Source organism: Culicoides brevitarsis, chromosome 1 (genome assembly GCF_036172545.1).
Source record: "Culicoides brevitarsis isolate CSIRO-B50_1 chromosome 1, AGI_CSIRO_Cbre_v1, whole genome shotgun sequence".
In the NCBI taxonomy this organism is placed as follows: domain Eukaryota; kingdom Metazoa; phylum Arthropoda; class Insecta; order Diptera; family Ceratopogonidae; genus Culicoides; species Culicoides brevitarsis.
Window position 1 is genome coordinate 33,270,490 of NC_087085.1, and position 286,131 is coordinate 33,556,620.

General features: G+C 30.7%; 31 protein-coding genes and 1 long non-coding RNA gene across 42 annotated transcripts; 18 read left to right on the forward strand and 14 right to left on the reverse strand.

The window, feature by feature from the left end:
* The first annotated feature begins 5,809 nt into the window (after positions 1–5,809).
* LOC134837674 (uncharacterized) lies at positions 5,810–18,563 on the forward strand. Its single transcript, XM_063853059.1, is given in 6 exon segments — positions 5,810–6,517; positions 16,107–16,229; positions 16,835–16,948; positions 17,390–17,503; positions 17,944–18,011; positions 18,071–18,563. Coding segments are annotated over 6 exon segments (1,248 nt in total). The 3' UTR covers positions 18,192–18,563.
* A 4,360-nt stretch (positions 18,564–22,923) lies between these two features.
* On the reverse strand, positions 22,924–23,822 carry LOC134838444 (protein lin-37 homolog). The gene is made up of 3 exons (XM_063853973.1): positions 23,504–23,822; positions 23,221–23,443; positions 22,924–23,160 (listed from the first exon to the last, which is right to left on the reverse strand). Exons 1-3 carry the CDS (start codon positions 23,743–23,745, stop codon positions 22,966–22,968), a joined length of 660 nt encoding a protein of 219 aa, XP_063710043.1. The 5' UTR covers positions 23,746–23,822; the 3' UTR covers positions 22,924–22,965.
* A 1,190-nt stretch (positions 23,823–25,012) lies between these two features.
* Positions 25,013–26,864, forward strand: LOC134837675 (glutamate receptor ionotropic, kainate 2-like). Its single transcript, XM_063853060.1, has 3 exons — positions 25,013–25,195; positions 25,559–26,421; positions 26,474–26,864. The coding sequence occupies exons 1-3, from the start codon at positions 25,013–25,015 to the stop codon at positions 26,862–26,864; spliced, it is 1,437 nt and encodes a 478-aa protein (XP_063709130.1).
* Positions 26,865–29,224: 2,360 nt separating this feature from the next.
* On the forward strand, positions 29,225–126,956 carry LOC134828178 (26S proteasome regulatory subunit 7). The gene is made up of 5 exons (XM_063841180.1): positions 29,225–29,241; positions 124,891–124,963; positions 125,028–125,548; positions 126,121–126,577; positions 126,638–126,956. The coding sequence occupies exons 2-5, from the start codon at positions 124,894–124,896 to the stop codon at positions 126,889–126,891; spliced, it is 1,302 nt and encodes a 433-aa protein (XP_063697250.1). The 5' UTR covers positions 29,225–29,241; positions 124,891–124,893; the 3' UTR covers positions 126,892–126,956.
* On the reverse strand, positions 29,319–37,084 carry LOC134838234 (uncharacterized). Of its 3 annotated transcripts, none has more exons than XM_063853719.1 (5): positions 36,926–37,084; positions 33,051–33,630; positions 32,740–32,904; positions 29,903–30,157; positions 29,319–29,837 (listed from the first exon to the last, which is right to left on the reverse strand). In XM_063853719.1, exons 2-5 carry the CDS (start codon positions 33,277–33,279, stop codon positions 29,554–29,556), a joined length of 933 nt encoding a protein of 310 aa, XP_063709789.1. In that variant the 5' UTR covers positions 33,280–33,630; positions 36,926–37,084; the 3' UTR covers positions 29,319–29,553. The 3 variants fall into 3 exon arrangements, with proteins under 3 accessions (XP_063709789.1, XP_063709791.1, XP_063709790.1); XM_063853721.1 differs by lacking the exon at positions 36,926–37,084 and adding an exon at positions 36,674–36,813; XM_063853720.1 differs by lacking the exon at positions 36,926–37,084 and adding an exon at positions 36,380–36,498.
* Positions 38,531–39,755, forward strand: LOC134836792 (cdc42 homolog). The gene has a single exon (XM_063852013.1). The coding sequence runs from the start codon at positions 38,717–38,719 to the stop codon at positions 39,290–39,292; it is 576 nt and encodes a 191-aa protein (XP_063708083.1). The 5' UTR covers positions 38,531–38,716; the 3' UTR covers positions 39,293–39,755.
* On the reverse strand, positions 42,605–53,826 carry LOC134827113 (protein I'm not dead yet). The gene is made up of 8 exons (XM_063839702.1): positions 53,465–53,826; positions 45,189–45,296; positions 45,001–45,133; positions 44,718–44,834; positions 44,501–44,649; positions 44,239–44,353; positions 43,889–43,974; positions 42,605–43,824 (listed from the first exon to the last, which is right to left on the reverse strand). The coding sequence occupies exons 2-8, from the start codon at positions 45,248–45,250 to the stop codon at positions 42,642–42,644; spliced, it is 1,845 nt and encodes a 614-aa protein (XP_063695772.1). The 5' UTR covers positions 45,251–45,296; positions 53,465–53,826; the 3' UTR covers positions 42,605–42,641.
* LOC134837676 (uncharacterized) lies at positions 55,910–56,637 on the reverse strand. The gene is made up of 3 exons (XM_063853061.1): positions 56,377–56,637; positions 56,285–56,316; positions 55,910–55,943 (listed from the first exon to the last, which is right to left on the reverse strand). Exons 1-3 carry the CDS (start codon positions 56,635–56,637, stop codon positions 55,910–55,912), a joined length of 327 nt encoding a protein of 108 aa, XP_063709131.1.
* Positions 57,574–58,495, forward strand: LOC134838509 (NADH dehydrogenase [ubiquinone] 1 alpha subcomplex subunit 11). Its single transcript, XM_063854052.1, has 3 exons — positions 57,574–57,710; positions 57,814–58,104; positions 58,167–58,495. Exons 2-3 carry the CDS (start codon positions 57,815–57,817, stop codon positions 58,405–58,407), a joined length of 531 nt encoding a protein of 176 aa, XP_063710122.1. The 5' UTR covers positions 57,574–57,710; position 57,814; the 3' UTR covers positions 58,408–58,495.
* LOC134827372 (alpha- and gamma-adaptin-binding protein p34) lies at positions 69,891–70,961 on the forward strand. Its single transcript, XM_063839972.1, has 3 exons — positions 69,891–70,043; positions 70,119–70,315; positions 70,379–70,961. The coding sequence occupies exons 1-3, from the start codon at positions 69,977–69,979 to the stop codon at positions 70,886–70,888; spliced, it is 774 nt and encodes a 257-aa protein (XP_063696042.1). The 5' UTR covers positions 69,891–69,976; the 3' UTR covers positions 70,889–70,961.
* On the reverse strand, positions 70,956–74,206 carry LOC134827370 (uncharacterized). Its single transcript, XM_063839970.1, has 3 exons — positions 74,083–74,206; positions 72,608–74,028; positions 70,956–72,554 (listed from the first exon to the last, which is right to left on the reverse strand). Exons 2-3 carry the CDS (start codon positions 72,608–72,610, stop codon positions 70,977–70,979), a joined length of 1,581 nt encoding a protein of 526 aa, XP_063696040.1. The 5' UTR covers positions 72,611–74,028; positions 74,083–74,206; the 3' UTR covers positions 70,956–70,976.
* LOC134827373 (uncharacterized) lies at positions 74,207–74,946 on the forward strand. The gene is made up of 2 exons (XM_063839973.1): positions 74,207–74,410; positions 74,468–74,946. Exons 1-2 carry the CDS (start codon positions 74,294–74,296, stop codon positions 74,888–74,890), a joined length of 540 nt encoding a protein of 179 aa, XP_063696043.1. The 5' UTR covers positions 74,207–74,293; the 3' UTR covers positions 74,891–74,946.
* LOC134827371 (S-adenosylmethionine mitochondrial carrier protein homolog) lies at positions 74,970–76,134 on the forward strand. The gene is made up of 3 exons (XM_063839971.1): positions 74,970–75,117; positions 75,179–75,464; positions 75,520–76,134. The coding sequence occupies exons 1-3, from the start codon at positions 75,082–75,084 to the stop codon at positions 76,017–76,019; spliced, it is 822 nt and encodes a 273-aa protein (XP_063696041.1). The 5' UTR covers positions 74,970–75,081; the 3' UTR covers positions 76,020–76,134.
* On the reverse strand, positions 76,138–80,419 carry LOC134827369 (protein CLEC16A homolog). The gene is made up of 6 exons (XM_063839969.1): positions 80,216–80,419; positions 80,008–80,156; positions 79,827–79,954; positions 78,646–79,761; positions 77,329–78,487; positions 76,138–76,525 (listed from the first exon to the last, which is right to left on the reverse strand). The coding sequence occupies exons 1-6, from the start codon at positions 80,261–80,263 to the stop codon at positions 76,138–76,140; spliced, it is 2,988 nt and encodes a 995-aa protein (XP_063696039.1). The 5' UTR covers positions 80,264–80,419.
* LOC134838346 (uncharacterized) lies at positions 80,508–81,842 on the forward strand. Its single transcript, XM_063853857.1, has 3 exons — positions 80,508–80,776; positions 80,836–81,298; positions 81,364–81,842. The coding sequence occupies exons 1-3, from the start codon at positions 80,599–80,601 to the stop codon at positions 81,512–81,514; spliced, it is 792 nt and encodes a 263-aa protein (XP_063709927.1). The 5' UTR covers positions 80,508–80,598; the 3' UTR covers positions 81,515–81,842.
* LOC134838345 (juvenile hormone esterase) lies at positions 81,771–85,087 on the reverse strand. Its single transcript, XM_063853856.1, has 6 exons — positions 84,836–85,087; positions 82,963–83,661; positions 82,552–82,896; positions 82,328–82,493; positions 82,121–82,256; positions 81,771–82,067 (listed from the first exon to the last, which is right to left on the reverse strand). Exons 1-6 carry the CDS (start codon positions 85,034–85,036, stop codon positions 81,866–81,868), a joined length of 1,749 nt encoding a protein of 582 aa, XP_063709926.1. The 5' UTR covers positions 85,037–85,087; the 3' UTR covers positions 81,771–81,865.
* Positions 86,430–88,123, forward strand: LOC134838261 (caspase Dronc). The gene is made up of 3 exons (XM_063853753.1): positions 86,430–86,583; positions 86,645–87,303; positions 87,364–88,123. Exons 1-3 carry the CDS (start codon positions 86,452–86,454, stop codon positions 87,926–87,928), a joined length of 1,356 nt encoding a protein of 451 aa, XP_063709823.1. The 5' UTR covers positions 86,430–86,451; the 3' UTR covers positions 87,929–88,123.
* Positions 88,389–89,846, reverse strand: LOC134829662 (basigin). Its single transcript, XM_063842869.1, has one exon. It carries the CDS (start codon positions 89,580–89,582, stop codon positions 88,818–88,820), a length of 765 nt encoding a protein of 254 aa, XP_063698939.1. The 5' UTR covers positions 89,583–89,846; the 3' UTR covers positions 88,389–88,817.
* On the reverse strand, positions 91,877–92,614 carry LOC134837678 (obscurin-like protein 1). The gene has a single exon (XM_063853063.1). It carries the CDS (start codon positions 92,612–92,614, stop codon positions 91,877–91,879), a length of 738 nt encoding a protein of 245 aa, XP_063709133.1.
* LOC134836731 (protein SREK1IP1-like) lies at positions 93,348–94,075 on the forward strand. Its single transcript, XM_063851935.1, has 2 exons — positions 93,348–93,517; positions 93,582–94,075. Exons 1-2 carry the CDS (start codon positions 93,419–93,421, stop codon positions 93,951–93,953), a joined length of 471 nt encoding a protein of 156 aa, XP_063708005.1. The 5' UTR covers positions 93,348–93,418; the 3' UTR covers positions 93,954–94,075.
* Positions 94,091–97,520, reverse strand: LOC134836730 (AP-3 complex subunit beta-2). The gene is made up of 3 exons (XM_063851934.1): positions 97,324–97,520; positions 97,012–97,258; positions 94,091–96,953 (listed from the first exon to the last, which is right to left on the reverse strand). The coding sequence occupies exons 1-3, from the start codon at positions 97,455–97,457 to the stop codon at positions 94,134–94,136; spliced, it is 3,201 nt and encodes a 1,066-aa protein (XP_063708004.1). The 5' UTR covers positions 97,458–97,520; the 3' UTR covers positions 94,091–94,133.
* On the reverse strand, positions 99,762–121,361 carry LOC134827716 (histone acetyltransferase KAT6B-like). 3 transcript variants are annotated; one of them, XM_063840486.1, is made up of 8 exons: positions 121,143–121,361; positions 113,880–114,505; positions 111,266–111,594; positions 110,887–111,024; positions 109,112–110,829; positions 107,332–107,587; positions 103,035–107,268; positions 99,762–102,127 (listed from the first exon to the last, which is right to left on the reverse strand). In XM_063840486.1, the coding sequence occupies exons 2-8, from the start codon at positions 114,462–114,464 to the stop codon at positions 100,334–100,336; spliced, it is 9,054 nt and encodes a 3,017-aa protein (XP_063696556.1). In that variant the 5' UTR covers positions 114,465–114,505; positions 121,143–121,361; the 3' UTR covers positions 99,762–100,333. The 3 variants fall into 3 exon arrangements, with proteins under 3 accessions (XP_063696556.1, XP_063696559.1, XP_063696558.1); XM_063840489.1 differs by having other exon boundaries at positions 110,675–110,829; positions 121,143–121,360; XM_063840488.1 differs by lacking the exon at positions 121,143–121,361 and adding an exon at positions 118,125–118,664.
* On the forward strand, positions 122,681–123,805 carry LOC134838435 (cleavage and polyadenylation specificity factor subunit 4). Its single transcript, XM_063853965.1, has 2 exons — positions 122,681–122,855; positions 122,923–123,805. Exons 1-2 carry the CDS (start codon positions 122,759–122,761, stop codon positions 123,738–123,740), a joined length of 915 nt encoding a protein of 304 aa, XP_063710035.1. The 5' UTR covers positions 122,681–122,758; the 3' UTR covers positions 123,741–123,805.
* Positions 123,733–124,677, reverse strand: LOC134838436 (FAD synthase-like). Its single transcript, XM_063853966.1, has 2 exons — positions 124,488–124,677; positions 123,733–124,419 (listed from the first exon to the last, which is right to left on the reverse strand). Exons 1-2 carry the CDS (start codon positions 124,518–124,520, stop codon positions 123,805–123,807), a joined length of 648 nt encoding a protein of 215 aa, XP_063710036.1. The 5' UTR covers positions 124,521–124,677; the 3' UTR covers positions 123,733–123,804.
* Positions 126,957–127,308: 352 nt separating the features above from the next.
* On the forward strand, positions 127,309–142,430 carry LOC134827546 (transcription-associated protein 1). The gene is made up of 11 exons (XM_063840239.1): positions 127,309–127,528; positions 127,582–128,206; positions 128,267–129,220; positions 130,020–131,565; positions 132,190–134,043; positions 134,101–134,492; positions 135,323–140,120; positions 140,616–140,844; positions 140,904–141,546; positions 141,613–141,894; positions 141,952–142,430. Exons 2-11 carry the CDS (start codon positions 127,589–127,591, stop codon positions 142,309–142,311), a joined length of 11,676 nt encoding a protein of 3,891 aa, XP_063696309.1. The 5' UTR covers positions 127,309–127,528; positions 127,582–127,588; the 3' UTR covers positions 142,312–142,430.
* Positions 142,431–143,164: 734 nt separating this feature from the next.
* Positions 143,165–144,855, reverse strand: LOC134828368 (large ribosomal subunit protein uL5). The gene is made up of 5 exons (XM_063841692.1): positions 144,750–144,855; positions 144,373–144,519; positions 144,163–144,312; positions 143,794–143,941; positions 143,165–143,369 (listed from the first exon to the last, which is right to left on the reverse strand). Exons 1-5 carry the CDS (start codon positions 144,750–144,752, stop codon positions 143,242–143,244), a joined length of 576 nt encoding a protein of 191 aa, XP_063697762.1. The 5' UTR covers positions 144,753–144,855; the 3' UTR covers positions 143,165–143,241.
* Positions 144,856–144,913: 58 nt separating this feature from the next.
* On the forward strand, positions 144,914–146,520 carry LOC134827495 (uncharacterized). Its single transcript, XM_063840575.1, has 2 exons — positions 144,914–145,052; positions 145,342–146,520. Exons 1-2 carry the CDS (start codon positions 145,014–145,016, stop codon positions 146,200–146,202), a joined length of 900 nt encoding a protein of 299 aa, XP_063696645.1. The 5' UTR covers positions 144,914–145,013; the 3' UTR covers positions 146,203–146,520.
* A 1,133-nt stretch (positions 146,521–147,653) lies between these two features.
* On the forward strand, positions 147,654–150,436 carry LOC134837074 (NPC intracellular cholesterol transporter 2 homolog a-like). Its single transcript, XM_063852386.1, has 4 exons — positions 147,654–147,793; positions 147,862–147,966; positions 149,897–150,010; positions 150,087–150,436. The coding sequence occupies exons 2-4, from the start codon at positions 147,888–147,890 to the stop codon at positions 150,341–150,343; spliced, it is 450 nt and encodes a 149-aa protein (XP_063708456.1). The 5' UTR covers positions 147,654–147,793; positions 147,862–147,887; the 3' UTR covers positions 150,344–150,436.
* Positions 150,437–151,031: 595 nt separating this feature from the next.
* Positions 151,032–151,704, reverse strand: LOC134836680 (uncharacterized). Its single transcript, XR_010162323.1, has 3 exons — positions 151,603–151,704; positions 151,480–151,531; positions 151,032–151,403 (listed from the first exon to the last, which is right to left on the reverse strand). It is a non-coding gene; the product is annotated as an uncharacterized LOC134836680 (long non-coding RNA).
* Positions 151,333–163,001, forward strand: LOC134836154 (extended synaptotagmin-2). 7 transcript variants are annotated; one of them, XM_063851729.1, is made up of 10 exons: positions 151,858–151,875; positions 152,758–152,851; positions 156,525–156,954; positions 157,210–157,326; positions 157,922–157,987; positions 158,046–158,627; positions 160,375–160,472; positions 161,351–161,399; positions 161,463–161,639; positions 161,696–163,001. In XM_063851729.1, exons 2-10 carry the CDS (start codon positions 152,847–152,849, stop codon positions 162,731–162,733), a joined length of 2,562 nt encoding a protein of 853 aa, XP_063707799.1. In that variant the 5' UTR covers positions 151,858–151,875; positions 152,758–152,846; the 3' UTR covers positions 162,734–163,001. The 7 variants fall into 7 exon arrangements, with proteins under 7 accessions (XP_063707873.1, XP_063707799.1, XP_063707743.1 ...); XM_063851673.1 differs by lacking the exon at positions 151,858–151,875 and adding an exon at positions 152,262–152,473; XM_063851435.1 differs by lacking the exons at positions 151,858–151,875; positions 152,758–152,851 and adding exons at positions 155,613–155,998; positions 156,106–156,237.
* A 42,789-nt stretch (positions 163,002–205,790) lies between these two features.
* On the forward strand, positions 205,791–209,195 carry LOC134829703 (toll-like receptor Tollo). Its single transcript, XM_063842926.1, has 4 exons — positions 205,791–206,248; positions 206,315–208,102; positions 208,727–208,854; positions 208,914–209,195. Exons 1-4 carry the CDS (start codon positions 205,811–205,813, stop codon positions 209,143–209,145), a joined length of 2,586 nt encoding a protein of 861 aa, XP_063698996.1. The 5' UTR covers positions 205,791–205,810; the 3' UTR covers positions 209,146–209,195.
* A 60,908-nt stretch (positions 209,196–270,103) lies between these two features.
* On the forward strand, positions 270,104–279,710 carry LOC134838191 (zinc finger protein basonuclin-2-like). Its single transcript, XM_063853667.1, has 2 exons — positions 270,104–270,198; positions 276,388–279,710. Exon 2 carries the CDS (start codon positions 276,504–276,506, stop codon positions 279,615–279,617), a length of 3,114 nt encoding a protein of 1,037 aa, XP_063709737.1. The 5' UTR covers positions 270,104–270,198; positions 276,388–276,503; the 3' UTR covers positions 279,618–279,710.
* Positions 279,711–286,131: the final 6,421 nt, after the last annotated feature.

The following is a 286,131-nucleotide window of genomic DNA, read 5'->3' on the forward strand; positions in this document are numbered from 1 at the left end:
GCCGTATGTGAACACAAGGAGAGGAAATTTACTTTAATGCTACGTTATTCATCTAAAATAAATTGCAAGATGTGACACAAACGTTTTCAATTTGGAAGATGGTGTGGAGGAAAAATTGCTGCGTAACACAAAATGGAAAAGAATGTCGAAGAAGTGAAAAGAAAATACGCATTCGTTTTATTTTATTTCATTTTATACGACAACGCAGAGACAAGCAACACAAATAAATAGAGATTTTAACATTTTTTTTTGTCTCCGTGCGAGAAGGTTTTGAATCGACTGAATTTGCATAAATAAAATATAACAACAGGCAAACACAAAAGAATCACATCTCGCATGAAAATTGGCACCTAAACCCGTGTGCGGAGATTTTTCGTTAAAATTTCGCATAAAAGCCTCGAGCAAAAAACCCCTAAAATTCTTCGGTAGACGAAAAAAGAAGAAAAGTCATTGATTTCCGTTCCGATTGTTCAAAAACCAACACAATTTACCATCTGACAGTAAATAAGAAGAATCCAGAGCGAGGCATCATTCGGAAATCACTCAACCGATACACGTCTTTCGCATTTGTGCATTCACTGTACTGCTCTTACAATCCTTCTACAACATGACAAAGGCAAGGATATTCAACTTTACACTTCCTGCCGTCGTCGTTCATGCGAAATCGAATTGATGCTCGATTGACATGCCATTCGGAGAAACAACTGTCGAGCAAATAATAAAACATTTGTAATCCCAGCTCGACTGATACTCGTATGTGTGTGTGCGATATTGTCGATGCCAGACGCAGGCAATAAAACGTTTAGTAAACTTTTTACCACATTTCTGGGAAATTGGCGACGGGTTAAACGGTTAAATACGGGAATTATGTCTGTCAGTGTGTCACGTATCGTTGAGGAGTAAGAAAATGTGAAATTTGACATTAAAAACTAAATTTAAAATAAACTAAAAACCTTAAAAATTTCAAAAATAGACAAAAATCTTTAGTTTTTATATTGAGGAGTACTAAAATGTGAAATTTGAAATTTTTATTAAATATTAATTTAAAAGAAACCTGAAAAGCGAACTAAAAAGTATGAAATAAGCATTTTATAAAGGGACATAAGACACACGTAGACAAAATTCATATAAAATTTGGACACAAATTCTGAATTTCAAGCTTTTTTTATAAATAAGGATTATAAAATTAAAAAAAATTCTTGAAATTCAGTATTTGTGTCCAAAATTTTATATAAATTTTGTGCCCGTATGTTTTATGGCCCTATGAATGCTTATTTGATACTTTTTAGTTCGTTTTTAAGATTTTTATGTAAATTATCAAATAAAAATTTCAAATTTTCACATTTTAGTACTCCTCAATATTTTTTTCTTCGAAATTTTTGCCTATTTTTTCAAAATTATGGAAATTTTGTAGGCAAAAATCGTTTTTAAATTTTTTTTTCAATGAAACCCGATTTCACTGTTCATTTCTTTTAAAATTTGTGTCTGCAATCGCTCCCGGTTGCGTTCCTTACATCCCAACAGTGAGGTAATTGACAGACTAGCGTAATAAATGTGTGTTTTGAGCAACGGTAGTTTTGCAATCATCTCCCGTCGTGCACTCTGCATGTGTGTCGAAGAAGCCATCTATCCTAATTTGCATAAATTTTTCATTTAATCTCCCATAAAAATTCCATCACATAAAAAATTGACATGTGAAAAAACGGCCCACGCTCAGTTATTTTTACGAGTACGACAACAGGTGTAGTCGACACCTGAAAATGGATTCTTTTGTGTTTCTTGTCACACATAAAATTTTCCCGAACCGAAGAAAAATATGAAAGAAGTCAATCATCTTGTCAATGAACTCGCATGATGTCTCGATAACCGTAAACGACTGTCACGTCATTCGTCGGTTTTGCAAAACATTGATTATATTTTTCACCACATCATCACATGCGGCATGTTCTGCGCCACATAATAATCCCAGAAACTCATAAAGGTGTTAATAATGCGTCGTTGGTTATACGACTAGTCTATCAATTTTTTTTTTCATTTCTCGGATTATGTGGCTCGAAAATGTGGCTGTGATAAAATTATTTTTCGATTTTCCGAAAATTTTCGTCTGCGAAAGTGAATAAATGAATGGCAAACAATAAATCATGAGATTGCAATTCATTTTCCATTTTCGTATATTTATTTATTTTTGTTTGGGATGCCAGTTTTATTGCCAAAAATCGTATAAAGGATATCATTTGAATTCAATGAGTTAGAAAATATTTACGTACTGGACGTATTTTCTGTCTATTATTCGAGTTTTTCGAACGAAATTGACAATGTCCGAGATTTTTATGGGGAAACTTTATCAAAAAATAGAAAAAAATGTGAGAAATGTTCCTTAAAAGCACAACACCATCATAAAAATCTTCCTATTCTCTTCTCCATGCCTTTCTATTAAATTTTTATGTGCCTCGAGAACATTCCTAATGGTGTTTGTTAGCAATGTCTGAGCAATATTCTCCTTATATTTGTATTATTTCTCTCTCCATATTCGCCACGGAACGATACAAACAAGAAGAAAAGATGAAAACTACAAAAATGCATTAGTGGATTTGTTCGTCTATCCTTTTTACGATCCTCATCATCTCCGCTGTTGTTGCCAATGATTGAACAGCTCGCCACAAATTGTCGCTCCATTCCGCACCATTTAGAGCTTTAACAAAACAAATATTTGGACATCCATTTTAATTTGCCACGAATTCAAATTTTGCACCATGCAACGAAGTTGGGAGAGAGAAGAACCAGTGCTCGATGAATATCACGAAGAAACGTAAACGATGGCACGTTTTTCTGTATCAACAATCCATTCATTAAGTAAATACAATTGTCTCAATTCTCCTTGCTAAAAGGCACAAATAAGTTTTTTCTGTCGCTTAATTGTCGACGACGACGATTGTTACTTTTTTTTTCTTTTTTTTTAGGGATCAGGAACATTTTTCGCCTTGTTTCGGCGATAATTTAATTATTATTATTCACATAGTTGAATAAGCACGTTCAAAATTACTTTTTTAAATGAATTAAATTCAACTTTTAAATTTATTATTTTGTGATTTTTTTACAATTTTTTTCTCGTATAAAGAGGAAAAAAATTAAAATTATGATGAAATTGTAACAGACCCGAATAAATATGAAAACCTCTCACAAACAGCGACGTCCTCCAGCTACCTTCTGCAGAAAAAAAAATATATTCAAATTATACGCAGAATGTTGTATGATGAGTGGCAAAAGTTTTTTCCTCTTTATGCTTTCATAATTTTTAGGGTATTTTTTCGGGATTTGAGGAGAAAAAGGCGTCGCTTTGGAACGAATGTCTTTCAATAAATTTATGGAATTCAATTTGACTTGAATTTGACTTAAAATTATAAATTGACTAAAAATAATCTTTCAAAATTGGAAGATTTATTACTATTTTATATTATTTTGAATTTTAAAAATCAAGTTTTCTTCAATTAAAAATTTTAAGGCGACGACTTTTTTTTTAAATTCATTAAAATGTGAAAGAAATTTAGAAAATTTTGATAAAATATTTTTTTGTAAATTAAACAAATTAATAAAAATGACACGTTTTCTGATTATATAAAAAAAACTAAAGTTCACAAATTACGGAAAAAATTCTGAGAATATATAAGGCGTTGCCTTTTTTGAAAAATATTCTTATTTAAAAATACTTTTATGATACTTTAATGCTAAAAAGATCTAAAATATGTAACTTTTATTTAAAAAAATGCATTAAAGTAATCTATTAAGATCGATACAAATAAAATAGTTTAATATTTAATTCATACAATTAAAAAAGCGTTGCCTTAAATTTAAATAATTAAAAAACACCCCTTCTCAAATCATCAAAATTAGATTTATCTTGTCATAATGTAATTAAAAACAATTATTAGTCCTCCAAATAGCTCTATTAAGCCATTAAACACCTTTTATCAACCCAAAAAACACTCAAGACAAAACGTGTCAATGACTTTTACCAAAGTAAAAAAAAAACACTTCTCATCAACATCATTTGAAACAGATTTTCATAATATCCTGGCAATTTTTGGTTGATGAAAAGAAGGATATTAAAATATCCAACCATCCATAACACACACGTCAAAAAGGACTTACACGCCTTCTCCGTTTCGCTCCCTCTCCAACTCGGCTCGTTTGTATCGCCATTCTTTCCTCGTTTTCAATGTTTACCCACACGCCTGTCTATACAAATATTTTTGCTAAAATTGCTGAATGGAAAATACATCTCAAAATAATTATTTATAAAGTATTATATACGTGTTACGTACAATATCATAATAATTAATCCTGATGTTATGGCTGAGCGGTATAATTACCCTTGCAAAATATTGCTACAAATTTAGTTTATACTTTCGCTCATTCACTCACATTTTGTAGTAGTTACCCATGGTTTCGACAACGAGAATGTTCGGTAAAACTTTTACCGAGAGGAAACTCGTAATTATAATTTTTATGTAATTTTGAAACCTTGAAATTACTACCCTCATAGTTACGTATCAAATTCAAATAAAAATCTATAAATGGAAAAATTTTCAAACATGTCTCGTTGTGAAAATCGACAATGACTAAACTTTTTAATTGTTCCTGTCCGTCACTTGAATATTTTATTGTCATTTTAACGACAAGTTAAAATTCATATTTTTTTCGTGGAAAAATAGTTTTTATTATAAAACATTTTTTCTACGAAATAAATCAAGTATTCTTCAGACAATGAAAAAAAAAATCAAGAGAAAAAAATTGTACAAATTTTTACGAACTTGGTCATGACCAAAGACAGACAACAGAATGATCGTTGAAAAGTAAAAGACAAGAAAAAAAGAAAATAAAAAAGGAAAGCCTTAATTTCCGCACATATACACAATTTTTGAAGTTTTCCTTTGCGGTACTTACGAGAGACAGAGACAGAGAGAGAATGAGAGACAAACAAACAATCTTGAAATTTAATTTTTAAGAGTTCAATGAAACATGAACTTTTTATGAGGATTTTCCAGACAAGACAACATTTTTTTCTGTGTGTTTGTTGTCGGAAAATGTGCTTATGCTCCAAATGAGAAAGGAAAACAGCAAAAAGATGAACTTAATTGGGAGGGCAATCTTTGTTTGAAAAGGATTGTTTTTGATCTTCTTTCAAAACTTTTCTTGGGCTTGAATGGAGAAAAGAAAATGATAATTTTGGGGTTCATAACGAAAAAGTTTACGAATTTTTGCACTTCATAACGCGAGAAAAACAACTTTTTGAATGACTTGGAGACAGAAAAGTTGCAATAACAAAATGTCAATCCAAGTTGTTCTATTTTTTTTTTTTCAAGGAAATGACGAGAACGGACTTGAATTAAACATAAAATGGATGAATAATTAATAAAGTGCATCTCTTTGAGTTTTCTCCTCTCTTTGCTTGTCGTTCGGGTAGAAAAATAATTTTTTTCTCTGTTCATGTTGAAAAATAGTAGTATTAAAATGTTTTTCTTTCTTTGCAGCAAAAAACACATAAAAATGTATCGAAAATTGTGTGTGACTGAAATATAAGAAGAAGATAAATATTTATTGATCTAACTAATGAAGTGAAATCCGATGAGAATAAAAAGATGCAGTGCCACAACAAAAAGATTAATTATCTCGTATCAAGTGTCGTCACGCTTATTGTTACTCTCGGATGCGTAAATGTGATAAACTAAGTGATAACGTAGTTCTAAAAATAAAGAAAAAAAAAGAATAAGGAAAAAAAAACAAAAGAAACTAAGAAAATAATCGTGCCATGTCGAATATTGATTCCCTGATTCAGCAGCAACAGCATCAGCAACAATCGTCTCATCCTCACTCGTCGTCGTCGACGGCATCGTTGCGCAAGCCCTCGCGTATCCTGAGTGCGGCGCAACACTCGCAGGGCGGCAACAAATTCAACTTTCAAATTCACAACAACAACAACGGCAGCGATGACGGCAATGGAAATTCTGCCATAGTTGGGGCATCGTCACGCGGCGCAGATCCCTTCTTCAATGCCTCCAACTCGAGTTTCCACTCCAACAAGTCCGTGAAGAACCGCAAACTGTTAAAGAGCATCGACAATGCCGCGTTATACAATGACGCCAAGGTCTTATCGCTGAATCGCAGCAACTACAACAAAAATTGTGCCATTTTTAGTAAGGAATATTATGGTAGTCATACATTCGATAATAACAATACACTCACAAAAGCAACAAATACAGCAGCTGCAGCAGCAGGAGCCACGTCAAAGGCGGGCAGCAACAAAGGTAATAACAGCAAGGCGTCGCGCAAAACGTCCTCGCACAACGATCAAATTCAAATTGGTATGGAAATACACATACAAGGGAGTTACAAGTGTTTTCAAGCATAGCGTATCACGCTGGAGGGAAGCGATACCTCATGGATGCCGGGCCAAAGCCCGCCACTCAAATGTGCATTCCTTGGAGCGAGCGGCGTCGGCAAAACAAGCATCTTACAGGTGAGTTTTTTGCAAATTATTTTTTTTTATCACAAAAACAGTGATAGGTTTTTATTTTTCGAAGAGATTTTGTGACATTCTGATAGATTTTTTTAATTGAAAAGTTAATTTTTTTCATGAAAATCAAATTTTTGTGAATTTTTAATGACATCAAATTTTTGTGAATTTTTAATGACATTTTGTATAGAATTGTACTATTAGGTATCATTTTCATAAAAATTTTAAGATTTTTGTTTTGGATAAATAAAAAAAAAAAAATATTTAAAATTATTGTTTGAAGTTTTCAACTTCTAATTTTTTTAAAAAAAAAACAAACTATAAAGTATAAAACAAGTAAAATCCGATGAGAGTGAATATAAACATACATTCATATTTCTCGCTAAGCTTTTACCAAACTATTCATTTTTTTACTGAACTCATTTTGCATTTAATTATTTAATAATAATTTAAATTTTATTCGTTAATATAAATTTGTTTTAGAAGTTGAAAACTTCAAACAATTTTTTTAATTTAATTATTTATTTACTTTTTTATTTTTTTTTTTTTAAATTTTTTTTTAATTAATTTTAAATATTTTTAATTAATTTTGCATTTAATTAATAATTTATTTTATTTTTTTTTAAATTAATTTTTGTCTGAAATGTATGCTTTAAAAAATTGCTTTAATTAATTTCAAAAATAATTTTTTTATATTTTTAAATAAAAAAAAAAATTAAAAATAAAAAACTAAAAAAAAATGAATATAAAAAATTATTTTTTCTTCAAACTATTTTCTAACAAGCAAAAGATAAGATTTACAAAAAAAAAAATGAAAATTTCTCAATTTTATAAATTTCACTAAAAATGTCATTAAAAATATTTTTTATACAAAATTTTTTTCTTATCACTTTTTGTGCCGCAAAACGCCTCAAGCAATCCATTTTCATAGAATTTTACAAACCCATCACTGTTTTAAAACGGAAATTACTTCTCTTGAGATAATTTCTCTCTCTCTCTCCTGGTTCGACATCGAGTGAAAGATACACATGGGACATTATGACACTTTTAACAAGTACGAAAATTATGGTAATCCGGATATCCGTTGCTGTTGTGAAGCACGAAGAGTACATGTGTCGCATTTTAATCACGTGCCGTACCTTTTTCACTCACAAAAAAAAAATACATAAAAATATTCCGGTCGGCTTAAAATATTAATAATAAATAAGGACCTTGTGCCATTATCCCGTCAGAATAAAAAAAAGCCACAAAAATGAGCTTAACGAAGGTTTTTTTTTATGTTACATCACAACACAATTTACGTTTTTAAATAACACAAAAAAAAAACTTTTTAATGCTTTTAATTTTGTATGCGATTGTTGGACTAAATGACTGCTCAATGGCAATACAATGGCAGAAATCCTTAAAAATGAAAAGAAAAATATTTCAAAAAAAAAAAAAAGATGAATAGATGAATGATTTGAAAGGACTCGTTCCAGTCATTCAACAGTGATTATAGTTAATTCTACATCATTCTTAACCAACCAACTGTGGCGAGGCATGTGGGAGTATGTGATGTGGGCACACAAAAGCGAAAGCAAAATGGAGTCACGAACATAACTGAGGCAGCAGGAATTAAATCATAAATCATTGTATTTATGTTTCCCATTTTCATCGCTTTCGTTTTCTGCTTTTATGCATTCAAATGTTGGCTTTTTTTGTATTTGCACAACTCAACAAGAAACTTGACCTATATTTAATAGCTTTTTGCGAGTCGAGAGAAAAATAAACGGCAAAAATGATGGAAATGGAAAAAATATATAAATAGGAAATGGAGTGATTTGGTATGTGAATGTTCGATTCATTTCGATATTAATGGCATTTTTACAACCGAAAATTGGTTTGATGGACATTTTGAAGGGTGTTGTGAAGTCAATATTTGAAATTCGTTATGAATTTTTATCCCAGTGTAAATTTTGTAAATTATCTCAATGCATATTTAGAAATTTTCGCCCTAATACGAATTTTAAATTTTGCCCCAATGCAAATTTTTTAATTTTTCGACCTAATGCGAAATTTAAACGTTGTCCCAATGCACATTTTGAAATTTATCCCTATGCTTATTTGAAAAATTTTGCCCTAATGTGAATTTTAGATTTTGTCCCAATGCAAATTTTAAAAATTTTCCCAATGCATATTTAAAAATTTTCGCCCTAATACGAATTTTAAATTTTGGCCCAACGCAAATTTTAATTTCACGTAATGCATATTTGGAAATTATTGACCTAAGGCAAAATTTAAATTTTGTCCCAATGCAAATTTTAAAAATTTTCCCAATGCATATTTGAAAATTTTTGCCCTAATGCGAAATTTAAGTTTTGTTCCAATGCAAATTTTTGAAAATTTATCCCATTACACATATAAAAGTTTATACCCAATGCACATTTTAAAGGAAAATTTTGAAAATTAACCGTTAAATCTCAATTTAATCAAAAAAAGCGCTCAATTTATTACTTTTCACAACTTTTCATTATTTTTCGATTATTCGAAAAAAAAAGATAAATAAAAAAGGAAAATAAAGAAAAAAAAGTCGCATCATTTTCGACTTTATTGTAGCGTAAGAGATAAATATCACGAGTCATCAACAAGGGAGCTACAACCAAAAAGGACAAAAAACAACGTTAAAGGGTTCATCCCTCGACGATGATACAATGACCTTTCGACTAAAAACACCGCAGCACAGAGGCAAAAGTTGAGTACATGTTTTATCTCTTTTAACTGCAGCACTTTCTCCTACTACCTTTGAAGACATTCAGCATGACAAACAGCAGCGACGAACGATATAAAAAGAAGGAACCGTCATAAAAAGAAACTAATTTTATCGTCACGTTTTTATAACTGTCTATACTCTTATTTTTGCTCGGTGCGTTTCTTTGTTGTTAATGTTAACCCACTAAGTAAGGCAATAAGAAAGCAATTCTCTTCCCACTGACTCTTTTTGACTTTGTTTCACAAAGGAAATGTGTCGCAAATTGATGTCTACAACGGAAACTGACGCAATGGAGACGTCTGGTATTTTATGAGTTACGAATTATTCGCTTTGGCAGAGAGATTATTTTTATAGCGCTGGATTTTATTGTGATATAAATGTAATTAATAGAAGACGCGCCTTGGTTTCATGTAACCTTGAGAGGCTTCCAATTCTTTTGAACAAAGTCGAGATGAAAAAAAAAATTTTTTTTTGTTCTTCTGTCTCTCTTGCTTGTTATCAGAACATCACATCAGCACTTGTTTCCTTGTTTTCTCTCTCGTAATAATGACTTTAAATGATGAGCCATCAGATGCGAATAAAGATTGTTGGTTCAATGTACATTTGAGTAGTAGATAAATTAAAAATGGGATCGTTGATACAGGCGAGTGAGTGATTGATGACAGGCCGGTTTTTTCCGCATCAAACGAGAGAGACAACACGCAAATAATAAGAATTTATATCGGTGGATTATCTGGGATAAGTTGAAAAATGTTAATGATTGTGTGTGCTTCGCTGCCATTTTTCCGAAATAATCTCGAAAAATCCCCATAAGTTGTATTTTATTTTATTAACACGAGCAATAACACACAAAAGTTAATATTATTTAATCTTTTGACTTGGCTTTCATTTCCCTCAAGAGCTGTGAGGCACGCAACAAAAATATCGAGAAAAAAAGTGCTGACTATGTTGCAGGTTGTTGTTCTGAATTGATTTTAACCTTTCAACTGCCGTTTTGCAGAAACAAATAGACACTTTTTGTGAATCGTGTTAAAATTTTCGATGACGATGCTCGTAAAATTTCAATGAAAGCCTTTTTTCGAGTGTTTTGCCAATTTTAAGCCAAGCTTTGCATGCATCCGACATTTATTTGACGAGTGTAAGAGGATTGTGGTAATTGTTGATGTCCGTTTCATCTGCATTCACGGTTCGTTACATCCAAATTTGCAATAAAAATTGATGCTTTAAACAAAAAAAAAGTATTAAAATTAAAAATTTTGAAAATTTTGACTTTATTGAATTTAAATTACATATTTTGAAATAAAATTAATTTTGTTTTTTTTTTAATAATTTTTTTTTAATTTATTGATTTTTAAAGTAATTATTTGATTTTTAATAATTTTTGAATTTAATTCAATTAATTAAAAATTTATTTAAAAAATTAATTAAAAAATAAAAAAAATAATTGTAAATAAATAATTAAAAATAAAAATTGTAAACTTTAATTAAATATAACATTTTTGAAAATTTAATTTAATTTTAATTAATTTAATTAATTAATTAATTAATTAAAATTAATTTAATTTTTTAAATTTATCTTTTTTTTAATAAATTTATTTTTTTTTTAACTTTTTAATTTAATTTATTTATTTTTAAATAAAAATTAATTAATATAAATTAAAATAAAAAAAATAAAATTTTTATCAAAATCATCCTACCGCTCATTTAAACACTTCTCCCCTTTTTATTGCGACACATTTCCGAAACAAACACAATAAAACACACATTCAACTTCTGGCGAAAATAATTAAAATTTTATGACTATTTTATTGATTAAATAAATTCTCGATAAATGAATGATAATAATTTTCCATAACAGACAAAATAAATGTAATCGGAAAAACAAGTTAAATTTTTTAACAAATTAGTTCATTGTGGCGTGCTAAGTAATTTTTTGGACCATGGCCACTAACTTTTTAATGGGGATATCCGACAATTTTGACAAAAGTAGGTCGCATGAGGGGAGGGTCATGAATTTAGGTGTGTTTGTGTGTGTGTATTTTGAAATTGGAGTCCATTTAAATAAATAGAATTTCGTCCTTGTTCGATATTTATTTCTTGTCTGTTTGAGAAACGTTTGTGGTTCGCCTCATTCGGTGCAAATAAAATATCGAACATCAAACGATGACTGCTGCTCAATGTAAATATATCAACAAACATCATTATCGACATTCTCATCATCATCTGTGCGTCGACAAAATGTGTCGCAGTAGAAATTTTCCATTGACATAAATGGCAAATTTTTTTTTTTCTTTGATAGACAAAAAGGTGTCAGTTTTTTATCGTCTCTACCTTTTTTTTTGTGAGAAGCAATTTTTTGCGTTTTGTTTGAATGATGAGACACATTTTTTCGCATAAATGGTGACATGACATATTTTCTTCTCATCTCATTTGCGATGATTGAAATGACTGATGGATGATCGTTAGCGTATTCTGTTTGACATTAAATGATAAAATTGGTTGTTTAATGTCGTAAAAAGAGATTTTTTTAGATTTTGAATTTATTTTTTAATTTTATTAAAAAAAGTTACAAAAAAGAACTTTTTTAATTTTTAACGGAAATTTTTCAAATTGACAGATCATAAAAATTTTGTAGAAAACGAGAAAAAATTTGAGTTTTAAATATTTTTTTTTAGGCCGCTCCAAATGAAAATCAAAAATAAAGTCCAAAATTATTTAAAATAAAATTTTATTTTAATAAAATAAAAAAAAAGTTTTGAAATACTTTTTTCATACCAAATGACAAATTCTTATCAATTTTTGATCGTTAAATAATATTTTTGATGTTTTTTTACTATTTACTTTGAAATTTGCTTATTTAAAATAGATTTCAGAATATTTCATATTAAAAATTAAAGAAAAAAATTTCATAAAAAATAACTGTCAAAAAATTTTGAAAAAAAAATTTAATAATTTTATGAAAAATATTTTTAGAGAAGAAAATTTATGATAAAATATTTCCAAAACAAAATTTAGAATAAATTAAAAATTTTTTGGAAATTTTCTTGAAAAATCATGAAAATACACCCAAAAACAATGACCGTTAAATTTTTAAATTTTTTTTTATTTTGCCCCATTGGATTTTCGACTTTTAAAATGGGGCATCGGGACTTTATTTTTGATTTTCATTTAAAGCGGCCTTATTTCATTAAAAAAAATTCAAAAGGCAACTTTTAATTAAGTTAAATTTTTTTTTTATTTTTAACGGAAATTTTTCAAATTGACAGATCATGAAAATTTGTAGACAATTTTCATAGAAAAACTTGTTGAAAAAAAAAATTAAATGAAATTTTCTGTATAAAAACGAAATGAAAATGTTGCAAATGCAATCCAGACAAATCCCACACCTAACAAAAGAAAATAAAAATCATCCATTTGTTGTGACAGTCACATGCCGAAAAATGGAACAAAAAAAGGTTGTAGCAACAAATATAATTTGACACGTTTTTTGTGTCGTTGTTGTGCCTCGTGTGCACAAAGATTTTGCTTTGAAATTTGAATTCACACAAAAAATGAACGCTTCCAAGATTCACCTTCCCATCGGGGGAATTTATAACTGACAGTCCACGACAAGGACAACGAGACAGGCGTGCCCCATAATCATTTTCCAACATGAAATCCGGTTTTTTCCCATGATTTTCGTTTAAAAAAACAACAAAAGCTACTGACAAAGGACTTGTTGAACTCCGCCTTCGTGATTTATATGAATGCCATATCATTTCATCGTCGTATTGTGTCGCGTGCTTGTCAATGCGCCGTCATTAATTTAAAGCGAATGAAAAGTACTTTATGTGAACATCCTTTTCCTCATTATCATCAGCAAAAAAAAAAGCTGCTCGTTCATTTTTGCTATAGAGATTTTTCAATGTGCAAGGAGGAAAAGTGATTGCCAGTATTTATTTTAAGCATCACAAATTACGCACAACTTATTAGAATAATGATGATGATGATGATGGAACACGTAGTCCGTGCGTGCAACAGTGGCATGAAAACGAAGAGTAGCAAAAAAATCCCGTAATTGGATTCAATCTTCTTTTTTAAATTCCAGATAAACTCACGTCGTTGCCTGCTGTTTAGGCATGTTAATGTGACTATAATGTCATTCAAAATCCGCAATTAACATAAAGTGACGTGAAATATGCAAACATGCCTGGTCAGAAGTTCATTTCAACTAAAATTTAAATATCAGGGCAAAAAAAAAACGGAAATGAAGGAAGAAATCGGAAGTGAATTTCCATGTTTTGCAAAAAAAAAACTAAAAATAGCTGGGGAATATAAATTGCTGTGAAAACTTTTTAAAGTGCAATCAAAATGGCATAAATAAACAGTAAACGACAATATATTTCATTATGTTGATTTATGGCAATGTCCAGTTCATTCTGCATGACTGAAAAATTTAAATAATGAAAAAAATAAATAAATAAATAAACATTCAAGAGACAATTCACAATAACGACAAAAACAAAATTTTCCTAAATGCATTACGCAACAGCAATTTATATGGGTTTGACATTTAAACATTATTTTTGGGAGAAAATGGAATAACATGATTACTTTTTTTTTGTGGATCTGGGGTTTGGATACTTACTTGTACCAGCAATAAATGTGAGTCCATATACAAAAAGGCACAGCATGCCAGGACAAGTTGTTTGCAACAATAAATTTTGCATTATTGTAATCCAATATAAGCGACACGCTACACAGGCAACAACAATATTGTCGTCATTTCTAGTCTAATAAAAGGACAGGAAAATTTAATAAACTTTATGATAGAGATGTAAACTTCATGGTTGTCTACGACACGTAAATTAAATTGAAATGCAACTCTTGTGTGTGTGTCTCTGTCTCGCTTGAGATAAATTGCAGACAGTTGTGACTGATTTAACGATGTTACGAGGATTTCAAGAAAGTCCTTATCTATCGTTGTTCATAAAGAGCTATTTTCAAAATTGTTGATAAATATTCAGCAGTTTCAAGGTTTTGAAAATTCGCTTTTGAATTGATGAGGAAAAGCGAACTTTCAAAACCTTGAAACTGCTAGTTTCTTTTAAAAAAAATATTTGAAAAATAGCTTTTTATGAACAATGATGAAGATAAGGATTCTCTTTAAAATCTTCGTAACATCGTTAAATCAGTCGAATTAAGTGAAATCACGAAATATCGTACAATTTAAGACAACGTCGATTTTTATATGTCCCATAATTCAAGTAGCCGCCAGTTTACTTTCAATGAGCCTTTCAACAGAATATCAAGAACATTCTTCATTTCACTCATTTGTATAATGATGAAACAATCAAAGAGGTATTCAAAGCGAACATCTCAACTGACTTTTCAAAGTTTGTTAAATTTTTTTAAATTTTAAATTTTTTGAAAAAATTTTTTTTATCCAAATATTAAAATTTTTTTTAAACTTACACTTTGGTTGAAATAACTTTTACTATTCCAATTTTTTAAATTGGTTTTTAGTTATTTCTGAAAATTGCAAACTTTTTTTTTTTGAAATTCTTTTAGAAATAATAAAAAATGTCAGATTTTTCAATGAATTTGAAAAATTTATAAAATTGAGCAAACGGTAGACTCTAAATAATGCTTAAAATTACCGAATATGTTCAAAAAGTTATCGAAACAACTTTAATGTTACCGATTTCCTTATTGAACTTGATTTTTATCGTTCAGGAAGACAATTTTCCTCAATAAAATTTATGTTGAGAAAGTTCATCTTAAGAAATTTTGGGCACAAAACGAACCTTTTTTTTGAGAAAAAAATAAGTATTTTTTAAGTTTATATGCTTGGTTTGAAAAAATCCTTTTTTTATCTGAAAAATTAAGAAAAAAGTCAAATATTAAAATTTAAAAAAAAAATTAATGTTAAACTTACACTTTGGTTGAATCACAAACTTTTACTATTCCAAGAAATTATTTAATTGGTTTTTAGTTGATATTCTGTCATAAACTACCTGCAGAACTCAATTCACAGAAGGTCCGCTTCACTTCCATACATCTGGATATCGGCAATAAATTGTTGAAATACCATCTACCCCTTTAGGGAAATTAATCAAAAAATGTCAGATGTCTGCCAATTTTCCAATGAATGATAAATTATTTATTAGTTGTCATAACTGAACGTGTGCCAGGTGCCAATCAAGCATAACAGAAAATTAAAAAAGGATTTTTCTTGTCTCTTTCGACACAAATCTGATATTGATACAAATAATTGTTCAAATCTCTTAACTTTTTTTTCCTTGTATTTGTATTAAAAATACAAAGTAATGAAAAAGAGCAAGAAAATGACGGGAAAATATTAAATTGTTATATTTTCAATACCAATTATTACATGATATCCTATCTTCTTGACATCCTTTGCCTCATCATACCAACGAGCTTGCAAGTGGTTATTGATTTAATAGAAGACATTTATTTAATACGAACATTGCCTATGCATGATATTAAGTAAACTTGCCTCGAGACATGTTACTGAATGAGTGTCGATGACGTCGAAGGGAAAAATGAGACGAACACAAAAAATATCTTCGAATGTTTTTTTTTGTTCATGTCGCTCGTTCGTCTCTGACATGGCACGTCAATACATTTATATAAAATAATAACATCGTGTACGGCAAAATCTATATCAATATTTTGTTATAAAACGATAACATAACAACAACATGTGTATTTATCTCTCTCTGGCGAGAGGCGAGACATGGATGCGAAGAAAAAACAACATAATTTAGGCATAAAAGCTGTTGTCTTTTCTCTTCTTGCGACGATGAGGGAATTCATTTTGTTTTATTTTTCTCGTTTCAGCAATTCTTCCGTCACGAGTTTTCAAAAAGGCACGTCCCAACGACAAAACGCAACGTCTATCGAAGCTGCTGCGTGTGTGATACTTGCATTAGAGAGCTGATGGTTCTCGATGTTGCACCACAGGTAAGCATTTTTTATCGATTTTCTGACCTTGAATGTTGGATTCTGAAAAAGGCTGAAAAAATTTAAAATTACTTAGCTTCTTATTTTTTTTAAATAATTTTTTATTAGATTTTTTCTTCTTCTTAAAAGATTTAAATTAAAATTTTTGTTATTAAAATTTTTCTAAAAAAAAATATTTAGAAATTAAATACTTACAAACAAAATTAATAAAAAATATATTTGTAAAAATAAAAAAAATAAATTTAAAAAAAATAAACAAAAATTTGTAAATGTCAATTCAAAAAACGACCGTTAAAAATTTGAAAATCGCTTTCAAGCTAATTCAAAATTTTTCTCTCGTCATAATTTCGATTTAAAAACATTTTCAGTCATTGTTCAAGCCTAAATATTGAACAAAAGAAAAAAAACTGAATTATTCACGTTATAAATTTCCCACGAAATATTTTTCAATTCATTTCTGTTGAAATCACTTGACAGCAATAAACAGTGTGCCGCAGCTTTTCACGTGAAAAAAGACTCTAACACTCCATTAACACCATAACAGCTCGCCTTCGAATAATAAAAAATGAATTTCTTTGATAACTTTGTTCTTGTTTGCTTTTTAGAAACGATTCCCCGTGGACTCGTTAGCTGAATGGAATAATGGCAACCCATTAGGTTTAAGGAATGTAAATGCATATGTTTTGGTCTTTGATATGGGAAATTTGGAAACGTTCCAGGTAAGCGGATTTCTTTTGATGTTCCATCGATTCTGATTATTTTTTGAATTTTTCTCATCGAAGGTTCTTTGAAAAAATAATAATGAATAATGGATGAAGCCTATTTAATTTTTTTAGGTGTCAAATTGATATTTTTTCCCTCTTCAGATTTTTTTTTACATTTTTTCCCCGACCTCCTTAATGAAATAAAATGAGAGAAAAAAAAGTTTACCTTGAATAAATATTGTTTTAATATTTTAATAATAAACTTGCGACGACGACGACAACGACGAGGGATGATGGTGACAGAAACTTTTCATAAATTTTTTTCACGAGTCTTCGTTAATTAAATGACACCATAATTAAATAATTTCTTGAACTCTCGCACCATTCAAGCATGTTTTTGAAGTATGTTAATGATGACAGAATTTTAATCATTTTTTTCTCTCCCCATTTTTGCAGTATTGCCGAAATATGCGCGAACAAATACAAGACAGCTTCGATCATCGCGACTTCGACATCATGGTTGTCGGTAATAAGTACGATCTCGTGTCAGAGACAAATATTCACTCGCAGGTAAGTGATATTGTTGGAATTTAAATATTTATATTGCAAAGAAAAAGGACCGAAAAATTAAACTGTCCCCCACTGATAAATTAAATCAGTTCAACAGGCATGTTTAATTCATGTTTTGTGAGATTTTTTGGTGTCTCCGTTGTACCGAGATGCTCAGAGACCGGGTAAAAGATGAATAATTGATGTGAAAAAGGTTAAATTGTGATAATATCAAAGTAAATGGTTTATTGCGTTGCAATTTTTCGGCGAAAAGTGCCTTTTTTCGTGAAAAATTGTCTGTCTGCTTAATATTTTTTATTATTTTTTTTTACTTTGAATTTAAAAAAAAATTAAATTAAAGAGAATTTTAATAAAAAATTAATTTTTGAACAAATTTAGTGATAAAAAAATTAAAAACTTCCATAAAATTAAATTTCACTAATTTTTTTTTTCTTTTTCAGGAACTCAAGGACATCTCAACACTCGTTCGCAAACACTGGAGATGCGGTTATGTCGAATGTTCCGCCAAGTAAGTGTATCGAATTTCTCACGAAAAAACCAATCAAATTTAAACCTCTTATTTCGCAGATACAATTTCCGCATCAACGACATTTTCCGTGAGCTGCTGGGACATTCGGGCGCCGGTTATGCTCCCAAAATGGAATACTCCAACCATTCTAGACACAAAAGCAAATGCACTATACTTTAGCAACTCCCATAGTTAGGAATTATCAATTACAAATATTCCTTGTTGCTGCTCTCGTTCTCGTCACGACGCCTACTGAACATGAAAAAATAACAAAAAAGAAGAAAAATTGGAGAAAAATTATTATTTAGAGGCAACCCGCCTCTCTGTTGTTTCTCGCAAATTCAATTAACAAACGCGAAAAACTTCAAAGACGACAAATGTGCTTGACAGACATCTCTTGAACACACACAACACTCGACGCGAAAGACGCTTTTCCGCGAAAATTAATTGATTGATAATGTGTGTGTGTGCTCAAATAATGAAATTGAACAAACTCAGAAGACACATCGAAGACATTTACTTAATTTAGGTATTAATAACAAACAAAAAAGATGATGAAACCACCGAACAAACACAAAAAAAAGTTACGTTAAAGTCGGTTTGTTGTAAATTGACTCACATTGGTGCCAAGCGTCTCCACTTTTTATTTATTCTAACAACAAAATACAGTTGCATGAGGATCTCACAAAAAAAAACATGAAATTATAGTGTTTCTAACGCAACCTTTAAGTCTGTCTGTATTTTCCTCGGAAAACAATCATTTTTTATTGGAGGAAGATGATGTACATTAATTAACTACTCTCAATCTATCAGCAACATATATTTACAAACAAGAAAAACTAAAAATATATTTTTAGACAAAAACGACGGATATTTATTGTTGTTCGTAAATGCATGGGACGCCACTTAGACTCCGCAGCGATAAATATTCTGCTGTAGAATTAATCGATATCGCAGTTGTCCGCATGAATTTACCAACAAAATCAGTATTCTGGCGCGTTTCAAACGAAATTTCGAATGAAAAAATTCCAAATCACGTTTGAAATAAACTTGTAGACATCAATATTTACAAAAATACAAGAAAACATAGACTTCAAAACTTCAAGACAAAGTATTTAACATACAAAACACACAAAATAACTCAACTATATAACTTGATGATAATATTAATAATCGAAAATTGTTACATTTTACCCGGTATTTATAAATAAAATATATATTTAGCGTACATATGATGATAATAATGTATAACCAAAGAGCAAACATCACACACATAAGACACTCGAACACACAAATAAAAAGGTGAATACACAGGCACACAACCACCCCAGAAACAAATTGTTGCATAAATGATGATGATGATGTTCTTATTATTAACTTCGTGTTGTTTGATCTATGTATGAAACGCACAGAATGTGGCTCAAATGTGAAGAAAGGAAAAGAAAAACGAGAGAGAGCAAAAGCACACGCAGAAGGAAAGTTTTCAATAAATTATTTAAGGCTATTATAGGAAAAAAAATATACATATAGGTAAGTTGAAAGAACGTGGTACACGATAAGATGAATGGATAATGAGACGTTTACAACAGAATTTTATCTTGTTTTTGTTATTGGTTGGCACCTGTATAAACCCCCTGGAGATAATGATGATGATTAAATGATTTAGCGAACGAGAGCGAACAAGTATTTTGTTTTTGTTGTTAAGTTGAAGCTGAGTGCGGAAAAAAATTCTGAGAAAATTTAAAATATGATGATGGAAAAAGTAGATTTTTAAGCAAAAATTTTAAAAATTATGATTTTTAATAATTTTAATTCGTAAATTATTTAAAAAATATTTTTTTAAATACAATAATACAGCTTAAAATAAATATTTTATAATATTTTAATATAAAATATTTTAAAAAATATAAAAAATAATAATAAATTAAAATTAAAAATTATTAATAATTAATTTAATAATTTTGTTCATATATTTTTTTTATATTTTAATTAATTTCCAAATTTTTTTTGAATTTTTGTCCCATATTTCAAAAGTTTTCCAATTTTTATAAGTTTAATTTTCAACAAAATTGTCCGTTTTTTGGTCTTTTTTCATATTTTTCAAAGAATTTCCCAAGATTTTTTAAAAAAATTTTAAATTTTATAAATTTTTGTATTTTAATCGAAATTTAACATGAATTTTCCTTTTTAAAAATTTTTTTCAAAAAAATTATTTTTTAAAATTTTTGGACAGGTATTTTTATGAAATTTTTTTGTTTAAATTTTTAACCTAAAATACTCTGAAATAAATTTTAAATTATCAAATCTCAATGTATGTATATACCATAAAAACAATAAAAATATTTATTAAGGACCAAAAATTGTTAAAAATTTATCATTTTGTTTGCAAAAGTATTTCAATTTTTTTTTTTATATTTTGCCCCCCCCCCATTTTTTTTATTTAAATATAAAAAATAAGAAAAATGCGAGTTTATTGATTATATTCTTTGATATTTTTATTGCAATTTATTTTTCTTTCTTCATTTCGAAGAAAAAATCTGTTTTTGTTACACCTCATTTCCATGAAATTTTCTAAAGATTTCAAATAATTTCAGGAATTCACTGAAATTCCTTTCATACTGTCCAAAACAACATTTTCGCAGTAAGAAACCACACAATTTTCAGAAGAAATCTTCTTGCCCACACACCAATTCCCTTCCCATGACAAGAAAAATGTTCATTTTCGGAGATTAGTAACATAACATGTTCGATGATGTTCGTCCGAAGATGGCTTCAGGTTACAATTGTTTTTTTTTTGTATCAAACGTTAGTTGGATCAATTTACCGGCAAAATCCGTATCATTTCATTATAATTGTTGTTGTCTCGGTTTTCCGTATTATTAATTGACGTGGTCGGCTTCTCGAAATTCTTTAATTTTTAATCAAACAAATGCGAGACAAATGTGGGTGTTGTTTTGTGTGTCTGTGCGGTGTTTGTGTCGCGTTATGAAATATTGATGAAACTGATGAGAAATGATGATGATGATTCGTACACCGTCTTGAACAATAATATTGGTTAGTGGTTTGAATAATAAATAGAGAATAGGAAAACGCTAGAGAGAGACTTCATTATAGGAAAATATTGAAAGATAAATGAAAAATGTTGACAATTTCAAATGAAACATACATAAAAACTTATTATTATTATATACTATAAGGGATTATAGACACATAAAATTTATTGTGTGCTTGTTATTGATTGCTGCAAATGCTATACATAAATAAACATATACAAAAAAAAATATATAGAAGATAATATATTAATAATAAAAGAATTCCAAGAAAAGACATACGGTAGTTAGAGACATAAGCTTGTTATTGAATTTTATTGGAAAAAAAATGAAAAATAATAATACATACAAAATGAACAGCAAAATTGCCTTTTTGGTACATCCAATATTTTTTGCATGCCATGCCATTAGTAGATGATAGTTTTTTTCCGCTGAAAAAATAAAAATAAATGATGTTTAGAAAAAAAAATGCCATTAATAATCAAAATATGTGTGTGATCAACAAAAAAAAGATTATATAGAAAAAACGCACAAAAAATACTTTTCATTGCAAAAATTGCACAGCAATCACAGTCATCGCGATCAATATCGTGACGTCCATTTATCGATCGGACTACGAAATACATGATGTTAGACAGTGGCGGATTTATCCTTAGATTATAAACCCACAGAAAAATATATTTTTTTTTTAATTTTTTTTTAACATGTTTAAAAATGTTTTAATTTTTTATAAATACATATATTATTAATTTTTGACTTTAAAAAAAAATTAATTAATTAATAATTTTTTTTAAATAATTTTTAAAATTATTTTATTATTATTTTTTTTTAATCAAATTCTCGAACAAATTTTGCTCAAAAAGTTCATTTATTTTTTTTTTATCACTTTCAATTCTTAAAATATTCAACTTAAAACCATTTTTATTTTCCACAAAATTCAATGAATTTATTTTGTAAATCCGCCACTGTGAGGTTACAATTCATAGAACGCAATAATTGTCTATAACGAAAGTCATGTCGATCCTTCCTCGTGACATGACATTGAATTCGCTCATGTTTTCGCTTCTTACAAAAAAAAAATAACAATGAAAAAAATTAAAAATGTATGAATTTATTATTATTAATTATATTATTATTATTGGGGAAAAGCTAAAAGCACACATGATTAATTTTTTGAATTAATTGAATATATTAAAAGTTAATGATAATATTACAAAATAATAATAAACATTAAAAAAAGAAAAAATAACTAAAGTGTTGTGTAAGTAATTGCTTAAAACTAAAAAAAAAATACATACAAAAAATTTATAATAATATTTCTAATTATACGTAAAATTAAATATTTTATATTTTTTATAATTTTTTTTTAAAGTTATCATTTTTTATTGATAATAAAAAAAAAAATTATTTTATTATTCTTCAGGGTCAGATATCTCTAACATAAATACATACTTTGAAACTGCCATTATTATTATATATTTAAAATAATATTTTTCTTTGTTATTTTTAACTTTTAAACTTTTTATAGTTTATTTTTCTTATACTATAAACTACAAACTATTAACATAAAATACACATAATATTAAGAAAACATTAGAAAAGTAAACAAAAAATAATAATTCAAAGGCTCTAATAAATGTAATCGTTAGAATATTAAGTGTTGAAACATTAAATATATAAAATTAGTAACAAATAAAAATTATAAATATAAGAAAAATGTTGAAAATAAAACTATTAGAAATGCATAACATACATATTTAAGAAGAAGCAATGTTAAATAAACAAAAGAAAAATAAAAATTTGAAAATAAATCGATTTTTTAATGTTTTGAGGCTTTAAAAGAAAAATATATTCATGGTTTGTACTCAAAATATCATTTTATTAAAATTTTATTATTGTCATTATTAAGAAGTTGCAGCTGCTGCCTTTAATTTTCCTTGAGATTGGTTATAAAGCCCATCTAAAATATCGTAACTGTCTTGATAGCGCTTGCTGTACTCCTTTGTGTGTGTTTGCCAGTTATCACGGACTTCTCGCCAGCGTTTGATGTTTAAAGCCAAAAGCTCTTCATTGTCCAACAAGTCAGAATCAGTGAATTTCTGTAATTTTCAACGAAATTTTAATGATTTTCATGATTTTTTTTCAAAAAAGGGACTTACGTAATTGAGATCAATGTTAAATTTGTTCGATTTCTCTTGCGCTGGGATCTTTGGAGGATAAGGACCTGCTAAGTCGCTCTTATTTGGCGGCGGTAATGAACGTACTTCAGCTTCGATGCCGTTGTTGATCATCACAAGCATGCCAGGCATCTTTCGACGAAAAGTTGGCTCTTCCTTCGTGGTTTCCAGATTGACTTTTGGTCCTTTCATGTTCTTCATCCAACTAAAAAAGCAATGAAAATTTGAAATTTTTGTCATTTTAAAGAGGAAATTTAATAATTACGCTCGGCAAATCGGGTACAAAGTTGAACGTTCATCGAATTTCGCCAAATCCACGGAACGATCGAAGAGTTTCATGATGTAACTTTGATGGATAGTCGTCGGCGTTGTAAATTGTTTGGTTTTTTGCTTCTTCCGGGGACGTTCGGCAACTTCTTCTTCCTCTTCGGCCTCAGATTCATCTTCGCTCAGCTCTTTTTCGGCTTCTTCCAAAGTGGATTTCAACTTGGAACGTGATGATTGCATCTTTGCTGAAGTTTTGAGTTAATTAAAGGGAATTTTAATTTTTTTTAGTGAATTTTAACAGTTTGTTTGTTGTTTTGATGCGATATGAAGGGTTACCAGATGATAAACGACCCAGCATGCAAAAAATAATTTTTTACAGACCCGAGGCACAAATTTCCAATTGTGCAATGGAATATTTTGAATAATCCGTTATTTATTTTTCCGTTGAAATTATAGGCAAAAAGGCATTTTCGGAGACTTTTCTTGCTGAATTTTTATTTTTCTTGGAAAATTCGACATTTTACACACTTTGGAGCTTTTCATTAAAATTTCTTTCATACATCCGATCGATATTTTTCCGAATAAAAATAAATTAAATTAATTATTATTAAAATTATTAATTTTAATAAATTAATTTTTATTAAAATAATTTTAATATTATGTAAATAATATTATTAATTTAATTTTAAGAATCAATTCAAAATTTTAAAAAATATATTTTTTAGATAAATCAACTTTCTCACGTAAAAATTATTTTTATATAAATTTCAAAAGAATTTCAATAAGAAATGTAATAACAAAATATTGAAGCACAATTATATGTATGATTTTTTGATCGCATGCGGTTATTATTTTTATTGATATAATTTGTTATAATTATGTATTTTCAACTTTTATTTACTGAAAACAAGGATCAAAACAATTTCAAGTCCTTCGTGTTTGCAAATAATGAAATAATGATCCAATCATCATAAAATTATTAAAAACTGATATAAAATAATCAAAAATTACAAGTCACTCGTCATTTCGAATCTGATTTTCATCAAATAAAAATGTATTGGAAAATAGGAATTTTCTTAATTTTTCTCAAAATTTTCAATGGATCTGCCATGATCCATATAGTGAAAAGTAGTCCCTTAAAAGTCGTTTCTATCATTTATTGCAATGGTAAGTCAAAAATATTTTTCATAATTTTCTTTTACGTAAAATTGAATTTTTAGAACCAAACTTGATGCAATTCAAAAACTCAATGGTTTCAATGGAATTATATAACATGGACGAAAAAAACGATGTATCCAAATTTTTCTCTTTTAAACCGTATCATACGCATGTCTTTTTAAACTTGAGTTGTCCGATGGCTCCCAATATTTTAAATCAAGCATCAGAAAAAAATGAATTTAATGGATCGAAAAATTGGATTCTCTTTGGGCATGAACCAATTAATTCTACCATTTCGTTGCTGGCTGGAAAAAATATTAACATTGATAGTAAGATTTTTGTGATTGTAATGAAAAATGGCGAAAATGGATTGGTTTATGATATACATAAAGTTAGCAGTGCATCGGTAGCTCGTGGAACGCCAATTAACACAAAAGTTATCGGAAAATACGATTCACCGAAACATGTTATTTTGAAAAATTCTAAAATTGATTATAATTTGCAGAAAACTTATCTTATCTTGGGTGCAATGGTAAGATTTTTAATATTTATAATATTTTATTGAAAAATACAAAAAAATCGAATATTTTGATCAATTTTTTTTATTTATTTCAAAAATTTAATGAAAAATTCGAATAATATTTTTTTTTTAATTTTTACATTTTTTTTAAATTTTATTCAATTAATTTAATAAAATTTTAAATCATTAAAAATTTCTTTTAAATTAAAAAAAAATAATTTTAATTAAATTAAATAAATTTTTTTATTGTTTTTTTAATTTAAAGAAGAGAATTTTATTATTTTAATTAATTTATTTTTTAATTAATATTTATTTATATTATTCTGTAAATGTTATTTAATTTATTTAAATTTTCATCAATATTTTTTTAAATAGATACCAAAAACTCCGAAAGGCAGCTTATTTATAGAATATTTAGAAGGAAAAGGTCATGGTCATTTAGATTCTCAACTTCGTTGTGCTTATCGATTTACGATAATATTCGCTGACATGTTCAATTTCACAATAAAAGTCAAAAGAGCCAGCAGTTCGGGATATTTGAAGCCTTATAGCAGCAACTGGAGTGGCGTCACAGGAATGATGCAAAGGAAAGAAATTGACATCTCAAATGCCGCCATGGTTTACAGTGTTCCAAGACATCCTGTAATCGACAGTGGACTTGCTGCATCAAAATTCCGACAATTTTTCCTATTTCGACACCCATCAGGAGCTGGACATCAAATTAACGTTTATTTAGCGCCCTTGGATTATTTGGTGTGGATTTCAATTCTCTTAGTTTCTCTCTTAGCAGCTTTTATTTTTTACGTAATTTTCATTTACGAAAAAAAACTTGATGGAGGAGATGCTAATCCATTCACGACATCAATTCTCATTGTTGTTGGAGCTTTGGCGCAACAAGGAGTCGACACGGCACCGTCATTTCACTCGCGCATCGGTTACTTTTTCTTCTTGTTGTTGGCATTTTTCTGCTTTCAATTCTATTCGGCGCAAATTGTGGGAAGTTTATTGGCGCCCGAACCTCGTACAATCACTAATTTGAAACGACTTCGAATGAGCTCCTTGAAAATGGTCTTGGAAGATGTGCCTACAAGTACTCCAATGTTTAACATTTCGAACAATGACGATGCTGTGGAATTATATTTGAAACGAGTACGTGGCAAGGAAGTTTTCATGAAAACGGTTGAAGATGGAATTCTCAAAGTTAAAGAAGGCGGTTATGCATTTTTTACTTTTATTGAGTAAGTATTTGTGAAAAGAAAAAAAGTTTAGAAATTTTATTTATTTTTGTAGTTATGCTTATGATGTGGCGAAAAAAATGTTATCTACTGAGGAAATCGATGAATTGCAAGAAATTCCAATTTTTCACAAGGATCAATCAGAAAATATTTACTTACCCGTGCAGAAACATTCTCCATTCAAAGAACCCATTCGAATCGGAATGTTGAGAATAACTGAAGCAGGCATTAAAGATTATTGGATGAATTTGTGGACAGCAAAACCCCCAATCGGAGATTTAAGTTTTTGGAAATTTGCTGTGGTTGATTGGAATCGATTTAAAAGTTTGTTTTATTTTTTGTGTATGGGATTGGCTTTCAGTTTGATATTGTTTATTGGTGAAATAATTGTGGCACGATATGTTGATAAAGCTACCAAAGGTTTGTTAACTGAAGATGAGAAATAATTTAAAAAAAAATATATTTTATTAAAAAAAAAAAATAAAAAAAAATATATGTAAAACGCAATGTTAGTTAAAATTTTTAGCAAATTCATCAATTTTAGTCCAAATATGAATTTAAAAAAAAAATTTTTAAATATTTAAAATAATATTTTAAATAAATATTTAGTAACTTAATATTTACATTATCATAAAATATTATTTACATATAATATTTAAGCTGTTTTAAATAAATCAATAATTAAATTAATTCAAAAAAAAATAATAAATAAAATAAATTAATATAACAATTAATTTGAATTAAATTTAATACAAATATTTGAATTAATATTCATTTAATATTATTAATTTAAAAATTATTAATTAATTAATTAAAAATAATTCTATCACTTTCGCTTTACCTCAGAAATATTCTGAATAATAAAAATCACTTTAATTTCTTAGAATGCAATACTTACTTTAACTTTCTCATTTTCTCAAGAAAAACACTTTTTATTCATATAAATTTTTATTATTCATTTTATTTATATATTTATTATCTTTTATTCATTTTTTATACACATATATACTGAAACTTTTTATATATTCTTTTTTCTCTTCACTTAAATTGTTTATTAATTATAACTAAATTTTTTCTTTAACTACATCTCTACATTAACTGAACATTTCTTTCTAACTATTAATAGACTTTTTTTTATTAACTTTATATTTTTTGTTCAATTCGATTGTTATCAATCCTTATTATGATAGCATCGGCATCTACTGATTTTTTTTATTTTTTTATTACAATTAATAACATTTCATAAATATTCCTTTATTCAATTTTTTCGCTAATTATTATAATTTTGTATATATATTTTTTTAATCGAAAAATGTTATTTTTAAACGCAAATGTTTTAATGGCTTATTGTAAATATTCTACATGTATTTAAATTTTTTATGTTATAAATTGAACATCAAGGCAAATTTTTTCCATTTAATTGAGGTACGAAACCGGGAACATGTGTATATTTATAGAAATTTTATAATTATTATTGAATATAAGCTCGATCGATTGATTGATTTTTTCTCTCGTGTATACAATATAGGTACATTTAAGGTTCAAGATATGTTTTTGAATGTAGAATAGCAAAGTGTGGCCCCAAATGTAGATGATTTTGTGTATAAATTAGATAAAAAATTATTTTTAAATATTAATAATTTAAAAAAAGGTGTATAAAAAATATAGAATTCAGTTTTGTGCAATAAACATTTGAAATGTTTATTTTCATGTACGTAAAAGTTTCAATATTAAGTATAAGAATAAATATAAATTAAGTTAGAAAAAAGCAAAAGCCATTCAAAATGACAGCAAACAAAAAACTAGCATGTGATTTTTATTTTTTAAAGTACGTTCCTTAATTTGTTTTTTTTTTAATTAAATTTTATTTTAGTACAAAATAATGATTGCTTCTTTTGCACTAATTATCATGGTTTTTAATTAAAACTGAAAAATTTATTGCTTTTAATTATAATTTCCCTCAAAACTCCTGCGGCACAAGCGGAAAATTAAATTTTCATGTTCAATGTCAATATCATTTATCAATTTGTAACAATTTACCCAGCAGCTAAATTAAATTAAAAATTTACTGTTTGATCAACAATTAAAAATTTAATGCAATTTCCTACGCACGTCTTGCATGCAAACTCTTTTCTACGAAAAATTTGAAGGCTGCTTAGACATTTATCAAAATTTATCGATCAAAAACCCTTGAAAAAAGAGTAAATTTATAATGCGATAATAATGGGCGTTCATGTGACATGTGAGAAAACAGCCAAACAAACAAACAGCATTTGACAATTGTCATCGTCTCCCACGCCATGTAATAAAAAAATATTATTACTATTGAAATTGTGTCTCGTGTCACACATTTTATATTAAAAATGTATTTATTGGTCGAAGATATATGTATAAAAAAAATATTAATTAATATTGTGAATGTAGTAACTTTGTATCGTCTTTACTTTTGTGTCTGATCAGTAACGTGCAATTAATTAATTAATTAAATATGTATAAGGTTACCCTGATGAAATGCATTTTTTTTCTGTCTCCATTATTATTATAAATTTTTACTCACTATTGTCTATTATATATGTTTTACTATAGTAATTATATCTTAACGAACAGGTGTGTATGTTTTGTCATTATAACTTTTTTTTATTATTTATTTTTGTATTTATCACATAATATTTTTTTTTCGAGAGTGATGAATGATTTTTTGAATGGATAAATTGATTGTTTTTTGCAAAAATATTAAAACTTAAATAAAAATTAAAAATAATATAATAATAGAAGACAAGCATGGTTTGCATTTTTTTTAATAATTAAAAAAAATAATTTAAATAAAAACAATTAACACTGATTCAAAGGACGGAATCGTTAGGTTTCATGATTTTCAGTTGATCTACATTTAACGCGTAATATTTTTTAATGACTTTATCAAGGTACAATTTCTTTTCTTGATATCTAGCACTAAATTTACATTTTTTTTTTAACTTAAATTATTTTAATAAGAAGGAAGACAGTCACATTTTTTTTCAAAACGGTCAAAAAAATTGGAGATTCGAAAGAGATTATTGCTTCTTGTGTTTCGTCTCCAAGCAAAAAAAAAATTTTTTCAAACAAAATTCTTAAAAAATAATTTTTACCCTCCATTCAAACATCTGTGGATTGTGTCTGTATCCGAACTTTCTTTACGCTGCCCGAACGTTGCATCGTAGGCGATGATCCGCCTCCGCTAAACCCGGGATTTTGTATTCCTAAGCCGTCGTTACTGCGCTGCTGTCGTGGCTTCTTCAAACTTGAGCGCAGCGGAGATCGTGTCACGCTACCGATTGACGAGCCATTTGTCACGGAAGTCACCGTAGTGTTCATCGATTGAACGCTGCCATTTATACTGCTATATGGCTTTGCGGAAGAATCAGTCATTGAGATGCCGCCTAAAATGGGTAAAAAAAATTTTTTTTAAAGGTTTTTTTTTTGAAAAATAATTTTTTTTCCTTACCATTGCGACCAGGTTCTCTGAAACCGGGATTGTTAAAGGTGATTGCAGGCGCATTGGGATCTGCGGGCATTGTTGGATCGCCGCCCGTTCGACGACTGAGCATCACATCGTACAGCGCAAGCACAAATAACCCGATGGAAAATGCTATGACTAAGAGTTCCAAGTAGAAGGAAATTCCGTTGGAGACACGAAATCGTCCGCCAACGTTGTCTGTCACGATGGCGAACACGAGAATTGCTAACAGTGACAAAATAACTGTTGGAGAAATTGTTTTGTAATTATCATTAGGTGCAACGAAGAGAAAAAAAAGCAAGGTTGGAACATGATAATTGAAATGTTAAAGAAAAAAAAGGGCTACAATGATGTACAAAACAGTGCAAGTTTACACTCTTCTGTAAAAATAAATAAAAATAACAAAAAACAAACACGTAAAAGTAGAGAAGATGAGTAAATAACTCTTCTTGCCCCACTTTTATTTAAAGACCTGCATTTTTTTCGTGTCAAACATTCTCTTTTGTTGTTGATGATAAGAACTCGGAGAACAATTTGCTTCATTTTTTTCTATTTTTTATGAAAAACTGATCTAAATATTTTTTTAAAATAATACCGCAACAACACAAAAGAGACTCTCGTCTATTAATTTGTGTCCATTGCAACAATGCCCCATAGACGACGACATGATGAACAATATCTCATGCACCATCACTTGTTGCTTCAATGTTGTTGCTACTAAATACAATGTAGACGAGCGATAAACATTGTGTTAAAACGAAATAATGGAAAATGGTTTATTTTAATAAAGGCATGCAGCAAAATTTGTTCAGCTGATAATGGACAATTCACGTTTCTGTTCAATATGGGATTAAAAGTGGGTCAAATTTAGGGCTTGGAAGGGAATTAGAAGCAATATTTAGGGAATGGAAATATATTTGAAGATTGTTGATGGGGAAATTTTGATTAAAAATCGTCTTTGAAGATCTTTATTAAGAGTTATTTGAGGAAAAATTTGGTCAAAAGACATAAAAAATTGATTTTATGAAGTAACTTATTAAAAATTTTAAGCAAAAATAATTAATAATTTTTTTGAAAAGCAATTTTTGGACTCATTTAATGAAATAATATTAAAAGATATGATCAAAAAGTTAAAATAATATTCAAAAATATTTTTTTGTAGTTTTTTGTGCTGTAAAATCTAACATTTTGGGGAAAAAACTTTTAAAATTTAATAAAATATTAATTAAAGAATCATTAAATGAAGCTTTTGGACGAAGTTCATAAAAATATGGATAAAAAAGTTTTGTTAAAGCTAAAATGCTTTATTAGCTAACATTTGAGTTACAAAATATTGAAAAATGTTCTCAAACAGGAACTTTAACAGAGCGTAAATGATAAATTTTGACAAAAATAACAATTAAAATTTACTCATATGCGTTTCAAGCTTTAATGCTTTCAATTTTAGACCAAAAATGCCTTCGAACAGAAATTTCGAATAAAATAATTTAAATATTTTAGTCTAAAACGTTAAAAATTCTACCTAAAAATGCACTTTTTTGTTAAAATTTTAATGTTTTTAAACTAAATTTGATAATTTCAGAGTCAATATATTGCATTAACAATCAATTTTTCCCTTCGCATCACAAATCCCGGCAGCAACAATGTATCTAAACGCATTTAATCTGTTTATCTGCAACAACAAACAACCATGTTTTGACAAATTCATTGATTGAAAGGTACCGTGATTGAAAAGTAAATTGCTTCGTATTCAATGTACCAGCCCAAACACAACAAATAGCACTAAAAGACGGCGTCAATGTCAGGTAGCATCAACTCTACTCTATTGTTTCGTCAAACATCACTTTGGTTGATGCAAAAAACATCACGTCGCAAATTGTTGCTCTTGGCAAGCAAATATTTTAATAATAATAATAACTTTGATAATCGCATGCATGCGTATCTAAATGTCTGCATCTCTGGGAAATTACGCAATAGTTTGCAAAGAATTTTTTGCGACACATGTGCATTGAATTACATTCCGGTTTAGATTTCAGATAGACACTCACTTGCTGCAACTACCCCGTGCTCGTTAGTCATCTGAGAGAGTGTATCGAATGTGGGTTCATTGTATCTTGTTACTTTTTTAATTGAGTTGATCACCTTGTAACTAATTTACATTTTCTTTTAATTTTTTAGGCGAGAAGTGCGAAGAGAGAATGTTCTGATAGAAAAATCGTTTTGTACATCATCATCGCTGATCGTTATCGTTATGAGGGATTGTGAGAAATTCATGTTTAGCAATTTTTAGGAGATCAAAAAATAATTTTTTGAAGATTTTTAAGGGAATTTTATCAAAATATTGAAAAAATATTCAGAAAAGTAACATTTTGAGGTCTTCACGCTTGTTATAAGTCTAAATTTTTAAGAATTAATTTTTAAAAATTTCTCAAAATTGTAAAAAATTTAAATTTTTACTTCTAAAATATTATTTTTTTTTAATTTTCTAAACAATTTTGATAAGTTTTAAAGAAAAAGTCATGAAATTAATTTTAAATGAATAAAAACTTGTCAAATTCTTATTTTTTTTTAAATATTTCAATACAAAAATTCATCAGGTCTGTGAAAAATTTAAACTCAGCAATAAAGAAAAGCTCTAAAATATTAAAATTTTAAACAATTTAAGATCAAAATCTTGGAAAAAGTCATAAAATTTGATTTAAAATGAATTTTTAATTATAAAAAATTGTTCAAAATCTCGAAAATTTTCAAAAAATGCGAAACATGAACTCCTCACAAATCGAAAAAATAAGAAAAAAAGAGCAATAAAATCAAAATCTACATACCTGCTAATATAACTAATACTAGTTTTAACACAACTAATACACTATATTTCATAACGACTTTTTCTCTTGCAGATATCATGGCTATCTGTAGAACGGACAGTATGCAAAAAATTCCTAAGCATATACAAGAAATGACGCCGAAAATGCCGGTAAAAAAGACGGCCTCTGAAACGACACAAGAAAGACGAGAGAAATGAAGAAAACAACAAAATATTATTATTGCTGCGCGACAAAAAGATAAAAATCTTGCGTCATAACTACTCGAGCTGATGAGTTTATTAACCCTTAAGTAAACGAAAAAAAACACTCACCTGGAGCCCTGAATCCCATGGGATCGGGACGACAATTTTCTCTGCCATAATTCAGATGTTTACACGTTCGCCACGGTCCAAAGTACCCCTTGTTCGTATCCCACGACGATCCGGAACTCGTATAGTATCCCCATACCGGCAGCCCTACTGCAGTTGCCGATAACGCAAAGCAAACAAACCCGAGACACGTTACTCCCGCCGCATACAGAGCTGGTTTATTTTCAGCCATTTTCGCCTCAACAGCATAATTGCTTCACACTAACGCTAACGACTTTTTGTTTTTTTGGACTTTTTTCCAATTAAATTTTATCTTCTTTTGTTTTATTCAGCAGAAATCACATTTATATCACAAATCAATATTTTTTGTTCACATTTCAACACTTTTTCTTCTTACACTTAATATTTTATGATTTTTTTTATGTCGATTCCCATATGAAGAACTCGTGTGTCAGTTGATTAAATTAACTTGATATTTTATTAATATAATAATTTTTTGTATCATTTATTGCTTGTGCTGCTGCTGCTGCTGCGTTTCGTCAGACTGTTCCAATCATTTGTTCTAATGTGAGCAGGTCAGGCGCTGTAAACAAATTAATTTATATTTAAATAACCTCAGTTAATAAATTCTCTGTTACGTCAGTTAAAAGTAGTGCACAATACACAAAACGGGGCATCATCACGCTACAAGTTGTAAAAAATTGAAAAAAAAACAACAACAACAAAATTAGGGGGAATCTTGCATAATTAAAATTAAGGTCAAGTCAATTGACATGGACAGACACCTGATGTCGATTTTGTTGAAAGGTAAATAGAAATTTGCTGTCCATTTTTAATGATCACGGAAATGCAATTGCTCGTTATACATTTTTTATAGCATTTTAGAGTGATTTGATGCCAAAAATGTAAGAGAAAAGTTGCAAAGGAAATGTCGATGAGAGTAAATTTTGTTGTATAAAATTTTAAATATTTAAAGATGGGACATCGACACTTCAGACAATGACTTTCAAGTTTTTTTTTTGCTTCGTAATGATAGGGTAAACAAGTTCATTTAGTAAATTTGACAATGAAAATTATGATATTTGGAATGATTTTCGCTAAAAGCTCTATTTTTATAATTTGAAGAGCGAAAATTTTTAAAAATTAATTTTTTATTTTTCAATAAAAAATTGTAAAAATTAAATTTTTAAATTTTTATTTGATAATATTTGAAAAATATTTATGAAAAATTTTGTAAGCTTAAAATTATTTGCTGAATCTGAAATTTTAAGTAAATTTTTCAAAATCAGTTGCTTAAAATACTAAAAAAAATAATTAATATATTTTTAAAATAAATTAATTAATAAAAAAATTTAATATATAATAATATAAAATTAATTAATATTTAAATAAAATTATTCCGCTCCAAATTTTTTTCGATGTTTTTGTCCCAAAAGATTTTTTCAAAATGGGGGGGGCAAAATAAAAAAAAAAGTTTTGAAATACTTTTTCATACAAAATGACAAAATTTCAACAAATTTTGGTGAATAATGAATCTTTTAGTTGTTTATGTGGTATCTACATTGAGATATGATAATTTCAAATTGATCTCAGAGTATTTCAAGTTAAAAATTTGAACACAAAAATTTAGTAAAAATAACTGTCAAAAAATTTTGAAAAATAATTTTTTTGAAAATATTTTTAGAGAAGAAAATCCAAATAAATTTTGTTTTTCATTAAAAAAAATCTTGAAATTTGAAAATATTTTTAAAAATTTTTGAAAATTTCTTGAAAAAATATAAAAAAAGACCGAAAAACGGGCAATTTTGATGAAATTTTTAACTTTTTTTTTTTGCCCCATTGGATTTTTGGCTTTATAAACATAGAAAAAATTTGGAGCGGCCTTAATAATGCTTTAAAAATTAGATTTATCGATAAAATTATAGATGTAGTCAATTTTTAGTTTCTTTGAATCTTTTCATGTCAAAAAAAACTTTTCAAAACTTAGGCAAATTATGAAAAATTAAGATTAAAAAATTTTTTAGATGAAAATAAGTTTTTGAATGATTTTGAACTGAATTTACTTCAATATTAAAAAGCTCTTCAACTAAAAAAAATAATCTTATTTTGCAATAAATGCTTAAAAAGTTGAATTTCATTCCAAAATATACTAAAAACCACTTTTATATATAACCAATTTCATTTATTTTCTGAGTTATTTCTTCGTAAATCAACCTTTCATCACTTTTAATAGAAATAACCCAACGATAACTTAATAAATATACCGACAGAATCCCTTTAAAGTATTTAACATGACACAGAAACTCCCTTCCGTGCCACATAAAATTATAAAGTCGATATTTTATGTCAACATTTACCCATCAACGTAATTTACACTCGCCGCCGAGAACGAAGTAAACTTTCATTCTGTTGATTCTTCCTTCATTTTCCGCAATTTATTCCCTATTTCTGTATCAGTCAACGGCACGAGTTGCTGTAATAACTCAAGCAAGCATCGATTGACCTATTTATATCATCGAAAACCTACACCCTAAACATGCTTCACTCCATTCCGTTCAGCTATAATTTAATATATTACTAAAGAGCGGCATGAGACTTGCAAAAAAAAAGTTACCTTTTAAATAAAAATTGTGTTATAAATAGGCATGAAAGTGAACCTAAACCACAAAATAGAATCAACAACTCGTCTAGTATTTGTGCCTATTGTAATTTAAAACCGCTTATCAATCTAGACATTAGGTATACACTTCGGTATATTATTATTATTATTGTTATAGAAAAATCTTTGAAAAGGTATTTTTTGCAGTTACCTATGCAGTTGATTGGCGTATGATAGAAACGAATGGGAATGCACGAATCACGTACTTTGGACGAAATAAAATGCCATTCATTTACATTTTGTTAATGGATTGCATGTTTGATACAGATTAATATTACCAGATAGGCAGGGAACGAATTTTTTCATTTTTCAGAAAGTTGACATTTTGTCTAAAGATCACTTTTGAGACAGAAGGAAAGTTTTCTGATTGATTATCCGAGACACTGAAGATACGATCTGCGTGTTAATTCTCTTGTCTCGCGATTCATGACTCGAATTCGTGTCGAAAATTCCGTTTTGTTTTTATTTTTCTTACAAAATTGTTTGTAATTCATTCATAAATCAGATTTTTTGGTTGATTTATTTCTTTTTCTTTTGTGTTTCGTGCAAGTTGTGTCATCACTCGTATAATTTGGCAACTTTCATTTACATTTTTCTTTGTAGGTGAAGAAAAAAAACCGGAAATTTGGGTTGTGAACTTGACCCTGTCTAATAGAGTTCCATCTTTACACACCTTTTTACACATATGCACAGGTATTTTTTATATATTTTATTTTTTTTTATAATATATGCATATTTTATAAAATTTATGTTATAGAGCAGCAACTACAAGACGTTCGTAGTGAAGCACCGCGCTCACAAATATTAATGTAAACATGGAAACACAACCACATACTCGCTTTTTAATATTATTATTATGCATATACGACGACAATCAAGTTGCCATGACTGTTACTTGTGTACCTTGTTAGGCATATAGAATATTTTTTATTATTTTTTTTAGTAATTTTTAAACAAACTTCTTCACTTTGTTGTATTTTTCTCGTGCTTTCTTTCACGCGGAATTTTTTTCTCGCACAATTAATATTCAGGCGGATCGTAAATTGCCGTATTTCACTCGATCTGCCGAGAATATTTGTTGCATTTCGTTAATGAAAAAGGTGTTGAATGATTTTTTGTTGGAATATGTGTGTACACAACACACAACATAACACACATTCCATGATCCGTCGTCGTTTTGTGTATCAGGTGTGGCAGAGTCTAAGAGCAGAATTTTTACCTCACTTTTTGCTCCGTTTGACAAAGACTCGTCTCTCGGAAGCGTAACACGGTCAAGACAATAAAAAATGTTAATTTTCGGCATTAAAGTAACACTATTGTATATTTTTTTGTAAGTGGTTGAAGATCTGAACTGAGAATGACGAACGAAAACGCGACTTTCCTCAATGGAACCGATAGTGACACTGACTACATATTCCATCACTTGACTACATATTCCATGATTTCCAATATCGCTTCCATTATTCCATGCTGGATGCCTGTTTCTATACGCATACACGGTACGGCGTCGGAAATTATTTTTTTTGCACTGGGATTTGTCGGAAATTATTTTCTCTGCATTGGGGTTGAGTGACTTTGAGTGCCGTGAGTGACTTTGAGTTGCAGCCCAATGCACAAAGCGTCGCCAGCCCATTTTTTTTGCATTGGGATTTTGGGAATGCTGTATCCCTTTGGAGACCAAAAGTTTGTTGGAATTTATTGGAAATCACAAAATTTGATCATAATGGAAAATTTAAGATAAAAAGATTTTAAAGGTAAGAAATTTTGTTAAATTTTAATTTGAAAATGTATACTTTTAGCTTTTATGTTTCTTTGACGAATTTTTCTAATTTTTTTTTCAGGTTCTAAGTAGATGGGATTTGGGATAACATTTCAAATCCACGAATTTAGTATCCTCGTCTTTAGTTGTTAAACATCCTTACCATTCGACAAGAGCATTGAGAAGACTGACTCTCTGACCATAAAATAAAAGAGCAAATTATTTCAGCTTTACAATACAGATAAGAGGGAAAGTCATACGAGACCTATGTAAAAAATTGAAATTAAGCAAAAAAAAATCGTAGCATTTAGGTTGAATTTTTTTTACCACCGAGGAATCATACATAGAGATATAAATAAGAAGGCAATGCTAAGTCGAAATAACAAGTTTAAAAATATGTTTCAAAGTCTCAAGACGGATTTAAGTTCTGCAAAGCTTTAATATCGGGGCAGCACTACAAATTTTCCTTTATGAATGCAAATTGAACCTTCGATTGAAGTAGAACATTTCCTTTTCCCATAGTCTTATAAGGACAAACATAACATACAATATGCTCACAAAAAAGTACAATTCATGACAGAATGACAAAGTTGTTTAATAGGTATTTCTTATGTTCCTGATTATATGTTGGCGAAGAAATGCATTCAAGAAAAAGTTGTATCTGAAAGATAGATGGATGAAGTCTTTATTAGAAGTCCCAATAATATAAAACAAATTATTTAAGACAAAATTTAAAAAGTATATCAGAAAGATAAAAATTTAGGCATATGAAAGTTAAACCCATAGAATCTCTTCCATAGAAAAAATAGCAAAAGAAAAAATAAATAATTTAAGAAACTTTAATAGGCACAATATTTTTGTTCTTATTCAATTAGGTTTTCTTTCAAAAAAATTATCAAACAAAAAAAAAATTTTTTAACGAAATTTCATTCAAAAATAATTGTCAGCAAGTATTTGTCGACAAAGGGATATGGCAGCATTCTCCCCGCATGCCATTCGAATGCAAAGTGTTCAGCACAGCACATAGCTTACCGCTGAATTCAAAAAGTTAATACAGCAAAATTTATATCAAGAGGTGTATGTGTCATTGTTTCGCTCTCGTTACACACCCAAAAATTTTACAAAAGTACAACAAAAATCGGCAGTTTCGTGTGCAAAAACGTGCAAAAATCCGCATTTCAAACTTCCAGCAACAAAAGAACGCGCAAAATTTCACAAAAACTCTAGTAAATAAGCCAGCAAAACGCGAGGATGCAAACAATCAAGTGTGTGGTTGTTGGCGATGGTGCAGTTGGTAAAACATGTCTGCTCATCTCGTACACAACAAATAAATTCCCGTCTGAGTATGTGCCAACTGTTTTCGATAATTATGCCGTCACGGTAATGATTGGCGGCGATCCATACACACTCGGGCTTTTTGATACCGCCGGGCAGGAGGATTACGATCGTTTGCGACCCTTGTCGTATCCGCAAACGGATGTCTTTTTGGTGTGCTTTAGCGTCGTCAGCCCGAGCTCGTTCGAGAACGTCAAGGAAAAGTGGGTGCCCGAGATTACGCATCATTGTCAGAAAACGCCATTCCTACTCGTTGGCACGCAGATCGATTTGCGCGACGAGAGCTCGACCGTGGAGAAGCTCGCGAAAAACAAGCAGAAACCACTGACACCGGAACAGGGAGAAAAGCTCGCGAAAGAACTGAAGGCCGTCAAGTATGTCGAGTGCTCTGCATTGACGCAAAAGGGATTGAAAAATGTGTTTGACGAGGCAATTTTGGCTGCGTTGGAGCCCCCAGAGCCAGCAAAGACTAAAAAATGTAAGTTTCTATAAGTTTTCCGACCTCTACTTCTTCGACGACGTTAACAGAACAACAACAACAATTTACAAAAAAATAGTGGAAATTATTTGAAGAAACAACAAACAAATATTTAACAAATACAGACATTTTATAAGCATTTGGAACATTATTGAGTAATGAAAGTAATGAATAATATAAAACTAACTCTACTTTGTAAGCAACGTGAAAAAAAAAATATCATTCTTCCTTTTTGCATAATCAAATCATCAAAAGTGATTAAATTCGTTTTTCTATCAAAGTTACAACAAATAACTTCTAACCTCATCCTATTAATTAATTAATTAATTAGTTATCTTTAGACAAAAGAAAATACAGTTTTTATTACGTAGATCCTTTTCCCCTTTTTCTAATCAAAAACACACACAAAGTTTAATTATTATTATTATTATTACTAATTATTACAAACATAGAAAAAATAATGATAAGAGGAAAAAAACACATTCATCCAATAAATAAATAAATACATATTGTATCATTGCTTTATATATTTTATATTGAAAAAAATAAAAAAAAATTAATACAAAAATTTAAACAAAAAAAAAAATTAAACTGCGACTAGGTTTTATTATTATATATTATATTATTATACAATTATGATGTTTATCATCAAATGAAAATGAGTAATTATCGATTTAATTAATAAAGAAAAATACATAAAAAATCTAAAAAAAAAAAATCTAATTTTTATCGCGTCATGTCTGGAAATATTCGTGATATCATAACCGACGTCATCGAAATTATTGTGAAAAACTCTTTCTGTCAGACTTTTTAATGAATACCTAATGAGGACTATGATGAGTTGGAATTTCATCATAATTCGTGCCTGCTACTGACCACACGAACACATGCATAACGGCGAACAAAAGTCGAGTGGAATTTATCGACGCCGTCGTCTGATAAGGAAGTTATCACCTTGCTGCTTTGTGTCAATAAAAATGTGAATATATTTGAATGAATGACAATTTAAATAATATAATAAACTTTTATCGTCTGTACTTGTTATTACGGAAAAAGACAAAGGAAATTTTCAAGGGAACAAAGGGATTTCTTCAGTATGAAAATTTTATTTATCGTTTGAAGGTTATTTGAAGGAAATTTAATTTATTTAGTATCACGTGATACGTAAAAATTGTTAAAATTCATATTTTTAATGAATTTTTATTCCATAAAAGAAATTCAAGCAGAAATTGAGAAAAAATCTAATAATTTCATGAAACAACAGTAAGTATTATAAATTCGACAAACACGATTGCGAAGCCTTCTGGGTATTTTTCCATGAAATTTCAATCTTCATTTATTTAAAATACCGTTTTTGTTACTGTTCATCACAAACAAGAACAAGAACTTACCTTGCAATTTCTTCTGGAATTTTACTTCTAGTTCTTTATCAACATGCATACAAAAACTTGTTTATATCTCTCTAATTTTTATTTTGTTCTTTTACATTATTTCTTCGGTAGATTCCAATTTTTTTACTATTTTTATTTTTTTTTTTGTATAATTTTTTTTATACAACAACTAAATGTAACATTACAACTATTAAAATTTTATTATTTCTTTGCTTCTAATTTGGGGCTTTATTACCGATTTTCTCGCTTTTTTGTACTTTACCTTCCGCATTTCTTTAATTATTTATTTTTTTTAATAAATTACATCAATCAATATACTTTTCTGCTTCAACTACAACTCTTTCAATTATTTGTTTGTTTAATTTTTAATAAACATCAATTTTTAATATTTTTTTACATAATTTAATTTTATTTTTTTATTATATCATCATCATCATGGACAAATTCAGTTCATTTTTTCGTTGAAATTTATTTATAGAATAAATTTTTTCTTGTTTTATTATACAATACTATACATATTTGTAATGTATATTATATAGGAACAACATACATAACATATATAATATTATTATTATTATTCAAAAGAAAATTAACATTCTTTGTCCAATTATTATGATTTTTTTGTCTATTTCTTACAAGTATGATTTTTTACAGTTATCGATCACAAAAAAAAATTTTCGTATCGCGTTGGGTGATCAACATCATTAACATATAGAAAAATTTCGTACGTTGTAATGATATATGTTATGATTGTAAAGGGGCCCGAAATGAATCCAATTGATGAAAATTAATTCGAACTTTAAACTTTTGTCAATTGAAATTGACTTTAATTTACAAAAAAATATTTTTGTTTGTTTGATGGTTAACAGCCGGCATGTTATTGCAGGTGTCGTAAATTAATCATAATGTGTGATTTTTTTATCTTGATTGTTTGCGATATGCGTTAAGATGAGATGACGATTTCTTATAAGAATGGAAGGTAAGGCTCGTTTATTATCAAGTCTAGACTCGAAAATCTTGTCTACAGATTTATTTAAAATCGTTCTTAAATTTTAGGATTAATTTTTAATCGTTTTTGGATTTTTTTTAAATTAAATTTTAATTATTCACAAGCCTTACCATTTATTTTTAAGCTGTTGATGGGGTTTTATTTAGTTATTTTTAGTAATTTTTTTTATTGTTTTAATGTTGTTAGTGGTCATCAGTTAATCAGTTCTGTTAATATATGTTTAATGTATTATTAGTTGTTTAGTAATTAGTAACTTTGATTGTTTATTTAGATTTTATTTTTAATTTTTAATTAAAAAATTATTCTTAATATAAAAGTAAAATTAAGAAAAAAAAAATAAAAACAAAAAAATTTTAATTTTTTAAAATATTTTTTTATTATTTATTTTTTATTATTTAATTAATTTTATTTTAAAATTTATTTAATTATTTTTTCACTGAGATTGTCACAGATGACAAAACGGAATTTTGTTCTCAAAAACTGTTTTTTTCGTGTATTGTTTGTGTAAATTAAAGGATTGTTTGTATTCGAGGCGGGTAATCCCTGAATCTGACATTTTCTGATTACTATTTTTTTTTTTTGATCGAACGAATGTTTTATTTTATTGTTTTTATTAATTTATTGTTAAAAAGATACTAAAACTATGTAAGAAACAAAAATTCAAGAAAAAATAATTACATCTACTCTAATGTTTTTTCATAGCTTTAACACGAACATCTATCGTCATAATATCTTTTAGATTTATTTTTTTTTTAAATTTTTCGTTCAAAGTAATTATTGCTAAATTTTCTGTAATTCTTTGTTTTTTTAATGAAACCGAATCGCAGGATCGATCTGCTCCTTAAATTAAGTCTATTTTTGTGTTTGTGTGTCAAAATAAAACGGAAATTATATTTTAATTTGTAAATATATATTTTGTTTATATAAAAAAAGAGAATTTCTGAGTTGCCGGCGTTACGTAATTTACAGCCCGGTGCTGTTTGTCAAGGCTTGCGTCACATTGGCAGCGAGAGTTGTCAAGAGGGGCGTTGCTTGCGTCGCGAGATGCGCAACTTCATCCTTTGCCCATTGCGGGAATTCATTGAGTTCGGGATAAACGATGCTGCCCCATGTCGGGAAGCTCAACCAAACCACAAGAAGTGTGAAAATCGTCGGTCCAATGCCAGCAATTGCCATATCTTTCGTGCGAATGTTTCCGACGCCTGCAACAATGGCATTCGGGGGTGTTCCCACGGGCATGTGGAAAGCGAAGCAGCAGGACAGAGCAGCTGGATACATCAAATACAACGGGTGCGTTTCAATAGCGAGCGCCATTTCCGCAAGAACGGGCAGTAAAATGTTCGCAATAGCGACATTCGATGTGAATTCCGTCAAAGTTTGTCCCGTAATGCAAACGATCAACAACAGAATGAATTTGGGAAGTTTACTCAGGGGAGCCAACGATTGTCCGATGAGCGATGACATGCCCGAAACACGACCTCCTTCAGCAAGTGCAAAACCGCCACCCAACAAAAAGATGAGACTCCATGGGACTTTTTGGTTGATGAATTTCCACGTGATCAAGCCGGGCGTTGGTTCGGTAGGGAGTTTTCCGGGATTTTTCTTGCAGAATTTCAGACAGCGCCAACTCATGGGAATCATGAAGAACGTAATTACGATGAAAATTGCAGGCGTAGCATCACGAATGGCAACAGCAGGCAACAAATCAGCCCATCCCGTCATAAAACCAGGTTGACGTGTGAAGAACAAAACGACTGCCAACAAGAACAAAAATGCGACGCTATATTCGTGACTTGTAATGGGACCCAATTCCTTGTAACGCTTTTCAATGACTTCACGGGCAATGCGTTCTCCTTCTTCGCCGATGTCACATTCCTTGGCTTCTTTGCTGTTGGGACGGAAAAGACCCATGTAGAGCCATTGCAAGTAGACCCATGTCAAGAAAGTGAAGACCAACATGCCAGGCACGTTATAGAACATCCATTTGGGGAAATCAAGACCGGGTGCATTCGGGAAACGACCTTCGTAGATACCCTTGAACGTCAAATTCACGCCAGAACCGACAATTGTTCCGACACCGCCCAATGTCGAAGCGTATGAGGCACCGACAAAATAGCAAATTGTGGTCTTTGATGGGTATGGAGGTCTAAAAAATACAGAAAAACATGAAAATTTACTGTTAAAAACACAAAACACGCAATTTAACTCACTCTTCGTCGACTTTCTTATCAGCGCCAAGCATTCCTTCTTCTTCGGACTTCTTTTTCTTCTCCACGTACATCTTGCAAATACCTTGCTGCAATGGAAACAAACAAAATAAGTCATTAAAATACTTGTTACACAACAGGAATCTAGTCGACGTTATTTACAACACATAAATTAGCATTCCATTCGTATCAATTTTTACGATTTCTCGCATGGAAATTGCTCTTTTACGTGTTTTTGCGTCAATTAAGTGAAGAAAATCGCGAATTTCAAGCTTTACGTGTGAAAATTCTTGAAATTCCATTAAAAATTTTACTAAAATAATGCACGGAAGTAATTTTTCCGCAAAACTTACTCTTTCAAGTTCCTCCAAGACAGCTTGCATAATGGGACACATCATGGCGACAGCAGCAGTATTCGAAATCCACATAGAAACAAACATCGTAACGACAGTTAAGCCAAAGTTTAATCTATGGAGAAGCATAATAATAAAGTTTCAGTTGAAATTAATGGGCAACAAAGGCATAAAATCGTTAAAAGTCGTTATCATCGCCGAAAAAATATGGTTTTTATGTTCTAATGAAGCAAACAAACAGTTAATAAGCATGAGAACGAACCTTCTCTGACTGCATCCAATAATTGAAATTACTTTAAGTGCCACTCTTTTATGCAAATTACAGTATTCAACGGCGAGCGCAATAATGATACCACCAATGAACATCAACATCGTTTCCTTGAAGTACATCATGCATGTGCGATCTGTCGACTGTCGAAAAAAAAAACGAATTTTTTACATTAGATTTGATAAAAAAAAAATTTCGGTACAAAACTCACCAGAACACCAAGTAATGGGAAAGCAACCATCGGTATCATCGATGTGATTGGCAAGGGCATCGCTTCAGTAACCCAAAAAATTGACATTACAAGTACGACGTACATACATCTGTAGGCCTGAGAAATAAAAAATTGTTGAAATTAATAATCGATTTAAAAAATTTTGATTTTTTATGGGGAAAATTGAAGTTTAAATTACCATAACCTTCATCGAAAGCATTGAAAATAGCAAAAAATTGTTTAAAAAAATTTGTTTTTGATGAAAATAACGAATTTTACTTACAGGTCCTTCATTCAAAAGCATAACCGGTAAAAATGCAAGCGGCACGAGGAAGATAACTAACGCTCTCCAATAACATGAGATGAACCCCGTTATCCGAGACCCGCATGTGATAGGTGGATTTTGTCGGACAATGCTAAAAATTAAAAAAATTAACAAAAATTTTTAAAAATTTCAAAAATTCAACTCACACTTGGACTGGCTCATCGCCGTTTGTCTGCGGCGTTTCCACCTTTGTTTCTCCAGCCGTCATTTTGTTCAGTTCAATATCAATTTTGATGACAATTTAAAAAACTTATCTGCAAAGAGAAAAAAAAATTACAAAAAATTAGAAATTTTTGCAAAGAAATCGTTTTGTAAACATACGTCGAGGAAGAAGACTCTCACTATCAACTTGACACAAAGTCATGAACAAACACTCGGCTTACTTATCTAAATACGAAAAATTTTTATTTTGACAAAAAATTTCTATGAATGAATTCTGAATCATTGTGCAAACAAATAAAACGCACTGCATAAATCATATCGACGCGTAATTTTCTGCTTGTCGCTCACATCGTCGTCATGGATAGTTGATTCTTTAAAGTTTTTCGCTGCAATTAGCGTCGTCAATTACTTTGTTCGTGTTTGACAAGAAAATGCGATTAAATTACCGATAAAATGTGTGTTTTATTAGCTGGAGGCTTTATTTTTGGATTTTTATCAGATCAAGCGATCGTCTCTCGCTCACTAAATTATTGCCTATTTTCAGCTACTTTATTAAAAGTTGAAAAATTATCATATTAGAAAAAATTAAATGAGAGGCTACGAAACAATTGAAGGGCGTTGCGAATGTTGTGACTGGAAAATTTTTCACGGTAAACATTGAATTAAATTTATTTTGTGATGAAAAATTTAAATTTTTAATTTATTTTTTAAATATTTTTTTTTTTAAAAATTTCAAATTATTTAATTTTTGCAATTTATAATTTATTTTTATTTAAAAATTTATTTAAAATTCAATTTTTTTTTTTTTTATTATTAATAAAATTTTTTTTTTTATTTAATTATTTTTAATTTTTATTTTAATTTAAAAATTATTAAAATTTATTTTTGAGAATAATTGGGCTTTAAATAATTTAAAAATCCCTTAATTTTTTTAAAATTTAATTTTTAATATTAATGTTCACATAATTTCTTGAAAGAACCAAATTGTATAACATTCATCTCTTTCTTGTCACATCTTCTTTTCATTTAAATTTTTCACACACGAGCAAGGTCATGTGAGTTATCATGTGGTTTGTTATGCAAAACAAAAAAAAACACACAAAAACTTTGTAAAAACAAACAAAGTCCATCGGATATTTTTAGCAAGTCTCATGTGAGACAAAAATTCTCTTTTTTTTATCGATCTTTCTTCACATTTTATTCTATTTTTATAATTTTTACTATTTTTTCGTGAAGAAGAACAGCAATAAAAATAATTCTCGGTCTATTTAACAACTATCAAGTGATTTACGAACTTTCTCTTTTATTTTATGGCTTGCAACGAATAAAAACGCATAACTACCCTCTTTTTATTTATGATTTTAATCCAATGGCTTGTTCGGATTACACGCAGCGGATTTGTGGTAATTTTAAATGCCGGCAAAGAACAGACAAGCATTTGAAATGATAAATTGTGTCAGTGAAGTGTTTAATAGTGAAAAGTTTAATTGACTTTTATCATGCAAGTCTGGCTTTTTGTTTTCCCTTTTTTATTAGAAAAGAAAATAAATTAATAGAAAAGGAGTCAAAAACGTTCGAAAAGTGTTTAATGTCAAGGTCGGAGAAATTTTGGTAAAAAAAATATTTGAACTGACACGCAACAATATAAAATTTATTTAAAAATTGAAAAATGAAATTAAATAAAAAAAATAAAAATTAAAAAAAAATAAAAGTTAAAAAATAAATGCAGGAAATAAAAAATCTTCAAAAAATCGAGTACAGAAAAAAACTCATCATCGGCATTATTTTAACATCATCACGAAATCAATTTCTTCTCAGAAGCGAGTTATTTTATTTTTTTTCGTGAGATGACCGTTAAAGCAACTTACATCTCATTAAATGTACCAATTTTTGATGCTTTTACGGTCAAGAATGTTTGGTCATCATATAAGGCAAAGGTATTTTTTAATATTTTTTCAGTGAATTAAAGTTAATTTTGTGTCAAGATTCTTTTTTTTTAAATTTCACGTATTGATTTTCTCACCTAAGTCATAATTTCTTGACTAAATTTCATTTGAAAAAATGCGCTAAATTTAAAATTTTACCTCCTCCAAGGCAATGCACTGACCTCCGCATTGAATTATATTTTTTTAATAAACTATTAGAACAAAAATATTGCATGCATGACAAACAATTCGAACGCATTCGATGTTAAAGCTCGGTCATTGACCGTTTGCACCAATGTTTTATTCATATTCATTCATATCGTAAAAAAAATACACACGACTCGACATTTACCGGCAACATTTGCATTTCTAAAACGTCGTGACTTTATATCAAAACTTTTCATGGTTAGTTAAAATTTTATTAAAAAATTGTGTTGATGCCTCAAAATTTACTTTAATCATCATAAACACCGTCATTATCGATACATTGTCTCACAAACTCCAAAGGCATGCAATCTCGCGAAAAATTTTAAAAGCAAAAAAATATTGCGAAAAAAATTTTTTTTGAGACCACAAATTATCGGAGCTTTTTTTGAAACGAAGATCATTGATAAGGACTTTTAACCGAAAAAAAGTTAATTTTTTCAGTGATGTGAGATGAAAAAAAATTAAAAATTTTTGAAGCATTTCTTTAATTTAGCAAGTTTATGACTCAACTACTTCTCTTTTAGACGGAAGTGGATCTAAGGAACTTGCAAGTGAAAAGTTTTGAACTAAAAATCGATCGTTTTAGTATTAAAAATTAATGAATTGTCGAGTTAAGTGAACCCTTTTGAACCGCCTTCCTGTCGACTTTTCCTTCATTGACTAGACAACGAACGTGTCAAAACCAAAAGAATTGTAGAAAAAATAACGAATGGCTGTTTTTTGTATCGATTTCTTTGTTTTTATTGAGAATTATTGGGAATTGTAGCAATATTTGTTGGGTTTACGTGCTTTTTGCTTGTTTGTAGGTTAATGCGGTTTCATGGCGCTTTGCCTTCGTGAGATATCGATTTACTTTTCAATGAGCGTCAAATGGGTAATTAGCTGGAAAACCACAGAAAGTGTTCTCAGGTGTTTTTGAGATCAGGTTAATAGAAAGGTAAGGCATAATTTTTCTTTTTTTTTTTTTTTTATTTTTTTTTATCAAAAAAAAAAATCACAAAATTATTCTTTTATTTACTTTTTGTGTTGAAATTAGTCAAAATAAAAATTAAATTAAAATTAAAAAATAAATTAAATTTAAAAAATTAAATTAAAAATAATTAAAAAATTAATTTTTAATTTTTTTTTCATTTTGATAAATTTTGAATTAAAATTATTAATTAAATATTTTTTTGAAATAATTTTCAAATAATTTAAAATTAAAATTTTTTTACCCAAAAAAATATTTTTAATGCATTTTATTAAACTTTTAGGTATAAAATTGATCAAAAATGACTGAAACTCAACTCATAAATTTTTTTTTTCTTAATTTTTCTTACACATGAGACCAAAAAATGATGTAACAACCAATTAAATGACAATAAATAAGAAAATTGTCACAACACATGAGCGCCAATAGTGTGTGAGGTGCGAAGAAAATACTCAAATATTTATTCAGCTAACCTTGAATTATTAAAAAAAAAAAAACTCGTGAGTTATTAGAGTGAATTTATTATCACACACATGCAAAATTATTCGAAAAAATTAAAACAAAAACGGAGGTGTGTACGTTTAGGTCAGCATTTTTTCGTTTAACTCTATCAATTCTGATAATTTTGTGTGGCATACTTTTTTTTTCAAATAGCGAGTCTCAACAATTTACTGACAAATTATTTATCAAGGCCTCGCCAAAACGCTCACATAAGCAAATCGCCGACGATCGTCGGTCGTTGTCATTCTCGCCGATTGTTATCTATCTAGAGCTATAGACTACCGAACTTTGAACATTTTTTATCTGACTAAAAAAATTACGTTCCTTGTCTCTAAAAAAAGTCTGAGTCAAAATTTAAATATTTGGAGAAGCTTTCGTTGTCTCATAATTTTTTAAATATTTTTTTTTTTAATTTATTTTATTTTTTTTTATTTTATTTAAAAAAATAGAATTTCTTATCTTGAAATTTTTTACAATTTTTTTTTTATTACTACTAGAAAATTTATTAGCAATAAAAATTATGCAATTTTTTTTTCATTCATCATTCGATTGACGTAATAGAACTTTAAAATTCTGTCATAAAAAAAAATATGCGAGTGAACTTGGTTGACTTTTAATTTTATTCGTCACGTGATTGTCGTTTTATTAGAAAATTTATTGCTCGGTCAATTAAAAGAATTTCACTTTCTACACAAGAATCGAGTAAAAAATATTTTTCTAGCTAGAAACACTTGAATCAATTGAATTTTTCTGTGAATGAACGACGATTTTTTGTATGTATTGCCATCCAGATGATAATAAAAATGAAATTTGACTCAGAGCAGAGAGCAGAGTGTTATCAGTGAACATAATAAAAATATGTTGATAAGAAATTCAATGCATGACCGGCAAATTGTTCTCTCTTTCGAGGAAAAAGAACTGATTGTAAGGCAACAAAATCAATTTTTAATTAAAAATTCCAATGGAATGCAGTATTGATAGTGAGTCTTATTGTTGTTATTTTGTCTATTTTTGTTGTTTTACGTATTTTGGGTTTTTTTTTCTTCTTTTTCAGAAATACGAATTATTGTGATATTTTTGGCATATGACGTCAAAGAAATTTTCTTCTACACATTGACTACCTAGAAGTTGACTTTTCAATGAAAGGAGGCTTGTCAAGTCATGAACGACGTCAATGGTGTGTCAGCTTGTAACACGAGAGGCTCGACACTTTTGGTGTAACAGATGGCAGCTTGTAAAAATTGCTATTTTATGGAGGATTTTGTCGTTTTAGCTATAAAAAATCTTTTTGACGATAAAAAAAATTTCAATTTTGGGTCGTTTTCATTGTTGATGGGAGTTAAGTGCTTGTTTAGCACTTACTTAACTGTTTTATTTAATAAATCTGTCTAGTTTTTGTTCGAAGCAGTGAACGTTGAACGTCTGTGAGGAACTATAACGAAGCTAAATATCAAAAGTAAATAGAGACAGACAGAAAAAAATACATTTAAGTGGCAAAAAATAAGTTTAGCACAAAAACAATTGAAAGAACTTTGACGTCAATCTTTGTGTGAATAGATTAGAAACTATTTTTGCTTGATATGGGGCAAAGTAACGTTATTATGTAACAATAGAAAAAAGTTTTTCTACAATTTATTGCGATAGGTATCTTTTGATGGAATCGTTTATTTTTCTTTAATTTCGTATTTTATCTATGCAAATATGTGAAATTTAATAGATTTTCTTTGAATTCGTAATTTTTTGAGCCTCTTGATTTATTTTTTTTAATATATTTCAAAGTTAGTTTTGTTTTTTTTAATAATGAAAAATGTATTTATAACTTAAAAAGGAACATAATATGTTTCTAAAATTTTTTGTAAATTTTAAATTGAATAATTTAATGAAATTAATTAATTTGAAAAATTATGAAATTCAAAAAAAAATAAATAAAAATAATTTTAATACATAATAAAAAGTTATGATTTTTGCAAACAAAAAAAAATAATTATTTTATTTAAATATTTTTCATAAAATTAAATTTAATTATTAATTTAATTAACTTAATTTTATTTAATTTAAATATTTTTTATTTTAATTATAAATTTATTTTTTTTATTATCATGTTAAAAGTAGCAATTTTTGTCATTTATAAATGTTTATTAAATTCCACAAATAGATTAATTTTTTTTATCTGAAGTGTTCATGATAATATTCCTTAAAACTCATTATGAGGTCTATAAATCGATATCGTTACTTTTTCTTCGAATCTGTTAAAATATGTAAACAAACAAATAATTTATAGAAATTTATGAGGAAATGCCCATCATCCATTAACCAATGACGCTCAGGAAGCTCACACAAGCAACAACGTGTCAAGACTGAATTTATAATTAACTAATTTTTATCTTTACATAAACGTTAAATAATCGCGATTTAATATTTTTCAATCACCAATGCCACTGTCGTAATAATATAATACATATTTACTCATTTATTACATTGAAACAATTTTAAAACGCCAATAATTTGATGACACAACTGCTGTCTTACAATGTCTTCCTCACATTAAACGACCTTCGATAGGAAATTGTTCTAAACTTAAGCATAAAATTATTTTTTTCAATTCTTCCGATCCAAAGGCAAAAAATACTCGTTCGTTCTAAATGAATAAATAATGAAGCAATTGTTCTATTGACTATTTTTTGTATCAATTTGTAGCTACATTTTGTTAGATACCATATCAATTCGAAAAAATCTGACTTTGTATCAAAATGTACAGCTTCACACGAGCCACGAGTTGCATAAAATTCCAATAATTTGCATTTTTGTATTGATTTTTAGTGTTCTAGCTAGAAAATTGTTTGAAATATTATCAAAGCAACATGTGTTAGAACGAAAAAACAACAGTGCGAGGCAATAAAATGATGTTTACACGTTATTTGATAACACTTGTCGAACTGGAATAGCAATAAAAATACAAATAATCATCGTGAATGTTTTGAAAAGTACAAATCAATGCCGTTTCTCCTTATTTTGATGCACGTTCAACTGTTTTCTAAGGTTAGTTAGCAACGAAAATGACTTCCTCTCTATTGTTAGCTCACTTGCGAGGCATTTTTTTACATCATACGCTTAATTCACACTTCTGACATCGGAATTTCGATAATTTTTCTTAATTTTTTTGAGAAAATGTTCTATTATGTAACAAACGACGTCGATATTTTTCATTTTTCTCTCTTCGGGGCAGTCCAGTTCGTTTGTTTTTCGACAAAAATAAATTTTACTCACTTTTTTTGTTGTTCAAAGTTCACATTTGAGTATTTTGCTATTTTATTTTAATTTTTTTTTATTATATAATGACAAAAGGCAATGCAAAAGTAATGTCACACGCGATTTCTATTGTATTCTTATCGATTTTGAATTAAATTTTCGATTAATAACAGCACGTACCGATGCCCAAAACGAAAGTTAAGCAATTAATTAATGAAGATGATTGAATTACTAAAACACTAAACTACATAAGAGTAGTAAAGAAGTGCAAGTTTGTCCTTTCGCTTTTGTTTGTACAGTCACGATGTGAAACTAGGTGAATTTCGGTGCGTAGAACAGTTGATGGAAGATGAAAACGGAACATTCGTCCTTCGATCCTTAGGGTGAATGTGAAACGGAATGAATATTTCAGCAAGTCTCGATTGTTTTTTGTGTTTTTTCATGGTTTGGAAGTAGTTTGTGGTCGCTTTCTCCACGTTAGATTGGTAATCGATCGTAAAAATGATGGTTTCTAAGGCGTTAACTGCGCGCAGAACGAGTTTCATGTGCATGACTTTCACTAAAAAGTGCTCCAAATTGCCTTTCTCGCTGTGCCAGATGAGATTTTTGTCCATCCTACAAATCCCGCTCGAAAAGTAATTCATGACATGCGCAAATTTCATTCATGCAATGTCACAAAAACCACGTAAAAGCCGGATTATTACTCGAAAAAGATGTCAAAAGTGTTATACAATAACAAATGCACTCCAACACGCTCGCACATACATCAAGAAAAGTATGTTACATCTGTCACGTAGTCGTTTTTCTTCATTCATTCATCGATTCGACGTCTTTCTAATGCACTCTTCGTTCCATACGTCACACTCTAATGATGCAAATAAATACTTTTTTGTCTTCTTCCTTCGTTCGAAGTTCATTGCCATCGATAATGACGACTGTTTGTTGTTTATTTATGAGAATAAATGCAAAATTTTGTCATTATCAGCTTCTTTGCTGCGAAAAGTTTATTTATTTTTGTTAGAAACTAACGCCACAAAATTTTTATTTTTTTTATTTTTATCTCTCGTTGACGTTGGCGTTATCTGTCTTACACAAAACGTTACTTGTGACCCATTTTTAATAAAAAAAAATGCTAGATGCGTTATTTAGAAGACCGACAGAAGAGATAAAGGAAAGACAAATATTTTTATTTTTCAAGTAAATTTCTTAACCTACGCATGTGAATGCGATTTTTTCTCATGTGGATGTGAAATTTTCCCAAAAGTTCTATTTTTACCTCGATTTTATTTTTTACGATCGAATCATTAAATAACAATCAGACTCGGTTACTAACTGCATGCACTTCAACTTATTAAATATTTTTTCAATGAATAAACAAAAATTTTATAAATAAATTTCTCACACTTACCGCTCGTATAGTTTAGAGGTTATGTTGCCTTTTTATCGATTTTCTTCTATTTTTTATTTTATTTTATAAATATTCAATTCCTTGACGATTAAAAGTTAAATGCAAATTTATTTTAAAATAAATGCCAACACACGATGATTAATTTTCTCCGCACAAAAAACACGCACAACAAAATTTTTTTTTAAAATGTGCTTTAATTGAGTTTAAAGCAATTGACGAAAAAAAATATATTTCTTCGATTTTTTTTTTTTAAATTAGAACGAATCCAAGTGTCAAATCATATTTTACTTTGTGCACATTAAAAATGTGCCGATATTATTGCTTGGTAAGAAATAAAAACTCGACTTTAGTGGGCAACGTTGCACACCAGACTGTCGGAAAATACAAAAATATATTCTAGCGGCAGCGGCAAAATGAACGAAATGAATGAATTTTTTGTCGTTTGAAGTTAATTTTTTTAGTTTTTGGTATGCTTGAGTTAGTGCTTCGTGGTTGTAGTTGTATGCGATGTACCTACGATGCCGGTTAATGTTTTTTTTTGTGCTTTCTTTGCATAGAATTTGAAGCTTGAATAAATAAAATAGAGAAATAGAAATAAAATGAAGAAGAAGACGTGAAGCGAAGTTGTGAAGAGAAGTAAAGTTGTGTTAGAAACACATGTGTGTGACACATTTTGGGTGAAAAGGAATGATTTTTTTGTTTTGAATTATTTTTGAACTGAAATTTTTATATTTTAAAATTTTTATTTTAATTTCTTTTAAATTTTGATATAAAAATTAATTATTTTTTATTGAATTTCTTGAAAATGGGCGATTATTTGTTTTTTTTTTTAAACTAAATTTTAGCCAAAATTAATTTAAAAAAAAAATTAATTTAAAAAAAATTTCAATTAATTAAAAAAGTTAAAATTAATTCTAAAATCTTATTATTTTTTTTTTTACTAAAGATTTGTATTAAAATTGATTTTAAGAATTTAAAATTGACATTGAAATTGTATAAAATAATTTTTAAAAAATTTTTGATTTTTTTTTATAAAATTTTCGTTTTTTTTTTATTTTTTTAATTTTTTATGACATTTCAGTAATGCACGGATATAAATTAAAATTTATTTTTTTATTTTAATTAAAAAAACATAAAATTTAAAAAATATTTTAAGAAAATTTTATTTTTTTTTTTAGAAAAATTTTCAGAAAATTTTGATTTTTTACTTAAAATCCACTAAAAAAGTATCCAAAGAATGAATTAACTAAAAAAATCAACATTGAATGTCTCTTTCACAGCATGCTTTCAACCTAATTTAATTCCCACTTCTTCGTTCTTATCACTCAAGTGTCTCTAATTAATCAAACAAAAAAAGTTGTTCCGATCATCGAACTTATGCCACATGCTACACACTCAAGCACACACTTTTTCTTGTTAGAACAGCTTATTTGTTCAGTAGCTATTCAAAAATGAACAAAAACCTCCACATGTAATAAACGGGAAATTATTACATAACCGACGTGTTCACGCAAAATGCAACTGAAATCACGTTTCAATGAAAAACCGTTGAGAATAAATTGGACAAAAATTCAAAATAATCAATATTGATTGAAGAAATTCAAACAACTTGCGAAAAAAAAATCTCGTCTCGACTGTCTGATGTTAATTAATTAATAAAAGCAGATATTTTTGTGAATTCTTCAACAGAAAAAAAAATCGCAATACTTCAAGTTTCGACATTGATGGACTTTCAAGATTAACATTGGCGTGAAATGAGGTTGAGTCAATATAATTTCATGATCCGATCGACTTTAAAAAAATGTTTATCGATAAAACTTTAAAGTTTCTTTCGACTCAATGCGAAAGTACATACATTTAAAATCAATTCAAGCAAATTAGGTCATTAATAAAATTATTATTTTTTTCTATTGTGTCATAAATAAACAACTACTTTTATCATCAAGTAATGTAAATGATGTATGAGCTTGTTAACAAATAGTAAAATTATAGAAAATTATGATAATAATAATGCCCTGTGCCCTTTAAATTCCAATCTTTTAACTCGTTAACGAATTTTAAATGATTTTTTTTTATGAAGAATCACGTGGAGAATTTTTCTTAGAACAAAATTTTGGGAGTTAATTTAATTTTATGACACGAAATTTGCATGAAACATGAATTTTCGGCGTTAATTGATGATTTGTGGTTTTCAAGTTCAATTTTTTCTATTAAGATTAATTTCGTTGAGCGATTTTTATCTCTTTAGCAAGAATTTTTATGTCAATGCGTGTGAGATATTAATTATTTTGCGAATTGTCAACACTGCTGATCGTTAATTGAATGAAATGCTTGAAAGAAATTCCAAAGTACCGATGTTGATGAAAAGCGAAAGCATTTTGTGTTGATGTAACGTTCGTATTTGTTGATTATTGTGGCCAACGGTTGATAATTCAATTGAGACAATTAATAAACAGCAAGTGTCGTGTAGTGAATTGCGCTAAATTGGAGAAAAATTTAACATTTGGAGTTAGATTCTTTTATAAAAATTTAGAATTTAGGACAAATTTCGTGAATTTTAGAAGAAATTTTGATTTTTGAGTTGAAAATTCTTCGATTTGTTCAGAATATTACCTCAAAATTGTCAAAATTTCATTTTAAAACAATTTCCCTTCCTTAACAACTTTTAAAATTTCCTATTTATTCATCACATTTCTAACTTCATTCATAAATTTCAGTAGTTCGACGTCATTTTTAAAGGAACCAACCATCTTATTGATAAAATTTTCCTGAAAATTGACTATAAATTTGTTGCATTGTTTGACTGTGGCTCCTACGTACAAAATTCGTATCCGAGCGGGTTCCTTTCCAACCTAAAATAGATCGAATTTCAATTAAAATTTACTTTTTTCAATTTTTAGAGCATTTCTTACCATTGTCATCAAAGGCAGAGTGCTCGTAACGTATCTGTGAGGTCCGTGTGTTGCTTGAATGATGCAAAGATGTGTCTTTTCATTGAAATATTTGACATGTAGTCGGAGTAAACATGATAATCCATAATCTCCCCAATATTTTTTGATGCGTTCCTTGATATTTCCGTAAAGTTCTTCGGAGGACATGCTGAGCGGCTGCATTGGAGGTCGATTATTGCACCGAATTTGGGCGACGATGTAGCGATATTTGGCACGAACCATTGTGATTTAGTGTATATTCGAGATTTTCATCCAAATTTATGGAAAAATGGGCATTTATTGTGGGAAAAAGGATTAAAATTGAAGAAAATGAAAAAACTCCGGTCTCGTTTGTTTTGAATGGTTTCAAATTGTGTGTTTGGCATCAGAAGTTTCGATTTGTGCATTGAGGTTCGATCAATTTCATTCGTCTCGTTGCTGAATACACATTTTTGTACTCCTCTTTCAAAATATTCGCAAAAATTAAAACAATTTTCATCAATTTTTGCAATTTTTCATCAGTTTTAAGGATCAAAACTCATCAAAATGGGACATTAGAGCAACTTTCTCATCAAATTTGGTCAAATCAACACACGTCACGGCACAAAAATTCGCAAACTCCCCAATGTTTATGTAATTTTTGCACTCTCATAGGACAAATCGACCTCGAAAGGACTCCAAAAATAATTCAAATCATGTTAAGGCTCGTTCAACGACTTCCCTGCAGAGTTCCCTGTCACACTGCATCTGCATCTGTCATCTGCACATCAAGACTCTTATGCTCTGATAAGAAATCTACTGAAAATAGCTCTTCCAAGGTGACTTTCTTCAATCCCTAAAAAGAAAATTAAATAAAATTTAGTCTTTTTTTCAGAGCGACGAACTTGAATTACCTGAAGAACCCACAAATTGTTGTCAATCTGGCTGTGCAAACTGCGTGTACATCGAATACGCCACAAAACTCATGGAAAATTTCCAATGCGGCGGAGATAAAGCCAAAAAAATCATCCTGGAGAAGATTAAGGACCCAAGCATGAAGGCTTTCTTAGAGATGGAGCTACGAATGAAATTAAAACCAAAATAAATTAATTTTTTTAGTTCAAAAATTCAACGATTTTTTCAAAAATTTAAGTTAAGCGGATGTGATATGTTCCTTTGAATAACAACACTCTTACCGGAAATCAATTTTTGAATGATTTTCACTGAAAACAACGCTTGCGATAAGTTACGTAAAGCGAACTGTCACAACATAAATTTTCGTCGACTGATTTTCACTGAATTTCCATCGAGATCTTGGCTTTTTGAGCTCTTGCAAGGTGAGTTTTGGTTCATTGATGTCTTAAAAATGTTATAATCTGATCATTTTTTTCAAAATCTTTCGAAAAATGTACTTTTCTAATCCATGAATTATTTTTCCAGAATGGCTCTTTCAGACACTTTCGGAAAGCGGAGCACCAGCTGGTTGTACAGGCAATATTACGACAAACCCGATGGCGAGGATCTCATGGGCAAGATGATTGCCACTAATCGGTATGCTGTTGTCGTTGGTTATTGCTATTCGACCATCGATTGCTTGTTGTTTTCCCATACCAAAGGATACATGCAAACAATTGGAAGATTTGCCAAGTTTACGCTGCCATTGATGGGAATTGCATCTACATTCACAGTTTTGACCTTTGCTTCGAACAGACTTCGTGAAAAGGATGACACGTGAGATTTTTTATTTTTCTCTTTGAAGAAAAAAAAAATTAAGAAATTTTTTTGATTTTTAGTTTTAACTACATGGTTGGCGCTACCGCAGCAGGAGCCGTTGCCGGAGCTGCAATGAAAAATACCCAAGTTGGATTTGCGTGCATTATTGCTTTTTGTGCTGCCGGATGGGCCAAACGTTTGTCATTGGAAGAAGGATGGCTATTTTTCCCTCCAAAAGAACACAAAATCTATGGCGATTGGAGAGTTGCTGATCGTGATTGGTCCTTGAGAGAGGAAGGAGAACGTGGATGGACTCGCTAAACTTCTCAGTTCGACACTTCTTGTTTTCCTGTAGCAATGTAAATAAAAAAGATCGATTTGAAAATTAAAAGAAGATCAAAAAAAAAATAATTTTTTAATTTAATTTTAATTTTTTTTCTGATTTTGAAAATTTTCATTAGAATTTTTTAAGCCAAAGATTAAATTTTGTCGAAATTTCCACAAAATTTACAAAATCTATCAAAAATAATCAATATCGACTGATCCTTTTTATCATCCCTTTCAAATCCCGTTCCCTCAAAAAAAATTCTAAAAAAAAATCTGCTCGCTAAATTCAATAAATATTAATACTTCATTGTTCTCGTTCGTTCAGTTACTGTTACTACAAACTGCATTCCTCCGTGTTCATCATCACATCACTGCACAACAAATGTCGCGCAAAAAAATTACAACCCTAAAAAACATCTGACTGATTAAACTTTTTTTTTCGAACAATTTTTGTGTAAAAACCCATCATTTAATACACTTCTCTACTTTCTAAAAAATAACAGCTAAAGGTGATGCAATGCCCTCAATTTCTTGTGCAAATATTAATCCCGTTTCCGATATTTTTTCAATAAAAAAATTTTTTACCTCAATTTTAGTATCAAATTTTACCCCCTTTTATGAAGAAAGGACCAACATTCAATCGATCCGATGGTACATTGTTCCGGTAAATTATTAACTTTTTTGTTAAATTCTTCCTAAAAATTGTTAAAAAATTGATTATCATTTTGTTACCCTATCAAATGTTTTTTTTTTCTAAATTTTACGTTTTTTTTTTTGCATTACATTGCAATATTACGTCTGGACCACGTCTGCTGTATGTTCAAATTACATAAAATTGTGCATCGTCAGAATGCACACGTACAAAAAAAAAATACGTAAGAAAACGGTATTGTCATGAAAAGGGATTAAAATTTCGTTTTTTTATAAGAGGTACAAAGTTCGATAGGAAGATAGGAGGAACATCTTTTGTAAAAAAAAATTATCGAAATAAATAAATAAAAAAAAAATCAAGAAGGGGAAGTTAAAAATTATATTTTGTATAAAAATTGTCAAACAACATTCAAGGAGTTGATTGAAGGTATTTCGTCTTAATTTCGCGAATTATCCATTAAAATCCCGAAAAGCGAAGCGTATTTCATTAAATGTCAGATCAATCATAAAAAAAGTAAAAGCATTTGTATTAAAAAAAAATCCATGAAAAAACAATGCATTACGGAATTACATATGTCACTTAATCTATGTATGTGTGTTCTAAAAAAACGTTTTAAAGGGGATTGACGAAATTTTAAGCAAAGTCACGGTGATTATTTTTTTCATACATCTAACACCTTGACTAGGAGATTTTTTTTATCTGATGGATGTATCTTTGGTGATCTTATTTCATCAAAGGTTAAAATGTTCGTTAAAAGTTTTAAAATTTTTCGCTTTAGTTGATGATGGTTGAACATTTTATGAGAGGAAATTAAAATATTTTTATGTTTTAGGATTCTTATTGATAAAAAAAATTAAAAAATTATTTAAAATTTTTTTAGAGGCTTCTTTGAACATATTTTTCTCTTATTTGTGGAAATTTTAGAAAATCAAAAAAAAAATCCTACATTTATGAAACATTTATGATTATTATGATCATTTATGATTGTTTTCATATCTGTAAAATAAAATTAGATTCAAAATATTATTTTTTTTTAAGTTTTAAGCCCATAAAATTGACAAAAATGTTTTAAATTTCCTTCTTTCTATAATTTTTTGAAAAATTTTTGGAGACCTATTGATTATTTTATATCTTAAAAGTAAAAAAAAATCAATTTTAAGCAAATTTGATACCAATTTGTATTAAAAAATTAAAGAAAAAAATATTAAATTTTTATTAAAATCAAGTTTATATGTTCTTCTGTTAATTTTTTAGTGAAAAATGTTGAATTTTTTAAAAGATCCTTATTTTTGATTTTCAAAATGAATGTAGAAAAAAGCAAAAAATTCCAAATATTTAATACAACTTCAATTCATCATCTTTCCTTTATGATTATTTTAAAGTCTATGATAGTCATTTTATCTAAAATCTATATTTTTTTTTTCAAAATTATGTCATTAGGATCTCTGATGAAAATCAATTTCTAAATTTTATTATTTTCAAACGAATCAAACTAAAAAAAATTATTTCAAGCAAGAATCTACATCACATTGGCCTAAAAAATAAAAATTTCCGTACAAAACTTACTTTAAAACTTTATACCATTCCCAACTTTCGTCTATTTCTTCAATTTCCTTCCATCCGACTGATCAAATGGCAATGACCTCACCCATCTATCCTTTTTTTTGCTTAGATTTCATTGTAATAATTGTTATTATTATCCTTTTCTCAGGTACTTAATGCTCATCTACGCTCCCATTGTGCGTTTCATTAATCGAATACCTGTTTGACCACTACGTAGACACATCAATGCCCGTCTCTCCCTAATAAATATTATAATGCGTGATATTATTCTGATTTATGTTAATCGAGAAACACATTTTTCTACAGCGGGGATTCGTTTTTCTATTGTTACGTGCAAAGATATGCAAATGGTTTCTTGCACAAAAAATTCTCATCATTAGAGAATAAGAGTATTTTTTAAAAGGAGTTGCTTGGTTTTCTATTTTTATTTTTTATTCAGCTGAACTATGACTGGAATATATAACAATTAAAATTTGTAATGTGAATGATCTCTGCACTGTATGGATTCTAACAGAATTTAACGAGGGAACGAAATTGAATTGAAATAAAATTTGAACCCTTTGAAATTTTTATTTATTATTTATTATTAAAGGTGTGTATTTTATCTCTCGTTATAAAAGTTTCTGTTATTTGAGATGTTTGGCGATGGTTTCTTATAAATTTTTAAGAAAGTTATCGAAAAAGTACAACAAAAGTGCATTTTTTATTTTTAAATCCCGAAAAATTGATTTTTAAAGTTTTTTGTAACAAAAAAAATATCTAATTGATTAAATTTATTAAAAAATAGTTAATTAAATTTCTGCAATAATAAATATTTTTTTTCAATTTTTTTTAAGATGATCCCTCAAGGCGAAATTTTAAATAAATATTAAAATTAATTTCAAATTTAATTTTTTTTTAATTCAAATTTAATTTCTGAAAATAATAAAATAATTCTGTCGTTGTATATAAAAATTTGTGTCAAATTGTGTGAATTTTTATTTATTTTATTATTTTATTTTACTTATTTTTTTTATATACAAATTTTGAAAAAATAGATTCGCCTAAAAGGATCATCTTATGAAAAATTTGACGAAAAAAAATAAATCATTAAAAAAATTAATTAGTTAATTAAATTAATTATTTTATTTAATAAATTTAATTAATTATTTTATGTTATAAAAATACTTTTTCTAATCTAAAATGGAACTCAAAATTATTTTCCTCTTAAATTTTCACTAAAAATAATTTAAAAAGCAATTTTCAAGTAACTTACCTGATTATTTTTATCAAATTCTCGTCGCTTTTTACCTTTTTTCCGTTAACTTGTCTTTAAATCTTCATATTTGGCATTAACGTTAAATCATGTAGATCGCCAGCTGAAACCATTTCACCTCTCTTGACGACAAATGATCCCAAAAAGGTGTGCACGAAGCGTATAAAGACGCAATTTCCCGCGATCTCTCTTCAAATTAAAGCACAAATAACGAAGAATCAGGAAGGGGTACAAACATATTGCATTTAAGTACCTTTTACCTCTTACACATCCTTTTGTATAACTCTGATTCGATTGTACAACTTGAAATAATAAAAAAATATAAAAATAATAAAAAAAAAAACATTTTCATTGTTAATCATCTACGTGAAATGAAATATATTGTATTAGTTGTTCAAATAACTATAATAACAATAAATGTGTTCTCCTCGTCGTACTCGACGTTCTTGCACAACGTACGCAACACACAACATCCGTCGTTCGTAACAACCCGTTTTTTGAATGAATGAAGGGATGATTTTTGATTTAGTTTTTTACTTTTTAAATTTTTTGCACCCCTTAAAACTTTTCAGTGCGCTGTGTGTCGATGCGTCGCTACGTGCCAACGGAGACGGAATTTTTTAAAGGCAATTCAACGGTTCTATACCGTATTTTATGCGTGCGCATCTTTATTCCACAGTGAACTTTTCCGTCGTTACAATCGGTGTGTGCTGTCGTGTCTTCGAAGAAATTTATTTTTTTGTCTAAATTAATTTAAATTTTTTAAAGAAAAATTTCAAACACTAATTACTCCAAAAATTGCCTCAAATCCATCTAAATTTACAAAAAAATAATTTTGTGCGAAAACTTTCATCTAAAGACCCGCCAAAAAATCGCAAATAAAACGAAGGGATTGAAAAAAAAACAAGTTTTGCCAATAACTGAATAAATGCCGAGAGAAAACTCGCTTCCAGATAATTTGCATAAACATAAAAGGAAGAAGAAGACAAGATAAATGTGGTGCTGAAATCCATTGTTGGACACAAAAGTGATTAAATACGTGAAAAATAAGAATATTTTAGAAACGCGAGACCATTCAGTCGTCTTCCAGCATCCAGCGAGCACTTAGTGACAAACATTTAGAAATTATTTTCATGAAATTTTCGGCATTTTATCAAAGTTTACAAGAAAAAAAACTTGAAAAAATCAACAAATATTTACAAAAAGTGATTTTAAACTAAGAAATAGTGAATTTTAAGTGAATTTCATTCTTGTAGAAAGGGAAAGTTGCGAGCTAATTAGTGTCTAGACAATTTTTTGTTCGTTTTTTAATAATTTTTTTCACGAATTTTCGATAAATTTTAAATTATTTAATTTTTTAAAGTAAAAATTTTAAAGTTTTTATTGAAAATTTCGTATTTAAATGAAAATTTCTTACAAAGTAAAACACATTTACGTCATTTTACTTTTCCTTTCTTTTCATTTACAAAGCAAAAAATCCCTCCCCTCAATTCATTGAGACAACCGTTGCTCTATCGATACAACGCACGCGACTCGCAGCTTTTACAAATGAAAAGCTCCCTGAAAACCATGTGCTTCTCATAATTTTCATATGTTCCGTACGCGCGGTCGTTTGTTATTATTTCCAAAATGGCGGAAACGTCATTGTTATGTAAAAAAAATCGCACGGAAAGTAAATTTAATTTTTTTTTTTTGAAATTTTTGAGAGAAATATGAAAATTATGTGAATTTTTAAGAGTTTAAAATGTTCTACAGTGAAAAAGCAGTCGAGTGATGTACAAGAAAAAATTTCAAAATAAAGATTTTTACGAGAAAAATATCAAAGAAGTGATAAAAAGATGAAAATTTTTCCGGGTAAGGAAAAGAAATTTTTGATTTTTAGATGAAATATGACAAAAATGTGAATTTTTAGAATTTTAAAAGATATAAAAAATTCAATAGCACTCAAAAAATGTCTAAATTGAATTTTTATCTTAAAATTTTTGGTTCAAAAAAAGTAAATTTCATGTCCTTGATGTCTTTTTAACCACAAGTTGATGTTTTACCCAAAATTACCACTTTCGAGTTCATTATCAATCATTTTTCATGTCAAAATTCTCGCAAATTGTTTAAAATTCTATTTTCAGTGCTATTTGTCCTATGCACATAATGAAAAGTGACGTTAGTTTCCTACGTTAAATTTTGAGAGCCATCAAGATTTATTTGTCCATCAAGCTTAATTTGTCACAAATCTTGGCATTTACGGAGGTGTGTAAACATTTTGCATGCAAAAAGTAGTCAAAAACTCACCCGAAAACTCACTGCTCCGTAAGAAGGAAGATGGATGTGACCAATTTACCTTGATGAAAAAAGTGATTCTTCATATTTTTTTCTGCTGCGCCTCCATATTCTTTTTCGTCATTCATCAGAGATTGATTTAAAATTCACGTCAGTCATGCATCACGCGCGCCCCGCAAAACAATTGAGACGACAATGTTCGTTGATGATTGCTTGAAACGCGCGATTCCTTGCACCGAATTCTCTCCGATCTAACCAAATTTCCATTTTGTGTGTTAGACAGCAAGTCTCGAGAGAGCTCGAAAAAACATTCGACTTTTGTCGTTTTGATGTTGTATAGAAAACTTGTTTATTTCTTACACCTTAAAACTTCTCCTTCTATTTGAAAATTGTAAAATAACAAAGATTATTAAATATTAACGACATTACCTTCTGAATTCCCCGATACCGTGTTTAATGCACGAAAAACACAAATAAAACTTCTCTTCTACGAAGTCAAAGTTGCTGTCACATGTCTTCTCTTCTTCTTCTTCTTCTTGTGTTTGTCTAAAAACTTAAATTTCTACAATTATTGCAGTAGTTACAGCAACATGTACGAGAGAGAAGCAACAGGATTGTCACACACACAAAAGCAAACAAATGACAATTTTCAGTTGACAAAAATCGAAAATTTTACTTTTGCTGCCTTTGCATAATAAATAAATTTCAATCAAAAAACTATAATTGGTAAATGCAATTCAATTGTCACAATTAGCTTTCATTAAACTTTTTCACACAATTATTCATTCACAAGCGGCGCATATATACGAGTGGAGGACGACATGTAATAAAGGTACGGATGCATAATTGAAATGATACTTTTACAGATTTTTCATAAAACATAGGGAACGGAAACAGTGAACGGAAGAAAATCGCGAAGATTTTAATTTTTATTTTTCCAATACAAATTGAAAAACTTTCATATTAAATTGTTCATTTTAGACATTTTTAATTCTTAATGAATTTGTTTTTAAAATTTTTAATGAAAAATTTAATTTAATTTAATTTTAAATATCCTTTCTCTTTAAAAAAAAAAATTTTAGAGAACTTTTTTTTGTTAAAACTATATTTTCATTACAATCATTGTTAAAAATCTTAATCTTTATTTTGACATTTTTTTATAGTAATTTTAACTTTTTTCAGAATTTTCCAAAAGATTTCCTAACACTTGACACAATAAAGCGGAATAGATTTTGATGACCTATATTATGAGACCTTTCAACGCATTTAGTGGCTTATTACATTCTTTACCATAAATTGTCTTCAAAATCACGAGTCAGAATTAAGGACAAGAAGGACGTCAACGAAAATACCCGAGTTAAGATATTCAAACCAACTGGCAAAAAATTTTCAGATTCAGATACCGTCGTTTATCACATTAATAACAAATTGAAGTAAAACCTTCAAAATGACCAATACAAATAATAACAGAAGCCCCTTCATATTATGCTTTGGTAAACTATTAGACAAATGCAATGGTAATATTTAGACAAAACTTAAATAACGGTCAGACAATACTATTTTGCTAATTAAAGAACGAAGTCTTTAGAGAAAGTCATTTCTTCTTTGACTTTGCCTTTATTTCAAATAATGAACTACATTGAGAGAAAGTCATTCGAAGTAACTAATATTCGTTAAAGCTTAAAGATTAAAATTTATTTATTAATAAAAATTTCCTACTTAAGATTTTTGCCTCTGAAAAACTTTTGTTTCAAAAGAAGAAGCATCTATTTAACAAAAGATACTATTCTATAAAATGTAACTCAAAATGTGTTCAATGTTTAAGTTCCCTTTGCGAATTTATTTTATTCTCTACCAAAAACTACACACGAAGATCTATCGTGTGCACTGTATTTTGCACATATTATTATTAAATAATTTAACTCGGTTTGACTTTTCAATTTTAACTGCTACCCTACTCACATTTCACACACACACACACACACAATCGTACGTGGAAAATATTGTAACAAAACTTAACACGAGACACACAATGTTGACTTTTGAAAATTAAACATTGACTAATTGATAAGAGAAGTACGACACAGACAAATACGTAGGACGGATGACATGGGATGTGAAAAATTAAGTACAGAGATATGCAATTTTATTGTCTCTGCACGGAAAACACACAGAGAAAGAGAGACTTGACACGAAAACTTTGGAAAACTTTTGTCTGTATATTCGCGTGTAATGGTAAAATTTACCATTTAGCTATCCGATATTCAGCAGGTAAATAATATAGTCAAGCTGTCAGTTAAAATTTTAATTTGCCTTATATATAATTCAGAAGTAAGTAAATTTATTTTGGACATGGAAAATGCATCAAGAGTGTGTGTGTGTGTGTAAGTTCGATGATATTGTTTTAAAGTCAAATATAAGTGGTTTCCGTTGTCCTTTTTTAACAGAAAATATTTTTTTTTTATGATGATAAAATTTATGAATAATAAATACATCTAAAAAAATATTTTGCAAGTCAAATTTCGATCTGAATTTTCTTATTTAAACAAAAAAAAAAAATAATAGAAAACAAAAGCAGCTAAATTGACTTACATCAACTATGATGTCAATTAGCCATTTTGTGTGTTGAAATATGTGTCTATAACCTGATTGACACTTAGTGGTAAATTATGTCGAATTGCCGAATGTCGTTTGTTTGTCAATTTACCACGAAAAAAAAATTTAGTTAGTTAATGAAAATGGATTTTTCCAAAACAAACAAAATTCATAAAAATAACGAAACTCGCTCACTCAGTCACACGTGGATGAAAAAAGCTTTTCATTCTAAGAATAATTGATGGATTGTTCTCCAAAAACAAAAAAAAATATATACACGTGCAATGCGTGGTTTAAAAAAATTCAAACTTTTTTCAAATAAATTTAATGGAAACGACCTGAATTGACGCAAAATTACCTTAATTGACTTCTTACATTACGCAACGTAGTGTGTTAAGGAAGCGAATTAGTGCCCCAATTGAACAGTCAATTCAAATTGTGTTTATCGATATTGCCTTTAATTGTTTGGGGAATTTGTTTTAAGTCGCTCTCTGTTGCTTTAACAAAAAACCACACAAATTTTGAGGTTGGAAATTTCGTCCTCTTTCAAATTTGTGGCGCTCATGCATTTTTGATGAAGTTGGAAAGTGTCGTTACAGTAATTGGGACTTGGAAAAATTAGACGTGGGTTTGACAGGATCGAGAAGTGTGATAATTTTTATTAATTAGACGTTTCTGACGAGAAAGGTTCTTTTAAATTTCTTTCAGGTACTTCGGAGCATCAACAAGATAGATTTTCAGAGCAAATTGCATTAAAAAAATTTCTTTAACAATTTTTTTTTCTTTTAAAATAGAAACATGAGATGCTCCAGAGACACTTACATCACGCAATGAAATCTAAAAACAGTAAGAAAATTCGTGCAGTAAAATTTTTATCAATTTTTCACTTTACCAAAGACCTCGTAATACATTGACTTACATTCAAAATGACATAAAAAGTTGACATACCTCCGAAAAAAATTCTGCTTATTGTTTATAGAAAACAGTCAATCACAATAAACATGCGTCTCGTCTTCTTCTGCGTGGTAGAGGCGATAATTTTTACATACGACGCAACAATCTCAGCGAGAAGGGAAGAAATCCGTGTTATGTTAAGTAATTTTGCATAAACAACAAAAACGATCTACCAGTCATCTAGCGACTTTTGAATCGGAAACACCTTCCAACTGAAATTTTAAAATATTTTTTTAATTTTTTTTTTTAGATCACTTGTCTTGAGCAAGGAACATTTTTGGACAAAATTACAAAGAAGGCGTTACTGCGTTAAAATTTCCAATCCATTAACTGAATTTCCAGTAATTTTCTTCGCAGTAATTCAGTAATGGACCGCACACAGGTTAAAAGCGCATAAGCATGACAATTTCTCTTGCACTGCACATTGATCTTCTGTTTGTGTGGAAACAGGAGTAATCCTTCCCAACAAACACAGATTCACATGTGCAACAATTGCATGTGCAGTAGAAAAATGCTCCTGTTATCATCAGACAAACAAACAAACGCGCACACAGACACATTTTTTGGGGATAACTTTTCTTTTTTTTTTTGCTACTTTTTTGTTTTCCGGGGAAATGTGTGTTTCGGCAAAGTTTGCTGGCAACAGTCAATAAGTCCTAGTTTTCATTCGTTTCGCAAGCTGCGAACTGAGAGGACATAGCTCCTCTTCGGATAATAAAATTTATTACTGTTTTATTTTTGTTTTGTTTTTATTTTTTTGGGAATTTATCGTGGAGTTAAGTGTTGGACGATGCAGTGCAATAAAGTATTGGATTTAAATAAACAGAAGAAAGGGATCAAAGCAGATTTTGGACGATGTTGGCGAAGAGTAATATATGTTTTTTTGATTGTTGCTCAGAAAGCCTCGATATTTGAAATTGACTTTCGAGCAATAATTAAAGCCAAATATGTTACAATGGCAACGAGACATGCAGTGAAGTGATTTTTTTTTTTTGTACTGAAGCAAATATGGAACTAGAGATGACATTGTGGATAAAATAATGGTAAAAATTTTTTGATAATTATTGAACAGTTTTTTTAAAGGAATTTTATTTGATTTATTTAAATTTGATTACTTAGATAAAATTTGAAAAATTGCATACAATACCAAGAAAAAAACATAACATTGACCTTTTAAATATGCAACGAGGTATATTGTAAAAAAAAATAAAAATTAAATTGTCAAATATTTGAACATTGTTTTTTTTTTTGTTAGTATAAAATTTTATTCCCTTTGTCAAAACAAAAAAAAAACGTACATGAATATAAACTTATAAATATTTTTTTTTTAATTTTTTACTTAATTAAATATAATTAATACAGATAAAAAAATATTATTTAAAAGTTTAAATTAAAATTATAGAATTGTGTATTAAAAAATAATTCAAACTTAAAATTTTATTTTAATTCTTTGCTTTATTAAATAAAATTAATATTATAAATTTAAATAAAAAAATAATATTTTAAAAAATTCTTTGAACATTTTTTCTTTTTTAATTTTTTTTTTAAATCTTTTTTTTATTTATTTTTTTAATTTGACTTAATTAATATTATTAATTATATTTAATTTATATTTTGCCGACGATGGTAATTTTTTTTAATTCTATTTTAATTCAATTTTATGACCGAATTTAAATAAGTTTTGTAATTTTCTGTTCATTGAAGTTGATTTTTCTCAGATAGGTAGGTACAGATTTTCGTAACCATTAAGATAAGAGAATAAAACAAGTCACGCGATTGTAAAATTTTAATGAGAATGAAAAATTAAGAAATTTAACCAAATTATTTGTGCATGTTAGATACAAATTTTTCACATTTCTTATTTTTCGTACTTATTGACTCAGAATTTGGAGTCTGGCTTCATTGAACTCACATGTTTTACTTAAAAATAATTTAGAGGCTTCAAAAAACTACAAATGCAATACGAGACATTTTTGCTAGTTATTCGTAATTTTTTTTTATCTTTCCTTTGAAATTATTCATATCTATAGCTTATGTAACGCGTTTTACGCATACAAATCCCTTTTTGAGAATTTTCCGTAAATTTTTCCAAATTTTCAACCGATTTTGACTTTCCATAACCGATTCAACGGTCATTAAATTCAAAAAATGAGGCGCTCCAAAATGTGTTTGTTTTGGTTTTTCACGAATCGATTCATCGTCTCCTGTTTTTTCATCGAATTTCAATAGATTTTCAAGAAGAATCTACTAAAACTTCCCTTAAAATCATGTCAGAGCCTGTGGTGCTTGTGATATCAGAGTGTGCTGAGACAAATCCCTGTAAAATTATCAATGGTACAATTTTTCTAAAAATTTCTTCATCGGAATTCATCAAATTCATGTTTTTAATTTTCCAAAATTCCTTTACAGAAATCCGAAATGTCCCACAAGAAGAAAAGGTCTGTGATGTGAATGGCGAAACGGGCTACAAACACTCAATAAAGTCAAAATATTACGAAATCGACGTAATTCTATATCCCTTTGTCGGCACCAATTCCTTGACCGACGTTAGTGAGAGCTTTTTGGAAACTGTCGAAGGTGTCGTCATTTATTTTGATCCCGCCAAAGTAAGAAAATTTCTTAAAATTCAATTTTTTGGAACAAAAAATTTAAATTTTCTTCATTTTCAGCGTGAATTTCTCGAAAAACTTGAAACGTACGCCTCATTTTTGGAAGATCGCGGCATTGAACTCGGAATTTTGTTGTGTCAGCGAGTGTTTGATAGCGAAAAAGACGGAATCACGTACAAAGAAGCCAAACAGCACAGTCGCTTATTGGATTTAATTGAACTTTCGCCAGATAAACCGTCGGAAGATGAGCCACAGGGCGGCTACGATGAACTTCATACCGCACTGCGGAACACAATTTGGTCAAATATCAGCATGAATGGCAGCAAGAAAGAAACAAAGAAAAGTTCGGAGATGAATGAGAAAGAAATCGAAGACAAACTCGCAGATTTTGAGAAATTATTGACGCAAGCGGTGAATTTTAGAGCAAATACGACAGAAATGGGACGAAATGAGAGATTGTTGTATGCACAACAGTTTGCAGATGCTTTCGAGAGTATATTTGGCGTGGAATCTGACGAGGAGGATGACGATACGACACAATCGGGAGCTTCGTACAAACAATTGGAATGAATGACGCGCAATTTTTGCATGTAAATAATCGTAAAGGCATGAAGTAAAATATTCCTTAAAGTTAATTCGTTCATGAAAATTCAAATTTTTAATCATTTTCGATTTTTATTTTGACTTCAGGTTCAACGATGTCTTCGACGACGTCATTTTTCTTCAACTTAAACACTTTTTCGATCCTTTTTTCAACTTCGTCGGGATCTAAGAAGCATTTAACGATTCTTTCATAGTCATCTTCTGTCTTGACGTCATTCGAAAAGGGATAAAAATAAATTTGAACGTTGTTCCTCTGTCTCCATAACTCCAAAGTATTCATCTGAACGGCATTCCAAAGGAAATGTTCGTCAACTCCGGGCATTTTGAACTGCACAAACTCTGAAACGTCGTGATATGCAGGGAAATTCTCCGGAAACGGATATTCGTTAGGCTTGAACATTCTCGGAGATATCACAAAATTACACAATAACAACCACATTTTTTGCTTGAAATTATTTTTGTTGTGCACCTTATTGAATTTCACTTGTCCAATGTACTTGGCTTCGGACAACGGTTGTGATGTATAATTGAATACGTAACCCTCGAACACGAGAGGCTTGTAAGATGGGTCTTCCTGAGCAGTTTTTGAAACGCTTTCAACCTTTCTCACTTTCGGTGGTTTGAAAATTTGGACTTTTGTGAGGACAATGCGACGTTTTTGCGCATTTTTTGACGAATTTTCGATGATAATATTTGAATTTGACGAATTTGAAGGTATTATTGGTTCCGGTTTCTTCTCTATACTCATTTTTTGAAATTTGAACAGTTTTTGTGTCACTTTGATCCATTCGGGCTTCGTTTTGATCGATGTCGAGTATGGATAAATGTTCAAAATTATCTGTTTCTCGTCCCAAGTTTGCAGATTTTTGTTCGTTAACACGTCAAGGCTATACGTGGAGTATCTGTAATTGAATTCAATGAATTTCGCCATATCCACAAAGTCAACAACTTCCTTGTTGGAAGCCCATTTAGGTTCGTGTTGGTCTGTAAAGCAAATTTCCCGTATCAGATGGTCTTTAATCAGCATCCACAACTGAGTCTTGAACGAAAACATCGTTTTTTCGAGCGTTGTGTTGATTTGTGTGACGCCAATGAAACTTTTTTCCGATAATTTTTCTTCTTTGTAATATCTGATGTACATTTCTAGTTTGATATCGACTGAAACATCGCCATTCACTCGCGGTCTTCTTCTTGTTCTGTATTTTTCTTCGATATTCAAAGGTACTGTGGCGTCATTTGTACTTTCATCTTCACTTTTGATCGAATTTTCATCTAAAATTTGTTCTTCAGACTCTGATTTAGCGTTTTGAATTAAATTTTCATCCGAAATATTGTTCGTAGTTGTTGTAATTTCTCCCGGTTCTAATTCCAAATCCAATTCCGGCTCAGTTTTGATCGTCGTGAATAATGAAACTTGTGTTTGTTCACACAAATCTTTGAATTCCTGCCATTCAATGAGTTTTTGGGCACAATTATGGCAAAATTCTTGAGGTTCCCAGTCGAGAATGGGATATCCGATGGAAGTTTCGAATATTTCCTTGAACGTAAATGATTCCGAGGCTTTTGTATTGATGCCATGATAATCGATGTCTTTGGAGGAAGTCTTGCAAGATCGACATCGTTCTAATAAATCCTAAAAAAATCAAATTTTAGATGAAAAACTGTGAAAAAAGTTAAAACTTTTACCATTTTCGTGAGTATTTGATGGCAGTAGACCTTATTTTAACGTAAAAATATTCATTAGAAGCCTTTTTCAATGGAAATTTTCAGTTTTTTGTTAGAAAAAAATACTTTTATTGTTAGCGCGAATGTGTTTGTTTTGATACTTGACGATGTATCACTTTCATTCGTCTCAAAATTGGGGTTTTCCTGAGATTCTGAACGAACTTATAACGAATTTTATTATTAATACTGACTTAAAATTACTTTTCTTTCTTCTTTTCTTTAATTTTTTTAGACGGTTTCGGGTTATGACACTCCGAAAAAGGACAATTGGCGAAAATAACTTCCGTCGTTGGCTGAATTTTATTTTCGTTCATCGTTTGTCTTCGATGATCCATCAGCAGTTTATAAGGACACGTTTCGTAATGAAGGACGAGAGCTTCGCGTGATGCCACAGATACTGTACATCCAATTGACAAGCAGCAAAAAATGATTCCATTATGCTCCGGCGAAAAAGAACAAATTTTCTTATGAGATTCCAGTTGAGATGCGATCGCTACGACAGGACATCCAACAAATGGGCAATCCGAAATGAGAGTTTCATACGGCAAAGTATCCGCAATGAACTTTTTCGCCTTGTCACAATCACTTTTCGTCACAATATGACTCGAAAGCGGATAAATGTACAACGTAATGACTTTGGTTTTCCAATTTTGCAGTTGATGTTTGGCGTCACGAAGCGGCAGGAGTTGATCATTCACATACAAGTCGACGAATTTGCGGATATCTCGTACCGTAGCGTATCCCGGATAGCCTTCGTGGATGTAAGGATCGCCTTTTTCGTCAAAACGAACTTCGCGAACGATGTGTCCCTTGATGGCAGACCACAAAATTTGCTTGAAACACGTCAACATGGGTCCATAATCCGCATTTGTGACTTTTGTCTTGAATTTTCCGAGAGGTTCAGCTTTGGATAACGGCTCGTTAACGTAATTACGGATAAAGGCATCAAAAGTAAACGTTGTCTTTGGGCGTTCATTCTTCAGAACATCAATTTTGGGCTTTTTAGCAACGGGCGGAATGATGTCTTCGATCAATTCGGTTTTTACATTTAATGCGGGAATGAATTCGTCGTCGTCGAGAGGTTCTTTTTTGATTGAAATTACTGAATTTTCTTCAATTTCTCTCTTTATAGGTGTCAAAAGCACCATTGATTCGTTTTGAACAGTTTCACATTGCTCTCGAAATTTTTTCCATGACACGAGCATTGAAGTACAAGTTTTGCAGAAGACCTGTGGCTCCCATTCTTGGATTTTGAAACCGATGGATTCCTCAAATAAGGCTTTGTATGTAAAGGATTCATAAGCAACATCGTTTACGGGACTGAAATTCCGAGAATTTGTCTCAGCCATGCACGAACGACATCGTTTTGATGAACGAGGAGCCTAAAAATTTAAATTTCTAACAAAATTTTTAAGAAATTTTTAATTTTTTCTTACCATTTTGACCAATTTTAATGGAAATGGACCCGTAAATCCTCAAAAATTTATCAAAAATAGCCAATTTCGATGTTTTTGTTTACCAATTATGCCGAATAGCGACAATTTTGTACCCGTAAGCGACTATCAACCACAGCTGTTCGACGTAAACAACCATTCATGAGCACAACGTGACAATTTTTCATCGAATTTAGTGAAATTTTGTTTCGAAATGGCAGCAGAGTTACGTTCCAAGTATCGTTCCATCGTCGAGGAGATGTTCAATCGATGGACAGCTCTTCGTCTCGCCGTCGAACATGGAATGCATGTCGAAAATAACGGATTACAGGTAAAATTTCGCACATTTTCCGTGTCACAAACAACTTTTCATACCAAAAAATTTTAGGCAGCAATCGAAATTTTGGATTACATGACGGATTACTGCTTGAACATGAAAAAACTCGAATCGGATGACGTCCAGGAGGCACTTGACCAGATCATGGATCAGGAATACGACACAATTTGCGATGATAACTCTACGCGAGAGCTCAGTTTGTATCTCGTAAAGTACCTGACGATGTTGCGCGATGGCAAAGATCAAGAAATTATCAATGAAATTAATCAGTTGCCGGCGTGTGAAAAATGGATAAATCCAAAGGCGAAAATTAACTATGTCACTGCCCCGGAATCGGATAGCTCGGATGGAGAAGACATGGAAACAGAGGTTGTTCCAAGTACGAGCGGGAGCACAACAGCAGTTCAAATTGAGCCTCTTGAGGAAGTTGATCCTGGATGGACTGTCGTGAAAACAAAACGAAAAAATAAATAAAAAAAATAATTTTTTAATAAAAAAAAATTCATGAAAAAATCATTAAAATAATTTTTTAACCAAAATCATATGATTCACATGTGTCACAGACCTCAACTGTCATTAAAAATAATCAAAACAAAAATTTTAGAAACCAAAGAAACTTAGATTTTAATTAAAAAATGAGATAATTTTCGCAATTTGAACAAAAAATGACAAATATGAAAGACTGGGGAACGCCATTGATGGTAAAATTCATCAAAAATATCAAAATTTCATTGAAAAATTAATAAAAACCTTCATTTTTAGGCTGGAGGAGTCGCAGGAGTTGCTGTCGATATCGCTCTCTTCCCAATTGACACTGTAAAAACGCGTCTTCAGAGCGAACGAGGCTTTTGGCGATCTGGCGGCTTCAAAGGAGTCTATCGCGGATTAGCTCCTGCTGCTGTAGGAAGTGCTCCAACAGCGGCATTGTTCTTTTTCACATACGAAACGATCAAAACACGTCTCGGTAGCAAAGATTCTCCATTTGTTCATATGACAGCAGCTTCTGTAGCGGAAGTTGTTGCCTGTTTGATACGAGTTCCCGTAGAAAGTAAGATTTTTTGCCCAAATTTCTTCGTAAAATTAATATTTTTTGTGATTTTTAGTTGCCAAACAACGTCGGCAGTCATCCCTATCGACATACGATCGTTCTGCGGCCCGCATTTTACTTGAAGCCTTTCGAACGGAAGGCATTCGTGGCATTTATCGCGGGTTTGGAACAACAATCTTGCGTGAAATTCCCTTTTCGCTCATCCAATTCCCGTTATGGGAGTATTTCAAAGCGAATTGGAAAGAAACAACGGGATTGTCATTGACTCCGGTGTACGTTTCGCTTTGCGGAGCGATTGCAGGCGGCATTGCTGCTGGATTAACGACTCCATTAGATGTGGCAAAGACACGGATCATGTTGGCAGAACAAAATTCAACAGCTACGAGGAAAAGTGTTGGTCAAATATTGCTCGGGATTTATCGTGAAAGAGGAATTCGTGGAGTTTTCGCGGGATTTGTGCCACGCGTGCTTTGGATAACAATCGGCGGAGCTGTTTTCTTCGGATTTTACGATCTGACAACGCAGATTTTGTCGCCCAGTGAAACAGAAAGATGAATTTCATGTTTTTTTGTATTTCATTTTAACGAGAGTAGTTAACATTTTTGTTTAGTGTCATTAGCTTTGTGATTCCTTAAAAATTAGATTATTGACATTGTTATGTACAAAGAGACGCTTAAACTGTTTCAATTGTCCCTTTTGGCTTTTTTGGTTCGGGTGTTCTTTGTTGACTCATGAACGACGTTTCTTCCGAGGGCGTTGTCACGATTGGCGTTACGTCTTCCAATTTTCGTATGGCGCCATTGCCGAAAGACATGTCTCGACGATCCGGAGTATTCGGGCGACTGGAATTATGACTACTGAGAGCGGGAACGGGACTCGAATTTTGGGAACGCTTAAAATCTTCTAATGGAATTTCTTCTGAACGGGGACGCATCATCATGCGGGGACTGCCTTCGCGTGAACGTGGACTATTTCGAGATCGACTGACTTCGCGGGATGTTTGTGCTGAGGCACGCGCATTCGAGGAGCTGCGATGACGTGATGAAGAAGACGGAGATTCCCTAAAAAAAATTATAAAAAATTAGATAAATTTTTTTTGAAGGTTGATACAAAAATTAAAAGTGTTTTCAATATCATTCATTTTTTTAATTTTTAGATTTTTTTTTTATAAATTTTTCTTGAAATTTTTCTAAATTTTTCGTGTTAATTAAGTCCTAACAAAATTGATTTAAATTAAAAAATTTAAAAAAAATTTTTTTAATATTTTTTTACTTTTAGAAAAATTCAAAAATAAAGTCTTTTTGAAAATTATGAAAAAAAAAAAAAAAAATTTTGAAATATTTTTTCCTAAAAAAGTTTTTATGAAGCTTTAAAATTTATTAAAAATTTTCTTAATATTTTTTTTCTAAAAACTTTTAGATCTTTTATTATTTTAAATTTGCAAAAAAATAACTGTCAAAAAAATTTAAGAAAAAAAATTTTTAAATATTTTTAGGAGAAAATAATTTTTTTTCAACAAAAATTAAAATTTTTAATTTAAAATTCAAAAAAACTTAAAAATAAGTCATAAAAATTTTTAAAAATTTTTTTTACTTTTTCATACAAAATGCCGGAAGCAATTTTTGATCATGTTAAACATTTGTTGATTTTTGAAAAAAAAAAGCGGCCTTACATGAAAATTTATTTTAAAAAAAAATTGAATTTTTTTTTTTTAAAATTAATGTTTCTTTTTATTTTAAAATTGATTAAAATTTGAAAAGTTTAATAATTGCGAAAAATTTTATCTTTGAAATTAAAAAATTAAAAAAAAAATTAAATGAGAGGAAATTGAAAACTTTTTAATTAATTTTAAATAAAAACTCACCCATCTCCTCTTCCCGGCGTAATTTGCACTCGACTAACACCCGGCATGCTTTCCCTCCGTAACGCAGCAGCAACTCCCGGAATCCTATTCGACGTATTAAAAATCGGCCGATGATCTCTCGACGAAGACCCACTCCGTGCAGATCCTTCGCGACTTCGCATCGCATGTGTGGCATACGTAACTGGCGACTCCGACGTAATTTGTCCCGGTATCGCTAACAATTGAGCAATTTGATACATTTTTTTCTGACGAGCCTTTGTCCTACCTTTCGTAAGTCTCTGTTTCGCCGCCATACAACGAATGTGATCGTCAAAGATGAATTTTGCTGACAAAATGGGCGCCCGATTTGCATTTGTGAATGCTCCTCCTCGATGAACCGTCAAATGTAAGCATCTCGAATCATCCTTATCTCCCACAACTTCGACATCCTGTAAAAATCCAACTAATTTCGCAACTCCCCATCCAAGTCTTTTGGGATCTGGCTCAATGAGAATCAACTGCAGTACATCAATAACCAAAAATCTGCGATATTTCGTGCCGTCTTTCATTAAAACTGTGCACGCGATTAAATCACTGTTGTTCAAGTCGAGCGTTTGTTCGACTTTGACGCAATTACTCAAATTTGTGAGAGGCAGTAAAGTTTCCGTTTCCCCGAAAAATTGTTGATACAGCCGACGTATGAGGAAAAAGACACGAATTGCACGTCGTGCCTTCTCTACTTGCCCACACGGTAAGCGGAGAGTGAATCCGATACTTGTGAGCGGCGTTCCGATGGGCGGCAGTAAAATAGCTGCTTCTTGACACAAAAACTCGACATTTAACTGCGATTTTTGCATCTCATTGTACTCGTCTTCGAACAAATCCAAGAAAATGTCTTCGGATTTGTAGAAATTTCGCAACACAGTCATGCTCTGATCTCGTGCGGAGACAAGCAACTGTCGATGGGCATCATTGATGAGCGCATTTCGCTTCCCCGAACAAATTCGCTGCATCAGGACTTTGATTGTGAGTTCGACGGTGACGAGACGAATGCGACACGAAGGTTGACTACTCAAATGGATGATTTGCATCAACTTTTCGACAAGAACTGTGTGATATTTGTTCGTGGAATTGGCTACAGTTTGATTTAATGTTGCTTCTAACCAATCTGCATCAATGCCTGTGTGAAAAAATTTAAAGAAAAATTAGTTTTTTGATGATTTTTAAAGAATTTCAAGGTAAAACAGGACAAACCTTCTATTTAATTCCGAATGAAAGCAAAAAATACATCAAAAAATTTAATTTTTTTACTAAAAATCGATTTAAACAATAACTTACCTCGATTATTGGCAAGAGCATGTATGAGACAAAGCGATAAAAGTGGCAAATAATCATTTTCTGAGCAATCCAACGAATTTAGGACCATATCCAAGAAAGGTCTTGATGTTTCATCGGATCCCAAAGACCTTCGTATTAACTTTTCCTTCTCCTCATCTGTAATATTGCACTTTTCCAGACCCTCGACAGCTGCTTGATCGATTGCGATACTCTCTAATTCGTCTCTGCTGCTCGTTCTTGACGACGAGGCGATCGTAGATTCCAATGCTTCTTCCAATTCTTGCGGTCTTCCGAATCCCAAAGGTACTCCATCGCGTTTTTCAACCGAATATGAGGAAAGTAACGAATTCGTGCCTTCTTTGAAGATGCTGTGATCCCCATTCAAGATTACCCAAGCGAGGGCATGAACAAGCGGCGGATGTTGCATGACCAAAAAGACCAAAGAAAGCGCAAAAAGACCCACAACGGGACTCACTCGAGGATTATCCAGCTCTTGCACGTCAATTTCAACGTGTTTGTTCAAAACTTCCGCCAAATTCTTCGTTACGAGTGCCATGGAGATCGGAGGCGCCGGCGTCAGCGAGAAAATGTACAACGGAACAAAAAGTTTGTTCAGCAAATGTTCCGTGAGGACGGCATTCAAGTCGGAAATGTTGAGTGAGAGAATGTCGTGCAAGTAATGCAAGTGATCCAGATGTTCGGCAATCAAATTCGTTAGTTTATCCTGCGATTGGTGATCCTGGTCATTTTTTACGCACGAATCTAATTCAATAATGTGCTTTCCGATGAACCAAACGAGATTACTGAAGTACGGAGCTGCCGTACGATCACGTATGAATTGCAACATTGACTCGTTATGCACGCGATAGACGTTTAGTGAGATGTTCCGCACCGCAATTCGCACCATGCCCTCCGGATGATTGAAAAATTTGATCGCTTCCGTGTACAGCGGGAAGTCATTCGTCAATTCGTTGTAGAAAAAGTGAATGGTGTGCGTGTTGAGCTTCAAACTCAACGTTTTGAGGAACAAAATGTAATATCCCATGACATCTTCGTCACTAAAATCGAATTTGTGTACGATAATTGAGTTGACATGATTGTTGCTGAGTAGATAATCTACAAAAAATTCAAAAAATTTTCCTTGTTCAAGATGTTTTGATAAGAAAACGAGAAAAACTCACACAACGACGTCTCATTCCGAATATTTTCAAACAAAATATTCAATGTTTGAAGGAGTTGCACGCACACAAAGCTCTTTTGTCGCATGATATTCAGGAAATAACACAGCATATTTTTTTCCAAGAAGAAACTACAACAAAAAATACATTAAAAATTGAAAAAATATACATTTTTAGGACTTACTCAAAGACACTCGAGTCATTTTGATCTCCCCAGATGAGAATTTCAGCTATACTACGCAGAGATTCGACGAGCAAACTCTTATTTGTCTCCGAGACAAGTTGATTCTTTTCGAGAACAGAGTGCAAATACTTCAAATGATCCAAGGACAACTAAAAAACACGCAAAAAGTTTAAATTTGCTGCGCAAAATGATCAAAAACTACTTTTACCTTGGATTTTGGCTTGTTCCAGCCAAACCAGCTGCGACTACGAAACATTATTTTACGAGAAAATCGTCAATTGCCGTGAATTTTGAACGATTTTCGATTATTTTTCCTATCTACTGCTGTCGAATGTTCATTTTATGGCTCAACAAGAGAAAAATTCTACAAAATAAAGGGATTTTCCTGCGAAAAATGTATTTTCGTCTCGACTTTTTTTTTTGTTTTTCAATTTTTTTGACACATTACGTGGGTGAATGTCAAATTCGATAAAACTTGCTGCTGCTGATTCATTCAAAATAACAACAGGGCGTTGTAGGGTTTCTTTTTTCCTTGATTTTATTTGTTTTTTTCGGGGATTTCGGGAGTTTTTTGGTTGAATTTGTGTCAAAATGGATCAGCGACGTGCTGAAAAGTATCTTTCGAGACTGTTTCCGCTCACGGGAGCTTTGTGTGCTGTTATTTGCATCTCTTTTGGCATTGCTCAATATCACTGGAGAGACGTTTTGGACACCTGTGGCACGTATCGCGGGACTTTGTATGAAGATCCCAAGTGTGGATGCATTTTATGTGAGTTTTTTCACCTAATTTCACTTTCGAATTAATTTCAAACGTTTTTTCGCTTTTAGTTGGCTCAAGTACAGCAACATATTTCACGGGAGGGCACATCGCAATCTGTTATTGGACAGTTTATGGACCTCTGTTGTCGATTTTCTTCTGTTTCATCTTTGGATGCTTCCATTTGTACCGCGTTTGTTGCGGGGTTTCGCCCAAAAGACACGTGACGCGCACCGTTCGTCATGCCCAGTCGAACCAAATGATCGTCCTGCATGCCGAAAGTGATATGTCGGGCATCAATGACGATATTTCGCCTTATTATTGGATCCCATTGGGAGTTATTGCCACACTCATGTCCATTTACATGTTGGTACATGCGAGCATCTATACCGCTGGTTACGAGATCTCATGCCGGCAATATCGACAAGAAATCGTGAAATATATGCAAGCAACAGGTCCTTTGGTGCAATCCATTCAAGGAAGACTCTCGTGTAACGCAATTTTTGACTTTATGGATTACATTCATCCCGATGTGTAAGCAAATTTTCACTTTTTTTCTTCAAATTTTCCAAATTTAATCGAAAATTCTCACATTTTAGCTCATTTGAGAAACGTCGAATTGATCGAATAAACACCCCGTTCGCCCTCGGACTCCCGTATGTCGCAACATGGCTCTCCGTCATCGGCTGGATCGCGATTGCGACAGTTGCTTTTGCCAGAGCACGCAAAACATCCGACGTTCGAGTCTAAATATTAGTTTTAGAAACAATTCGCAGCTTAAAAAAGTCAATTCCCGTCCAATTTATACGTACTTTATTGAGAAAAACGTACAAAAAGGAGCTAAACGAAAGTATTTTATACAAGATACAACGAAAATGCACAATTTAAAACATTCCAATAGATTTTAAGAGATTTTTAAGATAAAAATATTGACATTCCAAATCGAGAATTAAGTGCCTCATCACATTTTTTGCCTTATTTTTTACAAAATATCACAACTTTTTACATGTTAGCACGTAAGAAACACAAATTTTATTTTAGTTTTTGTTAATTTTATTAGAAAACAAGTAAAAATAAATGATTTTAATGGAAAACTTTTAATTAAAGTTCATCTTTAACGTCTTTCGCTGGCAAATGAGCTCCAATTTCGTACCAAAAATCTGCTCGTTCTTGCAGCAATCCCTTTTCCATCTTGATTAATTCACTGGATTCTTGATCTTTGTTACCAATTCTTAAATATTGCACCGGATATTCAGTGGCTTCTTCCCATGTCACTAATTTTGAGTTATAAGGCGTTGGGTGACTAAAAGAAAAATTAATTTTAACGGTATTTTAATGAAAAAATTAATTTTTTACCCGTAAATGGCAAAATTAGTCCACATTTCGACAAGAGCATCACGAATTTGCAAATCTTCTTTTGTTGGAACGGCACTTACGAACAACCATTGCGCGATGGGGAACAAAAATTGGAGTTCCTCTGCGTGACTAACACCTAAAAGATAAGAAAATCGATTGATTTCGTCACTTTTTTCGTTTATCTAATCGATTTTGTTAATTACTCACCAAAGTAATTCTCTCGTCCTCCCTTGAAAATTTCAGTAAAACTCGCGGAAGCTTTGTGATTGAAGAGATAAACGAAAGTTGGTCCACGTTTCGATTTATTTTCGGGGCTGAAACGGTATCTGAAGTACTCGTCCATGCCGTGAAGGAACCAAGAATCGGTATAAAGCTAAAAAAAAATTTTTTTTAAATTATTTTTTGTTAGAAATTTTGATAAATTTTCTTACGTTCGTCAAATTTTGATGCGTATCAGGCTCAATTTTGCGATTTTTGAAGTAATATTCGTTGATTCGTTGGGTAATTTTCTGTTTCGTCTTGTAATCGTGATGATCGTAATACAAACTCGTCTCTAACGCGTGATCCCAATTGATGTGCATGTCGTTTGTGACTTCCTTCAAGTTTATGATGGGAGCTGATTTCATTGCGCCTTCGTCAGATGTTAATCCAGCCATCCAACGGATCGGGAGACCGTGAGGTTGTTTGACGTCACGCGGATGAACAGAGATAAAAGCTCCCGGAAGGTCTGGTTCAACAACTGGCGGGAAGGGAATCATTGGATCGGTGTCCCATGCCTTAAAAAAAAGTTTAAAAAATTGATTTTTAGAAAAAAAAATAAAATTTTGTTGGAAGAAACTCACAAAGAAGTCATAAAATGCCGCTGTAATGTCCTCTGCCGGTGCTTTTCGGAGACAATCCATCATTTCTGCCCAATTATCGCCTTTTTTCTCGCATCCCATCATCTCTCCCAACTTAGCAGCACGTTTTTCAGCGACTCCTTTATGCGCAGGTTGTGCCCACGGATTGAAATTTGCCCCGCTTTGTGAAATTACTTGATGGAACAAGCCCTTTGACAACGGGCTCATCATGTGATACGTTCCGCTTGCACCTCCTGCTGATTCTCCAAATACCGTTACCTTATCAGGATCTCCTCCGAACGCCGCAATGTTCTCCTTAATCCATCGCAAGACCTCAACTTGATCTTTCAAGCCATTATTTCCGGGGCAATCTTTCGTTCCCGTGCTCAAAAATCCCAAAGGTCCCAAGCGGAAATTCGCTCCGATGTAAATTATATTCTCGCGCTCCATAATGAAATCCGGCCCGTAAAACATGGAAATGCCCGAACCACATTGCCATCCGCCGCCATGGAAAAAGACCATCACAGGCAACGGCTTTGCTGTTTTCTCGTCATCACGAATCGGCGTATAGACATTCAAGTAGAGACAATCTTCGCTTCCCTCAATTTCGACATCACGCCTAAATGGGTCACGTTGAATGCAAATGCTGCTGTCTCGCGTGGCATCACGTTCGCCATCCCAACTACCGAATGGAATTGGTGCCTTTTACGTAAATAGATAAAAAAAATTAATTAATTAAATTTTAATTTTCGTGTAAAACTCCAACTCTCGCTGATTTGAGGTAGGAGTCGAACACGAAATGCATTGTTTTGAAAATTTTGTGTAGGAATTCGATTGGAATCTCAGGGAAAATTTCCAACAAAGCAATAAAATTCTAGAATTAGACCGTAACATATTGCGGGTAATTAAAATATGAGACGTCACATGTTAACTACCAGTCTGATTGAACACTGCATGAATTAAGAGACAAAAAACAAACGAGTTCTAATGACTGTTTACAACTTTATCTCCAACTTTAAGTGGTTTTTTTGCATTCCTTGATAGATTTATTGAAAAAAAGTTGCAGTTATTGGTTTTCTATTTGTCTTAAAGTTGAAAAAGATTTAAAATGTTGAAAAATTTGACACGAAAAATTTCAGTTTTTGAAAAAAACTTAAGAAAAATATTTTAAAAAATTCAAAAATTGTTCGAAAAAATTGAAATTTAAAAAAAAATAAAAGAAATATAAAAGTTTTTATAAAAAAATTCAAAAAATAAATTCAAAATTTGAATTTTTAAAAATTTTTTGAAAATTTAAAAAAAAATTATTTGTTCAAAAAAAATTTGTTAAAAAAAATTTTTTTTCCCAAAATTAAAATTTTTGAAAAAAAATAATTTCTACATTTAAATTTTTGTTCAAAAGTTCAGTATGTAGAACAAATTTTATCAAACGTTATTAAAAATAAATTTAAAAAAATGGAAAAAAATATCAAAATTACTAAAAATTTAGTTTTGAGAAACTGAGAAAAAAATTCAAGTCAAATTTAAAATTTTTTTTTATCAATTTAATTTCAAATCAAACGTATCTAAATGGCATTATTTATATTTTTACGAATAAAATATTGCCAACTGAACTCAATAAATTTGTTTATGTACCTCGATTTTCAGGTACAAGTGTTGAATCTCAATTAGGCATTTAGACACATAAATAATTAGTTACAAACAAAAAATTAATAACATTGCATGCCAAGTCACTTAATGTTTAAACTTCATTTTTTTTAAAACTTTACATAAAAAAAACTTGTCGTTCTGTTCAAACTTCAACGTCAAAGCGGTACAAAGTTCATATTTTAATGACTTTCCAAAACAAAAAATCCACTGCGTACTTTGAACTCACCTTGAATCTCAAATCACCGGTTGGAGGCTTTGCATACGGAATCCCCAAAAATCCTCGAATGCCTTTTCCTTTGAATGTCGAGAGATATCGTCCAACGAGTGATCCGCCATGCGAAAGTTTTACTTTCAAAATTTCCGAGGTGCGACAATTGACTGCAAGACACATGCACGAAAGTACCGTTAGCAGTAAAAGTCCCTTCATATTGCGTGGGAAATTTTAGCGATAAATTAAAATTAATAAAATTCTCGGATTTTTGCTTGTTTACCGCGCGACGATTAAATAAATACTGAAATCTCGTTACAAAAACAAGCAAGAAAGAAGGTGTTTAACCACACGAAAAAATACCTGTTTGGTGTTAATGTACATATTTTTAAGACAAGTCAGAACTATATCATATCACGTCATATGAGAAAAAAAGCTTGTCTGGCTTATGATTATTTATAAGTTACGTTGCAGTGATCTTCTTAACATTCAAACGAGTTACCGGCATTTTTCGAGTGTGTTGGTAAATTGTTACAAAGTATTTTATCGTAACCTGTTACATAACGGATTGAATTTAAAAAGTCAAGTTCAACCAATTATTGATGAAAAATTATAAGAAATACATCCAAAAACATTTTCCATACTTTCGATCAATTTCAAGCTTCAAAACCATCAAATATGCTTTCAAAATAAAAATTACGTATTTTTTACGTATTTTTTATTTTCCGATTTTCAACCAACTTTCAAAGCTAAAATTGAAAAAATATTCATTCTAAAGATGATTTCCATCAAAATCTCCTTGATTTTTGAAGAAATAAAAAAAAAAATTGACCGTTTAAAAACGGTCATGAAATTTTTCAAGTCAAGAAATTTTTCAAGTCAAGATCTAACAAACTTTTGATGGATTTCAAAGCTAAAATTGAATAAATATTCATTCTAAAAATGATTTTTTCAAAATCTCCTTGATTTTCAAGATCTAACAAACCTGAAGAAATAAAAAAAAAGATGATTTTTTTGGTCATGAAATTTTTCAAGTCAAGATCTAACAAACCTTTGATCAAAGCATTCTAAAGATGATTTCCATCAAAATCTCCTTGATTTTTGAAGAAATAAAAAAAAATTTTTCGGTCATGAAATTTTTCAAGTCAAGATCTAACAAACTTTTGATGGATTTCAAAGCTAAAATTGAATAAATATTCATTCTAAAGATGATTTCCATCAAAATCTCCTTGATTTTTGAAGAAATAAAAAAAAAATTCCTCGACGGTTTTTTCGGTCTAACAAACTTTTGATGGATTTCAAAGCTAAAATTGAATAAATATTCATTCTAAAGATGATTTCCATCAAAATCTCCTTGATTTTTGAAGAAATAAAAAAAAAATTTTTCGGTCATGAAATTTTTCAAGTCAAGATCTAACAAACTTTTGATGGATTTCAAAGCTAAAATTGAATAAATATTCATTCTAAAGATGATTTCCGTTTTTATTAAATCCTACCGGTACCAACTCCTATTTTGAATCAACATATGCAATGAACTCCACGCATGAACTTCTTTGTGATGAAATTCACTCGAATAACAACAAACAAATTGCATCGCTCGCTTGGAATTGTGAAAATATAATTTTAATGACAAAATGGAGCAAATCCATCGAAATACAATACTCAACAACATCGACAAGCTCATGGAATTGACGGAATACAAATTGCTGATGGAAAAATGTGAAGCTGCTCGTCTTATTTCCCACATTATGGCACGAAATATCGAAGTGAGTCACAAACTTTAATTTTCAATGTCAAACAATCACACCTGTTTTCCCTTTTTTTCAGAACGATTCAACAAACGACGAGTCCCGTCATCGAGATTTGCTCAAAAAAATCACTCAACGCGGTCCAACTGCCTTCCAGGTCTTCAAGGGAATTTGCGAGACGGATTTCACGGAAGCTGCTGAAATTCTCAAACAATTGGCTGTCGAACAAAATGGCTGCAACAGATTTCTCAGCATCAAGGAGTCCAAAGAGGAGAACGAACGAAATGTACGACAAATGTACGAAGGAAAGGCATTTTCGCGTCTCAAGCCGGGCACTTCGAGTGCATCCTCGAGCAATAATAACCAAAATAAAACGGAGAATATTCGATTGGAGCCTTATACGGGTCCGATTAAACGTGAGCTGCACGTGCAAAAAGCAACGAAATTCAGTGTGGCGGAGAGAGAAGGCATCAGTACGTATTCGATGCGTGGAAAAAATCGCGGAGTGCTGTTTTTGGTGAACATTATTGACTTTCATGACAAAGATAAGCGTCGAAACGGAGCAGAAGTCGACAAAGATCGACTCTTGAATCTCTTTGACGAAATGGGATACAAATTATTCTACTACGAGAACATCGACTCCGATCAATTTAACAGTTTAATAAAGCAACTTTCGTCTTCTCATAATTTAAGGACAGCGGATTCGCTCGTTTTTGGTCTCTTAACTCATGGAAGTCTGTAAGTTTTCTATTTTTAGCCAGAAAAAAGCTCAATTTTAATAAAAATTTTACATTTTAGTGTCGGTCAAACAACTTACGTCGAATTCAGTGACGGTCTCTACTTTGCCACAGAAAAAATTGTGCAAGAATTCAGCAATTCAAACTGCAAATACCTTCAAGGCAAGCCAAAAATCTTTCTTTTTCCCTTTTGTCGGGGCGAGGAATCCGACAAAGGTGTCATTTACTACCGCCCACGCAGTGCCGCGATTGAACACGACAGCTCCGGCAGTGATTACGTGCAAGATCGCATCCCAACGTATTCCGACATTGCCATTTGCTATGCCACAGTGCCCGGATTTCTCACACATCGAGATCCCACCGAAGGAAGTTGGTACATTCAAGGGTTGTGCAGAGTTTTTGCGAAACACGCACACGACGCAACCTTCGAGGAATTGATGAAATATCTGGAATTGGAAGTTGGAAGTAAAAATACCGTGAGCGGATCCATTCAAACGAGCTCTGTGGAGTATCGGGGTTTCAGTAAGGTGCTTTATTTCAATCCGGGATACTTTGGAGAACCCGTGGAAGAAGCTGTTGAGGCAAATGCGAATTTGACAGAGGAAACGACGACAACGAATGAGTGAAAATTGATGAATTAACTGAAAACTTTAAGCATTTACTTATTTTAAAAATGTGATTTTGTGAGAAAAATGCACAATTTTTCGACTACATAAGGAATTTTTACATTTTAAAGTGCCTTAACTATAATTTAATTTAAAAAAATTTCAAAAAGTTTAAACTTTAATGTTTTAGTGTTCAGAATTGAGTGAATTTTGACTTGAAAATTAAAAAAAAAATAAAATTTTAGAAATTTTATAAAAAACTGCCAATAATTCTAAAAAAATAGAAGAATTTCAACTGAAAAGTTAAAAAATTATGCGTTTTGTTACAAAATCAAACAAAAAAAAAAAAATCAAAGTAATTTGATGAAAAACTGCCATAAATCTCGAAAAAAATAAAAAAATTAAGCTTAAAAACAAAAAATTTGGAATAATTTCTCACAAAATCACAAATTAATAACTGACAATCGAATCTTTTTATACATTTTATTTTTTGTAAACGAAGCAAAAACGTTTTCTATTAATATTATTACAAAGTGAAAAGTGGAAATATACATTTTTTTCATTATCATAACAGAGATTCTTGATTAACATATAACTTAACATTACTTTTCCGTTAGTTTAGTAAGATTTTGTATAAAGAGAGAGAGAGGTAAGTGTCCAAAAATGTGGTGCAGTCCAAACAAAAGTCATTCACGGTCTCTTTGGTGGAAGCGAGTCTCCTTGTACTATTGCTGTCGATAAAAATTTGTAAAAAATGGAAAGAGATTGCGTCACGTCACGTCGCTAGGTGAGAAAAATTCAGATAAATCAGGCAGTTCACATTCACGATTATAACAATTTTTGTGTAAATATTTTTTTTTGTTTTTTGTTTTAAGTAACTCTCGTTTTTTTTAAAGCTCATAATTGCTCCTTAATTTTTGCCATTTTTCTGATCGGGTTCCGTTTCGCTGTCCTCAACTTCGACATGCGTACGATGCTTCTCGTAGATCAAAATGATGGCACACAAAATGAACACTTCGATGCAGATAAGAACGAAGGGCCACAATGCTGCGTACTTGTCCTTGACACGCACATAAGCGGTACTGAAGACGACATTGTCCAAATCGAGTGAATCATCGTGACGTCCCTCGCATGTGAAGTTACCACGATATTTTTTATCCATGTTGTGTATCTCCAACGTGTTGTTCTCCAAGCCATCAGAGTCTTTGTACGTGACATGTTCCGTGATATTGGCGTCAAATACCCAGTTGATGCGTAATTTTGTGCCAACTCCTGCACATTTGAGGGACAAAGTTTCGCCCTCGACTACCGAAACATCCGTCGATGGCTTAATTTTCACCAAAATATTGGCAATTACATCGAAGGGATGCTCATCGCCTTTGTACGAACAGAAATACATGCCATGTTCCGTGCCCTCGGTCTTCTCAAGCTTCAACGTGCTCGTTTTTCCATCGACCTTGACTTGATTCTCATCCAAATTATCCATCTCTGCCTTGCGCCACTTGATTTCGCTCGCATTTTCATCCGAACCTGTGACCTGGCAACTCAGAGAAAGGGTCTTTCCGACATCGAAGAACACTCTTCTTCCCTGATTCTCGACGTAGACGGGTTTCAACATGCACACGCATGATTGTATCAAAACGCAAAAAGCGATAAATTGCAAAATTGTAGCCATTTTTTCACGAGAACTATCTTTTTTGTTGTAAATATATGAAGGCGGTGGCTCGAGTTACTCTTGTTTTTTGGTTCTTACGTTCTAAGCTTATCAAAAATATGGTTTTTGGACTCTCGCTGAAGAGTAGTCGATACTGGCGATGTCGAATGATTAAAATTGCGCTAATACTATCAAAATTTTCCAAAAATTTAATGGGTAATAAAACTTTTTATGTATTTACTTTGTCATATTTGGAACTTTTTTTTGTTCTTTTGACATTAGGTTGTTCATTGATGACTTCATCCATTCAATGTCGAAAAATTGATAAAGCGTTTGAATATTCTTGACGTTATTTTTCGTTCATTTTACGGGAAATTAAAATAAGTTGAATTTTTCTAATGAAATAAGTTTTAAAAAATTTTTAAATAATTTTTCAAAAATATAAATTAAATTAAATTTTTTTAATACTTTATTTTCTAATTTAATTTAATTTTTTTTATATATATATTTTTTTTTAATTTAATTTTTTTTTTAATTTAAAAAGAATTTGATTAAAAATATAGATTTTTTTAGTTTAATCATAAAAAAAATAAATTTAAAATTTCAAAGCAATTTCAAGTATTTTTATAGATCCTTTATATTTTTTTTATTAAATTTCTTATATTTTTAAGAAATTTTTTGATATTTTGTTGAAAACAATTTTTTTTTCAAAATTTTCAAATTTTTTGTTAAATTTCAGGCATGAATTTGATGAACTATAATTTTTTTTTCAATAAAACTTATTTTTTTAAATATTTTTAGGAGATTTTTTTTAGTTTTGAGCAATTTTCAGCAAAAATTTGCTAAGTTTTGTATTTTTTATTCAGGTTTTAAAATAAATGTTCGAAATTAATTTTTTTATCGTTTCAGGATATTTATTTTCAATTTTTAAGGAATATTAGGTAAGAGTTTTATATGTTATTTATTTTAAAATTTTACATATTTAGGAATTTTAAGGTAAGAATCTACTAATTTTTTATTTTTTATGTAATTTGGGTGCATTTTTGAAGAATTTCATCTACAAACTTACCATATTAAATAACTTTTCTTCTAAAAAATGCTCAAAAAGTAGATCCAATGCTAAAAGTTTTTGATTTTAGGACATGTTCTTAAAAATTTAGTATTCAGAAGGAAGAAAAATCCAAAATAAAGGAAAGTCATTTCAAGTAACTTGTCATTTTCATCATAAATTTGTCTCTTTTCAGGCATTTTTCAAACAAATTCAACTCACAATGCTCATAAACGCCCCATTAACGACGCTCCAATTACAAAAATACACTTTTTCTAAATTTATTTCACTATCAAAACTCCCAAATTTGTACGTTAGAACTGCACTTCATGAATTTTCTCGTCTTCACGTTTCCTCATTGAAATTCCATGCTTTTCCAAATACATAATAACGGCAATTGATGCCGCCGTCATCAACAAAAATCCAACCAAAATCCAAATTGCGGGCGCAAATCCATTAATTTCATCGACGGTTAAATACGACGTCACTATTTTGCTGTCTCCAGTTTCCAAATCTTTTCCAACGCATTGATATTCTCCGTGATCTTCGTATTTCACCGCTTCAATTTTTAACTTTAATATTTGAAGTCCCTCAAAATGCGATGATTTTTCTTCTTTTATTCGCTTGTCACGATCTTCCTTGAGATACGGGTCAATGTCGGGCAGCATCCATTTAAATTCGGTTGTGTTGGAATTGCTGCTCGCCAGACACGTTAAGAGGATGTTTTGTCCTTTGAAGACTGAAATGCCGTTGGGAATGACATCGATGACAATTTCGGATGCAGCAACGACGGAAAAGACGAAAAGTAGCAGAAAAAGTTTCATTGTGACACGACGACGCGTGGAAACTAGCTTCTGCGACGTCTAAATTTAAACTGAGAATATTCGACAATTTAGAGTTGTTTGCGATAACACACAAAATTGAGTCGATCGTTGTCGTCGCGTGTTGTTGGACAGATGTTTGTTACAATTTTTTGCGTTTTTTCTTCTTGCTTCATGCTTTGAGCGAGCGATAAGGAATCGACTTGTAAATAAATAAAATAAAAGTTGGCAATGTGAGACATGAATAGGTCAAAAACGCATCTAATTCGATTAAAATTCACTCGTGTGAGGCAAACAAGAGAAGATGTGAGAATTTATTGCATTTTTATTGAATTTTCTTTGTATTCTTCTATTTATTTTGCATTCATTGATGAAATGCAATTTACTTTGTTTCGGCGGAGAGTTCTCTCAGTGTCGAGATTCTCTCTCAAACAATTTTTTCTTTGCTAAAAATTGTGCAGTTCCTTGTCCGACAAGAAAAACACTGCACACGTTTTTGGCCAATAAACGACATTGAACATCCCGACATAATGATCGCGAACCCGCACCGTGAGACTTTTCGCAACAACCTCCTCCAACTCCATCGAGTCGTTATATCTCGCCTCGCACGTATAAAGTCCCGAATGAGATTTTTCCGTCTTTTTGATAACGAGGGTGTTACTCTCGAAATTCGGTCCAAAGCGACGAATAAACTTGATGTCGTTGATGTGACCGTTAAAAAGCCATCGCAAATGCACTTTTGTCCCAACTCCGACACACTTGAGCAGCAACATCTCACCCTCGATCGCACAAATGACCTCCTTCGAGGGACGAATTTTCACCCGAAGTCGCGAAATGACGCGAAAAGTGTACGTCTCGTCGTTGCACTCGCACGAATAGTTGCCAGCATCCTTGTTACGGGCGTTTTGGATGACGAGCGTACTCATATCGGCTGAAGTTTTGATGCCATCTTTTATGTAATGCGTCTCATTCGTTGTTTCCGAATGCTTTGCCCACACAATGTTCGTCGCAGACTCAAACTTTTCCGTGACTCTGCAGCTGAGCGACACGGTGCTTCCGAGATCGAAGAAGACGTTGGTGCTGTTGACGCCGCCATCGTAAAGGGGCAACAGGAAGCCCCTCGCGATACCGTTTGAAGTCAAAAACAACAAAAATAGTGACAACAAAGAGTAGTACGTTCTCATGATTGTGATTCACACTTGTTTCTAATATAATATGTTGATAAAATTACACAGTAATTGATAAGGGTACGTAATAGAATATGAGAAGAATTCTGAATTGATTATCTTTATCATCTTGTTCGCATCTCTCCGAGTGTCAAGTGTCGTCTTGTCTGGTATTTCTCACATGTGCGACATTTTTAATTCAACTTTTTTCAATCCCTAAAATTCCTTTAAAATAAAAGAACCAAAAATTTAATTTGCTGAATAAGTTTAAATTTTAAAAATTTGATAATTTTTTACTGTTAAGGTCTCACGAAAATTATTTTTTGAGAAATTTCAACTGCAAAAAAAAAATTCTTCTCTTAAAATTAACAAAAAAAAAACTTTGCTGAATTAAAATTTTTGCTTAATTGAATTTGCTGAATTAGCTTAAATCTTAAAAAAAAATATAATTTTGACTATTGAAGTCTCATGAATATAATTTTTTGAGAAAAAACTGCTAAAAAAATTTCTTTTCTTTAAATTTGGCTTAAAATTAACATTAAATAAATTTGCTGAATTAAGAGAAAATAAAATTTGCTTAATTGAATTTGCTGAATTAGCTGAATAAGTTTAATTACTTAAAAATTAATAATTTTGATCATTGTAGTCTCTTAAAAAGCAGGTTTTGAAAAATTTTGTGGCAAAGAATTCCAAATTTTAACGAAAATCATAGAAAAATATTCAAAAATGAGATGTTTGTAATTGATGAGACGTACAAAAAAGTAAATGTAAACAAAAATCCGGTAAATTTCCATCGTTGTCTCTAAATTTTCCAACTTTTCCATGTCTGACTTCTTTAATCAAGAGAAAAAAACCCGAATTGGTTGTAAAAAATGCGGTTATCCAGGTCATTTAACGTTTCAATGTCGCAACATGATACAAGTAAGTTACAAATCCTTCAAATTTTTTGATTTCAATTCAAACTCTTTGCATCTAAAACTTGTAGATCGATCCAAACAAGAAGCCCCTAACTGTCGATGACAACAATGAAAGCGATTCCAGTGTCGAACTCGACTATTTGACGCCTTTGCAGGAGTTGCATTTGAAGGAAATGGCAGAAGCTGCTGAGAAAAAGCGTCAAAAAGAGCTACGGAAGAAGGCGAAAAAGGAGAAAAGCAAGAAGAAACGAAAGAAAAGGAGAAGTTCGTCGTCTTCGGATTCAAGTAGTGAGGCGTCAAGCTCTTCGGAGGACGAAAGTGACTCGGATTCAGATAGGCACAAGAAGAAAAAGAAGAAAAAACACAAGAAATTGAAGAAACAAAAGAAGAGTAAATCGAAAAAGTCGAGAAAACGATCGAGTTCGAGCTCGTCTGACTGAAAAAATGCCTCGTATATTGTAATAACGTTTTATTTTCTCATGATATAAGTGTTACAGTTCTCATAAAAATTTTAAACTTTTTTTTATAATATATTGACAAGTAATAAGGACAAGCAAAGCGACTTAAAATTAAAATGATTTTTTCCACTAAACGTCGATTTTTGATCAGCAATTGCCATGCTAAGCCTTTAATGCAGCCTTAATTTCATTCAACAAAATACTTCCGATTACCATTTTCTCGCAATTGACAGTCACTTCAACTTCGTCGCCTTCCAAAAATTGAATTGTAATCAAAACTAAGCTCCGTGAGTTCATTGTATGCCCAGCAAATAGCAAAAATTTCGGATCTTCGGTTGTAATTCCGCCCACATTTGCGATTTCAAAGATTTTTTGACGCAATAACGGAGCTTCAAGCGTTACGGGTAGTTTACTCGTGTGTTCCGTCATGCCTCGCAACTTTTGTTTCTCTGCGTTGAACGTTTTTTCGGACATTGCAACAGCTCGAAGGAACGCTCCAACAGTCGCACTAATGTTAACTTTGCTCGTTCCCGCATCAGAGACAATTTCAAAGGACAACGATTGCGTGGAGTCGTTGAAATCGATCCCGAGAACGCGTGTAAGACTCGATTTTGGCTCCAAAACGTCAATTGGCGCAAATTCATTCAAAATAACGCCCGATGGTAGTGTCGTTTTGCCACATTTGATGTCGCGCAACGTCAAACTTCCGTGATTCGTGAAAAGTAACTCGATGGAAACCATGTAGGCGGAAAAGAGATGAGGTCCACGCGTGTAACGATATGTCACGGACAAGCCAAAGCCGTTAATTTTGTTCAGCAACTCTGCGTACGTGTTGGGAATGTAACTTGGACCGATTAGTTCGATGGAATCGCCTAAATTCGTTGCAGGTGTCATTGGACTGAGGAAGCCTCCGAGCGAGGGAGTCATCAAGGGAGCACCGACGGGAGCAAAATCCTCCAAATCTAGCAAAAGATCGAGATTCGACTTGTTTGGAGGAGGAGGTTTCTTCTCAACTGTCTTGACATTCGTCGCTTTTCCGTTGGATTTTTGATTGACAGACTCGTCGGAGCTATCAGAGCTTGCCGTTTCTGAACTTTCGTCACTCGATTCGTCTTCAGATTCGGATGAATCGTCGTCAGATTCATCTTCACTGCTGGATTCTTTGCCATTTCCGACTTTCTCGTCGCCACTTTCGGATTCACTTTCAGATCCGCTGTCGCTTGAGGAGTCTTCGGAACTGTCTTCGTCCTCAGATGATGAAGATTTCTCTTCTTCTGAGTAAAAAGAACGAGATTTGTTCTTCGGAACAGCGCCTTTGCTCGTTTTTGCTGGTTTTGACGCATGTTTCGACGTTTCCGCTTCACGTCGGGCAACTTCTTGCGGCGGCGGTTCGACATTACGAACACTATTATCGGGTGCCGTTTCCGGAAATTTCGGTAAATCTTGATAGCCAGTCACGCGTTGCGATAAATAGTGCGACATCGAGCCCAATTGAAATTGTTCGCGACCTTTGTACTTGCTTTCCAAGGCAGGAGCCGGTTTTACAGCCAAAAATATTTCCTTCATCTTTTGCGACAACACGGAATTCTCGTTTGACGGAAAGATGAATTGCTTGAGGAGTCTTGCGCGGCACCGGATGTCGTAATTTTGATCGTAGCGCGCCAAATTGAAGATGTACTGACACAAAAGTTGGATTTGCGTCGAGTTGTAGGCGTACAATTTGACGGCAAGATTCAAAATTTGCAGTTTTACGATGTTTTGTTCGTCGGCGAACGTTTTGGCGGCTTTGCGAAGGACATCGGGAGCGATTTTCGGTACGCGATTGTTGTATTCGCCAATGAGCCAAAGGATGGCGGCACGTGCTGCGGGAACTGTAATGAAATCCAAGAGTTTTGCCATTTGTTTGAGGATGTCGTTGTGTTCGTTCTCCTGCGTTTGAAGGAGTTTCTTGATAACGACGACACTTTCCGCTACAACGTATTCGTCGCGGTTCGATAGGAGATGCACGAGCCCATTTAGACACGTTTCCGTGACTTCCGTGATTGACGAAGCACATCGCCCGATCGCTTGAATTGTTGCGGCGACAGATTCCTTGTCCGTGCTGCTGATGTAAGTCTGAAATTCCCTGAGAATGATTGAGATACTCGCCTCCGTGGCGAGATTTGTCAAAATTTCCAACTTTAAGAGTTTGATGTGTGTCGCGTCAGAGGTGCGAACGAAGAAAGACTTCAAAAAAGGCTCGAAAATTCCCTTTCGCTGCACCGACATGGAAGCAATGCATTTCAGCACGACACTTTGCACTTCCTTATGTCCCCGTAGGAGACGAATTAAAGCTTTTGCAACGATTGCAACTTCGTTTTTCGGTGCGGTATGATGATAAAGTTGGGCCACTGCCATAACGACAGCCGCATTTCGTGATTGTAACAAAGGCTTCGCTTGACGCAACAACAAACGATGATCAGGATCCAAGACGGCAGGAACTTTTTTCGGTTCTTTCATGCCATTTAACGCGTCATCCGCCTCATCCGAGCTCGATTCATAAAACGCCTTTTCCTCTTCCTCTTGAATGTCATCGAGATTGGGATCGGTAAATTGCGTTCTCGCATACCGCGTCAACATATTAATTATCAGCACTTGACCCCATTCGTCGACATCAATCAGCAAATTGCACAATTTACGGTAATTCTTGTGAATCAGGTCCGTGCGTTCCGGGCAAACTTCATCGAAGGCCATGACAGCAGATCCAACCACGAGAGTCGTTCGATCTCCAAGCAGTTTCTCGATAACCGTGATAAGCTCATCTTTTTGTTCCGGGTCCAAATGATACAATTTGGGAATTGCGTGCGCCACTGTTTTCCTCACATACGGCGACATATCCGACGCGGATTCGCGAATTGCGAGCATTACAATCGGCACGATCATTGGTACGCGAATGCTTGATAGCACGCGCAATGCACTCGCTCTTATCAGTTGATTCGGGTCCTACAGCGAAAAAAAATTAATAAAAATCATGAAATTTGTAAAAATGGGAGTAACTTACTTTGAGAGCTCTTTGAAACGTCGAGATAGATAACAATGCCAAATCTTGCTGCTCTTCCGCATATCGCACCAAATAAACGTACACGAGTTTCTTCACTTCGATATTCTTGGAAACGACATTTTTGACGACAGCTGGAAAGAGATCCGTTGCCTCCTTGCCCTTTGCTACCATTCCGATGATGCGTTTCATCGCCTCCAGTTTCAGGCTGTCCTTGTTGCTGTCGAGCATTTGTTTGAGATCGTCATGTCTTTGTGGGAAAAGAAAAAAAATTACTTTACACTTGCTTGCACAAAAAAATGAAAGTTCACTTACTTCTTGTAGTCCGTGGAGAAAAATGACGTCGACGTTTCGCCATATTCCACGATATTTGAGTCCGTTCTTTCGCTATTGTACGATCCGCCTGCCTGACTTTGGTTGTTCAGCCCACTGCTCGTGGTCGCCAACATCTTTTCTCATGGAATTTTTACAGAAAATATTGCAGATTTTTTATTTTTTGATGATGTTGCTGTGAGTTTAGGCTTGCCAGACGTCTTGAGTTGTGAATTAGCTGTGCACGTAGGTGTCGGTGAATTTAAAATATCTATTCGTTGAAAATAATCAAATTATAAATAAGAAAATTCGAAAGAATTTGGGGTAGTTTAAAACTATTTATTCAATTTTAGCTTTAAAATATATCAAAAATTTTGTTTTGTTAAAACTTGACTTGAAAAATCTCAAGATCGTACTGCTTCTCATGCGAAAAAACATTCATTAAAAAAAAAATTGCATTGCTCTTGAATTAGTTTTCAAAACAAAACTATGTCAAAGAAAATTTTTTTTTTCAGTTTCAATTTTTTGGCAGTTTTGAGTTATAAAATTATTAAAAATGATAAATTAGAGCCCTCTGACAAATTTTTATCCATTTGGAGCAAGATTTGACAAAAATGGCTTTGACACAGTTTTGAAAAATAAACTAAATCAAGGAAAAATTTTTTTTATTTCTTCAAAAATCGAGGAGATATGCATGGAAATCATCTTCAGAATTAATATTTATTCAATTTTAGCTTTGAAACCCATCAAAAGTTGGTTGAAACTTGACGTGAGAAAAAAACAACGATTTTTGCTCCTCATATGATAAAACCGTTGTTTTTCCTATTTCTTCAAAAATCGAGGAGATATGCATGGAAATCATCTTCAGAATTAATATTTATTCAATTTTAGCTTTGAAACCCATCAAAAGTTGGTTGAAACTTGACGTTAGAAAAAAACAACGATTTTTGCTCCTCATATGAAAAAATCCGTTGTTTTTCCTTTTATTTGGAAAAATTGACGTGAGAAGAAATGCACGGAAATCATTTCAGAATGAATATTTTTGATTCAATTTTAGCTTTGAAACCCATTTGGTTTTGACGTGAGAAAAAAACAACGATTTTTGCTCCTCATATGAAAAAACCGTTGTTTTTCCTATTTCTTCAAAAATCAAGGAGATATACACGGAAATCATCTTCAGAATGAATATTTATTCAATTTTAGCTTTGAAATCCATCAAAAATTGGTTGAAACTTGACGTTAGAAAAAAACAACGGTTTTTGCTCCTCATATGATAAAACCGTTGTTTTTCCTATTTCTTCAAAAATCGAGGAGATATGCATGGAAATCATCTTCAGAATTAATATTTATTCAATTTTAGCTTTGAAATCCATCAAAAGTTGGTTGAAACTTGACTTAAGAAAAAAACAACGATTTTTGCTCCTTATATGATAAAATCGTTGTTTTTTTTATTTCTTCAAAAATCGAGCAGATATACACGGAAATCATCTTCAGAATTAATATTTATTCAATTTTAGCTTTGAAATCCATCAAAAATGGGTTGAAACTTGACGTGAGAAAAAAACAACGGTTTTTGCTCCTCATATGATAAAACCGTTGTTTTTTTTATTTCTTCAAAAATCGAGGAGATATGCATGGAAATCATCTTCAGAATTAATATTTATTCAATTTTAGCTTTGAAACCCATCAAAAGTTGGTTGAAACTTGACGTGAGAAAAAAACAACGGTTTTTGCTCCTTATATGATAAAATCGTTGTTTTTTTTATTTCTTCAAAAATCGAGAAGATATGCATGGAAATCATCTTCAGAATTAATATTTATTCAATTTTAGCTTTGAAACCCATCAAAAGTTGGTTGAAACTTGACGTTAGAAAAAAACAACGGTTTTTGCTCCTCATATGATAAAATCGTTGTTTTTTTTATTTCTTCAAAAATCGAGGAGATATGCATGGAAATCATCTTCAGAATGAATATTTATTCAATTTTAGCTTTGAAACCCATCAAAAGTTGGTTGAAACTTGACGTGAGAAAAAAACAACGGTTTTTGCTCCTCATATGATAAAACCGTTGTTTTTTTTATTTCTTCAAAAATCGAGCAGATATGCATGGAAATTATCTTTAGAATGCATACTTATTTAATTTTAGCTTTGAAATCCATCAAAAATAAGTTGAAACTTGACGTTAGAAAAAAACAACGGTTTTTGCTCCTCATATGATAAAATCGTTGTTTTTTTTATTTCTTCAAAAATCGAGCAGATATGCATGGAAATCATCTTCAGAATGAATATTTATTCACTTTCTTCCGTACTTTTCCGTCCTTTACCTAATTTTTTCACGTAACAAAAATAACATCTGAATGGTGAAATTTTGAATGGATATTTAAAATTGAGAATTTTTAGACAGAAATAGGAGAAGTTTTTAGAGTAAATAAAAAACGAAAATTAACTTTTTAAAATATTCGACTGCATTTCTTTATTGTTTTTTTTTTGTTTCATTTTGAATTTCTTATCTAATAATAATAATACAGAAGTAACCTCTCGTCTCAATGGACAAGACCCATAGGAGAAAATTGATAAATTAACGAAAAGTTTACAATTTTGGTATCAATTAAGAGCAATTTTAAATAAAAAATTTACAAATATAAATATTAACAGACAACATTTGAAAGTAAAAAATACTAAAAAAGAAGGAAAATAAATTAAAATTAAAAAAATCTAAAAGTAGGAAACATTTTTTTTATTTCTCATTAATAATCGTTTTGTGTTTTTTTTTTGTTTTGAAATTGAATTCAAATTTAAGCAGTTTCTTATCATCTTATCGTTAATATTGTACTAACATTATTATTGTTATTCATCTTCTTTTAATTTACAGTAAATTTGTGATCTTCTTTATTTCTCTCAAATTCTAAGTACGAGTCACAAGTAAATTAATCTTATAAAAGGCATTTTTCGGGGGCATTCAAAAACAGAAAAATTACACGTTAGTTGGCTTTTTGAATGCATGACGCTCTATTTTACCGTCTCATGGGTCCGTTTAGCGACAAATACGGGTATCCGCTGTACATGGGATTCTGCTGTGCTCGCTGGATGTCGGGATATTGCGTATCCATGGCATTCATGACGCCCATTTGCACGGGCATCGTCATATTATTCGCCGCAAAACCCGTGAATCGGGCATTTTGTTGTGCTGCACTGCCCACTTGATAGCCATACATGATGTTGGGACTCACAGTGACGTTCGGGCTAACACGACTACTGCTTGCTGTCATGTGATGCGATTGCACGGGAGCCGAAGGCGTATTTCGCACGTGATTTCGCGCAATGCCCGTCGATTGTTGACCCAAGGGCGAAAGTGCGGCGGGATTCATTGTGCCTGCGTAGTATTTGTGCACGTACATTTGCGATTGGATGGCACTGGCGGGCGGCGTCGCAACTTGTCGCAACGTATTTTGGTTCGTGAGTTGCGATGGTGACGGCGACGGAACCATATTGTGACTTGATTGGTGATTTGGCGAAGGCGTAAGTGCCATGGCGGTTTGTGAACACGCGCTACCCGGATTTCCTTCCATTCCCGTGGCGAGTTGTTGCAATTTCGATAAACTGCAGGGCGTTTGGTTGTTTTGCAAGCCGGGAGTTTGTCGCGACGCATCCATTTGCGGCGTCGGAGTGTGCGATTGATGATGTGTCGCATTGTTGTTTTGAATGTAGAAATTATTTCCGGCGGAAATGGCACACGGACTTGACGAGGGACCCATTCTTTGATGCGGCGACGAAAGTGAATTGGGCACCGATTGATTTGCCGTCATGCGATGCTGAATTACGGAATTCATCTGACTATTGTACGAATTTGGGGTTGGCGATTGCGACGAGTAGCCTTGTTGTTGGGCGATATAGCTCGTATTTTGCGAATACGGACCATATTGTTGCATTTGCATCTGCATTTGGTTCTGGAATTGCTGATTTGGCACGGGACTTGCCATCGGTTGTCCTACATTCGCAACGGGAGGCGTGCGTTGATGATGTCGTTGCACTTGATTTTGCTGAGCGCCAGGCGTTGCCGTATTCCGTTGTACTTTTGGCGTTGAAGCGCGATTATTATTGTTTGCCATCGCTTGTTGCGTCGTGGTACGAGCCGTCGACATATTCGGAACAGATTGATTGTGCATTTTTCGATTGGCAACCGCCTGTTGATGCGTCATACTCATCATGGCATGTTGCGGAGATGCCGTCGCATTACCCTGAATATTCATGTGCAAGCCGGCAGGTTGTTGCATCGAACAATCCGAATATTGCTGTTGTTGTTGCTGGACAGTTTGCTGCTGTTGATGCGGCACAACGCTCGGCGATCGAACATTTTCGACGGAATTTTGTGATGCCATGTCGCTGGAAATACTTGCGGGCGATTCGAGTTCAAGTTGACTGACATCCAAGTCGCATTGACTGTAGTGATGGAGACTAACGACGGAATTTGTGGTCGAATCGGGCGTGTAAACTCCCATTGATGGAATGTCAGCGGAGGGCGGAGTGTGTTGTTTGATCTCCGTTTGGTTCATTTGAAGGGCATTTGGCGTAGCAGCTCCGTTATTTGCTTCTTGCGTCATTTGGGCGTAAGCTGCTTCTTCTTGTTGTTGCTGCTGCTGTTGCATTTGTTGACGCTTTGTATTTGTCATTTGATTCATTTGCGCTTGTTGTTGCTGTTGTTGATTCATGGAAGTTTGATTTACGACGCCGTTCTTTTGCATATTCATATTTTGCGACATGCTACACTGAGACATTTGCTGAACTTGTTGCTGTTGTTGTTGCTGAACCTGAAAAATAAAAATTATTAAATATGATTTTTTGAAAAAGTTTGAAATTAAAACAAATTTAAAAAAAAAATTGCTCATTTTCTCAAAAAAATGAAAAAAAAATTTAATAATTTTTTGTTCATGCATTTCAATGTTAGACTAAAAATGTTTAAAAAAAAAATTTCAAAAAAAAAAAATTTTTTTTTTGAAATGCATTAGGCCGCTTTTAATTAAAAAAAAAAGTTTTTAAAAATCCAATGGGGCAAAATAAAAATTTTTTTCATCAAAAAAAACCGTTTTTTGGTATTTTTAATTTTTCGAATTTTTTTATAATTTTTTTAAAAAATTAAATTTTAAGCATTTTTGTAAAAAAAAATTATTTAACATGAAATTTTCTTCTTTAAAAATTTTTTCAAAATTTTTTCAAATTTTTTGAAAGTTATTTTTAAAAAAATTTTTAATTGTTAGCTCTAAAAAAATATTGAATTAAAAATATCAAAATAATTTTTAAGAAAAAATTTTTTAAAATATCACTTTTTGAATTAACTTCAATTTTGAATTTAAATTTATTTAAAAAATTTTTTTTTTTTTTTGCTAATTCGAATTTAAATTTGAATTAATATTTTAAAATTATTTTTGAGATCAAAATTATTTTAAAATAAAAATTTTTAAAAATCAGCAAAATTTTCAAAAAAAATTTTTTTGATGATTTTCGACTCTTAATTTTTTAAAACTTTCAGTCAAAAGTGATAGGTTTCAAAAAATTTTTAATTTTTTTTAAATTTTAAAATAATTTTATCATATTTTTTTCTTTTCAAGCAACAAAATTTTAATTTTTTTTTCAGAAAAAAGTGATCAGATCGCAAAAATTTTTTTTGCTTTTGGATTTAAAAAAATCTAGAAATCTAAAAAAAATTCAAAATCTCACCTGTTGCTGCGTTTGTTGTTGTTGCTGCTGTTGTTTCGCCATCATACAACTCGCATTCTCCTGAACCTTCATCTCTGACGACTTTTTCGAGCTACTCGAACTGGATTTGCCACTCGATGGATTTGCACTGTATTGCGTGTTATTGCTTCGCGCACAACTCGTTTGCGACATCAAGTCATGATGGTACGACAGTTGATCGTAAGCCACAGTTTTTGAGCTATTTTTGTGTGTTTTTACACTTTCGGCATTATTGTTCATCGTCATCTTCTTCTCCATGCTCCGTTTCGACGTCTGATACTGATATTGTTCCTGATATTGCGCTTGTTGCTGGAATGTGAGGGGATTTTGGTACGGAATCGGGTATCCGTGCGCCATACTCGTCGCCAAATCTATCGTAAACTTGTTCGGGGACTTTTGTGTGGGCTCCAAATGCGGCAATTGGGGATATTGCGCGTACGCGTATGGATCAAGTTGCCAATATTGCGCCGCTGTGTGGTAGTTTGGGAGTTGATTCATCGCGAATGCCGGTTGCGAAATCTGTTTCAAGTCGAGATTGTTCTTTTCGTGCATAATTGCTGACGAATGTTGCTTCTGCATTGACGGATGTTTCTCCGTTTTGGCATTTTGCATCGAACTTGAGCTGGATTTCGATACCGAAGAAGATGTTGACGAGCTGTTCATGGTATTTCCGTTACTTTCGTTCTTGCTGGCACTCGAAGAGCTCTTTGTGTGTTCCTTGCTACTGCTATTACTGCTCGTTTTTGACGTGGCAAGCGGATTTTCGAACTTTTTGATGGAACTTGTGTCGACAGTAGATGCCAAAGGTGCCGGTTCGCGTTGATGCTTGTTTTCGGTCTTGATCTCCATGGTCGGGTTTGATGACGACATGTTCGCAGAACTGCTTTTACGGACTTCTGATGTGCGAGTACACGATTCCTGAAGATGCTTTTGTTGCTCAACGGCAGCCAGTAACTTTTCTTTCGGCTTTTTCGGGATGTTTTCTTGACGTGAAGTTGGTTCAGTGGGTTTTTGTTCAGTCGGCTTCATTTTTGTTTCCTTCTCTTTTACCGCTTTCGCACGTTCTTCCGTCGTCGGCTTGGGCGGCGGCGCTGCATCTTTATATTTTGACGAATTTTCTGTGTAGTTTTTCTGTATCCCGTCCTTTAGTTTTGGATCACTCCGAAAATTTTGCTCCTTATTCGCCGCGTCGTTCACGACAACGGGCTTTTGTGGAGATGGCTCCTTAACTTTTGGCTCGACATTTTTGGGATCTTGTTTGCCAACGTCTTCCTTCACAGTTGAATGTTGTTTGATGACGCTCGGAGAGACAACTTCAGACTTTGGCGCTTCAGAAACTTTCTTTTCCTTCGTTTCGTTCGTTTTTGTGTCTTTTTCAATGGCTTTGATCAACTCTTGCGGCGGCGTCTTGAGAATTCGAATTTTTTGACCATCGATTTCCGTTTCCGATTCACTATCGCTCACACTGATGCTGTTATTAGCTACGTCATTAGTCTTTGTCGGGCTAATTTCCTTCACATTTTCAGCTAATTTCGCATCGGAGTTTTTTGGAACGGATTCCTTGTTGGGGGATTTTTGTTTGGAATTCGATGAGGCTTCGGTTTCTTTGACATTGTTGCTCGTTGCAGCAGTTTTTGAGTCGACAATCACATTGGGACGAACATTTTCGTTGAGTTTCAGTACAGATTGTTGTTGAGAATTTTCTGTTTTCTTCGGCGACGGTTCGTCTTTGCTCTTTCGCTTGACTTCGGAAACTTTTTCAGGCTTTTCAGTGCTTTGTTTGCGACTTTCCTCGTGTTTCGAATGTTTCTCCGAGTCTTTCTTCGATGGAGAATCAGTCTTTGAATCACGACGATGTTTGTGCTTTTCAACTTTTTCCTCCTTATCTTTCTTCTCGGGAGTTCCTAAACGAGCCATTTTCAAGTTTTCGAAGCTTTCACGGCGTAACGAGACAGAAACTCGACGATCGAGAGCTTTTGCAGCTTCGTCGTCACTCGAACGGTATTTTGCGTCTTCACTTAAGCGTTTTCGCATTGGAGACGAGACTTTTTTGTCAGAAGATTTGGATTTTTTCGGTTCTTCGATTTCTTTCTTGATCTGTTTCGATGGCGTCACGTCTTCTTTTTCCTTTTGTTTGGTCTGTGACAAGGCCTTTTCTTTCTCCTTGAGCGCTTTTTCCTTGAGTTTCGCTTTTTCAGCTGCCAATTGCTTCTTTTGCTTGATAATTTTGCCTTCTTCTTCCATTTCGTCGTCAGCTTCGGCAGAACTGTCTTCAGAATTGCTTGGTTCGCTCAGCGGCAATCTTCGTTTGTTTCGAATTTTGGGGGTTTGAGAAACTTTTCGCTTTTCACTCGACCCAAGATGAACATCCATCGAGTCACTTCTCTCAACAGAGGCGGGATCTTTCGTTGGAGTCTTGTGTTTCTTCGAAACGTCAACCGAATCACTCTTTTGCTTCAATTTTTCTTCTTTCGCCTTCAACAATTGCGGAAGTGTCAATTGCTTCTTCGGTGCAGGGCCTGAACTCAATTCGTCACTACTTCCGCCGCCGCTTGGTGTTTGAGCAGCAATTCTGGATGAAATTCGACTTGCAATCGCTCCCTTGCTTCGTTTCTTCAACGGCGAGCAATCCTCTTTCTTTGGCGTTTCACTTTGCTTCGAGCTCTTGCGAGACGATTTCGGTAGATTATCGTCTGAATGTTCGAGTTCGGTGCTGTCAACCTGTTTGGATTTGTGTTTGTGCCCAGATTGACGTTCGCTGTGACGCGAAACGCGCGGAGGAGTTCCAATACTTCGACTACTGAGACGCGTTGATCGACCAACAGTGTCATTGGCCTCAGATAACGTGTCAGATTCCATACTTGAGGCAACTGCTTTATCAACTGTACTGCGTCGACTTGATCGTAATGGCGTCGGAGGAGTTTCTTCAACAACGGGATTTGCATTTTCCGTTGCCTGAGCTCGACGTTTCTTCTTTTCCACGTAAACTTCCTTCTCTTCGGAGCCAATGGAGCGTTTTCGTTTCTTTGTTGCATCGAGTTCGTCTTCTTTCTTCGTTTTTCCGCCGACAAATGCCTCTTCGTTGTACTTGTTGGGTCTCGTACGTTTCCTGCCCGATGAAGTTGGCTCCATATTCACTTCGGCAACAATTGGTGTCGCAGGTAAAGGTGCTGGCGATGTCAAAGGAGTCTTATCTTCCTTCTTTTCGCTGTGTTTGCGTTGTCGAGGCGTCGTAAATGCCGTAATAAGCGAAGATCTTCCGCGTTTTTTCACACCTGCCATCTCCTTAATGTTACTTTGTAGGGCAGCAACAACAGAAATTGACGACTTTTTGGGTGTTTCATCGCCACTTTTACGCTTTTCTTCACTCGACTTCTTTTCAACGCTCGGCGGCGATGCTTTCAATGGACTCGGACTATCACATTCTGACGAATCAGCTTTTATGGGCATCGTATTGACGAGTAACGGTGTCCATCTGAGGCATTCTGGGTCGATCTTAATGCGAGTTTTTGAGTTACTGGCACGTTCCCAATAGCTTTCGACTTTTTTCCAATCAACAGTGTAACGAATTTCAAAACGTCCTTCATTGTTCTTGTAGAATTTTGCGAATCCCAAGAGATACAAGGCAGTTGCGATATCAGCAGATGTCAATCCGTACTCTTTTGAAATCGTTTTCACGCAAATTGGTTCATTTTTGTGATGATGCAAGAACTCCAAGACGATAGATTTCCAATAGGCATGATATGAAACACGTCCCAAATCAGAAAGAGGCTTTTCTGGCGTACCCGGAACTCCTTCTTCGCGACTCAAGAGATAACTAAAGTCGATTAGGAAGCGCCCAAAGCCTCGTCGTTGGTATTGCGGCATCGTCATAATGCACGAAACGTTGTATTTTTGCGCACAAAGCTTCTCTTTCGAGAAATATCCCACAAGATGGTTGCCTTTGCGGTCATTTAACGTCAAAACGTAGAACAAAAACGGCTCGACATCGTAATACAACGTCTTGTGATCGAGGAACAACTTTGCCAACAGGCACAAATTCTGACAATAAATCTTGTTTGCATTTCCGTCAACTTCAAACACGGATAATTCGCCGCAACGATAGATTTCCGTGCCCGGAGGATGACGCCACGCACATTTATCTTGATGACGTTCTAACACAGCCTTGCTTTTCGTGTATTTCAAACAAAATTCGCACAAATACAACTTTGGTAATCTACAAAAAAAATACAAAAAATCAGTAAAAAATTTGAAAAAATCATAAAAAATCGAAAATTACCTTGCATACTCTTGAGGAAAAGGACTTGAATACCACGTTTCAATCTCATACTGGCCAAATTCAATAGCTGCAGGGCATCTTTCTTGCACAACCATCGCCATCGAGCCGGGACTCAGCTTTGTTGGAGACGATAATGCCAAATTGATACTTCCGCCGGGATTCATAACTTCAGCAACAGCTTTTGCAGCCTTTTCTCGCACTTCATTGTACAAATCGGCATCTTCCTTTGTCACTCCTTCAGGCAAAGATGGTCGTTCTGTTAATAAAATTAATAAATAAATATTAATAAAAATTTTTGTTTTGAGAGAAACGCTAAAAAAACAATTATTAAACATCAACTTTAATATTTTTTTTAATCAACTTTGAATTTATATGAAGAAAATCTGAATTAAATTCTATTGCAAATAAAAATCTACTGTCTGTTTGTCTATTTAATTTTTTTTTAATAATTTGGTAACTAGATTGTGTTTGTATTGTGTGTGTGTGGCAAAATCTAACATGCACGAAAAATAATTTTTAAAAATAAAAAAAAAAAACTAAAATAAAATTAAAAAAAAATAATAGAAAAGAAAACAACAATAAATATTTTTTTTGTAAAATATGTACAATAGCTAACAGTGAGACTCAAAAAAGTATTCAACAATTTTCAATATGAATTAAGTCAAAATCACCAGCAACAATTAGCTTTTTTTGTTTTTTTTTTTTTTTTTTTTATTTAAAGTTGTGTGTTACATAAACATTAATTTTTCAATCTTTTTTTTAAGTTATTAGTGAGGTGTTTAAGCCAGACCGATTTTTTGCACAGAAAGCGACTTGCGCGTCCTGTGAAGAATATTCAAATATTTAAAAAAAATCATAAAATAAAATAAAGATGCACCTTTGATTTGTACCGACAACCGCCATACAAGTGATTTGTTACAATTATGAGGAATGAAAATTTGTTTGTTAATATTATTAAAAAAAAAAAAATTACAAAAAAATGTGAGAAAAGCAACCTACATGATTTTTCTACAATTTTTTTCTGATTTTTAATTTTATTTTTTTTTTAAAGAAAAAATATTAATAATAAAAAACGAAACAAATTTTGTACAAAAAAAAAATTATTAATTTTTTTAAAAAATATAAAAAAAGGGATTTTGTTTTACCACACACCACAATTAGTAAGTGTTCGAAATGTTTGTCAAAAAAAAAAGTACAAAGAGACAATGTCATGCTTAAAATTAATCATACTCTGACTGAATTCCTGAAAAAAGTTTAAAATTAATTTCTTGGAGCAAAAAATATTTTTTTTCATGTATTGTGTGTTATTTTTTAAAGGGTTCTTACTCTAAATTTTTTATTATTTAAAATTAATTAAATTTACAGAAAATTTCTAAAATGTTTTTTTTTTCTTAACTATCATTGTATGAGAAAAATTTTACCAATTAAAAATTAATTTTCTTAAAAAATATTTTTTCGGATTTTTTTGTGACATAAAAAAAATATTTTCCTCATAAAACGATAGTTAGCAAAATATATGAAAGAAGGATTAATTATTTTTAGAAATCAACAGCAACAATTTGTCCTGCCAAATTTCAGGAATGTCAGTGTCGTATGTATAAATTTTTAAACATTTTCGCGATTTTTCGTGTTTATGCGATTTTTTTAAAGCGTAGGGTGGCAAAAATTATAATAAAATTCTTTCTTGTGGTTAAAAGCTCCTAACAATTAATTCAGTTTTTCTTCATTTTCGTTTAATAATTATTTTTCTTTCCTATTCTCGTTCGAACCAGTGCCTTACCAAGTAACTTTGAATTGTTGTATGGCGGTGTCACGAAATCAGAAGCGGATCTGCTATTTTGGGGCGTTGCATTGCTTTGCTTTTTATGTTTGCCCAAACTGGATGTCGTTGCAATTTCGAGTAAACCCGTTGAAGTTGATGTCGAAGTTGGCGGCGGCATCGAAATATTCTTCGTTTGATCGTATTTCTGGCTAATAATTGCTCGTTTCACCATTTTGCTCGGCGACAGTTGCGAAAAGTCATCGTCACTCGACATAATCGCAAAATTGGGCAATTTATCGCCAAAGTTCGACAATGATCGTGAGTAGTGACGTTCTGCGGGTGATGTTTGTGTTGTATCACAGTGCGGTTTACTCATCCGCAAACTTTGTTCGTAGTCGCGGTAGGTGCGACGTGTCTCTTTCAACACTTGTCGCTGTTGCTGTGATGGCATTTCGTGATGATTTGCGTGTCGCGCACTTTGTACTGACGTGTCAGATGACGATGCGGCACCATTTTGTTTGTTTTTCGGACTTTTCTTCTCTTTGATCTTCTGTCGATTGATATCTTTTGCCGCATAGAGATGCGAAAGTCCATCAAAAAGTTGATCGATTTGATTATTTTTCGATTTGTCGACTTTCTTTCGGCCTGGTTTCTTTTTTTCGCGTTTTACGGCGACATTATCGTTCACAGAAGCACTGCTTCCGAAGATTTTCTCACTTGAATGTCCGAAAATGTCGACTTTTTTCTTTGCTTCAGCAGCAAAGCCCCATTCTTTGTCGTTCGTTTTGGTCCCAGACCCGAAAGGAGTAACAAAGGGGCTGTTAAAGCCCTGTCCAAAAGTTGATGGGGAGCGAAATCCATTGCCTTGAGCCCATGAAGAGCCCTTTGCTTGAGGTAAAAGAGACCCAAAAAGGCCTTTTCCCTCGTTTTTATCACTACTACTCGAATCACTGCTTGTCGTGTCATCATCTTCTTCATCTTCGTCGTCGTCATCTGAGGAGCTACTTGTTTGATCGCTCGACGAGGAGCTCTCGGAACTGCTGTAATCGTTATCCGAACTCGTTGTGCTTGTGCCGCTCGTGGATTCCTTCCGTTGTTTCTTTCGCAGCACTTTGTTCCGAACTTTTTTGTAGTTGCGTTCCATTTCATCCGCATTATTGAGCTGGCGTGCTGGTGTCGGAGGACGACGAGTATTATTGCTGCTCGCTACGGAAGAGGGCGACGCGAGACTTCCGGGAGATTTCATCGCGCGTTCGCTGTTAAATGCAGATAGCCGGAAAAACTTTTGCTTTTCCTTGGACATAATTCGGTCTGACTTGGGAGAATTCCCTACTAACACATGCAACGGTTGCTGATGTAGAAGCTGAAGTTGTTGCTGTTGATTATGACTCAATAGTTGTTGCGCGTGATTGTTAAAATTAGTGTAATGACTATTATTGCTACTTGTTTTGTAATTATTTGACGCGACAAAGGGAAACTGAGCGTTCATGGGGACGCCAGATGGTCCGAGCATTGAACAACTATTGTACATGGAGGGAGAGGAGGACATTGTGGCAAAAAAGTTAGAATTGTGTGGTTTACCGAGCACGTTGTTGGACATCATTTCGGCACTCGTGTTCACTTCCGAATCGGAATCCGGCGACATGGGCGGCACACGACTCTTGCGCGACGTTGATTTCGGCACTGGCGTTGATTTGTACGATGCTGGGCTATTTGGTGGCTCTGATAACAATCGACTGCGAATTAAAAACACATTAGTAAAATTGTCGAACGAAAATTTCACACAAAATTACCTTTTTCTCTTATCCGTTGTTGATTTATCAGACATTTTTGACTTTGTTACAGGCGTTTCGGGAGACATTGGATTCTTCGGTTTCCTTCCTCGTGGCTTCTTTTCAATTTTATCGTGGAATTGCAGACAATGGCGACACCTAAAATGTAAAAAAATTGCATTAAAAATCAAATTTTTTTTTAAAAATTTTTTTTAAAAACTTCAATTTTTTATTTTTAATTTTTTTGTTTTTTTATTTTTTTTTTTTTTATTTTAATTTTTTTTTTTTTTTTAGAAAATTTTTTTTTTTTTTATGGGAATTTGATAAACATTTTTTTTTTTAAATTTTTTTTTTTTAATTTTTTTTTTTTTTTTTATCAGAAAAAATGTTCAAAACTCACCTCCAGGGACACTTGACTTTCTTTTCAGGCACGGGATCTAAGCACGTTAAGTGAAAATTCTTATGACAGCCACAACAATCCATCAAACAGAAGCCCGCTTGCTTCTTGCTACAGCCATCACAGGATTTACAGTCGTCACAATACCATTTAGTGCCGTTTGCCACTAAATTTATCAGCTGAATGTGCGATGAGGTCTTGCTTGCGGTATTTGCACACGACGTATGCACAGATTTGCCACAATCGAAGCACGAACTTAGCGGCTCCGGAAGTCCCTTGGGGTTTTTCAGTGAATTTCCGAGACACTCGGCGCACACGGCATTCGGATCAGCCTGAAATTAAACGAAAAATGAGAAATTTTTTTGACGAAATTTGATAAAAGTGTCGCGTGTGTGGGCGTTCAACGTCAATCTTGAAGACATTTAAGCGATAATTTGTTCTCGCAGCAGCGCGATAAGACAAACCGCAAAAATTACTTATCGCAGTTACTCATGCTGTGCGCTCATTTACGATTTTTTTTTTGCGAACGAGACAACGGAGAATTAACATATGCAAGCCTTGAATGTACATATGCAACGAGCCTAATTTAGCAATGAACGTTTTTTTTTTATTTTGCGTCATTAGCCTCAAAGCATCTCGCACAATACAAACGAAAAAACTGTAAAATAGCGAGTATTTGTGTGCAACTTGCATGCCTTTGCTTAGGCAATAATAAATTGTAAAATTGTAAGGCAGGTCATTCAACTCTGGCGTTGCACCTTTCTAATCGATAAAAACGCGTACCAGCCATAATTAATATCTGCAACATTTAATTTATCAAAAATAATAATAATTTTTTTGTGAAATCTCGAGCGAAAAGTGACAAAAGTGTGTGTTTTGGCACGCCATGTCGCTTTCATTATTGCATTGAAAAATAAATAAATAGCACGAGAAACAACAAAAAGGGGTTTCAACAGGTAACAGCGGGTAATCTGTTTTATTGGCTCGCAGGCAATTTGAATGAATAACTTTAATTGACCGAAAATTGAATTTAATTATCGCTTGAAATGCGGCCTAATTTTCCGAGAACCTCATAAATCTTGCTATATATCTATTTAATTTAGTTGAAAAATGAAGGTGTGGAGCCAGCAAATAAATATTTACATAAAATATGAGAAAAAATCTTTCTAAAAACAAAACTGTTTGTTACTGCGAACAATTATTTGTCTCTCGTTCGTTTGTAAAGTTTCGTGTTACCAACCAGTGATGGATTGTTTCGTGACAAAATGTCAAAAAATCATTTTTTTTTTTTTTATAAAAAATTTGTCTAATTAAGAGATTTTTCTTGATTTTTTGAACAATTTTAATCAAAAATCTCGTCAAAAGAGCCCTTTCGAGCATTTCTCCTCGAACCCATCACTGAAAACTGTATGAGTTCACTTGTTTTATTTATATTAAATAACAAGTACATGTCAAATAGAGATAAAATATTTTTATTTCACACGCTTCTACGCCATAAACGTTCCCTGAAGTACTTGTATTTCAATTATTAGCCGTTTACGTCGCTCGCTCAGTTGTTATTACAATTTAATTATTTCTCGATGCTATTTTGAATCCATATAAGCGAAAATATACATGCCACGAATCGCATTTTCTAATTAAATAAAAATATGGAAGAATTATAATTCGTTGCAATTCGCTTTAATGAATCAATTAATTGAGATTGGCAATAAATTATCGTGACTCGAAAGATTTTTCTCTCGCGCAAAAGGCAATAACGGGCTTTAAAATTGATTTTTTTCTCGCATCCCACTCCAGATTTCAGATTTGTTAGGCAGCCAGGTGAAATAAATCATAAAACCAGATCAGACAAAGAACAAAGATTTCTCCCAAAACATATTTTGTCTGATTTCCGCTTCAATAATTTTCACCAATTCAATTCACTTTTGGTTGAAGCGACGTGTGTTCGTGTTTGTGCACAGACAACTCCGGCAATAAATTTATGAATACGGATTATGTGCTTATGGTTTCTGTCTTGTAGGAGATTACCATGCTCATGTTCGATGCATATAAAGAGAAAGGTTGTCTCTACTAATGAAAATGTCTGACAAATTTTATGAAAACTTGAAGTAATTGATAGAGTTTGAACATTTTATGCAAGTAACTGACTCAAAATTTATCTTTCAGTGACGGAGCATCCCAAAAAATTTGATAAAAAGTAATTTTTCATTGAAAATTAATGAAAATTCTAAAAAAAATCTTATTTTTTTGAAGAATTTTTGGATTTAAAAAAAATTTTTCGATAAAAAATCTCCTTTAGAAGTCATAAATCCATCTCTGAAGAGATAATTTGTTACCCTGACTACTCAAATTCTGTTAAAATATTCACGAATTGAAATTGTGTTTACTTTTTATGAAATAATTAAATAAAATCTGTGTTTACGTTTGTCGTTCGTGCTGCGGTGTGGATGAAAAACGAATAAATTTCAAGTGAATTCACGCTGCAAATATTTGATGTAACCGGAAATTTTTCGCAATCCAAATATTTTCCGCCCGTGTGTTTGATTTACAAGTCATGACGTGCACGAGTGCCAATAAAATTTGTCATTTCTTAATTAAATGAAAGTAATTTACTCACCTTTGGAATAAATTCGTTGGATGTCGTCGCTTCTGACGTAGACTTTCGTTTGCGTCGCGGCGATCCCGACACGCGTTTCTTCGGCGTCAGCGTTTTCTCGCCCATTTTGTACAGCTTGCCGTCCATCACGAGCAGTCCCTGCTGAATTGCCAGTTGCAACGACGTCTTTATCACGGCTTTGATGTCTGTGCCCTCGGCAATTTGCAAGTTGTTGGATTGTTGCACGTAATTTTCGATACTTTTCACACTGGAGCCATCGTATTCGCCGAGTTCGCGTACCGCTTTCGTCACGAGATGCGTCAGATCTGTCGTTTGATTGACGTGCGTCGAGCGACGTCGCATTGTGTTTGGCGCTTTGTACGAATGCAATCCTTTGTTGTAGACCTTTAGCACGGCACCCGTTTCGACGGCACGCTCCAACTTTTCTGCCACAATATTTTCGTGGAATTTGTGATGACTCCCGATGGCCTGGCAAATTCTCTGTACGCTGGGACGTTGCTTCTGGAAACGAATCTTTCGGATGGCATCGAGTATCCATTCGGCCCACGTTTCGGGACTGATTCTGTCTGCACTGTTCTCTCGCATTTTTTTTCCCTCTTTATTTGTCTATGTTTTTTGGTTCAATCCTGAAAGTGCACAACGAAAGAGAGAAAAATTTAATTAACTAGCACATAAATTATGAATCACGGGAAAAACCATAAATGGGCGGCTCTCACACACTTAATATTAATTTAATTTAATTAATTTAAATGGCTCTGTGCTAAATATTTATTTCAATTATTTGCACAACTGAATTGCGGAATTCCTTTGATGTCTTTTTTTTTGTGAAAATTACTCATCAATTTAATCTATTCATGCGTTCAGCCAATTCCACTCCCCCATAAAAAAAAACACGAGACACGCTAGTTAGACATTGTTCTTACAACGAGCAATAAATATTAAATAAACGTCTTCAAACAAAAGAAATTTCCCCCAAAGAAGAAGTCGCCTTTTAATTTTCTTCCCATTTTCTTCATCATCGACATCATGATCGTTCGCCAAATAAATATGTTAAATGTTAACTACATGCCACACACAACAACAAGAAAAATAAATAAATATTATCGCAACACAGTAGCAGACACATAAAAACGTGAGATGCGATCAAAACGAGACATGGGAGAAGGAGGAAGAGATACGTTACAGATAAAAAATAATAGGGAAGGAATCTATTTCCCGTTTACTTATCATCATATTTTTGCTATGGGCCGGTAAATGGATTTCTTGTTCAAATCAAAAAGTGTAGGAGAAAAACGATTTTCCGGCGAAAATGCACACAAAAACGGACACAAATTGACGGAAATCTCATTTGATGCCACACATTAGTGTTGAACGACGAAACGGAATTCTAAATCACGCTGCTCCGTTTTTTTTTTTTGTGTGTGATTCAGACACTTATTCACTCATTCGACGAAATTGCTTTCTAAAAGTTGCTCTAGAGTGCATATGAGGAGAAAATTCGCATCCAATTTGGTATTTTTCGTATACTACAACGATTCTGAAACGAGTGAACGATGAACATACCGACTCGGAAAAAATTGCCACATTTTTTATTATTCATCTCTTTTTATTGCTCTCGATTCGTTTTTTTTTTGCACATTCCTTTAAAATAATCGTTTCAACGTTGCTCTGCCTCAATTTATTATTCTTTTGAGTGAATGAGTCGCTCGTCGATGTAGTCGTTTTGTGGTAGAATGGCGAGGAACGAAGAAAGAAAGGTGAACTACGAATTCAATGGAGAAAGATGAAATGAAACATAAATGAGTTACTGTTGGGGATTTTGTCGTTTGTACATGATAGTGTGCACACAAAATCTTTTCCGTTTATAATTTATGTGATTTTAACTTTTTTTCCTCGTCGATGTTGTTGGCCCTTATTAATCTTCGTCATGACATAATTTACTCTGGAGGAAAAAGAAGACAAAGAAAGGGATTTTAAATGAATTTAAAAAAAGAAAGAGGTGAGGAGAGAGATTTATTCAATAATAATTGCAACCAAGAGCAACCTTTGAACATAATTTATAATAAATTTAAAATAATAAGGGATCAATGATGAATGAGGTTCGTGCAAAAAGTCTCAAATATTTGAAAATGACGACAAAACCACACACACAATATACTCTCTGTCTCTTTTGTTCCTTCATTCACTCGATTGTATGTTTTGTGAGTCATCATAAACTTTTTATGTGTGTGAATGTGATAGATGGCACGTGTTCTGTATTTATTTATTTATTTGGGGAAGAAGATTATGTTGAATGAGCCAGGATATAAAACATTTAAATTTATTGTCCTTTTATGCAGAAATCAGTGGAAAAAAACAATATCAAGCACCCTATAATGAAGAGAAATCTCGTAGATCGTTCTTTATTTCACGGGTTGTTGAACGATTTAACGCCTTTGATGGCTTTTGTTCCTAGCTACTGTACAAATGCGGAAGATTTAGACAGGCACGGATCTAAATAAGGATCAACAAGGATGTACTTTGATATAAAATTAACATTCTTTTGTTCATTTTTGACTTACTTTGAGCTCAAGAGATCTTTTTTCTTGAACTGAAAAAAAATCTAAATGTAACAAAAATGTTAATTTTACGTGAAAAGACGTCCTTGTTATGCTTAGATCCATCCCTGTTTCGATTTTTTTAATAAATTCTTCATAAAAAATAAAGGTTGAATATTATCATGAATACTTCCGAAGAAATCCATCTCATAAACTCTTTCACTACCACAAAACTTTGCATTGTTAGTTCAAGCATTTCCTTGACAACAAAAATTTTAATGACTTCATAACATTCCAGAAACATTTCAAAAAAACCATTGCCAGATACAAATCTCGTTCACATACAGTCCATAAATTTATCGATTTTTTTGCTGGATGTCTTTTAATAGAATAGAAATTGAAACAAGAAACAATTTGTGTGTAAATATTACCCTATCTCTCATTGTTTCAACGAAAAAAATAAACATTGGACATCACATCAAGAATTGTTTTTTTTTTATATGAGTAATAACAATAATAATAATACAAAAGGGTAGAAAAGACATTTGTCCCCTTTTATTCTTGTTCTTTGGTTTCTTTTCTTTCCAATTTGTATTTTATTTTATTTTAAAAGAAAAAAAAAGCATGAAATAAAAAATGGGATTTTTCCTAAGTAAGCAACTTTTAAAAACGTTTTACAACAAATTTCAAACATTTTTTTTTTGTTTTATTATAATTTTTATTGCCTCTCTTTCATTATTATTATTTATTTCAAGAGTCTTGCCAATAAAAATGAATATAAAAAAGGGGGTAAGTATTTTCGAGTACTTGTGTAATCCAAAGAGCACAATTATTATTTAAAACGACAAACATGCATACATGCGTGTCTATTAAAAAAACATAAAAACAAGTGCCTGACAATGTTGGCAAAATATGCTCGAAAAATCAACGAGCATAAAAAAGAGTGTGAAATACACGTCATATCGTGTGTACATGTCTAATTATTACTATTAATATAATAATAATACATAATGAATATGTTAAAAGTCCTGTTCCCAACACATCTTGCTGCTAGACGCACCTTTGTGAGCGTTTAAAAAAATTACAAAAATTTCATGCTCTAAAAGACCTTCTTTCATTCAATTATTCTGGCTGGTACCTTTGAGTCGAGCAAAGTAAAGGTAAGTTAAAATAAAACAATAACGCATAATTCGAAGGTCTTGCACAGTAAATTAATTCTGGTTATTTCTGAATAATATATACTATATAAAAAAAAAATTAAATAAAAAGGGACTGAGAGGAGACAAAGTGAAACATACAAAAAAAAAAATCAACGAGCACGAAAAAAAAGAACTTAAGAAAGGGAAATAAGTTTTTTTCCATGGTCGTTACTAATTTTTATGCATGTTTTTTATCCCTTTGATACATTTGAACAGTCGAGTGACGAGGAATGTTAATTTGATCAAAAACTTTTTAGTATTCACAAATCGTAATTGGTTCGAAATCTGCATTCACAGAAGACACGAATGAGAAGAAATGGAAAAAGACTCGCTTAAAAAGAGAGACGAACAAGAACATGATGGACGTCAATTACAGAGAGACAAAGATATCTTACATACACAAAGTTGTTACGAAAGATTAAGATCTTGGTCCTCTTTTCATCTGTTTGTCGTCTTGTCTTCCGCATAATTTTTTTTTTTGCTTTTTTGCGTTCAAACAAATTACTTACTGCGAGTCATGACGACGATGACGCCTGAGTAAGACATTTGTTGTTGTTGTTTGGAACAATAGGACGAGGTCACATTACAAAACTTCTATATTACGCAGATGATAAAAATTCTTCTAATCCGACGATTTATTTAACAAACACAAACACATTTGCTTCTTTATTATTTGCAATTTTTTCATGTGAATACTAATTTGTTTCTTGATGTGATTATTTTATTATTATTTTTATTATTCATTTGGCAGAGAGTGTCGTGAATGATGTGAGCGCGCGCGAAACATGTGATGTCTGATTATTAACTGAGAATGGTTATTTTTTCGCATGCAAAAAAAAACTGTATAAAAATACTTCGTAATAATATTAAAATGTTTTGTGCCACATCAAATCATCGCAGAGCGACTTTACGATCCGAGCCGTATACTGAGCACGGAGAGAGACATACACATGCATTTATTATTAATCGTCGGTCGGTAATAAATCGGGTTGAAAATGTCTGTAAAGGTATACTACTACAGTGTAGTGAATGGATAGTAAAGAGTAGAAAATGAAGTATCGTTTTTTTTTTGTTGTGTGTTTATATTTTATTGCTATATACAAAGTTATTGGTGGCAAAAAACAACAAACGAAGACAACGACGACGTAATTTTTTTTATATGAATTTAATATATAAATGAGCAAGAGTTATGTAAATTAGGTTTGAAACGCATTGCAAGTGGAAAATTCCCCCAAAAAATGTCTGTCTGTGCTTTCATGAAAAACTATTTTTAAAAAATCCTTTAAAAAGTTTTCGTTATGTGAATGCAAAGTTTTTCCAATTTTCCAACATTTCGTAAGACTTTGAAGCTCCATGGGTGGTTTGAATTTTACGTGTTAGTATATCGGTAAGTATCCTCGCCTCATCAAAGGCTTATTGTGTTGACATCTTATCATACCTTCATTTTTTTCATGTCTTCACAAAGACAATTTTTTAAAATTACTTGTCAAAAACATTTTTTCACAAATTTTAGATAAGACTTTTGTTTTTGTCATCAATCTTCGTTCACTTCATATCACTTTATTTTTTTTTTGTTTTTTTTTAACTTAATTTTAACATAATTTACTAAATTTCTTTCTCCATTTAAAAAAAATCGGGTATTGTTTTACTCAATGGTCCAAAAAATTGATTAATTTAAGAGTCTAATTTTTTTCTGTTCTCTAAGGAGGGGAGAGATAATACAAAACATTTATCACAAAATTACTTTTAAGAAAATTTGGTAATTTTCTTTCACATTTAACTACATTTATTGCCGACATTGTCATGAATACAAATTACGAGAAAAAAAAATCACTGTACGAAATAAATATATAATTTTTGCGAGAAATGTTCGTTCATCGTTCGTCCAAATCACATTACCGAATAAATGATACGCGATTTGTGCACTCATTTGCTTAACAAGCCATATAATAAAGGCACACTCAAAATAAAGAAGAACAAAAAATGTAAGAGACAACAAATAATAATATTATGCGCGCACTCGTTTAAGATTTTTTTTTGCTCTTCTTTCTTCCTTATTTCATTTTATTTTATTACTCGTTTTTTTTTTGTGTTTCACATATCCATTACTTTAGTTTTTTTTGTACACTATGTAAGTATAATATAATGTTTAATGATATTACACACATTTAAGAAGAGTTCTGTTTTTATACATTATTATTTCACCTCGTACGAGAGTACATTGCTGTTAAATTGAAATTGATTGCTCATGTCTCTTCGGTTCTCACAGAATATTTCAACGGTATGAAATTGCATTGTCCATCCATCTACGATTCGTCAATGCACGCTAAGAAGAAGTCACCGCACAAGTAGTCGCTTTGCTTATTAATTTGATATGAATATACAAAACGACACACACAGGCACAGACACACACGGAGGAAGAAGAGGACAGGACACGGAGCTGAAACGAACGAAAAAAAAAGTGAGAGACCGTACTGCGAATGTATGAAACTCGCCGTAAAATATGTGTGTTGATGTATTAAAAAGAGTACAAAGCATTTTTATGGCGCATCTGTCGATGATGATAATTTGAATGGCTATACGACGACGACGACGATGTTTGATGATGATGACGACGACGACACGGAGGCCATATGCCAAGAACGGTACACAGGTAATTTAACCACACGTTCATTCTAGTTTTTGTGGAACACCTTGTATTGTGTGCTGCGATGTGATGTGTGAGTTGTAGGTACCCGTGAATGAGTGATTCTCTCAAACAAATATTCTTATTCAATTTTTGTTGTTGTTGTTGTTGCTTTTGCTGTTTAAACACACTCACATGAATATTGATTCAATTTTTTTTGCGCTATGAACGACGCAAAAGTTTATATTTTTAATTTTTTCGATAAGAAATTAGGTATTTTCACTGTTTTTTTTATTTATTTTTCTAATATTTTTTTCTTCATTCATCACTCACAGCTGTGCTTGATGGCATTTACGCGGTCAAAAATTTATTCACTCACAATTTTGATTTTTTTTAGTTGATACCGATGCATCTTTCAGCTTAATTAATGCAAATTATCACAATCGAGAAAAAAAGTAGCAGCAAGAAAAATTGTCGTTTCGTCTGTTTTAAATAACGCAAGCTTAATAAAACACATTTTGTACTCTCTTTGCTGCCTGCCTGCCTTGCTTGCTTGGCTGTTGTATATCCAGTGGCGGGCTCATGAAAATTTATCATAAATTGGGCAATTTTTTGATTTTTCAAAAAATATTTTAAAAAATTTTTGAATTTTTAATTAGATTTCAACTAAAATTTTGATTTTTCGGATAAAATTGCGCCCTTATTTAATTGTTTCGGCATCCGCTACTGGATATACCTGGCCTGCGTGTTTGTATCGGTGTATGTTTGTGTGTGTGTGTGTCGTTGTGTATGTGTAACGCGGCCATTTTTCTTTTCTTTTTCGTAGCAGCCCATCTTATTTTTCGCGTAATTTCACAATTTTCCATCGTATTTCGCGATATTTCCATGTCGTTTACATACCTTGCAGCTCGTTTTTCACTTTGTGACAACTTTTGTGGCGTAAAATGGCCTTTTTCTGCACTTTTTTGAATTTTTTAATCGAGACGCGTAACTTTGCCGTCAATTTTTGTGTTTCGATGATTTTGGCACAAATGTCAGTGGTCTGTCACTTGCTCGGTTAACGAATTCCCGGATTTTGTTCACTTTTCGCGTGATTTTTACAATGAATTTTCTTGTTTTAACTCGTTGAATGTTAAATAAAGGTTTTAAAGTTAATTTACGAGGTAATTTAAGGGAATTTCCGTTGATTTTATTTTCCCACCGGAAAATCGGAACTGTCAATGTCACTGTGACACAGAGATTGCAAAATGCTTGACTTTTTTGAATCTCGAGATATTGAGTCTGAAGCTCGAAAAATTTTATGAAGGCTCGAATTTTTGAATTATGAGTTTTAGAGAACTTTTTTTGTTTCTTGTTCCTTTTGTAAAGTAAAATGTGTGAAAAATTTAAAAAAAATAAAAATTTTAGTCTTAAAATTAATTTACTTATGTACCTCAAGGATAAAAAAAAACAATTTTTAATTCAAAATTTTATTCAAAAAATTTTTTGATTTCACATTCTTACTCTAAAATATGTAAATATAAAATGATTAAAAATTACAAATTAGAGCCCTCTGACAAATTTTTATCCTTTTGGAGCAAGATTTGACAAAAATGGCTTTGACATAGTTTTTGACACAGTTTTTGATTTTGCTCTTTCTTGATTTAGTTTTCAAAACAAAACTATGTCAAAGAAAAAATTTTTTTCAGTTTCAATTTTTTAGCAGTTTTGAGTTATAAAATGATTAAAAATGATAAATTAGAGCCCTCTGACAAATTTTTATCCATTTGGAGCAAGATTTGACAAAAATGGCTTTGACACAGTTTTTGACACAGTTTTTGATTTAGTTTTTCTCTTGATTTAGTTTTCAAAACAAAACTATGTCAAAGAAAAAATTTTTTTCAGTTTCAATTTTTTGGCAGTTTTGAGTTATAAAATGATTAAAAATGATAAATTAGAGCCCTCTGACAAATTTTTATCCATTTGGAGCAAGATTTGACAAAAATGGCTTTGACATAGTTTTTGATTTAGTTTTTGATTAAGTTTTTTCTTGATTTAGTTTTCAAAACAAAACTATGTCAAGGAAATTTTTTTTTTCAGTTTCAATTTTTTAGCAGTTTTTGATAAATTAGAGCCCTCTGAGTTTTTAAAATTTAAAAATGATAAATTTCTGAGTTTTTCTCTTGATTTGAAAAAAATTTTCAAAACAACAATTTAGTTTTTCTCTTGATTTAGTTTTCAAAACAAAACTATGTCAAAGGAAAAAATTTTTTTCAGTTTCAATTTTTTGGCAGTTTTGAGTTCTAAAATGATTAAAAATGATAAATTCTGATAAATTTTTATCAATTTGGAAAAATTCTTATTGAAATCCATGTTCGAGTGAAGCTCGATTTTCGAGCACATGTAAAATCTCGAACTTGCAATCTCCACGCGTGACAGCTCGCAAACCAAAACAAAAAGTGTGGTGAGCATCAATCGTCCGTTCTGATGCAGAAAAAAGAGAAAATTAGTCAATAAGTAGCTCACAAGACACAAAAATGGACTATTTGATAGCGAACGTGGATCATGTCTTCTTCAAAATCGAGGAGGATTTGGATCAGCAATACGGAACAGTGCCATTTCCCGGCATGGACAGTGAGTTTCGCATTCTTCACTCTCTCTCGCGGGAGTCATTAATCTTGTTTTTCTTGTTTTTTCGCAGAATCGACTGCAGCTGTATGTTTGTTCTATAACCAAGCTGATGGCACAGATGGATGCGAAAAGGGCGCAAGTTGCCCATTTCGTCACATTCGGGGCGACAGAACAATCGTTTGCAAACATTGGCTCCGCGGTTTGTGCAAAAAGGGCGATCAGTGTGAATTTTTGCACGAATTCGACATGACAAAGATGCCCGAGTGTTATTTCTATTCGCGCTTCAATGCGTGTCACAACAAAGAATGTCCGTTCCTGCACATCGATCCGGAGAGCAAGATAAAAGATTGTCCGTGGTATGATAGAGGATTTTGTCGTCACGGCCCAAGTTGTCGACATCGTCACGTTCGTCGCGTATTGTGTATGAATTATCTCGCCGGATTTTGCCCGCAAGGCGCTGAATGTAAATATATGCATCCGCGATTCGAGTTACCGCCGCCGCCAGAGTCAAAAGATGGAATTGCGGGGAAAAAGCCGCCTGTTTGTCATTATTGTGCGGAATTGGGACACAAAGCGTCGTATTGCCCGAAAATGCCGCCCGAGCAGCGCGAAGTGCTGCAACGACAGGAAGAAGCAAAGTACAAAGCGTTGGGTTATCTGAAACAGGGACTTCAACCGCCGCCCCCAGAAGACGATTTGTCGAGACCTCCGCCTGCACAAAGACCGCCGCCGCGCCCCTTGGAGGAAATTACGTGTTTCAAGTGCGGCAACAAAGGGCATTACGCCAACAAATGCCCCAAAGGATTGTTGGCTTTCCTCTCACAGGCCAGCAATCGCGAACGACAACAAATGGAACATCAGCGAAATCAAAACAATCGACCTCTTTAAAATTTCTCATCTGCGTGCATCTTATTATTTCTAAAAAACTAAACAAAAAAAATAAAATAAGTTCTCAAGTAAGTCTTCCTGCTCGTTCAAAAGCATCTCCATTCCTCAGTTCGTATGCCGCCTTATATCGCACAACTCCCGTTTTCTCATCCTCGTACCTCAAATGAGGATTCGGTATCGTGTTTGTCTTGTCCCCGATCGACGTGTATCCCCGATCATACAATTTGCAATAAGCCACTTTATTTTCCAGCAAATAATCCCACACATTATCACAGTTCCACTCGAGCAACGGACTAATTCGCATGAGTTTGGGCCATCCGTGATCCGTTTCCTGAAACGCCTGCATTTTCTCGCAATACGGATCCGTTCGACGACTTCCCAAGATGCAAGCTTTCAACTGAGGCGCCGCCGCACAAACTTTCTCCAACGTACTTTTCAGTTTTCCGCGATAAACTTGCATTGTGATGTCATAATGTTGCTCGCAAGTCGTCACAAATTCCTCAATTTCCTCAAAAGGATGCTCCGGTTGCACGTAAATGTACAAAATTCGCTTGTGATCCGCGCCAATGGAGTGTAAATACTTTACGAGTATGTCCAGGAGCACGGTGCAGTCTTTGCCGCCATTGAATGAGAGGAAAATCTCGTCCAAACTGTAATTCTGCAGAGCCTCTTTGATGATCTGGCAAAAAATTGGAAGAGAAATTATAAGATTTTGGCGAATTTTAACGAAAAAAGTGGGTCACCTACCAACAACGTCGCATCAACTTGAGCTTTTGCCATGGTTATGTAATTTGATTTCTTCCGACGATGGGCTCCGACTCATGAGCGATGCTTCAACGGTGTTATCTTATCGTCATTTATCTCGATTATCTCCGATTTTGGGGAAATTTGTGGAAAAATGATGTGGAATTTTGGTGTCGAAATTGGCGAATGGCGAATTTCCTGCAATAATCCCAGTGCACAATTGACCCGAGGCACATACTGTTAAATTTCCAATTGTGCTCTGGGCTGATCCGATGGTATTGAACCCGAGGCACATTTCAAATTTCGGAAAATCATCATCGTTCGCCGTAAACGGAGCATTTTTTTGCAATTTTAATAGAGAAATTCCCCATTTTCTGCCGTAAAATAAATCAAAAAGCAACGAGTCAAGATGCCTGATCACTTGGGAGATGATATGCGCAAGATAAAGGACGACAATAAGGATGAACCGGAAATCAAAGGTACATCGTCGAGCAAAAGTGCTTGTCATCGTCTTGCATCTCATTGTTTTTCCTGTCTTTTTAGCTTTGGATGAGGGCGATATTGAGCTTCTGAAGACCTACGGGCAAGGTCAGTACCACAAAAGTATCAAGCAAATCGACGAGGATATCCAGGCGGCAATTAAACAAGTGAACGAACTCACGGGCATCAAAGAAAGTGACACGGGACTTGCGGCGCCTGCCTTATGGGATTTGGTTGCGGATAAGCAAACGCTTCAGAATGAACAACCGCTGCAAGTGGCGCGTTGCACGAAAATTATCAATGCCGATTCGGATGATCCGAAGTATATTATCAATGTGAAGCAATTTGCGAAATTTGTCGTAGACTTGGCAGATTCTGTTGCGCCCACAGATATCGAAGAGGGCATGAGAGTTGGCGTTGATCGTAATAAATATCAAATTCATATTCCATTACCGCCGAAAATTGATCCGACAGTCACGATGATGCAGGTTGAGGAGAAGCCAGATGTCACGTATAGCGATGTTGGCGGATGCAAGGAACAAATTGAGAAGTTGCGTGAAGTTGTTGAGACGCCTTTGCTTCATGTGAGTATTGAAAATTTAACAAATTGGAGAAAAAATTGAAAATTTGATCAGAAATTGATGAATTTTTGCTTGAAATTTTTTTTTTTGAGATCAAAAATTTTAATTTTTGGGTAAATTTTGACTCTTTCTTGTCTGAAATTGTTAAAATTTTTCTCAAAATGATTCAAAAATTTAATTTTTTTTAAATGAAAATATCAAAATTAGAAGAAAAATTCATGAAATTTTGTAAGAAATGTTTTTTCAGAAGACAAAAAAAATAAATTTTAGATTTTTTGATTTTTCTTTTTTGAAATCGACCAAATTCTTAGCTAAATTCGTGAAAATTTACTTTTCGGATGTAAAAATTTGTTATTTTTTATTAAAATTTTAAAATTTGAAGGTGAATTGAAGAATTTTTGATTAAAAACCATCTTTTAAAAGCACAAAATTTTCATTTTTGTTCAAATTTCTACTTTGTTTTTTCTGAAATTGATCAAAATTCATCAAAAATTACCTTTTGATTGACAAAATTTTGAAATTTTCCTTAAAAATTGAATTTCAAATTAATTTTTTTTTTAATTTTTCCATTACAGCCTGAAAAATTCGTCAACTTAGGTATCGAACCGCCAAAGGGAGTATTGTTATTCGGACCTCCTGGCACAGGAAAAACACTTTGCGCTCGTGCAGTTGCCAATCGTACAGATGCCTGCTTCATTCGTGTCATCGGATCCGAGCTCGTGCAAAAATACGTCGGTGAAGGCGCTCGTATGGTTCGTGAACTCTTCGAAATGGCACGTTCCAAGAAGGCTTGTTTGATCTTTTTCGACGAAATTGACGCCATTGGAGGCGCTCGTTTTGACGACGGAGCTGGAGGCGACAACGAAGTTCAACGTACGATGTTGGAGTTGATTAATCAACTTGACGGTTTCGATCCTCGTGGCAATATCAAAGTATTGATGGCAACAAATCGTCCCGATACTCTTGATCCTGCTCTTATGCGTCCCGGGCGTCTCGATCGTAAAGTTGAATTTGGACTTCCGGATTTAGAAGGTGAGAAAAAATTAAATTTTTTACTAAAAATTTTGGTTAAAATTTGAAAAATTCTTTTAGGTCGTGCTCACATCTTTAAAATTCATGCCAGATCAATGTCCGTGGAACGTGATATTCGATTCGATTTGCTCGCAAGATTGTGTCCCAACTCGACAGGAGCCGAAATTCGTTCAGTTTGCACGGAAGCCGGTATGTTTGCGATCCGTGCGCGTCGCAAGGTAGCAACGGAAAAGGACTTTTTGGAAGCCGTTAACAAAGTCATCAAGAGTTATGCGAAATTCAGTGCTACGCCGCGTTACATGACCTACAATTAAGGGTTTTCTCAATTTATTTTTTTTTAACATTAAAATTGTAATCGCTGAAATAGAAATTTTTCGAATGAAAATGTTGTTTTTCCTTCAAAATTGACGAAAAATCACTGAATTCCCTAAAAAATTGAGAGAAGAACTCTTTGAGAGAATTTTCTCTCATCATTTCCCCTCCAATCTCTCAAAAAATCAGCCAATCCGCATGCAGAAAAATGTAAACAAAGAGAGAATCGCTCTCTCACTCTCTCAAATTTGCACTTGACATCTGTCAAATTTATCATTTTCATTCGTCTCGTGAGAGAATCTCTCCGTAGAGCTGTCGATAGAGTGATTTTGTATGGGATTTGTACGTAAACCGCATCGACTGTCCTACGAAAGTGTCAAATTGGCATCATTTTTGAGAAAATTGCAAGCATCGTGTCAGATACGGACGAAAATTGTAATTTTCCCTGTGAAAATCCAGACAAAACACACAAAAAACGTTCAAAAATTGTAAAATAAATCATCGAGCACGCGAAAAACACAAAAACTCGCGTGAAAATATGTTATTTTAGCTGTAAATGCGGCAAATTTGTACCGATCAACTTTGACAGATCGGCGTCAGTCAAAAAATTCAATAACAAACCCGAAAACCGACTAAAATGTAAGTTTTTCCTCGTTTTACGAAGAATTTCGCTAAATTTCTTCTTATTTTAGCTCAAACATGGCAACACCCATGGATCAAGCGACTTTCCGGAGTCTCGTGACGATGTTGGGCGATCCGGCGGCAAAAGACGACATTCGCATGAAGGCGGCACAGGAGTTGAGTGAACACTTCGAGACACTTACACAAGGCAATGGCTATCAGGTGTTCCTGGATCACTCGATGAAAGTATTCCTCAAAATCCTAACGGAAGGCGAGCCGCAATTCATTTCCGAAATTAACATCCAACAAATGCGAAAATTGATCCTCGAAATGATCCATCGAATGCCGACATCGGAAATTGTCAAGCCCTATGTCAAGCAAATTCTCATCATGTGTTTGAAATTGCTCCAAAACGACAACGAGGAAAATGTTTTGGTGTGTTTGCGGATCATTATTGACTTGCACAAGCAATATCGACCGCCATTTCATCCGGAAATTCAACAATTCTTGACTTATGTGAAGAAAATTTACTCGGATCTACCAACGCATTTGCCAAAAATCTTCGAACCAAAGTCGCCGCTGCGAGTAAAAGACATTAAAGACATCAATGTGGAACAATTATTGCCGGAAACTTACACAATAACGCCCATTCAGGCGGAAAAGAAAGGACCTGATGGGAAAGTTACGTCAGCTACGGTAAAAAAAATAAATTTTTACCTTTTTCTGCGAAATTGCTCAAAATCTCTTTTTTTTCAGTTCAATTTGATCCCAAAAGGCGTCTACTCGTTGAAAGTCCTTCAGGAATTGCCAATTATTGTCGTTCTCATGTATCAGATCTACAAACAATATGTCCATCAAGAAGTTGTCGAGTTTGTTCCGCTCATCATGACCACAATTACCCTTCAACCCTTGGCTCAGCATCGAAATGCGCCCAATTTCAACAAAGAAATCTTCGTGGATTTCATGGGAGCCCAAATCAAGACATTGTCATTCCTTGCCTACATCGTTCGCTTGTTCCAAGAAGTCATTCAAGCGCATTCTACCTCAATGGTCAAAGGAATGCTCAGTTTACTGCAACTTTGTCCCAAAGAAGTCACGCATTTGAGAAAAGAACTTCTCGTTGCGACACGTCACATTCTCGCCACGGATTTACGCAACAAATTTGTGCCCGTGATCGACAAACTTTTCGACGAAGATCTCCTTTTGGGACGCGGATTCACGACGCACGAGAGTCTTCGACCTCTGGCTTACTCAACACTTGCCGATTTGGTGCATCACGTGCGACAACATCTCCAAATCAACACGTTGGCAGAAGCGGTTTATTTATTTTCCAAAAATGTGCATGACGAATCACTGCCGACGAGTATTCAGACGATGTCGTGCAAGTTGTTGCTCAATTTGGTCGATTGTATTCGACAACGACAGGATTTGGAGTCAAATACGGCGAGAGATTTGCTTATTACGATGCTGAAAGTGTTTACGCAGAAATTTCATACGATTGCGAAATTGCAGTTGCCAACGATTATGAAGAAATTGAAAGCAGCGAAGCCCGAAACGAGTGGATCTTCGACGCCTGCAGCGATTACGGGAACGTCAAGTAATGCGGGATCAACAACGCCGGCAATTACAGCAGCTCCCGTGACGCCACAATCGTCTACGACGTCAACTACAACGACAGATTCGTTAACGCAGAAGGAGTTTTTGGGAATTGTAAGTATTTTATTTGAATTTTTTAAAATGTTTTCGATTGCTTTCAATATATATTTTTGAAAAATTTTCATTTTTGACAAAATTTGTTCGTCCTTAAGCTTGAAATTCATCAAAAGTTATGGAAAATGTCTTTGGATGTCTTTTGGATGGGTCTCAAACTTAAAAATTGAAAAATAAAAATACGTAAAAAATACGTAATTTTTATTTTGAAAGCATATTTGATGATTCTTAAGCTTGAAATTGAACAAAAGTTATGAAAAATGCCTTTGGATGTCTTTTAAATGGTCTCAAACTTAAAAATTGAAAAATAAAAATACGTAAAAAATACGTAATTTTTATGTTGAAAGCCCATTTGATGGTTTTGAAGCTTGAAATTGATCAAAAGTTTGATGGTTTTTGATGGGTCTTAAAAATTGAAAAATAAAAATACGTAAAAAATACGGAATTTTTATTTTGAAAGCCCATTTGATGGTTTTGAAGCTTGAAATTGATCAAAAGTTATGGAAAATGTCTTTGGATGTCTATTGGATGGATCTCGATCTTAAAATTTGAAAAATAAAAATACGTAAAAAATACGTAATTTTTATTTTGAAAGCCCATTTGATGGTTTTGAAGCTTGAAATTGATCAAAAGTTATGGAAAATGTCTTTGGATGTCTTTTGGATGGGTCTCAAACTTAAAAATTGAAAAATAAAAATACGTAAAAAATACGGAATTTTTATTTTGAAAGCCCATTTTATGGTTTTGAAGCTTGAAATTGATCAAAAATTCACTTCTAAAACAATTTTTCTACTTTCAGGACTTATCATCAGATGCCAATTCCAAACTTACCTCAATCGGATTCGCACCGCCAAACAACTTAAACGTCACCGAATACAAGAATTTAGTAAAAACTCTCGTTTGTGGCGTCAAAACAATAACTTGGGGATGTCCAAACCTCAAAACTGTCACTCCCGAAGGCGTTCAACAATCATCTCCGCAACTCAAGTTATTCCAGCCTAACGAAATCATCATTTTCATTGACTTATTCCATTGGGCACTCGAAGCGCTCGACGTTTACATGATTAACGTTCCCACGCCTGGCATGCCGCCGAATCTTCAAACGCAATACAAGCAAGCGGCACAAGTGCCCCGCACCAAGGAGGAAAAAGAAGTTTTGGAGCACTTTAGTGGCGTCTTCCTCACGATGAACAGTCAAAATTTCCAAGAAATTTTCACAGCAACGATTGATTTCATGGTCGAACGGATCTACAAGAACTCTGCATTGCAAGTAATTGCGAATTCATTCCTTGCGAATCCAGTGACGTCACCTTTGTTTGCTACAGTTTTGGTTGAATACCTCTTGAAACGCATGCACGAAATGGGATCCAACGTAGAACGGTCGAATTTGTATCTGAGACTTTTCAAACTTGTCTTTGGCAGTGTGAGTCTCTTCCCGACAGACAATGAGCACATGTTGAAGCCACATTTGCATAACATCGTAAATCGTTCGATGGAGTTGGCAATGACAGCGAAAGAGCCGTACAATTATTTTTTGTTGCTTCGAGCTTTGTTTAGATCGATCGGAGGAGGAAGTCACGATTTATTGTATCAAGAATTCCTGCCTTTACTCCCGAATCTTCTGGAAGGCTTAAATCGCCTTCAGAGCGGTTTCCATAAGCAACACATGAAAGACTTGTTTGTCGAACTTTGTTTAACGGTTCCCGTTCGTCTCTCGTCATTATTGCCATATTTGCCGATGTTAATGGATCCCTTGGTTTCTGCCTTGAACGGATCTCCAACACTCATCAGTCAAGGCTTACGAACACTTGAACTCTGTGTCGACAATTTACAACCGGATTTCTTGTATGATCACATCCAACCCGTTCGCGCTGAACTCATGCAAGCTCTTTGGCGCATCTTGCGCAATAGTGATCCAGCGGCACTTGTTGCTTTTCGTGTTTTGGGCAAATTTGGCGGAGGAAATCGAAAAATGATGATTGAACCGCAAAAATTGGAATATAATGAACGAGATGTTCCGCCGCCCGCTATCGTTGCATACTTCCAAGAACATCGCAAGCCGATAGATTTCCCCGTGGATAAGGTAATTGAGACGGCGTTCAATGCTCTGAAGTCAAGTACGACAGATCCGTTCTATTGGAGGAAGAGTTGGGAAGTTATCAGATGTTATCTTGCGGCTTCGTTGCAATTAGAGGACGATAAACACACGTTACAGAAACTTTTTATGCATCCAAGTTTCACTGAGGGAAATATTTCGTCGGCAAATGGCGTTTATTATATTTCACAAGATATGGTTGCTCGTAAAACGAATCAAACGGCGTTGACGGGAATGTTTGTAGCAGCAGGTGAGTTGATTTTTAACACTTTTAATTTATTTTTGAAATTTTTGAAAATTTAAAACTCCATCAAATTTGAACTCCATCAATTTCAAAAAAAAGTTGAAAATTTTTTAAAAATTTTTTCGTTTTTTGGGCATTTTTTAAAAATTTAATGAATTTTTGGGAAAATCTTTAAAATTTTTTGAAGAAATTTTAAAAAATTAAAACTTCAATGTAGCAAAATTTAATTAAAAGTTGAAAAATTCTTGAAAAAATTTTCGGTTTTTAGATATTTTTTATAAATTTATGAATTTTTTGAAAAAAAAAAATTAAAAAATTCTGAAGTTTTGTTTAAAAATTGTTATTTTGACATGCACTTTCTTATTAAAAAAAAAAATATATTTTCAATTTTTTTTTATGCAAAATTTTAGTTTTTCACGTAAATTTCAAATTAATTAAATTACCAAATTAATTATCAATTTTTTTTTAAATAATTTTATATGAAAAAGTACTTAATTTTTTACTTTGCCCATATTCCAAAAATTTTTTATGACAAAAATTTAGAAAAAAAAAATAAATTTAAAGAAAATGTATATAAAAAATAATTTTTCTAAAAAAAAATATTAATTTACCTCTTTTTAAATTTTTCAGCTACAAAAGAACTTCGTCAATCTGTGCTCCCAACAATGTTAGCTGTCGTTCGTCATTACGTGATGGTTGCCATTGCTCAACAAGCAGGTCCCTTCCCATACCAACCGAATCGTCTTTCAGTTCCTGGCTTGGATCCGCTCGTTTTAATCGATGCTCTTGCCGTCATCATGGGACACGAAGAAAAGGAATTGTGTAAACCCGGAAATTTGGCACTTTTTGTCATTCTCGAGACTGCCACAAATATCATGGGCAACAAAGAACGTGCCTGTCGTTTACCAATTATGCAATATTTGGCAGAAAAAATGGCTGCTTTGTGTTTCGAGCGTCCCTGGTACTCAAAAATGGGCGGATGTATCGCTCTGGAGTTCTTGTACAAGCACATGGCGATGCGATGGTTGTACCAACATTTGTTCTCGTTCCTCAAGGCGTTCATGTTCGTCATTATGGATCTCACGGGAGAAGTTAGCAGTGGCGCCGTCGAACGTGCCAAGACTTATTTGGAGAAAATGTTGCGAATCACGATGGTCCCGTTGGAAAAAGACTGCAAAAATGAGGATTTAATAACGGCACACAACAAAGCGATGCAAGATGTCATCAATGAACTTGTGCGACAAGTAACAAGTCCTCATACGGAAGTCCGAAATACTGCAATGTCTTCGTTGCGATTAATTGCTGAGCTGCAGAACAAAACAGTGACTGCGGTGATGGAACCTTACGCTGCTTTCCTCACGGAAATGATTCCGCCGAAGAAACATTTGTTGCGTCATCAATCGGCGAATGCCCAAGTTGGTTTAATCGAAGGAAGTACATTCTGCACGACGCTTGAACCGCGTTTGATGACCATCGACTTGCAAGTTCTCACACACAAAGTTTTCTTCCACGAAGTTTTGACACTTTCGGAATTAGACGATAATATTTTGAACAAATTGGACTGCTACAAAGCGATTACCAACAAAATTCCTTTGCGAAAAAGTGCTTTGCGTTGCTTAGCGGCATGCCATTACCTCGAAGAACCCGGAATGAAGTTGAAAATCTTCCAAACACTCTTCAAGGCACTCGGAAAACCGAATCAAGAGCTTCAGGAGTGCGCTTTCGAGTGTTTACAAAAGTTCATGGTGAACTATCAAACGGACAAAAACGTAAATCAAGAAATTCGTCCTTTACTTCTCGCTTTGGGCGATTATCGCAACTTGACATTGAACATGGCGAAACATTTATCTTACACAACGCAACTTTTCCCCTCGGCTTTTAACGAAAAATTGTGCGAACAACTTCTTCAAATGATCAAAAAGATGTTGGAGATCTCCATAACCACAAATCGCGGTCGAAATTTCCTCTCTGTGAGCAAAACGGGCGATACTGAGCAAAAAATTGCCACAGTAATTGGGATTTTCCATCAAATTCCCGCTGCATCGGCAAAATTCATCGAACCTTTGTGTCGAATGGTGCTCCATACCGAAAAGGGACTCAATGTGGAGCCATCTTGTCCCTTCAGAGCGCCTCTCATTAAATTCCTGCTGCGACATCCCGATGAAACATTGGATTTGCTGTTGAACGATCAAAATATCGTCGAACAACAATGGAATCGATTCACGATTTACATCTTGAAATCCGACGAAGGCGAGTTATTCCGCAAAAAAATGCAGGAAAAAACGAGCAGATTGATGCATTTGATACTGAATGGCCTTGCGGATCAAAATGCAAGCGGAGAAGCACGTTACGAGACGCAACATCAAGCTGTCTTGATCCTTTACACGCTCACGGAGTTCGATGATCAATGGTTGGCGACACAAACGGAGGTTATTAGTTCCCTCCGTACCATTTGGGATAATAATTTGTATGAAACAGCAGCAAGTAAGTTGAAAAAATTTAATTTTTTGGCATAAAATTTAATTTTTTCATGAATTTCAGACTCTCCTGTTGTAAACGACTTGTGGCATTTGGTAGCAAAGATCCTTCAAAAGTACTTCACCCATCACACGGACGACATAAATTTACTTTTCCAACTTTTACGAGCGCTGTGCTTGAGATTTATCCCGGATTTCCAATTTTTGAGGGACTTTTTGCAAGAAACAGTTTGCCAATATACCGTCGATTGGAAACGAAAAGCATTTTTCTACTTTGTGGAGAACTTCCATTCACAAGTATGGTCTCAGGACTTGAAAGCGAAGATTTTAACGACAGTTTTGATACCATGCTTTGCTGTCAGCTTCGAAAAAGGCGAAGGAAATAAGCTTGTTGGCGCTCCGCCAGAACCCTATTTGGAAAATGATAATAATGTTGTGTCAGTTTTCATCAACAAGGTAAGTTTTTTTTTTAATTTTTTTTAAAATTAAAATTAAAATTAAAATTAAAATTAAAATTAAAATTAAAATTAAAAAATTAAAATTAAAATTAAAATTAAAATTAAAATTAAAATTAAAATTAAAATTAAAATTAAAATTAAAATTAAAATTAAAATTAAAATTAAAATTAAAATTAAAATTAAAATTAAAATTAAAATTAAAATTAAAATTAAAATTAAAATTAAAATTAAAATTAAAATTAAAATTAAAATTAAAATTAAAATTAAAAATTAAAATTAAAATTAAAATTAAAATTAAAATTAAAATTAAAATTAAAATTAAAATTAAAATTAAAATTAAAATTAAAATTAAAATTAAAATTAAAATTAAAATTAAAATTAAAATTAAAATTAAAATTAAAATTAAAATTAAAATTAAAATTAAAATTAAAATTAAAATTAAAATTAATTACAAATTAAAATTAAAATTAAAATTAAAATTAAAATTAAAATTAAAATTAAAATTAAAATTAAAATTAAAATTAAAATTAAAATTAAAATTAAAATTAAAATTAAAATTAAAATTAAAATTAAAATTAAAATTAAAATTAAAATTAAAATTAAAATTAAAATTAAAATTAAAATTAAAATTAAAATTAAAATTAAAATTAAAATTAAAATTAAAATTAAAATTAAAATTAAAATTAAAATTAAAATTAAAATTAAAATTAAAATTAAAATTAAAATTAAAATTAAAATTAAAATTAAAATTAAAATTAAAATTAAAATTAAAATTAAAATTAAAATTAAAATTAAAATTTTAAAATTAAAATTTAATTTTCTTTTCAGATTATTGATCCAGAGAAGCCATTTGCGAACGAAGATGCCGTCCGTATTGCTCTGTTACAATTTTCGTGTCTCTTAGTCGAACGTGCATCGCCTCACATTCACGACGGAGACTCCAACAACAAACGCGAAGGCAATAAATTACGTCGATTGATGACTTTTGCATGGCCTTGTTTGCTCGCCAAAAATTGTGTTGATCCAGCTGCTCGATATCATGGTCATTTATTGCTGAGTCACATAATCGCTCGTTTAGCAATTCACAAAAGGATCGTTTTGCAAGTTTTTCACTCGTTATTGAAAGCTCATGCCTTGGAAGCACGCACAATTGTCAAACAAGCATTGGAAGTATTGACGCCTGCGATGCCGTTACGCATGGAAGATGGTCATACAATGTTGGCGCATTGGACAAAGAAAATCATCGTCGAGGAAGGACATGCATTGCAACAATTATTCCACGTTTTGCAATTATTGGTGCGTCATTACAAAGTTTATTATCCCGTGCGACACCATTTGGTCCAACAAATGATCAATTCAATCTCTCGTCTCGGCTTTTCACCGAACGCAACAATCGAATATCGCAAATTATCCGTCGAATTGGCAGAAGTCATCATAAAATGGGAGCTCCAACGCATCAAAGAGGAAAATGAAGAGTCAAATTTCGATGATGACACTCCATTGGGCGAACTAAAGTTACAAGCGAGTGGCGGTATAAAGAGAACAATTTCCGAAGATGATGCAAGGAAACGTGCTGCTGTCGGCGAAAATAGTCCTCAACCGGGAACATCTCAAACGACGCCTGCAACAAGTGCTGCGTCAAAAGTTGAAGGAGCTTCTCGTCCTATCGAGCGACATCATTGCGATACCGTCTTGAATTTCTTGTTCCGTTTGGCTTGTTCCATCAACGATGCGAGTCCCACACCCGGAGTTGTCTCGCCGAACGAAACTTTGGCAAGACGTTGCGTCACGTTACTTAAAACCGCAATGAAACCCGATGTTTGGCCTCAACCGTGTGATTTGAAGCTCGCTTGGTTGGAGAAGATTTTCATGCAAGACACCCCGAATTACGGAAATATTTGCACGGCATTGGAGTTGTTGACGTTCTTGTTGACGGTCATGAAAAAAGAACAAATTCTCGCAACATTCCGTCCCTTGCAACGAGGTCTCTCGATTTGTGTCACATGCCAAAACACAAAAGTAATCAAACTGATGCATGGATTATTGACACGTTTAATGGCGATTTTCCCAACAGACTCGCATCACAAACACGACGAACTTGAAGTTTTGTACGCGACAATCAGCCGAATGATTAGCGATGGTTTAACGACGTACGAAAAGAACCCTCAAGCCAATCCAAGTACACTTTTCGGTACATTGATGATTCTCAAGGCATGTTGCACGAACAACCAAAGTTACATCGATCGCTTAATAATGCCATTCATGCGACTTTTGAGTCGTCTCACGAAGGAACATCTCAGTGGCGGAACCGCTCAAGCCCAAACCGCAACTGGAGGCACACAAGAAGCTGGCACGAACGTCGCAGGACCCGTCGCACTCGAGCTTCTCATTTTATCTCTTGATTTGGTGAAGAATCGCGTCGTCGTCATGGGCGTCGATATGCGAAAAATGTTCATCGGAAGCATTCTCGTGGGTTTAATCGAAAAATCCTCCGAAGTAAAAGTCATCAAAGCCATCGTCAAAATGATCGAGGAATGGATGAAGAACAAAAATAGTCCCGTTACTGTCTCACAAGCCCCTACGTTGCGCGAAAAATCGATTTTACTCGTGAAATTGATGCAATATGTGGAAAAACGATTCGCTGATGATCAGGAATTGAATGCGCAATTCCTTGAATTAATTAATTACATCTATCGCGATGATCAATTAAAAGTGACGGAACTCACATCGAAACTGGAAGCTGCTTTCCTTTGTGGATTACGATGCCCTCAACCAGCGATAAGAGCAAAATTCTTCGAAATCTTTGACGGATCGATGCGACGACGTTTACATGATCGACTTTTGTATATAATTTGCTCGCATGCATGGGATACCATCGGACAACATTACTGGATCAAGCAATGTATTGAACTTTTGATCCTCACATGCAACACAACATCGCAGATAATGAATTCTAATGACACACATTTACTTCCGAGCGTTTCGTCGGTCATCCAGAACGCCGAATCCGATGAAAAGAAGAATTTTGTCATTTTTACGTCGCTTCAAAGTGATACGCCCGTCACTTTTGACCCACTCGAAGACAAGGAAGATGCTTTTGACTTGGATATGACAGTTGATTCCAACATTTCTCGCCGTGAGGAAAGTGAAAGACCTGTAGCAAACCGCCAACAAGTCCTGATGAAACTAATAACAGCTCAAGGGGACTTTTTGGATTCCATTCGACGCGTCAAAACGGATGAATTGCTCGTGGCAACTGCCCAATTGTGTCACATGGACACGAATTTAGCGGAAAAGGTATGGCTTGAGATGTTCCCGCGCCTCTGGTCGATTCTCGATGAAAATCAACAACAATCCTTGGATCGGGAGATCATTCCGTTCTTGTCGTCGGGCACGCATGTCATCCAAAAAGACTGCCATCCGAGTGCTTTGAACACTTTTATCGAAGCATTAACGCATTGCGAGCCAAAAGTGTATCTCCCGCCAAATTTGATGACTTATTTGGGCAAAGCTCATAATTTATGGCATCGAATGACGTTGAATTTGGAAGAAATGGCGATCGAATGGCCTCATCGCAAGGAACAAGAGTACAGCGATTATGATTTTGATGAGACAACAACGAATCCGGAAGCGGATCAAGCTTTTGTTTTGGATCCGTTGTCGCAAATGTACTCGGCGTTGCATGAAGAAGACCTCTGGGCAGGATTATGGCAAAAGTATGCAAAGTATCCGGAGACAAATATCGCTATTGCGTACGAGCAAATGGGATTTTTCGAGGAAGCGCAAGGCGTTTATGACTTGGCAATGACGAAATTCAAGCAAGAATTGACTCCGGCGCCATATGACATGAACAGCGAAGTGCTGCTGTGGGAAAATCATTGGACCCGATGTGCTAAAGAGTTGAATCAATGGGATATTTTGCTGGATTACGGTCAGTCGTGCAAAGAAAAGAACTCGTTCCTCATCATGGACAGTGCTTGGCGTGTTCCGGATTGGGGATTAATGAAACAAGCATTGCTTCGGGTCGAACAAACATGCCCCAAATCCCTCGGATATAAAGTTAATTTGTACAAGGGATTCCTCGCCATTCTGAATCAGGAAGAACAACATTTGGGATCTGTCGAACGTTACGTCGAAATGGCATCCCATCTTTGTATGCGTGAATGGCGCCGTCTTCCGCCCGTCGTTTCGCACATTCATCTCCCGCTGTTACAAGCAGCGCAACAAATTATGGAGCTCCAAGAGGCAAGTCAGATCCATCAAGGCTTACAACAGAATCGCAGTTCGTCATTGCATGACATGAAAGCTATTGTCAAAACCTGGCGAAATCGTTTACCCGTAATTGCTGATGACTTATCGCACTGGAGTGACATTTTCACGTGGCGCCAACATCATTACCAGATAATTACGCAACATTTGGAGTCGCAAAGTGATCCGCCGGGAGCTACATGTATGTTAGGGGCTCATGCTTCGGCACAAACGATCATTCATTTCGGCAAAATCGCGCGAAAACACAATTTAATGGGCGTTTGTATGGATTCCTTGCAACGAATTTACACAATTCCATCGGTTCCTGTCGTCGATTGCTTCCAAAAGATCCGTCAGCAGGTGAAATGCTTCTTACAACTCGCAGCAACGAACGAGAGACAAGAACTACATGAAGCATTGGAAGTTATTGAAGCTACAAACTTGAAATATTTCTCGCGTGAGATGACAGCAGAGTTTTATGCGCTCAAGGGATTGCTAAATGCCAAAATTGGTCGTTCGGAGGAAGCCAATAAATTTTTCAGTGAAGCTTGTCAATTGCACGATACGCTAATTAAAGCATGGGCGTTATGGGGCGACTATTTGGAGCACATTTTCACAAAAGAACCGCGTCAAATGGACTTGGGAGTGTCGGCGATGACGTGTTTCCTTCATGCGTGTCGTCATCAAGTCGAAAGTAAGTCCCGTAAGTACTTGGCAAAGGTTTTGTGGCTCCTGCTGTACGACGACGAGCAACAACAACTCATGGCGGCGTTAGATAAATACGCTGTCGGCATCCCGCCGTTGCAATGGTTGCCGTGGATTCCTCAACTTTTGTGTTGTTTGCGACAATACGATGGAAATGTCATCCTAAATATCTTGAGTCAAGTTGGTAGGATGTTCCCGCAAGCTGTTTACTTCCCAATTCGAACGCTTTATCTCACGTTGAAGATCGAGACGAAGACGCAAGTTGGAAATGGGACCTTTAATGATGCCAATAATCAACAGCAATCGTCGATTTCGATCTCTACACAACCCGGCGGGCAACAACAACAGCAGCAACAAACGCAAGGCGGCGACAATCAAGGAAGTACAACGGTGCCAATTCGTGCGACACCCCAAATGTGGAGATGTTCGAAAATTATGCACTTGCAACGTGATATTCATCCAACGATATTGAGTGCGCTTGAGGGAATTGTCGATCAGATGGTTTGGTTCCGCGAAAATTGGTATGAAGAGGTGTTGCGACAATTGAGACAGGGATTGGCAAAGTGCTATGCGATCGCTTTTGAGAATAGAGCTGCTGTTAAAGATGCAACAATTACTTCGCATACCTTCAATTTTGTGAAGAAACTTGTTTCGACCTTCGGAATTGGAATTGGTAAGACAGAATTTTAATTTTTTTTGCTTTTTTATGAAAATTTTGAAAAAAAAAATATTTATAAAAATTCTCATCAAAATCAAACTCAAATAATTTTTTTTTATTTTATTTTCGATAAATTTTATCATCAAAAAATATTGAAACATTTTTTTTTTTGGTGAAAAAAAATTTTAAAAATTTTTCATTAAAAAATTTAATTAATTTTTTTTGCGAAAAAAATTAAATTATACATTTGTTTGGTAAAAAATAGAAAAAAAAATCAATTTAATAATTTTTTAGAGGAAAGAGTTGTGAAAAATTTTGAAATTTTTGATGAAAAAAATTTTTTTTATGATAAAATTCGACAAAAATAAATTTTAAAAATTTTTCTAATTTTGATTTTTTTTTATTTTGACGAAAAATATTTAAAAAAGTTAATTTCTCGACAAAAAAAAATTAAATTTAATTTTTTAATGAAAAAAATAATTAATTTAATTTTAATTTTTTTTTCTTTAGAAAATATCACAACATCAACTACGTCAACGTCGTTCTCATCAACGGCTTCGGAGTCACTTACACGTCGTGCGCTCGCTACAGTTCAAGATCCAGTGTTCAAAAAGATGAAAGCTCAGTTCACATCTGACTTTGATTTCACTCAACCTGGAGCCACAAAGCTTCATAACCTGATATCGAAGATTAAACCATGGATTCGACTTTTGGAGCAACGAACGTTACAACTTCCAAAGTAATTTTTTTCTAATTTTTCCTAAAAATTTTTCATTCTAACTTTTTTTTGCATTTCAGAGTGGTTTTAATCGACGAAAAATACCGATTACTTCAGAATTTCAGTCAAAAAACAGCCGACATCGAGTTACCTGGCGAGCTACTTTTGCCACGGCACTCTCATTACCACATCCGAATCGCTCGATTCTTGCCTCGTGTGACTGTCGTAGCGAAACACAATACAGCAGCGCGTCGCTTGTTGATTCGCGGTACAAATGGCAAAATTTATCCGTATCTCGTTGTCAGTGATTCGGGACTCGGAGATGCTCGTCGTGAGGAACGCGTTTTGCAACTTCTACGCATGATGAACAATTATTTGGCGAAGCAAAAGGAAACTTCTCGTCGTTTCTTGCATATTACGGTACCGCGAGTCGTTGCTGTTTCACCGCAAATGCGATTAATTGAGGATTATCCATCGAGCGTTTCGCTTTTGAGCATTTACAAGCAAAGTTGCGCGAAACTGAACACCGAACATGAAGCTCCAATCGCCAGATATTACGAAAGATTGATGGAAGTGCAAGAAAGAGGCGCCCAAACGACGCATAATTTGCTGAAAGACATCTTACGAGATGTTCAAACGTCGATGATACCGAAGACGTTGCTCAAAGAATGGGCTACGAAGACCTTCAAGAGTGCCACGGATTATTGGACCTTCAGAAAAATGGTAAAAAAATTTTAAAAAACTTCATTTTCAACAAAAAAAAATATTAAAATTTTCATTTTCTTTTAGTTTACGCTTCAACTTTCCTTATCATGTCTCGTGGAATATGCTCTCCATCTCACACGTCTCAACATCGACATGATGTACTTGCATCAAGATTCCGGCTTAATGAACGTTTCCTACTTCAAATTCGACGTAGATGAAGTTTCGGGCGAACTTGATGGAAATCGTTTCGTTCCCTTCCGACTTACCCCGAACATTGTCGAATATTTATCCAGCATTGGCATTAATGGACCTTTAACTGCATCCGCTATTGCTGCTGCACGATGTCTCATACAACCGAATTTCAAAGTGAGTTCTAAAAAATATTTTTTCTAACAAAAAAATTAATTTTTCAACTTTTTTTAGCTTCCTGCGATTCTGAGAGCAATTTTACGTGACGAATTTGCCGCAGTTCACAAGAAAATTCTCATCGATGAGAGACAAGATCAAGCAACAGCTCAAGCTACGACGACTTCGACAGATCCGAATGTCAAACAAGAACCGGGAACGACACAAGAGAAGGCAACAGCAGGCGATTCGGACAAAGTTGACTCGGAACGCGTTATTATTGTTGTCAATAAGGCAGTTACGTCGATCATGAGTCGTCTCAATAGTTTGTCAATGTTCGACAAAGCGGAGACTAATAAGATGACAGCTTTGGTGCAAGCCGCATCAAATCCTGATAATTTGTGCCGAATGGATCCCACGTGGCATCCATGGCTTTAAACGTATTTTACGTGTTTTGCTCGTCTAACGTATTTTTAACTTAATTCTATTTTTTACATGTCTTGTAATTTTTCTCAAATTGGAAAGAAATAAAAGTTTAGTGATTATATGAAAAATATTAAAAAAATGTTTTTGTCAAAAATTAACTTTTTAAGTTTTTAGAAGTCAAAATTTCGACGAAAAATGCTTTTTTTCGAGAAAAAAATATTTAACGAATTTTTAAAATTTTTCAAGCAAAACAATAGTAAAATGCATAAAAATGGTCCAAAGAAATTTTTTTTAATCGATTTTATGCTTTTTGAGGAAAAATGTTCGATAATTAATTTTTATATTAATTTTTCTTTAAAAAACATAAAAAATAAAAATAAACGATGAGATGAGAAATTTTTTCACAAGTTTTTTTGTCAAGAATTTCTAACTTTTTACAACTTACAGAAAAAATTTCGTCGATCGTTTACAAAAAAAAAATTCAAGTGTTTAAACCGATGAGACAAAAATTCTTTGAAAATTTAATTTAAAAAGAAAATATTAAATTTACAAAAAATTTTCATGAAATTCTACAATTTTAATTTTTTTTTTAAATTTTCTCTACAAATTTCATCAAAGTATTTTTTTAAAAAAATCGTTTTCATGCTCTTAAAATTAAAATTCATGGAAAAAAATTTTTATGAAAATAATTTTTAACTCATTAAAATTCAAGCATCGTTTGGATAGAAGTTTCAAAGAACTTTAGGGATCAAAAATCGAGAAATTATAAAAATTTTGAAGTTTTTCATTAATTTTGATTCATTGACGCTGCAAAAGATCGTTAGAAGCCTCCAAAAAAGTAAAAATTCAGAAGAAAAATTCTCTCTTATAAATTTATGGATGTTGGATTGGTTTATTTTTCTCTTGTTGTTGTTATCTTGAGTTTGCAGAAAAAATCCGAATTTACTTCTTGCTGTTCAAGATGATACCATCGTATTTCTGTTGGAACCACTTCATGGCGTCTTCCTTTGTGAGACGATGTCCAAATCCAATTTTGCCTGTCTTTCTTCGGCGTTGGGCGACATTGTATCCTATTGGAATAAAATTTCATTAGAATCCAATTTTTAAAAATTATCACGTAAGAAATTCACTGCAAAACTCGAAAAAACATGGGATCATGCACAAAGCGGCACAAAGCAAAGAAAACAGGAGAAAATCAAACACAAAAGGAACACATAAAAAATGAACACTGGCATACCATGCAAAAACATGTCCAAACATGATCGAACAGCAATCGACTAAAAACCTTGAAATTCGAACAAAATATCCGAATTCGGGAGTTTGCCGAGTCGATTGCTAGTTTAAATCACGATTTGGAGCGTATGCGTTGATGTTCGCACATCGACTGAATACCAGAGGTCAAGTTTTAACGGCCAAGAGTATCTAATTTTGTGCAATCAAGCCCAATATTTGTTTGAGTTTTGCCTTGATTGCGGATTAAAACGCGAAACTCACCTGGGCGCCCGAGGACAACGTAGAAATCGAGACCATAGATACCGATGGAGGGATCGTATTTGATGCCCAAATCGATGTGTTCTTGGATACCGAATCCAAAGTTGCCGGTTTGTGAGAAGTTGTCACGACGCAATTCGTATTCACGGACCTGCGAAGAGTTTTTCGATTAATTTCATTCAAAAAAAGAAAATTTTACGCGAAAAAAACTGTCTCTAAATAATAAGTAAGCAGTCTAGTATGGTAAAAAAGTAGACCACAGTTGCAAATAAAGAATTTACTTTGGCACATTTTCAAAGGATCCGATTTTTGGAGTAGCAAATCGATTCTCTGCCAAAATGTGCGAAGAGAAAAAAAAAGAATTTCACTCACTTTAAGACCCTTTTCCAAGATCTCTTCAGCCTTGGCGCCACGGACTGTGCAGTGAACGGCGATCTTTTCGTTACGACGGATACCGAAGCTACGCACGGTGTAACGAGCCTTTGAATAAACGGGTTGTTGGCCAGTCAATTGTTCCAACACCTAAAAGTACATAAAAATTTATTTAAAATTTAATTTTTCAATGAAATTTTGGAAACTAACCTTTGCGGCACGAGTCAATCTGTCACCAGATTCACCGACACAGATGTTCAAGCACAATTTACGGATACGCAAATCACGCATGATGTTCTTGTTTTTCTCCTTGTTGGGAGCATCGCCCTTTGGGGGTACCTTTTGCACGGCGGCTGGCTAAAAAAACCAAGAAAAAACACAAAATTAATCCACATCGAACTTCAGGCATCGTGCGAAACAAAATGGAAAATGGAGTAGTGTTTGTGTTCCAACAATTTTGCACGAAATTTCCACAGAAATAACACTTTTCCACGCAAATTTTTACTTGTTTCGCACGCGCGACATTAAATTCTCGCGATTCGAGTCAAAATATCCGTGGAAATTGCGGAAAAACTCGCAAATATTACCATAATTCACTCCGAATGATCCACGTGTGGGGAAACGAAAAAGCGAAAAGAACGAGTTGACATCTGTCATTCCCGTGCGAGACGAATGAAAGTGATAAGTGTCATTTTAGTTCCCGAATCGTCCACCACCGCGGCGCTGTTTTATCATTTTCATTCATCTCACGCGAGTGGAGAAAAGCAGAAACATAAATAGAGGCCAACGCGAAAATTAAGTGAAAATAAATGAAGAAAACACTTGCAAAAGTGTAGCTTGTTAGCGAGAAAATGTTAACCGAACGATGTTACCGCATCATCAATAAACTTGTGAGTAAAGTATTGCGGGTTTCCGGGCGATTTCCGCGAAAAACTGAGATTCGCGGGCAAAAGATGCAGCCACCATTTGCAATTTTTGTGCAAAAAAAAAAATATAAATATTATGATTTTTTTATGCGTCATCGTGCCTTCTTTGTTTCGGCTTCAAAATCACTCGCGAAATGATTTGAGACCAAATTAAGACAGAAATTTGAAGAAAAATTCGTGTTCAAGGACATTTCGGGAGAAAGCACATTTCGTGAAGCAACACGTAAATTAATGAATTTTCCTTTCGTTTCAGACGCCAAAACAACCCACGGACAGCAACAGTTTGACTGAAATATGCGATTGCTTCCAGCATATTCCGTTTACGGCAATCCTCAACAGTGTTTACCTCTGCAACGGGATTGTGTCGACGGAGATTTTGCGACGCCACAAATTCACACACTTGATAAACATTGACAAGGAGTATTTCTTGCGTAATGTGCCAGTGCATCGTAGTAGTAATAGTAGTAGCAATAGTGATAGCAACGTAATTGACGTGCATGACCCGGCAGTCGAGTTTGAGATCTTGGACTTGAATTTCGGGCATCCCGCATCGATGACGGTGCTCCCGAACTTGTATCGTGCTGTGAAATTTCTCGAAAAGGCGCTCGAGAACAGCGGAAGAGTCTTCATTGGCGACGATTTTGGCAACCAAAAAGCCGTCACGATTCTCATTGCATTCATCATGTACAAATATCGCGTAAAATTCGTCGAATCCTTCCAGATTATGCGACGCGTTTGCATGCTCAATGTCGTGCTCGACACCTTCCTCATTGCGCAACTCATGGAATACGAACCCATACTGGAGACGCAGCGACGCACGCAACTCGGATCGAGTTGCAGCAGCGAAATCCGGAGTTCACGCTTGAAACGCAAGAAAATTCCTGCGGCAACGAGCTTAAGTGAACAAGCGACAATACTCAGATCATCCTCGCCCTCGAGTCCTAATAGCGATAGTTTTAGTAGTAATAACAACAACAACAACTCTAACGACAAACCAAATAACTTAAATTCCTCCATTTCTGCGAGTTTTATCATTACATCGACGTCTTCTGCCATCGTGGATGGCAATGGCAACAACATTTTTGCGTTGGAGCAACAAAACATGGAAACCTAAAAACAGCATCGAATAATTTTTTTTAATTCTTTCATTTTTTTTAATAGAAAGAAATGTACTAAACTTAATTTTTACATATTTAACGTTAAAAATTGTCAAAAAATATATTCAATATTTAGCAAAATAGATAAAAAAAAATGTTAACTGCCGCTGTATAATCTGTGCTAAAAAAAATCAAAAAATGTTAAAATTTTGTTAATCGCAAACTATTTACATATAAAAAAAAATCATATATTTAGTGAATGTAAGAAATCTAGAGTTTAATTTGTAAATAAGAAAATAATATATAATTGAAGTAAATGAACTACTTATCATGTAATATTCAAATCGCACTTAACTTTTTAACTTAGATGAGTGTAAGGCTATAAAAAATAAAGATATAAGAAGATTGGTGTCAATAAAAAAAAACAACTTTTAGTTTCATTCGTTCTCAGTGTGTGCTGATAATACAGAATATTTTATGGAAGGTAATTTGACCTACAATATACACATAAACGAATACGAAGAAAGAAAACAGATAAATAAATAAATATAAGCAAGGAAGTGAATGAGGATGACTAACATCTTCTTTATTCTGTATTTTAAAGGAATTTTCATGGAGAAATTTGTTTTGGGTGGTTTAGAATTTGTCTGTCTGTTACTTGTTACTTGAGAATTTTTAAGTAAGTTTCATCAAATTTTTTTATATATTTTTTTTTTATTTTTAATTTATTTTAATAAAATGGCTCAAAATTACAAATAAATTTTAATTTTAAAGAACTGAATAAATTTTTAAAAAATCTAAAAAAAAAATATTGAGAAATTTTAAATCAAATTTTATTGAAAATTTCTGCCTAAAATATATTTTTTTAATTAAATTTTAAATTTTTATAAAATTGAAAATTATTAAAACTAATAAAATAAAAAAATTTTTAGAAAAAAAAAATAAAGTTTGAAAGCTAAAAATTTCTCACAAATGAAAAATTAGAAAAAAAAAATTAAATTATGAAAAATTAATGAAAATTTGAATTTTTTTAACTTTTAATCAATAAAAGAGTTGAAAATTGGCTTTACAAATTGAAAATTAGTTAAAGTGCAAAATAATAAATTTAAAAAAAAAATGAGAAATTTTTCGAAAAAATAAAAATGAGGCTTAAAAGCTAAAAATTATTCAAAAGCTGAAAAACTAACGAAAAAAAAATTTTTTTAAAAGGCCTTAAGTTAAGATTCAAGCTTTGAAAATTATTTTAAAACCCAAAAATTAAATTCAAAAGTTGATGCTTGAAGAGCTAAAAAATAAATATTTATAAAATCTGTTTAAAAGCTGAAAGTTGAAAGAATTTTGTTGAAAATGCGCTCTCATTAAACTTTTTTTTGATAATCTTGTCATCATATCGTATTCTAGACACACTATCGTTAAACAAAAACAAACTTTATAACATAAAAACTATCATACGATATATTAATGCCATATATTACTGACTTGCTTAGGTAGACAGACAGCAACAACATACAAAATCCGAACACCACGATATCGGTCAATCAGTAGACAGACAACTCTTGGTTGGTAAAGACGTGTTTCGTAACAACAATTTCATACATATTTTTTTAGGTAAATTACTTTGTCAACTTTTTTCCGTGCAACAATTATTATTAATTTACAATCAAACAAAAATTTAGCATTTTCATCGAAAATACCAACCAACATGAAAAACTACGTCGTGTTTTGCGCTGTAATTTTCTGCTTTGCCTCCGTCAGTTACGCATTAACTTTCGAGGATTGTGGTGAGTAATTTGCTTGTATTTATTGTCATAAATTGTGTTTTTCATCCCTACCAAAAAAAAGTCGTTTGAAAAAATCTTGTGTCAACCGCTTCAAAGCTGAATAGAGTGCCATGACCTGTTCAGTGGAAAATAAATAAAATTTTTAAATTAAGGAACAAAAGATGGCATAAATTGAACCGGAAATTTTTCATTTACGTTTACTTTTATCACGTAATTACGGCGCTGCCGAGTCAACGGAGGAGGAATGACACATTTTTACGACTACTTTGTGAGAAGACCTTTCATTAAATTAGTGTCTTAAGTTGATGATTATAACAATTAGCTAGTTAAAAAAGATCAACGCGTGTCAATTTTTTCCCTTCATTACTTTTTTTTTTGCGTTAAACAAACGCGATATTTTTCGCACGAAATTTTGTAATAAGTAACTTGCAAAACTTGTCGTCGCCGTTCACGTTGAAAAAAAAAGCTTAAAATGGCATTGAGTAAAATTTTATAAAAAAAAATCGACGAACGGCTCGAAGATTCCCGATATTTCACGTTAAATTTTTATCATTTATCGAATTCTTTTTCTTCGAACGAACGATATTTATTACAGTTGAATATCTTCTGCATATTTCATTAATGACAAAACAAACTAAAGAACTTCGACGTTGGCATTGACTTTGAAACGGATTTCAAGTACTTCGAGTTTTTTTAAAAGCGAAAAGTAAATTATAATGAATTTTTGCGAAAAAACGTAGAATAGTGATGATGATGTATGAATATCAATTAATCCGGCAGTTTTTGTTCGATTTTTGTTCTAGAGGTGTTTCCTTAAGTGAAACGTGTCACATTTGTAATGACATGTTTATTAAATATTTGCCGATAATTGTGGATTTTCTAGTTTTAAATGTTTTTTGTGTTTGTTATTTACTTTTATTGGTAAAAATTGAAAAAAATTACAGGGAGTTTTAATTAAAAAGTGATAATTAATTTAAATTATATATTTTTCTTTAGAAATTATAATTTTTTTAGAAAAGTTAATTTATTTTTTTAATAAATAAATAATTTTTTAATAAAATTCAAAAATTTAATAAAAAAGCAGAAAAAAAAATAATAAAAATTAAAAAAACTAAAATTCTGGATAAAATTTAGAAAATTTGAAGAGCTTTAATTTTGACTAAAAGCTAGAAATGATTTGTCCAAAAAATGAAAAATTTATTAATTTGAAAAAAAAAATTAAAATTAAATTTTGGGTATACCTACCTAATATATTACAAAAACTAAAACAAAACATTTGTTCAAATATTTATATAATTTTCGTAAAAAGTAAAAAATGATAAAAGTACCATAAAAATTTTTAAAATTTGAAAAATTTTTCAAGTAAGTGAATAATTAAAGAAAAATAGTAAAAAAAAATTAGTAAAGAACTTTAAACTGTTCGAGGAGTAAAAAAACCTGAGATAATATCAAAAATTAAATTTTTAAAAAATTGAGAAAAAAAATTAAGCCTAATTATTCATCAAAAAATTAAAAAAAAAATCCAAAATGCTACAAATTGAACCTCGTTCCATGAAAATCCCTGTACTTGTCATGTTTATCACTAATTTCGATCTAAAACTCTAACATTGCTTTATTTTTAATAACAAACCACAAAGAAAATGAATCATAATATTTTTTGCATTTCACGTTATATGTCTCCGGTCTCATGAGTAAATTCTAAACATGAACCGCATTTAATAATTGTCCACTTATTCGACTCTAATGTAACATTTTCATGCATTTAATGACATATGTTTGTGCAAAACGAAGAAAAATCCAATTAAATATTTCATAATATAATTTGTGTTTGTATGTTTTTCTTTAACTAACAATAGAGATTTGTTAAACGTTTGTCATAATAACCGCAAATTAAACTTTGTAAATACTCAACATAATTCCGTCATTTCAGGAAGTAAAATCGGAAAATGGACTCAAATTGATGTTTCTGGCTGCAACACAGACAAAAAGTCATGCGTCTTGAAACGTGGCTCGAACGCATCGATTGGCATCACTTTTGAAACGAGTAAGAATTTTGCCTTGAATTTCTTTTAATCTCATTATTGTGCGTTTTGTAACTAATTTTTTTTTGTTACCAACAGCAAAGCCCGTTCAAAAGGTCGAAGCACTTGTATGGGGAAAAATTGCTGAAATCGATGTGCCATTCCCCTTGCCGAACGGCGATGGATGTACCTCGAATGTGTCGTGTCCCGTTCAACCAAATACTCCACAAAACTACGTCACGACATTGCCCGTCCTCAAAATCTATCCCAAAATTCCCGTTTTGGTCAAGTGGGAGCTCGTCAGTGAGAAGAAAGAAGTCATCGTTTGTGTCTTGATTCCAGCTCAAATTAAGTAAAGGCTTTCGGGAGTGGCGGAAAAGTTTAGTTTTAATAAAAAAAAATTATTAAATCATCTGAGAAGCAATAAATCAACGAATTTTTTGGAATTTTTTCACAAAATTTTGATTGGATGTGCGATCATGTGTCGTTTTAGCTCAGTTTTCAGTCGAAAAGGGATTTTTTCAGTATTTTTTGGACTTGAAGGCTCTAAAATCGGAGAAATCTGAAAAAAATATAAGAAATTATTTTGAAAAAGTCAGAAAATGTTGAGTATCGTAGCATAACTTTATCATAGAGATCTCATTCAAACTTAAATCTTAAAGATTTTTAACTTTTTTGCTCTTCGGCAATGGAGAAGTAAAAATTTTCGAAATTTTTTCTCTATTAGCTTAAGCTTCTTCCTCTTCCTCAATATGAAAAAACTGAATATCATCTTCAAATTTTAAAAATTTGTCATTTTTACTCGATTTTTTTGAATTGACAATTGTCTGTTGTAGCTCGTAAGCGAATTTTTTGGTCTTCCAAGACCCTTATTACAAATATTTAATGGAAAACTTTCATCAACATCTTCTTCTTCATCCATTAAGAAGGCAAGTATCATCCTGCAAATGTTCATTTCCTTGAAAATTTCTGAAATTTAAGCCACAAAACTTCTTTCATGAATACTTTTGAGACAAATTCGACATGATTCTTCAATTTTTGTTTTAAACTCCATTTTATCATTCAGTTTTTTTCCTCATTCATGCCATGATTTAACATAATTTCATCAAAATTTGTAACAAAAAGTACAATTTTAACTAATTTTCTTGTAAAAGTTTCAAACAAATCTTAATTTTCCATCATTTTCTGTCCCAAAAAATAATTTTCTCAACCAAAATTCAACTCGTTTGTTTTCAAAACAAAACTTTTGACAATTCAACATGTGTAACCAAGGCACAGTTCACGTTATTTTGTCATGTATACTCTTCCCCTCCATCACCTTCATGCGATGTCATGTTCACTTGATGGTCGAATAAACATAACTTTTGGAGTTTTTTCTTCTTATTAGAATCTCATGGGAATCGTTGTGTGATTTTGCTAAAAAATAAAAGAAAACGATTAAAAAACATTTAAAATTAATGTTATAACAAAAAGTGACAAATTAATTTCTTACCCTTGTCATAAAATATTCCTCACCCTGGAGACCTCTTCTAAACATTTACTACCTTAAAAGTAAGTAAAATTGATTTTTTTTAGTAAAGTTGTGAAAACATAAAAAATTTATAGAGTTAAATACGTGTTTTTATTATTTATCGATTTTTTTTTTAAATATCTAATTAACACGACGCAAAAAAAAATTATCACCGGAATTATCATGCATTTAACTCTAAAAAAAAATATTAACTTAACATATGTATAAAAAATTTCAAATAAATAACAAAAAATGAATACAAAAAGTTTGTTAGTGTTGTTGACAGTGAATGACTTGTCCAGTAAGAAAAAGTAACAAATGAATATTTATTGTATATAAATATATCAACATTACTACCTTAGTAGTATCAAGTGAACAGTAAGTCTCAAAAAATGACGTAATTTTGCTCATTCTCCGGTATGCAGAAAAAATTCGTTATAGTAAATAACGAGAAAGAATAAATGAATGTCAAACAAAACAAAATTTTTCAAAAGAAATGAATACGATGACTAAACCCAAATAAAATATGATAAATTTGAATAAATAATTAGTAACAAAGCTAAACATTGTTCGTGCTTTACTAATGAAAAAACGACAATTTTGCGGCATTTTTGCTAATTATCGCAAATATGAACATGAAAAAAATTAATAATTCATAAACAATGACACAATTTTTGCGCTACACCTCTTGGCAAGACTTCAGAACGCACTCAATAGATAAAAAATCGGTAAAAGAGAGGCAACGCGTGTCATGATAGACACTTACTTTGAGTTGTTTTTTTTTTCTACAACTTATTTTATTTTATTACTGTGTGTTCAGCTTTGTTTCTACATGTTGGCAGCTTGAAACGCTAAGAATTCTGTGAGTAAGTTGTGTGAATGAGAAATAACTTTTAGTCTTCTCGCAACATTCGTGCAACATTCATCAAGTATTAATTCGTGAAAAAAATATTTTTATCGAAATTTTATTAAAAAGGTATAAAAATATTCAAATTTCTAAGAATTTTGATGTTTAAATTAAAAAATTTAAAGAAAAATTAAAAAATATTTAATAAAAAAATTGGGTGTTGGTCGAAAAATTCTTGAAAAAAGTTAAATAATCAGTAAAAAATTCGCTTCTGGCGAAAAAAATACAATAATAAAACGATTATTTTTTGCATATATTAGTGAATTAGTGAAAATCATCATAAACTACAATAAAAAAAATATACAAAAGTGAATCAGTTCTATTTATAATCGCACGTTTATGTTCATTTGCAGATCTTCATGTAAAAATAAATTTACGAACGACGGATTTTTGTCAATAGAAATTTTTCATTTGTAAATTAATAGTAAACAATTACTTTTAAATGGGGTACGTTTTATTTTATTTTATTAAATTTTATTATTTTTTAAATTAATTTTAAAATATTTCACCAAATTAGCACAAATTCTATTAAATCATCAATATTAATAAATATTCGATCATAGCTTCAACTCCCATAACCTTGACATACGAGGTTGTCTCTCACGATTCGCCTGATATTCAATAAAATAATAATAATAATGAACGAGAGCTTATTTACTGTGAATGTGATACATTGTATACATAAATGAAATCAGCTGCGAATAATTTTGTTGTTGTACATAACAATCATAAAGCGACATGTGTTTCGGTTTAATACTACATGAGAACATAAGAACGATGAAAAAAAGTTGTTTTTTTGTAAAAAAGTCACGAAACCGGCTTTTTCGGTTGTTATTGTTATTTTGTACAAGGCAAGAATTCTTAAAAAAATTGTCAAAAGTTGGATTTTTTGTGTTCAGTTGATGGTTTGAGGGAATAATGAAAATGGAAAATGACGACAAGGCGACTAGACTTTAAGTAGACATAATTTTCACATGCGGTTATGTATTATTTGATACCATTTTCTTATGTATTCATGTTTATGTAGGATTATTTTGCCACAGAGAAAATTTTTATGACCTACGTTCACCGTAAGAAGTGTAATGTACTATGAAAATGAAGATGGTTTAAGTGTGATTTTATGAGAAAATAATTCAATTTTTCAAAAAAAAAAAAAAAAAAAATTATTTAGAATTAATTAAAAAAAAATAATTTATAATTTTATTTGAAATTAATTAATAAATTTAAATTAAATTAAAATATTAATTAATAAAATCAATATTCAAACATTTAGAAAAAATATTTAAATAATAAGAAAAAAAAATGAAAATGCTTATAATTTTGTTTTTTTTTTAATTAAATTATTTTCAAAATAATTTCAAATCAATCCAAATTTAATAAAATAATTAAAATTAAATATTTTTTAAATTATTGATTTTTAGAAGTATTTTTATGATCCAAAAATAATATGTATTATAAATTTAACCAGATTTTGTAAAAATAATTTATTTTAAAATTAAGAATATGATTTTGAATTTAAAAAAATTTATTTATTTTATTAAAAAAATTATTTTTTATAATTATTTATTGTCATTGGGAAAATTTTGAAAAAATATTGACCGAATTTCTCATAAAATCTCAATCAAATATAAGCTTTGAAATGAAGTAATCCTTCAAAACGACGCAAAAACCACTTCTACAGCTTTTGAAATTGCTTTGAGCGCTTTGACAAAATTACATCACTTCATAAGTCTTCTTGATACATGAAGTGCCTAGATTAACAATTGGATCAATACAACATGAACAATGGAAATTTACTTCACAAATTGAAAGAAAATCTTTTTAATCTTTAATGAGCTCCCTTTTCACGAAAAAAAAAGTAGCAAAAAATACAATTGCGTTGTTACTTCACTGACACACCGAAGAAAAATGATTTCACACAGTTATTCATAACATCACGTGCCTTGCGCGTACGCCTGGTTTTTTGTATTTTTTTATCGAGTGTTTATAATTAAGAATTTAAATAAACGTCTCTCTCGAAAAAAAAATGAGCAACCTCAAAAAATGATGTTAACACGACTCGAGCTGTTTGTATCATTTGCATTTCACCGCCTAAACGACTTCACTGATTTTATTTTTCCCAGAAGGATTCTCTCTTGCACTCTCTTTCTCTTGCTCGTTTCAAGTTTCAAGCTTGACGAGTCCTTACCCGCTTTTTTAATATTATTGTTTGCTGAAATAACAGACTCAAAGGTATGCAAATATTTTATGAGTTAAATAATCAAAGACACTCTTCGACGTCGACATCATTTTCCGGAACGAGGGTTGACCGAAAACTGAATAATTTTGTGTGATCGAACATTAAGGTCAAGGTCAAGGCAATAATCAAAAATGTTATCGATTTTCTTATATTTATTTTTTTAAATTTTTTATTTAATTTTTTTTCATTCAAAAATTTTCTAAAAAAATAATTTCAAAATTAAAATTTTTCTTTAATTTGAATTTATGTTCTTTTTATTTTTTAAGTGAAAATGGATCAATTTTCTAAAAAAAAATATTGATCTAAACTGATTTTTAAAATTTTATTTTTTTTTTTAATTTTTAAAATTAGTTGAAAAATTACATTTAGGATTCTCTGAATTTGTAAAGCAAATTGTACTTTTCAATTTCTTTATTTTATTTTAATTTTACATGTTTTTACCTAATAAATTTAGGAAAATTTTTTTTAAGAAAATTTTTAAATTAAAAAAAAAATAATAATTATTTTAAAATTTTTATCTTAAAAAAAATGGTCAAAAATGTAGTAAAATTTAAAATTTTTAAAATAAAAAAAAATAAATAAAATAAATTATATTTAATTAAAAAAATATTTTAATTATTTAAAATTTGAGAAATTTAAAAAAATTAGTAAATCGAAAAATTTTTTAAAAATCGTTGCAGCCTAAAATTACTAAATTATTCAGGAGATGGATGGATGAATGTCAGAGAGAAAAATCCGATAAATTTATTTATTAATTCATTTTATGTAAATTCACAAAATTTTTCAGTAATAATAATAAACAATGTCAAAGTTTATTATCAACTCGACGAAATTGTCTGTATTTGAAACCGCAAATAACATCATGTGGTTTGGGAATTATGTCAACAACAGACCCATATTTTACGTGAATGTAATAATTCCGGACGAGAGAGAGAAAGAGACACGTGCAATAATGACGATTTGATGTCTAATAAGCCTTTTTGGTGTGTCAAAGAACTCTTTTTTTTTTTTCAAAAAACAACTTAAAATAATACCGAAAATTGTTGCTTTTCTCCCTCGTGCCTCCTTGTCGTGTCATTTAATTACCTGCGAACAAGAGAGATCTAAATCACACAGCGCGCAAACTCTTCCCTTCTTCACATGTGTGCACTTGATAAACTTTCTGTCGGTATGTGACCTGTTCACGATTTGCCGTAAAGTACCGCATTTCAGTATTTGAGCGACCGACAAGTGAATCGGACAAGTGCATTTGCTTCGAGTATTTTCGTCTTCGTGTTTTTTTAAAGTAATCAAATTTAAAAGTTGGAGTACAACAAAAGGTTTAGCTTCATGAAATATAAAAGATCCTCGAAAAAGTATGTTGTACCTTTTTTTGTTGTCATTTCCTCTTTTTTCTTTCACGGAGGTGAATTATTTAAAATGTTACATGTTTCCGTTTTTCGTTTTTTTTTTAATGTCCAAGGAAAAAAGACAAAAATGTGATTTACATTCAACAGGAACCGAAAGGCTTAAAGAGCATATTTGGCAATGTAATGCGCGGCAAAGGGTTTTTTCAGTCACTCATCTGTTGTAGCACACAAACAGACACTTACAGGTTCCGTTTTGTTATCATTAACGTTCATTTTCATTGTTTTGTAAATAATAATTTTTTTTATTGGACACACTCTCACACAAACACTTTTTAAATTGTAACTCAAGGCTCATTATCCCTAATCACGTTGTATGACATAATTTAATGATTTATTGCTTTTTTTTCGTTCAATACGTAAAATATAATGTACATAAGCCTAGAAAATTAATTGCTGTATAGGGATTAGAGTTGATCTCTCGTCAATTTCAATTTAAATCGATTTTTTCCATTTTTTTCCGACACAAATTTAGAAACGACGACGCATCCAGCTCCCTTTTAAGGCAAGAGCAAACGTTGCCGAGTGTTCCGGAAGCAGGTCCCGTTGTTACCCAGCCCTCCGTTGACAAGTCAGACGCAGCAAAAGACACGATGACGGGTGCCAGCAAGGAACTTTCGCCGGAAAAGGCGTCAAATGATCAATTTGTGGATGCGCGTCCCATTGACGAAGGCATCATTGCGAGCGTTTATAGTTTCGCGAAGAAAGCAGCTACTGTGGGCATCGTTTATCTCGTCGGTTACATGGGATGGTCCGTGGCATGGTTAATTGGCCCGGTAATTCTCTCCGTAATTCGTGATCAGTGGCAACGGAAAAGCGATCAGCGACGAAATGATGCAAAAGCGATCGCTACTACCGATGAAAGGCGTGTTATTTTGGCGCGTTTGAACGATTTGCCATCATGGGTGAGTAATAATTACGACTTTTAAGCTATTTTTACAGCAAATTTTATGAGTTTGTGATAAGAAAAGGCAGTTTAAATGCTGTCATGTGAACTTTTATCGATTTTCACACAATACGAGTTTTAATCAACAACGAGAGCGACGACGAGGAGGTGTGATAACGATCTTTGTTTACCTGTTATTACCAGTTCTTTCGATGAAAATGCTTTTTCATGTCTTTGGTGCATAAATTACAGTCATTAGTGTGTCATTTTGTAGGTTTTCTTCCCCGATGTCGAACGCTGTGAGTGGCTAAATCGGATTCTGAAGCAAGTGTGGCCCAATGCCAATGACTTTGCACGAGCTTTGATCAAGGATTCCATCGAACCGAATGTTGTAAGTAACTTTTTTTGAGCTTTTAGTTAATTTTGAGAAATTTTTTTGACTTCAAGAAATTTTCTGTATTAAAATAAATTAATTAGAGACTTTTTGAAGCTGATTTTCAATTTGAGTTAAAATGTTAGTACTAAAAATTAAAATATTTGATCAACTTTCGAACATTTTGATTATAAAAATGTCTTTTTAAGATCAAAACTGTAATTTTGCGTGCTTAAATTGTGAATATTTGACCTTGAAACAAGGATTTAGGAGTTTCAAAAGGCTTAAATTTCAAATTTCAGAAAGAAAATTAAAATTTTTGATTCTCGATCAAAAATATTTAGTCTGAAATCTTAATTTTTTATTCTAAAATTGAAAATTTGTACTTGAATTGAAAATTTTACAGTTGCAAAAGGCAATAAAAACTTTTTGAATCTAAGTTTTAATTAAAAAAATTAAGCTTTTGGCAATTAATTAAAGAGTTATTGTTTAAAAATTTCTTTCAAGCGCTTTAATTGAGACTTTTGATCATAAAAACATCAAAAAATCTCATTTAAGGCCGCTTTTACTAAAATAATTCTAAAATTTAATTAATTTTTCTTACCTTTGACAGGCAAAAGCTCTCGCTGGATACAAATTACACAATTTTCACTTTGATCGTGTCATTTTGGGAACAATCGTAAGTCCTTTTTTCTCTCAAAATCCTTTAATTTTTCAACTTTCCTTCCAATTTTCAGCCCATTCGCATCGGTGGCGTCAAAGTTTACGAAAAAAACGTCGCTCGCAACGAAATCATCATGGATCTCGACATCTTCTATGCCGGCGATTGTGACATAACCTTCACTCTTGGAGCGATGCGTGGCGGTATCAAAGATTTCCAAATCCACGGAATGGTTCGCATCGTAATGAAACCCTTAATTTCCGTCATGCCCTTGATCGGAGGCATGCAAATTTTCTTCCTGAACAATCCAAACATCGACTTTAATCTCGTTGGCGTCGTCGATCTTCTTGACATGCCCGGCTTAAGTGACATCTTGCGACGCATCATCGTTGAACAAGTTGCTGCTATTATGGTTTTGCCGAACAAATTACCCATCGTCTTGAATGATACCGTGCCGGCGCATCAACTTAAAATGCCCGAACCGGAAGGCGTGTTGCGCGTTCACTTGGTTGAGGCGAAAAATTTGATGAAAATGGACATTGGTATGTTGGGCAAAGGTAAATCCGATCCGTATGCGATCATCTCCGTTGGCGCACAACAATTCAAAACGGCGACAATTAACAACACGGTGAACCCCAAATGGGATTATTGGTGTGAAGTAAGTTTTTTCCGGAACATTTTTCATGATTTTTATCAAAAGTCACATTCATTTAATCGATCATCGAACCATTGGAAGACAAATTGGAAGGTTTTTAGTTCACTCGCATGTCATAGCGAAAAAATTTCATTCACGGCTCTTTTCCTTTTTTGACTTGAAATAATTAGAAATGTGTTAGAAATTCCTTTTTTTGCACTTAGAAGAAATAGTTTTCACTAAAAATTGAATGCTAACGTTCATGACTTCCATTTTTCACATAGATTTGACTTACTCGAGTGATGTTTGATGCTAAAATTCCTTTTAACAAACGCTTTGATGCGCTTTCTTTTAAATTTCTCTCACACAAATTACACTTTTTAATAAAAAAAAAATAATTAAAATGTCACTCTATCCTCTTTTTTAACGAAAAAATCTTATTAGAAGATGAAAATTAACGTCACAGCACGTTTCCCGTTAACAAACTTCTCCTCCGTAGATTTTTTTATCAAATTTTTCATTCATTCACTTTTCTCTTATTTTTTAATTTTCGATAAAGATTTTTTTTTTATTTCAAAACAAATTTTAATTTATTATTCAAATCATGACAAAAAAAAACCATCTAAACCAATTGCCAGGCAAATGTCTACGCAGGCAGTGGACAAACGCTTCAGGTTCAACTTTATGACAAAGACGATGCGAAAGATGACGAATTTATGGGAAGGTGAGCGTTTTTCACGTAAAACAAATATTTATTATTGGTGACGGTCGAATTTAACACAAAAAAAATGTATAATTGGAGACTTGAAACAAAAAATTTGTAGAAAATAACATTAGAATCGACAAAAAATTATGTAAACATTGGAAGCGAGTTCCAATTCGAAAAAACGTTGTAAAAGTGAAAATGTATAAATTTGCATTTCAAGTGCATGTCAGTTCAATATTTTTTTCACCTGACCTTTGAAAGTTGCTTTCGTGCTGTAAAATTTAGCAAGTAGCTGTAGTTAGTAGCGTAGAATTTTTTTTTATGTGAGAAAATTGACCAATTTTTTTTTGTATGAAAAATTAATTATTTTTTGATTTTTTATTTAATTATTTTAATTTTTGGATAAATTTTTAAAAACTAATTAATTTTTAATTGAATAATTAATTTTGTTAAAATAATTAATTTAATTAAATAATTATTTTTTAATTTTAATTTTTGGATTAATATTAATTTTAGAGATTTTTTTTATTTAAAAATTTTTTAAATTTAAATATTTTTTTATCCAAAATATTTTAATAATTATTCTAATTTATTTCAATAATTATTTATTAATTTATAATTTATTTTAGTTTAATTTATCAATAAACTAATTATTTAATTAATTAAAATTTTTAAAAATGAATCCGAAACTTAATTTTTTAATTTAAAAAAAATCATAAAAATAATAATTTTTATACAAAATAAAATTTTGTCAATTTTTCTCACAAAATAGTAATTTTAAGTAGTTATTTAGTAATATTTAGTGCATCAACACGCTTTTATAGACGACTTAGCATGCAAAATTGCTGATAATGTTGTTAAGAATTTCAAGCCGTCATGCCCTGCCTTCATCCGTGCCTTCGTTCAAAGCTGCTTAGAGTCCATTTTCATCGACTCTCATCTCATTTTCCATCGAAATTTTCACTAAATTTCATAAATTTTTAATTATTTTTTATAAAAATTGTTAAAAAAAATTTTGTGAATGTCCCAAATCACTCATTTGTGATGCAAAAAAAAAAATTATAGGCTGAAGTTAACGCAACTGTGGGACAAGAAATTGAATTCGAACTGTGGGATTACGATCCAGGTTTTCCGGGCGTACAAAACGACGATTTTCTTGGAAGGTGTGGTTCTGAAGGTTTTAAAGTTTTTTTTTTGTAGTGAAGTGAGCTTGAAATTTTTTTCTTCATTTTTTTCGTGTGGCGTGGTTTTTTTCGTATCTGGGATCCATTCTGAAAATCATTCGTTCATTCATCAAACTTACTTTTTTTTTACTAACAACTCAACTTTTTTTTTTGTAACATAACGAATTTTTCTTCCTTTCGTTGCTCATTGTACAAAAAAAAAAAAATAATTTCGTTCGTTACTAACAAACAAAGGCATGTGTCGACGTTGTTCATCATACCCTGATAAACATTCGGTTGTTCGACTGGGATCGCACAGGAGAAGCAGATCCTCTTGGAAGGTTCGGAAGTATAAAAACGCATCCATGTGTCTTGTCTTAGATTTTTTTTCTATCAAAAAATAAATCTTTCTTAATGTCGTTCCCTCTGAAAGTAGCAAAAATCTCGCTACAAGCACCGTTTTTTGATATTGCTATGAAATAATTCGTCAACATACATTTTTTATGCACCATAAATTCATATGTGAGCATGAAAGTCCCTTGTAAGAAAATTTTCTTTTGTTTAAAAATGAGGCCATTTCTCTTCTTTGTAATTGGAGACATAAAATTCACATGAAATTCGCCTGTTTTTGTGTTTTCCCTGCTTGAAATTTGATGTTTTTTTGTTTGAACTCCAAATTCCTGTAAAAATTTTTCCGTTTTTTGTTTATTTTGGTCCTTTGAACTTGTGTGTACCTGTAATTGTAAGTAGAATTAGTCAAAATTAGTGCTTCAAATGCTTTCGTAGATGTTGTTTAGTTTTAAAAAATGTGTTAGATGTGCTTTTTTGAAAATTTTTCACAGATTTTTAATATTTTTTTTGTTTTTTAATGTTTTTAGAGCAACTATCGAGATCAGCACCATTGTACAAAAAGGAGAATTCGATACCGTAAGTTACTTTCAATACAATATTTGAAGATTTTTCGTTAATTTTTTTGATTTTTTTCAACAGTGGCTTGAATTGGAACAAGCTAAACATGGTTCAATCCATTTGCGATTGTCGTGGATGACTTTGAGCAGTGATCGTAATGACTTACAAGCAGCACTTGAGGAGACACAACTCTTGCGGGTTAATTCAATGAGCACGGCGATCTTAACCGTTTTTCTTGACTCAGCGAAAAATTTGCCGGTATGACAATTTCATTCAAAAAATTTAAATTTTTTATAAATTTTTGATTTTTTTAGCATCCTCGTCCTCAAAGCAACCCCGATCCGTTCGTCGTTATTTCTGTAAACAAAAAAGAAGAACGTACTGCGGTTCAAATGCGTTCTGACGAGCCAGTTTGGGAACAAGGCTACACGTTCCTCGTGAGTAATCCTGAAAACGACACCATCCAGTTCAAAGTCATCGATCAAAAGACAACTTCGTCTTTGGGTACCCTAACGTACATCATCAGTCAATTGTTACCACGTGACAAAATGGAGATTCGTTCACAACCGTTCGCTCTGCAAAATGCTGGACCCGAATCAAAACTCCTTATGTCGATGTCTTTGCGGATTTTGAAAGCGCATCGTCCTGACTTTGACTCGGAAGTCACTTCAAGCGTTGATGGTCCTCAAATTCCCGGATTAAGTCGTTCGAGCTCCATGAAAGCTGCTTCCGTGTTGCCGCCAACGATGAAAAAACAAGACTCCCGAATCTCACAATCGTCCGTCGCGGCATCCATTGACGAAGCAGTTGCCGCTGTCGAAGACGAAATGACACGTGGCTCGCAATCCGAGTTGATGTCAGCATCGCCCACGAACAACGCCACACAATTGGAGAATCAAACGTTGTATCATCGCACGCCAAGTACCACATCTTCCGCTGGCGTCGATGGCTTGGGACGCATCCAATTGACGCTACGTTTCAACATCCAACGACAAAAACTCGTCGTCATCGTGCACAAAATCGCCAATATTCCATTGAAGGACCCAAGCAACATCCCCGATCCGTATGTCAAGTTGTACTTGTTGCCGGGACGCGCAAAGGAATCCAAACGCAAAACAAACGTCGTGAAGGACAATTGCGATCCGGTGTACGATGCCACGTTTGAGTACATTATTTCGCCCGCGGAAATGAACAATTCCGAGTTGGAAGTTACCGTTTGCACGCAAAAAGGATTCTTGGGAGGCTCACCAGTTATTGGAATGGTAAAAGTACCGTTGGGCAATCCGGAGGTCTATAACGCACAAGGCATTACCACGTGGTACGATTTGCTTCATGAACACAAATTCGAGTAGAAAAGTAGTTTTTATCGACCATAATTGCATTTAACGTTAATTTTTTTGTGAAAAATGCTCTAAAAACCTTTCAAACAGTCATTAGTGAGAGAAGCTTTTTATATCTGTGCCTTTCCCGTTATTTTTCCTCGTTGTTGCAAAGGAGAAACGTGAAGAGAGTCTCTATTAGATAGGAAAGTCTCGTGTGAAAAGGGACCCAAATCCTACAATTTTATTTTTGAAATCTCATAAATTAACGAATATTTAATAAAAGTTTTATTATTCATGTCCAAAATGACGAGTTTTTATTAATTTTCGTAAAATTTTTGTCCTGATCTCATCCTAAAATTGAGACGACTGAAATTGATAACTTAATACAAACGGTAATTTTGAATATTTTTAGTTCATTCAACGGTTAACAGATGTCGGTAATAGTGAATCTACTGTTAATTCATCTATTCGCCGCTAGTTTTGATCTTTAATGAGTAGTCAAGTCGAAAGAAAAATTGTTTTTAATGATTTTTTTCAAAAATTTAACCACTTTTTGATTGAATTTAAGTCAAAAATCACATTTTTAAATTTAAGTTTTGACAAATCTCAATAGAGATTTTTTTTGACTTAAATATTTTGTTTCAGATTGACAAATGCAATTATTTTAATTTCATCAAATTAAGATTACATCATTGTAGTTGGAGGAAAAAGGATTAAGCTAAAAAAACCTCATCTTTTCTTTCACATTTCAAAAATTTGGAAAAGTTGCCATTGAATATATCAGATTTTTTCCAGTTGAGTGTTTAATTTGGTTAGAGTATCACAGGATAATATCAAGTTCGTCTCAAAAATGTTCGAGAAACACATTAAAAAATTCAATTTCAGTTAAAAATGCTTTGTAAGGAGCAAAGAGTTCAATTTCTTCTTATAGCTAATCTTTGGTAATTCAATGTCACTCATATCACAGGTTGAATTAAAGATGCTGATGCAACGGTTTAAGGTGGAATTTACCTCGAAATCAGTCTTAGCTCTCTTCTCCACAAAAGGACGTTGTTTTCTCTATTAAATGTTCTTGATATTCTATTGATAGGTTCATTGGAAGTAAATTCTCGGCTGTGAAATGGGACATATAAAAGTCGACGTTGTCTTAAATTTTATGATATTTCGCGAACTCTGGTATCACTCTTGACCTAAACGGATAATAATCAGATTTGTTTTCTTCGGTCCTTTGATAATTATATAGATTGTCATTGTAAGTTTATATTTAATAAATTCAGAAATTTTTAATTTTTTTTTTCAAAGGCATTTTTAGTTCGATAAAAGATACTCAAAAACTCCATTATTCACTAAAAATGTTTAAAACCTCAAAAGCTCATTCCAGGATTTTAAATTTAGTTTTTTTCGAATACTTTAGGCCTAACAAACACAAAACCATCAAAAAATCTCATGCCACATATTTTTCAATAAAAAGATAAAGTCGAGTGATGTGTGCTCTTTTCGTAAAAATTCATACAAAATTTAATTCCAATCCAAAAATCATCCATTTCCGGCTTAATAATTGAGCAAAGCACTTTAAAAACAATGAAACAGGTGCTAAATTGTCTCGTAATAAGTTCCCATAACATATTGAAGTGCATCAACAGTGACAATGTGTCATTTTTATGTATCACTCCGTCAAATTACATGATCGCGTCGACAGTCATAAATTAAGCATTTAATCACGTATCACCTGTATCGTATTATTATCGTCAAGCGTGACGAACGAGAAAAGTGTGTGTGCACAAGAGAATTGTGATTGTAAACAAATATTAAGCTGGAGTGCGTTGTTTGTTGTTTGTGGTAAATCGTTCAAAGAATTGTCACGCTTTTTATTGATGAGCTTCGAAAAATAATAAAGGGTTAGAGAAATGGCCTGTGAAGCGTGTCACTGTTGATTTTTTTTCTTTCCTAAAAAAAAATAGAAAAATTTATTATTTAATTTTTTCAAAGTTCTTACCTTCATTTTAATTTCCCTTTCTTCTCCAAAGTCCTCCAAATGTTAAAAATTAGTGAATTCATTAGCGCCAATTACCGCCATAAACTTCTTTTACTGCACACCCGTCCCCGTTAAAGTTGAGACAACACTTTTCAATTAATTTTTATGGTTTGTCCCTTTCTTTCATCGGGTTATCATTTAATTTACCCTTTTTTTCCTGCCACGATCTTTACCTTGATGACTCTGAGCATAAAAAGTCATTAAGAGTCGTAACTGTTGCAATAAAAAGACGGAAAATTTTAAAAATTCAACGAATATTATGCAGATTATAATTAAGAAAAATATGTAGCTACTACTTGTTCGGGTCCCAAGAGTACAATTCCGAGAGAAAGAAACAATTTTGCGAAAATTTTCCGTTGTCTTCGTATCGCGACGCAATGCAAACTTTTGTTTCAGTTCAGGACGAGAGAAAGAAGACAGACGATTGTCTTTGATCTTTTCATTGTGTGTTCATCTGCATATTAAATTGATAAAATTTTCCGTCGTCGTGTCATGAAAATGAAATGAAATAAAATGAAAAAGCATGAAATATTAAATACCAATATTTATCCAATTGGCAAATTATCTACTCTCTCTCGTTCGTTTATGCACTGCCTCTTGCCCTCGGGGGTAATTGTTTTGCTCTTTATCATTGTTCGAGTTCGGGTGCTGCTCATTCATATGAAAAAGGGAAACAATTGTTTTAAATTTTTGTTACAATTACGCTTTTTTTAACATCCACACACACACGTAGCTGTAGGGTTTTCAGTAGACAAATTATATGCACTGATAACAATCAAACTTTTTTGTAATAATATTGTCCTACTATTTGAAATGTCACGACCCTAAATGATTTAACAACAATAAAAAAAGGAGCGACTACTGGATGTCGGTACGAGGGAGTGTGTGTTGTGTGTAAAATAATTTTGATAAGTTAAATAAGATTAAAAATTTTGTCAAATTTCCTTGGGGATTTCCTTTCAACACAACACAGCACCTAATATTGGAGGAGAGGAGAGAACACAGAGATAAATATCTGCAAAACGATTAAATTATATTTCATCTTCTTTGTTGTCGTTTCCAATTTAGTGGGTTATGGATCTGCTACTTTTTGTTTAAAATTCATTTTGTGTTGGAGTTTAAAGTATTTTAAAAGATTTTGAGTCTGTCCTTAAAAAATTTGTACGGCCAAAGCCTGAAAATTCATTAAACTAAAGCTGAAAATAGAGCTAACATGGCCTAAAACTGAATTTTTGTTTGGGACTTGTAAATTTTTTCAAATAAAAGGGTAGATTTTACATTTTTGAATTGAATCTGAACAAATCTGAGAAAATCTAAACATTTTTTTTAAGACTTCTGGAGAGCTAACTTTTATCAAGTTAGGCCTAAAAAGCTAAATTTTTCATTTAAAATTAAAATTAAGATTTACTCTTTGATAAAGAGATTTTTTTAAAGATAAATAGATAAAAAAAAAGTAAATCTAAAGTATTTTTTAGAGGAGCTGAAAAATTTTGAAAAGAGCTGAAATGGCCTAAATCCGAAATTTTATTCGGGACTTTTAAATTTTTTCATATAAAACGTTAGATTTAACGTTTTTAAATTAAAACTAAATAAATCTAAGAAAAACTAAACAATTTTTTTAAACTTCTACAGAGCTAAGTTTTCTCAAGTTAGGGCTAAAAAGCTAAAAAGCTTTTGTAAATTAATTTTAAATTTTTTTTTACAAAATATTGAAATAAATCTGACAAAATACGCTTTCATCTCCTTGGTTCAGCTCCCTCCTACACCTCCTATCATTTTTTTTTATTATTTCATTACCGTCTGTGTACAACTCTAAAATAAATAAACGGAGAAAAGGAAAGAAAAGGGGCCGAAAGTACTTTGTAATCAATCTTGCGGAAAAGTTATTTTAAAACAATTTTCTTATACACTCTTTCTTCTGTCTTGCGAGCCGATTTTTGTTTATTTACATGCCTTTAACTTGTAATTTAAATCCATAAAGGACCAAAAATTTGTTTGTAAACAAGCAAAACTTTTCTCAGTGAGGAGACAACATTTGACGAATTACGATCTACCTCTTTTCTCGGTGTCTTGTTGACGACAATTGAAGAAGATTGAGTGACTTTGCATATCAATGTGACATGTTTTCAAATAAAATTTTGATTCTCGAGGAGACGTCAATCGCCGTTTTTCTTTTTTTTTTTTGCATGGGGAGTGAATCTAATTTTATTGAAATTTATGCGGTGTCAAATTATTTGTAACTCATATTTTTCGGTGCGCGATACATGTGCGAAAATATGTGCAAAAATATATTTTATGCGAAGAAAATTGACTTGTTATTGATACTTCTCGGTTTATAAAAGAAAATTTTTGAAATATCACAATTTTTACATAATCGTAGGGAGGGACGGAATTTTTTCGCGAGGAATTTTGCAAAAATTTTTCATGTAAAATGCGACGCATCCTAAGAGTACCTACAACAAGAAAAAGTGTACGACAAGTTCTTCAATAAATATTCAATGACTTGTGCCTGTCAATCGTGCTGCATGCCGGTAGCTTGATAATTCACCCGAAAATTTTCGCATAAGAAATACCGACACTTGAAATAAATTTATTATTTAACAATTTATTTATGCAAAAAGACATAAACAACAAAACACTTACATGCATCACAATATATCATATTGAAGGTAAGTGTGCTTCAATTGTCATACACGAAAGAAAATACGATTTTAAATTGAAGCATTTTCACATTATTGACAAGTGATTTAAATTTAAAACTTTTCTTTGACACACATTCGCTTCGATTTTTCGGTGCCTTGCCATTTTTAGCTTAATTACGAGCAATTTTCTTCAAATATTTTCCAAACAACAGAAAAATGTCCTTTGCAGTATTTTTTTTGCAATTTTTTGATAAAGTACTCGCCTGGGAATCATAAATATCTTTACTGTCACATTCTATTAAACGACTTCATGAACCGCAAAAAGTGAAATTGAATGTGTAAAATAAATGTGAGCTTTTTGTAATGTATTCTTTTAATCTCTTTCGCGTTCCGTCGTCTTATGAATTATTTTTTTCCCGTCATTTATCGTCGTGTGCCATTTATTATTATACCATGCGGGTAACAAAAAGGGAAGTAATGAAAATTGTGACGGAAGTGAATAAATATTAATATTAAATTTTTCCAGTGTGTTGTAGGTAATTTTTTTTTCGTTGTTCGTGATGATATGAGAGGCACAAAATATTTAAATAAACAGTAAATCAAACAGCGAAAATATTAATTTATGGCGGAAAATTGTTAATGGAAAAAAATGCAACTTTAAAAGTCTCGTTTGTTCTTTTCTTGACATTTTTCTCGGAAAAGTTTGTAAAGCGAAATATATGGAGAAGAAGATAAAACGAGGATGAATAACAAGCAGGACGTAAACTATCCATTCGTTCATTATTGATAAGGTTTGTCGTGATTCACAGAGAAAATTTTAGTCGAAATTGTCCGTGGATGTTCAGAAAAGTTTTCAGGTCAAAAATTTTCTTTTCTTTAAGGAATTAGAGTTCTTTAAAAATAAAAATTTTTTATTAAAACTGAACAAATTAAAGTTAAAATAAAAATAAAAAAATTAAACAGTTTTTATCAATAGTAACTTTTAATATTTAAAAATACGATTTCTGAACAAATTTTTTTTAAAAAAATAAAGAAAATTTCATAATATTTTTTTGGGAAAAATTTCTAGTTAGAATTTAGGAGAGCTAACTTTTTTAAAGTTAGGCCTAAAAGCTGAAAATCTTCGAAATTCAATTTTTAATGGCTTTTTACAAAAAACTGAGATAAATCTGACAAAATACGCTTTCATTTTCAAGTTTTTAGGCCAAAAATTTCTGTTCTTTTAAAAATGTCAGTGAATTTTTCTCTTTTACAGATTTAAGTTTTTTTTAATAATGTGAAAATTATTCACATTTAAGGACTTAAAGTTTTTAAATTCTTGTTGGGAAAATTTCAAGTTAATTTTTGCTTGGTTTGAATTAATTGGAATAGACAAAAGTAAAGTAAAAATTTAGAAAATTACCTTTAATGGATTCCGCTTAATGCCATTTCCAATCAAGTTCTCTCCTCAGTAGTTGCAAAAAATTTCACAAGACACTAAACTCGTAGATTTCCTGCTAGATTTTCGCAAAAGGAAATGTATCCCAACATCCCATGAGAGACATATTTCATATTTTTTCCTTCCATCTCTTCCTTGCGTTTTGTGTATTTCTTATCCATATATCCGACATCATCATCATTGATACAAATCCGCCTGCCCTGTAAAGACAATTGAATTTATTAGAGGCAATATCCCCGCAAAAAATATGATTGTAAATAATTTAAATTCTGACCAACCAGTCTCCAACCTCTTCTCGTGTTCAAACCACAATCTCCTTTTCTCCGTATATTTCACTGGAAAATATGTTCATCATAACGAACGAAACAAAAGGTCCCCTCTGCATCTCGTGTGTAGAACGTCCGAACATAAATTTTTTAGCATCGAATTTATTTCTGTGTTTTTTAAAAAAAAAAGTATCAATTGCGAAAAAGCGATCGGAAAAATAAAATATATGGGTGAGTGGTTGTTGTTGAAACTGGACAAAATCGAGTGATTTTCACGCAGATCACGTCTTATATTATTATTTTATTTTTAAATAAATGTGAATCGGCATCCGGTGCGGTGAAAATGTAATTTTTCAACATTTTAAAATTTTATTTTCTGTTGAGTCGACAACAAAGCGAGTGATTTTTCGGTTGATTTCTCTATTATTGGGTCTAAACAAGGAAATAGAAACAATAATTACTGAAAAAAAGTAGAAATTAAGGGAGAAAGAAGAAAAAAAAAGAAAAACAAACGACGAACACGCACTAAACCCTCATTAATTGCTCTGTCATTTATCACCCCATTCTCAATAGCAAACGTCGTTGTTGTCCAAAAATTATCGCATGTGTGATGCTTTTTGTCTTTTTTTTCTCTTGCCTGCTGCTTCGTCGTCGCGTTAACTACAAAAAAGTGTTTGTTTGATTGTTCCTTTGCATGTCCTTTGTTTTTGCCAATCTTTTCATTCGCAATCTCTCGCATTACTTTGTTGTGTGTATCCGGCAGAAACGCCGAAAGAATATCTAAAATGTGTTTTTCTCAGCCCTTTTTATTGTGTGTGTATTGCTTTTATTGTTATCCTCTCACTCATTCGCATCGCATCGCCTTGCTTCATTAAATCGAAATGTATTTCCTCTTTTCTTGCCATTCGGCTGCTGTGAGTATCATTTGACAGACAAGGTAATTATTTTCAAGGGTTTTTTCTCCGTTCGATTCAATTAAGTGCCAAACGACGTGCCATCTTTCGTGACATCACACATATGTATGCAGAGGTCTTGTCAACAACGAATTTTGGCTTATCATCAAGAAAAAAAAATTCAAAATTCAATTATCGTCCTTCTGAATTGCCTAGTTAACGAACTTTCTTCATATGGAGCTGCAAGAAAAAACAAACAAACAAACATTAAAAGTCATAATTATTTCTTTCACGTATTTTTCTCTATTCAATCAAGTTGTTTGGATATCGATAATGAACAATCAAAGGGTAAATTTATCGGACAAAAGAGAGTGCGGGAAGAGAAAAAGTCCCGTCTTCACATAAAAATATAATGAAAAGGGAGGTTTATTAGAAAAGTAACATAAAATGTCATCTCGTTGTAATTATTTGGGGGGTTGCAAAAAAAAAGTGTGGGAGACAAAGTGCATTAAAGACACAGAAAGAAAAAAAAATCTTGTAACTTTCTCCATTAAAAAATAACAATAAATTTTCCATTAAATATTACACTTTTTGAAAGTTGGCTGCTCGATGCTAAACTAGAAGTAATGGCATCTCTTCTTCTGTAAAAACATTTTTCCATTAGATCCAGCAATAAATAACAAAATAATACGAATAATTCTTGAGGTGTTGCTAAATAGCCTATGCTTTTTAATTGATGTTCGCCCCATTTCATTTTGGTCTACTACTTTTACTACTAAGTACTTTGTTCATAAATACATTGTCTTCGTTTTTTTTCTGCATGTTCGTCGTCGTCGTTGTTGATGTTATTCTTGCTGATGATGATAATAGTCTTAAGCTTGTGAGACATCACGAAGTGTTTGTTGGATGAAATAATAATGTTGTGAACTTTAATGTTTGTCTGTTTTTAGTGCATACTCCTACTTTTTGTATTTTTTTTAAAGGCATTCTTTTTGGGAAATTGTTTTAAAGATCCTTGGAAGTCAGATTTTTATACTTTGAAAATGTTTGAAAATTGCGTTAAAATTAATTTTTTAAAGCAATTTGAACAAAAATTACACGATTTTTCAATTTTCGAACTGAAAAATAAAATTTAAGGCGTTGACTTTTTCTACCTTGAATATTTTCAACTCTAAAAGAATCTTATATTTTTTTAAATTCCATAAAAAATGTTTGATATAAGCACATTTTTTCAATTGACCTCTACCATGGGGTTAAAAACTCAAGAGGTGAATAAATTGATCTTTTAATTTAAAGCGTTGCCTTAAATCGAACAAATTTGCTCCAAATTCTTGTTCTACATATACTTGTTGGTTTTTATGATTTATTTTCGAGGAGCATTTTTGTAGGAAAATTCATTATTTGAACAAAGATGAAATAATGTTTTCATTTTTCAGCTATGAAAGAGTATTTAAGGCGGTGACTTTTTTTAAATTAAAAAATTCAAAGCTTTGGGTTTTTTTCAATTTTAATAAAATTTGGTTTTAAAAATTTATAAAGAATGTTAAATATAGGAAAATTTTGTATGTTGACATTTGTCCATAAGGATAAGAAACTTTAACTTGATGAATTAATTTAAAGCGACGCCTTAAATCAAACAAATTTACTACAAATTTTATTTTTTTTTTTTCAAAAATTTTATAGAGAAATTTAAAATTTAGGAAAACTTTGTTAGTTAACTTCTGCCATAAGAATAAGAAACTTAAGAGATAAATAAATGGTTCAATAAATTTAAAGCGTCGCTTTAAATCGAAAAAAAATAATGTAAATTACACTATATTTTTTAATTTTCTCGATTTTTTTTAAAGCTTTGGATCAAGGTTTTAAAAGTTCTGAGTCTAAAATACGCTCATACCATTCCTCAACAAAACTTTTTAATCTTTTGTTCTCAATTTTGCTTTTGTTTCAAAAGTTTGCGTGTCCTGTCTTCTTCCTTTTCTTCTTTTTACAGCAAAATTCACGCACATCCACAAAGAAGCCGAATAACAAGACGTTCACATTAATATGTCAACCCTCGTGAGAAATGGACCATGTTTAGATAATTACAAAAGTACCTCGTCCCCGCACACAAAAACGAACAAAAGAAAAAAAAAGTTTCCAGTAAATATGTCATTTTAGTGCTGGGTGATTAGTTGGACAAGAAAAACAATAAATTGTCAACGACGCACATAAAACAAAAGACTTTCCCTGTTTGTCTTTGTATTTTTCGGGGCATATGTCAGAGAAGTGCACAAGAAAATGACAAGTTTTATTACAACAGTGAGTAATTTCGGTCCGACACTTCCAATTTCACATACGATGATGAGGAGAGCAAAGTAATTGCCAGTTAACGATCATTTTATGACAAAATGTCTATTATTCTGCTTTATGTTGTGGGTCACGTTAATTTATTTTTACCCAAAAACAAAATCATTATTCTTGTATTTTTCGTCATTAATCCCCGAAACTTGAATGTGTCTCTTAATGAAGTGCCAAAGAAAATTTCTCATGGGACTTTTGACCACTTTTTGCGATTCGAGAAATAAATCACTCATTTCTCGTTGGAGGTCAAGCGAGGTCAGGTGACATATCCTGACGAAGGTAGCTGCCGTAATTTATAGCTCGACGAGAGAAGATCCGAACAATTGCCGATAAAATGGCAAACATTGTGGGGGCGAAAATAATGTTAAAGTCAAACAAAAGGGGTTCATATTTATTGTTTGAGTTATTGTATCAGCGTTCGGTTGACTTGAAACTACATAAATTAGATGCTAATAATAAGAAAACAAAAGAATTTGTCTTTTTCTGCCGTTGCTTTGTTTCGCCAGCATCCCGACGACGACGACGGAAGAGTTTCGAATATTTTTTTTTTCGTAAATATTTTACCCTGGAGATGAATAAATATTGAAAAATGTAATATTTTTACGGCATTTTAATAGGCAAATAGAATTTCAAATGTCCTCATTATACGTTCGAACCAGAAAAAAACTCAAAAGGGGTAAATTAGGTCTTGTATAAACATACCCAGGGTCAAATGTTTTATACGGGGACTTGCTTTTATTTTTATGTTTATCGCATAAATAGATGTTAAGTAGGCAAAAGGGGTGACAATGAGTATAAAACATCGAATTCTCGAGAGACTTTCTCCCGTTTCGTTAATTCTATTTTTTTTTTGCATCGTTTACTCATCGGAATTCCTGTGTTTTTACTCTAATTTTTTCGTTGTGCGTGAAAACAGGAAAAAATTATAATTTTAATTAGTATTGTGTACGATTTACGGAATAAAAAAAAGACAAATTACATAACTTATTCATAAGATCCTCTTTAAAAAAAAAATGAGAACGCTCACAGTTCAAGCTAATTTTTTCATGATTATAATGTTTTTCCGCTGCGCCGAGTTATTAATAATGAGAAAAAAGCTGAGTTGTAATCCATTCATTGTTTGTTTGGCTATTTTGTATTTTTTTTTTGCTTTCAACGGCAGAGGAAGGAAAGAAAGGCATCAGTAGCGAAAGGCTATTGTTGTGTAAATTTTTAATATTTTAAATATATTCCTGCGTGGTCCTTTTTTATACGCGATTTTTTTTTCTCATTGCGCTTTGTGTCTTGACGAGGGACGGCGATGGGGAAAAGGGTTTTGTTCCGTGAGTAATTAAATCATCATTTTTTTTATGGGAAGTTTTAAGAATATTATTAGGATATAAAAAAATTATATGAAAAATTTCGTGTTTAATGGATCTTGCAGTTTTTTGTCTTTAAATGGAAGGATTTTTAAATATTAATTCAATTGAAATTGATCTCTAAATTGATAATGAATAAAATAAATAAATAATTTAATATTATTTCCAAGGCCAATATTAATATTAAATTATCAAATTTATTAAAAAAATATTTTTAGATTATTTAATTAATTTTTAAATTTTATTTATTCAAAAATTAATTAATATGAAATTCTAAATTTCTTTTTTAATAATAATTTTTATTTATTAATTTTATTAAATTATTTATTTTTTTCATTTATCAATTTATTCAATTTTATTAATTTTTTATTTATTATTATTTATTTTATTTATTATTTATTATTTTATTTTAATCAAAAATTTTCTTGAATTAAAAAAAAATTGGTCAAAGGAAATAGAAATTTTTTTTCCAAATATTAATTTTTTAGAATGGAATCCTCCAAATTTTTACATTTTTAAATTGTTTTTAGACCTTGAACTATATACCAATTTTTTTAAAAATAATTTAAAAAAAAAATTAGATTTCTTATGCAAAAGAAATTTTAAATAATTTTTAAATTTTTTTTTATTAATTATAAAAATATAATAAATGTTAAAAAAATACCTATATTAAAAAAATATTTTGGATATTTTTTTCTAAATGTTAAATATTTTTTCTCTAATTTTAATATATTTTTCAAAAATATTATTTTATATTTTTTTTATAAAAGTATTTTATTTTCCTTTGATTTCAACTTCAAAATTGAACTTCCAAACTAAAATGTTGCCATTATCGACCAAGAAATGTCTTAAAATCGCAAATCCATGCAAATATATATTTACACTTTGCACAAAAAATTTATTATTACGATTCATTTGGGAGTAATATCGGAAGATCTATTACAATTTGCGGTTCGTTCACTTGACCAGTATGCATAATATATCTTCTCACTTCTTTCTAATTCCTCACCATTATCGCAAATTTTATTTCTTTTTATTATTATTTTTTTTTTATTGTTCTGCCGAACGATAAATTCTAAAAATCTAAAATTTATGTCTTTCCAATTCTCCTTGGACACTCGAGAAACTTCAATTCGTCAATTAAAAGTCCTCTCAAGGCTTTCCAATGAGCATGCAATTGCGGTTTTTTCAATACACTAACAAGTGGATGAAAAACACACACAACCTTTTACATTATTATTACATTATTGAGGATATCACATTCCCTTGAAAAAAAAATACACGCAAAAAAACCGAACATATCAGGAAAAAAAGTATCAAGTACCTTATAAGTGGGATATTTTCACTTAAATTTGATGTTTTACATCACGATTTCCCCCAATTCGCTTTTTTTCTTCGTTCATTGATTCGTTCACATACGCATTTTTTGTCTGTTTTTTGCCTTTATTTGAACGAGAGAAAAAAAAACGAGGATGAAAACTTGTTGCGAATTTAATACCATTAGTAGAGACACTCGTCAGTCGTCCTGCGATGTAAATAAAAAACTGGTTCAACATGTCATGTTATTCATCAATTCAATTCACTTCACCCCCAGTCGCTTCGGCATTGACAAATTTGTTGTTGGTCCTCTGTTTGTTTTAAATTCCTCAATGTTTGCTCACATGTTTTTTGTCGTGCCGGGGATAAATGGACGAACAAGATGATTAAATGATTAAAGAGGTTATTTAAATCAACAGAAGCATCAAACGCACAGACAAATAGCTAAAGGGTTAAAAAATTACTTGTAACTCCGCTTTGGAAATGACATTTTAAGTATAATTAATTAGTTTGAAGTAATAGGATTGAAACATTTCCCCCTCTCTCCTCCTCCGGTTTTTTCCTCTTTGGATACAATTTTACGTCAACATGTAATTAAAATTGTTCGTGTTGATAAATTGCCGTTTGATTTGTCGAAATTTGTTATCTCAACTGCCGCAAATGAGCTTTTGATTGACATCCCATGTGATAAAAATGTTCGACAACGACAATATTGGTTTTGTTCGACGAAAGGAAAAAAAAATCCCAAATTATCGAAATCTGTCAAACAATCAAGTTGGCAGGACAAAGGGCAGTAAAAAACAAACTTTTTTATTGTTTTTACGTCTTGTACAAGGGTGTGAACTTGTTATTGTATTTAGTTCAAATAATGGCAAATGGACATCATTGACCGGGTGATTAATGGACTTAAAGGAGTCATTTTGATGGATTTGTGCTGTCGTTCGATATGGATAGCGGTAGATAAGGCCTGACCAAGCGCATGAATTAAAGTTGCCTTCGTTATTTTCGTTATGAGGGTAATGGCTTGTAAAATTGATTACTTTACAAACACAAACAGAAGAAGAAAATTTTCTTTAAATGTCTTTCTTTTCACTTTGATGAATTTTTGGAATTTCGGGTAAGTTGATGTTTAATTTTTTTAATGAAAAAATTCGATTTTAGGAGAAAATTCAATTTTTTACTCAATTTTTTCAAATTTTCACTGACTTTTTTCAAAATTTTTTCAAAATTTTCGATTTTGGGAGAAAATTTTAATTTTTTTTTGTCATAAATGTTTAAAAAATTTGAGAAAATCGAAAAATTTTTATATTTTAATTTATTTTTTGTGAAATTTTAAATTTTTCTTCAAACATTTTAAAAAAATTAAAAAAATTTATTGATTGTTTTAAATAATTTAAAAGATTAATAAAAAAAAATATTTTTTTTTTAGTAAAATAATTTTTTAATTTAAATTTGATCAATTAATTTTAATTTTATTAAATTATTATTTATTTTTTTCATAAAAAATTCGTTAAAAATTGAAAATTCTAATTTTTTTTAAAAGTTAAAAAACCTACCTATAGAAAAATAATAATTTTTAAGAAAAAAAGTATTTTTTATTAAATAAATTAATTTTGTGAAAGTCTCTTGAGCTAAGTTAAAAATTCAAAATCAAAAAGTGAAAGTTTAGAGAATTTTTTTAAAAAATTATAAAAAATAAGAAAAAAATAATTAATTTTTTTTAAAATAAATTTTCAAATTAATAATAATTTGATAAAAAATAAATTAAATAAAAAAATAAATTAATAAAAATTAAATAAAAAAAAATTATATAAAAAATAAATTTTAAAGAATCTTTTAAAACTTAATTAAAATCATGAAAATTCTAAAAAACTGATTAAAATCGGAGCACATTTAATAAAGTTTACTCAATATTTTACAAAAAAATATTCTAAACAAAAAATTGTGAAAATTTCTCATAAAATCGCAAAACCGAGACCTTTTCATGTCAACTTAATACATTAAAAAATCACAAAATTACATTCAAATTCTTTTCAAATGAAAAAAATTCAAAAGAAAAGCACATCAAAAAGTAGCCAATTTCATATTTTTTTTTTATTTTACGTCGCAATTTTATTTTATCTAAAAAATTACATTCAAATAGTAATATAAAAGATGAAAGGCAATCCATTCTAACATCCAACAAGACACAGGTAAGTAGGCATAGTGAATGGAGTAAACAGATCACAGAAACGAGCAATTATGAAAATTTGTTGGAATGTACATTAACCGAACGCGAACAGCGAACAAAAATAATCCTCTTCCGCTCGAAATGTCTTGTTGTTGTCTTCTTCTCAAGATATGTACCTACCTCCTCGCCACAAATGTACTACAACGGCAATAAAATAAGTGAAATAAAATAAATACTCCCGAAAATAATAAAACACGGAAAAAAAGAATCTTTGAAAATTAGCTGGGGGTGAAGTGAATGTTACTCACTGTGCGATGTGACTTTTTGTTTGTTTTGCTTGTCGTCGTTGTCTTGAGGGTGGATTTTTATTTTTGTGTTTTGTGAAAAAAAGAAAAAGAGGAAAAAAAGGAATTATCAGACAAAGAATAAAAAAAGAATGTTTTGTTAAATTGCCTTAATCAAAAAGAAAAATACATAAGTGAATTTGCCCTTCTTGTTATTTTTTTGGCGCTCTCCGTTACATCGTTTTTGGGGGATTACGCTGAAAGATTAGACACTTAATGTGATGTTATAATACCTTTATGATTGAATAATAATATAATTTGACTTTGATTGTACAATTATGGGACTTTTCAATTTTTTTTTTCTTCTTTAAAAAAAAACAAAAAATCCGCGAGACCAGTTTTCGTGTCAACACGATCCATTAATTACACGCGTAATTTAGTGTCAAAAGGGGCGTCGTTTTCCTTCCATTTGCCTAAAAAAACGTCGTCGTCATGCTTTTTAACCGTAAATCAATTAATTTCAATTAAAAATTAATATTGCTCTCCATTTATTTATTTAGTGACATTGTTTGCCGCGTGCTTTCTTCTAACCCTCTTTCTCACAAAACCCGAAAATTTTCTTTCTCTTTGGCACTTCAACACCAGACATAATGCCATCAGCACAAAAAAAGTTAAATGACGAAGTAGAAAAAAAATCACAGAATGCGAGCGAACGAGCGAGTTGCCGTTAATAGGTTTGGGAATTAAGTACTGTGCCACGCAAAAGACATTACAACCGAAAAACACAACGACACGACTGGTAATGTGATACAATTTTTCGGCAAAGCAAAAAAAAACATGAAATGAAAAATGTTCCAAAACACGATGATAACAATGTGCCCGAGTTAAATTGCTCGCAAGACGAAATTACGCCGAACAAGGGTGAAAATTGCAGCGTTGTTATGCCAAATCATTTTTCATTTCATAACCTATTAGACATTCTCTCACTCCGTGTCGTCGTCGTCGTAAAGCAAGACGGATTGTTTTTATGAAAAATAATAAAAATTGTTTGTCATCAATATTGCATTCATTCATTCAGATTTTGGCCCAAAACTGTGTATTTTATGTAAATAAACACGACAACGAGGAAAAAGGACGATGACATGCCAAAAAAATCCTCCGCAAAAACTTTCGATATTCTAATGAATCATTCATCAAAAAAAGAACTGAGCGGAGAGTTAGTTAAGTAATGTGCTCGCACGCAATTCGAGATGAAAATAAATCAAATTAATTATCTAACTTGTTTAGCAGCAGTGAGGAATTCTTGTCACGATACAAAGTTGTTGATGGGAGCAAAAAATTGTCCAAATGACACAAATTAAGTGGAAACATCTGAGACTTTCTTTTTTGTCGAGAGACATCGTGGCAAAAACAAAATGAATTGTCACGTACAAAGTCGCTGGACAGGACACGAGTCATGTAATAAATAAATAACATGAAATTTTTCATCGTATCAAAGCTGCTTGTAATAATATTATTATTACACACTCGATTTTTTCTTTGTGTCTTTTTGTGTTTTCACATCCTTTGTTTGGAAGCTTTACTTGCGAAAAATGACAAATATTTTGATATACACATGTGTGGAATTTTGCGAGGGTTGCGAAAAAAAGGGAAGTTGATTAGAGCGTGTTTTTGTTTATTAACACTTTCAAAGATTTCATGGCATTCCTTTTTCGAACTTTTAAGGAACATTTTCTTCATAAAATGATTTTTAAGCTTTTTAAAATGTTTCTCAGCTCCCATAAAATGCTCTTCAGGGCTCTCAGAATGCTTTCAGCAGATTGCTTTTCAGCTCTCATAAAATGTTTCTCAGCTCCCATAAAATGCTCTTCAGGGCTCTCAGAATGCTTTCAGCTCTCACAAAATGCTTCTCAAATGTTTTCAGCTCCAAAAAATCTCAGCTTCAGGGCTCTCAGAATGCTTTCAGCAGCTCTCATAAAATGTTTCTCAGCTCCCATAAAATGCTCTTCAGGGCTCTCAGAATGCTTTCAGCTCTCATAAATTGCTCCTCAGCTCTCATAAAATGTTTCTCAGCTCTCAAAAAAATGCTTCTCAGCTCTCATAAATTGCTTCTCAGCTCTCATAAAATGTTTCTCAGCTCCCATAAAATGCTCTTCAGGGCTCTCAGAATGCTTTTAGCTTCACAAAATGCTCTTTAGCTCTCATAAAATGTTTCTCAGCTCCAAAAAATGCTCTTCAGGACTTTCAGAATGCCTTCAGCTCTTACAAAATGTTTCTCAGCTCTCAAAAAATGCTTCTCAGCTCTCATAAAATATTTCTCAGCTTCCAAAAATACTATTCAGGGCTCTCAGAAAGTTTTCAGCTCTCAAAAAATGCTTTTTAGGACTCTAAGGATGCTTTCAGCTCTCACAAAATACTCTTCAGGGCTCTTAGAATGCTTTCAGCTCTCACAAAATGCGACTCAGGAGTCATAAAATACTTCCAATTTTCGTATAACATTTCTCAGATACCTAAAATTCCTTCAAAAAATCTAAAAAAATCACTGACAGACACTAAAAATTCCTCAACAAGAAATTTTCCTCCTTGAAAACATTCTTTACGAAAGATCACATGTGTGATACAATGCACCAAAGAAGGGCAAAAATCTCACATAACAAAGTCCTTAACTATGTGAACGAAAAATGAGAAGCAATTCATCATATTTATGTCCCGATTTATCCAGTTCATCGCGTTATTTCCTTTTCCTATTTATTATGATATTTTTTCTTTTCTTGTCTTGAAACGAAGGAAAACAACACGCACGCACATGAAAAAAGACAAGAAATGACCAGCAGCTTAGGGACACATGTGATGTTTTTCTTGTTAGTTATTATTACGAGATAACTAACAAAAATAAATAGACTTTGAGGATATTTACTTCGGTCGTTGATAAAGATACAAAAGTTTGTTAATTGACTCTCTTCAACGTTTTCCTTCCTTTTCCTTATAAAAACTAAAAGAAAATAGTTTCTAAAGATTTAATTTTTTTTTTCGTAAAATCAAAAAGAATCGTTATCAACCTTGATGTTATGTCATTTTTATGATAATAATTCCAATAAAAAATTATTCGAAAATTTTCCTGTTCTGAAAAGTATAAAAAAAACAGTTGTTGATAATGGGTTTTATTACACTTTTCATGATTTTTATTGAATTTTTCATCCAAACATCACACACACGCGAGAGCAGACAAAATTCAAATCAACTAAGTGGATTTGATGTTCTTCTCTTTCTCTAAACTCTCGGATGTTGTGTAACGTTTATAAATGTCTGTTTTGATCGACGAAAAAAAAAACTAGGGAAATGTTGTAAATGTGATTTTTAATGTCAAGTCATTGATAAAATGCATCCGTATCTGAATATAAATTATCGTAAATTTGATTTTCAAGTGATGTTTGATGGTTATTGGCAAGCAATGAAACATTCAGAAGTTGCTGAGGTTAATGTACTTGAATGGTGATGAGAAAAAAAAAACAGAAGTTGTTGACCTACATTTAAAAAGAGTTGGAAAATTGATTAAAAGTTGAAGTTTTCATGAAAAATTTAAAATTAATGAATTTTATTGATTTTTCCTTGTTCGCGGAAAAAAATAGCAATCTCACCTCCCAGAATTGCTGTCGTCATCTCGTTGAAGGCAACATATCTTAATCATATTTATGATGTAAATAACTCGTAATCCGCTGAAAAAAGACACACGTTTAATGTTGTTACAATATTTGCTGCTGTGTATTTATTTAAAACTTGATCTCATGTATATTTGACAACAAAAATTTTAATCTTTCTTTGCGTTTTCTGTTCGCGTTTTTATTTAACATTAAGTGGGGTTGTTGCCGTTTTTGTCTCTTTTCCGCCAAATTATTCACGCACATTTTGATTCCTCAAACGACGATACAAAAATATTATCATCGCAAAATAAAATATTAAAATTTAATCAAAAAACAAAAACTTATGAATGTTTAATGGAGCGCGCGCGTAAGTAAAGAAAATGTTAAAAAAAAAGTATTAAATTGAACGGTAAACAGAACACTTTTTGGTGCGTATTATTTTTAGACGTGGAATGGCGCACGATGACGACAACGACATCATCACAACGACAGTCTGGTTTTTCTTTTGCCATTCCATAAACAAAAATTTTTAATATTTCTTTCTTTCGTGGAAAATAACATTCTTTTGAGTTGGAATGCAGATCAAAAAACCGAACGGTGGTCTATGCCTCTATCATCTTTCTTTCTAAAATGACAAAAGCTATTAAGTTTTGTGTGAGAAATTGTGAGGCCGAACAAACAAAAGGAAGGAGAAGAGATAAAAACGATAACAGTTTCGTTTCAACAGAAGCCAGCAAACAAGCAGTGGACAATAAACAAGCAACAACAGTAGCTAGTCAGTTTTGTCATTACTTACTGCGATGTGACACTTTCAAAGATATCCATATCGTGATGCATTTATCATTCGCGTCGTTTCGTTTCATATTCTGTTGAAGTGCGTTTCTAATGGAAAATGCGTTTTTTGGGTAAAAATTTCCTTGAACTGTCAAAAACCTGAAATTTTATTTAAAGAAAAAAAAAATGAAAAAAAATTTAAATATTCAAAAAAAAAATAAATAAATAAATAAAATAAAATAAAAAATATAAAAATAAAATAAAATATAAAAAATTAAATAAAATAAAAAAAAAAAAAAAAAATAAAAAAAAAAAAAAAAAATAATTATCAAAAATATTTAATTTAAAAAATTAAAAATATTTTTCAAAAACATTAAATTAATTTTTTAAAAATTTTAAAAATTTTAGTTAAGAATAATTTTAAAATAATTAAAATTTTTATATCTCATTTTCGAAAAAAAAAAATTTAAAATAAATACATAATAGACAAATAAATAAAAAAATAACAAATACCTTAATAAAAATTTTTGAATTTTTATTAAAAAATAATAAATTATTAAGAAATTTTTCTTACAAAAAATAAAGTAATAAAATAAATAAAAATTATACATACAAAGAATTGAAAAAAATATAATTTCTTAAAATTTTTAAATTGGAAAATATTTTTCTTTAATTTTTATTTATTAAGTTTTGATAATTTTTTGAAAAATTATAATTTTAACCTCATCCTTAACATTTTTTATTTTTCGAAAATTGAAATTGAAAAAAAAATTGTTATTTAAGAAAATAATACAAAAAAAAAAATATTCTATTTTAACTTTTTTATCCACAATTCATAAAAATTTAAATTACAAAAAAAAATTTAACGTTTTTCTCGAATAGCTCAAAAAATATTTAAAAAGCGCTCAAATCTTTCAAGTTCTCAAAAATAAAACTTTAATTTTACCTCAACTTTTTTTCGCACATAAATTCACTGTCGCACATTTATCACGTATATATCATATTTCCTTTTATTAATAATGTTCGATAAACAAATTGTCACTTACCATTTGCATCATTAATTGTCATCTCACAGTTCATTGCGACAAAGTTGGTGGTCGCTTCTCACTCTCTTCTCCATCTGTCTCTCGTGTTTGTTTTGTTTATTGGTCCTTGACTTCTAAACTTCTAATTAAATCCCGAAATGACTGACAGTAAAATGTTTTAAATTAGTTTAATCGTCTTTTCTAGTCTCCTTAACAAAACAAAACAAGACAAGAAAACGAAGACAACGATAGAAAAGCAAACACCTTCCAGCAGAAATTACTTTTATTTCATTGAATGACTCGACTGCACACTCAAAACATTGGTCTAACGAGGAATTCGAAATCATGACATTTTGTCTGTCTAATTGTTTCAGAAGATTTAATAAAATGACTTGTACGTTAAAGAATGTGCTCGAAGTCACTCTTTCTTCGTCGTCGTCGACCAACTGAAGAGTAAGAGAATTTTTCTGTCAATTTGTGTCTTATCTTCGGTTTGACATTTATTCATTGTTACGGCAAAAAAGGTCAATTTGATGTTGGGGGAGACAAAAAGACAACAAGATGTTCTTGAAAGAGTGAGACCAAAATTAAACGCTTTTAATTGCTAAATTATTTATATTTTGTGGTTCCCTTAAAAAAAATACAAGAAAAAAAAATCCGACTAAGAATGATAAATGTCTCATTTTTGAGTAAATGCCAGCAGATTTATTTCACCCTCTTAAAAATTACGTCTAATTACCCTCTTTACGTGCTTCGTACATTTGTCGACTTATGTTAATTCTTTTTTTTTCGTGTCTTTATTTTATTATTTTTTTTCGCACACCCTTGTCCGAGCAAATTAAATTATGAATTGATGATTTTTTAAAACCTCCAACAATAATTAAGGAGCGCGCGGAGAGACGTGTTAAAGCATCGTGGTTAAAAAAATATTTAATGATGATGGGAGAGCATCTGTTTTCGTGTTGTTCTTATTTTTTTTTTCAAGACGAACGACGACCAAGACATTAAAAAAATAAGATTTTTTTAAACAGAGATTTATCTCTTTAATTAATTAAATTAAACCATTCTCCCATAAGGTTATTAGCAACAGTTGTTGGTCGTTTCTCGGTTCATTTTGTCATTTAATGCGGATTGCTTGTAATGACGACAAAAAATGTGTCGTGTCACCAATTGTACATGAAATTGCATGTCGTTGCAATTTTTTCCGCAAATTATTATCAAAAAATGTTAATTTTTTATCTATCGTGCATCTCGCGTTTTAACACCTTTTGTGTCGTTTTCTTCCTTCTACTTCGCTACTTTGTGGGTCTTCTAGCTTTAAATTCACGCCAAATATTGAAAAATTTACTTTAATGTTGTTTTTGTTCGCGCTAGACACACAAAACACTCGGCGAACGGAGAAAAGAAATGAAAACAACAGCTTAAATTACAAATAATCAATGTTTTGCACACCGCACCACACCGTTTGCTCTTTTCTCGTTCACATTACATTTTATTATTTAAAGACACTTGCGCAAAGATCTGAAAGATTTTTTGTTTGTCTGCTGTGTGTGAAATGGAATGAAATGAGGAAATTTGCGCTGCGGAGTGAAATAATAAATGAAGGTTACGTTTTTCTTATCAAATTATTGGCGAGTTTTAAAGTTCGAGAGGGAATTACGTGCAAAAGACATTAATTAAAGGACACATAAGATAACGATCGAGCGTTAATTAGTGCTTCGGTGTGGTGTGGCATGTTAAAGAAATATTTTTTTAAATAAAAATTTTTATTGTTTTGGAGTTGAGAATTTTTTTGGAGTCAAAATTTTATTTTTTTGTGATTTTAATTAAAAAATTTTAGTTTTTCTATCACTTTTTATACTGAAAAAGTGTTTAAAAATGCTTAGAAGAAAAAAAATATATTTCCAAATTTTTTATTGTCTTTGAGAAAAAAAATTTTTTTTAAATTAATAAAAAAATTAAATTCAATTAAATTAAATTAAATGAATTTAAAATTAAAAAAAATATTAAAGTTATTGAATTTGAAATAAATAATTTAAAATAAATTTTTAATTTTGAATTTCTATTTAATTCTGTTTATTTTATTTAAAATAATTTTAATTTAAAATTTTATTAAATTTTTTAAATTTAAAATTTAAATTTAATTTGTTAAATTTTTTATTTTTAATTTTTATTTAAATTTAATTTAATTAATTATTAATTTTAATTTAATTCAATTAATTATTAATTTCATTAATTAAATTTAGTTAAAATCAAGTTAAAATATTAAATTTGATACTTTGTTAAATTTTTTATTTTTAATATTTTGATTTCTGAATTATTTTCAGGCGTAAAAATTACAAAATTAATTTTTTTTTTAAATTTTAGAATAATTTTAATGAAAAAAATTTTTAAATATGAAACAATATTTTTTTCACGCTTCGAAAGAACATTAAATTCATAATTAAGCAAAAAATGTGAAGAAAAAGTCCAAAAACTTATGAATTTTCTTGAATTTAATGCATTTTTACGCCACGCTTACCATCCACGGTGGCCTTTAATTACCTCGAATTGATATCGCTCGAAAGTCCTCGAAAAACAACGAAACAAGAGCACACAAGAGTCTTGAAACTCGAAAATAAAAAAAAAGTCAGATTCACGAGAAAACTCGATCAACTCTCTTTTTAGTAGTACTTAACAACTTTTCATTAAACGAATTAACGTTTCAAGTCCCTCTCCTCACTTTTTTTTCTCTCTGATACACGTTTAGCCTCTGGATGTAGAACAACTTTGGATGACTTGTAATTTAATTAAAAAAATTTACCACACACATAGATACGGATTGTACAAAAAAAAAACGTAAGTCTAAGGTAAACAAAACATCAAAGAGAATCTTCTCAACGCACTTTTCTTCTGTGTTTTATTAAAAAAAAAATTATTTTCTTTAAATTAAAAAAAAACGTCAGGAGCAAAAATTTCCTCGCAAATCAGGCGAAATTTATTGCTCGCATAGTTGACAACGGCAATAAATTCAAAAGACGATCCCCGTGCTGTGTTTTATCATTTTTAATTAAGGTCAAATTAACATAATTGCACGTTCCGTTCGTTATCCTGCCATTTATCATGATGTTGAGACATATGCTTGCCAAATTTCCGAGAAGCAAGCCGAAATTTTATTCCGTCGTCGTGTCGGGATATCAATTAAAAATTAATCACTCGCATTCAACAGATGTAAGACAAAAGGCGAGGCAAAAGTAAAAAGCCGAGAAGAGAAAAGAATCATTAACGGAGATTGATTAGAACATTTTTTAATCGATTTCTCACACACATCCACATCTCGAAATGGAACGTTGTCCATCACACAAGAACAACAACAACTGCAACATGACTTGTGATATTTTAATCTAAATGCAATTTATCATATTTTCTAACATTTGGAAGAGACAGACGAACGACCGACGAAAGAAATTGTCGAAAGACATTGCGATGATTGTCCGAAAAAATGCCGTTGTCATCATATTTCTGGCATTTTTCTCGAAAAAAAAGGTCTTGCAGGATTTTTTTTTGTACTTTTACCTAAAAGAAAAAAAAAACTGAAGGGAATCGATGACGTCGAAAGTATCACGAAACCGTTCAATAAAATGTCAAAACAGCACTAAACAAGCAACCGTGATAGAAAATCTATTAACAAAATATTAATTTAGTGCTAGATGCGGAGTAATAATGAATATTATAACGCATATCACGCACACCGGATATTAAAATCTGATTTCTCATACTGTCTGCATGCATAATGTGAATATGTTTGTGCATGGATCCCTTTTGTTATGCCAGCGTTTGCTAACTACTTTGCTCTATAAATGAGTGAGCGAAGGGAAAATAATCGGACTAGAAAGTGTTTTATTTTTGTTCTATATTCTTCTTTTTTTTTTTTTTGATAAATAGAATATATTGAGGAGTGCAAAAAAAAAACGCGTAAAGACAGGTAAGGTAACCTAAATTCGTCGAGCACATCTGGAAACATTTGGGAAGTGAAGAAAATCGATTCAAGTGTTTTTTTTCGTGAGTAAAGTTTCTGCTTGATTAACGTTCAATTGGTTAATAAAGGAGTTTCGGAGGTTTGTTTGGTTAGTACTTTAATGTTGCGCGATTTGAGATGAAGTGATTTTTAGCATTTAACTTTTAATTTAGGAATTTATTTTTTTAGAATATTATTTTAAAGGCTGTTTTATTAAAATTTAATAATTATATTAATTAATCAATTTAATATTTTAATAATGTTTTAAATTATTTTTTTTTCTATAAATAAATTTATAAAATTTTTATTTTATTAAAATTTTATAAATTATTTTTATTTAATATTTTTTATTATTTTGAAATAATTTTTTTTTTCGAAATTAATTTTCAGAAGATTTTTCAATAATTTTTTTTTTTTTAAAAAGAATTAATTTTTTTAAATTTGTAAATTTATTTTAATTTTTTAAATGTCAATTTTCTACCGTTCAAGTTAACTTTTCAATCAATTTTAAAATTTTTACTCAATTTTATGTCGTTCTATACAAGAGTTTTTAAAATTTCTTTAAAATTTACCTAAAATTCCCATTTTGATTGTTAAAAACGTCATTAACTGCGATGCGACACATTACCTTCAAATGTCATCCAGTCAATGAATCATCTTCCAGCTCTTTAAAAAACCCATCAGACACCAATTCATTCTCCCAGGTGCCTTGCCCGCCATTAACGACTCAAATTAAAATTTCGTTTAAAATGTCAATACACAACAATATAATAAAAATAAAAATTTATGGAGCGCTTGTCTCGCTCGGGTTTTTTAACGATGTGTAAATTTCAAATTGACGATTAACTTACTTGTCATTCGTTGCGCTTTATTTTATATTTTATTGTACACATTTCTCGTAAGTGCTCGTATTTTTAATGTGAATTCGTAAATGAGATATTTGTTATGCATTTTCATTTCACAAACAAAAAAAATCATATAAAATCACAACGCGCATGGATGGAAATAAAATGCAAATCTTTAATGCATTAAAGCCATCAATCGGGTAATTATACTTAAAATTTTCTCTTTTCTCGAGTGGCAAGTCAATATTGATTCCGGTTCAATTTCCCATAAAATTTTCAGGTTATTCCAATAAATAAAGGTGCCAAAGAACAGTTACGTGACAGTCGTACGAAATGCGTTCTCGAGACCGAAATCACTCCCCAAGAAAATATTTCAAGGAAAAAATGTCAAAATTCAATTGCCATTTCTTGTTCCGTGCACTCCGTTTGAACATGTGACAAACCATAAGAAACACTTGTGGTATCCCTTAGAGGTTAATATATCTTTTGATGTAACATACAAGGACGAAACGCGATAATCTCTCCCCCTTGACGATTTTGCCGTCTTGGATCCTGTCTCGGCTCATATCACGTCGGAGTGTATGTTCGAGAGAGAGAGAGACTTAGACATGTTACGATAATAATAATGATTATGATTATTGTTATTGCTATGGCCTTTTTATTGTTTCTACATGATGCCGATTGCGGTGGCTTTTTGATAAAGTTTATGAATGATATTTAAATCAAGTAATGCCGCACATTTCCTTATTACATTTACGATAACTACTTCTCCGGGGCGGTAAATGAAAAATTCATAATATTTTTATGCGAACATCCGGAAAGATTTATTTATCACCTCTCGGCTTGTAATGATTTTAAGGGCATTTTGTGTCATATTTGTATGGGAAAATTATGTTATAGGGTTGAAATTCGGGACTAACGGCAAAAAAGTAATCAGAAAATTGAGTCAATGATGAGATTTGGTGCATAAAAATGAGAAAATGTGGGTTTATGGAAAAAAGGAATCGGAAAAGAAATTTAGAATTTCAGGTTTTGATATAGAAAATTGCATTGAATTTTTTACGTGAAATTTGAAAAGAATCTTATTTTAACGATTTTTAATTTTATTGTTAGTTTTATTATATTAATTTAAATTAAATAAATTTTTTAATATTTATGTAAAGTTGTATTAATTTTAATATATTTTTGTAAAAAAAAAAATAATATTCATTAATTTATTCAATGTCAAAAATATAACATAAAAAAATAAAAAATAAAAATTTTTAAAAAATTATCAATTTTGGAAAATACAGTTGATATTCTTTATATTAATTTTTAAAATTATTTTTATTTTAAAATTTTTTCAAGCAATTTAGATGCGTAAATTTAATTTTTTTTAATAAGAAAATAAAAAAAACTCAAAAAACTTATTTTAAAGAAATAAAAAATATTAGAATTTCTTTTTCATTAGAAAAATTACGGATTTGAATTTTTCATGAAGAAAATTAAGTTTTCAAAATTAATTAATTAATTAATTAATTTTGGAATGAATTTATATAAAAAAACTAATCTGATAAAAAATTCTAAAATTGTCTAAAAACTTAAAAAAAATTAATTTGAAAATTTTTTTTTTAAAAATTTAAGTAAATAAAATCAAAATTTGCAGTTTGATTTTTTTTTAAATTTTTGTAGTTGTGCTTTAAAATTTTGAAGCTTGTTTTGTAATAATGTTTTTTTAATAATAACTTTTGATCCAAATTTTCTGAATTTCTTCATGATTTAAAAAATTTTCAGTATCCAGCACATCGTAAAAAGTCATCAAAATCACTTCCATCTTGGCATCGTCAACAGTGTTGCCTTCCGATCAAATCAGTGTAATAATAAAAGAAGCAGTCATCAAGAAATCGCTCGCTCGTTCACTCGTGTGTTGGTGTGTATGGAGAGAAAAAGGAATGCAAATTTTAAATGATATACTGCATGTTATTCCCACGATTTGTTGTTTACTGCTCTTTTTACAATATATTACAAAAAAAAGTATCTTATTGAATTGACGACTATATAATTATTCATTACTGGGAAGTCGTTTATGCCGACAAGTTTTTAACTTGAGATAAAATGTTGTACATGATGATTATTTTTCTTCGTTTTTTTTTCTTCTGTTTTCTAAGCCCAAATCGATAAATGTTGCAAAAAAGTGTTCCAAAAGTCTTTTATATCAATTAGAATCGATTTATTTACAGGAACAACAGCGTTTCGCTTTATCATGTCTCTATCGGGCGCTTATGTACGGAAAATTTCCCCTTAGCCAAGATGTACGTGAAAAATGAAGAGAGAGAGAGCTCCATCGCACAGATAACGGTAGATAGATACAGGACATGCGTACATTTGTTCCTCCTTATGTACGAATCTCGAGCGAAAATGTTAGGAAAAAATCTGGAAATTAATTAATAAGTTTTGTACATAGACAGAGCAGTAGTTTGTTTTTGCATGAAAGAAATCGATAACTTAAAGTTGATCGTTCACTTACCCGGTTTTCCGTTAACGCACCTCCGAAATAATTTCACTAATTTAATTGCGGGACATTTTTCTTCACGAGATCTCTTCTGAAATAAAAAAAAAGATAAAAAAAATAAAAATTACATAAAAAAGCCACTTTGTCGTTGGGTACGAAGGTCTTCAGCAACGATTGGTGTGTTTGTATTTAGTATTGCACCAATTGTGTCACCATTTGGGTTTTTGATGTCGACTGTAGGCACACACAGACGTACGACGGAAAAGTGTCCTCTTGTATTTTTGTTAAAGCAAAGTTTTGTCACTGCGCATTTTCGAGAAGAGGCGTTTCCTTTTTGTCGTTGATGTTGCTACTGCTGCTGCTGTACCCGACCGAGTAATATCACTAAAAATGTTGTGTGCGAGGATAACTGCAGCAGCTGGTGTCCTTTTTGAGGCATACAACACGTCGTCGTACAAAAAATGTTGCCTTTTTTGTTGTTGTTGCGTGTGGAAGAAATTTTTTTTTTGAAGAAAAAGCCTGAAACGTGGATGGCATGACATTGTAAGGATATGCAAAAAAAATCGATAAATAAAGGAAATCGGTTTTCGTATAAGTATGGATGATGCGAAAAACCCAACAGCCCAGTCAATTAGCTATACACAACAAAATGTACATGTTTGGAGAGAGAAATGTTGCAACAACATGCTCGGTTGTCTGTTTAGTTGATTTTGTGTCTGGAAAAATACTTTTACGACGCATGCGGACACTATCCATCGGATACAAAAAAATTCTTCTTCTCGTCGACAAAATTAATTTTTCAAAAAATTCATAAAAAAAAGGAATTTTATCGACACGCGCGACCTGATTGCTCAATGCATCAAGTAAAAATAAATAAACGTTTAATTATAAATTATTTTAATGGTCGTCGAAAGTCATTCACTCACATGACGACGACGACGAAGACGATATTGTCTCTTGTGTGCGTTTTCCTCTTTTATTTTCATGCAACGACATGAAAAACGTCTCTAAACTAAACAATGGAGCACGAGTAGTGGCAAATACGGCGCCTCTGTTGTAAATATTTATACTAGAGCCATGTGTTTACCAAATGGAAAATTTAATTTGAATGTTTTGTTTAGAAAACTATTTTTTAATTTCATCAAAAGTCTCCAATTGTCAACATTTTCCTCTCTTTTTGATGTTAAAATTCGGTTTTAATCGACAAATTTGTTCAAAAAAATTAAATTAATTGATTGCCTCGGAGCTTTTATCGCGATCGGTATCAATTTCCATCGTTTTTTTTTTGTTGTTCGCACAAGCAACAATAATAATAATAAATAAAATGGATAATAAATTTTATTGTGAATATTTTATTATATTTATTCATGTGTTGATGCGCGATGGTTTTCATGCAACGCAACGCGCTTCTTTGTTCACTTCGCTTCGATTTCATTCATAAAATTATATTTATTTATTTTTTGCCAACATATTTTTTTTGTGCATTTTTCCAATTTAAATTGTAAAAAAATTAAAAATCAATCAACTCGATGATGATACAAATATAGGCGCAGTGAATGAGAGTGAAAATGGGATCAAAAAGTATTTTCACGCAATTTTGTGATGAACTGCCGTCGGCATTTTATTGGGTTTATTTTAATATTTTTATTGGATTTAACTTTTTTTTTTCATTCTTTTGATATGGGAAATTTTTGTTATGGAGAAATTTGAGAAGATGAAATGGACCCGGAATAAAATAAATATTTGGAGATGACGAAGAGACTCATTAAAAATGTGGCAACAGAAGAATAAGTGAAAACAAGGGTGAAAACCGAAAATTATTAGAGGAAATATTTTTAATTAAAAAATATTTAAATGAGGAAATAAATTTGTTGGCGAGAGAAAAGTTTTGGATGCGCGCTTTTTGTTTTCGAGAAATTTTCAATTTTTATGAAAATTTTTTTATATTTTTTTTAGATTTACTATTAATTCTTTAAAAATTTAAAAAAAATATTTATTGAATTAAATTAATAAATAAATTATAAAAAAAATAATTTTATTTTTAAAAATAAAAAAAATAACTAATAAAAAATAATTATATTGAAAATTATTAAATGTTTTAAAATATAAAAATTTTAAATAATTTAAAAAATAATATTAATTTTTTAATTAATTTTAAAAAATCTTATAAAATAATTTCTTAAAAAAATAACTTTTTTTTTGTTAAAATATAAAAAAAATTGAAAAAAAATATTAAAATAATTTTTAAATAATTTTTTTAAATATTTTGTACAAAATTTACTATTTTTAAAATAAATAATTTTTTAAAACAAAATTTTAAAATATTTTATCAAAAATTCAAACAGACTGACTTCAAACACAAATTTCCATGAACAAAACGCCCAAAAACTTTGTTTATAATTATTTTTCGTGTCTTCCTTATTATTTGTGTTTAATTGTAAGACACACAAATTTTATGGCTTCCGTGTTTTCTTTGCAGTAATTAATTAAACATCCAGCAAATTCTGGATAAAAATAAATCGTGTCGTTGTCCAAATCCAAAAAATTATTTTTATTCAAAAATTTTTTATGTTTGAAAAAGTAAAGAACATCATCATTATAAAGTAACAAACACACGTAAAATAATCCAAAATTTTATTTTAATGTGCTTGCTTTGCACTCAGTCGAAATTCCCTCATCCGATGATAAACGAAAAATTAAATTGAATATTAAGTGGCATAGAAGATTTTAATAAAGCAAACAATATGTCTAACCCTTTCTCGTTCGTTGTTGTGTCGTCATCATCTCATCGTCGCTCGGTTCGTAAGATTTTCCGCTTTTTTCAATTTTTGGGGCGATAGACATGGAAATGAACGAAAATAATAATAATAAAATGGTGAATTTTTTGGGAAAATTAAAAATTATCATATCATTCATGTATCATATACCCTTTTTTCGGTTCGCCTTTGCTTGCCTACAGTATTAACACACTCACTCATCTTCTCCATTATTATTAATATTTGCATAACAACGAATGACGAATATGACCCCTGAATAATTCGTCAGCATCTTCCATCCATTAGCGGGAGAATGAGTTGAATTGAAACCATATCAACCGTCGTCGTCGTCGTCGTTCCCTCGATGTTGCGTTCAATTTTCACTCATATCATCGTCATTATTAATAATTTTCGAGTTTTGACGAATTTTATTAAAATATTTATGTGGGAACCATCGCCCATGCATGATTAGACCGCGTTTTGGGACAACATCGTCGAATTTTCAGCGGCGAGCGAGATAAAGAAAGGAGCTGCGTCGTAAATAAGTAAGTAATGTGGTAAACCGCAAATGTGATGCACGAATGTACGAGTGAAGGATACACTGCGGTTTCATGAGTTATCTAGTGCCAAGAAAACAACCAGATTTATTCTCGGATGTGTGAGAATATAATTTCACAGACATAAATTAAAATGTAAAAAAGGGTTTTAAAGCCAGTCGTCTTTCTTTTTCTTGCACTCTTCTGATTCCCATTCATACGTTGCTCCGCATATCGAGGAAGGTGTAAGGTGTGTATTTACGTTAATATCTTAATTTGGCAGTTTTTTTTTTGCATATGTGTGCATGAAATGTGAAAAGTGAACATGTGAATAAAACGTTTAAAGCAACAAGCGATGCATCATAACATTAACATGTTAACCATAAGATTTATGTTATGATTTGAAAATATGATCAAACATCTATAAACAAACTTTTCTACATGTATATGAACTGAATTTACGGGAAAAATCAATAAAAATATTAAAATTTATAAAAGTTGAAAATTTAATTTCAAAAAAAAAAAATTAAAAAAAACAGTAAGAAAAATTTAATTAAAAAAAAAATTAAATAAATATATTAATTTAAATATTTTTGAAATTTTAAAATATAAAGATAAATTTATTAAATTAATTTAGATACTTGAAATTAGCTAATTTTTTTTAGTTTTATTTATTTATGATTTTTTTTATTTTTATGGATTTGAAAAATTATTTTTAAATGAATTTTATTAATTTTTAAAATTTTTAACATTTAGCAAAATTAATTAAAATAAATAATTTTTAAAAATTATTAATTAAATAATAATAAAATAATAAATAACAAATAATAATAATGAATAAATAATTATTAATAATAATTTTTTTAAAAATAATTAATATTAAAAAATTTAATATGAAAAAGTTATTAAAAAATTTAAAAATAAAAAAAATCGTGAGAAGGTTTTTTGGTGAAAAATCTTTAATTGTTAAAAGTCATTTTTTTAAAAATAATTTTATTAAAATTTCCCGCACTTTGAACGAATGCAGTGAGAGTGTCTATGTTCTCGCGCGCTCGTGAAACATTAACATATCGCGCGTTTTCGAACGAATACGGGTACGAAATAACATTTAGAAGAGCTCTTTATCGCCTTTACCACATATGAGCGAGTTTTATTTACCAAAAACATAAATATTCATATTATTATCGGAATGTACATATTCGCGCGGTGTTCCATTCTGCTTCGCGTTTGTAACATAATCACGCGTAGAACTACTAATATTTCTGTAAATAATAATGCTAAGTCCTATTTATACACTGCGATTTGCCGGAAAATACACGCAAAGTCAACATAATCCAGTCGCAATTCGCGTACAGATTTTATCCCCGGCAGAATTTCAACCGGCAAAAGCCAAAACAAAACAAATGAGTATAAAAAAATATCATTATTATTGCTTTTTCCGCTACACGAGAGACGAGCAGAGTTCGACGAGTCGCGGATAAGAAACATTGCCCAACATATATTTCGGCACCTTGTAAGCCTATAATGCAGTCGAGAGTGAGAGAGAGAAATAACAACAAATGACGCGATTATCGGATGACTGTATGCAATGGATTATAAACACATAATAAAAACGATTTAAATAGCTTCAACACGCAGCTGGATACAATTTAATGTCAAACAAGAGAAAAAACCAAAGCGAGCAAAAGCAATGTTGTGTGTTATTATTATTGAATTGTTAAAAAATCATAAATATAATTTAAGAAAAAATCTCATTGCTTTGCGCGCGGACAGGAATGAGAATGAAGATGATGATGTTGTGTGCGTTGTTGTTGTTGCAAAGTTCGATAAATGTCGAAGGAAATAGTGTCTCTTGGCACATTTTGCGATTTTGTGCAATCATACCGCGAGAAATGAAGCAATTTAAGAAAGCAAGTCGCTTTATGGAATTTATAACTTTATTATTGCTGCGGAGCTATTGAAGCTTGAAATGATGGATTTTGAGTAATTTTAGTCACGAAACGAGTTTCACAGACATTTCGAGACTTATTTTTTAAAAGAATTTTGATGTTTCCGGAAATTTTGAGTTTAGTTAAAAATTAAAAACGGGTAGGAGATTGAAAAATTTAAAGATTTTTCTTAAGTCAAGGTTTCAAACGAAAAAAAAATTATTATAATTTGTAAAAATTTAATTTTCTCCAACCATATTAAAGCGATTCAAAAAAATAAAATTAAATTAAATTAATAAAAATAAAAAAAATTTAAATCAAAAAATTAAATTAAATTAAAAAAAAAAATAAATTAAATTAAAATTAGAAAATAAAGTACTTAAACTTTTTTAAATCTTTAAATAAAAATTAATAAATAATTTAATAAATTAAAAATTTTTGATAGAAAAGAACTTTTTTTGAACAAATTAGAAGATTTTAATTCAATATTATAATAATATTTTTTTTCTATCGAAATAATTTACATGAATCGACTATACTTAAGTTACATACAAAATTTTATAAACTCTTAAACGGACTCAACACAGGCACTGATTTGAACAGAAGATTTTAATTCGAATTTCTGTGTTCATAAATTCGAAAAAAATAATCAAAATTCTATAAAAATCTAAAAAAAAATTTCGCCATGGAAAGCGATGAGGTTATGTATGAGAAATCTGCCCTCTTGAGCAATTTTTTCAAACGAAAAATTTTTTCATGACAATTTTTGCTGCACTTTAAAAAAAATCTCCATTGACGACGAGCAACAATTGATTAAAAAAACTCATCAATTAAAAAATCCCCATGTGTGTACCGTTGTCTAAAAAATTTACTTTGCATGAGATCACACTTTCAATTAATGCAATGAATACTAAAAATACCTGTTAGACAATCACAAAACACCGAACAACGACAACCAGTTTCGATCAATATGCATTAATAGTAATGAATTCCTGCACCTCACTCTTTTATGCTGAATGCAAAATACGCGCGCAACAATCATCCGCGATTGAATCCGTGTTGAGACAATGAACGCATCTCCCATATCATCATCAGTTACATTAATAAATCCCCCCATTTATTTTGCAATTGATTGTCCACTTGACCATCTCTGCGCTGGCATCGGTTGTACATTTTTTCCACATGTATTGACTTGCCCGATGCATGCGATGTGCTAAAACAAACAAACAAACACAAAAGCTGTAATGTTATCTTTTCACATTTTCATTATCGATATTGCTGCATTTCAGCTTATTTATTTACCTTTACATGTGGCTTTATTTGTTTTTGATTTTAATTCCGGTGAAATTTGTGTGCGATGGAAATGGCATGCCTGGTTGAATTTTTCGAATGTCCAGATGTATCACATCACGAAACTGTCACGACGAAGGGACGACTATTAAAAAGTCATAATTTTTCCTTCTAAATATTATTCCACACAACACTTCATAAATTATGAAATTAGCTCGAAGAAACGCAGATGCAGATTTTTACAGAAATTTTGACGTAATTAGTCGTTGGACATGTGCTAATAGTCGCCAGTCATGAAAACGTAAGTAAGCATATTTTTAAATATTTTTTCTTTTTTTTTCAGCTTGCTGAGACTTCTTTCTCATTTAAATAAAACGCAAGAAGAAAAAATTATTTATGGTCAAAACTTCACGACACAACATATTTTCGTTTCAAAAGAAGCGCCTTTCGTAATATGCATAATCGTATGCCTTTCAGCTACGGTCTATCATGTGCATTAAAATATTTATATATATTGAGTACGAGGAGATTCAATCAAGCAAGCCACACATTCGAAAAGTTATTATAAATTCATAATTCACTTGAATTGAACGAGACACTTGTCACGCTCTTTCCTCTTCTCTTTTTTTCGTCGTCAAATGTTTTGTCGTCCTTTGTAGTGTAAATGAGAGGATTATCTAATTTATTTATTTTACATTTTTTTTTCGTGATATCCATATGACAAAAGTATCATCCTGTCGCTCCAAAACTATTGTATTCATAAAATGTTTCCCTCGGAGCGATATTGCAGAGAGTCTGACAAAAAAGAAACGTCAGTGCAAATTTTAAACTGACATATTTTATAATGTGGCATTTGACGTTGCCCCATCTCTTCGCATATATATACATTTTTGATATGTAAAGGTACACGTGGTTAAGTTGTACATTTTTCATGGAAGTGCGGTTTCAATGGTTAGAACACAACAGCGAAAAACAAGGAAGGTAATATCCATGAAGACAATTTGCATCACAAAGCATTTCTACCCGAAAATTTGTTCCTTGTCGAGGAGGAGAACAAAGAGGATTTTCTAGGATTGTCTACGTGGATAGCAAGAAATGAAAATCAATAAGTGCAATAACATTAACAAACTCGCCGGGAACAAAACGAATATCGTGACAAAAGGTGATAAATTCCAAATAAATATTCATCATTCAACGCCCAGTTTTCTGTCAATAATCTGCTCACTGCGCGATAGATAGTTCTTACAATAATAAACCATAAAAGGGCAGAGCAGAAATTAATATACGGAAGGTTCTTGGCTGTATGCTTTTTTTGTTTTTGTTTAACAAAAGACATTTCTCCAACAATTCCAATAGAATTTTTCACGTGTTAATGTGTACGGATAAGAGGTCGATCGACAGACAAAAGCGAAACACGGTCTTTCTTTAGAACTACTGCTAACTATATAAAACACTTTCGTGTGATAAGATAAGTAATTTTTTTTAACGAACTTGTCACACAAAAGCATTCGTAGCGCATACTTCGTTGTCTCACGTCTTTTTATTCTGTGCGGCAAGAAGAAAATTTGCAGGAGATGTCGATGATGCCTTTGGATTAAAAAAAGGGAAGTTAAGTAAAATTTTATTTATTTTTTCAAATTGTTTAAGCTATTCTTGTTTTTATTTTATTTTCAGGTACCAACAGAAGTCTAAAGAAGACTTTTGGTGAACGAAATCGAAGACCATAAAAACAGCTTTTTGAAAGATTTGTAGATGATTTTATTAAGGATTTCTTGAAGTGCAATATACGACTCTGTATGGCATAAAGGATTGAATTATTATAACAAAATGACTGTGATATGTGATATTAGAAACGATGATAGTTTAGAAATTTTTAAAGTTAAAGCAAAACAATTTGTGATAAATGAAATAAATATATATTAAACGAATTAAACGAACTAGCCAAAAACCGTCGCAATATCATCGTAAATGATGGAAATGAAAACAACAACAACAACAACAATACTTCAAAGCTTTATCATCTCAGGCGCTCCACTCATTTCAGCCTGAAGACAAAACTGGGCATCTTCAACTCAAATGTCAAATCAGTCCTCTTGTATGGCTGCGAGACATGGTTAGCTGCACGTGACGTCACGCAGAAACTGTAGGTATTCGTCAATAGATGCCTGAGAAGGATCCTGAAAATATTCTGCCCCAACAGGATATCTAACCGTGAGTTGCACGAAAGATGCGAGCAGGAACTTGTCGAAATCGAAGTGAAAAGAAAATCTCACCATGGGATCTATCACAACTTGTCGCGACGCCATCATATCAGGAAGAAAGCTCACCGGAACCCTATGCCTCTGAAAAAGGGTGAAAAGGTATTAAGTCAAGTAAGTCATGTCAAAGCTTTGAGTAAAAAATTTCAATCGATTATGAGAACGAATAAAAGGATAGATAACTTATCTAGAGGTTCTTGGTCCAATGATTTGTATGAGAAATTCGCGTAATTTTTTTCAGCATACTTCAAAGCTCTATATGATCACAATAGGTCTTCGTACCGCGGTGATACATTCTCAAACCTAACCTAACCTAAAAAGAGAGCAAAAGCACAAAGGACGTAAAAACCTCCGTGAGTTTCCTTCTTCGCAATATGCAAATAAAAGATCATCTCAAAGATGTGCTGAATAATAATCTCTCTGTGAATTGCATCTTCTGCTTGGACACAAAACACAAACAAACACATAAAATTCCTAACTGTAGCAAGCACCTTCGCCGTATCTGCACAAAATATAAAAACGCATACGCAGCCAAGTAAGTGCTGGAGCATGTTTTAGTGCACTCCTTATCAAACATTTTAATGCAATATTTATGTTAGCAAAGTGAGCTTTAGTGTTTAATGTTTTTATGTCTCTTCATCCGCGCTCGATGTAAATCAAGATATAAAAGATTTTAATGAACAAAATTGCGCTTGAGAGAACTTTGTCACTCGAAACTGGACGATACAATGTTTCATCTGATGATGTCTGTTTTGTTCTCTCTCGCAACAACTGACCAACACGAAAAATCATTCGTGTATAAGTAATTTGTTCAAAACATTTCATTTTGCATGCGTACCTAGATCACTGAATGCGGAGAATCATTCAAAAACAATGAAAAAAAGGAAGTAAATAACGTTGCTGCTGGTCCAAACATTTAATAACAACAACAAACAAACACAGAATGTTTGATTTTTGATTAATTTGCCTGATGCTTATGCATGACTAAGCTTGAATATGCCTCCAATATTATTTTATTTTAAATTAAAAATGGCAGAGGACTACCAGCAACAGGAGGGGAGATGATTTGATTTTAATTGTCATTTCAAGAAATTCAAGAGAAATGAGCCTCTCACTTTAACTTTTAACGACCAATTAAGGCGAAAATCGTGTAAATCATTAAGACGACGAAAATAACCCGAAAGAACTAATAATAATTGCTAATTTTGTCAATTCAGACGAAAAACGAAAGACAACCTGACACTTGATTGATAACTTAATGATGATTGCGTATGCATTTATAATTAGTTGTCCAAAAAACGAAGAAGTTTTTCTTTCGTTCTTCTTCTCAAAATTGGAATAACTTTAAATTAATGCCTGAAATAACTTTTGTGCGTGTATGGATCGGATACATGGAAATACCTTGCACACATCAATAAATTTCATATTTGTTTACAGATGTAATCAAAACATATTTGATTAAAGAAATAACCAAACAACCACCCTCAACTGGAATTTAGATTAGATGAAATTATTTCAAGTATGTTACAAATGTTGTAGGATACTGCCCTGATGATGATTATGAGGAGAAGAGGAATTGCAATTAGTTTTGATTTTCAAATCCAATCCAATATATGATTACAGATAAAATTCAAACAATATTGATCGGACTTGTTGTAATGATAATCATCATCATCGTCGTCTCTCACACTCGCTCGCAGTTTCTGCCATCGGACAATATGGCAACGGACGATGTTGGCTGTTAATACTAATAAATAAATCATCCAGGTATTATAGAAGTGTAAAAATTATTGTGTTACACGTATTGTGTGTAAGTTATTTATATTTTAAGGAACATATTTATTTTTTCGTTTCATAAATTTTTTATGTATCGCAGGAACGGAGCTGCGGCGTGTAGGTATAACCAATAATTTATTACTATGTAATCAATATTTATTGGATCAATTCGCTCTTTGGATCATGGAAAATTATGTTGTTGTACTTTTTTTTTGTTGCGTTTTGGAAAAGCAAATAAATTTCGTGCCACGAACGTTGCGATCATTGGTGACAAAGATGGTCATTGAGCGACGACAATGCCTCGTCGTAAAATAAAGAAAAGAGAGAAAGAAGATTGTTTCTCACAGTCACACGCAGCATGCAATCTTCACAGTTTAATTCAATGATTTGACTATCTAATAAATCTTTTATTACACACACGCTCTGATGATGTTGAGAATTGAAAAAAAAATCACATACGATTATCAGAATTTTTTTATAGTTCATTTATAACCCGACTTGTCCCGTAATGACATTTTTTCTTCAACATCACAGCTTTTATTGCTCTGTCCCGGTGTACGGTCTCATCCAGCGTGTCGGCAGAAAAACGAGATGAATAATAATGGATCATAAAAGACACGTCAGTTATTTCGTATCAATCATAATTTTATTTATTCACAGATTCGTAGATGTTGATGAATCTCTGTCTCTCTTTTTTTTGTGTCTCGATCTCAATTCGAAACGGGACAAGTTTTTATACAAAACGTACGATGTTCAGGGTCAAATCGTTTCCAAATAGGTAATATGACATTCATAAAGTTAATTAACCATGACAATTTTCCACCCTTCTTGCACACAGACGACTCGAGGATGGTAAAAGGTCAAGAGGAATCGGAGACAGAAATAAAAGTGACTCGAGATAAATAAAGAAATAAAAATAAATAAATAAATAGCTAACGTAATACAGTGATAGATATGAAGAGAAATACTCATGGGATTCCTCTTGATCACTATATTGGTCATTTGTCATATATTTCTTCGTAATTTTTCATGATAAATGACACGTACGTGTGTGCATCTACGACCGACGTGGACTTTTGCCGAGTGATAGTGGCAAAAAGTAAGTGCATTTATCAGATTTTCTCGTTTTTGTGGAATCAAGAAATTATGATTTATAGTTCTGCCTCGTTTATAAATATAGATTGATTTTTATTATTGCAACTGTGTCTGAAACGAGCGCGATGTGCAACTTTGAAATATGGAAAATGTCAAAGAAAGATTAAAGAGGGGTCACGGGGATTAAAAATTTTTGAATGGAATCGATTTGATCGGTTGTCAGTCGATGAAAAATTTGATATTTAGATGAATTTTTCATCAATTTTCGTGTCAAAATTATCAAAAAAAAATCTTAAAATATTCAAAAGATAAAATTTTTCATACAAGTTGAAATTTGAGACTTCAGATTTAAAGAAAAATCGTTTAAAACCAAATATTAAGGATAATATGAGACTTAAAAAAATTATTTATAAATTTATTTATTCATAAATTTGAAAAAGTTGTAGAATTCAAACAAAAAAATTAATAGAAATTTATCTTACAAGTTTCAGAATTTTTAAAATTATTTAAAAAATTTAATTTATTTAAAAAGCTAAAGAAAAAAATTAAAATTTTAGGAAAAAATTGATGACTTACATAAAATATTTTTTTTAATTAAAATTTTTAAATAATTTTAAAAATTCTAAAACTTGAAAGATAAATTTTCATTAATTTTTTGTTTGAATTCTACAACTTTTTTAAATTTGTGAAAAATTATAAATATTTTTTTTAAGTCTCATATTTCATATAAATCCTTAATATTTGACTTTGAAACGATTTTTCTTCAAATCTGAAGTCTTAAATTTCAACTTTTATAAAATTTTTCCATGAAACCACAATTTTCCTCTCTTTCCCGACAATTCCTTGTTTTTGTTTTTATTTTTAATCAAAAAAAGTCGTCGTAATATCCGAAAAAATGTTCTATTTTATGATATTACACCTCCTTTCTATGCAGATAATAAATTTGTTTTTCCTTCTTTTTTTTACGACTTCTCGGCTATATTACTGATTTATTCTAATAAAATGCGAGAAAGCATATCCCCTTTTATTAAAATTACCTTTTAAATCTAAATTTTCGCTTCGTGCCCTCGTGTGGCGGATAAAAAAGTACAAAATTGATTCACATTTCGTTTGACAAATATGCTTTGGAGGGCGAGTGGTCTGTTTTTCACCTTTTAACGTTAAAAGCACGAACAAAAATATAAAATTTTTGGATCTTTTTACGGTGAAAAATTCATCTAATATTGCAAAGTAACGTCGGTCAAGTTCCATAACGTGGTTGACTCTTTTACGATGGCAAACGAATTCTTCTTGTTTTTATTTTTTTCCTCTCTACCCTTTTTTCATCATCATCGTCGTCGTCGTGAATGTGGTCAAAGAGGGGTTTTTTTTATTTATATGTATGAATTATTTATTTTTATGAGTCTAATACGGTCATTTTTAACTTTCTTCCTTTTTTTCAGTGAACTCGGAGGTATATTCTAACCACATCACACACTTTTTATAAAACATTATGATCATCGCCACACAACACATCGTCTCGTCGGTCGTCATCGTGGTTGCTATTCACGGAAAAAAAACTTTTTACTATCAAAAAATGATGCATATCACGAGAAATAGCAAAGCCAGAGAGAGCGGAGGCATAAATTATTTACGTCCATTCAATTCCGTAATTGATGAATTGGTATCCTGTCAATAAATCTATAATGTATGCGGAATGAATATGAAATCCCTTGAAATTTTCATCAACGTTGAAGAATTTTTTTAAAATTTCTCGCACAAAAATTCCTTTTACACACATCATTGAGCGAGCAGTGTCGCATGACGCAAAAAGAAAGCCAGAAGTCAGTAAGTAAATTGTATCTCACAATAATTAATCACTTCTAATTTACAGATGACTAAATGGATGACATGACAACGATCACATTTTTTTGTGTCATGCAAAAAAATTCTTATTAAAAAATGTCAAGTGAAACAGCGTGCGGTTGAGAAACTAAATTGGAGCCGCGTATGAGGAGAGAAGTGACAAAAAAAAAGTGAACTTCATCCATTCCATTAGTTCGCTCCGTTGTATTTTTATTATTATCTGATATTTAAATCTTGTTCTTGCCGGTCAATATCTTACTTTTCAATCTTTTTATTTTTAGGTTGGGATTTTTTTCGGCAAAAAGGCTCCAAAATGGATGTTTGTCTGTCTAATCAATCTGAATTTTGATGAAGAAATTGTTGATATTGAACCAAAATTATATTTGAAAATGTTTTCGATTTCCTCTTACCTAACTTTTTGAAAAATTCTGAGAAGGGATATCCAACATCGAAATCTGAAATGTAAGAAAATGAAAAAAAAATTTTGAATTTTTTTACAAAATTTTTAAAAAAGATTTAAATTTTCTTAAAATAATTTCAGAATTAATTCGTTTCTTTAAAAAAATGTTTTTTCTCTAAAAGCTGATTTTGTATAAAATTTAGCTAAATTTCAATCAACCCAGATTTTTAACCAAAAATGTAGGTACTTTAATTTTTATCAAATGTTTTAATTTTTGCTTTTAAATTTTTTTTTATTTTTGCTTTCAAATTTTTTTTTAAATAAAAAATAAATTTCTTACAAAATTTTACAAATTTTAAAAAATTTTTAAAAATTGAAAAAAAAAATAAATCGTCTCATAATTTATAACTTAAATGTATTTTTTTGTTGTTTTTGATTTTAAAAAAAACGATTTAAATGTTTTTTAATAAAATTTTTTTTCTAACTTGAACGCGTTAAAAATTTTTTTGGAAAAAATCATTATTTTATGAGCAATCTTGAAACCCATTTTCCCAAATTTTTTTTTTTTAATTTTTGTTAAAGTATGATTATCAAAAAATAAGTGCAAGTATACTATAAAAATAAAGAAATTAATTGAAAAATTTTAGTTCAATTTGAATTTTTTTAAAATTTGAAACATTTTTTAGTCTTTTATACCTAGGTACTATGAGAAAATTTTAAATGTTCTTCTTAAATTCAAAATTTCTATAAAAAATCATGAATTAGAGAATTTTTTTTTTAATTTTTTTATACAAAATATGACTAAAAAAGCGCTTAATTTAATAAATATCGATGACTTTTGTTCCACATACGCGTCACTTGATAATAAAAAAGGATAGCGACAAACGCATTTATTTATTAGTCAACACGATGTTACCTTTAAAATCTTCTTGTCATTCTTTTTTATTAGTAGTCAATTTACGCTGAACGAACGAACGCAGACCGCTAATAATAAAATTATGTCTACTGGTTTCTCCATCTTCATCGTGGTTGCTCTGTCGCACTGATGAATGTCTCTTTAATTTAATGTTGAATGCTTTTAATGTGTAAGAGTGTCCATTCGAAGGCGACAAACGAGTTATTTTTCTGTACAGAAGTGTTTTACTAAACGATTCTCTTCAGCTTTTTGTTTCGTGCCTCATTCCATTTTACAAATTAAATTAACATCAAATGAGAGGCAAATCAAAGAATGTTATCAATTCAATAAATTTTAAAAAGGAAAAAAAATAAAACGAAAGAGATTTGATCACACGTCAAGATGAATTTGTGTCGCACACTTAATTGAAGCGATCGAAGATTGATGTTGGAGTATCTCGGAGTTGACATCTATTAGCTTCTGTTCATTAAGAAACAAAAATTATCTTGTTAAAAAAATAAATAAAAAAAAAGAAATCAGAGAAAAAACAAAACAATAAACTTAACGACCGCATTATTGTAAACAAAAATAATCAATTATAATTTTTTTTAGGTGTTCGCTACTATTGGCGATCATCAAAACTGATATCGCTTATCATCTGCCGCAATGCATAGTTAATAAAATTGAGCTTTATACTACCACGCAATCGACCGTTTAGATAAGATAAAAAAGAGTCTATCACTCTTCGTTCAAACAAAAATTCGAATCAGTCGAATTTTTGATTTCAATCGCGACACGTAACCATGTAAAAAATGAGAATTTTCCTCAAAACTACCGAAAAATGGGATATTATTTTGTGTAGACTAGCATTAATATTCTTAGCAATTAACATTTCCAATGCCCTGCCGTTGCCAGATCGTCCGCTATCCTTTCCCGATGCCAATAGCACGCCATCGTTGCGGGAACGCGTGATGCAAGGCGTTCTAAAAGCCAATCTCAAATCGATTGTGCAACGCGAATACGCGCGATATTTCAACACATCATGGGCAAATCGCACAAATGACGCACACGAATGCCTCCTTGGACCGTCGCAGTACTACTTGTGGTGGCTCGACAGCTCTGGCAGGATATATCCGGGCCTGAATACACGAACTTCCGTCGCACTTGATCTTTCGTACAAAAATTTATCGGAACGTAATCTAATGGAGCTCTTGCAAATCGTCGATGTTTCGTCAAAAGATAAGAATCAAGTAACAAAAAAATTGTTTCGTCATTCGTTGCAAATATCATTTATCGTTGTTTTTTGATCTTTCTAGAATATTTATATGCTGTCATTGGCGTACAACAACCTCACACAAGTACCAAAGCTATTCCTGAGTGTCCTGAGTTCAACGTTAGAGAGACTCTCGATGATGGGCAATAACCTCACGACAATTGGCAAGGCACCATTAGGAGCTAAAAATACCTTCCCAAAGATGTCGAAGCTGAAAACGATCGATTTGCGGTATTGTAATTTGGTTTCTATCGGAGAAGGAGCCTTTGATGGTCTTCCAAATTTGACAAAATTAATTTTATCTCACAATTTGATACGAAAAGTTGATGCCGCCGCCTTCAATCCGAAGAATATGTTGTATCACTTGGATATGTCGTTCAATTCAGAACTCAATAAAATGGATATTGAAGATGTTTCTGCCGAAAAAATGGAACCTTTTATGTCACTGATGAAAGGATTACTCTTTCCCGTGGGATTTTTCTCAAAAAGGTTGAAAAAATTGCGTTTCCTGGATTTATCACATACGAAATTGAATGCCATGAGCGGAATTGCCCTTTCTTATCTCGGCTCGGATATCGAACAGCTGAGTTTGTGTTACACTAACATTCCGATAATTGCGGAAAAGATGTTTGAAGATACGGATTTGCGTGTTTTAGACTTATCGGGGAATCAAGCGTTGCCGACTACCTTCTCTAACACTTCATTGGCTGGCTTGGAAGATAAATTAGAGATTTTTGCCTTTGAGAATGCTTATGTGAAGCACATTCATTTCATCGGAAAGTTACGAAATTTGCAGATCCTGAAGTTGCATCAGAACAACATCAATACCATACCGCTCGACACGTTCACTGACCTCAAACAGTTGAAGATAATTGATGTCAGTTCTAATCACTTAAGTCACTGGTACGAGCGCATAATCGTCAATCACACAGTTCAGGTGCTGGATTTGCGAGATAATAACATCAATGTGTTATCGAAGGAGATGATAAGGGATTTTCAGATGGTTGAGTATTTGGCCATCGGGAGAAATATGTTCCTTTGCAGTTGCTTGATGAAGGATTTCCTCGAAATGGCGCTTAAAAATACGATTCGCGCGGATTGTGAAACCAAAGTTCAACCTTTATCTGACAGAAATGCACATTCCTTGCTCGTTGATCAGTATGACACTTACACTCGGATACTCAACAGTTACTTACGTGAACTCAAAGATCATCACGAAACCATCAACGAGTACTTTCAACAGCATCATCCCAACCAAAATATTGATGTTTTCGATCCGATGACGAAATCCGTGATTCATCAAGGTTGCAACTACCAAGATCAGCATCCGAGAATAGTTTATTTGCATGAACTTCAAATCGATGAATCAACCGTGAATAAGTTCAAAGTTCAACTCTTGGATTATTCGGAAGCAGATTACCAATGTATCGAGTCAAACTCTACGCAATCCTTTAAAATAGCGGAATTAGAGCCTTGTTCGTATGCGGATCGAGTTATTATGCCGGCGAATGATATGCCGACAGATGTGCTGATTTTGTATCCGTTACTGGTTGTGCTAAGTGCTTCAGTGTTGATTATTTTCATCTATTATCGCGGCTATGACATCAAGTACTTTTGCATCACTTTTCGGAATGTGACAGTTTTGAGTTTGCTGGACAAAGATAAGCGAAAGTTGTTGAACAAAAGAACGAAAAGTGAACATGATGAGTATTTGTACGACGTATTTGTGAGTTATTCGGAGCAGAATCGAGATTGGGTGTTGGATCATTTGTTGCCGAATATTGAACAAAGGGATGGGATTAATGTTTGTTTGCACGAAAGGGATTTTAAGGTGAGTCTTTCTATAGTTTTATAATAATTTGTTGAAAAAAAATAAAATTTGAGAATAATTCTCACAAAATCTTTAAGCTTTTCTCAAAAGTTTCAAAAAATTTAATGAAATATGATAAATTTCACGAATTTTTCTTTAAAAAAATTTAAAAAAAAATCTCTAAAAATTAAAATTTTAATTTTTTTCCTCAAATTTAACTCAACCTTTTTAAAACCTCATGAAAATAATATTAAAAAAATTTTTTTTTAGAAATTCTCAAAACTTTTAAAATTCATAAAAAAATTTTAAAAAGTTAATAAAAAGTTGAAAAAATTTACGAATTTTCTCTAAAAATTATTAAATTTCTTCAAACTTTACTCAAAATTTTTAAAAATTAATGAAAATTTATATAAAAAAAATCAAAATTTATTCTGAAAAATTTTAAAATTCAAAAATATTTTAATTAAAAAAAATATTTGAGAATTATTAAAATATTTTCAAAACTCTATGATAAAAAATCAAAAATTTTTGAAGTTCAGTTGAAAAAAAAATATGAATGGTCTCTGAAAATCTTTAAATTTTTCTTATTTTACTATAATAAATTTTATAAATTGATTAAAATTTTATTTTTTTTTTCAATTTCAGGTTGGCTTAACAATTCTCGAGAACATAATTTCCTGCATCGACCAATCTCGTACAATTTTACTCGTCATATCACAGAGCTTTGTCTCGAGCAATTGGTGTCAATTCGAACTTCATTTAGCGCAACATCGGTAATAATTTAAAATTTCTTATAAAAAACAAATTTTTCTTAAATTTCTTTCTCTTTCAGCCTCCTCGAGACACGTCGCGAACAATTAGTTCTCGTATTGCTCGAAAGCATTCCGCGCATCACTCGTCCCCGCACGTTGCAATATCTAATGCGAACAAAGACTTATCTCAAGTGGCCCTCGGAGAAACGAAAAAAACATCGACAAATCAATTTTACGAGCCAAGAAAACCTCGACGAACAACGTAAATTATTTTTTAAGCGACTCAAACAAGCAATTGTTGAAACTCCATAAAAAAAAGTTGAAAATTAAAGAAAAAAAAAAAGTTTTTATAATGACAATAACAGTGACTTGTTAAGTAAGCTCCCATTGCATAGCTAATAATAATTGTCTCGAGCGTCTCAAACAAATGAATGTGAGCATAAATTTCCATCACATTTTCATCTTCTTCATTTTTAGTGCTTTTGAAACAATACAAATGTCAAAGAAACTATAACGACAAAAGAACTAGATTATGTGCATAGATTAGCCTCATTTTACACGTAAAAAAAATATTTGTGTCTTCTTGATTTACAACTAGAAACAGTCACATCACACACTCACTCGCATAACGAGGCAGAGAGACAAAACAGAAAGAAATGCATATTAATAAATAATAAAAAAAGAGTCAAGTACATTATGACAAGCGATCCAGAAACAAAACAGAAGAAAACCATGAAAAAGAAGAAGAACAGTTTCCTATGTTATGTGTGTTTATTATTATTGTTCATAAATATTTCTTTTATTTTATCATCATTGTGATATCATATATATTGTGACTTTTCGTTTTTTTTACGTTTTTATTACACGTCGTACGATTTTGATTTTTTTTTTGTTTTATGGAGTCTTCCCCGCATATGAAAGCAAAAAAAAAAAACAAACAAACAAGTGAAAATGTGATCTAGAAACAATCATGCGACTGTAAAACGAGACTTAGACAATGATTGTGTGTCACAAATGAGATGCGTGCTAGCAAAAAGTAAAAGAAGATTTTGTGAAAAAAATTAACACAAACATATTTTTGTTGAAGAAGAAGTTGGTTAGAGCGTATTTTCTTTATAACGAGTTAATTTTTCCAACTTGTTTAGCTTTTAGTTTTTTACTCTTGAATTTTAAGATTTTAGCTGAAAGATTCTCAGCTTTAGAAATTTGAAAGCTGAGAATCTGAAAATTTGAAAGCTGAGAATTAGAAAGAGTCTGAAAGAATTTGAGCTTAGAGCTTAAGAGCTTTTCAGCTGAGAACTTTTTCAAATTTGAAAGCTGAGCTTTAAAATTCTGAAAGCTTAGCTTTTAGAAATTTCAGAATCTCAAAGCTGAGAATTTGAAAGCTCCTGAAAGCTTTGAACTGAAAACTTGAGCTGAGAAAAGCTTTGAAGCTGAGAATTTAAAAGCTGAGAACTTGAAAGCTGAGAATCTGAAAGCTGAGAATCTGAAAGCTGAGAATCTGAAAGCTGAGAATTTGAAAGCTGAGAACTTGAGAGCTGAGAATCTGAAAGCTGAGAATTTGAAAAAGTAAAGGGAAAGGAGAAAATTGAAGAGCTGAAAACTTCAAAGTTGAAAATTTAAAAGCTATTTCAAACAGACAGACTTCTTCATTACCATTAAACCGAATAAATCTCCCTCCTAACTCATCTTCAATACGTGCAAATATTATAAATTCATGAGAATATGGCACACTTGAGTTATACTTATGTATTTATTTATATTGTTTCGCACTGAAATTATTCAAAAAGTTTGCGAGCAACTTCTTTTGCTTCGTTTCTTCATCAACAACATCACCATCAAACAGCATGCATGCATCGTGCTTATTATATTGTGAAAGATTTTTCATGCAATTGCTTGAGTTGAGTTGTGCAATATGGAATTGGACTAGAAATGCGACGCGTCGTCAAGCAAGGGAATGAGAAACATAGAGAGAGAGCTGCAATGACTTGCTCCGTATTTTTTTTTTCTTATTAATTATTTTATTATCATGATATGCCTTGTAATTTTATTATTTTTAAGAAGGGGACTCGACTCAGCCTTGTTGGATTTTTAATCGAAAAAAAAATCATCAAACCCTAAAAAAAATTCAAATCTGTGTCTCAACTTTTGTTTCGCATGCCATGCCACCAACATACATTTTTTTAGTAATCAAAATCAAATCAAACATTGTCGAAGATTGAGAAAGAAAAGAAAAAAAAAACAATATTTAAAACAAAATAGTTTTTAAACCGCATATGGCACGTGTCACAACGAAAGACTCTGTTTTGTTCCACAACACTACGACTAACACACGGCTAATAAAAATAAAAAATAATATTATTAAAATGAGCGTATAAACGTACAAAAACTATATTTAGTAATAATATAATGCACCCGCCTTTAATAATAATAACATGTGTTAATGAAATTTGATCACTGGTTGTTGTACGAAACGGCGACTACTGCGAAGAAAAAACAAAAAATTTCATTGTTTTAATTTTTTTTTTTGTTCAAATGAAGTTAAAAAGTCATTTCGCGTCGTCTTTTGATTTTTTTCTCTGATAAACACAATTCGAGAGTCAATGACTTTCGGGGAGTCTGAATGCGAAATTTAATAAAAACAGAAGAAATTCTTTCTTTAATCGCGCGATTAACGATTTGCATTAAAATCCGCATGCAAAACATAAAATTACTGATTAATAAAGTGAAGTTTCCAAAGAAAACCTCATGTTCAGGTTAGATTTTTAATGACGAGCGATAAGTTTTTACGTATTGTCTTCCATCTATTTATGTGCCTATTTACTCGAAACTACTACGGACTATTAATATGCATTATTATTGCCTTTTTTTTTTGCCAACACAAGACTCGAATTCCAGCGAATCGTATAGACACCAAAGAAAGGCATATATTTTAGCATTAAATCGTGACTTCTACCTGACTACAGTTGGTGTTGTTGTTGTTGTTGCTTGTGCACTACTTATATATTAAAATAAAGTAGTGCAATTTGCGGTATCATTTTGATATTCCTACACCACTTCACTTCGCACAGTGACTATCCATGGCAATAACTCTCTATAACTCCTCTAATGCTATAATTTGATCATATAAAAAACAAACGAAAAAAATGCGCGAGGTTCAAAAGAAAAATGCTTTGGACAAAAAAAAGTATTTTGAAGAGTTGAATTAGCGGAAAGTGATTTGAAAGTTGAATCGCTTAAATATGAATTTCAAAAAATAATTTAATTATTTTTTTTATTTTATTATTTTTTTTTTTTAATAAAATATAAAATTATTTTGAGTCATAAAATTATTTAAAATAATTCAAACATATTTTGTATCGAAATGCAATATTTTAGTAGTTTTTCCGATGAAAACCTTCAATAAATTTAATTTTATTTGCTTGGTTTGGATTAATTAAAATTATTTATTTTTAATTGATTAAATTTTTAAAATATAAATTATGTTAATCAAATTTAAATATTTTTTTATTTTAAGGGAATTTTATTAAATTTTTATTTTTTGATGAATTTTTGAATAATCTTATGAAAATTAATCTAATTTTTTTTAAATAATTGACTGAAAATCAAACTTTTCATCGAATAAAAATAATGAAAATTTTTAGACAAAATATTTGAAATTTATGTTAATCACCTAACTAAATATTAATAAAATATTTAAATTAATTGACTAAATTAAAAAATAAGAAAAACAATTAAATTCAAAATAATAATGAAAAATTAAATTAAATTTTTAATCAAATTTTGACCAAAAATTAATTTTCTTAAATTTTTTGAAATACTTAATTTTTAACATATTTTCATATGTTCTTCAAAAAATTTAACTTTGCACTTTTTTCTTCTCAAAAAAGTTTAGGGGAAAATTTTTAATGAAATAACTTTGACAATTTTTTGATTTTTCTTTAAAAAATTCATAATTCAAGCAAATGAAACCAAAACCAAACTTTACCTCATACCAAACCAACAAATAATTCATTTACAAACCATCAAAATGTCCATTTTTGTAACGATAACTAATAATTTGGCGTGCAAGGCGTGTCACTTTACTCACTTTGTGTCTTTGCAACCAACACAAACCGTTTATGACCTTCCATGGCTTTTTCTTCTCTACTTACCATTTTTCTCGAACATTTGTCGCTGAATGGAGAAAAATTCCATTATTTTCTCGTTTTAATGTAAAAATCGAACGAAAGTTAAACTTTAATCTTCAGCAAAAATAATGTTAAAGAACCGAGAAAACTCTCGCACATAAAATGTTTAAAACGTGACTTGTCTAGTATCATGTGTTTGTGTACTTATTCATTAAATTTAATAGTGCTCCTGTGTGTAATGCTGAACTTTAATATGACTCTCTGTTTAGAAGCCATTGAAGTTATTTACATCCACGTTAAAATTATTAAATTAATGTTCGATGATATTTTATTTATTTATCGCAATGATAAAGTTAATCATTTACAAAAAAAAAAAATCGTGTGAAAAATTTTTTAAGCAAATTGTGAATGAGCCACAATTTTATTTGTTGTACATTGAATAATTCCCCTACTGAAAACGGAGAGTCGAACATGAAAAAGGGGAATTCTAACAAAACCAGTTTTCGTTCTCAGAGAGACTTTGAGTGTATTTGTGTGAGTGAAAAATTTTCCTTTGTAGTTGTGTGGCAGAGCATTTGAAGCAAGTAGTAAGTTATTTAGCGAACGTATTATTTCTTTGCAAAACTGTAATAATAGCCGTCTGATTTCGAAGAAATATAAACATCTTTAAATAAAACACACATCAAGTTACCAAAGTAAAGTGTATTGTGTGTTTCATGCCAAAAATAAAATAAAAAAGTAAAATTATGTTGTACAGACAATTCGATCTAATTATTTATTACGAATAATGAATTATTCAACTTTTTGTTGTGTGGCGCTTCTTCATTTTATTTTTCTTATTTTTTCTTTTTTTAAAAAAATTTCTGCAAAATTGGATAAATAAAAAAATTATACATAACCAGTAGTGCGGAAAAATGTCCCAATCAGAACAAAGTGTCACCAAATGAGAGTTCGCTGATTTGTCAACGCACGATTATTATTATTTTATTTACTCGTGCACGACACACACATACATTGAATCACAATTTAAAAGAAGGCGGGCATTTGTCGCACAATATATATACAACAATAATGTCGTTCGTTGTCGTCGTCGTCGTTGTTTTCGTACACAGGAGGATGAAAACGAGCGCTCTCAATATTGTCACAAATTCTACCACACAACCACTCATACTCCTATATGCGGCCCGTACACAACAAAGTCCAAATCGTGTGAAGCGACCGAAGAAGACAACGATCCTAAAATGTGTGTCTATGTGTGTGCGCGTTCGTTGTGCGGACAATCGTATTTTATGTCATTTGATCACATCCCATTTATTTAGAGCACATTTGCGTTGCAGTACCATATATGGAAACGATATCCTATTGCGGCGAAAAAAATTTTCATCGGTCACACCTACATAATTTTTTTTTTCATTCTGTAAAAAAAAATGTTAATTTTGTCAATTGAATATAATTATATTAATTTCGCGGAAAATGTTACAAATTGTGGGTTTTAGAGAAAAAAAAATGTAGAACACCGGCGGCGGTGAAGAGAACCAATTTACAGGTCATGCGCTTGCGTCTCCTGAATTCTGGATAAATACAGAAAAAAAAGTTTCTTTTATGGGATTTTCAATGATTTTTTTTGTCGGGTTTTATCGTCTGACTGTGGCGATGTTTTATTCAGCGTTTGGAAGAATGTTATGTTGACGCCTGGTTTTTATTGAAATTTGTTTCTTTGGAGGATTTCTTGAGAGATATAGAAAAGTAAAGCGTCATGTCGTAAAAGTTTGATGTGATCATTAAAAAAAAGAGTATAAACGACTGTTTTTATTGTAATTCGTAAATGTTTAAAGGAAAAGTTTATATAGACCACAACATTTTTTTTCGTGAAATTTTTCATTTTGTGGTTATGTGAACTCTAAAAAAAGCTTTAAATTCCTAAAAAGTTTTAAAAATTGCTTTGAATGGTCTTTGACTTTTTTTTTGAATTATTTTTATTTTTATTTAATTTAATTTGATTACTTTAAAAATATAAAAAAAATAATTAGATAGATAAAAAAATAAAAAAAAATAAAATTATGATAATTAATAAATAAATAAAATTAATTATTAATTTTTTTTTTTTAAATATTTTTTTTAATAATTCATAAAACTTATAATTTATTTATTTTTCGTAAAATTAAAATAAAATTATTAAATTTTCAAAAATAAATAATTTTAAAAAATCACACAAAGTCCTTTAAATAAGTCTTAAAAATTATTTTAAAAAACTTTAATTGCTTATTAAATGTCAAAAAATTTGTTCTCAAAATTCAAATTATGGCATAAAAATCCATTCAAGGTCAATAAAAATACTATTTAATACAATTATTTATTTTTCCAGATCATTAAACATCATTGTGAAAAAAATTCTCGAGCTCCAAACATCGAAATTTTCGCATTAAACATCACTTTTCCCAAAACTTTCCTCTAAAAATTCCCCTGAGAGCCCAAAAAATCACTTTTCTTACTGCAATAAACGAAAAAAATCCCTCCATTCCATTTATTTTATTTAATTGTTGACGCCTAATTATCTTGTCACTCTATTTATTTATTTATTTACCTTCCTAATCGCTGTTTTCACGACAGTCCTTTTTGTTTTTTTTCCTTTGTTTTGTTTATTTTTATTTGCGTGGGTGCGACAACAACAATAAACAACGAAAAAAATGAACACAAATAAAAAAATTATCGTCTAATCTGATTAAATGATGTTGTTATCAAGATTATACGCGACGACGACGACTGTCGAAAAATTTTCCGTGTTTTTTTTTTCGGAAATTCACTCAAATACCATTCATTGTCTTACCTATACAAATTGTTATTATGTGTACTTACACACACATTTCATGCTCATTCATCGTTTTTTTTTTCAGAATCGTCGATATGCGTAGGGTAGATTTAACATTAAGATAGCTTAGTGCATAACTAAAAATAAAAGAAAAGAACCGTTTTTCTCACCCTCTTCTTTCTTCGTCGTTTTAATTTCAATAATTATAGAGTGCAAGAGTATGAAATTACCAAAAAAATTATTGTTTCGGTTGTTATTTATTATTAAAGACGACAAAATATGCACAATTTATTCTAAATATTCAAGGAGAAAATTTTCATAAATTGCATTCAATCGAAATAATCTCCTGATTCTCGGTTTTTGCCTTCAACAAACCACATAATATCGAAAATTTGATGTGTTGATGTTAATAAAATATTAAATATGCATTGGAAACCCGCAAACGCAACAACAACAGTGATTCACATTTTGTAAATTCTCACAATTTTAACGTGTAGCAGCAGCACAAGGCAGAAAAAAAACAATGAAGCATATGTTACAAACCATAATTGTTGCGATTTTTTGTATTTGCTGAAGACTTGCCTCATGTGTGATGATCGAATATGATTTTTTGTTCTGCTACAGACACATGTTATTACTTCCCTCACTCTCTGGTAAGGACAGTGACCGACCGCATCGATGAAAGAATAATAATCTCCTATTATTACGTTTAATTTTTCAGCTCCCTTGGCCTTTACTTTGAATTTTTTACAATTTGAATCCATGAATTTTTTCTCACCGTCAAATCACGAAGGCACTTCTTCCAAATTTAGCTCGGGAAAGTTCGTTTGTCAAGTACTAACACTCCACACAAAAATGCTCTCGAGTCGTGATCAGCAAATCACCTGACACTAAAATAAATAGAAACAATAAAAAAAACTAAAAATTAAAACAAGAGAAGACATTCATCTTATAAAATTTCAAGTTTCGAAATTAATCGCGCCATCATCATTTCGGTGGACTCGAATTAAATATTTTTTAAAATGGATAGACGAAAAATAGAGAAAGACAAACATTGGTTGGAAATTAAATTTTATAACAAAAAAAAAAATTGAAACAAGAGTCAAGCCTTCTTTTCTCGTCAAAAAAACACAAAGTTTCGAGTTTATCATAATGACTGTGTAAATAGAGTTGTACACAGATTTGATGTTGTTGTTCAAGATGATGATGAAGAATGTCTAATAAGATTTAGGCATTAAAAGTAAAACAACGAACGTGTACACGAAAGGAAAATAAATAAAAACAATATCCAACCAAAAATTATTTTGATAGATGGATTTAGAAGAGACCAGCAATCATTATATTTTAATGAATCAACGATTTCAAGTGTTTGGGTGTTTACTATTTTTTTTTTGTGGAAAATTGATTATTTGGAGGTTTTTGGATGTCTGTCTGTAAAAAAAAAATTAAAAAAAAATAATTTAAATATTTAAAAAAAAAAAAATAATTTTAAACATTTAAAAATATTAATTAATATTTTAATAAATTAATTTTTTTTTACTAATTTAATACTTATAATTAATATTAGGCTCATATAAAAAAATATAAAAAAAAATAAAAATAAAAAAATTAAAAGCTTTTAACAAAAAAAATTAAAAAGTTTTAAAAGATGCAAAATTTGTTTTAAAAAATGTAGAAATCATGTATTTCAATATTTTGATGAATTTATTTAATTAATTTTGGTATACTTTAATTTTTTTTATTTTATAAAATATTTTTTGAATTTTTGAAAATTTAATTACATTTTTTTTTTATCAAAAATTATTTAAAATTTTTTTGTTCTTTAAAAAAAAATTAAAAAAAAATTTTTTTTTAAATTCTCTAAATATTTTATAAAATATAAAATTAATTTATCATAAAAAAATTAATTAATAAATAAAATTAATAAAAATACAAGGCTTAAAATTTAAGATTATAAAAATTTTTTAAAGAATTTAGGATCTTTTAATATTTTACAGAATTTTTTAAAATTTTTTATAAAATTATTTAAAGATAAAAATTAATATTAAAAGTATTAAAAAATTTTTAAAATTTTTTTACAAAACATTTAAAGAGACAGACTCTCAAAACCTTCAAAAGTCTCATTATTTAATACCAAAAGATGAAAAATTTTCTTTTTAGAAACATTTTTGAAAATTGCTGCCAAGTTCATCAAAAATATTTCATAAAATGACACAATTTTTACTAAAAAAATTGTCAAAAATATGTTTTAAATCCCCTTTGAAATAAATGCAAAAAAAAAAATTATTAAAAAAATCCGCTCATATAAATTCATACCTTGACCGTTTATTCAAATACTTCCCGGTTTGTTTATTCTACAGATTGAAATAATTTTAAGTGTATAAGCAGGTAAGCACACAACACAATTTTCTTCGCTTTTCAGATTTTTTTTCTTTTCAATTTATTCATGTTTTGTTGTGTTTATCTTTACTTTACTTTATTTTTTTATAATAATCAATATAATTTGACAACGGAACTGTTACAAAACGATTTAATTCTCCATAAAGTTCGTTAGCATTTTTTTTTACTCCAGATTAGATTTTTTTCTTGTTATTTTTCGTGAGCGTGTGAGGTACAGTTTTTTACTCGAAAAAACTCTTAATTATTACTCAAGTCATTTGTTTAAATAACACACAAAGTGTAAAACACAAGAAGTCATTGAATTATTCAAATCTCAACAATTGTTTGTGTATTTAAACACGATTTCACTAGAATTAAAACTATTAACATTTTTTCAATCACCCAAAAAATAAATAATAAAAATGTTTAGTATTTTTACGGGAGTTGGTTGTCATATTCCGGAGAAAAAAAATTCTCTCTCCGTCAGAAACGTAAACACAAAAACCTTCGATGATCGAGTTTAAGTAAATATTTACTTTATAAATCCTAAAATAAAACATTTTTTTTATGTGTCTTGTGTGAAAAATTTCTGTTGTGTCACTGTGGCAAGCAGTTTGTTTTTCTTTCTACGAAATATTTTTTCTGAAGTAAAATCGACGATCTGGAGACATCCACTCCTCCTCTTCTTTTCTTCTAATAAAAAACGTCTTACTACCGGAAACATTTATTTTTTCAATTGCTGGAAGTGAAGTCGTCATGAGCACATCTAATGAGATTCAAGAGACACGACGAGTGGTGACATGACATGACAGAGTAGCTACATAGAAAAAGAAAGCACGCGACGACATTCAAAATCTGTCCATCCATCTAATCTTCATAATAATGACGCTTTGGACGACACTCGAAGGTGTTTAAGAAATTAAAGTCAAGCTAATGCTCGACAATAAAAAAAAAACGTAACTGACATGATGAGGCAACTTTTTTTGTCTTTTCAAGTATTTTTTTATAGAAAAATGGACACTTGAACTCAAATCACACTCACACAATTTTTTTTTCATTCTTCTAGTGATGCATGAACTGAATGACGAATGAGTGATTCTCTAACATGACAATCGCTACTCATGTAATTAATATCAGTGGTTTGAATGCCTCGGAGAAAAATGAAACGACAGTCAACACATTTGTGGTATGTGCTATTGTTAACATGTTAAACCACATGACAGATTACAACAGTAAGTCTCTCGAAAGCTTTTTTCTTTTCCGTGTGTTTACGAATGTGGCTTTGGCATGAATGCTATCAATAAGGTTCTTGTTCATTGCATTGCTTTCGATGATGATTAGTTCATAATTTACTTCCATTATGCAATTTTCTATCGTTCAGTCGTTGTCGTTTGGAGTAGTGAAAAGGGAAGCTCATCGATGTTTTTTATAGTTGAAGGAAAATTTTTGATGGAAATTGAAGTCCTTGTGTTAAATTACTTTTTTTCTAAATTTTTAAGAAAAAAAAATAAAAATAAATAAAAATATTAAAAAAGTAAATAAAAAATTAAATTTTGTTCAAAAATTAAAGTAAAAATGTAAAATTTTAATTTAATTTAAATAATTTAATTTTAAAATAAATTTTAATTTAAATTAATTTTTAAAGATCTAATTTTCAGGGTTGAAAAATCTTTTAATTCATACGTTAAATTTAAATTTTGACTGAAATATAGTCAAATACAAAAGCTTAATTTTCTAAATATTAAAAAAAAAAAGTTAAAAATAAATTAAAATTTTTTTTATACGAAAGTGAAATAATTAATTTTTATCAATTTATTTAATTTAATTTTTGCTTATTTTTGAACTAAAGTTTCAGTCAAAATATTCAGATAATTTTTCTCAAGTCTGATTATTTTTTAAAGTTTTTTTTTAATAAAATTTTGAATTAAATTTAAAAAATTTTATTCAAACTTTAATTAAAAATTGTTTATTTTAAGGAAAAAAAAAATTAAAATTTATGATAAAAGTAAATTAAATTATTATTAAAATTATAATTTATTAATTTTAATTATTATTTTTTTAAAATTATTTTAGAAAATATTTTGCAACAATTTGAAAATAAAAATTTACAACGAGGAAGTAATTTTGAGATAAATACTTTTTAATTTTTCTTGATCTAAATTTTATAATTTTTTTAAGATTTGATATTTTTTAATTTTTTTTTATCATTTTTGATCAAAATTTCACTGAATATTTTTTTAAAATATTAAAAAAAATTAAATTGATTTTTTTTTTATTTTTTTCATGAGCTACCTTCTATCGTCATCGTTCAATCGTTGCAAGTTAGTTTATTAATAATAATAATATATGAAATTGTTTCGCACACAAATAACCGCAGCACAGTGAAGAAATAGGGATGGTACTCGAACTCGTTGTCGTCATCAGCGTCACACACTAACTCGATGGCTTAACAACACACAAGCAACAACAACAACAACAACAATGCGCCTTGAATTCAACATTCGCCATATTTATCCGAATGTACTCACGTTATATTTAAGAGTTAATATTAATACATCAAGTTATTATGTATCGAGAGAGAGAATGAACCGTAAAATGCCAAGTGACGCTGTTGTTCGATGTCGATGTTGATGATGATGATTATTATTGTTGTTATTATATTTATATGTGGCTCTCACTGGTAATCTCAACTTAAACACGGACTTGGACAATAATAACAATTGCTAATTTTGTAGATATTGGACATTATTATTATGTGGTTTTCAGTTTTATTATTATTTTTTTTTTCATTTTGATATAAAACATGATCAAAATAATTGTATTTTTGTGGTAGCTGATGTTCCCTTCTTCGTCGTCGTCGTTGTCGACGTCAAAGAATTCGATTATTGTTTAAAGTTTTTTTTTAAATAAATTTTTAAAATAAATTTAAAAAAATTTATTCAAACTTTAATTAGATATATTCGATTATAATCAAAAAATATTCGGTCATTATCTTTGATATTTGATTTGCACACACAGGCACGAAATTGACATCGCTCAACATGTGTCGAGTCTCGTCTGAACGAACTTTGTAATCGGCGTGGAATGGCAAAGTCATGGATAATTGGCGAGAAATTTGACAAGAAGTCGATCAGAAGGTCATGTACGTTTATGGGAAAAGTCATCAAGAACGACATTGAAGAGATTTTTAAGTACAGAACATTTTTTTTTAAATTTTATTTCAGGCTTTTGGAGTTTTAAAATTTTTAAAATTAACCTTTTCAAGAATTTTGAGCTCATAAAAAATTAAATTTTTTTTATAATTTAAAAAAAATAAAATTTCGATTTAAATTTAATTAATTAAAAAATTATTTAATTATTAAAATTCAAAAATATTAAAAATTTTTATTTAAAATTTAATTTAAATTTAATTATTAATTAATTATATATTAGTTTCTTAAAAAAATTAAATATAAATATTTTTTTTAAATTTTAATTATTTTTTTTTTTTTTTTTTTTTATGGAAAAAAAATCATGAAAAATGTTTAAGAAGCCTCAAAATGATCTAAAAAAAAAAAATCTACAAATGTTACAAAAATTAAATTTTAAAATTCACGAACAAATGTTCCATCTAACAAATGCTCATCTCACGAATTAAATTTTCGACATAGCATGAACAAAATTAATAATTGCCTAATTTCACTCAACTTTGTAAAGAAAAAAAAAACTTCAAAACTCAAAGAACACTCAAAAAGTGGTCCAGACTCCAAACTTTTTTCTGTTATTCAACATACATATTTACATAACTTCTGGCTGCTGCTGTTCCTTTCATAATTATAAAAATTTTATGTTGGAATAGAAGACGAAAATGATGGACCAGTCAAATAACTATGATTATTAATTTTTTGCCGTTGCTACTGATTCTTATGCTAATTTTGACACAAACGCACACAAAAGTACGAGAAACAAAGTTACAACGACTTTTCAGCGACCAGACATCATTAATTGGCATGAAAGGAAAAAAAAGTTACAGATGACTAGATGATTGGCCCATTATTATAATTATTAAGGGCAGTTATTATTGTGTCCCTGCAAAAACGCGTCTGGATGAAAATTATCAAAAATTATCTTTTTTTTTTCAAAAATTTAAAATTTAGAAGTCAAAATGGTAGCAGATTAGAAAAAAAAATTCAATCGCCCGCCATGCCAATCAAATTGTGCGTCAAAAAAAAACAAGTGAAAAAAATTAAACGATAAATCTCCATTTCAATTGGATCTAATTGAAAGTTCGTTCTAGTTCGTTTATGGAAAATTATCTGGAATATTTCTTGCCTTCTTAAGCGAAAAAAATAACGCAACAAAAAAAAACTTTAAATCAGTAAGACCCCGAACGATGATGATCTATTATTATTAGTTTAAGTCCAAAATGTGATCAGATTAATAAATAAATAGTTGGTGCTCTGTAACAGATTAACCTACAAATTTATCAGCTGCGGGAATCATATTATTATTTTCATTAAATTTCAAAAAAAAAACTTGAACTCTACAATGTATGTTTTACGTGGCATATTATAGTCAATTATTTTTTCTGGATGGGATCAAATTGATGTTACATTTACTTAATAATATTTATATAGAACGTTCTTTCACTCGCTGACGCTGCGATATGATGAAACATCATTAAAACGAACCTTATTAGTACGCAACATAAAAAGACAAATGAGTCTGTCAAAATATTTTGTTTTCGATTTGAAAACAAAAAAAAAACGAAGAACGTTTTTAATATAATAATGATGATGGTGGTTGTTGTTGGGTGATGCGATAGATTCGATCGTGACGATCATTTTTTTTTCGTTGTTGGTTTTTGTGTGATGTGTCTAAAAGAATATTTTCTAAATCTCATTAACGGATAGGGGTATAAGACATGCCGCGACGACGGTGTGAACTCTCATTGTCTTCGTTTCACGTATCTCTGGATGCATCTCTGGAAGTCGTGATTGGGCAGCAAAGGGCGTTGAAAATTATTTTGATAGCTTCTAATTGCTTCAAAATGGAGAAAAATGGAGTTTAATTAAAGAATTAAAAGGTAAATTATTAATTTTGTGTTTGAAAAATGACATTTTGAGATTTTATGCGAAGATTTAAGGAAAAATAAATGTTGTTAAAAGTATGAAATAATAATTAGAAATAAATATTTTACATTTTATTAATTTTTTAGGCTTAAAAAATAAAAATATTTTCACAAAATTTTAATTTTGAAAAAATTAAATTAATTAAAAATTAAAACTAAAATAAAATAATTATTAAAAAAAAAATTTTGAAATTTAATTTAAAATTTAAATTTCAAATTAAATTTAAAAAAATAATTACAAACATTAAAAATTGATTTAATTATTTTTTTTAATTTGAAAAAAAAAACTAAAAAATTTTGGAAGGTTTTTTATTCTAAATTTTCGAAAAAAAAAATAATTTATTTTTTAATTTTTGGATATTTTTGAATTTTTAAAATAAAAAAAAAATAAATAAATTTAAAAAATTATTTAAAAAAAAAAATTAATTCTAAATAATTTATTAAAAAAATAATTAAAATTCAATTTAAAATTTAAATTTGAAATTAACATTTAAAAAATAATTACAAGAATTAAAAATAAATTAAATATTTTTTTAATTTTTGGTCTAAATTTTCTAAAAAAAATAATTTATTTTTTAATTTTTGGATATTTTTAAATTTTTAAAAGTTAAAATTTTAAAAAGTAATCTTAATTTTAATTTTTTCCCTTAAAAATTTTAAAATTAAATTTTTTTAATATTTTTTTTTAATTTCAAAATATCACTAATGCCCTTAATTACCTTGTTTTTGACCTCAAAACCCATCTACCATCCGTGACATGACACAAAACCCATTTCTCCATCGCATAATGACGGTTATTTAAGACACCTGTGTGAATAACATCCCGCGTGCAATATCCTGCCATTCAAGAAAAATTGCCTCAAAAATATACAGACACACATAAATGATAACAAAACTCCGCCTTTGCCAAAGCTATCTTGCTCCTCGCAACAACATTGCCTGCTTGCACTTCTGCCGTTGTTGCTGCAAAACAAAAAAAAAATGATGTTTATTATTACTTTTCCTTTATCCACACACACACACAAAATATATTCTGAAATATATTACGATCACTTTATTATTAAGATAAATTACGTCGTCGTCCGTACAATATTATAAAATATTTTTTTTTTCAAAAAGGCATCGCGCAACATATATGACGACGATGATACGCCAACATTACCGGAAATAAGGAAAAAATATGGTCACAATATTTATTATTATTCTCTCGCATATTATTCGAAATACATTTTTTTTTCAACCGTATCTTGTACGAAAAACCGATTAAGGTGAAAAGAAGAAAAAAATATCATATGTATTAATTTTTTTTTGTTCGGCGGATTTGTATTTTTTTTTAAATGTGCGATAAATTAAAGGAGGCAGTTGTTTTCTGGTCTCTTCTTTTTTTTATTTTTACACCTGGATCACCTTTTTTATGAGTTATGGTTAACTCGAATCTATTTTTACCCGATATCGAGTATTATTCCACTGAACTACATTTTAACACGAAATAAAACAAAAAAAAAAATCGTCGTCTTTTGTCACCTTACTAATTGACTGTCTGTCAAGTTGTCACACGCACAGAAATTTTTCTTTCGCTTAAAACATTTTAAATTTGTTTTCATCTCGTCACATCGCGTCGCCACTCAATAAAAATCTTGTCTTGTGTCACTTTGCTTGTTATTGCTTTCATGTTTTTAATTTTTACGACTTTTTTTCTCGTTAAAATGTGATTCGTAATGTGATTTGTAAAGTGACTCAAAAAAAATAAAAATATGGAGAAACGGAAAACTTTAAAAATTTTTGAATAGAAAAATTGACGTCAACAGTCCACTCGGGGCTTTTTATTTGCTTATTTATTTATTTACATCCTCGACAAAAATTAATTGTGAGCACAAAATATGCTCACGGACATTTTTCCTGTGTTTCCATTAACGAGTGACGCAAATAAAAACATTTGTACGGTCCTCAACTCTCGTGAATTGTACTTGAAAAAAATTATAATTCAGCGAAAAATTAATAAAGGGTGATTTTTTCATTCATTTGCCATCCATCCATCCATTCGTGCGTTCTTTTGTGTCTCTGCTCGCAATTTTGTATTAAAAAAATAAAAATCGAATGAATGGCAAAGTTAAATAGAGCAGCAAGCACCCCATTAATGATGAATCGCTCCTTTCCTTCGCCTTGTTATGTTTTGTTGTTGTTTTCATTCGAAATGGTAGGTCAAACCCCTTCCCTTTCTGCGAGCTAATTATTTACGAATCGAATCATATTGAATATTAAAATAATAAAAAAAAAGTTTTACGGAGAAAAAAGCGAGGGAACGACATATTTTGATTTAATAAAGTTGATCTGAACAACTGGCATGGCAGCAAAGCCAAACAACAACAACAACGAGAGAAGAAAATCGTGAAGAAAAACCTGATTGAACATTCCACAGATAAGGTAAATCACTTGTTTCAATCATTTTGTACACATGTTTGTTGCGCAGAACAAAACCTGATTTGTGTTTGCTTGCTTCATCATCATCCATCGTCAACATCATCGATGGTCGTAGACGTATTGTGTGTAAGAAGTAATGAGTTTTAATATGATTATTGTGTTGTGCCATGTACTTATTGTTGTTGCTGCGGCATATTTTTGCACGTTTTTCATTATTATTATTGTAGGAAAAGGAGGTTTGGACTCGAATTAAGTGGTTACAAGGATCTATCATTGACTTCTTGACCTGTGAAGAAATTATTTTTGCGAGAATTTTAACAATTTTTAGACTTTTTATTAATATTTTTAATTTGTGAAGCAAATTCTTCAAATATTTATAATTTTTTTTTTTAATTTTTGATACAAAAAAATTGAATGAAAATTTCAAACATCGTAAGACTTAAATTTTGCTTATGTTTTTGATTTCAAAAATCATTAAAAAAATTATAAATTTAATTTTTTTTATAACGTAATTTAAATTAATTTAATAAAAAATTAAGACTATGTATATTTAAATGCTTTTATATTTGTGAAATATTTTTTTTAAATTTCAAGAGATTTTTGATGCAAAAAAAAAATAAAAGTCTAAAAAATTCGTAATATTAAAATTTTATCTAAGTTTTGAATTAAATTTATTAAAAAAGGCATGTAAAATTTAAATTTAATTTAATTATTATTTTTTTAATTAAATTTTATTTGAATTATTTTATTACTAAAATTAATTTTATTGAATAATTTTTATTTATTTATTTTTTTTAAATTCATTTTTATTATTCATTAAATTGTTTTTGTTAAATTTATTTTTAAATTAATTAAATAAAAAAATTTATTATGTTTTTGTTTAATTAAAAAAAAAATTTTTAAATATTTTTTTTATTTTGTAAATTATTTTATTAAAATTTTTGAATTTAAAATAATTTTTAAAATGTCTTTTCGATTTTTAATATTTTTATGACAAATTCAAAAAAAAAATATTTTTAAAAAAATCGAAGAAATATCAAGTAATAAATTTTCATCAAAAAATATTTAAAAAAAAAATTAAATAAACTTTTAAAATTATTTAGTTAATTAATTAAAAAATCAAATTTTAATCAAAATTTTGACAATATAAATCAAATTAATCTTTGAATCTGTATTAATAAAAAATAACATTTTTATTATCAATTTTTGCTCTCATTTATTAAAATCTCTTAAAGAAACCTGCTTCCCTGACATTTTTATTAATAAAATGAAAAATTAAATTAATAACACCATTAAAAGTGATCAAAAACAGATTATTGAAATGTTACATCAACAACATCAGGACAAAAGCTCGTCACTCTTTCTCCCGAAGACGAACATACTTTTTCCATACAAATTTCCAACACTCATCATGCCACATGCTGCATAAATTATCAACTCTTTTCAATTCATTCCATGCGATTATTATTAGTATTCTTGCCGAAGCTTCTTTTCTTTTTTATACCTTCGTCTTTTTTTTATCGACATCGTCATATAAATTCATAAAAAAGTGAAATAAAAAAGATTCCAAGCGAATTGGCCCTGGGCAACATCGACATCGATACACACAGAATTTATTTTACTTTTTTGATGTTCGTCGTCGTCGTTGTCGTTGTGTTGGTCATCTTGGCAAACGAAAGGCGGCACACAAGTGATAACATTTGTACATAAATTAAACGTAATAAAACACTAAAAAAAAGAAAGAAAAAAAAATTAAACATATATTAGGGGTACTTGTAATTTATTACATCTAATTACAATATCGTTAATTAATGACAAGCTAATTGAAAAATTATTTAAAAGAAAATATGAATACCATATAATTATTTATGATTGAGACAATATCATTTTTGCATATATTTTATATGAATTTTTTTTTTCGACGAGCGTAACTGTCTCACGAAAATTATGTGTAAACTCGTTTTTTTTTCGCGTTGCACGGAACACACGAAGCAAGATTTATGTGATGTGTAGCGTTTTTTATGATGGGAATACATTTATGATTGATCATTATTTGGTCAAAATGTGATAAATGCGTTAACTTTGAAGTAACGTCAAGTCGTTTCGTTGTCACAGTTCTCCTTTCTTTATTTCTTGCGTCACTTGCTCTAAGAAGCTTATTTAGACACACAACTTGTGTTCCGCTACATTAATTTTTTTCTACTTTAATGATTATCATCGCAATCGTGTGTTGTTGTTGTTGTTATACTTTCCAAACAACACAACCTGATTTTATGCCTTCTACCTGTAAAATCTACCGTAATATCATGCCGCATTACAGCGATGTCACAATTGGTGTGAAATTTATCACATGTCACAAGTTTATATGACGACGACGACGACGAGCGACGCCTAATTTGCCACGGATGAGAATCACTAAATGTTGCCTGTGACTTTTTTCCACGTATCGACGACGATTATTAGTTTGTTTGTTATTTATAGCCAACTTTTTCCTACAAATACATTTTTCGTGACATTTTGTACAAGGCAGTTTTTTGATGACAAAATTTTCCCGAAACATGTGAAAAGCGTGTCATATGCAGCAAAAGTTTCTCTACTACGCGATACCGACATTTTTTGATGGCACTTGCATGTGAAATATTTTAACTTTAGGCAATTCTATAGTTTATTATTATATTATTATGATTATTTTATTATGTTTTTACGGTAAAATATGCCGAAATGGAAAGGTACATATGTGTGATATTTAGAATATTCGATAATTTCTCTCTCTATCTGCGTTTGTCGCTGTTCTGTGTGTGTGTGAATGATGTGCCGTGTTTGGTATGTGCGCCCAAAATCAAATAATTTATTTTGTGTTTGACTATTTGTCTGATATGTTTTATTATCTATAATAAAGGCAAAGGGTACTTAATTATTGAAAAACTGCATTATTTTTGATGATTTCGAGACAAAAAAATTTAAATAAATCTTTTTTATAGAAATTGAGTTCATTAAATTTAAATATAGAAAAACTAATTTTATGAATTTTGGAGTCATTTAAGCCTAACTTTATTTCAGATATTTCATATATTTGATAATTAACAAATATTTTTAGCATTTTTCAAAAAATTCAATCTTAAAAAAAATCAGGTTCTACATTAAAAATTTTTTATAAAAAATTCACAAAAATTTTAAGAATTAAGAAAATTTTCAGCTCCTAAAATTTTAATTTTTTTATAAAATGATTAAATTTTTATTATTATTATTATTTAAAAAAAAATAAAATTAACTTTAAATATTTTAAGTTAATTTTAATTTTTTTTAATATTTTAAAATTAAATCAATTTTTTTCTTTGTAAAATAATTTTTTTTTTTTCAAAATAATAATAATTTAAAATTATTTTTTTTTCCTAATTTAATTTTTTTTTGTTGAATATTACTAAACTTTTTATACATAAAAATATATTTTATTTATAAGTTAAATATTTTAAGGCATTTTAGCAAAAAGCATCGTTCATAATTCTAAAAAAAAATTATTTCTTCTTTAATTTTTTGAAAAAAAAAATTTTTTAATTAATTAAATTAACCGTTTTTTTTTAAAATAAGCCCAATAAAAATTATTGAACAATAAAAATTTAAAAAAAAAAAATAAAAGTTGATAACCTACCTCTTTCCATGAAAAATCCTTCATTTGCCCATTTTCGCTCAACAACCAAGTTCCCTTTGATTGCATTTCAAAAACAATATCGAACTGGTGACATACGTGATATCATGTATGCACTTATTTCCGGGTTAAAATATATATAAATTTCGAGCGTTAAATGACACTTTTGCATGATAATCAGCGAGGCATGTGCATTAATTGACATTTCCAACCTGCCTGATTCTCGCTGAAAAAAGTTTGTCTATTTTTGGAGTCTTTTTGTGCGATTTTGCAAAGTGACACTTGTACAAGTTTTGACATACAAACAATGCATGTTGTGACATTTTTTGCATCATTCTCACACGAAGTCGCGTCACACTCACATGCATCCAACAACATACAACATTCCAAACAAACCGTTTATTATACACGAAATTATTATTCCGATAATATCATGTGAATTTAAAAACTCGACTCGACTAAACTCTATTTTTCATGTGTTATTGGGTAGTTGTGTTTAATTTGTTTCATATTATTATTTTATGTGCGTTATATAAATGGTGTGCGCTTTTAACATATAATGAAGCATGAAATTATTGGCACAATTCTACTTATGAAAAGTTATTGATTTCTTATAAATATTTTTCGAATGCGCATTATTTTCATGACACAAAATACTCTCACACGGAACACGGAAAGTCGTCAAGCATCACATTTCGCAACGGCAGCATCGTAGCGGGGCTATTAATAAGAAGCAGCGGTCTTTGTGGTAAGTATTTATTGGACGACGCCATCCATTCACCTGAGCCCGAGTGAAGTAAGTATATTCTTAAATTCGTCACAAGCGATCAATTATTCTACTTTTGCGGACAGTCCACTTTATTTACGTTCACATTTTTCTTTCTCTGCCACGCACATACAAAAACTTACCGCATTGTTGACTGCGCTAGCTTTTTCAATTGGAACGAATTATCTTTTTCTTTTTGCATAGACAGACACTAAAAGCCTCTCTGTCTTATTATAGTTGCATATTTAATGTTTTTTTTTTCGTTCATTCGTTCGTTAAGGTAACAATGAGACGACGAGTGAAAGAAAGACAGCCCAACGTAAATAGCGGTTGACAATGATTAGTTGTCTTAATTCATTTCACTCACTCGAAAGACAAACAAAAATAAAAAAAATCATCATTGATGAGAGAAACGACACGATGATAACTTTCGGCTTTGCTCTATATAAATAATAATGTTTGACGGAACATTATTTAAAACACATTAATTAGCATAACAATGGAACAAAAACGTTTTAACGCGATAACTTTGTGATTTGAGGAAAAACAAACAAGCATCTGTCACATGTCAAAGAAATTTTTCCAACTTTTTTTTCTTCGTGAATGAAAAAACGTGAGTGAGTGACAATTTCGTGTCGTTTTACGAAAAAAAAAATCGTTTAAGTGAAAGATCGACTAAACAAATAAATAAACAAACAAATAATGCAAGAAAAAACATTTGGTTGGTCTCGTCTTCGCCGTTCTTTCACCAAACTCAAAAGGCATGAACGTGCGTAGATGTTAATTGTCGACAAGCTTGTAGTTAACATGCCATGCGATCAAAATATTATAAATTATTGTCGTCTTAAGTTCAATAATGACCACAACAAGAAAGCACAAGCAAAGAACAACTGCGAAATCTTTTGTCGTTGTTCCTCCAATCGACATGTAGTTGTTGTTGTTGTTGCAGCGCTTATTATTATAATATTGTGCTAGTGAATCATTAACCAAATATATGAACGCAAAAATTCACCGACTATGTCATGTCGTCGCATCATAAGCCCAAGAACAAGAACAACATGTACCTACGAGAAAGAGCAAACAAAATTTTTTTTTTATTAATATCATTAATTTGCATGCAAATAATTTTTGCACATACTGTGTTTGGTGTTCTCTTGTCTTCTTGTGTTTGTGTTGTGTCTTCTTTTCTCTCTCTCCTTGCCCGGTATTTTGTTGTGTTGTCTGCTCTTGTTGTCTTTTTAAATGTGTAGGAGTTGTAATATTGGAAAAAATTGTGTCATATCTTAATAATTATGAGCTTTTAAAAGAATTGGTGAAGAAGACTTACAAGGGGAGTACGAAGAATTTCGTTTTTTGAATATTAATTATTTTTTTTTAATTTCAGATGAATCTTGGAATCAACTTGGAGCACAAGATTGAACCTGGGATACGATGACGACGAAAAATGTGACTTGCTCAAAAGCTCAAAATTGGCTAATGGAACTCGATCTGAATTTATGAATTAATTTGTTGTGATTACATACGATGAAAAAAAAAGTCGATCCTAGAACAAAATTAAGAATAATGTTCCGAAGTATTCTAACGCCCAAAAAAATAAATTCACAGTAAAATCTGCTGAAACTTGGAACAACCTTCCGCTTAACATTAAGAGGGAGAATAAGTTTGAAAGATTTCAGAAGTATTTTTCGAGGTAGAGAATTATAGTCGGTCTGTATTATGAATCAGTCTTGATAGAAATTATCCAATCATTTTAAGCGTTTTAAAATCAAAACTATATTTTCTTGGGTAGAACACATGCACGATTATTCTGTAGTGAAGAAGCTCTTGGTAATACATTTGGTTAGCAGTTTCAGAAAATTTCTGAAGAAAAATGTGTAATCTTAAGAGATTCTTTTTGCCCAGAGTAATTTTGTCAGTTTGCCCAAATCTATAATTTATTCTAATATACTAAAATAAAAAGAATGAATGTAATGTCATCACAAAGACGAATTCATTTGAACATGAAAATAAATAATTTCTTAACAACTCGTTTAACTGTCGAGAACGGAAGCCTCTCGCCCAAATCAAAAGCGTCTTTGTAAGTCAACATATAAAGCGACAAATTTAGAAATACTGGCTCTATTGACGTTTTTTTTGAGGATAGATGAAATCAATCAGACATGGAAAAAGTTTATTTTTTCCCGAGAACCAAACTCATTTCCCAAAATTATATTTACCCCAAGATATTGAAAAAAACCATAAATTCAGTCAATTTTATACATTTTTTAAGTAATTCTACAAATTTTAATTTTTAAATTAAATAATTTTCCCATTTTACTCTTAAAAATTCAATATTTCTTTTTCCAGGACCGAAATCAATATTTTTTCGAATGAGCTTGTGCTCAATTTCATTTTAGAATTTTACACACATTTCGAGCTTTTCTTCAACCGAAAGTTCATATGTCATTGAACGCCCCTTGTCACTGCGTTTTTTTTGTTCTCTTGTGCTGACAGTGAACAAAATATAAAAATTAATAATAAATAATCAGTTGACACATACATTACTGAGACACAAAAATTTAGACGCCACGACAGAGCGAGTCATTTAAGGCGAACATGATTTTTTCAGCAGGTGTTCGTCGTTGATTTTTTTTTCGTGAGTCCTTTTTGAAAGTCAAAAATAAATCGCGTGCAAGGCGCATCGAATGTTTTTCGATTATTATTTATATTAAATATTTATTCTTGATCGTCATAATAAAATGTCACAATTTTTTAATTCATCAGAATTGTGTCAACATCACTAATCTTAAGCCAGATAGTGAATAGTTTTTAAAACGGAAACTTTATTTCATTTAATTGACACATGCAATGTCATCGAATTATCAGTTTATTTTCGCCATACACGGATTATCAATCATGTCACTTTGTGTGAAAATATACATTTGTTTAATCTTTATTACGCGATTATTATTGCAGAAATTTGCTAACAACAGGCAGTTTAATGTCGCTCAGATCTCTTTTTTTTCGCGTCACGATCTTCGCTACATGTCAAAGCTGGAGCGCAGCTGATAAGGAAAGTTCATGTGAGAAGATTGATAGCTCTCGGACGTCATTATCAGCGTATTTTATTTAATTTGTCGCATATATTTTATTTATATTGTGTGTTTACACTGGCCATTAAATGTGCGCGGCATTGTCTCATCTCTTCGCGTCGACGACGATGATAACAGGAGGTCGCGCAATAATAATAAAATCCATGTCAATATTAATTAAAAATATATTAAGAAAAAATTTTATCAAGGAATTTGACTTTTTTTTTTTACTCTACGATTTATTTTTATTGTTATTGAAAAATAAATAGATCATGAGGAAAGCTATAAATATTATTCCATCCAGCCTCCTTCGAGATCGCACAAAGACCACCCGAGGCTCTTGTTGCTGTTAATTTTTATTACAACTATTTATGTTTTAATTTAGCGTAGCGGTACTTTGACATACATTTACACACACAGAAGAAGGCAGGTATCCTTTTTTTTTCGGGGATTGTTTTAACACATCGAAGGAATTCTCGAAAACGATAATTATTGTGTTAACATTTAAAAATAAAAAAAAATAAAGTAAATAGATAACAAAGTGTTATAAATAGCATTGAGACAACTAACAGAAGAACAAAAAAAAACTTCCGACAAACACAGAAACCGAAAATATTTTGTGCCCATTTTTGACCAGAATTTTGTTTTGTTGCCCTTTCTAATAAATCTCAGTTTGTTTGATGTTTCATGTATTTTTTTTCTCTGTTTGTTTCTTGACATGTATTTAATATCCATTTCAATGTTTGCTCGTAAAATTCTATTCTGTTTGGTCAAAAAGTGCTACTGAATTTAATTTCGGTCGTCTCTGAAGTCTTTTCACACCTTTTTCCTGAAGGCAAATGTTAAAGGGATGTCACGAAGTTGTCTTGTCGGTGTGTCAAAAGCCGCCACGAAGCTAAAGGTGACTCATTTGACGTTTCAGGGGAGTAAAAATGGATCAAAACTTGGGATTTAGGGGGTTGTGTTTTGCTTGAAGACCTCACAAATTTTATTTTTATTGAAAGATTTATAACTTTTATGTCATTTTTGGGGTAAATTTATAATACAGAACCCTCATTTAAGTGAATTTAGGATAAATTTTGAAATTCAAAACAAAATTTTTAGAAAATTCATTATAAAAAGCGATTTTTTGGTTCAAAATAAAAGTTTGAAATTTTTTTAAGATTAAAAACTTTTATTCTAAACCAAAAAAATCGCTTTTAAAATGAATTTTTTGATGAGATTTCTAAAAATTTTAATTTGAATTTCAAAATTCATCCTGAATTCTATTAAAAAATGATTATAAATTTATCAAAAGATGACAAAAAAAATTATAAATCTTTAAATAAAAATAAATTTTGTGAGGTCTTTAAGCGAAAAATGTATTTTCTGTCGAATTCTCTATAGGTAAAGTTTAACCTCATGTCTCTTTCGATCAAAACAGCTCCATCACGAACATGTGACTCGCCTTCACTCCACTTCTGATGATCTAGATTATTGATTTTAAATTAAAAATAGTTGTACTTTTTCTGTTTTTTTCGTTCGTAGCCCCGAAGCGAATTGTGTGATGTGATAAGTTTTTCATCAAATCTCATGCACCAAATCAATAACATGCCATCAATCTATTTTGTTTTAAATTTTTCGGGTCCTGTTATAAACATTTACCGTGCAAGTAAACATCTACTGCTTTTTGATCTGTTTTCGCACTCACTCTTTCATAAACACGCAGCAGTACGAAAAAAAAATCTCTTTACAATATGATTCGACTCTGTAATTTTTTTCTCACTCACGAATGAACCAAAAAAAAAAAAATAATAATAAATAATCAAAAAAATAACACAGCGTGAACAAATACGCGATACGACGATCAATATGTATGTTGCCTGGTTGCTGCTTGGTTAGTTTGGTATGTGAAAAAATTGTTTTCTAATAATAATGTGAACGCGAGTGAGTACTATTATGTGCGTTCGTTCAATTTGACGCGAACAAAATCAATCTCATAATCGTAAAATATACATTTTCTACATATAATTGGTTACTTGGGCAATGAGTTTTTTTTCTTCACTGAGCATTGTTTTCGTCGTCGTCGTCGTTGTCCATCCACAAATCGTAACGAAAATGTAATCAGCGGTTTGGAGATCGATACGTGTCTTTATTACCCGAAAATTTTGAAAAAATCTTGGCGCTAATGATATTTTTTTCGTTCTCCAAAGGGACTCGACAAAAGTCAATTATTTCACTATTTGGAACTTTAGAATGACTTCTAACTTTTTTTTTCTTAACTAACCGTCACAACAAACAAAAAAAAGTTTAATTTAAAAATTTTTTCGAAAAACATTCGAATATGAGACAGTCACGTTAATAAATAACAAATCTCAAATACAACAAAAAAAAAGTTATTAATGCATTTTCTGTTTCATCATCAATGTTATTATGTGATATTAATCTACACACCGTTGAGGCAGCAACGACGACGAGGAGAACAACAAAGTCTACAAAGAATAAGAAGGCTTCTCTTTATACTTTTTTTTCGTGTACGTAAATTGATGATATTCGGCAAAATCTTCAGTCATAATCGTCATAATGATGTTGAAAGGGAGTGAGAGAGAGAAGAGAAGAATCAACTCCGCAGGACATGTGTATTTGTTTGAAAACAAAACCAAAATCTTGTAAATGGTTTTGTTAATATTCTTCTTTTTTTTTTTTTTTTTTCGTGGATCATCAATGTCCAATAATATCTTTTTTTTGTTTGATAGAAGATCTAGATTAGATTCAGATGCAATTAATTTTTCTAAAGGCGCTGAAAAGACATATCATTCGGTCGCTTGTTCTGATCCGTGTTGGTGATAGATGTTGAAAGACTTCAAAATTGTTGTCGGAAATGACTAGAAAGAAAAGTTGTGGTTATCAGATGACGGGCGACGATGAAGGGACGCCAAAAGTAGTTCATGTTGAGAAGGAGGCAAGGAACGGCAAGTCATAAGGTTATGGGAAACAATGAGAAGGAGGGTTTCTCATGACTTCTGATTAAAAGTTCATTAAAAGTTATCAAATTTTAATAATTAAAAAAAATAAAATTAAAAATTTTTTAAGCTCAATTTTTGAAGTTAGACAATTTTTTTATAGTTTCATTTAATTTTCTTTTTTTTGAGATTTTGAAAAATAAATTTGATTATTTTTCTTAATTAAACTTCAAATCTTAGCTTCTGAATACAGTTTAATTTTTAAATTTATTAATTTAAAGAACAGAATCTAAAATTTAAAGAAATTACTTTCTTGAAAATTATTTTAAAAAACTTTTTTTTGTCCAAATTTTGTTTTTTAATGAAATCTTCTTGATTAGATTTTTTCTGTATCAAAAATCTTATTTGAATTTAAATTATTTTTTTTTTTTTGAAAAATTTCGAATTTTTTATACATTTTTATTTTTAAACAGTCAATTTTTATTTGTCAGTATTTTTTATAAAATAATATTTATAGTTCAGTTCAGTCAGTGAACATCATCGGAATATAATTTTTTATACAAATTCCTTTTTTTTACCCAAAAATTTAATTAATTAAATTATATTCAAAAATAAAATTTTTTTATTAAAATTAAACAAAAATCGATTTAAATGATAATAATTTTTAATGATTTTTTTTTTTTGATAATTTTTATATGAAAATTTTTATATAAATTTTTTATAAAATTTTTTATTTTTTTTCGATTTTTTTTTTATTTTATTTATCAGTGCCAAGTTCTGTCAGAAAAGTTATTTACAATATATTTATTTTATTAAATTTTAAAAAACAATTTTCAATTTTTAATTAAATTTTAAATTTAATTTTCCTCTTAAATTTTTTAAAAGTATATTGTGAAAATTCTACAAATTTTTTGAAAAATTATATTTAATTATTTATTATTTAAAATTATAATTATTATTTAAAAAACTTGACTTTTCTTTAAATTCTTCGCTCAAAATCAAATAAAAATCATTAAAAACGATTTCTTAGAACTTCCTATATTTCATCGCTTCGACAGGTCAAAGTTCTTTCTCCCTCTTGTTCGTCAAGTGTCTCCCATTGCATGTTCTCGCTTCAAAAACTGATCAATCAGAAAGCCATTTGTGATCATAATCGATCTTTTTTTCTTCAAACACAAGCATCATTTATCTCCCAATTCTAAAATAAATAAAAAAAACTTTTTAAACAATTACACAATAAACACTGACAATAAAAAAAATCCTGGTCCCAGAAAGAACTCACTTTGATTGATTCGTCTATCATTTTTCAACTGTTAGCCCACCACTTTTTACCATTAATCAGTAATTATCATAAATGTTTGATGAATTATCTTGCTGTGCGCGTCCAAATCTCCTCTCGCATTGCCCGCTGCGAGACATAAGTTATGCCGAACATTTTTTTTTGTAGAATTTTTTGTCAAAAAAAAAAATTTTTTTTTTTGGTTTAATGATGGAACAAATGATCAATATTATTGTGACCTGTAAGGATAAACATTAACATCACCCGTCACTCAGATTATTTTTTAATGAGAAAATCGTGCGTTTCTTGGGTGTTTTTTTTTTGTCATGGCGTGACAAAATCAAATTCAAACAATTATTGAATAAAGATGATATTTATAGCTGACCGTGTATTCAATTAACATTTCAATAGCAAGCAAGATAACAATACAAAAGTATAAGAAGTCGGCAAATTTAAATATTTATGATTTTTTTTCGCGCGCGCGGTAGGTATTCAATGCCAACACGACACGTCAATGTGAAGCAAATAATTTTTATAATTGTCATGCAAGGACACATCATCATCAATTTCTGTGTAAATGAAAAAAAAAATAAATAATAAACAACTTCAAACAATCGTCGTGTTCGTCGCGTACATGACTATGGCGGAGCTTCTTTTAATTTATTATTAGCGTTAATTTATTTTAATAACGCCTCTTCTTGATTCACACACAGCTCTTATCAGTTTGTATCTATCGCATCGCGTCAAACGACACAAACTGCAGTTTGCCACGCGGTTGTGAAGGTAATTAATCATTGATTGTATAAGGGTAACAATTATTTCAAGCGACCGACTATTGACTTTGGACTGCGGTAGCGTGACGACTCCGAAAATGCAAACAATAAAAAGTTCCCAAGGCTCCTCATTTGAAAAGGTAATTTGTGACAGAACGCGACTCGATTGATTTCTCACCATGCGTCGTTATCACTCGTTATTATCCCATTATTTTATTATTAATATTATTTTGTGCGCACACCGAGAAAGGCTCGCTGCAAAAAAAAAATAATAAAATCAATCAACAAGAATTCTACACGAGCTGCACAAATTTAGTTACTCGTTAGTTGTATAATTACCTGAAGTGTGCGCCTTGCCTGAGGTTATATAATTCATCTTTTCGCTTGTAAAAATTCTGTGCAGCGCAAGCAATTGAATCGCAGTTATTATATTGAATGAACGCCAAACATGTGTTTTACACACGAGCTTTTATGTGAAATTATCTGCCGTACTTTTTTTTTCGATGAAAATTGCTTTTTTACCCAAATTCTATCCATTTATGACAAACTCATTATTTCTACTTATTCTTTCGTTACTTAGTTCCATCATTGACTTTACATGACTTTAAGTGCGGTCGAGTAATAATACTTTCAATAATTGGGATTAGATGCCGGACAAATAATTTATTTTATAACCGGAGATGTAAAAGCCATTATCTAGTTAGAGAGAGAGTGAACAACTGTTAAAAGATTTCGTGAGAAAATTTTCGGACTCTTTACACCTGATGATCGATAAATGTGATTAAGTCAAAGTGATTTTTTTGAAAGAAAAAGGTTTTTTTTGTGGTTTTGATCTAATTACGGATGCAGAGTTGATAGATTTGAATAATTTTTGAATGACAACGGGAGTTGCGATGGGAATTTAACGTTCAAATTGAATTTTTGCATTTCAGTTTTGATATTTTCTTTGATTTTTTTCTTTTTTAGCTCTAAATTGATCAATTTATGTTCGAAAATTTTAGTTTTAAGCTGATATTTGACCAATCGATATTATGAAAAACTTTTAATGTATGAAAAAATAATTAATTTTGTTCTTGTGTTTTCAAAGATTGTCATTAAAATTTTAAAATTGATAAAAAAATAATTAAACTAAAATTGTGTAAAATAATCAAAAATAAAAGAAATATTTAAATTTTAATTAGTTTTTTCAGTTTTTTGTATCAAAAAAAAATTTTAAAAAAATAATTTTTTTAAATTGTTGTTTTATGATTTTATTTTTATTTTAAAAAATATTTATAAAATTGAAAAAAACTATAATTTTTTTTTTTATTTTTTTTTTAATTTTAATTTATATTTTTTATCATTTTATTTTGAAAAATACAAGAATAATATAAAAATGAAATATTTTTACCTTCAAGAAGTTAAAACTTCAAAAAATTGTTTTTTTTTGTTATATTTTGCAATTTTTCAAAGGATTTAATTTTCACAAAAAAAAATTAAAAAATAAATTTGAAATGATTTTTATTTCAAATCAATTTTTTATTTTTTTGATTCATTGTCTTTATGATTTGAAAATGTAAAGCTTACAATCCATATTAATAATTTTCATTAAAATATTTTTTTTTTATTTTACTCCCACCTCCTTATTTTTTGAAACATTTTTTGAAATTGTACTTGCCTTAAATATTTATTTCAATTTAAAATTATTTTTACTTTAAATTTAATCATCTTTAATTTGAAAAAAAACATTTTCAATTTATTTTTTTTTTTTAAATTTAAAACATTTTTTTTCTAAAAACAATTTTTTTAAAAAAAAACTTACCATTAACATTAAAAATTAATTTTTCAAATTTTTTAAAAATTTTAGAATATTTTTTTTAGTAAAAATTTTAGAAAAAAAAAATTGTTATTAAGGTTCAAAAATAAAATAATTTTGCTTTTTAATTAATTTTTCATAAAATTTTCATAAAAAGTTTTTTTTTTTTAAATTTTTATCTTCATAAGAAAAGTTTGTTTTCAAAGAAAAAAGTGACTTTAGTGATAAATTTATTAAAATTATTTTTTTTTAATTAAATCTTTTACAGTGTCTCCAAAAGCAAATGACTACAAGGCATGAAAAATCCTTCAAAAAATGAAATCGTCACTCGCCTTGTCCTTTAAAATTTACGATCTGCAACCATGCATTGACTCACACAACCATTCGTGTCAAATCGATATTTAATCAAACACAAATTACGACAAAAACAAAAAAAAATCGCCATTGTGCAAAATTAACAATAACTTTAAAAATAACTGTCAGTTTATCCATATAGCACAAGCAGACGAACGACGATGTAAATAAGTAACTTGTTGCAGTTGTTGTTAATGTAACTGTGAATATGGATGAGCTTATGGGCATTACTTGAGGCAACCAGCATGACTCAAGTTAGCGTTTGTAATTAATACAGCAACATGCTAGTAAATAAATACTTGCTAGTTGCTTAGAAATCAGTGACCAGAAATTAGTACAACATGTTTCGTGAATTGTACAAAGGGATGATTTTTTTTTTATATTTTTCGAAGAAGCTCGAATTTCAAAATGTTCAAGAATTGAGCCATCGAATCTTTTTTGTAATTGATTTTTTTTTACATAAACGGAGAACTCAAAGGTTGAAACATGTTTTCACGAAAAAAAATTGATTGTCATGATTTTTTTTATCTCTTTCAAAGTTATTTTCTCGTTCAAACAATCACCGAGTCACCAAAATTGAACATTTTCAGTACGTTTTTAAATTAAAATAAAAAAAAAATATCTACATTACCTTCATTATGATATTCGTTTATGGAAGATGCCATAATTAATGGCTGTTTTGTTGTATCATTTTTGTTCCATTCCATTCCGCGACGACGACGACGACTGTGTGTGTGTCATATCTTCAGTTAAAATCTCTTGCTTTGCCGCGTCTTTTTGTGTCGTGCTACACAAAATGCGTGATTTTCGAAAAAAAAAACTGTTTTCAAGTCCACCATAGTCAACTAGCATAACAGGTACAATACCACGAACGACGACGAAGACGACGACGCTCTGACATATCACAGAGTGCGCGAGAGAGAAAAAATAATTAGATTTTGACAAATTACATGTTTTGACATCATACAGCGTGATCTTTTTTTCCTCTCTTTATATCTTTTCGATTATGAGTACATTTAATTTTTATTATTATTATTGTAACAACAACAATAAGAAGGTTAAATTAACTTGCTTGAAAATTATGTGTCACGGTTCAAATGAATAATGGAATTGATTTAAGATGAAGTATGGTCCATCATGTTTTTTTTTTCGTTACTTTTTTTGGATTTGGACACATTTACGTCGTTTAAACTTTTTTTTGGTATTTATGAGAAAAAAAAACCAGAAAAGTTTGAACATTACATCAGATTGATGGATTATGAACGATGCACTTACCTCATGATTGAACGTCATTTTCAGGATTTCCGCAGCTGTAACGGAGAAAAAGTCCAGAAAAAAAATATTTACAAACTTTTATATTTGCCTGAAAAAGTTTATCTTCTATCTCGACATAATGAGTAACAGACTTTATCTATATAGATTTTACGGATTACGAGTAGATGCTAATTATTGTTCGTGAAAAAAGGGTTAAAAAGTCATCAAAAGCCATTATGATGAAAAATCAGTGGTAGGTATTAAAAAAGTTTTTCATATCGATTTTAATGAATTTTTTTCTTTTTTTTTCAAATTTTAAGGAGGACAAGAAATTTGGCAGGAATGACGTTCGAAATCTTATGATTTTTTTAAGGTTTAGAAAGTTGTTTTTATTAATTTTAGGATATTTTTCTATGCGGAACAAAATTACTTCAGTGCTGAATAAGATTTAAAATTTGCTGAATTCAAATCGAAATTTGCTGAATTGAAATTTATTAAAAATTTAAAAGTTTTTATTATTTTTCAAATTTATATACTGAACAAGATTTTTTTAGTGCTGAATAAAATTTAAAATTTGCTGAATTAAACTCGAAATTCGCTGAATTGAAATTTGTTAAGAATTTAAATTTTTTTGTGATTAATGAAATTATAATATGCTGAACAAAATTACTTCAGTGCTAAATAAAATTTAAAATTTGCTGAATTCAAATCGAAATTCGCTGAATTGAAATTTGTTAAAAATTTTTTTTAAAAATTATTTTTAAAATTTATATACTGAACAAGATTTTCTCAGTGCTGAATAAAATTTAAAATTTGCTGAATTCAAACCGAAATTCGCTGAATTGAAATTTGTTAAGAATTTAATTTTTTTATGATTAATGAAATTTAAAATTTGCTGAATTAAAATTGAAATTGGCTGAATTTAAATTTGCTCATAGTGTAAAATCTTTTTACTAAACAATTTTTAAACCAATTTAAAGGTAAGATTTTTTTTCAAAAAAAAATATATATAAATAAACTTTTTTAATTCAACCAAGAAATTTTTAAACGACCTTGAAGTCTTCACTTCATATCGTATCACAGCTCCTCAAAGTCTCTTGCCATTATTTTCATTCAAACCATGCTCTGTAATTAAACAACAAGTCATACGCATGGTAAAATCATAAAAAAGAAACTTGAGTGCAATAACACACACACACACTCTATTAATTAGATGCAGATTAGTACTCAGTGATTGTTTTAATTTAATAGACACATCTACACCAATTTATGGCAAATAATATCTAAATCATAAACTCAACTATGTATGCTTCTTCTCGCTTTTGATTTGCATTATAATTATTAACGTACACATTTTTCATAATGGTGATGATAATAAAACAGAAAAAAAAGAAATTTCCTGAATTAACTTTTTTTTCTGTGATTCTCTTGCGTATTTTTTCAATCTTTCTAAGTTTGAATAAAATTTTCAAATCAAAAATGAACGCTTGAAGCACAATTGAATATCAAATTATTGACAGAAAGTGTTGAGCACTTGATGCTGCTGCTCCCAAAGCACACGCAATACAATAAAATGATTAGTTTCGTGCGCTCAAACAAACTTGTAATTAAAAAAAAGAGTGATGAATATAATAAGCCTCGTAGCAAGTAGAAGAAAAAAAAATTGTAACAATAAAAAAATAAAAGAAAAATTTTGTGCATTGTGACTAGTCAATAGTCTCAGATGCGCATTATTAATATTAACAATTTTTTTTCCTCCAGTGAAGATACGCATTTCTATAAAAGTCTTTCACATTTTTTTTTCTTGCTGTTGTTCAGTTTTGTGCTCGCACGCAACTTCAAAGACTCATCCAGCTAGGCACCAATTGCAAGACCATGCAATAATTAAGTGCTTGCACAGTAATATTACTACCATAAGTAAACATAATTATGCTTTTTTCTCCATTCGCATTATTAAAACTTTTTTTTTTTTGGTTCATTCATGCACGACTTGTACAGAAAATTTGCACTTTTTTGATCTAATTTTGCTCAACGACAAGCCAAGACGTGAAAATTTATGGATAGAAAAATAGACAAAAATGACGATAAATCAAAAAATTCGTGTTATAAACAAAAAATTAAAAGTTTTAAAGGTTTGACGTTTAAATTTGTTCGAAAAAAACGTCCAAATTATAAACATTTTACGTTATAATTGATTGTTCAATGGGCCATCTGGCGTATGTCATTCCGTAAAATGCCACAGTTTTGATCAATTTTTCGTGTATAATTGTGAACTAGCTGAGCGGATTTGGAAGAGGAGGAGGCAAAATCGATTAAAGTGTGTGTATTGCGTGTGTAAATGTGATCTAAATTGCTCTTCCACATTTTTTTTCTACTTTTTTTTCTTTAATCGCTTTGGAGATAACTGTGATGTGTACATAATTAAATAACCGTTTAATTTTTGTGTGTATGGGAAATAACTTTTCACAAATAATAATAATCGACAACTTTTAACTTTTTTTTTTTTTGAGAGAAAAATATTTACTTTAAAAAACGGTTGATGTTGACGACGAAATGATTGAAAGATTCGACGAAACCAGATCACAAAATTCACGCGTCTTCTTAGTCATTGTTGTAAAAATAAAATTTATTAAAGAAAAATCTGTTTTCTTTTTTAATATGATTTTTCTTCTTTTTTATCGCATGCCTAATTAAACACATCAAAAGTGTAATTTTGAAGCGTCCGACGTCGTGTGTCGTCGTCAAGTTGCGCTCATTTTCGAACATTTTTAGACATCTGACTTATCTATTTCTTCTTTGTGTTGTGTGTGTGTGTCAGATGAAATTCATATAAAATTTGTTCGAGTCCACGCTTTCAAAATGTAAAATTGAAAACAGATCTCTTTCAATCATAGTATGGCTTAAAATATCACATCTTCTTGACTCTTCCAATAATAAAATATAATAATAATGATATTGCATGCGGCCGTCAATTAAGATAATGTTCACTTAAGAAAAAAATTGGCTGGAATGACGACGTTTCGTTGATGCTGTTAAAGAAACTATGAGTAAGATGTTAGCGTGTTTTGTCTTAAAATTTCAAAATTTTGTGTTTTTTTAGGATCAATAAGTTTTAAAAAATATTTTTCGAATTAATTTAAATTTGCTGAACAAAATCTTTTTAGTGCTGAATAAATTTAAAATTTTCTAAATTAAAATCGAAATTCGCTGAGTTAAAATTAAAATTTGCTGAATTGAAATTTGATAAGAATTTCAATTTTTTTATTATTTTTTGAAAATTTTATATACTGAACAAAATTACTTTAGTGCTGAATAGATTTAAAATTTGCTGAATTAAAATCGAAATTTGCTGAATTAAAATTTGTAGACAATTTCAATTTTTTTTATTATTTTTTGAAAATTTTATATACTGAACAAAATTTCTTTATTGCTGGATAGATTAAAGACTTGCTGAATTTAAATTGAAATTCGCTGAATTGAAATTTGTTCATAATATAAAACTTTTTCATTGTTTATAAATTTTTTCGCAAAAATACTGAAAGTTTGAAGTCTGAAAATGCTCAAAATTGAAAAATTATTTGATTTTGAAATTAAAAAAAATATTTAATTGATAGAAATCATGTGCTGAAAATGTGCTGAATTAAAAAAATTGCTTAAATTTGTGCAGAGTTTTATCTTAAATATTTTGATTTTAGCATTTTTTTCTTAAAATATGAAATAAATTTTAAAATTTTAGATTTTTTATTCTTAAAATTTAAAAAAAAATCTTTCAGACAGACAATTTCAAAACCCTTCAACCCTCATAATTTCCTCGTAACGCATTCACTATCATCAAAAATTAATTGACTTTATCGGAAAAATGGTCATCTGCGTCTTTACTACTTCCAACGACATCATCATCAACACAAAGTGACTCACTGTGCGGAAAATTAAGACGAACTCTTTCATTGCCAAATCAATTAAAAGTCATCCGTTTTATGTGTCATGCGAATGCAATGTTTCCTATCAAAAAATTAAACTGAAAAAAAAAACAACAAAAATTAATAATTTTATTCACCCCTTCCTTTGCGATGGATGAACTGCAATCATCATAAACGTCGTAAAATGTAGGTAACAACATTGAAGAAAAGGAAATTAATTAAAATTCTCACGAAACGGTCACCAACACACACAATCAACAAGTTGATAAAAAATAATAATAAAAAAAAATCTACTGACCAGATTAAATACAACAAAAAAATGTGTATAAAAATAAAATGAAGTGCTTGTGATTCTCATGAATGTGTAATAATAAACTTTTATATTTATACAAGAAAAGTCACCAAAGTGTATCTAACATATTCCAATTTTTTTACAAAGAGACTTTTTTTTTATAAGTTCATGCGGCGGATTAAACAGGTGGCAAGACGTGCAATAATTCCGTAAGTAAAGTGAAACAAGTGAAGAATTTCCTCATTTACATAATGAATGTCATTAATTATATTAAAATAAGTAAACTATGAAATTTATTCCGGTCGTATGGAAATATGCGGCAAAGAAGATGTTGTAGTGAATCAGCAGAGTGACACAAACTTTTTTTTTGTGCCTTTTCATGAAGAAGACACTGGAAGACAAAACAATAGTAACATATAATTTGTCGCAATAATTTTTCAGTTTTCAATTTATAATCAGTTTCATTAATATTTATGTATCCGTTGGCATGGAACAACTTCAATAGCTCGTCTTTGTCATGAATCTTTCTCAAAAGCACATTAAAAGAAAAGAACGAAAGCCACGAGAGAGGAGGTGCAGAAATCGTTTGGTCATTTTAAAATGCTTATGTCATTAATATTAATCCAACGCAAAAAAAAAACAACGTAAGAAAGATCTCTAAATGTCCAAAACAATAAATTTTTTCGGAAATTATCATGTCATCCTTCTATACTGCCTTCCATTTGTTTGTTCTGGCTTGAATCGTCGTCGTTGTGTGTCGTCGTAAAGCAATTTAATTTACGGAACAATAAAAAAGGACGTTAGGACACATAAATTTTACGTGAGTATTAAGAACGTAATAATTATAGAGTGAGTGTCAAGTTTTGGAGGTTGATTTAATACGGCTCAGGTAAATTTTGAAGTAATTAAAAAATAACAACTATGAAGAGAGAAGGTCAATCGATAGGTTTTTTTTGTGATGCATACCCTCTCAAATAGTTGTTATTAATCGTTATCTGATACCACAAATCAACAAAATAGCGGTAAAAATTTCGATTTTTTGTGACTTTTGAACTTTGAGCATTTTTTTATGATGAAAATTTGATATTTTTTGAGGTTTTGAGTCTGTCTGTTTAAGAAATTTATCGAATTTTTCCTAAAAATGTAAAAAAATAATTTATATTTTTAGATAAAATTCGATAAAATTGATAAACAGACAGAATAAAAACTTTCAAAAATATCAAATTTTCATCAAAAAAAAATTTTCAAAATTCTAAAGTCATAAAAAATCGAAATTTTTACCCTTTTTTGTTGAGATTTTTAATTAAAAAAATTAATTGATTAAAATTTAGATTTTTTATCTTTCAAAATTAGGTGAAAAATTTAAAATTTTTTTTTTTTTGTCAAAATGCGCTTTTGTCATTTAAATTTTCATCCACATTTAGCCTTTGACCATTTGTTTTTTGTCAGAGGGCAGTCACTCAAATCAAATTTTTAATCTAAAATTTGACAAAAATGATAAATTACCAGTGTGTGATGTGTTTTTTGTTTCATTCCAAATCCCGTACGAGTGTATCTTTGGTGTGCGTGGATGGTAAATGGAGAAAAATGATATAAGTGAATTACCTCAATAATAAAAAAAAGTATCTACATCACGAGTAAATGACTTTAAATGCTTTGCTTTTGCGTTGCCTGTGTCTACAACATATTTTATAAAATATAAAATGAGATACAAAAAAAAAATTATCCGTCAAATGGCCATATATAGAGACACATACAGACAAAGAAAACGACAACTACACAACATTAATACAGCACCACATGTCATGTTTAATGAGAAATTCCATCAAAAGTCATTTTGGTCTCACGTTCACAAGCCATCCATCTATCCATCCATGTAGCGTGTTGATGGACTGTACCACCATATTATTACCTCTCTCTCTGCCGTGTACGACGACGTTTAGCTCTCCAGCAATCTAGATTCATATAATTAGTTTTTCTATTCTTTCAATTTTGTCTTTATTTATCATTTACTACTATAACACACCAATTCTCTATTGTTACATCCATTTACCTTTTTTTTTCTCTCCGTGCTTCGTAGTTGTCGTCGTTCTTGTTGATGTCGTGATTTGTCTCACACATTGCTTCATTTAACGCACACACATGAGTGTGTATCTGTGCAAATTGATGGACGTAAAAGTACAATTTAAAATGGTTGTGCTCTTTTGTAGTGATGAATGTGTACGGGAGTATTCCCTAAATAAAAGGTCGGAGTGGATTATTTTTCTATGCTGAAACAAGAACTAGTTTTGTATATTTTCGCTGTTAAAGTTTTATTGAAATACGCAGCGAGAGTTTCGTTTCATTGAATTTTTGCTTCAGGGTTGAAGGTCGTTTAGGTGTTCTTGTTGATTTTCGATCAATATTTTCATCATTTAAACAAAAGATTTTTTTCAGACAGTAGATTTTCTCTGTAAGAAATTTTCTAATCACTCTTTGATTAAATGATGATTTGATGAGGTATAAATTTAAACAAATTTCCTATTTTAAGGCGTTGCCTTAAATATTTAATATTACATAATTTGATTTCAAGCAATCTTTAGTAAAATTAATAATTAAGTTCAATACACGGATATCAAAGCATCCCAATATTTTTTAAATTTAATATTTATTATGTCTAATAGTTGAAATTCAAAAAAATTTAAGGCGTTGCCTTAAAAATTTAAAATAGTTCAATTTGAAAAATTGAAAAGCTAATTAAACGAAGAGTTTTCAGATCAAATTTATGAGATTTTTGCTTTTCATGAAGCAAGCTGATAAATATATTTTCAAGGTTTTAAAAATCTTTGAAAATAAGTCAACGCCTTAAATTTAGTTTATAATTAAAATTAAGGTGAATTTTTAAAAATTTCACGTAACAAAAAAATAATTTAATTTTTAATTTTAAATTAACCTTTTCGCTTCAAATCTAACGAAATTTTTATCGTTAAATCCTTTAAACCAATTCTTAATGACAAAACTCTGCTTTAACGACTTCTAAAGTCTTCCAACCGTTAAAACGTCAACTTTCTTATGTATGTACCTAATTTAAGTCTCTTGTCTTCCACATCGATGTTCACAACATAATTTGCATAAGTCTCACACTCGACTCAAAGACAAAGCAAAAAATCTATGGGACACTTACATGACAACCGCTGTGAAGTCAATTCACCGTCACAGTTTTTAATAATATGACAAATTTACATACAATGAATATTCTTGATGCCAAGAATCCAATTAAGTACTCTGTGTTCTGTAAGTGCTGTGAGTGTGAGTTAAGCAAATGATTTCAGTAAAAATTACAATAATTAACATTCTCAAGCTGTATCGAGCTTAACATTGACCTTTATTTAAGACTCTATTATTGTTATTAGAGAATTGTTTGAACAACGAAGCAATGGCAATGACACAGGATTCGGTTTTTTTTTCTTCGCTTCAATAAAAGAGTGAAAGAGATTTGTTGTCGACAACGAAAGAATGAACAAATGGTTTGTTGGTTAAATTCGAATCAAAGAAAGAAAGAAAGACAGAAATGAGAGAATTAACAAAAAAAAGGCATAAAAGAGATCGTTGACAATGAATGAGTGACAGCTATTGGATCACAAAAAAAGTAGACATGTGTGTTCGCTATGATGGGCCGCACTTATTACCGTTTTATATAAATTTTAAATGAAGTTAGTCATACAATGTAATGGTTGATGTTAGAAACCGTTTGCACACACAGAGGCATAGAGTTGTCGTAGCAAAAGTGTAATTATTCTGTCACATGAAATGTCTATACCTGATAAATGTGTAGTTGATGATATAAATAAATAATGCGACATATGTGTGTTCGTCGTAGGTAGGTACATATGCGACACAATGACGAAGGCGCATAGTTCGCAAGTTGATATTGCAGCCATTTTGTAGGGCTTTTGTCACGCAACAATTTAATATTGTTACACATAAAAATACGTGAAAAGGAGAAAAAAGAAATAATTTTAACGAAGAACTGAAAATGTGTGTGCGTGGTTTATTCTTTGGAACTTATTATTTCACTTTTATTATTTTTCGAACTTTGTATGTTCAATATATCGATCAAGAATGTTGTTGTTTCCTCCTTTTTTTTAATGAGAAATTTTTTGTTGTTTTAATGCATTTTTGCAGGACGACGACACGATTCGAACGAGGCATGTTTTTTGTTTGGTTCACAGGCAATTTTGATGTCACATTTGGTCAATGGATTGAATTGATTTGAGGGACTTGATAAGTTGGAATTGAATGGAGTGACGTAAATGTAGAAAGTTTTAAAAGACAGTTTTGGATTTAATGTTGAAGGTAGAAAAGTCAAAACTGGCATAATAGAGTTCAAACTTGATACAGAAATTTATCAAAAGAACTTTTTTACGACTTGAAATAATTTTAAACATTTTTTTAAGGAGTTTTAGACTTGAAAGCTTAAAATAACTCAAATTTTAAAATATAAGGCGGTGACTTTTTTTTATAAAAATCTTTAATTCCGATTTTCAACATCTAAGGGTCGATTTTGAATTGCTAAAAATTACTCAAGGAGAGCTTTTAAAAGATGAAAATTCATTAAAAATATTAAAAAAAATTATTCTCTCAATTATCTCGATAACACTTAATGTAAGAAAATTTTAAGGCAACGCCTTAAAATGTCAATTTTGACTTTTTCTACAAAATAAAATTGTGTTTAAAGCCTTCAGAAGACCTAAAATAGCTTAAAATTAGAAAATTGATCCTCTTATTAAAAACATAAACCTTAAAAAGCCAAATTACTGATAAAATAATTCAAGGCAACGCCTTAAAAACAGTAATTCGAAACATTTATCCCGTATAAAATACTTTTAAAGACCCCATATGTCACAAATATTACTAAACGACCATTTTTAAATCCCTTGATGAGTAAATTCATTCATGCCCATACCAAATGGAACTTCCTGCTAATCTCCCATCACAAAAATCTAAATTAAAATTTCAAATATCACTTGAACAAACAACATTTGCAATAAAAATCTAAAACTTTTATTATGTAACAATAGTAACACAGCAAAAAATATAAAATATTTCCTTTTGTGCAACCATCAAATATTTTACAAGGAATTAAAAAGCGAGCATAATCGAAACCTCTACGTGTTTAGATAGTGAATTAAGTTTCAAATTACTGCCATCAGGACCCATCACATGGCCGACCATTTTGTGCTCTTCAATTTTCACTCATGCATGCATTTTTCATCCCAGAAATTTGTGTCTCTCTTACTCTGCTCGTCAACCGTTCGTCGTCACGTGCATGTGTGTAGGACTTGTCCCTATGTGTTTATTTTGCATCATCACCAAAAAATCATGTCGCCATTATGTTTGATCTAATTTCATTCACAGTCTTGTTTAAAATCCCTTTTTTTCTCTCTCTATTCAATTATTTTGTATTATTTCACATGCATGCAAAACTTTGTGTACGTCGGTTATTGTCTGTCTATTAAATATGGAAGGAAGATGCTAGAGGGGCAAACATGTTCATTGTTCGTCTATTTTTCGGGTAATAATCACAGACAATATTTTATTATATAATAGAGCGACAACAACAACATTTCTCGTACACAGATAGTAGTGCATTCAGCTGGAAAAAGGGATGCTCTCAAATATTTATTTAAAAAAAAAATTATTAAAAAAAATATTATATGACGAACTTATGTCATTTGTGTGCAATACCTCCTCTGACAATATGTTCGTTGCTGTCGTTGTTGTTATGATGATGCAAGAAATTCCCAGAAAACTTGTCAAAAGAGATTATTGAAAAAAAAAATTATTATTTTATTTATAAAAACATCAGGATTTATGATCTTACTAATTGGCATCGTCGTCCTAACATGTTGTTGCTGGCAAGGAACATAACAACAACATCCTTTTGTGAAGTTCCTTTGTCTTTCGTCACATCTTCGTTCGGAATTGTTTGAGAACTTTTTTACAAAGAAAAACAACAGATTCGACAAATTTCGGGCAATTCTCATGGTAGCTCGAATTAATCCAGGTGAAGCGATAAGCATCAATAACTTCTGTGAAATTGAGACCTAAGAAAATTTTAGAAAAATATGAATTGATTTATTATTTTTCAATTACTTTCGATTGCTTTGGATTAAAATATTCGCAAAATTGAAGTTCTATTTATCATCAAAATTTTTTTTAGAAACAAATTTTAAGAAAAACCTCTTAAAAACTTATAATTTTAAACAATTTTAATTTTTTTTTAAATAAAATTTTAATAAAATTAAAAATTAATTTAAATAAAAATTAAAATTAATTAATTAATTTAAAATTAATTTAATAAATTTTTTTAATTTTTTAAAAAAATTAAAAGTTCAATTTGAAAAAAAAATTAATTTAATTTTAATTTAAAGAAAATTAATATAAACATTTTTAAAAAAATAAAGTCTAAAAATATAAAATTTTTAATTAATTTTAAAATTTCTGATTTAAATAAAATTTATTAAAAAAATTAACTAGAAAATTGATTGAATTAAATTTTTATTTCAGATAAATTTAATAAAAATTTAGCCTAAAATTCGAAAAAAATTTTTTTAAACAAAAATTAACAAAATTTTTTTTTTTTAATTTTTTACCCTTTCAATTAGAATTATATTCGAATAATTTCTAATTAAAACTATAAAAATATTTTAAATCAAAAATTTTCTACAACTTTTATCAAAGTTTTTGAACCTTCTTCCATCTTTCAATTAAAAATCGATTAAAATTCTATATTTTTAATAAAATTACTTATTTTTTAGCCTTCACAGTAATTTCACGGAAGAAAAATAAATTTTCTAACCTAACCTTTTTCAACATTTACGAGTAAAAACTTTAAAAGATCTTCAATAACGTGTCAAATAAATCAATTTTCATCGCTTATTACCTATTATAACTCACTTGTGACTCGCAAACCAACTTTTTTCTCTCCATGTTCACTCTACAAGTCAATTAAATTTAATCTTCACGATGAAAACCGTACTTTTTGTACTCTCAGCTTTAACTCTGGCTGTTTTTGCTGTTGATGATTCTGGTAAGTAGAACAAAAAATCCTTTAAATTTCGTAAAATTGCAAAAAATATAATTTTAGATCCTTATCATTGCAAAAAAATTACCGCTGATGGACAAGATATTACAGTTCCAACTTCCGCTTGCATTAAAAGATGTCAAAAAAATCATTGGGATGCTGCTTGTCATATTGCTCCTGGATGGCCTGTGGATTGCAATTGTATTGTAACTCCATGAAAATGACGGAATAAGTGCAAATAGTTTGAAAATTAACGAGTAAATTGATTTTAAATGCTTTTTAACTTCTGAAAATGTTTTTTTTTCATGAAAAATTTTAGTTCTTTAGTTAAATTTTACGATGAAATACTTAATTTTTTCTGTAATAATTTCATTTTTTCTTGTCAATATTACTCATGGAGTTTCTGATACAGGTAATTTTTGTTAAAATATATCTGAAAAAAAAAAAAAAATAAAAAAAAATTTTTACAGATCCCTACCATTGCAAATCTGAAACCAATCCAACTCGCGCCTGCAAAGACCGTTGCAACGAAGAAAACTTTTATGCCTCGTGCAATGACAAAATTCCCGGATTATGGCCCATTTTTTGCATTTGCACCGCTTATCCCAAATACAAGAAGAAACCTAACGTTGCTTGTTCCTCTTCTTCTAAGTAGTAATTGATAACGGCCCTTATCAACATGAGCAATTTTTTTCCCGCAAATCTATCATTAACCATTACCACAGAAGCGAATCGTGAAATTAATTCATTTTGCCAACCAAGCATCTCCAGAACGATTCTCGAACGAGTTGCAACGCCTTTGTCATGGTCTGCTTGCCAATGCGTGTCATAACTATATGCTTTTTAATTGATATTTGAGCTCGATGCACAATGAAACTGTAGAAGAAGAAGTCAAGTGCCTCGAAAATTACACGTGCCTCGGATTTCATTTCAGTCGATGTAATCTTGCGAGTGACAGAAAGAAATGGAGAGATGACGAAGCACTGCTCTCATTTTGATTGATATAACATTAAAAAAAAATGTTTTTGAGTCCATCACTTTAATTGAAAATTTCATGCATGTGACGCGCTATGAAATCAAGTAGTTATGGTCGTTTTTATTTTATTATTTGTGGGCAAGTTTTGTCAAAGATTACACGACGACGTCGAGTGCTGATGTCAAACAAACGTTAAACTGCGTGGAATGACAATGAAGTTATTTCTCTCATTTCTCTTCGTCATCGCATCAACGATTCTAATTTAATTTTGAACACTTAGAGGTTTGTTCTTTTTTTTCTCGTCGTAGTCGTCGTCGTCGTGTCATGTCAGCGCAAATGAAATGCGTCAATATAACTACTCAAATCTATTTGCTTCATCATCTTAATTATATTTTATCTTGATCGATGTTACTCTTTTTCTTACTCTTTCTATTCTCGCTCCTCGCATTTGAAAATTGAACACGACGAATTCGTGCTGTTTCTCCCGTTTTTTCATTCATTCTTCTTCGTCGTCGTTTTTTTTGTGTCTTCCAAAGTGGTCGTGTAACGACGCAGAAGAAAAAAATTGACACTTTAATTACAATTTAAATTTTTATTTAACCTTTTTTCTCGTTTTTTTTTTATTTTCTATCGAGTTAGTAGTCGTCGATCTTCATTCTTCTGCGTTCGTATGACAATTAATGACGACGACTGACCTTTTGTCGAACGAAATACCTTTCATGCCAACATATAATTTATGTATTACGAAGCATTTTCGTGTTTAAACATTTTTTTTTCGAGAATCAAATTTGTCTCTGGAATGCCATTCGCTTTTTTTTAGCTTGAAAAGTGCGAGCAAGAGAGAGATAGATCTATCAATATGTGAGTCAATATCCTGCAAAAGTTACAATACTTGCTTTTGATTGCCAGAGGTAATTTTATATCTCATATCGTACATTGTTATTATTATTATTAACATCCAACAACAGTACATTGCGCGTTTCGTTATATTCCGCGCAAATCAGGTTTTTCTTTATTTTTTTTTTATGCAATTACTTGTTGTTCCGTCTCCGCGCGCATAGAATGTGCGAATAAAAAAGAAAAATAAAATATGATATTTATGTTATAGTTATGTGTGAAACAAAGAGACACATACAAGAAAAAAAAAGACGAAGAAGAACGTGCAAAGATGATCGCAAATCACACAAAAGCAAAAATTCTGCAGAAAAAAAATGAGAATAACGCGACACATTCCATCAATTCAGAGGATTCTCATACAACACCCTTTAATTTGTTCTCGTGAAGCGTTCATCATCTTCGTTGTTCTTGTCGTGGCTCTGCTGCATTTAATTGGCTGGAGGGGCATCTTTGAAACATTCTTGCGCGATATTTTCCATAAAGATTTGTCTCTCTGCTCGTCGTCGTCGTCGTTGTTGTTGTCGTTCTCTGAGGCGACTTGCTTGACAAACATTTTTTTTTTATTTCTGAAACAAAAAAAAAATGAGGAAAAAAATAAAGTCGCGGTAAAATATTTATCAAATTATGTTTAATATATCATAAAGTTGTGCGGTGTATGAATTTTTGACGCCTACGTGAGATGTGACGGTAAAATTTGAATTAGCGGAAGAGGTGAGATATGGGGGTTTGTTGGTCAAAATATATTAAAAATTTATTTTAATGGAGCTAAAATGTCAAATTTGGTTAAAAAATGAAAATTTTATAAAACTTTCTGTTTAGCTGATGTTTAAAAATCAATTTTTTAAATAAACAACTGATCGTTTTAAATAAATTTAAAATTTTTTGTAAATTTATTTTTAAACAAAATTTTTAAATAAAAAATTTTATTTCAAAAATAATTTATTTTAAATTAAAAATTAATTTTTATATTGGTTTTAAAATTAAATTAAATTTTCAAATAAAAAAATTAATTAATTTAAAAATTATTTTAATTTTTAAATAAAAATTAAATTAATGCTTTAATTAAATTAAATTTTTAAATATAAATTTTTAATATTAATTTTTTTGAAAATTTATTGAATTTTAATGTTTTTAATGCTTTAAAGATTTTCGATATTTTTTGACAATTTATTTTAATTGATTTTATTTAATTTCTATTTTGTCTATAAATTAAAAAAAACTAAAAAATTATTTTTTTTTTCGGAAATTTTTGAATTTTTTTTTTTAAAGGAAAACTTTTCATTTTGACATTTACAAAAATTTTATAATTTTCTTTTAAAAAATTTAACTAATAGCCTTTAAGACAGAAAAATTAAAATTTTAAATTTCTTCTTACTTTGTAGGCTATTTTCAACTTTTTTTTCAAATCCAACCAACACACAAAATCACCTTCTAACAAGTTGCACAACATCACTCGCAGACAAATGTCCATTTCCTGACATTTTACAAACATTTAACACGTTTTAGGGGTTTGGTCACTTAAATTTTTTTTCGTATCCATCGAATTTCGCGGGAGAGAGAAGACAAAACAACACACAATGACATGATTGGATTACAAAGTCAATTATACGCGAAACATATCAACTGACAAATATACCAACAAAAAGGAAAACAAAACAATACGAGAAAAAAAATAATCATGCTGGTCCAAAAATAATAACCCATTGGCGATAAAATTGTTTCGAAACTAAATAAATTAAAAAAATTTCAGGTGTATTGCCTGCGCGGTAACAAGCGCGATGTGAGGAACGAGATGCGAAGAAAAAAATACAATCAAATTTAAACAAAAGCAATTTGAAAAAATAAATTAGAATCTGATTTCATTCCGAATGGCGGTTTTTTTTTGCTGTGTTCATTTTCTTCTTTCACATTGTCACGAGTGGTATGATGTCTCCGGTTTTTTTTTTTTGCAAAGGCAGAAAAAATTTTCGAGGTCATTTTAAGATCCGAAAACTTTCAAAGGAGGGGACCATCAAATAAAATTTTTTAGGGCGTAGTAAATACTTGACTTCAATACGCGCGATGAGGAAAAAAAAGACAAGTCGATAGTTTTTTTCGTGTCTCCAAGGCATACATGACTTACAAAACAAAAAAGTGCTCAACCTGTGCGTACAAATTTTTCGCTATTATTTTATTGTCGACGCGCCCAATAAATGAATTGTCTCTCTCTCTTGCTCTTTCTATTGCGCTAGCCAGCTAAATGCCCTACATGTACAATATTATTATGCTATTACCTTACCCACTAGCCTCGGGATCGTTAGTGTCGTATCGTTGGTCGTCGTCGTTGTTTTTATTTTTTGAATAGACAGTTTGAATTTCTATCAAGATATGCAAATAATGCACGTATGCTGATTTTTTTATAAAAAAAAACACAACTCTAATATGCTTCAAAATGATACACAGCCAAATAACACCTCTGGGCCATTTTCATTTGTACCATTGTGTTTGTAGCCCATGTACCTCGAGTGGTGTGCATACAAACAAGTTTTAATAAATAAAATAAAATAAATATAGGAATATTTATCCATTGTGTTTTTGCAAGTATTATTTTGTATTTTTTTAGCATGACCATCGCATCGCGAGTACACAACAAAAATAATAAAAATTAATATTATGTAGATTACATTTATTTATTATTATTATTACTATCATTATTGTAAATAATAGTCAAAAATTTTGATTCTGATAACCTCTTGAACTCGCACAAGTCGTCTCGTAAATCGATTTACAGGCAATCAATAAATTTTTTCATGCAAAGTGAATGAAGATTATTACATGAGGAGCGTTCATTGAAGCAAAATGCATCGAGTTGTCAGCGAGTGAGAGATAGATGGAACGTCCTTGATGAATAAATTCTATAAAAAAATATTTTAAAAAATTATTTAGGAGAATTTTCATTGAAAATTAATTTCAGTTGATAAATTTTAAGTTTTTTGAAACATTTTTTTGGACTAAAAATTTTATTTTTAATTTTAAATACAATAAAAAATTTAAATAATTTTAATTTATTAAATTTTAATTAAAATTAAATAAAAATAAATGATTTATTTTTTTAAATTAATTTTAAATTTAATTAAAAATTTGCATGTATTAGAATTCAAAAATAATTTTAGGTATTTCTATTTAAATTAAATTTAATTTGTCAAATTTTATGTTTTTTTTAAATTCTTTGAATTAATAAAAATTTTATTAATTCTAAATTTTTAAAGTTCATTATAAAAATAAATGAAATTTTATTTAAATTTAATGAAAAAAATATTTTTTTAATATAAATTTAGTTTAATTTTAATTAACTATACCGCATTTCGGTGTTATATATCTACGCTTTTTTGTACTCCTCATTTCACAATTTCGTACTCCTCAAGTCACATTTTTGTACTCCTCATGACCCTTTTGCAATTTCATACACTTTCAAAAAAAAACCATGTCAAAGGAATTTTTTTTCAATTTCAATTTTTTAGCAGTTTTGAGTTATAAAATGATAAATTAGAGCCCTCTGACAAATTTTTATCCATTTGGAGCAAGATTTGTCAAAAATTGCTTTGACACAGTTTTTGATTTAGTTTTTCTCTTGATTTAGTTTTCAAAACAAAACTATGTCAAAGAAAAATTTTTTTTTCAGTTTCAATTTTTTGGCAGTTTCGAGTTATAAAATTATTAAAAATGATAAATTAGAGCCCTCTGATAAATTTTTATCCATTTGGAGCAAGATTTGACAAAAAATGCTTTGACACAGTTTTTGACATAGTTTTTGATTTAGTTTTTCTCTTGATTTAGTTTTCAAAACAAAACTATGTCAAAGAAAATTTTTTTTTTCAGTTTCAATTTTTTGGCAGTTTTGAGTTATAAAATGATTAAAAATTATAAATTAGAGCCCTCTGACAAATTTTTATCCATTTTGAGCAAGATTTGACAAAAATGGCTTTGACACAGTTTTTGACATAGTTTTGCTCTTGATTTAGTTTTCAAAACAAAACTATGTCAAAGAAAAAATTTTTTTTTAGTTTCAATTTTTTGGCAGTTTTGAGTTATAAAATGATAAATTAGAGCCCTCTGACAAATTTTTATCCATTTGGAGCAAGATTTGTCAAAAAATGCTTTGACACAGTTTTTTACACAGTTTTTGGATTTTTTTTCATTTTAAATTTTATGCCCAGAGACCCTTAGGGTACTCAAATAACTAAGAATTACTTACAAAAATTTTGGGGCACACCGGAACACACACACACACGACAAGTCGAGTTTAATACCGCATTTTTTCTTCGAAATGCGGTAAAAATTTTTTGATTAAAAAAGAATTTAATTTTTATTTTAATTCTAAATAATTTGAGAATTAATGAAAAATAATAATTTTTAAAAAATATCTCTTTTAAGAAAGTTTTAAAATTTTGAACAGTTTTTTTGAACAAAAATTATGTCAAAAAGTTAATTTTCGTGCTGAAAAGTTACAATAGAATAAAAAATACTTCCCTAAGATGCTTCACATACTGACTTCAGACCCTAATAACGCCCAACAAACCTTATCTGATCTCCTTCTTGAACTCACTGGATGTATCATATCAGCATTTAACACCGCTCATCATCATCATCAATAATATTTTTGTCTAAAATCCAGATTAGGACTCGATAACTGTTCGATTCCAAACATCGCCCGCCACACACCAAAGAAAGTGCGGACAACAAAAGATTTTATATTATAATAATAAAAAAGAAAAAAACCGAATCATGATAGTAATTTCGAGTGCGTATAAAAAGCGACAGAAGACGACGACCATTTATTATAAATTGTCAGAAATCGTCGATGAAACACAATAAAAAGCAGAGAGACTCTATTATTACTACATTTGTCGATCTATAAAAAAAAAGTTTTTACAAAAGACAATCTTATTGTGTAAAGGATGCGTGACAAATTCGAAATGATGATCTTTTTGTAAAAGTTTATTTCTTTTCTTTATATCTGTAGCGGATTTTATATGGATTAGGACGTGACATCATTAATTATTTCTCCCAGCAAGTTGATTTTGCCTTCTTTTCACATGACACACACAATATTCGATTTGGTTCCGCTCAATAATCCAACACCTCCTTATCATTCGGCTACACCTTGAATGCGAGAGAGCTACGGCGACAGGTAGATAATTGTCTTACTGCGTTTTTTATTGTTGTCGTGTGAGAGAATCGGTCTATCTCGCCGTAATACAATAAAAATAATAAACGAAGTCATTATCGTTGCGTTTGTTCGTTTGCTTAGGTTTCTTTTGTGTGTGTCACTTTTTAATGATCTGGATATTTTTTTTTTGGTGAACAAACCACAAAAGTCAACTAAACGAAGGCGATCATAAATCAGTAAAAACATGACCAGACAGTTTCGAACAATAATTATGAAATAAATGAGAACATTACGGACCGACAGTGCAACAAAACAAGGCAAGAATAAAAAAAAACAACTTGCTAATTCGTTATACTTCTGAAAAAAGATGAACTTCAGTTTATATTTTTCATTTTGCGCGTACAACGTCCCTTTTCCAGTCTCCTGAGTTAAGTTAATAATATTTTCGTAATCTGTCTTGCTTTATCTTTTCAATAATAATAATAACGAGTATGCATCGCAAAACAAAACGCATGCAGCAACAAACTAAAGCGAAAAAAAAGAAGGACACTGTGCAACGTTTTTAATTGCATCTCGAGGGCGTGTCGCTAAAATGATGATATTTTGGCTTAGCCATCATCAGCGAAGGAATTTATTTCATGCTTTAATGTGAGGTTTTTAACCGTTTTTTGTTCTCAGTGAGGAAAGGAGAGAATTTTTTGGCTTGTTGTCTGTCTGAAGGTTTAAATGTTGCTTTTTCGTGAAGGTTTAATAAGTTTGCAATATATTGCCAAGAAACTCAAACCATCTAACTGCTTCTTCAAAAATTGTCCAAATTTCATTTCCAAGAATTTCCTTTTTTGGCAATCATTGCTTAATTTTTTCATATTCTGTTTTAGGAACTTTCAAAATATTGTAAATTCTTCTGAAAAAAATTAAAAGAGCTTTATTATTACTCAACACTCTAAAAATTAGCTGAAATTAAAATTATTTGAAAAATAAAGATTTTAGATCTAAAAATTCCTTCAAAATTTAAAAAACTAAAAAGAGCTGAGAGATTCAGGAGAGCTAAAATTCTTTTTGGAAGTATAAAAATTATCAGAAGCATTAAAATATAGTTTATTTGTCTTAAAAAATGAAAACTAACCACTTTAGGTCGAATCTAAATAAAATCTGAAAATATTAAAAATAAAAATTTTGAAAGAGCTGAAACTTTTTTCAGAACATGAAAATCAGGAGCTAAAAGATTAAGAAGAGCTGAAAATCCTTTTAGAAAAATAAAAACTAATTAAAATTAAGTTTATCTGACTTCATAAAGAAAACTAAACACTTAAAAAGCATCTGAAAGTCTTGAAAAAATTTTAAAAACCACAATTTTCAAAGAGCTGAATTTTTTTTCGGGAGCTGAAAATCATTTTGAGGATTATAAATTCATTAATTTTACAAAAATTAGTTTCAGAAAGACAAAATTTGTCTAAAAAGTTAAAAACTAAAAGCTCGAATAAAATTTAATTTTTAAAAATAAATTTCTAAAATCTCAAAAACCTTGAAATATGCGAAATTTTCTAAAAACCGCTCAAGTAATTTTCACATCCAGATCCTTTTTGCTTAAATCCAACAAAACCAAACTCACCTTTTTTATTGTTGTTTAACTGGAACTGATCTGACGCAGCACAAATACGCAAGAAGAAGACATTGACAAAGTTACTCGTCGCCATCGCCAGCCAGCCCGCCACTTTTTTTAATTAATTTGGTTCACAAAAAAAAAGGTTTTTTTTTGTTTCACCAATTGCCTTTTTTTCCCGTCTCTTGTCTTGACAGATACTTTACTAATGAAATGAGAATGACTCTTCAGATCCCTTCAGAAACAAAAAAAAAATTCGTTTCATGCCTTTAACCAAACCAACCTACAAAACGAAAAAAAATGCAGTTAGATTCGTAACTTCTATAAATCTCGCGTTTACAACAATAAACACGGTAATATCATTAAAGATTGTTATAAAGCCAAGCGCTTTTGTGTCGTGATTCGTGACATTGCTTGTAAAATTCAGCCGGAGGCGCTATTGATTTAAATGTCGTCGTCGTCGTCGTTCCTATGTGTGTGCTTGATAATAACAATAATAACATTGATGGTTATGATATGTGAAATTATTCGTTATTATTACTGGAAATAATGTTCTGTTTGTCATGTGCATTTTGATAGACTTACGATTTCTATGCCGCTGAAATTGTCAGGTAACTTAAGGGCAAAATGTGTGAGTTTATTTAAAAGATTATCGTCAAACGCACACATTTTGTCGGGAATTCCACGAAATACCCGAGAAATCGTGTCGTGAGTCCATTGACAGTTTGACGTCCAAATTGTCCTAGGAGAGGAGAAAAAAAGACGGGCAAAGTCATTGTTCGGTTTATTGTTGTCGAACAAATTGTTGACGGGCAGCGACAAAAGAAACGCACAAAAAACGCTCGACAAACGGAGACAACAACGGCGAAACCACATCAATTAACAATTTTATATGGATTCTTTTTTTCCTCTTGATATTTATTAAAAGCGTATTTATTGAGCTATATCCTCCCATTTAACATGATATATACGACGAGTATTAATAATCGTCATCATCATAGGAGTATCATAAAAAGACCGTGCACAAAAGAAATAAAATATTGTAAAAGATTAATTATAAACTTTTTTTTTTGTGTGTGTTTGCCTCTCTCGGAGATCTAGGTAGACAACGACGATCATTAGTTTTTTTTTTTGTAAAGTTAACAAAATTTTAATAACCTTTACGTCCCCTAAAAAATTTTTTTTTTTTTGAAAATCATCTTCGATGATGGTACATATGTATGATTTGTGCCTCCAACACAATAAAAAGTGAGAAAGTAGAGTCATCTCGTCGTCACAACAACATTCGAGATGAAAAAAAAAGACAAAAGAGACACACAAAAATAGATGAAATAGGTCATTTTTCTGAATTATTAATGCTTTTAAATATTTTTTTGATATAAAAAGGAACACCGACCACTTTGCCGATGCAAGCGCTGGCGCTTACATTTGTCGTCATGTTGTTCTTACAAGCTTGTATACAAGATATTTACTAATTGTTCTTCTCTCCCCGAGAAAAAAAAAGAGATTAATATTCGTTTTCGGTTTATCCAGACTTCATAGGAGCTACGAAAAAAAAGGTAAATGAGTGATTGTGATGACATTTGATCAGTAAGGACGGAGATATCTCCAAAAAGAGAAAAAAATGGAATAATCATTTATCTTATTTTTTCGTCTTTTTTTTTGCACAAAGGAGATGATCGAAAAAAAGTCAAGTGCATGACATTGTTCCTTTTCTTCAGCAAGTCCCATAATAGGATCACAATCATGGAATCAGGTGCATGCGCTTGTTTTCTTATGTCCCATTATTTGTCCTTTGACAAGATGACGAGAAAAAAAGAAAAGAAAAAAAAAGATTTAACACAAATATAATTATAGAGTGACAAAAGGACAGAACAGATCTGATCCTCTTTTTTTTCTTCTTGCCTTTTTTGTGGTTTTCTTCGTTCGTCGATAATCTATAATATAATGACAATCCTAATAATAATACGTCTTACGAGACAAACTCTATTATTATTATAAGATTTGACAAGATTTGGTCTTTTTTTTTTTTTGATGAAAAGAAAAAAAAATAGCAAGTGTGCTTAAAAATTTTGTAAAATTATGTGAGAAATTGTCCCTTTTTTATTGTAACTGAAGAGATGATCTGCCGATAATGACGAAGCATGCGCCAGGCAATACAAAAAAAGTCAAATGGAACAAGAGACGATTGACACTTGAATCAAATGATGCGCTTTTGATGGGTTTTTGAGACAAAATTCGGAGAAAGGTGACGTTTTTTGTGAAAAGGTGACTTGATTTTATGGGACTGGGACATTTATTGAGTTGATGCGAATGTTTAAAAAAATAGTTTTTGGGAAGAAATAAGATTTTTTTTATATGAAATTTAAAAATTTGTTTTTGTCTCGAAAACTGCTGATTTTAATGAAATAATTAAAGAGCTGAGAACAATTTTTTAAAGAAAAATTTTTAATAAAGCGTTTCTAATAATAAATTTCAATAAAATTTTATGAAAATTGACATTTTGAGGAAAAACTGACAAAAAACTAAGAAACTTTTCAAAAGCTGAAAATTTTTATTTGGAGCTAAATTGTTTAAAATTCTTTTAAATCGATGTTTTAAAGTAAAATTATGTAAAAACTACAACCTAAGAGTAAAACTGACAAAAAACTAAGAAATTTCTTAAAAGCTGAAAAAGTTTATTTGGAGCTAAATTTCTTCAAAAGGTTTCTTTTCTAAAATTTCAAAATAAATTAAGTAAAAAGTTATAATTGCGAGTAAAACTGACCTAAAACTGTGAATTTTCCAAAAGTTGAAAACCCTTTTTTGGAGCTAAATTGCTAATATTATTATTCAATTTATTATTTAAAGTTAAATTATGCTAAAACTAACATTAAGGAGTAAAACTAACAAAAAACTGATAAGTTTTAAACATTTAAAAGAGCAAAAATTTTATTTTTTAACTTTAAAAGCTGAAAACTTAGCTCTATAAATTAATTAATGAAAAAAAAATAATATTCAGGAATTTGACTGCACACGCCATAAAAGGAATTTCAAGCCAAGACATTTGTCACAATTCAACAGACGCACGAGACAACCAAAGTGACAGTAGTCGTGAACAAACAAGCAACATTCACCGTCTGGTCTTCTTCTTCCTTCTCTCACAGAAATTTAAATTTTAAAAAATTTTTAATATATTTCCCCATGGGTGGTCAATATACATATATTTTTCTCTTCTTGTTCTGATCAATATTAAAAATCATCACCCAACTTTGTTACATTTATGATTAACACACAACAACAACCAAAATAAAAGAAGGCAAAAAGTCTCAGAGGTCGGCTGCCACCCGAGTATTTTTCTATTTTTAATATCATTTAGGTCAAATGTTTTGTCTTTTCTTCTTCCCATTTCTCTCTTTTTTTACTCGAAGCGGCACAGCACATTCACGGCTTTCCTTCGATCCTTTGCATCAAAAACGTGGCAGGGGGTTGGCTTTTTATACCATTGATACACCGATATTTTGAACAATAGAGACACACAATAAAAAACAAAATAAAATCATAAATAGGTTAATAAAAATTATTAACAGAGAAAAAATAAAATAAATTTAGCTATTTTTCTATTTTATGACGACGAACGACAACTGTCGTCGTTTACAAGTTGTTTCAAGGGTAATAAAAGCTCCATATAAATTAAATTGCTTAATTTCGTGGACTGAACTGGACATCATTGTCAGCTGTTAATAGACCAAAAAAATTCAATTTTGAGAGGAGTTTTTGGACAAACTTTGTGAATATGGATAATAATAATTTGTTTGGCGTCAAGCGTCTGCTCTTTTGTTGCTTCGGTATCGGATCTGGGAGGCAGCACACAAAAGAGTAAAGAAAAAGCAACAAATGAACAATTGACTCGAACAAAGGACGAAAGGGATCGGATTAGCAAAATATTGAGATCCGATCCAACAATGGTCACCTTTGTGTTTGGTCAATGGAGATACTTGAAAAAATTCGTAATTTCTCCGCAAAATTGGATTAAAATTATGAATTATTATTATCCTTATTTTTTTTTTCTTTAAATTTAATTCATTTAACACAGAGAAAAAGCAAAATGAGATAAATTCGGACTACTGTTTGATTTTTAATTTGTGTTTATGTATTTAGCATTCTTTTTGCCAATTCTTGCATTTTTTTTTATTTTTATTTACATTTTACTTTTAAGAAGATGTGTGGCAAATTTATAATGATAGCGCCAACTTGGTACAAAGCAAATATCTTTGTCGGTGTGTGTACATTATTATTCGTTGCTGACGTTTATTATTTAACTTAAAGTGGATGGAAAAAAAATAATAAAGTACAGAGACCAACCTTTTTTATGAATAAAACATGATGCTGTACAACTGAAAAAATAAATAAATTTAAAATAAGCAAGGAATTATGTAGTAACGAATGTTCATAATGAGACTCGCTGTCGTTTCGCGCACAGTACGAATGCAGAGAGTGTAAGTAAGAAATAATAAGAAGAAGTAAGAAGCGCTAAATTTATTTCATAATGGCAAATTTAAGAGTAAGCCACCGTTTCTTCGCTATTTACAGTTTTTCTCTTCTACGAAACGAAGTTTATTCTTCTGATTAAAGAAAGAACGGATTTGTGTATAGTAAATTCTTAACGAGTAGATTTTCTTCGTAAATTCAAGTGTTGCGTGAAAGTGAAGATTTTTAATGAACATTAGAAGAAAGTTTTTCAAGCAAAAAGATTTTTTAAAGTTTTTGCTTAAAATTTGATTGTTTTTACATTTTTAGAAGAATTTTTTAAGATAAAAATTAAAAAAAAATATTTTAATGAAGTTTGTTGACTTTTTATTAAAAATTAATTATGAAAAGTTATAAATTTATTTATTGTTAAATTTCGATTATTATTTTTTTTATTAATTAAATTAAATTTTATTTATAAATAATTTATGAATAATTTTTGTTTAAAAATTGATTTATTCCAGATTTTTAAATATTTTTAATTAATCATTAATTAAATGTTGAAATTTAAAAATAAAATTAAAAATTTATTTTTTCCGCCTATATAAATTAAAAGATTAAATTAAATTATTAATAAAATAAAAAAATCAAATTAAATAATTAATTTAAAATTAAAATTTAAAAACAAAATTTTTGGCAATATTTTAAAAAATTTCCATATAAATTTTTTTTTGAAAACTGTGATAAAAATGACTTAAATGTGTATTTTATTACAATTAAAAATTTAATTAATAAAAGTTTTAATTTAATAAATAATTATTTAATTTATTTAATTTTATTTTATTATTTTTAATTAATTTCATTTAATAAGATAATTTTAATTTTAATTATTAATTTTGTATGAAAATCAAGGTAAAGTTACGTAAAATTATTATTTTTAATAAAAAAATATAAAATTTAATAATTATTTTTCGATAAAAAGAAATCTAAAAAAATTAATTAAAATTAAATTAATGTTAACCAAATTAACATTTTTTTAAATTAATTAATTCGAATAAATATTAATTTTTTATAAAATTTATTTTGTTTTAAAATTAAGATTAAGTTACGTGAAACTGTTATTTTTTAAGAAATTTATTTTCGATACAAAATTTAAAAGAAATTAATCAAAAGTCACCTGAATTCAATAAAATTGCACTTTTTCACGAATTCTATATTTAGATCTCGTCCAACTTTTTCATCTCACTGCTCTTCTAATTGCTCCCATTACATATTTAGACGATGACGGCAGCAATGACGATAACCATAAACAACGTCTAAGTACATATCTTGCAATAACAACAACAACAACAAACTTTTCTTGCTTTGATTTTATTATATTCAAATTTTTCCCTCAATATTCAGTGATATAGAAAAAATAAATTTACAATGCACACATCATCATCATGCAAAAAAAAAAAAAAAAAAGATGCGTTACAATTAAGAAATAATAAAGTAATAAAATGTAAAACAATGTAAAAATACGAAAATTTCGCAATAATTCGCAAGTACATTCGAAGCGGGAGATAATTCAATCGCAGCTTCTCTTCTTGGGCAACAACAACATCATCATCATATTTCTAAATTTGTTTCTATCAAACAAAAATATAATAATTGAAATGTGAAACAAAAGAGAAATTTCGCAACCAATTTGACGTCGAAAAAATCCTCTTGGCAAAAATCTAATGGATTAAGACATCTTCTCTCTCGTGCCTCGGCGGCGGCGGAATAGATAAGAGGTGAGTGTGAGGTATTCATGTTCAAAACGGAGAAAATAAAAATTAAACCACCCGCAATCGCTTCATATACGCGAATGACTAATAACAGGCAAACAACTAGTTATTGCATGCAATTAATGATTAAAATGTGTGCTCGGCGAGAAACGTTGCGTTGGAGTAAAAAAGAAGAAAAAAGTACGCGTAGTAATTAAAATACAAGCAGTAAACGCGAATACGAAGTGAAACTGTGTGTAAACATTTCTTTTCTTCTGTTGTGTATTTTTTTGTACAAAATAGAAAAAAAATAACAAAACAACTTGAAGCAACATGTGTGCGCTTAACACCTCGCGCAAAGCCACTTCGATTAATTATTGAGCTATTTTTATTGCAGTCGCATGAGATTTAAATTCTTTTTTTTGGGACATCTTTGTTCTATGCCGGTATTTTAAGCCCAAGCAAGTGATGAACAGAAATGAAGACATAGCCGGAATTTTATTGCCCCTATTATTAAAAATAAAATATTTTGTCAAAAGTGCGGTAATTTTCAAAAAGGAACAGATAAAAAAGATGTCATAAAAGAAGAACCAGTTTTCCGAAAAAAAATAAAAGGTTTCACGACAAAAACAACAAATAAACCAACAAGCAAGCAAAAAAAAAATGGTCATTTAACATATTTATACGAAAGAAGAATTCTAAGAACAAAAAGGGTGCAAGTTTTATTACACTACTATTCGTTCGTGCCTTCTTCCATCGCATGCAACGATTTCAATTTACAACTTGATCCTTTTATGATTATTATTGGACATATCATTAGACATTTTTTCCGGCGTTTTTTATTGCAGGTCGTATTAAACCAGTTTTAATTTTTATTACTTTCAGAGACTTTGAGATGAAAATAAAAAGAAGAAATTCGTTTTTCCAGAAGCTGAGAGGTTTGACCACATTTTCTTTATATAAAAAAAAATAAAATATATAAGAATGTTCTATATAACGACAACGACGACGACGACGACCAAATAAGCGACAAATCGACCAGAAGTCGTATGTCTCCAAAGAGCTTGGTAACGCCCTATTTCCATATAGGCGAACATTAGCCAAAGAAGAGACACATTATATTATTTGTATTTGTCTCCTTTTTTCCATAAACATACGACACAGCGGTGGGTATATAGGCGAGAGAGACACACAACGACGTACGACGATATTTATCCAATGCAATGTTCTGTAAAGCACACTGTACAATATTGATGGTTATAACAAAAGTATATATCAACAATTTTTGTCTTTTTACACACACTCTCACACAGACACACAGAATGCCGCACATACAGTAGCATATAAAAATATTAAAAAGAATAAGAGTGTAAAGCAACAACAACAAAATACGTTCAATATGTTTATTTTTTAGTTTTCAATGTTGTTACAAATATACATAATCATATCCAAACGACGACAACGACGACGAATATTTCCCCGCCACAACTTTATTATGTATCATTGCAACACGTAGCGTCGTGTAATAATATAAAATTTTGTCTTTCTCCCACTTCTTTTTTTATTCCAGAGGATTTTTCTCTATTATATGATAGTCACCTCGTGTCGCTTCGTCGTCGTCGTCGTCGTTTACACACATTATTAAATTGCATCTGCACGACGAACGCAAAGAATTGTCAACGTCGAGCATAGAATTATGTTTGTGTGAGTAACAAAACATGTGGAAATGTGTGTTGTACAAGGAGAAAATCATACGTACCTATACAGAGAGTATTTGTGTCGTCGGCGACGTCAACGTCGTTTTTTGTTATACAACGTACGTACGTCGTTCCTCCACCCTCTCTCGCATTTTAGATTTTCTGCTTCTGCTGCTGCTGCTGTTTGCAGGCAGTGTGTAAAATTTTTCCATACACAATACACGATGTTTTAGTCTTCAACATACATCTTATCGGACGACACCTGACTTTGGACTCTCTTCGTCATTTTAAAAAGTTCAATATTTGATTCAGTATTATCTGAACTTGTTTGATGAGCGATTGTGTTAAAATTAAAAAAAAATATATTATTATTATTAATAATATATAAATATATCACATCACAGAAATATAGATTTAATTACAAAAACTTATTTATAGGGCCACTGTGTTAAATTAATAAAAAAAATAAATCATCAATTATTTGTATCAAAAATAATTTTTAAAAAATTGTCCTTTAATTAAATAATTAAATTTGATAAAAAAAAAAAAAAGAAGAAGAGCAAAAAAAAAATTATCATCAAAGTGACACAAGTGACAAAAAAAAATAATAATTGAAAAAAATACAAGTATAAATTACATGAACAAAAAAAAAATAATTGAAAACAGTTAAACATAATTAATTGAATTGATTTGAGTTGACCACCTTTGAGAAAATAAGAGATATAAAAAAAGAAAGGATTTACCGTGAAACATCAAGCAAAGTTATACAATTAATTATTGTGAATTGTTATTAAACGCTGTTATTAAACATAATAATCATCTGCAAAAATTACAAGGTTTGTTTTAATTTTTATTATTTATTTTTTTTTATTATTAAATTGAATCTGTTAATTCAAAATCTAAGTTATAAAATTAATTTAAAATTTAAAAAAAATATATAATTATTTTAAGTGATAAGAATGTGATAAAATTCAAGATATATTTAGAAATTATATCAAACTTTAATATTTATCATATATGTGTTACTTTTTCATTAGTAACTTAAATTTTTTGTAAACAAAATTAAAGATTTAAAAATATTTTTTAAAATAAATTGAACCTTATTTTAGAAGTTTTCTTAAAAAAATATTATAAAAATAAAAAAAATATATTATATGATAAGTTATTTTAAAAATGTCACCATTTGTCATTTATGCAATTATCATATTAGAATTTTAATTAATAAATTTTTTAAAATCAAATTTAATTTAAAAAAAGTAATTTTTAATGATGATTTTTATGAAAATAATAAAAAAATAATCATATATCAAAAATTTTAATGATAAAATAGAAATTTATAACTTATTTTTTTTTACCAAAGTTATCATTTAGATAATGAATTTGAATTAAAATTTAAAAAATTCAATAAATTAATACTTGAATAATTCAAAACTTACCTGTAAGTAATGTCCATCATACAAACAAAACAATAAAAGTTATTCGCAACTCCGTCGGCTTAAATTCGCGTTTTATTTATTTACTTTTGTTTGAACAAATCTTATTTTATTTTAATCATTTTTTTCGTATTTATTCCCAAGACTTTAATATAACTGTCACTTTTACTATTCATTGGTTATTCATTCATTAATATTTAAGAATTATTACTAAAAACAAAAGTTACGAACAAAAAAAGACCGAAAATTAACATAAACGCATAAATTAATACAAAAAAAAAATGAATAAAGTTTGTTCTAGCTTGACATTATAACTCATCTCCCGTGTATCGGGGCGAAGAAATATTTAGTCATAAAATTTAACCGATTAATATTTTAACATATTTTGTGGTCTGGTGACTTGAATGAACAAACAACAGCCAAGATTAAAGCCAGGTTAAAAATTATGGCAAAGGAAGGAACATTGTCGCTCTTTTATAATGGATTATCATCATTACTTATTTTTTAATTACCTGTCGAACGTTTAATATTTCAAAAAAACGAGCAAAAAAAAATATTTTTTACGACACATTTTTTATCTTTTTTCGGATCTTTATCTCGCATGCGACGTTTTTTTTCAAGCACAATGTGTGATCTGACAAAAAAAATCTGAACCAGATTCTCCAATAAATTTATGTAAATTATGAAGGAGGTAAAAGGTGTCTCGATTTTTTTGTGTCATTAATAAATTTAAGAAAAAAAAAATACATAAAATTCTTGGTAGAAAATTTTTTAATAGTTCCAAGGAATTTTTGTTTGTCAAATAATAAAAAAAATAATCGGACCACAACTTTGTTATTGTAACAGACCATCACAAAAAAGATGAGACGACAAATTTTTTTTTGTCGACGACGACGACGACTTTGACGAGCAATGTGACAAAAATCTTGTGACATATGCATGACACGATGAAATTTATTGGAATATTTATAAGCGATCGTGAAACAGCATGTGATCGATCGACAATGCCGTATTCTGATTAGTCATTTAATACAAAAAATTTTATGAAAAAAAAACGTCAAACGTTTATAAATCTTTAAAAGTTACCTTGTCAACCGATTTCTTACGTATCTTCGTCTTGATTATTTTTTTGTAGTCATTCAAAGTGTCACTTGTATAATTTTTTTTTGTATTATTCTCGATCAGTCTGTGCCTTAATCACGACAAAAGAGACGTACAAAGATCAAAGTTATAATTAATCATGAGATCTGTGACATATCACAAATAATCGGTAAATGATGACGGCTTATGAAATACGTTTGTTCGCTTTCCAGGAACTTCTTTTGAAAGCATTTGAATGTCAAAAGTGCATATTGCGGCAAATTAGCGTTGTTTTTGGGAATGATATGTCAGGAATAATTGATTGTGAAAACAAATTTTCTTTCCAATTTTTCATTTTTTTTGTACGAAAACAAATAATTTGAATACTTTCCCCGCCACAATTGCCCAAAAATTGCACAATTTTCTATTAAATGTGTCTAAACACACACACAACAATTGAAAAGTGTAAAAAAATAAAATAAAATAATTTAAATAATATATTTTTTCAATACATAAACATTATTTTTATTATTATTTTTTTAAAAAATATTTTTTTTTAAGTTTCTAGTTACAAGAAAAGGCTGCATTTTACATCAACGTGCTATTTTTAACTTTTTTTTTCTGTTAATCATCTACACTTGAAGTGTTTTTGTATTAGTGCAATTTTATTCGTCGCCGTTGCTGTTGTTGTATGCCAAAAGAATTAACCAGTAAACACGTTTTTTAAATCACACTTGTAAAAATATACGTTATATATGCGTTCATGCCAATCAAATTAATACTGTTGTTGGTGCGGTTATTTTATATTATTATATTAACTGTATGTGTGTGCGATACGCGTTAAAACAAAGAAAGACACCACACCACTTGTCTTTGATTTTATTCCATTTTTAGCTGTGATTGACTGATTTCCTTGCAATAAATAAAATAATAAATAATTCAATATTATACATGATATATAAAAAAATAATGATAATAATCAAAATATATATGATTATAATTTAAATATATTATATTTATTTTGATTTAAAAGAATTTATTTTAATTAATTTTTTATTTGTAAAATATTATTTCCTTATAAAAATAATCAGCATTCCAATTTTTTTTTGTATTTTGTAAAAAAATAATAAAAAATGTATAAATAGGTACAAATATCGGGAAAGAGAAACTAGTTTTTTTATACACCTTATTTATTTTGTGACCTTGCATTGCCTTGTAGGTATTGCATGGCGCTTACAACCAACTTTTTTATAAAAAAAAAAATAATAATATAAAAAAAAGTTACCGTAATTGGAATTTAACATAATTTAACGGAAAATGACTACATTGAAGCCATATTGTTTGATTATTAATATAATAATTTTAACTTTATATATCATATATGTGTAACATAACAACACAATATAATCATAATGATCACAAATATTAGCACATTTTATAATTTTTACACATTTTCGCCGCTTACTCGTTCAATGGTAACCGTTTTTTTTTTCATTTTTTTCTGCCAGATCTTCTTCATTTTATTTTTTTAATACTTTTTTTCAATACAAAATAAAGTAAATATTGTGTTTACTTTTTTCATTCACAATGTTTCAATATGTATATATAATATGTTTGTTATTTATAATTGTGGGTTGCAAAAAATAAATGACAAAGTAAGTACACGATGATTGTTTTGCAAAAGCGAGAAAGCACCACACACCAGTCCGTCACCATGTGCGACAACGCTCCTCATTTCATGCTACAATTGTAACATAACAATAATGTGTAAAGAGAATTAACATTTGTTAGTTAATAAATGGACATGCGGAGAGACATGAGTTACTTATTAGTAGAGTGTGACATATTTAATTATTATTATGAGGTATTAACGAGCCATTTGTTTACTCTTTTTTTATACATTTTCATAAATTGACACGGTAAATATTTGTAAAAGGTATGTTAATTGTCACTTATCGTTTATTTCATGTCTTGTATATATGATGGAAAAATTTTATTTTATTTTTTTCGGAGATGTTTAGAACGATTGTCGTCAATTAACGTCTGAGTTATGGTCATGCTTAAGCTTCCAGAAGGAAATCTAGACACTGAAAAGGGTTCTTGGCATAAATGTTTAATGAATTCCGAATAAATATAGAAGGGAATCGAGAGTCAAGTATATTTATTTACAAGATTATGCATATAATGTTTATCATTAGTATTAGAAGAGAGCAAAGATTGTCTCAAGGGAACTAGATAAAAATATTGCTTCAGGATGATAATTGAATAAATTTCGGTTCTTCATTATACTATTATCATTTCTTCTTTACTTTTTACTCTTGTGCCATACCCCTTTTTCTTTGTATTACACAACATATATAATATAATATATATAATTCATAACAACAACATATATAAACGACTTTTCTATAACTTTTAGGTAACCGTAAATTGATATACAAACAAAGCAAAAAAAAAACACATTTTTCGCAAACTATACCAAAAACCTAACAATAATTTGATACCTTTTTTCCCTCTTTTTCATCATATATAAATTTTATTTATTTACTTTGTTCCATGCAATTACAATGTACACACGTTTGATTCATTACTTATTGATTTTCCGCAAAAAAAAATAGTATGTAGTAACAGTAAAGAATACAAATTAACAACAACTACAACTTAAAAGTACATTCATCAACAACATATATCATATATGTATAACATATATAAAATTATAAACTAAAGAGTTTGTTACAAAAAGAGTTATAGTCTAATAATTTTAATATCACACAACATTAGTAGTTTATTATCGGAAGACACAAAAAAAAAATGAAACGACTGGAATTGTGTGCGGAGGTGGTGCAAAAATAATAATAATCATTATTATAAACGACTGTAAAACATGCAGCAGTAACAGCAATAGCAGCATAGAGTTCTTTAGAAACAATTTTTTTGTACAAATTTTTAAAAAGAAAGACCGACGGGAATTAACATACATATTCGCATATATGTTACATATTTTGACAAAGAAAACCATTTCAACCACATTTCGAGATTTTATTTAAATAAAAAAACGACACAACGGCGACATATACAAAAGACTGTTTGTTATACTTTTTTTTTCGTATAAATGTGCGTGACATGAGATAATTTTAAATTTTTAAATGATGATTACCATTATCATGTAGTTTAAAATGTTTGAATACCAAGAAGAGATTTAATTCATTTTCTCTCTTTTTTTTCTCAAATTTCTTGATCTTATAATAATAATAATTTATTTTATATAAAACAGAGTATTTATTTTATAACATTATTAATCTAATCAAAAAACATCTTTTTTTATTTTAAATATTTTTTTTTAAGTTGAACAAAAAACTTGTTTATAATTTTTTTGTGAATTTTAATTGATGTCAAAATAATAACTTTATTGTAAAAAATTTTTTATTTATAAAAAAAAATAAAAAATAAGTATTCTCCATGATTGATATCAGAAAACATGTCAAACATGTCGCTATTGGTCAATTATATAACATACAATTTATGCAAAATAGGCGTACTTACAACTTAATTTATTCAGAAAAATACTAACGTAACCCATCATTAGTAAAAAATATGCCCTCATATTTTCTATTACACGTTTACGGATTAAAAAGGGTGCATTTTTCCCGTATGTGTGTGTTCCATAGATCACACATCGCAACATATGACATGAAAAATCGACATTTTATATATTTTTTTAAAAGAGAGAATTAATTTAACAATTAAATGTCTATCAAAGTGTTTGTAACTCGATCCATCTTTCTACGATTTATTTACAACGTGCGCTCATTATTCATTCATTTATGTCTTCCGATGTAAATATCATCAACTACTTTTTATACAAACCGAAGCAAGTAGCTGTAATTATAAGTTTTTATATTCGAAAAACCACAAATGAGTGCCTGCCTGCTTGCTTTTGCTTACACGACAAAATAAGTAATTCCTTTATAATAATAATAATAATCTTGTCGGTTGTTGCAGCGATTTTTTTTTTCACTACCATATCGAGTGACATACAATGAGATGTATTAAGAAAAAGATGACAATTTAGATGAGTTGTCATCATTTCCGTTTGATTCAGAGCATTCACACTTATTTTCTTTCATCTTTCGAGATGACGATGAATTTTGTAATGTTCTTTCAAGGCTCTTCGTGTCAAGTGTGTGAGGCATTTTGAAGGGACATAAACCAGAGAATGACGCGTCATGACAAACATTGATCTATATAATGCTAGAAAAATATACAAAAAAGACGAAGAAAAAAGTTTGTTGATGGAAAATTATAAAATAAAATTAAACATGTGTGATGTGATCTCCCAAATAAAATAAACAAAAATGTGTGTTGCTTCACGGAATAGTTTTGAAAATATATGTAAACAATCTAAATAAACGTAAAGTGAAGAATTAACAGATGTCGTAGTGTCAATGAATGTATTACAAAAAGAAATTCCTCATTTACTAATTGACGTTTTTTTCTCTCGTTTCTTTACAGATTAATTGCGATCATCAGCTATAAAGCGAAAAAAAAGTATCAACCGCAATGCAATTGTTATAACGAGCGACGACATCAAGTCACATTTTACGGTAAATTGAGTCTGGAACTATTAAATGCAAAGAAGCGTCGATAATAATAACGACAGCAACTGCAACCGGACAACGATCGAGAGAAAAACGAGTAATTGTAAACCACAAGAACTAATGGTTATGTCTCCTGGCAGACAGTTATCATCTCCCGGAGTTGCATCGTACCCAAGTAATATGAATTTGGGTTCCTTACATCAGTCACAGATTCAGTTAGCGTCGCAAATGCACCAAAAACTGTCGGGTTTAACGCCAAATCACATGAGCAACTTTTTCAAAAGTCCCTCGACATCGCCGAATCCCACCACCACAAACACGTCAAGCACGGACCGCAACATGACAAACAATCAACAACAGAGCTCACAATCATCCTCCAAAAGTACTGCTAGTGATCCAAATCCCCTGAATCGACTCCAAAACATGCAACCATTTGACTTTAGGAAATTAGGATTAGGCAGTTTTGCACGCATGAGTCCCGATACGCATGACGCCGCCTCCGATGCACGGCGTCAACCATCGTCACGCGAGTCCCGCAGCGAACACGAAGCTGCCATCAACAACCACGCGACAAATCTTATGAATTTATCGCTTGCAGCTGGCGGGCATCCGGGACTTCCGTTTTCGTTGCCGCCCTCGATGTCACTCGCAAACCCCTTGAATCATTCGGCAGCTGCGATGGCTGTTATGGCGGGACATCCGCTCGCCGCAAGTTTAGTTGCTCAATCATTCCCCAATCTCCTGGCGAGCCATCGGGAATTTCAACAACGCAGCAAATCGCCGATGATGCATCGCACAAAATCCCCCGAAAAATTGTCAGCTGAAAAGTTGCGTGAAATGGATCACGCTCTCAATCTTACACGTGAACCTCCAAGTACTTCAGCATCGCGCCAATCGCGTTACAATCCATCATCATCCTCGAACAGACCGCAATTTCCCGCGATGAATGGACAAGGCTCACGGAAATCACATTCCCCGAACAAGAGAAATTGGGGAAGTTTACCGCCAAATTTGGGCACACAATTTATTAATCCAGCAACTGGCAAAAAACGCGTGCAATGTAACGTTTGTTTGAAGACTTTCTGCGATAAAGGAGCTCTGAAGATTCATTTCTCCGCCGTTCACTTGAGAGAAATGCACAAATGCTCCGTCGAAGGTTGCAGTATGATGTTTAGTTCACGTCGTTCTCGCAATCGTCATAGCGCGAATCCAAATCCAAAATTACATTCGCCCCATTTGAGACGCAAAATCTCGCCGCACGACGGAAGAAGTGCCCAACCTCATCCAATGCTTTTGCCTCCTCCGCCTGGCATGGGATTAGGAGCTGGTATGAATCCGTTGCATGCGTTTGCTGGATTCCCCATGATGGGACACCCGAATGACTTGAGACACTCGCAAATGTCAGCGATGGATATCAAGGCACAATTCGATTTGCACAGACTGGAAAAGGAACGCAGAATCAGCAAATACAACGAGGATCAATTATCGACGAAGGACAGTGAACGCTCAGCTGACGACGGACAAGATATTAGCGACGATGATGAGGGACATTTAATTGTTGGAGACGACTCGATGTCGGGCTCCGAAGAATTCAACATGTCACGATCGATTCCCGATCTCGATGTCAGCGAAACAAACGAAGAACCACAAGACTTTAGCACAACGTCATCCTCTTCCGCGAACCGTAAACACCCAAAAATGTCAATTTCCTCCGAAGGCGATGACAATGTCAGCGACAGTAACGAAGACTCGATCTCGACGTGCGAACAACAACCCGAATCGCACATGGAAGTTGCCCAAAATGTCAGTAAACGCAAACGGAAGAGCATGAATCCGACAAAATGTGCAATTCCACGCAACAATGAGAACACCTCGGATAACGAAAATGCCGCGAATGAGGAAGCACAACCGCTGATCAAGAAGGCACGTTCAATGGGACCTGAAGACGATGATCGTATGTCGTCGCGTGCATCAACATCGCCTGCACCCTTGATTAAAAAGGAAAAATTCGAAGAAGATGAAGACGAACCAGAAAATTTATCACTCGATTTGTCACGTAAATCCTCAACGCCCAATGGCAAAGATAAAAATGCCAACGAAAAGTATCCCCGTTACACGATCGACGTAAAATCACCCGAACAACTCTTGGAAAATCCCGAAAAGCGAATCAAAGAAGAACGCCCTTCGTCTGCTGGCAGCAAAAAAGGTTTGGAAGCAACTCTTGATACAGCAACAGCATTAAAACGCTTGGAAAATCTCTCAAAAGGAAATTTCAACGATGCTATGACTCGTAATGCTTTACTTGGACCCCAATTTCCCCCCTTGAGCTACTTGATGAACGTTGCTCCGCCATCTCCGGATCACTCGCGTCCCTCATCTACGGAAGAAACGGCGCATCATGACGGAAATGAGTCAGATAACAGCGAACGTTGCTGCGAAGATCGACATATCGTCGAAGCAACCGACGATGACAAAGAAGGCGGACACAAAAAATGCACCGCATGTGGCAAACAATTCCAAAATCATTTCGGTGTCAAGTCACATTACCAAGACGAACACTTGAAATTGAACCACAAATGCGATATCGATGGATGTAATGCTGCGTTTCCCTCGAAACGTAGTCGCGATCGTCATAGCTCCAACTTGAACTTGCATCGTAAATTGTTGTCGACGAGCAGTGATAACAATACGTCATCCAATTTCGATGCAAAATTCCAATTTCCTCCGTTCGTGGGAAATGCCTTGCAAACGGAGTTTTTGGCACGCTTGTATGCCGATTCGCAATCGTTGCCCCTCAACTTGGAGGCGTTCAAGAACTTGCCGAATGCCACGGCGTTCGAACAACTCTTCAATGGAAGCCAAAGATTCCCGCCATCGCAGAATCCCTTTCTCTTTCCGCAACTTAGTAACTTGACTGGTTTTTCGGGTCTTCCAAATTTTGCCTCTAACTTGCTGCCTCACTCGCTGAACGGCTTTGGAGCTGCGCTTGGAGCCAACAGTGGGCGTGTTTCGTCGCGTTCCGACTCTCCCATGTCTGCGTGCTCGCCAAACATTCAATCGAATATTCCGTCGCCCGTATCGCAACACATTGAGGACGATCGACGCTCCGACGAGGGCAAAGCTACTGATGCACTCTCATCATGACCATATCGATTGGGGACAAAACTCTTAAATTAAAATGTAAATAACATTTTTCGGTAATTAAATAACAATTAAAAGAATATTTAGACAATTAAATTGTATACACATAACCTTTTAAAAACAATACGTATATAAAAAAAATTAAATTAAACAATGATATCGTGAACTTAGTAATTAAAAAAGTCTAAAGTGATCTCTGATAAATTCATTAAAAAAGAAGAATTGATAACAGAATGATAAAAAAAGTATTTCATTCATTAAATTAATATCATCGCACCATTTAATAAAAAATAAAAAAAAAAAAAACATTGAAAATAGCAAAATGTTCGCTGCTTATAATAACAACATACATCATCACTTCACCATCATCATCAATATTTAATACAATTAACACATGCTCAAAAATCCAAAAATTGAAACCGTACATTCAGCTTCATTGTAATCTGTTTTTAACGGTACATTTAATTTAATAAGTTTATCATGATAATAATTACAATAATAATATTAATAAAATAAGTTAAAATATGTAACATTAATATTATCATATCATCATATATCGTTTTAAAATTAATTGATTTAACATATAGAACGTTCTTTAGAAAACGTAACTTTTGTATAAAAACAAAAACAAAAAAATGTGCAATATATATTTCTCGCTAAAATATCATCATCTCATCCACATGTAGATTTTAAGTTAAAAATTGATCGAATTTCTTCTTAAATTAAAACTTAATTATACTTTAGATTTTATGTGATTTATTTTGGTTCCAATTTATTTAAATTATTGTATTATAAAAAATTAGTTTTAATAAATAAATGTTTAGTTTAAATATTAAATTTTCGAAAAAGTACTCATTCTGTGTATAAATAAAATTATTTTTTTTTAATAATTTCCAAATCGTATTCATTTCATCACTCAAAGAAAATAAAAGAAAAAAAATATTGCAATGTGTATACGATTTAAAAAAGGAAAAAATTAATAATTGTATATAATAATGCATTTTTGACTGAATTTAAAAATAAATTGTAATAAAACTGTAGAATGCATAAAAAATTAAAGAAAAAAAATATTTAATACAACAAATTCATACTTATAGCAATAATTTTAGGCAGTTTCATTAAAATCGTTATAGATTTTTGAGTAAAAATTTTTCTTGTTATACTTCATCTAAATAATAATAAAATTAAATAAAATATGTTTACAACAAAAACATCATTAATTATAGTTAGTTAAAAAAATCATGATAATGAAAAATTAACAAAAATAAAATAAATATAAAAAATCAATTAAAATTTTGGGTTTTTACTGAATTTCGCTCGAAGGTTGATCATGTTCTCAATTATGGTAGTTAAAGGTAAAGTATATGATTTGCTGCAAATTAAAAGGTTGAAAATTGACAGGTGCAATATTTTTCGATGAACAAAGTAATAAATCTTAAATTATTTATAAAGAATCAACTTTTAATTTTATGTAATTTTTGAAACAAATAAAAATTAACAATTTTACTATAAAAAGTAATTTTATGAGTTGTTCGGAATAGTTTTATAAATTCTTTATATTTTTTTTCATAAAGAAAATTGACAACTTGACACATTTTTTCTTAATTAAACGACTTTTAAACAAAGCTTCAACTTTTTTTCTTTTAAATTTTTCATTGCAGCCCATTATGAAAAATGTCAAAACTCAATTATTCACACAGAACTCAATATTTAACGTTGTGCATGTTACGTGCTTAGCTCGTTTGACCAGTAAGTTGAAATCACGACAAGCACCTCCCATTCAGACACACAAGGTTCACACACATTTTCAATAAGCCAGCAAAAAAATATCGAATCGAACGATTATTACATGATCATTATCGACAAAGTTATTTTATTATATTTTATTTTTCATGTTATACGTTTTTAATCATATTGATGCGATATGCGAAGAAGTTAGAGCCAATTAGTGCCTTGGTACAAGAAATTGATTAGTTTCAAAGTTTTTTATTTATCACTCTCCAAATCATCACTCGACTTGTAAAATTATAATTTTTATCAGTTGTAATTATAATGTTACTTTGTTCGAAATTTGTTGGGAAAATTTATTAGAAAAGTTGCAAGAAAAAAAAATTCATCGGAATAATTACACTTTGAACCTTACCATCAAATATAAATTAAATCAATAAGAAACATTTTATTTAATTATCGTGCACTTGCTGGTTCTATGCTCGGCGTCGTCGTCGTCGTCGTTCATCCGCGAAGAGAAGTAAGCGAGTCATAATAACAATAAATAATAAACAAACGCTAATGCTGTGCCCGTACGTGTGTAGTTGTGTCGTGATCCATTCATTTACTACCTCCTTGTGCATCAGCATCGCGGATATATTAACGAATAATGAAAAGCGGCAGGTGATCTGTGTTATCCGTATGATAATTTTATTTTAATCGCTTGATTTTTTAACATTAATAAACTTCTTGGCAAAATTGTATATCTTTTTAATGTTTTACAGCACAAAACATTATACGATGATGACGACGACATTGTGTTTAATAAAATAAAACTTTTTTTTCTGCTTTTCACGAAGGAGTCACGTTATTTGTCTGTAGTGATGTCTAATTTCATGCTTTCATCTCTCTTTCTATCGCGCCGAGTTGCAGTAGAGCAATATAAAGCGAACGCTGAAGAAAAATAACAAATGATTAGTATGTTATGATCCGTTTCTCAGAATGGATGGAAAAACACGAGCAAACAACAAAATCGGATAATTATAATATGGCGTTTCTAAAATAATTTTTGTTTTTAAAATAATATATGTGTGCACACTGCATTTTATCTAACTTACAAACTACAGCAAATTAAGAACTTTTTTACAAGAGATTTTTGATAAGAGCAAAACTTTAGCGCATTTCTCATTTTTCTTTCGATTTTATAGTTGAAACAAATAAAAAAGTAACTTTTTAAGACAATTAAATTATTATTTATTAATTTGATTCAAAAAAAATAAAAAAAAATTAATTCTTTACATTTAAAAATTTTGTATTTTAATTGAAAATTTATTTTTTGGTTAATATTTGTATATTATTTTAAAATTTATTTTATTCAAATTTATTTAAATAAATCGTTTTTATTAATTTTTTGTATAATTAATTGTAATAATTTTTTATTAATTTTTTTTTTACAAAAATTATTATTTTTTTAATTAATAATTTTTTATTTTTTTTTAAATTTATAAATATTTTTATCTTTATTTTTTTTAATCAATTAACCAAAAATATCTAAAAATTTCAATAATTTCAGCTACTTTTTTATAATTTAAAAATTGAGCCCTTATTTAAAAAAATAATAAAAACCAAGTCACGTGACCTACTTTTCGTTAATATGTTTTATACTGTGCTTTTTTGAAAGAAAAATATTAAAATGTGATAAAATTTGATGGAAATTTAAAATTTTTTCTTGCTTAGCCAAACTTTTGCTTCACTGAAAAGCTTTTTGAAATAAAATTTGGTCACGTGACTTAATATTTTTTTCGATTCGAATAAGAATTTCCCATATATATTTTTAAAAAAATTATTAAAATTTAAAAAAATTGTTAAACATAATTTTTAGTAAAAAAATTTTATTTTAAATAATTCATGCAAATTATATATTGAAAAATTATTTTTTTTTAAATTATTATTTTTTTAATTATTTAAAAAAAAATTTTTTTTTGATGAAAAGTTAACAAGAAATCTATTTTTTTTAAATTTTAATGATATTTTCCCATAATTAATAATTAAAATAATTTTTTCAGTCAAAAGTTTATAAGAAATTTATATAAAAATATTAAAAAAATAAAAATTATCAAAATTAACAAAAATTAGTTAAAAAATCCCGACAGACACCAAAAAAGCGCAACTTTCTAACAGAAACCCTTTAAAAATAAGAACACAAACGACCATCGAACAGGTAATAATTACATTTTTGCAAAACATAAAACGTTTGATGTCACAAAAGATCACAACCACGCACATATATATTCTTTTATTATATTACGGAGTATCATGCTCTCTTAATTCATTTTATGCATCTTTTTTTTAGGACTTATTATTTATATTACAAGGAATCAATTAACTATTATTTATGAATTGTTATTCGGTCTGTTATCGTTTATATTATATTATTATGTTGTTTGACATGTAGTGTTGGGAGTGCGCTGCATATGCAGGTGGTTCATGCACAGAGGCAAAAAGACGCGCACTCATTCGCAAAAAAAAAACAGATAAAAAAGTGGAGAGATGCAAAAAAAAACGGAAGATTATGATAATGAATGTGTAAAGTAATAACGAAAATTATTACATGTTTTATGGATTCTTGAAAATATAATCATTTCTGGGACTTTATGAAGAATGTTACGAAGTAATGTGTGTGATTAACTGATTGCTATTGCTTCACTTGAATATTTTTGCAACGAAAAAACGGCAGAAACTTTGTTCTGTTCTTCGTTTTTTTATGTTTATTGCCGAGTTGATCAACTCACGCGGCAACAATTAATTCCACGGCGCGACGAGTAGAAGTCATGTTTCGCGATATTTTCGTTGGAATGATACTTTTTTTTTCAATTCCAATAAGTGATTGAGTGAAATACGCATGAATAATAATTTATCATCGGCGGTCGTGAACGAAAATTTGTCTCGCAGTTCCGTCGTGTTACACAAGCGAGTTACAAAGACGACGACGACGACTAAAAAAAAGTAATTGAAAGTCAATCATCAGTGTGTTCTCATCATTTTCTGATTTTTTTTTTATTATTTTTATACATATTTTGCACTAAATTACCAAAGGCGTATAAAAAGAGCTCACAAATTATTCGTTTGCGTGTGTAAGAACAGTAGCTGATGTAAAGAAAAAACACTTTACGACATAGAAGGAGAGACGATTCCCATCCATAGCCACACGTCGCATTATATAATGCTAAAATTCTTCAAACACATCACTCACATATACGACGAAGGATCTCCCGATGTTTATTTTTTCATCGTATCAATTTTCTTCTCGCGAATTATTTACAAGGAAACGCACAAAAAAAAATATAATTTGCTGGCGCACTCAAATCAAGGGATATTTTTGGTTTTTTTTTTTTTTTTTGAAACAGCTACCGAATGATGAGCAAGACAGGTCTTCTTCTATTCTTTAGCGCTCGCAAGAAGACGCAATAAATCGCCTCCGGTGAAATGTGCGGAATATCGCAAGTGATTTGCAGACAATATTGCTTTTCGTGTGTGTTGTTGATGTACGTTTAGTGGTTTTTTTGATGCAAATACTTTTTATTCGCACACAAAAAACGGAGTTATTATCATAATTTGAGAACAACTAATGTTACACTTGTTCGACTTTTTATGTGTGCATTCAAAAGACATTGAAAATTGTGTGAGAATGCGAGTTTTTTGTGCGATGGTAAAGTACATGGTTGCAGTGGGAAATTCGTAGAAATGTCTTTTGTGGAAGATTTTTTGTGTTGTTGTTTTGCGGGAACAAAGGATTTTTACTGAAAAAGATGTTTTTGTGACTTTTTAAAAATACAGATATTATTAAAAAGGTATTAGGAGCAGGAAAAGGGAAATTAAATAATGCGAAAAAAATTTTTTTGAAGAGACAATGACAAAAAATTACGATTTTTATTTTAAATTTGGACAAAAAATTATGTTGAATGAACGAAAATTGCTTTAAGCGTATCAATTTTATACTGAAATTATTTTTTTTTTCAAAAATTACTAAAAAGTTTCTTAAATTGACTAAATTTTGTCCAATTTTGAATAAAAATCTAAATTTTTGAACTTTTTTCTAAAGTTTGGTATAATTTTCTTTCAAGTTGTCAAAATTAAGCAAATCAGGGCTTAAATTAAAATAAATAAAAAAAAATAAATTAATTAATTTATTAAATTTAAATTAAAATTAGGCGAATAAATTTAATATTTTCATTTTTTGTCCCATGAGGATTTTCTCGAGGGGGGGGGGAAATAAAAAAATAAATATTTTTGATTTTTTTGTTTGCAATTTTTTAACGTTTTTAGATGTTAAACGTTGATTCTTAACATTTATTTAATTTTAGTTTATATTATTTTAAAATTTGAACTTAAAAGTAAAGAAAAATCAACAAAATCTCCCAAAATAAACATTTTTGAAAAAAAATAATTTTGGTCACGTGACTTTCAAAAAAATGTTTTTCAACATTTCAATAGAAAATGTCGCAATTAAGCAAACTTCTTTAGTTTTTTGTATAATTTTACCATAAACAGTAATTTTTCATGATTTTTTAATATAAAAATTCCAAAATATGTCAAAAATATTTGTATTTTATATTTAATTTTTATTTTTCCCCCTGAATTTTTCGACAAAATCCGAGGGGGGGAGACAAAAAATGGATATATTAAATTTATTCGCCTTAATAGAAAATAATTAAGAATTTTCAATATTCAGAAGTACATCCCAAAATCTAAAGTAATTTAATTTGAAAAACCTCAATTCATCAAAAAGTTTCATGATACCAGTCCATTT

What these genes read in the sequence shown, in the direction of transcription:
- LOC134838444 (XM_063853973.1), bottom strand. Translation starts at nt 23,745, where the DNA reads ATGCAATCATCACGTTCCAAGTTGAAATCCACTTTGGAAGAAGCCGAA. An exon ending in TTGTACCCGATTTGCCGAGC is followed by an intron (nt 23,444 to 23,503) that starts GTAATTATTAAA and finishes TTGCTTTTTTAG; the next exon opens with TTGGATGAAGAACATGAAAG. An exon ending in TTAACATTGATCTCAATTAC is followed by an intron (nt 23,161 to 23,220) that starts GTAAGTCCCTTT and finishes TGAAAATTACAG; the next exon opens with AAATTCACTGATTCTGACTT.
- LOC134837675 (XM_063853060.1), top strand. Translation starts at nt 25,013, where the DNA reads ATGAAAAATGGCGAAAATGGATTGGTTTATGATATACATAAAGTTAGC. An exon ending in ATCTTATCTTGGGTGCAATG is followed by an intron (nt 25,196 to 25,558) that starts GTAAGATTTTTA and finishes TTTTTTAAATAG; the next exon opens with ATACCAAAAACTCCGAAAGG. An exon ending in GCATTTTTTACTTTTATTGA is followed by an intron (nt 26,422 to 26,473) that starts GTAAGTATTTGT and finishes TTATTTTTGTAG; the next exon opens with TTATGCTTATGATGTGGCGA.
- LOC134838234 (XM_063853719.1), bottom strand. Translation starts at nt 33,279, where the DNA reads ATGGCTGAAAATAAACCAGCTCTGTATGCGGCGGGAGTAACGTGTCTC. An exon ending in CATGGGATTCAGGGCTCCAG is followed by an intron (nt 32,905 to 33,050) that starts GTGAGTGTTTTT and finishes GTGTCGTTTCAG; the next exon opens with AGGCCGTCTTTTTTACCGGC. An exon ending in AGTATTAGTTATATTAGCAG is followed by an intron (nt 30,158 to 32,739) that starts GTATGTAGATTT and finishes TTTCTCCAACAG; the next exon opens with TTATTTTGTCACTGTTAGCA.
- LOC134836792 (XM_063852013.1), top strand. Translation starts at nt 38,717, where the DNA reads ATGCAAACAATCAAGTGTGTGGTTGTTGGCGATGGTGCAGTTGGTAAA.
- LOC134827113 (XM_063839702.1), bottom strand. Translation starts at nt 45,250, where the DNA reads ATGACGGCTGGAGAAACAAAGGTGGAAACGCCGCAGACAAACGGCGAT. An exon ending in TGCTTTTGAATGAAGGACCT is followed by an intron (nt 44,835 to 45,000) that starts GTAAGTAAAATT and finishes TTTATTTCTCAG; the next exon opens with GCCTACAGATGTATGTACGT. An exon ending in TCCCATTACTTGGTGTTCTG is followed by an intron (nt 44,650 to 44,717) that starts GTGAGTTTTGTA and finishes TTTTTTCGACAG; the next exon opens with TCGACAGATCGCACATGCAT.
- LOC134837676 (XM_063853061.1), bottom strand. Translation starts at nt 56,637, where the DNA reads ATGGTTCGTGCCAAATATCGCTACATCGTCGCCCAAATTCGGTGCAAT. An exon ending in CTCTGCCTTTGATGACAATG is followed by an intron (nt 56,317 to 56,376) that starts GTAAGAAATGCT and finishes GATCTATTTTAG; the next exon opens with GTTGGAAAGGAACCCGCTCG. An exon ending in CCCGCTCGGATACGAATTTT is followed by an intron (nt 55,944 to 56,284) that starts GTACGTAGGAGC and finishes TCTCCAATTTAG; the next exon opens with CGCAATTCACTACACGACAC.
- LOC134838509 (XM_063854052.1), top strand. Translation starts at nt 57,815, where the DNA reads ATGGCTCTTTCAGACACTTTCGGAAAGCGGAGCACCAGCTGGTTGTAC. An exon ending in CTTCGTGAAAAGGATGACAC is followed by an intron (nt 58,105 to 58,166) that starts GTGAGATTTTTT and finishes TTTGATTTTTAG; the next exon opens with TTTTAACTACATGGTTGGCG.
- LOC134827372 (XM_063839972.1), top strand. Translation starts at nt 69,977, where the DNA reads ATGTCAGAGCCTGTGGTGCTTGTGATATCAGAGTGTGCTGAGACAAAT. An exon ending in TCCCTGTAAAATTATCAATG is followed by an intron (nt 70,044 to 70,118) that starts GTACAATTTTTC and finishes ATTCCTTTACAG; the next exon opens with AAATCCGAAATGTCCCACAA. An exon ending in TTTATTTTGATCCCGCCAAA is followed by an intron (nt 70,316 to 70,378) that starts GTAAGAAAATTT and finishes CTTCATTTTCAG; the next exon opens with CGTGAATTTCTCGAAAAACT.
- LOC134827373 (XM_063839973.1), top strand. Translation starts at nt 74,294, where the DNA reads ATGGCAGCAGAGTTACGTTCCAAGTATCGTTCCATCGTCGAGGAGATG. An exon ending in TCGAAAATAACGGATTACAG is followed by an intron (nt 74,411 to 74,467) that starts GTAAAATTTCGC and finishes AAAAAATTTTAG; the next exon opens with GCAGCAATCGAAATTTTGGA.
- LOC134827371 (XM_063839971.1), top strand. Translation starts at nt 75,082, where the DNA reads ATGACAAATATGAAAGACTGGGGAACGCCATTGATG. An exon ending in ACTGGGGAACGCCATTGATG is followed by an intron (nt 75,118 to 75,178) that starts GTAAAATTCATC and finishes CTTCATTTTTAG; the next exon opens with GCTGGAGGAGTCGCAGGAGT. An exon ending in GATACGAGTTCCCGTAGAAA is followed by an intron (nt 75,465 to 75,519) that starts GTAAGATTTTTT and finishes TGTGATTTTTAG; the next exon opens with TTGCCAAACAACGTCGGCAG.
- LOC134827369 (XM_063839969.1), bottom strand. Translation starts at nt 80,263, where the DNA reads ATGTTTCGTAGTCGCAGCTGGTTTGGCTGGAACAAGCCAAAATCCAAG. An exon ending in TGCTCTTGCCAATAATCGAG is followed by an intron (nt 78,488 to 78,645) that starts GTAAGTTATTGT and finishes TTTTTCACACAG; the next exon opens with GCATTGATGCAGATTGGTTA. An exon ending in ACGCCGGGAAGAGGAGATGG is followed by an intron (nt 76,526 to 77,328) that starts GTGAGTTTTTAT and finishes AATTTTTTTTAG; the next exon opens with GGAATCTCCGTCTTCTTCAT.
- LOC134838346 (XM_063853857.1), top strand. Translation starts at nt 80,599, where the DNA reads ATGGATCAGCGACGTGCTGAAAAGTATCTTTCGAGACTGTTTCCGCTC. An exon ending in CAAGTGTGGATGCATTTTAT is followed by an intron (nt 80,777 to 80,835) that starts GTGAGTTTTTTC and finishes TTTCGCTTTTAG; the next exon opens with TTGGCTCAAGTACAGCAACA. An exon ending in GATTACATTCATCCCGATGT is followed by an intron (nt 81,299 to 81,363) that starts GTAAGCAAATTT and finishes CTCACATTTTAG; the next exon opens with CTCATTTGAGAAACGTCGAA.
- LOC134838345 (XM_063853856.1), bottom strand. Translation starts at nt 85,036, where the DNA reads ATGAAGGGACTTTTACTGCTAACGGTACTTTCGTGCATGTGTCTTGCA. An exon ending in CGCATCAAAATTTGACGAAC is followed by an intron (nt 82,494 to 82,551) that starts GTAAGAAAATTT and finishes ATTTTTTTTTAG; the next exon opens with CTTTATACCGATTCTTGGTT. An exon ending in ACTAATTTTGCCATTTACGG is followed by an intron (nt 82,068 to 82,120) that starts GTAAAAAATTAA and finishes TTTTTCTTTTAG; the next exon opens with TCACCCAACGCCTTATAACT.
- LOC134838261 (XM_063853753.1), top strand. Translation starts at nt 86,452, where the DNA reads ATGGAGCAAATCCATCGAAATACAATACTCAACAACATCGACAAGCTC. An exon ending in TTATGGCACGAAATATCGAA is followed by an intron (nt 86,584 to 86,644) that starts GTGAGTCACAAA and finishes CCTTTTTTTCAG; the next exon opens with AACGATTCAACAAACGACGA. An exon ending in CTCTTAACTCATGGAAGTCT is followed by an intron (nt 87,304 to 87,363) that starts GTAAGTTTTCTA and finishes TTTACATTTTAG; the next exon opens with TGTCGGTCAAACAACTTACG.
- LOC134829662 (XM_063842869.1), bottom strand. Translation starts at nt 89,582, where the DNA reads ATGGCTACAATTTTGCAATTTATCGCTTTTTGCGTTTTGATACAATCA.
- LOC134837678 (XM_063853063.1), bottom strand. Translation starts at nt 92,614, where the DNA reads ATGAGAACGTACTACTCTTTGTTGTCACTATTTTTGTTGTTTTTGACT.
- LOC134836731 (XM_063851935.1), top strand. Translation starts at nt 93,419, where the DNA reads ATGTCTGACTTCTTTAATCAAGAGAAAAAAACCCGAATTGGTTGTAAA. An exon ending in AATGTCGCAACATGATACAA is followed by an intron (nt 93,518 to 93,581) that starts GTAAGTTACAAA and finishes TAAAACTTGTAG; the next exon opens with ATCGATCCAAACAAGAAGCC.
- LOC134836730 (XM_063851934.1), bottom strand. Translation starts at nt 97,457, where the DNA reads ATGTTGGCGACCACGAGCAGTGGGCTGAACAACCAAAGTCAGGCAGGC. An exon ending in TTCTCCACGGACTACAAGAA is followed by an intron (nt 97,259 to 97,323) that starts GTAAGTGAACTT and finishes TTTCCCACAAAG; the next exon opens with ACATGACGATCTCAAACAAA. An exon ending in CGTTTCAAAGAGCTCTCAAA is followed by an intron (nt 96,954 to 97,011) that starts GTAAGTTACTCC and finishes TTTTCGCTGTAG; the next exon opens with GACCCGAATCAACTGATAAG.
- LOC134827716 (XM_063840486.1), bottom strand. Translation starts at nt 114,464, where the DNA reads ATGCGAGAGAACAGTGCAGACAGAATCAGTCCCGAAACGTGGGCCGAA. An exon ending in CCAACGAATTTATTCCAAAG is followed by an intron (nt 111,595 to 113,879) that starts GTGAGTAAATTA and finishes GTTTAATTTCAG; the next exon opens with GCTGATCCGAATGCCGTGTG. An exon ending in CAACAATTCAAAGTTACTTG is followed by an intron (nt 107,588 to 109,111) that starts GTAAGGCACTGG and finishes TTTTATTAACAG; the next exon opens with AACGACCATCTTTGCCTGAA.
- LOC134838435 (XM_063853965.1), top strand. Translation starts at nt 122,759, where the DNA reads ATGGACTATTTGATAGCGAACGTGGATCATGTCTTCTTCAAAATCGAG. An exon ending in GCCATTTCCCGGCATGGACA is followed by an intron (nt 122,856 to 122,922) that starts GTGAGTTTCGCA and finishes GTTTTTTCGCAG; the next exon opens with AATCGACTGCAGCTGTATGT.
- LOC134838436 (XM_063853966.1), bottom strand. Translation starts at nt 124,520, where the DNA reads ATGGCAAAAGCTCAAGTTGATGCGACGTTGTTG. An exon ending in AAGTTGATGCGACGTTGTTG is followed by an intron (nt 124,420 to 124,487) that starts GTAGGTGACCCA and finishes ATTTTTTGCCAG; the next exon opens with ATCATCAAAGAGGCTCTGCA.
- LOC134828178 (XM_063841180.1), top strand. Translation starts at nt 124,894, where the DNA reads ATGCCTGATCACTTGGGAGATGATATGCGCAAGATAAAGGACGACAAT. An exon ending in TTGAGACGCCTTTGCTTCAT is followed by an intron (nt 125,549 to 126,120) that starts GTGAGTATTGAA and finishes TTTCCATTACAG; the next exon opens with CCTGAAAAATTCGTCAACTT. An exon ending in TGGACTTCCGGATTTAGAAG is followed by an intron (nt 126,578 to 126,637) that starts GTGAGAAAAAAT and finishes AAATTCTTTTAG; the next exon opens with GTCGTGCTCACATCTTTAAA.
- LOC134827546 (XM_063840239.1), top strand. Translation starts at nt 127,589, where the DNA reads ATGGCAACACCCATGGATCAAGCGACTTTCCGGAGTCTCGTGACGATG. An exon ending in GGAAAGTTACGTCAGCTACG is followed by an intron (nt 128,207 to 128,266) that starts GTAAAAAAAATA and finishes CTTTTTTTTCAG; the next exon opens with TTCAATTTGATCCCAAAAGG. An exon ending in GGGAATGTTTGTAGCAGCAG is followed by an intron (nt 131,566 to 132,189) that starts GTGAGTTGATTT and finishes TAAATTTTTCAG; the next exon opens with CTACAAAAGAACTTCGTCAA.
- LOC134828368 (XM_063841692.1), bottom strand. An exon ending in GATTGACTCGTGCCGCAAAG is followed by an intron (nt 144,313 to 144,372) that starts GTTAGTTTCCAA and finishes ATGTACTTTTAG; the next exon opens with GTGTTGGAACAATTGACTGG. An exon ending in TCTTGGAAAAGGGTCTTAAA is followed by an intron (nt 143,942 to 144,162) that starts GTGAGTGAAATT and finishes AACTCTTCGCAG; the next exon opens with GTCCGTGAATACGAATTGCG.
- LOC134827495 (XM_063840575.1), top strand. Translation starts at nt 145,014, where the DNA reads ATGTTAACCGAACGATGTTACCGCATCATCAATAAACTT. An exon ending in ACCGCATCATCAATAAACTT is followed by an intron (nt 145,053 to 145,341) that starts GTGAGTAAAGTA and finishes CTTTCGTTTCAG; the next exon opens with ACGCCAAAACAACCCACGGA.
- LOC134837074 (XM_063852386.1), top strand. Translation starts at nt 147,888, where the DNA reads ATGAAAAACTACGTCGTGTTTTGCGCTGTAATTTTCTGCTTTGCCTCC. An exon ending in ATTAACTTTCGAGGATTGTG is followed by an intron (nt 147,967 to 149,896) that starts GTGAGTAATTTG and finishes CCGTCATTTCAG; the next exon opens with GAAGTAAAATCGGAAAATGG. An exon ending in TGGCATCACTTTTGAAACGA is followed by an intron (nt 150,011 to 150,086) that starts GTAAGAATTTTG and finishes TGTTACCAACAG; the next exon opens with CAAAGCCCGTTCAAAAGGTC.
- LOC134836154 (XM_063851435.1), top strand. Translation starts at nt 155,973, where the DNA reads ATGAAATATAAAAGATCCTCGAAAAA. An exon ending in AATGGGATTATTGGTGTGAA is followed by an intron (nt 158,628 to 160,374) that starts GTAAGTTTTTTC and finishes AAAAAATTATAG; the next exon opens with GCTGAAGTTAACGCAACTGT. An exon ending in ACTCAGCGAAAAATTTGCCG is followed by an intron (nt 161,640 to 161,695) that starts GTATGACAATTT and finishes TGATTTTTTTAG; the next exon opens with CATCCTCGTCCTCAAAGCAA.
- LOC134829703 (XM_063842926.1), top strand. Translation starts at nt 205,811, where the DNA reads ATGAGAATTTTCCTCAAAACTACCGAAAAATGGGATATTATTTTGTGT. An exon ending in CGTCAAAAGATAAGAATCAA is followed by an intron (nt 206,249 to 206,314) that starts GTAACAAAAAAA and finishes TGATCTTTCTAG; the next exon opens with AATATTTATATGCTGTCATT. An exon ending in CTTCATTTAGCGCAACATCG is followed by an intron (nt 208,855 to 208,913) that starts GTAATAATTTAA and finishes TTTCTCTTTCAG; the next exon opens with CCTCCTCGAGACACGTCGCG.
- LOC134838191 (XM_063853667.1), top strand. Translation starts at nt 276,504, where the DNA reads ATGCAAAGAAGCGTCGATAATAATAACGACAGCAACTGCAACCGGACA.